Source organism: Indicator indicator, chromosome Z (assembly GCF_027791375.1).
Source record: "Indicator indicator isolate 239-I01 chromosome Z, UM_Iind_1.1, whole genome shotgun sequence".
NCBI lineage: Eukaryota > Metazoa > Chordata > Aves > Piciformes > Indicatoridae > Indicator > Indicator indicator.
The window spans coordinates 74,670,053-74,958,410 of NC_072053.1; the positions used below are offsets into that span (position 1 = coordinate 74,670,053).

Here is a 288,358-nt window from a genome sequence, read left to right on the forward strand (position 1 = left end):
CTGCAAACAATCCCCAGTGCCAGCTGAGGACTTTCAGGCAACTTGACCTCATGAGGTACAGCAGATTACAGGGATAACCTTATTATTTAACATATGACACAGCCACGCCTGGCTAATTATCCAGCTTGCAACCTGAGGGTGGGAGCACTTGTTTGGAACTGGTAGGGTGAAGAGGTCCCTGTGGCAGGAGGGAAAGGTGCCAGCATCCTCCATGAGGGTGTCTGTGAGGCTATGGGGGACCACGTCTATACCTGCTTTGCTGCAAGGCATTAGTGGGAAAAAATGGCATCAATGGGGTAATCTTCAGACTAGGAAGCAGAGGGTTGCCTGGGTGGAAAAACTGCAGCCACAGTGATGGAGAAGCCCTCCTTGGAAAGCAGCAAGAGCTACTGAGACTCTGCAATTTCATGCAGAGGTGTCACCTTCACTCAGCACACAGGGAAGGTGTACCTGGAGTTACCCAGGCCCACATCTCTGCATCCCACAACATGCTCTGGAGAAGGTTCATGTAGACAAGGACAATACAGGTCTCTCTACCTGCTACTCAGGAGAATTTTAGCTACCTCTGCATTTCCTGGTGAGTTCATCCTAATAGTTTCCTGATAGCTGCACACAAGCAGCAGGGACACATTTTCACAACCACTTTACCCCCAGGATGCCCTTGCACAGTGCACCTTATTCACCAGCTAAATGCCAGCGATGTTCCTAAAAGGAGGATTGCCAGTTGCAGTCACCTTGTGAAGGACTACTAACATCTGAGGAGCTTCCCTGTTGTGGAAGGACCTGAGACACAGTTTGCTGAAAACTGAGAGGACAGAGCTGAGGGCCATGTCAAGTGTGTGTTCTTCCCTCCAGAAGACCTTGCTTTTCTTGCTCTGCTGTAGATGAGATTGCTTTGGTGCTGCAGGGCTTGGACCACCTGCAGATGTGTGCTCGTGCCTGTTGCTGCAACACATGATGCATTTCTACACTATCACTTTCCAAAGGTCAGTAGCTAGCCTAGTTAACACCTTCAGGGATTTTGTGTGGCATGTGACCTCCAAGATGTCAGTGGGAGCTGTTACCAGCTGACAAGTTATGTCTAGCCATCAGTTTGCAGGCACCCTCCAAAAGGACACATGGCTAGGGCAGCCTAAGGCCAAGGGGGCATATGCCTACAGAGTAAACAAGAGAGTGACCTCCCCAACATTTACAACCACAATTTAGTACTTCTATACAGGCAGAAAACAAGAGATTAAACAAGATTTGAAAGCTAAAGCCTTTTGGGGCACTGAAAAACTGTTCTGATACTTTAGTTCTGGGGCATCTTTCTAATAAATGCCTCAGAAACATCCTACAAAGCTTAGACAGGCTATATTGATTTATCTTTTAATTTATAAACGAAAAAAACCCCAAAAAATCTATCAGTGAATTGTGGAGTTCATGAGCAATGATATCATACAGCTATTTCCTGACTCCCATCTGCTGAAGACTCACTCAGTAAACAGTGGCCAAGGATTGCTGAGCTGAATCTTGTCCTGCACCAGCATAGTTCAGAACTGGCAGCAAGAAAGACCCATGCTGTAAATGGCAGAGGTTTTTTTGTCTGGTTTCCAAGGAGTTTACATAAATGGGCTTTTTCCATATAGCTTTCATTCTTGATCAAATATTGTCTGTGTTTTTACATGACCTCTGAAATGGCTCCCTGCATGAAAAATTCCCATCAGTAAGATTTTCTTCTAATTATCTTTCTGTCCTCTAATTATCTGTTTTCCACTGTTCATACTACTCTGACCTGCATTACTTATCCCCTTCTCCCTCTGTTCCTCCCAGAAATGTTCAGTTTCATTATACATCGATTTGCAATTAACTTTCTCTTTAAAAACAACCCTCTCCACCTCATACAAGCTCAGTCTGGCTTCTCTGCAGAACTCCATGGCTGGAGCTTGGCTGTTTTCTTCAATCATAGCATTAAAAAAACCAACTGAATTTAGCACTGTCTAGCCCTCAAAGAACAAGATTTTTAGAGGTATTTATGTATTTAAGTGCTTTGGTACACTTTGATCTGGTTCACTTAAGGTTTATCTCATGGATCTTTGCTAACCATCTTCCATGGAGTGCTTTAGTAAGGAAGTGCAAAGACAGTTAAATACCTGTGGCTTCAAACATGGTCTGATCAAGGGGTTTGTCAGTTCTATGAGGCTCACAAGGTGAGATACTCATGCTCATGGGAGTCATCTAGTCTTGCTGCCTGAAAAAAAAGCCATGTGCCAGTAGCATTATGTGGAAATCAGAAGGGAATCACAGAAGGCAAGGAAAAAGCAGAGAGCAGGAAAGGGTAATACTGTGAAAGTCTGGATCCATCTTGGGCCAGTGCTGTACCCCAAACCACACTCACAGAAAAGCAAGCAAGCCTTACCATGGAGTAAGCAAGTGCCCTACTTTTAACACCTTCTGTGTTTCATTCCAATTAAGCAAGGCTGAATACTTTTGCCTCCACGCAATGCAGGGGTGACAAAGCTGCCTGGCGAGTAAATTACCATTGTGTATCAGGAAACTCCACCTTTCCCAATGGAGATGATGTTTTGCAGATATCTAAGCTCTTCCCTCCTTTCTAATGACCAGTTATTTGTCTGCAACACTTTTGAAGCCTTGCCTTACACTGTGAAGAGCTGCTTCACCAGTGTTGTGCCATCACCCACATGTTTTTGTTAATATTTTCCTTGCTTCTTGTCTTTCGATTGCAGCTTGAGGACTCGAGGAGAGTCCAGGAGAGTTCACTTTCCCAGATGCTACAACAGGTGCTTGTTGGGGCCACTTGTACATAAGCATTCTGCCTTGCTCTGAGCCACAGCCTCTTGCTGTCAGTGACATCCCAAGAGGAAGTGCATTGCCCTGATCTGTCTGCTGCAGTCCAATGTGAAACCCTCCTGTCTTTGTAGGGCTGTTTCCAGCCTCCTGCTCTCCCACCCTGCTCTGCACACACCTTCTAAGTAAGCAGTGGTCCCCAGAGCAAGAATTCAGTGCAGCATGGCCTCTTGCAAAGTGTTGGCTGTAACCACCTGCAGGCCTGCACCAAGATGCCTGCTAAGGCAATACAGAGTTTGAAATTGCTCCCAACAAGGGCTAAGTAGAGGGTCTAGAGCACTCCAGATCCCATATAAGAAGAGGCATGTCAAGGGCACAGCAACGTATTCTGGAGATTCCAACTCAACTGTCCCCTCTGGGAAGCTCTTGAAATGGGCAATGGTTCTCTTCCTGATCCTTGCTGACCTCAAGAGGGTTTGCTGCTTTAGTAACACAGGGCCCTGAAACTGATGGGTCAGTTGGCACATCTATCTGGGTATTGGCTATTCATTTTCAGGGGACATCCTTGGAAAAGAAGAGCCTTCCCATGTTCAGTGCAATCCACCCTCCAGATGTCACTGCTGTGAAAATCCCCACCATGTAATCCTCCCCATGCAGTTTACAGTAACAGAGGATAAGGTAATGTAGCTTTTCACACTTCTTTTCCTCCTTCATTGATTTTTCTCATCACTTCTGCCACACACTAGATTGAAACAAGGCATGAAATATTTTCAGCTCCTGATGGCACACTGCCCTGAACTGACCGTGGAGAGGACACATGCCTGGGACTGAGCAGGGGCATCACACTGACACCACATTTAGTGCTTACTGTAAAAGCTTTCCTCTTGGAGACTCCATTGATAAAGCAGTGGATTAGGCTGCCAATTAATCACAGCTTAGCCGCAGCCAGCAGCAGACACTGAGATCTGCATCCTATTTTCTGTTCCTGCTTGCCACTTTTGTTTGATTGTTCTTTGACATGAAGTACTTTGTTATTCCTGTGCTATTGCTGATGTGGCAGGATAACCCTGGACTTCTGGTCTTGCACCTTGTGAAACAGTAGGATGCTGTTCAGTCTTCAGCTTGGTGAGGATTACAGGGCTGGACCCACACACTGTTGATAGTCCACTGAGCTGCCCATTCTAGGCAATTCAATAACTAGAACACAGCTTGAAGTTATCTTTAGTGCTAATGTCCATGCTAACATTTGTAATTCTCCTCCTGCCTACCTCTGTCCCTGTTCTCTTACAGCTTGTGTTGCTCTAATTTTGCTTCCTTACACAATAGACCCTCTTGAGTTTTTGTTGTTGTTGTTGTTTTTTAATCTCACTACTGAAAACACTGTAGATGCTCTCCCTCTTTTTAAAGCAGTTTAATCAAATTCACCTTTGCTAAGGAGATCCTTTACATCTCCATTTGTTTTTCCACCCAGAACCATTAGAGGTGTAGTATCATAACCTTATATGGGACTGTATCAGAGTTGATGGATAAAATGGCTCTTTTATAGGCCTTAAATACTTTTTAAAAATGCTCTAAAGATTGATGCATGCCATTTTGGCTCTGCAATGGGGTGATGAGGACTTTAGATATCCTAAGTATGTGTTATTAAACAAATACCACCAGCTGGTAACAGTCGAAGGCATTGCAAAAATTCCTGAGCTGCTGCCACCCACCACATCACTGCCAGTTAGTTTTGCAATGTCTAAATTTTCCCCTGCAAATGTCCAATTTCCATTTTTAATTTTCATAAACCCTGAAGGAGAGGTCTAGAAGGAATTCCCTTTCCAGCAAGTCCAATACCTTATCCCTCTTAGCACAGAGCAAGGAAAGGCAAAGGAAGACAGAAAGCCTTTCTTGTGTTGAAACAATAACCTCTTTTACATCATAAACACAGAGGCCAGAATTGGTGGATAAATTTTCAAGTTTGTTTTCCTATCCCATTTTCTGACTTCCACCAGGATATACTAACTGGAAAGGAAATCCACATGTGACTTTTCTCTGTAGGCATTTCTGATACTGTGTGCACAAGGGAAAGGAGGGCTCATGTTACAGAAAGCATGAACTGAGCTGACCCTAGCCAACTCCCGACGAGATCACGAGTGTCCTCCACCTCTTCCCGTGGGCTGTGGAGCAGGGTTATAATTAAATGCCTGTCTATTCCTGGCACAGGGAGGGGCAGAAGCTGGCATGAACCTGATCAGTTTCCAGTCAGTCCCTGCAGCCAGTCTGCAGCTGCCACACAACCAATTTCACTTCAGCATTTTCCAGTTCTCACAGGCAAGCGTGATGACAGCTTCCTAGAAGGGATGAGGGAAGGGTCTGTCCTGGTCTAGTTGACCATGAAGTAAGGGGCAAGGGGTTCTAGCAACAGACAAGTAGCTGTTTGCTATGCCCAGGCATGTAATAAATGGACAAGAGGCTGAAATGATGTGCTTTGCCATGTGGGACAGCCTGGAACCTGCAAGTGTGAAGGAAGCAAGGCAGGAAAGCTTGTGCAATTCATCACCAGGCAGACCTGTCCTGCAAAACCCTCAATGCATTAATGGGAAAGAAATACTCAGGGATGCTCTTGTGCCTGCAGCTGACACCACTGAGTAGAGAAAAAGAAATGTCTGATGCCTCTAGACAAAAAGACAGACGCAGAGCCAAGAACTGGGGGGGAAAGACCAACCACCTGCCATGGGAGGTGGTACACAAGCCACTGTCTTCCAGCTGCGTGCTGCTTGCTGGGGTACAGCTTCCTGCAAGAATGTGAAGAAACCGGCAGCTTTATAGAAACACAACACAGGTTTCTGTTTTAATGAGAAAATAATTATATACTTGCATTGTAGGCCTCACAGTCACTATAAAACAGAAGCAGGATAACATTTAAGTGGTTAACATACAGAAAGCCAGATATTGTTGCAACTGATTGATAAGTCACGACAAGGATGCCGCCTTTTGGTTGCCAAACACGTCAATGCTACTGTCTTTGCCTTCAGGTTACGTCAATACGGAGCAAGATGAAGCCCAAACTGGCAGCTTTTAAAATGCATTCTTCAGAAAACCTGCACTGTAACCCCAAACTGCTTATAATCACAAATGCTAATGCTTAACTATTTCTCAATACACAGTTTCATTAAAACCAGTCTTTGCCACGGGAAAGGATCTGAGCATTTCTTCTGTGGAGACAAAGTTAACTCTTTAATAGTGCTCTTTTGTTGCATCTGATATAGTTATATATATAGAGATATGTATTACTGGCGTATTTATAAACACCTAAGCTTGGTAACATGCAAATGAAATAACAGAGGCAAGTAAACTGCATTGCACTCGTGCTACCATAGCACTGGTGGTGTGCTGCTGACTACGAGTGCCCATAATTTCTGGAAGAGAAAAACTCCGCTGGGTGGAAAGTTTGGCTATCCTGGACTGATACATGCAAATTCTTTTGTTGCAGGAGCTGAGAGCAAATGCTTCCAGCACAGAGGATGCCAGCCTAGACTTCCCCCCCCCCCCCCTTTTTGGGGGAACAATTTCATTTTCACTTCAAAGACTGAGGGCCAATTATGACAGTAGGGGAGGATGTGGCAGAGCATTAAGATGTCTTATGATAGATGGTCAATGTCACTGGCTTCCAGCGACAGCAAGGGGAGAATACAGGACTCCAGGTTCAGAGAGCAAATACCAGGGGAAATTCTGAAGAGCATTGTTTAGTGCAAGAACCTGTAAATACAGGGCCTGTCTTCTTTGCTCAGGAAACCCCTTTCCCCCATCTCACTTAGCTCTCCTCGAGGTTGGAGGGATCCAGGACTCTTCTTGGTACAGATGCGCAGAGCTCACAGATGCAGCTATAGGACGTATGGTCTCACTGGAGTGCTGCATTGGTGGCGTTGCTTATGGTAGCGACCCACCTGCAGATGTAAATCACAGTTCACTGTTGACTGCCATGTATGAGCAGCAGGTCCACTTCATTAGGTATGTAAATCCTTCATAAGCATGGTGCCTCCCCATGCACCTGGGTTTAGAGAGAGAGCATCCTTGAGATCACAGTGTACTGTGATAAGCTGGATGCCCGTATCACAGTGAACACTCAGTTCAGCAATGTTTTCTTCTGTGGAATAGCATTTAGGGAGACCATCAAGTGAACTGAGTTAGCAGGTGTGTATCATTATCTGCTACAATCCCTGACAATAAGCCTCAAATGATAGTCTAGCATCCATAGACAGAAGTCACATGCTGGAGGAACTGAATGTGGGGTAGGGGGTTAATAATTTGGTTGCAAGCTCTGTGTTTAAGAAAAGCACCAGAATTTTGTTCACAGTATCGGTACTCATTCTGAATGAGCTGTTTCAGGACAAAACAGCACAGCATGCCATGAAACCATGGAAAGGCTTAAGGGAGGAACAGTATCCTGGCTGATGATTGTTTTAGATGTCAAAATAATAATAGTTTGCTTATAAAAAGACAGAATATTTCATATAGAAAAAAGCTCAGGGTCTTTTTCTTTTTTCTGTCACTTCCCAAACTTGTTGGTTTCTAGTCCAGAAATTATGGTTCCTAGTTGTAAAATATTCCTATTGTATTGCTTGTGTGAAAAGAAAGAGTAAACCCGCAGCCTCTATACTACATACAAATACAAAGCACAAGAATAAATACCACATTTCTTTTCCTAATTGTCAGCTTACAAAACTGGTCAATACTTTTGCAATTGTGACTCATGCAAATACCATGTTGGGTAAAATTGTAATATCACAAATACTGCATTAACTCAGTGCCTTGTTTTTATATCCCCTTTCAGGAAAAAAAAATAAAGGGAAAAAAAAAAGAAAGAAAAAAAGAAGGAAGTAGCACTCATCCCTATAGCCGATAAACAGCTTTGGAGAAAAAACTGGCACACATGCTGCCATACCCTTTCTGGTATGCCAGCTTCACGCACACAACTGCGCGCACACACACACACACACACACACATCCACACTAATCCTTCACTGCCCATCCCAAGCCTAAGCAGTAACTAAAGGCTCTATGGTTTACTTGTAGCACTGAAAACACTGGCGGAACAGCAAGAACAATGTTTTCTTCCCTTGTCTGCTCTTCCTTGCTTACTCCTTCCAACTCATTATGCCCTTTGGCTTTTCTGTTGCCTGGAAACTTGAAGACTTCCACAAAGCACTCTACTTCGAAGGCTTTTTATGTTGTATAAATATATCTGAAGATGTATTTATCTTTCCTCTTTATTTCATACCTCCTTCTAGGCCAGAGTCTGGCTTAGTTCAATTATTGCCTCATTTAAAAATTATATGTCCTTTATTTGTATTCCCTTTCCCACTACCTTTCTACATCAAATCATCCATCTTCATAGATTTTACACATATTCCATTCCTCTCCCTCCCCACCATCAAAAAATAGTTGTCATCCACTAAATACAGATTTTCTATTTAGAAACTTTTTTTTAATGTAAATATGCTCTGAAAACCTGGAGCTCAGGTGATATTGCAAGCGTATAGGATCCTAAAGCTAAGGCTTAGCTCTCATCCCCATCTATTCCACTCCTAAATTGTGGTGGCTTGTGTTTGCAACACAAGGACTATTTTACTGAACCTACTGGATTGTACATTTGCAATTAGTGCCTCCCTGTTTGTGGACTATTATTTTTAATTTTTAAACAGATAAATTACTAGAAAGGGGAGCAGAACCAAATCACCCCCAGGAAAAAAAAACCCAAACCACCCCAATCTCAATCCCAACCCTGCAGTCTCCTCAAAGAAATAGCAACAGAGGGCAATATCACTGTGTTTTGTGGCTGGATAGGAGTATGCTGAAGTAATGCCAGTGGTCTTGATGCAGAGGCTGTGGGAGGTGAGTCTGGAAACTTCTGGTAGAAGTTGCTGGGGGGATTTGTGACCCCGGGATGAGGCAGGACTTTCAATTCAATCAGCGGGAAGTACGACAGCGAACCCTGGCTGTAGGTTCCTCCATGCTGACCTCCTGCCACGCGTCTGCAGCCTCTCCGGTCACGGGGACAGCTACTCTCTTGTCCCATCCCCAGAGGCTCCCATCCCCTACACCCTCCCCACTGCATTATTTCAGAAAGGGGATGGAGGGAAGGAGAAGGGAGTATTTTCTAGATGGGAATTTTTTGTTGCTTTAGGATTGCCAGGAGCTGGATTATTTCTGTGTCTATGTGCATCATTGAGTTTGTTGTGTATTTAATAAATATTGGACTAAAACACTGCTGCTTTCATAGTGGGGTTTTCTTTTGAGTATTTTTTTCTTTTCTTTTCTTTTCTTCCTTTCTTTCTTTTTTTTTTTTTTCTTTTTTTTCTTTTTTTGGTTTCAGTGTGTCTGGTCACTGTCTTCACGCTGCAGCGTGGTTATTCGTCCTCCTCCTGGTTGGCATAAATTCCGGCTTCCCAACGAAGCGCCAGAGCACTCTTTCTGCGGTTCACCCTGGTTGCCTCGAGGACCTGGTCAAGAGAGAAAAGGAAAACACAGCACATCACTCAGCTGCCTGTGGCCCCCTGTGCTGGGATGCCCCACACTGCACACCCAGGCAGGCAGGGACCAGCTGGGCCAGTCCTTCCTGCAGGGCTCCCACTCGTGGAAACTGGAAGGATTCATGCGATGAGGCACTTGCTGATGTGAAGGTGAAGGAGATGGCACACAAGAGCAAAGCCACACCAGGGAAGGACAGAAGTGGTGGGAATTGTCTGGCAGCATCTAGGTCACTTCAGGGGAGCACCAGATGCCTCTTACCAGCCCAGCTGCACCTTGCCCTATTCCTTCCTGTGAAGGCAAGGGACAGAGTTTTAGTCCTCTTCCCAGAGGTAGCTGCACAGTTTCAGTTCCAGAAGTCAGTGACCACCCATCAGCTTTGTCCAGAGGCTGCACATGCAGCCTGGAAAGCAGTCTGCCTCTTATTTCACCAGTTTACACCCACAGGAAGAGCTAGGCAGCTGCCCCTGCATCTTCTCATGGTCTTTGGCTTGCCAATAAGAAAGCCTGTGCACTGTGATCAATATGCTCTTGGAGTGAAAAATCACTCTGTGCATATGGAAAAGGAGAACCTGCACAGCCTGTAGGGTCTGGTAAAAGATAGGCCTTGATATCCTTTTCATACACACATATAAAAGCACACACACTGTGTATGTATTATACATATGCATGCACACACAGAACAAATCAACCAAAGTAAGAAACAGCTTTAATATGTGTTTTAGCCAGATGGAAAAAAAAAATCATATGAAACCAAAAGGTGTTACTGTGATGTGCAGCTGATGCACTCCTTGGCAAATAATGCATGGCAGTGAGCATTTCCCTCTCAGCAGAGTCTGACATGAAAGGGTCTAAAGCCTTCTTACAGAAGCACATGGCAATGCTATTTTCTGACCAATGCTGAAGAGCAGCTCCATGATCAAACTACAAAGCTGCCAAAAATCCACTGCCTTCAGTGTGTTTTAAAACTGCCTTCCCAGAGAAGAAAACTTAATTTTGAAATGTTTAAACAGTCAGTTAAAAAAACAAAACAAAACAAACCCCCAAAAAACCCAAATAATGTAAGAGTAAAGAAACTCTTCCTTTGGCTTATGACAAGATGTGGTTGGCAAAGTAGACAGGTACGAGGGGCTCTTGTGCAGGCAATATAGGGAAATCAGCTCTGACTCATCAGCTGAAACTACAGGCCATGACTTTGCTTATGGACATGAGAACACACTTCTGAATTTATGCTGAGACCAAATCTTCCATTCAAGAGCTGAAGGTAGGGTGGACTTTTGCCAGCTTTATTATATATTCTTTCGTCTCCTAGTTCCTTTTGACTAGGACTGTGAACAAGCCAAAGAACTAAAGGCAAAATCCAGCCAAGAGAGAGAATTTTGAGCTAAAGGTCCAGCTGCTTCCTGGCACAAACCTGGCCCAGGTCCAGTGGAGGGTTTTTTATGAAATTTTGCCCAAATCAGGCCCCTGCTTTTCGCAGAGCAATCGCCCAAGAGGGAGCAGGGCTGAGCAGTTCCTACTTTACCCAGCAGAGGGCAAATGTGCTCACAAATCTTACAATTCATCAAGAAAACCACCCAAAACCCCAAAACCAAATAAAGCAAACCAACACAACAAAAACACAAAACAAAACAAAAATTCAACAACTCTCCCCCCAAAACCTAAAACCCAAAACCAAACCAAAATAAACCACCGCACCCCCCCCAAAAAACCTCCCCACAACCACCCCAAAAAAAAAAATCCAAGAAAAAAACCCCAAAACCACACCCCCCCTCAAATCAGCAAAAGATTCCCAGTCATCAGCTTGTAAGCACTGCAGTGGAGCTACTCCTGCTGCAGGGATGAGGACCAGTGATTTGAACTGTATGTTGAGGATTTTGAGTGGCTAAAACGTGGGAAGTTAACTCAACCCAAACAACAGAGAAGAAATAAAACTGGGACTAGGTATCAAGGCTTCATCTTATTAGCTTCTTAAAATAAGAAAAAGCAGTGGCTGCTCCAGGGTTGGCATTAAAACAAAACAAAACAACACCTATATTTTACATAATTTACAACAGTTAGTCTCTTCCTTGCTGGAAATCACAACGTTGTGGTGGTCTCAGGTGATGATTTCCAACAGCCAGGACCCTTAAGCTTTAATGATTTCTGCTCTGGATCAGTCAGATCCTCTTTGTCTTAAAACATGGCAACCGGATTTCTTCCATTTATCCCGTCTGCAACCGTGCCCAGAAGCTTGCCTACTTCTGAAAATGTTGCTGGTTGCTCCAAGGAAGACTGTTTCCAGAGTTGTATCAGAGATACTATGAAGGCATTGAATGTGGCCTTAGCTGCTCCAGGAAAACAAGTACTGATACCTTGTGTAGTATTGACAAACCAACCCTCTAAATAGGAGAGCAGAAACTAGTAAGTTAAAGGTCCTTTTGAATAGTTACTTCAGAATTATTCTTCTAATCTACTGGGAAGAATATCTGACCTAAAATAACCCTCATTTTTACTAGGCTGTGTCAGTTTTACACTTGCCAGAGGAAACAATGGGGTAATTATAGCATGCAACTGGAATGAGTGAGTGGAGAATTGGGACTCCTCAATGGAGCATTGAATTCACAACCCAGGAAGCTGCTTGCCTAAAATAGAAAACAATCTCCATTTTAAAATATTCTTGGCAGATATCTGGTCTGCCTGTAGACCCATCAAGAGCCCAGCACCCAGAGGCTCTTCCCAGAAAGTTACAGGAAGGAAAATCTTTCGCTTTTGTTGTTGTGGTTGTTCTGGGCATCTGTAAAATGCTGAATTTTGGCCACATTACAGGACACCACCTCAATGTTTTGCAAGTGTCCTCCCTGATGATCTCCATGTCAGCTCAGTGGGTTCAAGCAGGGCAACCCAGACAGGGCCAGGCTTGGGTGTTCAGGATGTCCCAAAGCAGACAAGTCTTAGGAGAAAATGTATACCAAAAATCAGAAATATCACGAAGAAACTGTTTCATTCAAGCTTAGACTGAAGAACTCATCTGCTACGTCCCAATAGTAAGGCCAGGTCAGTGAAAAAAGCAGAGTTACACAAAATGTCAAATTCTGGAGGGGCAATCTGACTACTAGCTGCAATAGAAGAGGAAGAATTTGGAGGAAAGAAGTGGGTTTGAAGGAAAGACCAATGCACCAAGACACAAAGGCATGTCAGTTGCACAGAGGTATGTCAGACTGCAAAAACTGCTCTTCACTTCCCTGCAAGAAATTGTTACGTGATCTTGTGGTTATGGCTCTTGCTAAAATTTGCAGAAGGATTTCTCTTGCCAGGTGTAATATATTTTTTAGTATTTTGGAAAATAAATAAATAAATAGAAACTGATACCAGTCCTGTGTAGGGTTTATTTATCTATCCATCCTAAGAGGGAGACTAGCTTGCCCTGAGATATATCCAACAGATATATCAATAATTGCTCTCTTACTGGTAACAAGAGAATAAAAGATAACATTCAAACAGGCTTTAGTCCAAAGCATATTTATCCCTACCACTGAATGAAATTGACTTCTATCAAGTATGGGCTAATTTTTATTGAACAGCAGCAGCAAAATGGATGTAGAATCAAGTATAGTATTTTACTGATTCTTCTCATTTGTACCTGGAAGAACTAAAAGCACTGAAATCAGAGAATGTGAAGGCCTGGATGTCAAAAATTTACCAGTATGGTGTGGGAAAATCATTGCACAGAACACCTCCATGGAGCATACTCTGCACAAAGAGACAGGCAGCACAAAGGCAGGGAACAGGCTGCCTGCTCCTGCAGATATGAGCATTTCAGCTCAGGAATGATAAATTAAATTCTTTAATGTAAAACTGGAACTACTGAGGGACAAAGAACGTCTGGTTCTCCAGTATGAAGTTATTTTCTTTACCATACCTACTTAAAGCTATTCACTGAATACACTGGATCTATAGTGAGCACAGTGAGGAGCTGGGTGACTTGCCTGAAAAAAGGACAGTAACAGTGTTATACTGATGCTGGTCAGTACTAAAACATGAACTGTGTGCCCTCTGCCATCAAATCCACTCTGTTGGTTTTTGGTTTTGTAACACAAGAATTCTCAGCAGTAGCCTTTAATTTTGTATAAATATCCCCTTACTGTAGTATCTCCTACAGCATGATTGATATTGGGCAGACTCAGATAACATCCTGCACATTTGTAGATATGTGTAATTTTAAGGACAAAAGCAGAAGACTTTGAGAACAAAACCAACCTGTCTATGCGCAGGCACCTAGTTACCTGTGGTCTCATTAGAACAGCAGATGGATGTGCTTTTAACATGGGCTGCAGGAATTTGGAGTTAATAAAAACCACATCAACCTAACGAAGCAGGCTGTGGTTTGCTGCACCTCATTCAGCCTCAGCAGTTACTGCATCTTGATGGGGGTTTGCTGCTTCCCAGAGCAGAGCCTCCAGGTGTGGAAGTCCCTGCTTCCAGCCAGCATGGGCACAGCTGGGTCAGCTCCAGTGCTGCTGACAGGGATAAAAAATCAGCCACCTGCCCACACTGGAGCTGATTATGGACAGGACAGGAGACACTGCTCAGCTGTGGGGCCCGCAGAGAGTCAGGGGACATTATGTCTTCAGGCTTGCTGCTCCTTCTGAAACAACTGTCTGGTTTCACCTGATGAAACCCAGTGAGAACCACACAGCTTCTTCAGTCTGAGGTTTAGCACTGGGGATTAGACAGGTGGCATGGCTTCACGTGCATACAGAATCTCTATGTCTTACAACCCTTTTCATCTCTAACCCCTTTTCCATCTATGCACATTCAATTTCAGCTCATTACTCCTTGATCAAGTATCATTTTACAAACCAGACATGTAATCCTTCCCAGCAGAAGGCCAGGGGCTGGGCATGTAAAAACTATACCCGAGCTTCTGGCCTCACACCACATTAAATGCTCTGATCACTACTTACCATTCATACATCATAACACAGATTATTGTGCAGCTATTATAGGGCAGAAGAGGCCCAACATGTGTTTAAAATCTGGTCTCTGAAAGCACACTGCTTTTATACTGATTAATTTTCTATAAATACTCTACACAAAGATCAATCATGGGCTTGCATCAGTGAGATAAAACCCACACTCAATTATTTAACGACGAGGAAAAGGCATGCATTTGACTTTGATTTACTCTCCAGGACAGAAAATGTTCATATGCTAGTTTTGATGTAGCTGACTTGGTCAAATATGTTCCATAATAAGAAAATAGGGGTTCATGTTTATAGAAAACATGATGCTGGAGAAACAAATGCCAGACTTTACCAGAATCTGTCTGTGCCTCTTAGAGAAGACCAGATTTACACAGAAAATTACAGGCAATTGAAATGTACACATTTTTGAGCACCTTGTTCTGAATAAACATTGGGAAAATGTAGTTAATATCAGCTCCCTGCTCTTTAAATTGTTGTCTTTGTTGAAGTTCAGCTTTGTAGGGATAAGGATTGTGCAAGTTACTGCCTTGCTGAAACACCAGAAGTCACTGTAAATACCTTCCTTTAGCAGGTGTGGGTTTCTTCTGTTTCAAAACCACAGCTGTGGGACTGTGATCAGTCATTACATCACAACAGACAAGGACAAGGACAATGACAAGGAAAGGTAGACAAAATTTACCACACAGTCCATGCATTTGGATCTGACTTGCTTCTTCCACAGATGAAAGGTTGGTGTGCAGATTTTTTTTAAAATACTGAAGATTTTGATAGTGTTAAATACATTGCAGTTGGAGACAAAGCAGAGCCACAGCAGTTTCACTCAGCACCTGAGGATGCTGGGATCTCAGGTTTAGCTTTGTCAGCTAAATGATAGCAGGGATTAAGGAGAAGTTCTCACTTCACACCTCAGGAATGCTCCAGCCCTGGGCAACAGCTCCCATCCCTTTAATTACAACCCTTCTCATGTCAGAAATTGTTACTAGAATCCAAGGGTTAGAAAACTGGCCACAAAAATATCCCACATACCTATTTCCACCTCAGTTTTGATATGAAACAGCACTGGCACACAGTGTGAAAATGCAAACTGCAGTGACATGCACTTGGAATCATCATGCAAGAGGCAGCAAAACCAAATAAGCAGTTGAAAAGTACCTCAGAAGTAACCTTGCTAGACAGTAATTTACAGGTGTACTGGTAGAAAGGGAAAAGACCAGCATTAGTACATTGAACAAGCATGTTGTAACTAGGAAACAAGAACAAAATACAGAAATTGCAAGAACTGGCACACCTCAGAGTACAAGATTGCAAGCAACCTGGTGTCATATTAAAAAAAAAAAAAAAGTCAGTTTGGTGTTTTTTTAAATGACGTTGCTTGGCCAGTCTCAGTCTTGTTTACCACCAGTGCTTGATCTGTTTTCTTGCTGCTGCTTTTTTCTCTTTTTTTTTTTTTTTCACCTGTTGAAACCTCTACTATAACACATCCTCTTTGGAAGAAGCTGCCCCCCTTGCCTGAGCAGTGAAGTTCTTCCATGAGCAGATGTGCTTGATTTGCCCTGTTTCTGAAAGGCAAAACCTGCAAACTCTGGCCAGAGCGGCCACCTAGTAGCCACTGAAGCCAGACATATAACAGAAGGTAGTGACATTCAAAGCAGAGACAGAGTAGATGTCCCACTGAAACCACCTTCCAGCCTTTTGGTGTGTCTAATGTAGGAAAAAACCTGAAGCTCTGTGAGTCAGTACAGCTGGTTTGCTCAGCACATAACAGGGAGTTTCCACGGACATCAAACCTCTCCACAATCCCACGCAGGAGACCACAGATGCTGCCTTCTACTCCTGCAGCAGCACTGGCTCTATTCAGCACCCTGACTGCTCCCAGCACCTGAGGAAGTCTCTGGTTTCCTTCAGTCACAAAGAGCAATGCTGAGCCGTGTTCAGCACTCAGGACTTAATGCTCCAAGTGGCAGATGCTGTTCTGGTTGTCAGTTATGCTCCTTCCCCTGCTGCATTTCATCCCTATGGGTGTTTAAAATATGCACAGATGTGGTACTAAGTGACATGGTTTAGTACCAAACCTGGTAGAGTTAGATAATGGTTGGACTCAACAGCTTTAAAGGTCTTTTCCTACCAAAACTATTCTAGGATTCCTTGATTCTCTCTATTTTTAACCACAGGATTCCTTTTGCTTCCTTAGTTAGAGAAATATTTTTCCTGAGCCCATGGTCAAAGGTACTCTTATGACAAATCAAAGCTGTTTATTGTTTAATGACTTATTGCTTAGCCTGGCTCGTAGAGTATTAGCTCAAACTAACAGTGGTACAAGTGCAGCACTTCTTACTTGAATTATCTTTCCCCTGTCAGTGGTAGGATTTGTTTACAAAAGGAGAGCAGAAAAAGGCAGGAAGGAGAAACAAAACACTCGTGCTGGTCTGAGAAAGCTCTCGCTGGTCTCTGCAGGATGCTGCCCTCTAATAGCATTTTGGGAAGGCAGCAGCCAGAATGTGAATCTTGTTTGGCTCTACGCAATGGGCTTAGAGAGGAGAAAAGAAGAATTACAACAGACCACAATGCTGTGGGGCTGCATTGTGCTCTGGGGCCCTGGCAAATTCACTGCAGCCTTGACAATTCGTTCCAGAAAAGGATCCATCTGACAAGTTGTCTGACTGGCACCAGTGTTCTGACAGTGCATCTTCAGGTGTTCAGTGCCCAGGCAGCTGCAGCAGCAGCAGCCAGCAGCTCAGCTGGTACGCAGAGCACTCCTCTTTGGTTAGACACTGCCCAGACCTGTGCTCCTGTCAGGACATCAGGGTTTACTTCAAACTGCAGAAAAGACTATGCAGTTGTGGCCAACCTGCTTTCCAGGGAGCAGATGTGCAGCTTTGCAAGCATCTGAGGAGCAGAGGGAGTTGCAATGACATCTTACATGGCTTCTGTGTGCTACAGTCTGCATGGCAAATGGCATGTGACCATTACTAGTTGTGGGACTTCAGCCACAAGCCACCACTTCCTGGGCTGGCTAAGTCACTCTTGCCCTTTATGGGAGCAGAGGAAAATTCAGGGTGAACACCAGCTGAGTGTCACCTCTTCAGTAGAGCAGCTTCTGCAGCTGTGCCGAGGTTTCAGGCCACTAGACTGACAGACACTTTCTATGGGACTCCCAAGGACCAGTTCTGGTTTGCACCACTGGGAGTTCCACACCCCTCTTTATAATTATAAAGTTCCTCCCAGCTTCTGCAAAAGAAGTGCATGTGTGACATGTGTCCTGCAAGTCTCTGACTACCTTTCAGGGAAAGAGATTTTCTGCAGTGATGCCAGAAAGCATCACTCACTGGAGCAGGTGGAGCCATCGCATTTCACTGGGTGCTTTGGAGAAGGAAAGAAAACCAGGCAGTGGCTCCTTCCCAAGATATGCATGGCCTTGAGGTGCCTCTACCAGAACAAGGCATGTTCCTGTTGCATGGATTGGCTTTCTGTATGACCAGCAGGAGTCTGTTGGAAGATGAGATCTTGCTTTTTAGTGGCTTCAGTACAAAATGAGACCATAAAGTTTCTGGTAGTCAAATTAACCTATTTGTGCTTTGAGTCACCTCTTCTACCAAGGTTTAGTTAACCAGTAGAAATGTAACAGGATCCCTCCACATTGCATTCCTTCTAAGTATCTTATGCTACTGTGCAATAGTCATGATTAGAAGATGCCAGATTAGTGCAGTATTCCTTTTACAAACCTTCACTTACTCCTACACCCCTAATGAGATTCTATCTTTAATGAACGTTACTAGAAAGCAGCTTCTTTGGAGCATGAGCTCCTTGGTGCTGCAGTCATTGTTCTGATATCTCTGGGAAATACCTGGAGGGCTGTGGCTGCTTCAGCAAACACTGTGCCCATTTAAGAATTTTTATACTGGACTTAGTTGTCACTACCTTCTGCACTCACTGCCCACAATAATGATGAGTCTGAACAAGAAACACCTTGTGCTCTGTTGGTAAATAGAGAATATAATGGCTGCACCTGAATTTTAACATTTCATAGCTCTTCTTATTAGTGACTCCAATAAAAACACCTTAATTGGGTTAAACTCTGCTACAGTAATGACTGAAATACAGGCATTCATTTCACAAGCTGAAATTTTGCTTTCTGTTTGCGTAGGAGAAAGACAACAAAACCAGGGGGAAACAGCACGCTATCCATCAAAAGATCCAAGTTAAATTTTTGAGGTATTTCCAATCCAGTTTTGCAAAGGGTGCTTCCTGAGGAAGTTATCCACTTGAACTTAATACCTGTTTGATTCACAAAGGTCAAAAAGTCACTAAAATAACCCACTGAAGAATCTTGGTGATGTATGAATTAATAGAGTCTGCCAGTGGCAGGGCAGGTACCCACTTTTCTTACTATTGACTTAATTAAATGAAATTTGAGTTGCCTCTGATATTTGCAGTGACACTGTTTTCCTCTCCACTGGCCCTCACTCTTCCATTTCCTTTCCACCGGTCCCTTACAATGTGCTAAAACCTTTACACACTTGCAAGGTTATCCGAGCAGATTCTAGGGAAACAAGTATTTTTGTTGTCTGAATGTTGGTTCTTGTGAGTCATGATCTCTATCACAGAGCAAAAAGTGGAAACAAAAATTGCACTTACACTGCTGTCGTCCATCCTTTCTCGTCTCTTAGTTTTGTGTGTTTCATAATCCTCCATGAGGGTCTGCATCAAGTTCTTGGGTCGCTGGGCTCCTGCAGGCTCCTCAGACAGCGGGTCAGACTGCGAGACAGGGCCTTCCGTGGTAGGGGATGGAGGAGGTTTGATCTTCTCTATCTTCCCTGCAATGACATGAAAAGGAAAGATCATCTCTAAGCTGAAGGACTCAAAAATTACTTCCAGAAGACAACACTAGAAACATTTTCAGCATTTTCTTTGAATGAAGAAAGCCTTTGGAACGAAGTCAGTGACACAATTTGGTAAATCAGGGTCAAAGGTTTTTGAAATACTCTCCCTCTTCCTGAAATCCACTAAATGAAAACACTAAAAATATATTTAAAAAAAAACAAACAAACTAGAAAAGTTACCAAATGCTGCAATGCAAATTTACCTCATCATTATTGTTCATAGCAGTGTCTGGCTGAATAAACCCTGTTCTCTGCTACAGGACACATTTCAGTGATCTGGAAATGCTTGCAAGATTCTGAAAAACTGCAAGATTATTTTTCTTCTGCCTCTGACAATACAACACCCAGGATGTCACCACTGTATGCGAAGGACAAGATGTGAGATATCCAGAGAAGGCATCTTGTTAAGTGTTGATGACTTTTCCTCTTTCTCCAGTGCTTTTTATCTGCTTTGTAAGCTTGAAAAGCTTTGATTTGGTCCCTGGTATTACCTGCAAGTTGCAGAGTGTGCTCTTGGAGGGACACCTGTGGCAGGTCTCCCATGCACCCTGACTTAGACAGGGCCCTTCAGTCTGCTGGTGGCAGGATAGTCAGGGAGAAGTCAGGCTGCACTATGAGCCCATTTCATCCAGGGAAGCCTGTTCCAAGCAGAGTGATGCCAGCTGAAAATGTTGGTAAAAAGCAGGCCAGAGCAAGGAGACCACTGCAAGGACCTGCAGAAGAGCTTGTGGGTGGGCAGACTACACTTCTCTGGGGAAGACAGACTGTGTTTCTCATCACCAGGTGCCAATTAACCTCATCTAAGTGGGAAGAATGTGAATAATGGTGGTAGGTTATTGGCATTGGATTAATGTGCAGGAACATTCAGCTATGACAGCAGTAAGCAATGCTGAATAAAAATCAGGATCCCTTTTCCATGGCATGTCAGTTCTTTGAAATATGGTGGCTCAATGGATAGGAAAGAAATAAAAGAAGGAAAACCCCACCCCCAAACTCTTGAAAATAAGGGAAATAATCAGAAGGATTGTGCAGGTTTTCATGAAACTTCCTGTTACTGAGAAAAATGAAAACCCTACCTGCTCCTCCAAAAAACATCATGACAGTGGTAGCCACTAGAGAGCAGCCTTGAAACCTCCTGTAGGAATCAGCAAGATTTACTCTTGAAGGAAGAAGTGAAACCTGAGTCAACATTGCAGAGGTCTTTTACAAGAAATCCCCTTGCCAGTCTTAGTTTAATTTCTGACCATCATGGAAAACCCCAGCTTCACTAGTTTCTCATTACAGTCTTAGCTTAAGCTTGCCAGTGCCTGGATGAGGCTGTGAATTCATCCTCCTTAAATCACTGTGCCAGGAATGGGAAGGGGAGTTTCTACTGACCCAGTTACTCTGGGTTGCACCAGCACTAGCTCCAGAGAACCACAGGATACATTGCCAAAGCAGAGGACAACAGCAGTTCTGAGCTGCCGAGCTGCACCCACTTGTGACAGTCTGGACTGCTCAGCAGGGCAGAGTAAGAACAATTGTCACCTTGCCAGTCTAGGGGGTCCAAAAGTCTGCTGACAATAAAAGGCCTGAAAAAGGGTCAGATATTTTGCTGTATTACTTCATTCTCATACTGCTTACTAACTGCCTTGGACACATGCAAGTAACGCAGGAAGAATCATGATTGTTAGATGTCTGACCAGCTTTTGCTTTCCCCTAGGGTGTTCAGACCTATGGACAGGCCTCGTGCCTGGAAAGAGCACCTTCCATTCCACTTGCCAAGGAGAACAATGCAAACTGTAGGCTTTGGGGATCTGAAATGTATAAAGGGGATACTTCCAAGCAGATCCATCCTCCCTGGATGAAAGGGCCATTCAATTCTCCATTGTAACAGCAGCTCTGCAATGGTTGTGTTCATGCTGAGTGGCGTCACCAGGAACAGTGTCACAGTTCCCTTTTTTCATAAATAGAGAAGTCAATGCAGTAAGGAGACTTGCCCACAGCAAAACAGTGGCTTAATGGTTTGTATCCACAAGCAACTATGCTTATACAGCCATTTTGTCTGTATAGATGTTTGAATTCCACAGTCTTTTTAGAGAGCAGTGTTTTCTTCAAGTTTCTAAATTTTTTTTGAGAACAGGGAGGCAGGTAGAAGAGAGTGATGGTACCACTGCTGACAGTGTCAGAAAGGCAAGCAACCACCAGTGAAGCTGTGGTTAGATACTGGGGTGTCTGAGGCTGCAGGGTGCTCAGGACAACCACAGAAAAAAAACAATCTCTGAACCTGATATAGAGCTCTCATTCAGTTTGCTGATGTGGACTGTGTTAGAAATATTGCTGGGTTAAATCTCTTCTAGTAGATTTAAAATCCAGACAAAGCAGAAGAGTCACTCAGCATAAAAGCATCATGAGACACGACGAACATAGGCATTTTCTAATTCCACAATTCCACACCCACACCTGATGTACAGACACTGCTGGAGGTCCTTGCCCAACTCTGTGTTGAGTTTCTCTGACTCAAATGGAAACAGTGTCACACTTGTGGTATACCAACAAAAACTGCATCCTGATGGTCATACTTGCAAGTTAACAGTAGTTAACAGCAGTGTCTTCCACTCTAGGGGAAGGTAATTCCCTGAGGCCACCTTTAGGACTGTTGCAAGATATTGAGCACAGGGTCTAACATCCCAAATCTTCACCTACACACTTAGGTTTTCCTCCTCTTTGGAAGGCACTTCAAAATACATTCTGTAGCTTCAGGTCTGGTGATAGTTTCCTCTACTCTCTGATTTCATGGATCTAGTAGGAAGCTTTTAATTTCTCACAATTCCTGGCCTCTTGTGCTATTTGGGGCAGGCAGGAGCTGCTCCTATGGAGAATGCTCTTTCTTAGCCCTGAGGAGGGTAAGGAAAACCTCAGGGAAGGGGCAATTGCTGCTGTGTCTAATCCAGTGGCCGCAAGCCATCACCTGGTCCCTCTGTTTGAAGCCAAAGATATCAAAGAGCTGGGGACAAATCAGTTTTCTGCTAACAAAAATCTTTGCACAGCTCTGGGGAGCAAGGAGAGTTGTGGTAGTGACTTATTCACTCTGTGGAGCCTCAGTGGTGTCCATTCACTGCAAGCTGAGCAATGATGCTCAGCTGACTTGCTGCATGATCAACAAGAAAGAGTGATGGAGGGGAGGCCCTGGGACAAAGGCATGAGCTACCACTGAGTAACCTGCAAGTACCAAAGGCCATCATACAGTGTTAACTTGGGTACGAAGTAGATAGGAAGATGTGGTCTTCATATAAGTAAGAGCAATTTTGCAGATGCAATTTTTTAAGACATCTGCCAAAATAAGTTGTTTCATGCCAGGTGAAAGGTAGGCTTCTTTGGTCTGCTTGAGTACCGGGTAAGCAACATGAACATGCAAACACAAAACCAAACAAACATTAACAAACCAGCTCTCAAGGATCTTCTAATTTCATACACATTCACCACTAGGGAAGGCATAACAAATGATCTGGGTTTGTATATTGTTAAAGCATTCCTGGAGGTGTTCAGGGAACAAGTGATGAGCACTCCAGAGGAATGGAATCCTTGAAGAGAATGAACTTTGTTTTTTTTTTCCACACTGCTGCTTATGAAGGAGTAAGAGAATAGTATCTCCCATAAACTCAAAGACTTAATTTCTGCTACAGCCTTTCACAAAATTCTCATTATAAAAAGATGTTCACACTACAGCCTTTCACGAAATTCTCATTATAAAAAGATGTTCATGTATATGTATCACACCTGATCTTTATTCTTTACATGTACATGGCCAAATTTTGCAATGGCCACAAATATTAAAAACCCCTTCCCACAACAGTTCCTGTTTCTCCTCCCACTGTACAAAAAGTATCTTCAGGCTGTGATTGAACTTGAGAAGTTTCCTAGGTATTTACTAGTGAAAAATGAGGGTGGAAATTGGTTTTCAGGCTGAAGTGGCACCTCTGACAGCTGTCACTAAGGAGAAGATAAGACACTCCTTCCTTTCTGGAGGGAAGTTCCCCATGCCTCATCCTGAGACAGCAAATATTCACAAAGGGTTTCTCTTCAACAGAAAAGCCATCACTGAAACAAGACCCCTCATGTAGTGAGTTTCACACCTCCTTTGATGAATAGGATTCCTCAGGCTAGGCACTAGAGGAAGTCAGACACACGTTCTTCTTAGGCTAAGTGCTCCTAATAAATGGAACACAGGAATTACACCACCAAATGTATGATGGATCCTCTTGTGTCACAAACCCATCCTCGTTCAATGAACCAGCCAACAACCACAGCTGGTCTGCCCCAGAGTGACAGTTTACTGCCTGCACACCACAGAGAAAGCCACTGACTTGCTATGCAGCTGCCTTGCCAAGCACAACAGGTGCTGCAGCAAAACAGCACAGGAAATGTTCACATTTCAGTTTTCGAGATCCAGGATGACGCTCTGTTTGGCCACATTCAAGCACTCTTTTTGTCTTTCCTGGGTTTCCTCATGAGGAAATCCCAACTTCTTGGGAAAGGAGTTCACATAGGTTCTTCCCTTCACCCTCCCACAAATACCCTGGAGAAGGTCTTGTCTTTTGTGCACATAGTCGTTCCACTGAAATTACTCTGAGTCTTGCTCAAGGGATCTGAGAGGGGTTAAAAGGCTGCTTCAAAGGACCACAAACAGCTTTAAAGGATACTTATTAGCAGTACAGAATTTTATTACTAGGAATCAGGTTGGCTTGTGCTGGGTGGTTGGCAGACACCAAGTTTAGTGTTACTGTCAGTTGCATGTCAGGGTGGTAAAAACAGGCTGTTTTCTAGAGTAATTAGCAGTTAGTTCACTCATACACCCACAGGAATTGTGTTAATCTTCCACATTTCATTCAAATTAGCAGTTCATGCCACTGCAATCCTTTTTTTGTGTGTTTTGTGTTTCCATCATCCAGGGTGGGTTCAAAGCAGTGAAGTCGGCCAGGAGTAATAAATAACTAGGGACCACCAGGAGTCCTAGTAAAGCTACTCTGCCTAGTTCACCACCATAAAGCATCCTGATAGGTAGGCCATTGCTAATTAAGTTAATTACTGCATGTCCTCAAAAGAGCGCTGGTGAGTTTTCACTTTCCCACCATTTAAGGATTAGCAACAGATTTTTAAAATTAGACTTGACCCCTCTAATCCCTTTCTGCTGAGGTATCCGGATGTTAAGAGTGACATTTCTTTCTTTAGGAAAGGAAAACTGGTGATAGAAATACCTCTGTTTCTTCTTTTTACTATCATTATCACTATCATTACTGAGATGATTTTTTTTCCCCCTGCAAAACCAGATATTCAGATTACATTGTCAGACATGTTCCACAGCATATTCCTTACTGTGCCTACCCACATGTAGGTTTCCCTTTATCCTCTGTAGGTCACCTCACTAACTGGCCTTGTACAATTAAGTTTTGCAGTCAGATGATGTTGCTTCTGTTGAATCACTTTTTTTGTTGTTTTGTTTATATTGAAAAGATACTCTACATGTTAAAATAAAATGAAGGTTGCTGAGATCTTCCAAGGGATTGCACAGTATTCCTTCTCTCTGCTTTGAAGGATGCCTGCAAGCTGTACCTGAGCACAGCTGCCTAAAGGGACAGCAAGTATGAGATGAAAGTATGCACCCTGCAATGCTAGGAGTGCAGAGCTAATTTCTGCTTGCTGAGAGCTCTGCTGAGCACATCCACTGCTTAGAAAGCACCAGTGAAAGATTTAAGACCTAGTTTGGCACTGCTCTTTGTGGGTTTTTTTGATCAATGAAAACTTTACACATTGCCATATTTCATCTTTTCCTAGAAATTACTCATTTGCCTCTTCACCAGCTACAAATTGCAGTGGCGTGAATCATGGGCTAATGGATCCCAATTTTCTTTCTTGAATGTATGGCAGTTGGACATTTAAAGGAAACTCTCTGGAATGGTTCATTATATATATACAAGTTTATCATTCTTTCTAGAATGTACAATTTAACATCAGGCACCAAGTAAACGCCTTGTTGTGCGGAGAAATAAGGACAAGTAGAAGTACACTGTTTTCCCAGATGCTACCTTAAAAGAAGCATTAGTGTCAGCAACCCTTCCAACATCACTTATGAGTAAAAAGCAACCACCATCAGCATCATTTCAAGCATTGGCAACTACAGATGATGCTGTCAGACACAAGCACACCTTTACACAAGTCCTCTTAGTTAAGGTCTATAGTGCCCTGCCTCTCCTATCTTGTCAAACATTGCTCAAAACACCTCAGTTTATGGAGAAAGCTTACTATCAAAAAAGCTGTTCTATAGGGGTAATAACCATAGCACTCCACAGAAATCATCAACATCTGCTATATTTTTTTGGCAAGAAAACAGGTTAAAATCATTCTTCTTTGCAGAAGAAACAACACCAAGTAGTAGCTATTTGTGCACTGCATAACACTCCAAATTCACAATCAGACTCAGTAATGGACCGAATTCAGACTTTAGTCAAGTTTGCCATGACTTGGAGTAGAAAAAGATCACCCTGCACAATTTTTGGAGACATCATGGGCTCATGTTTACAGCTGTGGAAGTAAGGATAGGACTTAAACATTCTGGTTAAAATCTGTGTTTCTTCGCAATGATGCTTTAACAAAATCTTACGTAGGTCTACACTCATAAAAACTACTACTACACAGAAATAAGCTGGCACATATTTCTATTGTTTTTCTTTATATTTCTTTTTTCATGTTATACTAAGAAGGCATGAGTGCTTGATTTTATTTTTTGAAAAGGGGAAGTAGGAGAGGGTTTTGCTATAACTGCTGTGAATGCCACCACAAGGACATAGAAGCTGGTAAGTTGGAGAACTTCTACAGACTGTAGTACGCTTTTTTGGCATGTGTGATGCCTGTTTAATTCAGTAGCAAATGACAATAGCTGAAATATGTAGCAAACCACAGCTATGAGATCCTTTTACAACACTAAGTTCATTTAGAAGACCAAGAACTACCTGAAAACAGAAAGCAAAACACATGTAAAATCTGATGCAGTCCCCCAAAATTTGTAAATTTCCACTACTTTTGCACTTCCTTAATGATGTACAAGAGAACAGAAAGCCTGTTAAAAAGGCTTTTTATGTTTGTCTTTCAAATAGCCACACAGCTGCAAAACACACTGCTGCCCTTCCTTGTGATAGTCCTAAGTTTTAGTCGGTGGTCTGAGCAGCACAGCAATAGCCATGCCACACTACAACATGACATGGGATGAACAAGGCACAGGGTTTCCTAATGATTACCAACAGAGTATGTAAGTTACTTCTGCACTCCATTTGGGAAAAAAAAAAAACAAAATTGTTCACAAATGTGCTTACAGAAGGAAAGCTGAGTTGTACCATGCCTTCTTCCTACCTGTAGTTTCCAGGCAAAGTCATGACACCTCCTTGCCCTCCACAAAATTACACATTAATTCAAAAATTATAAAAAAAAAAAGAACCTGATGTAACCCTCCAGTCAGTTTTCACTTCCCCTTTGATGCTCTGGGCTCTTACCTGGTGCAGTTTTGTAAGACACAGTTCTGGTGGGCATGGGTGGAGCGCTCTTCATAACAGGGCTTGGTGCCACCTGCAGACCTTGCCGCTGCCTCTTCAGCTCCTCTTCTCGTTCCTGGGCAGCTCTGATCTCTTCTTCTATCATTGACAAAGTCCGCTGCTTCCTCGACCGTAACTTGAAAGGGCCCACGGTTACTTCAGACTCCTGTGTGGCAAGGATGGAGGCAGTGCTCCTCAGCTCAGCTGCCTCTGAGTACTTGCTGAAATAGCTGACTTCATGCCTGTTTTCCTCCACAAGGAACGGCTGGCTGGCTGAGTACACGGGCGACTGCTGTGAACTCTTCCCTTCCCTGAGTCCTGAGTCTTCCTCTTTTGAAGTCTTTGGTATAGTATCCTTTTTTTCCTGCACAGGTGAAGACACCTGGGGTGGTTCAAACATTGGGTTCTGCTGCTCCTTGGAGGATGGAGCTGGCCTGGTAGTGGCTGGCTGCTCTCTGAACAAAATCTCCTTCTCTGCCGTGATTTCTTCTTCCTTGCAGTTTGTTTTATCCACCTGCTCAGCTATGGCTTGTTGGATGGCATTTTGAACCAGTAGGCCAGCATGGTACTCCAGCTGGTCATCAATCAGCATGGAGTCTGCCAAGGCAGAGGAAGGTGAGTCACAGCCTGGGTCACTGAATGACTTGGGGATGCCTTCTCCCCTGCCCTCCGCTGGAGTGTCAGCCTGCGGTGTCTGAGGCAGGGAGAAATCAGCCAGTGAGCTTTCCTGCAGGGCGCTCATGGTTTCATTGGAGGCACCGCTGTCACTGATGTTATCCATGCTGAAATCATTAGAAAGGGTCTCCAAGACAGTAGTATCCTGAGACCTGACAGACAAGTCATCCAGGCCAGAGTCAAGCTCCTCAGGAGGCGAAGAAGCGCTGCCTGACTTTGGGAACTGGTCTAGCACGTTCTGTCCCTCATCTTTCACCACTGTCAAGACTGCTCTTGCGCTCATGAATTCTCCCTCCTCTGCCCACAGTTTTGAGGCTTGTCCAGCTCTGGGACTATCACTGCATGGCAACTCTTGCACTGGGTCAGCAGTGGTAGTCTGAGCATTTGTGTCATCTTCTGAGGTACAGGAGACCTTCTGTGCTTTGACAACAGTGGCATTGTTACAATCAGGCTGTCCTGTCTGCCCATACACTGAAACGGGTCTTGTCACGGAGGACAGTGGCCTGTCTACCTGTGAAGGATTGAGGCTTTTGTAGAAGGGCTTGATGGAGAACATTTTGGGTGTTCCTGACCGCCTCGATGGGGCCTGACCCTGAGAGGGACCTGAATGCTCCATCAGCTGGAACTGCTTCCTGGCAGCTGAGAAGTCAATTTGCTCTGTAACAATATCCTCTTTCTTGATATTAACTAGCTCTGTAGGCACAAAGGAGCAGCTGACCTGTCTGGAGGATGTTGGTGTTGCACCTTGTTGCTGCTGTCTCTCCTTGCGTTCCTTGTACTTCTTGTGGGATTCTAGATGCTCCTCATCCAGTTGATCCTCCAGAGTCTTCTCTTGGGGAGGGTTCCACCATTTGGCGGCAATGTTGGGGTTTTTCTTGACAGCCTGGCTTTTAATGAGTTCCCTTCTTTCCTTTTCAAGTTCCATCATTTCCTCTGATGGTCTCACTTTACGGACCCTGTATTTTTCTTTCTCTTCCTCATCTTCAAAGAGCTTTGAGGGCTTTTTGTCTTCATGGAAGGCTCGTAGTTCAAACTTAGCCTCTTTCTTAAGGGTAGTAAGAGTTGTTTCTCCATCTTTAGAGGATCTTCTAGAACTGTTTGAAGAAGTGGGACTTCCTGGCACCTTCAGACTCTCCCTAGTGTCCTCTTTCACTCCACCCAAGGAATGGCCATTAGATTTTGGGTTTTCATCTGTTTTGCTAGCATCACATGGTTCAACTACCAAAGGTGCTTGCTTGTTGGCTACATTTTCTTCCCTTTCACTGGATACTGAATCATTACTGACATTAACAGATGCTCCTGATCCATCCATAACGGAGACTGAACTTAGTTCAGGGGAGGATGTCCCATTAAAGGTATTATCTGCAGCAGAATCACAACAATTTGCCTCCAGCACTTCATCTAAGTATCTGATTTCTTTAGCAACTTCACTGTCCAGAGATTCATGCCTGTCCTTAAGTCCATTGTGGCTGGCAGCAGGGGAAAAGAAACGGGTTGGATTGTCTATGGGATGCGGTGAAGCCACTGTGGTGATGCTTTTATGTTCAGAAACTGGAACTTCAATTTCCATTTTCTCTTCCTTTGTAGCAAGCACAGTAGCTGGCTCCAAGAAATTGGCACAGTTTTGGTCTCTGTTTTTTCTCAACCTGATGTCATCCTCAGGGATTCTGGAAGATTTCTAAGATAAAAGAGAACAAAACTATGATGAAGTCCTAATAATAAAGTTGGGTTTTTATTTCCCCCACCCCACCGTAAACACCATCTGGAAAGCAAATCCTAGGACTCCTTAAATTTGAGATTAAAGCAGCCCCTCAGAGCCTAGGAATGAAAGGCAAATCATTAACACAAAAAATAGAAAGTTACCTAACCGTAAGCTGGACAAGGCTTATAGTATGACAATGACAAACTTCCGTTTAAGCACCTCCCATCTGCTTACCATCCTCACTTTGTCATTATTCATGTCTATGTCTTAGCTTGCCACTAAAAAGGAGCTTTGGATTTCCAAGTTATTATTGACTTAGTAGTTTAGGTTCTTCAGAGGTTTGCACATGCAGGACACAACATCTATCATTTAAGAAAGATGTTGAGTTGTTGGAACGTGTCCAGAGAAGGACAAGAAGGCTGGTGAGACTCGGTCTGGAGCACAAGCCATATGAGGAGCGGCTGAGGGAGCTGGGGTTGTTTAGCCTGGAGAAGAGGAGGCTCAGGGGAGACCTTATTGCTGTCTACAACTACCTGAAGGGAGGTTGTAGCCAGGTGGAGGCTGGCCTCTTCTCCCAGGCGGAATGAGAGGACACAGTCTCAAGCTGTGCCAGGGGAGGTGTAGGCTGGATGTCAGGAAAAAATTCTTCACAGAAAGAGAGATTGGCCATTGGAATGGGCTGCCCAGGGAGGTGGTAGAGTCACCGTTCCTTGAAGTGTTTAAAATAAGACTGGATGAGGCACTTAGTGCTACGGTTTAGTTGATAAGATGGTGTTAAGTAATAAGTTGGACTTGATGATCTCAAAGGTCTTTTCCAACCTGGTTAATTCTGTGATTCTGTGTGATTCTGTGATTTTGCTATTTTTAAAACGCTTTCTGCACTTCAAAAAAATCTTCTAAAGCTTCTAGAGATGAAAAGTATTATTTATCCCATTTCACAGAGATGCTAACACGCAGGAAGAGTGGGCAATTCATCCCAAGTCAGGAAAAAGGACATGGCAACAGTGGGGATGCTAATTTCTAGTGAATCAAGCCTGGTCATCAAACACAGGATAGAATTACACAGCGCTGTAAGCACATGGGATCTTTCTTCAGCCCACACGGAAACCCACACGCAACAGGATCTGAGAGACAGGAAGCATTTGCAACTCCCATGGCATGAAGACCACCACAAGGAGCATGACAGGGATCAGTCATGGTCTCCTCCCTCCCTCCCTTTGCTTTGATCTGCAATGCAGATGTACAGGATTCGTATTTGTCCCTGATGTGTAGCCTCTGCTCTCAAGGAGAGAATTGAAAGAGACGCTATTTACGTTCAGGTAAAATCTTGACCAGATTTTAGTGGTTATGTGGCCTACTCAATGTCCTTTGAAAAAAAGTCTGAAGGAACTTCTGATTATGTTCATTAGTGTCTCCATAATTCTTTACTGCTGGAAGAAAAAAAAAAGAACCCAAACCAAATAACAAAACAAAACAAAAAGAAAGGTCAAAAGGAAAGATGAGGTCATTTTCAACATTGTTCTTCAAAAAGAATTTGCCAATTCTTGCTAACTTTTCCTAACTCCTGAAAGCAAGATGAGACACATCTTTTCACTTTGACTAACATTTTAAAACAGAAACTTGGTATCTATCTAAGGTCTCAAGCTCTCTTTCTACATGTGTTTCTATGTGTGAGGCAGGGACTTCAGAAGCAAATGGTACTGACCCAACCCTGTGAATTCAGAAGCCACCCAACAAAGGCACTGTTGTCTGGTATTCACCTCCTGCATGCTATTAATACACACTGTAGCAGAAAATGATCAGCTAGGAGCACACTATCCCCTAGCAGTGACCTGAACAATCACATTGTCTCTGGGTTTACATAGGCAGTAAAATGCATTTGACACACACCTTATGGAATTATATTCATCCAACCAGAAGTGCTTTTTCTAAAACACTTTGAAAGACCTTTCTGGCTGATTTTGTAGCTGTCCACAGTTGAAGAGAACACTGGCTTCAGCCATTATAGATTTTCTTATTAATTGTGCTTAAAAGATTGGGAAAATCCTTTAAGAACAACCAACCAAGCAGCTTTTATCTATAGATTTTATTTGATACACTTCACAGGTTCCACTTGCATTTTATTTCTGTTGAACCTAGAAATTCTCCAACAGAAGTTTCTAGCAGTGCTTCACTTAAAGCATATTACATTAATATCTACATGTGGCCAGTTCCTTCTTTAGCCCTATTAAAGATATATTCAAGAAATCAGATGTTCTGCAGACCAATACAGAACAATCAGTATAAAAAGTCCTTACTTTTTTTGAGTGGGCATAGCAGGAATAAGAGAATAAACTTTCTATTAACTAAAAGGGCAAGAATTGCTCTTTATTTGCCTGCAGAGCTCCAGGTATCATGACTCAATCGGTACTCAGGTGGCAGTGAAGACTGCAACACCTTTCTGATATCTGCTCTACCTTTTTGGGACAGTCTTTACTATCAGTACAGGCTGGGGAGAATGTGATGGAGTGTCATCTGGTGGAAAAGGACTGGTGGGTAGTGGTGGATGAAAAGCTGGACATGAGCCAACAATGTGTACTTCCCTCTCAGAAAAATCAATCACATGCTGGGCAGAAACAAAAGTGTGTCCAAAAGAGGTGATTCTGCCACTCTGCTCTGCTCTGGTGACACCTCACCTGGAGTACTGCATCCAGCTCTGGGGCCTCAACACAAGAAGGATATGGACCTGATGGAGAAGGTCCATAGGATGGCCACAAAAATGATCAGAAGGATGGAGCATCTCTGCTATGAAGGCAGGCTGGGACAGTTTGGAGTTGTTCTGCCCGGAGAGAGAAGACTCTCGGGAGACCTCATAGCAGCGTTCCAGTACCTGAAGACATCCTACAAGAAAGCTGGGGAGGGATTGTTTCCAAGGACAGGTAGCAGAAGGACAAGAGGCAATGTATTTAGAGAAGGGTGGATTTAGATTGGACATTACAAAGAAGTTCTTTACATTGAGGGTGGTGGAATACTGGAACAGGTGGCCCAGGGAGGTGGTAGAGGCCCCATCCCTGGAGACATTCAAAATCAGGCTGTGAGCAACCTGATCTAGTTGGGGATGTGCCTGCTTACTGCAGGGAGGTTGACTAAAGCATGTCTACTTCTACCACTCCTTGGAAGTATGAACCATTTCAGATTATATCATGTTTGGGTATCCACGTTAGGGAAAAGAACCACAGGCACAGTATTTTACCAGTTTCTTGATGCGTAAGAGCCCACCCTCTCATCATAGCTCACAATTAAGGCATACACATGTAACTGTCTAATCAGGGCACGCATTTACGACAGTATGCAATTCTGAAAGTGCATGTGTCTGTGCAATTAGTGTGGCACATGTAATTATGTAGTAAAAGAGACAATTATGCAGTAAAACCTACCAGGAAACACTGCTACTTATGGGAGGAAGCCTTTCCTTCCCAGAGGTTAGTAACTGAGCAAGGAGAAGGGCTCTCAGCAAGGCAGAGAAGCCAGGGAGGAATGCTAGAGGAGGGAAAAATATGATTAAAAATACCACCCATTTTTTTCCCTCAACACATTCTGGCAGATTCTGGGGACAACTCTGCAAGGCCATGGGAATGACAGTATGCTCTGGACACTCCTGTGGGGAGCAGAAGTCAATCTACTGACTTGAAGAATCACACTGAATCACATACAGAATCAACCAGGTTCGAAGAGAGCTCCAAGATCATCAAGTCCAACCAATCACCCAACCCTATCTAATCAACCAGACCAAGGCACTAAGTGCCTCATCCAGGCTCTTCTTAAATACCTCCAGGGACATCCACCCCACCACCTTCCTGGGCAGCCCATTCCAATAGGCAAAAACTACAGCTTGAGACTGTGTCCTCTTGTTCTGTTGCTGGTTGCCTGGGAGAAGAGACCAATCCCCACTTGGCTACAGCCTCCCTTCAGGTAGTTGTAGACAGCAATAAGGTCTTCTCTGAGCCTTCTAACCCTCCTCAGAATGTAACTGAGAAAATCAGCAGGATGAAAGCAGCTGACAAAACACAGCTTTTCAAGACAGTTCGGGCCACACAGCCTGTCCAGCATAATTGGCTAGGTCTGGGAAAATGGCACACATTGGGGTGGTGACAGCATGGATGGGAAGAGGGCACTGGGATGCACGCAACTCCCCTGTCTCAGCTCTCTGGCAAAAGGAGTCGAGCTCGCCAGGGGCCTGCTTTTGCTCCTTGGTGCTAAGTATGTGCCAACAGCTTTGTATTTGCCACCTACAGAGAGGAGGCTTTTCAAAGCCTGCACTATTACAAAGGCCTGTAAATGGGAAAAGGGCTGCATTCAGTTCCAGTTATAGCCATCAATATAGCCTATACACTGCTCATCCATACTCAGATTTTCCAGAAGTTACTGCTAATTTACACCGTCTCTGAATGTGCATTCATTTAAATCAAGATGCAACTGGGTCGTTAAGTGTCATTTCTACAATGCTGCTGCACTTCAGTAAACAGCAGTTATTAGCATCTTAGAGAATTATTAGCATATTTCCTTCTTGCCTGAATTCTTCATCTACAAAAGTGTGTGTGTTTGGGCAATCGGCTCTTTTAGAAGGATAAAAAAAGTGGGTGTGCTACTAGCAAGACCCAGCAAATGCACTGCCAGTGCCTGCCTTTGTTTGATGCAATGTTACATGCATAGGACAACAAGTGGGAGGCAATCTTTCTGAGCCACACTGCCATTATTCTGAAGCGATGGGGGGTGAGGCTAGAGGAGGGTGGGAAGGGGAGCAGGGAGAGAGAGGAAAATATTCAACTAAAAAATATTTTGTGGTTTAAAATGTCTCAAACACTGTTTCCTCATGGCAGGCTTTTACCAAGCGCTCCAGCCACGTTTCAGGACTGGTTTAGATGCTGTTGGTCTCCTGGCATCATTAGCATTGTTGACTTTCCATTTTTTTTCAGGTCTCATCTTCCTTTGGAGATGTCAAGTACTGCACCTGCCTCTCCTCCCACTGCCTCATGACTGAGCCAGTTACTCCTCTGTTCTTGGATCTAACTCCGGGGCCCACCATACCTCTAGAAATTTTAGTACAACGTTGTAACTTAAAATTATTTTTGCCTATGGTTGATTGGCTAATCCACACCTCCTTGCTGATGTCAGTCATCTTCTCTTCACCTACTGTCTTGGCCTGCCTCTCTGACGAGGTAATGAAAAGGAATCAAATGATAGATTTACTAGGGGGCTGACTGGCAAAGCTTCAAGAGAGCAGCTGCTTTCATTCAGCTCGTCCTTTTGAAGAATGCAGTCACCATCTGCATTGCACATGAAGCCAGACCCAAGCACTGCAAACACACAGAAGTCACTTGCACCTCTGTGCTTCCAGATGATCACCCTGTCCAGTGAGAAAACACAACCTAACATAAGTATTGCTCCATGCTAGCTAGCAAGAGCAAGTATTTCTTTAGAGAAGTCATGTTACATAGAAAGATGGAACGAGACCGAAGTGTTGCAGTTCACAATGAGCAACAAAAGCAAAAGTAGAGTTGTACAAGGTACTAGGATCCATCCCTCACAGCTCATGTTCGCTTTCACACATCAGGGGTTCAGAAAGTTACCACCACCCTACCTCATCCCACATGACAACAACAGGGGGATGGGATCCAAAATGGCAGTGCTCACTCCATCAGAGCCAGGCCAATCAAATCACCAACAAATGTTCTTTGGCTACCTTCCAAGATGAGACCCAGGAAGTCAGCTACCTGAAGGATGTGCATAGCTATGGTGGATCCTCCTGTACCCCTTCAGGGAATCCCACAGGCTTAATTACCCCTCTGAAATGCCTGTACACTAACACATGCAGCATAGGAAATAAACAGGAAGAGACAGAGATCTGGGTCATGAAGACATGATCTCATTGCAATTACAGAGACATGGAGGGATGGCTTGCACGACTGGAATGCTGTCATGGACAGCTACATACCTTTTAGGAAAGACAGATCAACAAGGTGAGGTGGTGGAGCTGCTCTTTAAGTGACAGCACAACTGGAATATATTGAGCTCAGCCTAGAGGGGAATGAAAAATGAGTCGAGAGCTTATGGGTAAGAATTAAGTGGCAGGCTAACATGGGTGACACTATTGTGAGTGTTTGCCACAGGCCACAACATCAGGAAGAAGTTGATGAGGCCTTCTGCAGGTAGCTGAAAGATGTCTTCTACAGACAGCCTCATGATCACATGCCCTGGGAATTCTCACGGGAGACTTCAACCACCCTGATATTTGCTGGAAAGACAACACCGCAAGGTGCAAACAGTCCAGGAGATTCCTGCACTGTATTCATGACAACTTTTTGACACAGATGGTGAAGGTGCCAATGAGAAGAGGTGTGCTGCTGGACCTTGTGCTGGACCTTCACATCTGGCTGCAGATGTAAAGGCTGGGGGCAGTCCTGGCTGCAGTGACCATGACATGGTGGAGTTCTGGATCCTGTGTGGAAGAAGCAGGGCAATAAGAAGGATTAGAACCCTGGACTTCTGCAGAGCTAACTTTGGCCTCTTCAGAGACCAACCTGGAGGAATCCAAGGTCCCTAGAAGGTAGCAGGGGCCATGAAAGCTGCTTAATATTCAAATACCACCTCCAAACTCAAGAGCAGTGCATCTCTGTGATTAAGAAATCAAGTACAGGAGGCAGGAGGCCTGCATGGATGATCAAGGAGCTTCCAGAAACACTCAAATTGAAGAGGGAACTCTACAAGATGTGGAAAAAGAGATGGGCCCACGTGGGATGAATACAGGAACACTATCAGAGCATGCAGGGATGCATCAAATAAGGCTCTCTTGGAATTAAGCTGACAAGAGATGTCAAAGACAAGAAGAAAGGCTTTCTTAAGTCCATCAGTAGCAAAAGGAAGTCTAGGAAAAATGTGGAAAAAATGTGGGCCTGCTGCTGCAGGAGGTGGGCACTCTGGTACGGGACTTATAAAGAAGGCAGAATTACTGAATACCACCTTTGCTTTAGTCTTCACTGCTAAGACTGGCCCTCAGGAAGCTCATATCCCACAGGTTAAAACAGAAAATCTGCAGAAAATAAGACTTTCCCTTGGTTGAGAAAGATTGAGTTAGAGATCAGTTAGGCGAGCTGGATACCCACAAATCCATGGGCTGCAATGGAATACACCCAGAAGTGCTAAGAGAGCTGGCAGATGCTGCTGCTAAGCCACTCTCCATCATATCTGAAATATCATGTAGAACTGGGGAGGTGTCTGAGGACTGTAGACAACAGTCACTCCAATCTTCAAAAGTGACAGTGACACTCCAATCTTCAAAAAGGGCAAGAAGGAAGACCTAGGAAGCCATAGGCAAGTCAGCCCTGGAAAAGTGATAGAACAGCTCGTTCTCAATGTCATGTCTAAGCATGTGGAGGAAAAAGAAGGTTAACAGGATTGGTCAGCATGGTTTCACCATCGGGAAATCATGCTGAATCAATCTTATAGCCCTCCATGATGGTGTGACTAGCTGGGTAGTCACAGAGGGTACATCCCAAGGAGAGCAGTGATGCTGTCTGCCTGGATGTCAGCAAGGTATTTGACACTGCCTCCCCAAACATCCAAGTAGGGAAGGTCAGGAAGTGTTAGTTAGATCAGTGGACAGTAAGTTGAACTGAGAATTGGCTGAGTAAGAGAGCTCAGAGGATTGTGATCAGTGGCAGAGAGTCTAGTTGGGAGGCCTGTAGCTACTGATGTTCCCCAGGGGTCAGTACTGGGTCCACTTTTGTTTATCATATTTGGCAATGCCCTGGGTGAAGAGACAGAGTGTACCCTCAGCAGATTTGCTGATGATAGAAAACTGCAAGGAGTGACTGACACACCAGAAGGCTGTGCTGCCATTCAGCAAGAAATGGACAGGCTGGAGAGTCAGGCAGAGAAGGACCTCACAAAGTTCAGCAATGACAAGAATAGTGTCCTGTACCTGGGGTTTCAGGAACCATGTGTTTTCCTTAAAAACAAACAAACAAACCCCATCCAAACCAAACAAAAAAACCCCACAACCCAAAAAACCCCAAAACAACCAAACAACCCAACCCCTCCCCAACAACAACAAACCCAAAATGCCCCCAAACCCCCAAAACCAAACAAAAAACAACAAAACCAAACCCACAACCAACCAAAACCCAAAACAAACAAAAAAACCCACAACAAAAAAGCCCCGAACCAAAGTGTTGTCTTCTTGCTTCTGTGTGAAAAGTTTCCCTTTTTCAAGACAGTATTTTTATATTGACTCCTAAAAGTTTTAGAAAATACTTTTGAAAGTGTTTTCAAAAAAACTTACCAATTTTTCACTTAATGAAAATTGACAGAATTCAAGTACCAGGAGAGAAAAGAAAAACAATAAATCCCCAAATCCAGGCTGCCCAACTTTGTTGAATTTAAGACATTGGGCACATGCTGGCAATACCTTGAACAGTTCCATTTATAATCCATTCAGAGGCACACAAAAGGCAAAACCTTGCCTGTTCCTCTCACAGTGCAGTACACAGTGTCGTCAGTGCACAGATGGAAACCATTTCCAATGACTGAAATGTGTCAGCATTGAGTGTCACAACTGACATTTGCTGTAAGCAGCTCTCTATGGTCTTTAGTGACTTGTCTGAGGTAGCCAAACAGTGCTATGGACAAATTTCCCTTATGAAAAGCTAAGCACCTCAGAAATCACAAGAATATAGTCTAAAATCAATACAACTGCATACAACCTCCCCCTAAGAAGCTGTGAGAGGTCCTTCTGGAATACAGACATAGTAAGGGACATGGGGATATACTCACTGCCCAGACAAATGGCTACTTGGGAGTGCCTGCTGTGTGACATTTTATGAGTGGTTTTTTGTATGTCTCATTTTTTAGGTCTGTTTTAGAGGAGTTGTGATTGCATTTACTCAGAAAATGTGAAAGGGTTTGCAATATTCTTCAGCTTCCCTACATGACATACAATAAAGCTCTTATCAAATCAAAGCCCAATCTCCTTTTGCTGCTATAATAAATTAAGGATGGAGAAAAATGGCTCAAAAATTATGAGTAATGATGTATGATTGGATATGTTAATGATGAGCACATAATGAATGATATTGTGTTTTTCCAAACGTGTCTTTATAGCTCCAGTATTTTCTGTGCCCTCAATGTCAAACGGTTAAGTTTTAACTCAGCAATCCAGAATCCATCTTTGGAATAAACCTTTGTACTTCCAAGGTATGCAAATTTAAATCCAAGGTATGTGAATTGAAAGCAGTTTTCCACAGATAAGAAGCTATGGATCCTTTATGCCCTTTATTTTCTCTTATGCCCTAAAAATAAAGATATGGTCTTTCTGTGAAGAATTTGCAGTCCTAATGACTGGATTTCAACTATTGCTATAGGGGCAAGAAAAACAGCTATCTTCCTTCTTTAAAGTTAATTCTTGTGCAGCTCCTGTGGGAAAAATAAACCCCCAAAAAACCACCACCACAAAAGGCTAACTACTTTGTATGAAATATATTAATTGCTGCAAAGAACTGCAGTTGCACAAAGCACCTGCAGGAATGATGTGCTTTACACAGAAATTAAAATTTATAAACAAGAGGCTGCTAACTTCAGAATTAAAGGAAAAAAACCCAACACAGCACATCACAGAAGTGATTAGAATACAATGGTTACATAGCTGACACTAGGGAAAGTGATCCAAGGGATGTACACTACAGTGTGTGGGGCTGGGCAAACTCTTTAGTTCTGCAGTAATCAAGAAACCTGTCATTTTAGGAAGCAGTGACTAAATTTTCATTCAAAAACTGCAGCATCACTTGGTATTGCCACCTCCCAATCCCCCATTTTCCATCAGCATCCAGGTAAAAGGATGCTTTGAAGAGTTTCAGAATAGCATTTTTGACACATGATAAGAACTGTGAGCTCCTAGTACCCATGAGATCAGTAAATTGGTGATAATATGATTTCAGGTACAAGAACCTGCATTCAAAAGACCATTCTCTTGTTCTCTGCACTGTTGGCTTCTTGTAATGTAGGTCAGCCTGAAAGTGCAACTGAATTAGAGCAGTAAATGCATGCATAAGAAGGCATTTCATCCAGAAAAATGTGTTCCTTCTCATCACTCTCATCAGTTCAATGCTCCTTTCATTTCCAAATTGATTGCTTCACTCAGCTCCCTAGGACAGAATGACCAGGACAGTACACCCCGTGTGAGGGCATGGGAAATAAACCAATGCTGCAGAGAGACAGCACTAGATTCAAGGTCAATACAAACATATTAGCATATTAATCAACCACACCACCACAGATGGTGAGCACTTTTAACCTTTGTACACATTTTTTTCCTAAGGCTTACTTTTCTGTGGCTTGCCTCTAAAATCTATCTTTGCTGAAACAAGAATTAAATGCTTCCAACAGCTGGGATATTTGGTTTACAGAGAATGTGGTGCCAAGTCACTTAAAATGGTAAATACAATTTCCTGAAGCAGTCTCCAGTGCTACCCAAGGAAGTGCAACAGTTTGCTGGAGTAAATGAAGATCACCACATCCAACTTACACATAAGGAATGTTAAATAATTAGGAATTCATCCACTACCTGACAGGGAATACAAAATATTATAAAATCCTTAAGGAACAGAAGAAGAATTTCTTCTTCATAGTTGAAAGACACAGATGAACTCCTGTACCATGAACCAGTGCATTTGCAGAGTCCACTGGTAAAGGCTCCCCACAGCATGTGCTGGAGGATCTGAAGTGAGAGCTCATGGCTCTGTCAGTAGCACTCTCTCACATTTAGCCTTTGGTTTGATGTCAAGTGAAAATGGAGAAATCCCAACTCAATGACAGAAAGATATTCGGCTTAACAGAGTGTCCAATACAGATACTGAGTTGAGCAGAAAACACCTTCTGAATGCATGCATGAAAAATTACTACCTCACAAAATGCTGCAGTTGAAATCTGCCCAACACATGTCAAGGATGGAACAATTGCTCTAGTAAAGCATGATCTAATCCCAGTGGGGAGGGGAAAGGACGCCAAACTAAGCCTTGCTTTTAATACTCTCTAACCCATCTAGATAATGTCAGCACAAGGAAAGGGTGACCTTTACGGTCACTTGCATGAAAAAAACAATGAGACAAGGGGATTTCCAAAATTCCTTAGTCTTTTCAGTCAGGCACTGGGGGGGTGTGTGTGTGTGTGTGTGTGTCCTCTTCCATCTAAAGAATGGAGCTACAAGCCTCCTCAGCAAATGAAAGATATAGAGAAAAATACCAGCATATTAATCATTTTGGTCCAAGAGAAAGGGACCTTCTGACAAAAGAATTTGGGCTAGGCAGGGGCAGGAGGAAGGCAGCAAATGAAGACAAAAAGCCCCACAGTTCACTTAGGGCTGCTAGGAAAACTGACCTAATACGTTGGAAGAACAGAGGTAAACCTGCCAGAAGCACACAAGTAAGCTTTCTGAGATGTATTAGTATTAAATTAAATTATTCTGATATTCTTTCACTTGCTGATAGAGTTCTGAAAATCCCTCCTAAATGGCCCAAATGGCATTTTTTGAACAAAGACACATGATGTCTCTAAACTGGAGCTCATTCACCACTTACTTTCAATGGCAACATTGCAGGAACTGAATCCTTTAACTGAAGCAAGGACCAACAAACCTCTGCAAACAAAGACTAAGGTAGATTATTTTTCACTTTTTCACTTCTCTCCTTCAGAAATTCCAGCTGCTGGAGATCATACTGCATTTAACTACTTCTTAAAGCCTAATTAATACTTGCAGCACTTCTAATGGGCATGGCTGTTCAGTATCTACTGGAGTTAGACAGGAATGATGTGGCAGAGAGAGGGCTAAAGGAATAAATTGTGCTCAGAAATGTGAAAAAAGTCTAAACACCTATTTCTGTTTGAGAACTGAAGAAGGTTAAAAATTATTATTGATGCTTTGCCTCTGTGAGTAGGACTTCTTACCTCTGCTCTCATCCATTAGGTTAAGACCCATCACAGCAAAATCTCCTTACACATAGGTATGTCTAGATAACTGCACATGGTGCAGCATGTCTCACCTGATGGTAGCCTGCTCTGCCTGGAGCACAAAGAGCACAACAATGTTTTTCTTTCACTGCAGGCAGTGAGATTTGGGAGAGTTACAGCACCAGGACTGAACCAGCCAGTGGCTTGAGCACCTGGTGCTTTATCTTCCCATTTTTTCAAGGAAATGAACTCATTTTAAAGCTAGAGACCCCTATGGAACTCTGTATAAAGGTAGTGTATGTTGTGGCTTAAAAAGGTGCCAGTTTATATTTAGCTTTACCCAAAATGTATTTTAGGCTGTTACCTTCAGATCACTGAACATTATCAAAGGAAAACTGAAAAGACATCAAGAAAGAGGAAATCTAGCCTAATCCTAGCTCAAAAATCGTTTGAATTACAAAAGAAGGGGAAAATACAATGGTGATCAAAGAATATAACTGAAGTCTCTGCCAACAGCTGTGTTACACATACAAGTGGGGAACAAAGCCACTTCTAACACGAGCCCCACACATCACCTCTCCTGAGTCACACTCTCCAATGTGTCACACACACTCAGAGCCCTCTGCAAAGGCTGCAAAATGCTTTCATTCCAGCCCCCTTTTCCAGAAACATGCCACAGTGAAAACAGCATTTGGGCTCCAAGCTAGAGGTTTCACACAAGATCCTGAACCTTGTAGCTCTAGTGGACTGCAATTCTAAGAGAATGCATGCAATTTAACTTGTGCCTGTAAAAAAAGAAGGCACATCCCCCACAAAATGAAAACAATGACTCCAGTTTATCCGACATGATATGGGAACTTTGACACACCATTACACCAAAAGGCCAGCGAATTAAGTAATATTTAACAGAAAAAAAAAAAAAGTCAAACTGCAGGGTCTACAGAACAGTTTTGCTAGTAAAAGGCTAAGTGTGTAGAGTCTTTAAAAAGGAGGATGTTGCTAAATTCTCCACATGCCATTGCTGTCCCCAGGCTATAAATATGACCTACCATGTGAGTCAGGCATTGTGAGCAGTTCACAACTTCATCTAAGCTTTGCTCGTAACACAAACTAAGCATTACAGTCATCTCACTGTCTCCTGCAGGAGAATATTTCATTGAAAGTAAGATTTGGGTAGGATTTCTTTCTAATTCCTTATTTGGGAAAAAAGGCAGTTGAGAAATCCCGGGGAATAAGGCATTCCCTTTCAGCACCTACTACTTCCCGCCCCTCCGCCCCTGCTCACCTCCCTGCTTCCAACCTCATTGGACTCATTATTCCTTCTTTTCCTGCTGAAAAGCCACTGATTAAATGACCTACAGAACATCTGGACTACATTAGGATATTATTTGATTAAAGCATTCATCACTAGCTCTTTCAGCAAGTGGAGAATTAAGATAATAGTAGGGGAAAATGGTGTTAACTTCACTGGCTATTTCAGCTCAAACTGCTCTGCTTGGAAAGTCCAATTGCTCCAGTCCCTTAGTTGTGGGTTCTGTATTTTTTTTTCTTCCTTTTTTTCCCCACTAATTACAGAAAAAAAATGAAATAAATGTTGGTTAATTCATTTAATGTTGGCAAGATCACTAATGCTAAATGAACTGTTACACTAAAGGTTGCTGTCATCCGTATTTCTCAGACAATTTGCTATCTGATAGGAAATGCTTTCTTTGGAGGCATTTTAAACAGCCATAAAAAGGCCATTAAACTGCCAAGCAGCACCTCACATTTCTGTACAAACAGAAGTCTGGCACATTCCAGGTCAAGTTGCTTTAGGGGAGAGACAAAGCAGACAAAAACAACTTAACAAGTTCTGCAGGAAAGAATATTGTTTACAAGCCCATCACACAAGCAGTAACTCAGCAAATACTGATTTGAACTGACTGCATGAGACTTCAGCTATGGAGACTGTGTACATAAAACCTGATACAGGCTAGAAGGAAAGATCATGTCATCTTGGCTTTCAGATGATTTATCCTAAAATACCCTTCTTAATTTCTCAGGAGCTAAAGAATGTAATATTCTGGTGCATGCCCAGAGGTATCAACCAAGTGTCACAGCGTGCATCAAATGCCATAGAAACCAGGAATGCTGTTGCTGCTAAATGTGACTGCTCACACTATTACACTTAATTTCCTTCAGTGCTAAGCAACTAAAAGATGAAGACACTCTTAAAGCCTTTTTATCAGCTGGAGTTTGCTTTACAGTGTCAAGAAGTCCACTAGTGGGAAACACACCACTCCAAAAGAACTAAAGAATTCAGCCAAAAGACTTTGCAAGCGCTGCCTGAAGAGTAGACACACTGAACGTGGGTGGCTTTCCTAGCTCCCTCATGCACAGGATATACAAAAGTTGTTTTTTTTTAACTCCCTAAAACCACTATTCTCTTGGATTAGACCTAAGTAGAAAATTGTAAATCTCAGAAGCTCTGCCTACTGTTTATAATGAATGGAGCAGCCACAGAACAACAAATCCCACAGCCACCCCAGAGAAAGATAGTATTCTAAATACTCCTCCCAATATTGAATGATAAAGGTTTTAACAAAGATAGAAGTTACAAGTCAGAAATCTTAGCTTACCCTTTCTCTCTCTCTGCTCCTGAAGCAAATCCCAAAATGTCTTTTTCCACAAGAGACTTCACTTTTTTGGGGCTCGTTAAGTCAAATTCCTTCCTCAGCTCGTTAAAGGACTGTGATGTCAGAGGCTGAGGGAGGGCTATTTTTTTTTTTTTTCAGAAGAGGCAGCCCACACCCTCAGTCCATTCACACAAAGAGGCTGTTTTAAAAGGAAAATGCCAGTTCACACTACTCAAAAAGAGCATGACTTCACTTAACCTGTAAGGGACCCACCCCTCTAGAGCTCCCCTCAAAATAATCATGTTTACCACAGGCTCAAAGATCTGTTTTCAAGTAGCACAAGCAGGAGTTTACTGGTTTGGGGTTGGTGGTTGTCTTTTTTCCTTTGAGGGAGAGGGCACAACCCAACAACACAATGTGGGACTGGCTTAGTACTAGAAAGGAGCAATTACTGGAAGGGTGGCTGTGAAAGACACAAGCTCCAAGCATTATTTAGCAGTATTTTTTACCTACTAGGAAACAAAACAAAACAAAAAAAGGATTGACTATATTCTTTCCACAGGAGAGACTTAAAGGTAACTGAAGTGCTTAGGGCACCTTTGCTAACCTTCTGCTTTAGAAGACTCAGGTCAGGGTAGTGGTCTCCAGCCTGTAGGAAATGTGTCAGCCACATGGAAAACAACTGAAGACAGGGAAAAACATAAAAAAAAAATTAGAAGGAAGGGTGACTGGGAAAAAAAGCACAATGTTTTCTACAGCACAGTTCTTGTTCATTATTGCTGCCTGTGGGCTACTGACATTTGAGTACCTCTGGATTAGGTTTCCTGGAGGCTTGATAGTTAAAGCTAAAAATATGAGCTACGCTGACCATGCTGACTTTGAGTTAAAACACTCTGAATTTAGTGTCACCTTACATATGCTGCTATAAATGATGTAGCTTAAGTGTTGGAATAGTGTATTTTACATACCTGAAGGATTATGTAAGATATTAATTTGCTTTCTGACTATTTCCAGAGCATCAGTAAAGAGAAGGTACAGCCATCTTCCACCAGCAATAATGAAAAAGCACAGCAATGCTATTTTTTCACAGTCCTCCACTACCACAAATTATGCAGCCAAGTTTCCGCATTTGGGGAAATCGCAGGGGTCAGCAAACCTGGAGTGCAAAGGATAAGCCTAGGAAAACCACCTGCCTGATCATGGTGTCTCCCCTGCCAGGTAAGTATGTGATGTTACCAGGTAAGTAAGTGATGTTGAGGTACTGGAATGTGTCCAGAGAAGGGCGATGAAGCTGGTGAGGGGTCTGGAACACAGCCCTGTGAGGAGAGGCTGAGGGAGCTGGGGGTGTTTAGCCTGGAGAAGAGGAGGCTCAGGGGTGACCTCATTGCTGTCTACAACTACCTGAAGGGAGGTTGTAGCCAGGTGGGGGTTGGTCTCTTCTCCCAGGCAACCAGCAGCAGAACAAGAGGACACAGTCTCAAGTTGTGCCAGGGGAGGTATACGCTGGATATTAGGAGGAAGTTCTCCACAGAGAGAGAGATTGCCCATTGGAATGTGCTACCCAGGGAGTCACACCCAGGTGGAGTCGCCATCCCTGGAGATGTTCAAGAGGAGACTGGATGAGGCACTTATTGCCATGGTCTGGTTGATTGCTTAGGGATGGGTGATTGGTTGGACTGGATGATCTTGGAGGTCTCTTCCAACCTGGTTGATGCTATGATTTTGAAATGGGAACCTCTGAAGACAGTGGTATCTTGTCTTCATCTGATCCTAGACCACCTTCCCAAGCCACATTAAATGAGGCAAGTCAAGGCTCTCCAGTTTTAAAATGGATAGGTAAGAAGCTCCTTGTTGTCTGTGAATGAATTTCTGAAAACAGACTGTAAATAAGGTTCTCACAGGAAACAAAAAATTAACACTCACCATCCCTGTCCTAATATAAAACCAAGAGTGGCTTTGGTGAGCCTAAAGTGACAGGAAATACTGTGTGCTTTCATATATTACCTCTCATACTGCTTGGACAAGGGGCAGATACTAAAATACATAGTAATAACTGCTCCCTGATTAGCCTTTTTTTTCCCCGTTGGATCATTCAAAAATGATGAGGATAGAAAGATCACTATGACAAGGGATAAATGCCTCACAGAGAAATTATGTTCTGTATTAAACTGTATGGATTTAAATGGCCGTTTCCATAGCTCCTTATTCATTAAGTATGAAATTAAACTAACCCTGCTTCACCTGTGGTCACTGAAGGAGCAGAAGGTCACAAGACATTTATCTTATGTACGCTCCCTGCCACCAGCCATCTAAAGCCCTACATGCTCTGGAGGTCACTGGAGGACAGAGCTGTAACTGGAGCACTACCCAGGTGTGCAGGAGATGGTGCTCAAGACACTTGTTTGCTGCAGACTCATAGGAAAAGCTCAGTTTTCACTGAAACCTAAAAGACTTTTACTAGAAACCAGCTTTTTAAAAAAATCATCTGTTTCTCACACCAATTAGACTTGGGAAACAGGAATAACAGCATGTCCTTAACATACTGGCATGTGGCAAGAATGAACTGGGCTATTGGTAGTAAAGATCTTGTATGCAGTATAGCAGTGTAACTAAGCAGTCAAGGCAGCAGACGCACCCTGCTAAACCCTCTTCTGCCAGAGTTGGCCTCAGACAAAAACCCAACCTTCTTATCTCTCAGGAATTCGGACCCACTATTCCCATCAACTTTAAATAAGTAGTGTTTGGAGATTTGTTTGTTTGTTTTGTGTGTGTGTTTGGTTTTGGTTGGTTGGTTTTGTGATTCTTCTTAAAGACTTAGGCCCTTCCAACAGAACAAGTTTTTTCTGAAAAAAAAAAAAATTTCTAGTACTCTTGGTTGAAGTGAAAAGCTTGAACAGAAACCTGAAATGGCTGAATGATCAAGGAACAAATAAGAATGCCTGACATCTATCTCACAATGGTCCAAGAATACTTTAAAATGATTGCTCTTTACTTTTTGAAGAGCAAAGATTTGTGACATGTCTGCATTTTAAATCACCACTTCTTTATGACTATAAACAGTAAGTGCCTGAGTCCTGCGGCCCCTACAGCACACCATATTGAAAGGCAGTAAGTGTGGAGAGTCTGTGCAAGAATCACAGATCTACTGAACAATCAGCAAGTATTGTCTTCTGGAGACATCAAGGGCAAGATTATAAAAAGACAGAGTGATGCTGGTCACAGTACCTAAGAAAAAAGGACCATTTCAAAATGATTCATGTGTTTCAGGCTTCCAGTCTTCCAAATTTGCAGCAGGAATGCACATTAAAGCCAAAGATGCTGGATGCTGGATGCTGCAAAGATGCAGCTAAATCTTTCCAACAGCTAGCATGAGGTAGGTAACTCCTGCTTTTGGCTGCAAATCTAAGGATCCTCAGATCTGCAGCCCAATTGTCTCTCAAAATGGCAGGTCATACACACTTTTAGTGCAGAATTCAACCTGTAGGTGAGAAAGACTGCACTCTCTGTGCCAGGAGGCCACCTGTAGAGGCAGGTGAGATATGCAAAGAAGAGCTCAACCAGTGAAAGAAAAAGTTGTAGGTGGCACCATGTCCCATGCAAAAGACTGTGACTTTGGGAGTTGTCTTTAATTCAAAGCAGCTCTCCCTTGTAAACCTTCAAGATATGCACTTAGGCATTAGATGTGGGGTACAGTCTATGCTAACCCCCCTGAGTGCTTCTGGGAGAAGCTATCTCAGATCTCAGTTGCAGGTTGCACCTTGTGCTTATGGTTGAACAAAGGAGGGGACCCAATTACTTTTTTTTTTTTTTTAATGTGGCAGAAAGAGTTGTGTGATGTTATATCTCCTGATGAAGCAGTAACAAAGCTATAGTGGTCAGATAAATGCAAGCCCTTTGAGCAACCTCAGGGCACAGATGCTTCCCTATCAGCTTGAAGACCTTCCCACAGTGGAAATAACTGCACCACTTTAACCACAGGGTCATGTTACAACCTGTTGCAAAGGGCTAATTCTATTCAAGTGTATGCAAGCTTAAGGTAAACCAAACAAATCCTCTTGCGCATCCCTTTCCTGTTCAGGAAATAAACACCCTGCATGACTTTCTGAGCCTGTCAGACAGCACCACTAAATTCAAGATGCGCAATAGCAGAAAAAAAACAAATAGCAGAAGTATTCCCTTACCTCTTTCTGTACTAACAGTCTTTTCATGACACACATCTCATTAGAGAAAGTGTTATCTCTCTCCTCTGTATCACAGCAGAGTTGCCTGCACATGAAAGAAGGTCATATGGGACCAAAGTCACCATTTCAGCTTGTTATCTTCAAACTACATTATCTCCACAGATGTATCTGCCTGGGACTGTGAAACAAAAAGTGCCCCACAAGGCTGGCTGCTGGAAGAGAAACTGGTGCTTCAGCATGCAACTGCTGAAGTTTACTAAACATTTTAAAGATCTCCTAGTTTTTAATATTTTTTCTACAAATTTACCCTATGAAGCCTGCAGTGAAATAAATATGGGTGGTGAACATCAGAGGACAACAAGTGCAAGGGACCAGAGTAAAACGATAAAGATACAGAAGACATGGTAAGGCTTTTAATGCCACCCCTGTCACTGTTGGGTTTGGTGGGGTTTGTTTTTTAAGTGAATTGCTACATTCTTCAGCCTTCTCTGCAGGTAAAACATTTCTGACCTGTGTGGCCCCACAAGTCAGGGAGCACAGACAGTGAGAGGGAAGGCAGTTTTCTGTGTAGGTCCCCGTCCACCTTTGATACTGGTCAGATCATTCCTGCTCACCATCCAGATTTTAATTTTCACAGAATCACAGAATGGAAGGGGCTGGAAGGGACCTTGATAGATCATCGAGTCCAACTCCCCTGACAGAGCAGGATCACCTATACCAGATCACACAGGAATGCATCTAGGCAGGTTTTGAATATCTCTAGAGAGGGAGACTCCACAACCCCCATGGGCAGAGAGGGCTCAGAGTAGCCAGGGAAGCCAATGTGACAGAATTCTTTCTTGCAACAAAGGCTTCTGAAAAATAAATAGTTTTCTTGGACATTTCCTCATGTTTAAGTGTGTATTTGATAACCAGAAATTGCAAAGAATTTAATCTGGTAAGAAATCTTAACTGTTCTTCCTCCTCCTTTCATGGAAATTGCATGCCCTAAACCCAAAGGCAACTGCTATTTATTTTATGAGAACAAATTGGCTCTTCCAGTTTAATTTCCCCTGGTACTGTAATCAGATCTGCTATTCTTATAAAGACAACTGGGATAAGACAGAAATAAAACCTGTTTCTGAGGACAGTCTGCACAGACAGCTTGCTCACACCTCAAACCTCTCCTTTCCAGATCAGACTCTGAACCCAGTATTTGTATTTCAGACAGCCTGGTCTGCTGCTGTAGCAGCAGGAGAACAATGACTCAGCATGAATTACCCAAGGATGGCCACTGAAACAAATTTCCAAGAGGAAATTGTCACCTTAAACACTGATGGAGGAGCAGAGGGCTCTTATATTTCACTAGTGCTTTGCATTTTCTGGGTGATTCACAGTGGGAAGGTACAAAGAAGTAGCTTGCTGCTTCCTTCTTTCACAGGGAAAGGGACCAATACCAAGCTCTTGTCACTGCTTGCTGTCAAGATTGTGTCTTCTCATAACGGAGAAAGACTGCAATTTCTTTGGAAAGAAAATGCCTTTGGTTTCTACTTGTACTGCATGGACATCTACTTGTACTGGCAGATGGACTGGGTAACACAAGTAGGACTCACATCTGAGATGTATTTAACACTGGTGAAACCCAAAAGTTTGTGTTCAGCCCAACTCAAAGAATACCTGGAAGCCATCTTTTGATGCTGCCTGGATTGGAATTAATTTGCAAGACTAAAAAAGGTCTTCTTCCTTCTCATTTCCCATGCTGATCAGGTAAAGGTTTTTATAAAAGACATATTCACACTTGACTGCTCTGAAAACTGGGTCTTGAGGGCATTCTCCATTCAGAGAGAAAGTGGCACGTGGTGTGGTTACTATTCCCAGCATGGCAAACATAAAATACCTTGTCAAAATTACAATGACTGGAGCCATAAATGACAATCAGCTGACAGTGCAACATTTCATGAAAAGATGATGGCTGGAAAAACAAGTGAGAAAGGACACACAGCATCCCTCTTAACTTTTTTTCCTCATATAGTTAACACTACTCAGCAAGCAAACAAAGAATCAGAAATGACAAATTACTTATGTTTTTTGCAATCTATGTACAGAGGAAAAGGCTTTCTGTCCCCTCTTGTCTTTTCTCTGCCCTTGTAGTGCCTTTCAATAGTTCTGGCTTATCTACACACTTTTGTTGTGGGTGCTGCTGTGGGTAAAAACTGCACCCCATAACCTGTGACACTGCCACCCAGTGTGATTCCTGTGGCCACACACTAGTCACCTCCAGCAAACTTTCCACCTCTGCTGTTCAGAGGCTCAAAAGTCTAAAGCTGATGTCAGAATCCGTCACTGGAGAGGTATTCAAACAGGTGAGCTGCTTAGTGTTGAAGGTGAGGTAACTCAAGATGGCCTGAGTTGCACTTGCAGGAAGAGTTTGCCCTGCTGCAAGCCACCTTCAGCTGCTTCCTGCTCCCATATATTAGATGTAAACAGATATCAAAGGGGTAACTGAGCAGTCCTGTATTGGCTGCTCAGTGGGAACAGTCCTGTGCAGGCTCTTCCCTCTATAAATGCAGGATTTGAAGAAGCTTCTCCTGTACCAATATTAAACACTGTCCACACTTGATACGACCTGTCAGTCTACATGCTAAGGCTGTCTGTCAGGCAAACACAAAACACAAGACAAATAACCCTACCTCACAACCACCCGAGTTAAAACAAGCCACTTACTGTGGTAGCAAGGAATGTGTGCACATTCGTTTTGATTTGTTTAGCTAAGGTGTCTGGAAACAAAGATCCTTAGGAATTTTGAAAAAAATAACAGAAAAATGTTTGTTTTAAAACAGAACACAATGTTTACATAACTCCTAGTCTTCTAAGTTGGAGTCATGCCTGTTAATTTCTATTAATTCAGCCTAAATCTGAGCATTTTAACTCTAGTGGCACCTTGAAGAGTTATGTATCCTGCACAGACAAAGCAGAGAGAATATTTCAGGGTTGTGGGAATAAGGATTTCTTCAGTGGAATCAAATCTTTTCCCACCTTTATAGAAAAGCTACTGAATTTTGAGGGACTTAGAGGTCTCAAGTCAGATGAAAATCCTTCAGGCTGTCTGCAGTTTGCCTGTGGTTTCAGAATAAAGTCAGACATTATCAAAAGAGTCTCAGTTATCCTCTGTTGATTATGCCAAATAAAACAGACTTACAGCAAGTTCCTCTAAGCATAACCCAAGAATGTATGGGGTTGTTGCAGATGCAGCAGTGCCATAGCTTTGAAGGCACAGTACTTTAAATATACAGAGATTAGAAAGGATAAATCCCAGCAGTCTAGAAAGAAAAGAGCTCTGCTATCTGCTCTCTACCTAAAGGAGACCAATAAGAAGCACATGGCAGTTTATCAACATAAACTGAATATTACTAGCATATTACAAACCAAGAATCAGCACTAAAATATGTCAAACAGCCCCAAGCTTATAAATCATGCCTATTTCTCAATTTGCATTTAATTCTTCTTTAGCTTTAACTACTCAGCTATCATGTCTTCTAGAATACTGAGAAAAAATATCTAAATAAACCAAATATTATTCTATTAATTTATTAATTGGGCAGCTCTGTTTATCAAAGAACAATAAAATTACTTTATGGGAGGGAAAAGATCATCCAGACTCCTTTTCCCTTACTTCCTCTCAACCCAAGCCCTTAGCCCTCTGCCCCTCACTTTCACTCAGCATCAGCAGAGCTGGGTGTCTAAAGGGAATCCTTCACAGTGGCAAGATGATGCTGACCAGTCAACTGGCCTTGTGTCCTGTGACAGGTAGCAACTTCTGAGCTAAGCCTCACAATAGTCCAGGATTCAGAGAACTGCCTTTTCTTTGAGAAACAGCCACATAATGCTTGAGAAGCACAGGCAGGCTATTTCTGCTCTAAAACCCCAGGTTAAGTTTATTTCTCTAAAACCTTTCAGAAATCCATAACCTTGTTTCCCTAAGACTCCAGAAAAACATGGAAAAGGAAATACAATTAAGATGTTTGCTGGTCATCTCTGAAATCTTAGGCATACATCTAACACTAATAGAGGATGATGCCATCTGGCAAGACTCCAGGCATACAAAGATGAGCACTGTGCTGCTTATCAAATGATTAAGGGCATATCAGGAAAAGCTAGGGTATTTTCAACTACAAAAGAAACATGAATTCCCTAGCTGCAGTGATTTCCCAGTATTTAGAAGCAATTAGTTCAAGTTTTGCAGTGGTGTTTCACTAATAAGCTTGTGTTGAGGCACTGACTTACATTACTAGTCATTATAAATTTCTTATAACATTACCTGGTATAAAATTAATCTTCACTCTGTTGATGGCAGTGTGCAAAAGAAAATTTAGAAATGATTGCAGTACTACATCCTACAGCATTAAAAATTAGTTAACTCTTTGATTAATTCATCAATGCAAGTAATGAATTTCTTTCTAAGCAGGTGAAATTGTGATATAACATGAATTAAGGTGCTACAGGATCCCCCTGAATTCCACTGCCTTCTGAAGCACAAGATTAAGTTAGAAAGCTGAACAGGAAAAAACAGGAATGTGCTTGCTGACAGCACATGCACTGAAACAAACACCATGTTCTACTATAAGCATACTCCTCCTGATGTAATAATATTTTCTTACTAAAAAAATGCTGGGTTGGAAATATTTGAACTGCCTTTCAAGCTTTGGAGAAGGAGGTGAAGGAGAATGCTGAAGGAGTTTTTCCATATTGGGGCAGAAAGTCCACACAACAACAAGAAATTTCCAAGCAACACAACTTGTCCTAGCACAAGGCAGACTCTCAGTGTTCACAGAAGAACTAGCTAGGCACTCTGGAAGTCAAGACAAATAGGTCTGCATAAACCTAATCATGAGGTGTACCTGAGATTAGAAATGCCATGTGCATTTTAAAGGAAAAAAAATCAATTAAAAAAAAAAAAAAGCAAAACACCAAAATTTTGTTAAAGAGAGGGCTACAGACACCTTTTATTTCTGTGCTAAATGATTAATTCATGTAATATGTGGAGGCTCTATTTTTTATTGTGTAAGAACATTACAACAATATTTCTTGATGACATGATTTTAAAAAATTATGCTCTTGCAAATTTATTCCACCTCATTTTAAGAACTGATGGTGAAGAGCTCTCAGTAAATCTCTTGTGTGGAATGAAGAGAGCTTAGAGAGCTGCTGCCTATGCCCTATTGGATTGTCTTGCAGTATTTGTCTGTTTCTTTTCACTAGAGATTCAACACTGACAGAATGAATTGGGGCCCTTGATACAGAAAATGAAAACTACCTAGACAGACCTCAAATTTTACTACAAAAATATTGTGCTTTTGTTTAAAACAGTTTACTAACCTGAGAATTACCTGGGACAACTCTTAAGAGTTGATTTTCCTTCATGCTAAGACTTGCCTCCATCTCTTTGAGAAGCCAGAAGGACACTGCAGCAGTTGTGAACACATCTGAATGCTTATCGTAAACACATGGTGTTCATTCTGAAGCTCTTGCTGTATTGCTAATCCTCATTATCTCCATTTGTGAGATCTAGCAAATGCCATTTCAGTGGTCTACCTTGCTAGAAATAACAGATGAAGAGAAGAAAGATGGTGACTCCCTAGCTGCCAAAATCTACCCTCCAAATGCTCTGCCATATCTGTGTCAGGCACGAGCACTCTGTAAACTGCTGTAAGATGCATCTTCAAGCTACATTTATCAACGAAGATGTTCACCACTGCCAGAAGACTTGCCAGCTATGCTCCATACCCTGAGACAACAGTCCATGACATGAGACCTCCCACCATTTCTGTCACATAAAAGGAACTTTCAGGCAGTTGTGAGCATCACAGAGGCTCTGTGGGGGAGGTCTGGCAGAGACTTCCTCTTCCTCATCCCTGCTGAGCGAGAAACAGCAGCTTCTGTCTCTTGGAGACTGTAGAACTAGCAATGATGATTACCCACATAAATACACATCTACAATTTCTATTTTGTGAGGCTTATGAAGACTCTTTTCTCTTCTGTGTGTTAGTATTTGGTTTTTGTCTAACTTTCCCTTCAGCACCAAGCTGTTCTTCCATTTCTGGCTTCCTTCATTCACCACCTGCCCACACCTCAGTGGAAGAGGTCATCAAGCCACATTTCTTCCATGTAGCTTCTTGTAATAGTGAGATTCCTGTGGTTTGAATCTGTTCATCCTGCCTCTGCCCAAGCTGACCTCTGCTGAGGTTCTGTGCATGAGTCCCATTCTGAATGAAGCACTGAAACACAGCTCGTCAATTGCCCAGCAGTCCTCCTGCTTGGCATTTTCAAGTGTTCAGCCACAGTCTGAGGTAAGTTATCTGTCTCTGAACCAATGTATTGTCTCACACTGCAGGCAAACATCAGCACTGAGACATTTGGTTTTAATTCTCTCCTGCTATTACAACAATAAGATCAACCCATAATGATCTGTTGGTTTCAAACCAGGTGCTGAACAAACTAGTCTTAAACAAGTCCAAGAATGCAGGGCTTGGAAAAGCAACTGCAAATGATGTGATAGACTACGTCCACTGCCTGCCAACTGTCCCAAGGGCCACTGAAAAGCTCCCTCTAGCAGCCATATGACTGGGAGTTGCAGTGATCATACCTGCATGAGGAAGGAACTCTTCCTCTTCATGACAATTTTGTATAGCTAGAGGTCAATGGAGAGGGATCAGCCCCAGCTGACCCCCAGCCCTCTGGGGCCAGGATTTCATCTCATGCATATGCCAATAGATGCTGTCTCTTGCCAAATTTTAGGACTGGGAAAAGGCTGCCCAGTTTGCAGTGTCTTCCCAACCTGTACTCCCGGATGATTAATTTCATAGTCTCCATAGAGGCAGCTGGAGAAATATGGGATAGCAATGCAATTTCATTATTAAAGGATGCAATCTGGAAAGCATAGGCATAACAAGAAATCCATAAAGCCCATCCGTATTTCTGTTGCTGTTTACAGGGATGATGGATAGACAACTTTGTATATCTCTAGTCCCACCATACAAAGACCTCAAACCACTCTGTAGGTGTAAGCACCCAGGTGCTTCATGACATGCCATGAAATTATCTCCATTTTACAAAATTATCTAAATCAGTATTCTTTACAAGGTCTTCCTTTCTAAGGAGAGCAGTCTCCTAGTACATTTTACCAAGACTGTGGCAGTTCAGTCCCTCATTATTTTCATCAAGGCAGTCATTAAAACTGAAACAACCTAAAACTGGGTAATGACTGAAAAAATTAATGAGTATATGCAACACATCAAATGCCTGACTCATGACAAGGAAACAAACGCATTTATTAGATGCCCAGGTATTAATGCCCTAGGTAGGAGACTGCAGTGGAGATGCTGTAAAGGCCCTGAGACATCTCCATTCCACTTTGCTTGGGAGCTGCTGGTGAACTGCTGTGTCAACAAATCCTCCCCATCCAGTACAGGAAGTTCTCTCCTGCAACAGGGCAAACTGGACTAAAACATCTCCACAAAACTGTAACTGGGGGAAGGCAGAGCAGCTTCAAACTCAGGTAGGAAGGGCTGGGTTACCATCCTGTGAACTAATTGTGGAACATCACCAAGCAAAATATAGCCACTGAGGGGGGAAACCACATGACTCATGTCTCCATTCTTAGCTATTTCCCTATCCTCAAACTCAGACAAAATTTCCCCATTTTGAATCCTCTTTCTATTTTCCTGCAAGGGAGGGCAAGATGGTTGCTGATATAACCCAGTGTACGGCTTATAAGAAGTTTCTCATAACAGCCATCCTCTGTTCACCAGAGGAAAACTAAATGCCCACAATGGCACAAATCCTTTTTAGGGTTTTTTATTGATTATTCCTTGCTCTGTAGTGGAACAGCTACACATGGAAAAGGGGAACAGTGTAACTGTGGAAGACTCCACAGAGACTGGCACTACCTGCCTTGCTAGAGTCACAACTTCAGATCAAGAATTCACTTATTTCTCATTGCCACTTTCTTGACTGGTTGGTAAACAGGGGTTTAGTTTGCAGGGGAGAGTTAGTAATAAGATTTCTTTTGCATTATTAACAGTTAGAGTACTGGAACTGTAATCACTTTTACATTGAAAGCCTGAGGTTTGGAGTACAAACTATTTGGTGTTTGCCTAGCTCTGTTTGAAGAGAATACTCTGGTCACAGAGCAGATTTGAAACAAACTGTGGCTGTTTACTCTTTCAGGAGAAGCCACAAGGCCAGGAGAACGGTCTGAGGCAGCAGCAGCTCTGTATGTGACGTCCTATTCAAAATTCCTTCCACTTGCTGCAGGCTCCCAAAACATGCTTAAGCAGCTGTTTAACTTTATTGCACCCCAGGTGGCTTCTCTTGGTTTTGATGCAGGAGCTTAGGAAATCAGGACGACAGAGAAAATCTCAGGCTGATATTCACACAACAAAAAAAAAGTAGCCCTTTCTCTTTCCCCCACTAGTTGACATGTTAGCTTTGGTGGTTTCCCCTTCTGACAGACAGACAGGTTAACAAGAACTTGCTTGTTCAAACAGAGCTTTTTTTAAGGAGGATAAAAATGCATTTTGTTTTTCTTTTTATAAGCTTTGCAACTCAGTGAATGACAGTATACTGAGTTCTATGTACACTAGAAGCTGAATATCATTTATCAAAATAGACACATCCAAAATGAGGCAGGGACCTAAATTAGTTGTCATAACTAGAAAAATAAATACAACAGCTAATTTCAGAACTCAATTTAGATTCTTTATGATTACTTAAAGCTGGCAGTCTTCATTATGTGAGATCTGTGAGCTATAAATAAACTCAGTTTAGAACAAACCAGCATTTTTACTAGCAGGACCTAATGCATTACAGTTTTCTGGCAGAACAAAAAATAACACCAGACCAAAATCATGTCTCATTTTTAATGCAAAAACAAGCCAGCAAAGCATACATCCAAAAAAGGAAACCTCTAATCTACCAGTGCAAGGATCCAAGCATGTCTCCAACTCTTCTCATTCAGTTTAATAAGAGAGCAAACCAGGCCACCACAAGTTTACGGACTAATGCAATTACAGGGTGGCTCAATAAGCACTGACTTGCCCGTTGTCTATAACATGCAAGATAAAGTTATGACAACAGGTCTGCTTTTCATTTCACAAAGCTGAATATCCACCAAGCAATTAATCAGAATGCCTTTCTTTTTTCTGTGAGGGGAAGCAGCAGTCAGTTGATGGCAAATATATGAATGACCACTTCTTATAGCTATTTTTAAGATCCATTAACTAACTTGTAATTGGATTTACCTATAAATAACAAATGTATTTTCAAGAGATAGCATTTAACATTCCTTACATCACAGGCGAAAAAAAAAAATCCTCTTAGTAGGTCTGGTATTAAAAGACAAATAAAATTAAACCCATAATCATAGCACCACTTCAAAATCACCATGAACTTTCAACAACTCTGTGAAGCCAAGGACACAAATGTCACTCACAGAAAAGAAAAAAAAAAAAAAAAAGCCACTTGAAGAACACCAAATTGTTTCAGTGTTTGCAAGTGGGATGAATGTGGGAAGCAGCCTCTCTTCTGGAACGGTGAGTGGCTGCTTGCACATGGACGACAGCAGAGACCTGGACCATCTCCAGATGTATTGAAAGCAGAGATCATAGTTTTTTGGAACCACAAACACTGCAGACCAGGTCCTTAAAACAAAAACGCTGTAACTCTCTGACTCAGAACCTGACACCTTAAAATGTGGTTTCTGGGTTTGATATAGCTAGACTTTATTGATATGTATATATTCAGATTTAAATGCTGAATTTCAGGTGTTCAGCTTTATAAGTCAGGGATTTATCCAGGTCCCATCAAAAGGAAAAATCAAATGCCTGCTGGAGGGACAATCTTATCAGTAACATAACTTCTAATTGTTGACAATCTCAGATTCTGACAGCGCAAAATGAATTTAATTTTCATCTCAACCTTAATGGAAAAGTTACCAGCACCACTTAAAAAGTTTGCCAGTGGCTGAATTTAAAACACCTGCACAACAGCCCAGGGGTGACATTTCTCTGAAACAAGGACAATCGTTATCCACATTGTTGACTAGGAGAGGAAGTACCCAAATTGCAGAAGCATAATTCAACTTGACCTAGATGGAACCTCGGTGAAACCTCTGGGTTGTCCTGCAAGTAGATTTTCCTTCCATCTAGAAATGGTTTTCATAGCATCCTGGTACTCTGCTCAGTGGGTACCATCCAACTCTGCATTCTACATAGATTCATATAAAGACATTTTTCATATTATGTCAGCTTATGGAACTATGAACAGCTCAGCAACCAACCAAGAACCAACCTGTCTACTATGCTTACTAGTACTTTAGCACCGACATCTCCTCTTACCAATTAGTGTGGTCTCAAAAAGGATAAATAAAAGATCATAGCTGTGTGAAGTGACCAGCTATTACTGCTGAAATCTGCAGTGTAATTAAGGGTATGTCTTCAAAGTTAAGCTCACCCAGACTCCATCACATTGTGTACAGTCACCACCCTGGTTCAGAGACAGAAACTTTGTTCTGGGGCTTTGCAGGGGCTGCTAACACAGACGGCAGTCCATGTGACTGCTGGGTTCACCCCTAAATCTGCCTGTTCTGCAGCAAGGGATGCACGTGACTGCTGACAGTCCTCATCCAACCCAAAGGACAAGGATGCAAGTCTCTGATTCCAGCATGTTTCAATTTCCTAGAGTAAAATGTATGTACAGCCAAAGGCTACACAAAACCCACAGAGAACTCTAACCAAACCACAGAGAACTCTAGCCATTTCATCAGGAAATGTGATTAATGCTCAGAAGGTCGGGGCACAGCCCAGATGTGATCTTCAATGTACTTGACACTACCCTAGCAGTAATAATCTAGCTACAGCCTCTATCCAGAGTTAAGCAAAGAGGTGAAAATGTAAAGGTAGGGAAGCAGTGACAACAGTGAAAGTAGTATGGATGAAAAGTAGAGGTCATCAACATTACTATTCACAGGCACAGATGTGTGCTGGCATCAGAAGGGTGAGACTTGAAGGAAGATACTGAGAAGGTTTATGATATGGTTAGGCATATTGCCATTAAAGCTACAAATCATAACACCTCCCAAGCCCACAGGTTATTCAAGAAAAACCCCACTCACTCAACAATCTTCAGACAAAGCTGAAAGAAAGGAGAACAAGATATTTTTGTCTGCATTGGGGGACATTCAGGGAGACCAAGAGCACAATACTGCGTGTCATCTAACAGGAAGCTGTTAGCAGTAAGTATAATTAACGAAGGGAACAATTTAATACAGACTGTGGTGAATGCTCCCTTGCAGGACATGTGGAATCAAAACTGGATGTTTTTCTAAAAGATAAGGGCTAATCCAAACAGAAGTCAATTTAGGGAAAGTCAGTGGTCTGTGACACAATACCAGTCATAATGGGATCATAGCTGACTCTTTAAACCTTGTAACCCATTAATATTATGAGTCATGAACCCTACAGTACTGTTCCTTCCTCCAGTGGAGTGTCTGGTGATACGGAGCCTGAATGCGGGTGAGTAATGATTAATGATGTATTCTACTGTGACTTTGCTCAAGAACCTTTTCCCCTGATGACTGGATTGGACAAGTTATTCTTCCAGGAATTATGATGAAAAATTGACTTCAGCAAAACCTCAATTTTTTGTCCTTAAGTCCAGGTAGGTTTTCCCAGCACAAGGATCCCACACGGCAAGGGTCTTCTAATGAGAACCGGAGCCAAGTTTTAATTATTTAGACTTTGTACCAAAATAGGTTAAGAATAAATTAGGAACACATGATCAGAATCTATTTTTCATTACTGCCAGAAAAGAGCAGAAGCATGCTTAAGCATGTAGTTATAACTGTCTCAAGAAAAGGCATGTAAGGAATCTCAGTCACTTGTCTGCCAGTGAGGTAACAAGGAAATAATAGTGGCAGCATACCCTAGAACTGATGGAAAAATCAAAGAACCTGAAACAAAGGGAGGAGAAAATGTGGGACAAACAGACCCATCCATCCAGGAACAGAAGGTGTAGGAATATAGATCTCCCGGTGCCTTGGTGTTAAGTGACTGGAGAAGGCAGAAGAACATTAGCAGAGATCAGTTGAGGAAAAGAAGGAGTGATGGTATTACCAAGTTCCCTGACCAGTAACCAGAAGGCGGCCAGCAGAAGTGTCTTAATTTGTTTTGAGCTGACCACGATGTTACACAGTTTTTTATGTCTGTACTAAATTCTGTACATGTCTGGAGCTTCTGTTTTGCTGATTTTCACTGGTATCAGCAAAATTCTTGCTTTGGTGTCTAGACTATTCCCTGGATTTGCTCTGATGTTACATTAAAACATTACTAATCAATCTCCAAGCTGACCAATGCTGGTATACTGAGGACAGTATTTCTCATTTGGCCAACAATGATGCTCTGTATCAAAGCAGATACAGTGAAAGAAACAATTAGTGAAGTCAAAATGCATTAATGCCTTGAGAGAAGTAAAATTTTAGGTTCTGAAGCACACAGTTAAAATTACATTGCTAAAATTAGCAGGGAGTATTATTACAACCTGGAAAGTACGGAAGTATATAAAGAGTCAGGCCTCCTTGTTGTTAGGAGATGCTTCTGCAAATTAGGTAAACTGGGGTCCCAGACTTAATAATCCAAACTAGTGTGTTTTTCTCATTTGCATTTCTTTAATTTTAGAAGATTTATTGGTTTGAATTGCTGAGTGGCTCAAAGGCAACCAGATACAAAGCACAAGACTTCAGCATGGGACTTTCTCTCTTCTACTCAGTTAATTATCTTTCATTTAAAGTATGTTTGGTTTTGCCTTTGCTTTCCAGGTACAGAAATGGAATTAGCAAATAAATATTTATGGTTTTCAAGAGAAAACTGAAAATGCCTTGTGCTGAGCCTGCAGCCTGAAAACATCACCTTAAAGGACAAACATTCAAACCATTCCCACAAGCTTCTTCTTCAATCTATTAAAAATGTAATTGTTTGCTCCTTAGTCATACGAAAAACAAAGGGTTCTGAGTGGTTCTACACCTTGGGCAGACCTGGGTCACATGAAGTCAACATGAAAAGACTAATGACTATGAGAGACAAGGGAAGCTGAAAACACCTGGGAGCACTTTTGAAAGGCAGACTTATGAGCATCACAGGTATAGTAGCAAGTCAGAAGTTGTTTCAGAGCAGTTTGTAGCAGAGTGATAACCAAGAGCAGAGATAAAATGACCCATGTTACTATAATAATGTGCACAAACATGTATTGCTGGCACTTGATGGTACTAAACCACTCTAATCATACAGCAATAACACTATTTCCTCAGATGTTATTACTAAAGTCCCAGAAAGCCAAGAAATGCTATTTAAAAGCACAAAAATGTAGGTATATAGTCCTTTTAATTTTCTTCATACATTCCAAGCTCTTACAGGTCAGTATGACTTTTTCCTAAGCTTTTCTCAGCAACGAGGAAAAAGGCTAGAAGCTTTTCTTTAATTATTCTTAAAGAAAACTGAAATTCTTCTATGCTACTTTAACTGCATGAACTGAGAGTTTCAGAGAAATTCTAACTATTCCAGCACTCAGAACAGAACCAAAAAGGCTGGAAGCTCAGAGAGAAACATCTGTGTGCAAGCTCACACCATCCAGCCACGATGGGTGTTCATTGCCCATTCTTCTGTTTACTTTGTACGGCAAGCATAAGACAGCTCCTCCTAGGAAGTTTTTGTTTTTACTTGTTACCAAGAAAAACTGCCAGTCTGAAAACACCACTTCAGTTGTGAGACAAGATGATTATTTTCCCCTCTGCAGGGCTATTTATTTGCCTGGGAACACAGGTTCTTGTAGGGGCTGGAGAGTTATGTTAGATAGCACTCTCAAGAGTTTCCTTCCCAAAAAAAGCCAGGAAATTGTATCAGCTCTGTACTTTGAAGAGAACAAGACATGAGTTAATTCATCTGAATCACTGAAGGTAAAATGACTGCAAGTTTGGTTAGGTATGAATATTTTCTTGCTTTCAGTGCCAGAGTTAATGGTGGCAGTAGGCATCTACTTTTACCAGTAAGACCTTTTCAGTTTTATCTGATCTTACATTTAAAACAATTTAGTGAAAGCATACAGCACTCAACAGTTCAATAAAATTCAGGATGACAAACCTGACAGAGCAACTGTAGAACTCTAATGACTTACAGTCTTTCTTTGTTTCTACTAAGGCTTATAATGTCCTTTAGTCAGACACCTGGAAAGGCTGTGCCTCTGCTTCAGGGAATTTATGTTTCTGCAGTTCCTCCTTACTTCCTAAGGGCTATGCACAAATTACAGCTTTCTAAATGAGCAGCATTCATTAAATCAAATTACTCGTAATACTGCACTGCCTGAAAAGTGCCCCTAATTAGTCTTAGAACAGTTTTGCCACATACCAAGAGACTAGAGGTGGCCCTGCCTTTTCACTAATCACATCTGTGCTAACTCCAAAGCCCCTAGCAATAATGCTTCTGCAAAACTCCTCCACTTTTGGTATCACTATAAATAGTACCTTCAAACTACTGTCATGTTATTATCATACACCCAGCCCTACACCAGTTCAAACCAAGGAGAGCTTTGCTGTTGTCTTCAGCAAGAGCAGGCTGTAAGCCTAAATGTTGACCACATCTTTCATACAAGCCAAAGATGAGCTGGAGTCTTCCAAGTGTGAAATGCTAAATGGCGATTTTGGCTGGGCCACAGGCTTACATAAGAGATTAAATACTGCAGCCTTCCTCCAGAAAGGTTTACTCTCATCAGCTGTCTAATTAATATGATTTAATAAATATTAACCTACAAGAGCACCTGTATAGGCACAAGGTAATGTCAAATCTATCAGCGCTTGACTAAATTAGCTCACTGCAATAAAGAAATGCAAACAACTTACAGGAACAAATAATTACATTAAACTGTATTATCTGCTTCCAACACGAGGAAGCCAGAATTGTAAACTAGGGGCTATGGACAGCTTCCACATTGCTGCCACATTTGAGGTTTCTAAGTGTCCTAGCACTACTCAGAGAAAGCCCGTGGTATTCATAGCCTCTTAGCATAGCTGTACACATCGCTGCTTGGCTTGATCCTGAACAGTTGTCCATGAACACATGTAATGCATACATGATATGCTATGGACAGCACACTATGACTTCATAGCCTGGCATAGCCATAGTAGACATGACTTCATCCATCTCTGACTAGTTTTGAGAAAGCAATGAAGGAAAGGCAAGCTGAAGGCATCATTTAATTCAGTGCAGTGGCCATCTGCCTAATGGATTTCAATTAGAATAGGAATTCACATATTTGCATGGTCCTGTTCTGGTAGGAGGGTTGGACTCAATCAACTTCGGAGATCCCTTCTAACCCCTAACATCGTGTGATCCTGTTTGAGCTGGTATCACAACCACAAGATTGTACTGCAAGGACAGTAAAGGTATTTAATCTTTTAACCTTTTTGACAGAAAGCAGACACTTGATTTCATTTGTTGTGAATGTTCCCTTAGGCACCCCATTTAATTTTTGGCTTCGGCAATACCCTGAATTGAAGCCCAGAGACTGAACTGCAGCCAGTGCTGGCATTCTGCTTCCTGACATCTTAATGCATTTGGATCCAACCCCAAAATTTATTATCATTGCTTTAGTGCTTGAACAGTTCTGCACTGCATACAGTTCAATGAAGAACGCCATGCCTTCATGGAACCACTGGACACAGAGCCAAATTTTCCTTTCATTTGCAGCTTCTGGTAATATACTGGGTGTCTCAGATATGCTGTGATTTATGACTACAGACCTGTCTACATGAATATGGAACCAGGACAAAAAACAACACCAACATCAAAACCAACAAACAAATAAACAAAACACCACCACCAAGCCCCAAACAAACAAAAAACAACAAACAAACAAAAAAGCAAACACCAAACCAACCAACCAACCAACTCCAACACTTCATGGACTTTCTGAATATTTTTTTTCCCCAGTAATTCTTGGTTAAGACGCCAAACGGAAAAAGAAAGTAGAAGCTTCTGAAAAAACAAACAAACAAACCCCCCAGTGTTTAGAAACTTGCTAATTCTGAAAGCCAGTGCCACAAAAATTGCATATCTGTATTTATCCAGAAGTATGCTTTTATACAATATTAAGAGATAGTTAAAAACCTAAAACTTTTTCTCAAGGAGATCTCAAGCACCCCAGAAAGCCCATGCCAGAGGGGAACTTTGCACACACGTCAGCACTTTGGAAGTCCTGGTGCCACCCTTCCACCTTCATCCCAAAGAAGATTACATAATGACTGATAACTGATCTATACAATCTGTATAGCTTGGATCCCTTAAGATAAAAGGATTAGAAAGGGAATAGTCAAAATGGACTTAGCAGCAACAAAGGCAAGCTATCTTGTACAGAAGAACAGCTGTGTATGCAGGATTGACCATTTTTTCCCCAAGTATGAACTTTCTATAGACTGATAAAATCAGTCTTCAAAAGTCATAAAAGTTAGTGAGATGCAAGTCTCGTGAGATGTGAAACCCAAATTATAAAAATAGCATTTTAACCCTGACTTGCCTCTTTTGGAGGGAGTGGGGGACACAGAAGTCATATTTTTCTGTATTTCTTTGCAACTTCTGAGGCTTTTCAAAAGTTAAAGGTATTTCTAGTACTTAGCATTTTTTGAAATAAAAACCATACCAAATGTTTCAGGAGTTGTGATAAAAATCAGGAGAGTTGAGGAAACGTAATAGGTATTTTTGCATTGCAAAGTAACTCTTTCATATTAAAAGCCATTAGAGACTAGTAGACTGCTTTCACGGAAAAGAATACCACAACATACTGTGAGAGTAAGTGTATAAATAATGACAAGTCACGTGGACTTAAATTTACACTTTTCAGATGTCAATCTTGCCTGTTGTTCTACTGTTACAGTTAATTGCTGTGCTTTCGTGAGTCCTCAAGGCTAACAGTCTTGAAGAAAATCCAATTTAGAAGACAAGTAACAGGTATTAAGCAACTAGAGGACACAGAATCAGAAGATCTGGATTTCACTCTCCTATCTGATGCTGACTTGCTGCATGACCTTGAATAAAATACTTATCATGCCACTACCCTACCTTAATGTGCATCTCCTAAGACTATGATGAGGTTTAATTAATTAATGCCTATAAACTTTTCAAAAGCTTAGGGACAGAAGAACTATGGAAATGAAAATTATTAATAATATTTTTCTACATACAGAGGTAGGGAGTGACATATATATTTGACATACATAAATGAAGAGACACAAACATACACAAGACGTTTTCACATAACTTCTGACTTGTTCTTTCAAGAAACAGCAATATGGAAACACACAATAAGAAATAAATGCTAGAAATCTCTAGTGATCCTTCATTTTCTGTCTAGGCAGCTCTGACACTGCCTCCCCTTTACACCATATCTTTAAGATTACAAATCATGCTTCTTTAACAATATTATAAAAAATTTTTTTTCTTACCCTCAACCCCTGCTCCATGGACAAGCAGAGGACCTGCCAGGGTGCTGTGTACCTGAACATGTTTGGCCCCTTCTGTAGACAGACTAAATAGCAAAAGGCACAGAAGTCTCTCAGGTCTCCTGGACACTTTTCATCTAAGAGATGCTTAAATTGAAAGAAATCCTCTAGTTGTACTCTTCAAGGACCCCTTGAGAAGATTCTAAGACAGTGCTACAGCCATTCCACTTGCACCCTGAGGAACTGAATAACTAATTCAGTAAGAGGCTTTTTTCTTGGGAAGAGCTTAGCTCAAACTCAATTAACACAAATAGGATGATAACCTTTGAACCTCCCACTCCTCCTCTCAGAGGAGCTGATGAGGGAGGGAGTCATGGCAGGGTCTCTCTGTCCCCTGCAAATCTCAAGTTTGTTTGTATTTCTGCTGCTGGCATTCAGCTCTGCTTCACAAGTCCAGAAGCAGTTATCATATATCATCTGTAGTTTTGCACCTTTTTTTTTTTTTCTCTGTTATTTTTTAGCCTGGCACAAAGGAAATCTCTTTTCCTCCTGTCAGGAGGGATTCCCCTTCCCCTTACCTGTATCCAGTGTCCTGACCTCTACTTGGGAATTTTCATGATTTTGCTGAATAAATTCTCACAGAAACTGCTATACTCACTCTGACAATAAAACCACCACAGTAAAGTTACCACCCTAAATGAGGCTGAAAGGGTTAGTCCAAAATACACTGAACTGAGCTCTCTGGAACATTGGAAATATGACAATACTAAAGCCTTGATTGTGGGTAAGTTTTCCTTAATGGATTGTCAGTTTTTCAGTCAGAGACCAAGATCTATTCTCCAAGAGATAAAACTGGTAAAAGAGTTATTTTCTACGTTTATGTTACTTTGGCAATGAACTGAAATGGTACTTGTGTCCCCTACTGCTGCTCACAGCACAGTGAGATGCTGTATGCACACCATGGCCATGTTTGCTTTCTTGATGGCAATTGTACTCAAATCATCACCAATGGAAATTCAGCCACACTGATCAAGTAAGTAACTAATCCTTTGTTTTTCATTTTGTCCTTCAGTAGAGGGAGAAGTAATTCTAAATTTATACTGGCTCAAATCTGACTCAGTGATCCCAAATACTTTATCTCCAATATTTGTGCTGCTGCAATCCCATCCAAATAAATTGCAGTGATGCAGGAAGAGCTGTGAAAAACTCATACATGCAGCTACTTCTATCAGAGAACTGAGGAGCCTGTGGTGCTCCTCCATCAGTTCAGTGTGCTGGAAACAGTCATAATGCAGTTCTCCAAGTTCTATTGTAGCAAAAACACCAGGAGAAGCACTCTCACACATTCAGTAGCTTTGTTAAAAAAATTCTCAGAGAAAATGTATTTCCTTATAAATATTTTGTCTTTCTTCACAGTGAAGTCATAGGCAGCCATGATAAAACCTAGACAAGTATTTGACAAAAAAAGCAGCACACTCCTGAGCCCCAGCTCAGCTAGGACTTTGGTGAAAAACAGCCATTCCATACATCCTTCAAACCCTCCCATGGCCATATGTGAAAACAACTGCCAAGGAATGGGAATAAACCTGTCCACATGCATCTTTATCTTGTAGTCTTTTAGTACCTTTTTCGTTTTATTTTGTTTTGTTGCTGTTGTTAAAGGTTCTGTGCCTGTGTCTGTATCACAGGACTTCTGATGGTAAATGAAGATACAGAAATAGAATGGTTAAAGGTTCTGTGCCTGTGTCTGTATCACAGGACTTCTGATGGTAAATGAAGATACAGAAATAGAATGGATCAACCTCAGTATTAAGATATGATTCTGCAGACTTAAGATTCTGCAGAACTAAGTCTGCCACAACAAGTGAAGCCTAGGGGATCATAAGGAAAATTCTAATGACAAAATGTTTTGGCCTTATATAAATTACTAAGCAAACTTCTTAGAAAGAAGACCTCAGATCTTTGATTTTCCTAGTGGATGAACTGAGTGCTCTTGAAAGCTCAGAAACTGCTGGCCAAAACCACTGTGATATATCAGCCATGTTTAGAACAGTTAATTAGCTATGAAGCACACATTAAAGCTTCTTTTACATCTTTTCCATTAAGAAACATCCATGCAGGTAAACAGTTAAAAAGACATAATCCAAACTTCTGTGATATTACACCCAGGCAAATATAACCTGCTTGTTTTTTGAAAGGGTTAGCCTTCCTTTTCCCTTTTCATTTTGGCTTGTATCCCCTCTCTTTTTAATAATTAACAAACAAACAAAAAACAACAAACAAAAAAAAAACCAGGATTACTGAAGCAGCTTTACCCCACAGATGATTTTAACTGAGATGACATTGCTGCTGATGTAATGAAATGAATACAAACATTCCCACACCAAGATCAGACTGTTAATGCAATTGCTGACTTGTCTTCAAGGAGAAACAGTGAACAGCTATACTAAAGGGAAGACACAGAGTTATGACTGTGCTACCCACCCTGGGGTCTACAGAGACTGACAGTACATGCTCATTGTGCTGAAAGCCCATCCTTCTCCCCTCTTACCAGAAATCATTAACACCAAGGGGACGCTTTCCAGGACTCAGAAGTCGAAATATCAACCCTCACAGCATTTCTCTCCAGCAGGTTGCTTTTTAGAAGAGTTAGTGTGGAAATCTTGGCAAAGCTAGGCAGGATTTAGAGTAGCAATGCAAAATGCAATTGGTCCTCACTGGAGAATGCAAAGCATGTACCAACAAATGTCACACCCACATAGCGTGATTTGTGTTTCTTAAATAAGGGTCATTCAACTTCCTGTGAGACTCTGACAGCACAGGATTTACCAGTGCTGCCTTTCTACACCTCCTTTTATTTCCCAATAAATACAAAGCCTTTAGATAAGGTTAAGAATTTACACAAGCTGATGAAGCCTTAAAAGTTGTTTGTCTTCCATTTGTCCATGAGTAAAGAAGATGAGACAGCACATTAGAGAGATGAAGCCTCCTGCTGTGAAAAATGCATGTGGCTAAAGTACTAGATGGGAATTTGAGATCGAATCCAACCCCAGGCTCTGACATCTTGGGAAAAATCACTTAATCTCACAATGCCTTTTATCAGAAAGGTACTTATAGCATATTTTGCAAGTTGTGTGCAAAAAACTATGCCTATGAGCATAGTTAATTCATTTTCTTCTTTGAAGAATGCAAGGTAAATAATCTTCCACATCAAATCAGCAGGCGAGAGAAGCACCCATATTGTATCTTGTTTAATTTTGGTATGCAATGGACCCAAAAGGAAAAGATGCCCAAGACTGTAATTTTCCATCTTATGCCCTGTTAAAATGGTTCAGTCAATCTTCCTGGTCCTTCAGTGTTCCACTAAAATGCCATGCTTCATGCAGCAGAACATATTGCAGATACAGTTTCAGCAGCATGAGGAAGACCTTCTCTCCCCTTCTTCTGCTCAATGATTCTGACATTTCACACCAAGCCATTTGAAATTTCCCCAAATGCCTTTGGTTTTGTCCATGCTGTATGCGATGCACAACACATCAACTATGCTGTTTTTCCCTGACAGAAAACTGGATTTGTATCTGTTGTACACGGTGTAGCCTGGCTGGCACCAGTCACTGCAAAGGTTCTATTAGTCTTGGAAATGAGCACTCAAAGTCTTTTAAGTAATTGCAGGCTTTGACAACAGCAAAATACATGGTTTGTATTTGGGCAGAAGTGCTTAGTCCAATCCTGCCTAGTTTCAATCTGTAATTACTGATCTTCATGAGCACAGTACTGCAGCAACTGCAGGACTGAATACAAATGCCCAAGAATCCATCGTGGTTAGGTCCTCAGGAAAGAGTGACACATATATCTAGTATTTGTTGCTTTTAAAAATATTATTATTAACATTACTACTGTTACTATGCTTCTACTGTACTGCTTCTTCCTACAGCAAGAGCCCTCCTACAGGAACAAAGACATGGCTTTCCGTTCCTACCTCCTAGTTGGAAAGGAGAGATCCAAAAATTATAAATCATCCAGTCTCTAAATCTTCTGATTTAAACTTTTCACTTTGTTCATCTCACCTCTTCTGTTGCACATCATTTTATTATCCTCATTTTATATGCGACACAAAAGAGATTAAATTCAAAGTTACCTCTATAACCAGACAAACCATACAAGATCTCTGACAGTACACCAAAAATATGCAGTATCAGCGATATGAGGATCCTGTCTTTTCCAATCACACATCTCAGAGCCTAAGTGTATTTCCATATACAACCAAAAACATTTTGAAAAAAACATCAAAGTTTTATCTGAGGCCCTGATGGAAACCCTGTGGCTTCACATTGTAGAAGGTCAAATTATCATGCACGTGAGACGATGATTTGGTGCTAAGGCCAGGGTGTTGGGACTGGATGATCTTTGAGGTCCCTTCTAAACCTGACAATTCTGTGATTGTTTTGGTCAGTCTTATAAAAGATGCTGCCTCTTTCTACAAAAACCTAACTCCTTTGTTGCCTGGTAAACCTCTGTTGATACAACACTGCTACTACCACTCAATGTCTATCCTCCTAACCAGAAAGTGCCATCTCTGAGACAACACAGTGTGTAGTGATTACAACATCAACTGATACTTGGTGCTCCAAGAAATAATATTAGAAGGATTATTTCAAGAAGAGGATAGGGAAGAAGTTGTTTAGTACCAAATGCTTTTCTCAGTACTTAGAAAAGCTTATTGTATCAAAAGAAAAAGCCTTTATTCTGAAAAAAAAAAAAAAAAAAAAAAAAAAAAAAAAAAAAAAAAAGAAAAGAAAAAGGCTAACTAGGTGACTATGATCTGGACTAATATTGTCTGGAAGGATTAATTCACAAACCCAGCAAAAACTTAAAGATCACATTTTTCTGCCTTCTGTTTGAAGGGAAAAGCAGTAAGAAAGGGTGTTAAGAAAAAGGTAGTCTGTCCAAATGCTATGCAAAAAAGCTTTACATATGTGTGGCTCTTTTGACTACATTTCTCAGAAGGAATGCAGTGGATTATGAACACTAAGATCTTACCAGCCACCAGAAGCAAAATTTCCCTTGAATACACCATTCTCTGCACTGCATACTACTGATGACGATACAGAGGCATGAATTATTTTTACATCATACAGAAAATTAATTGGCTTGGTGAAGATCTGGAAGAGCATGTTGCCAAGCTAGTCACCAAAAACGCAGGAAGAAGACATCTTGCAAGCCACAGTGTGGCTCTGGGTTCTCAGCAACATCCATGTTTAAGGCATGTCTCAAAACATGCAGAATTAAATGGGTATCTCCATGCAATGAGCTTTGGACTGGACTCATTCCCTGGTATTCACACAGCTCCCCCTAAGCAGGAAATCCTGAATTCTCACTCAAATTCTTTTCAAATCAGCTCCAACTGCTGCTTGCCCACCTTTTAACCTCTGAAAGACCAAAAGCCAAACACTTTTACAAGTGGGAAAGATGACAAAAATCCTGAAACAATTAGTAGAAGAGGAAACTCCCTTAAATACTTCACTGTAACTAGGGATTTTTATCTATCTATCTATCTACACATAAAATCTTCCAAACTCAGCACCTCTGAGGCACCAGTATAAAAAGAATAAGACAAACACATATCAGAAGGTACTGTGAATGGATGTAAATTTGCTGCTCTGAAGGATACTGAGTAACTGCCTAACAATCCCCTTCTCAGCTTTTCTAGGGTGTCCCTCTCTAGATAACATGCTAAACTTGGGCTGTCTACACAAGAGATGATGCACTGATCACAAAAGTGCAGCCTCTTGTGGTTTGGCAGAAAATATCACAAGCAATTAAATAATGACAGTAGGGATCATGTGTAGCATCACCACAGAAAAACAGTCCTTTCATTCACCCAAAAGCACTTACAATGGTGCTGGCACTGTGGTTTGATACTGATGCAAGGAGAACAAGCAGCCACAGTCACGTGGCAGTGCAAGCCAGGTCCTAAAGGAGTTGCTGTAATCCTGCTCACTTCTTCCCTGGCCATGCTGGTTTTAGTTTTCTGTCCTGTGATACGGCTGAGGAGTTATATATGTAAAAAGGAAAAAAAAAACACATGAAAACAAAACCCCCAAACAAACAAACGAAAAAAAAAGAAAAAAAAAAAAAAAGTTAATTATATGTGGCTGGATTCAACTGCCAACTGAACAAACACAAACACTGTTTGTGTACAGTTCAAATCCACGTGCTTTCCATTTGCAGTACCTCAGTCTCCACTGCAAAATTGCTGCAGGAACTTCTTCTTAAGCGTGTGAATAGACTTACGCAAGAAGGAAACAAGATCTCCTGTGTCATCTGGTCCCATCACCAGCCAGGGCAGGAATGCATGTCAGCTTATCCTCCCCATAAACTGATTCAAGCCCTGTCTTAAAACCAGATAAAAACTTTTGTCCCCATTGTTGCCATGGAAGTGTTAGTTTGATCCTTAGAGGCTGGCTGCTAGTTCCTAGTCTGCTTCTACTAATGGCTAGATCATCCCTGTTTTGTTCTTTTTCCAGCACTGACCATTAGGTTTAGTAACCTACTGCTCTTCTTCTTTCCTTCCCTCATGCATGTGTAAACTTCTGATATATCCCAGCCTGCATTTTCCTAGACTAAACAAGTAAAGCTCCTTTAATTTCAAATTGCATGTCAAGCTTTCATCTTCCTGCTGTTCACAAAGACACCCCTCCTTGTATCTACTGCAGTGTTAAGTCACATTTTTGAAGTGTAAGTGGCCAGAAATGTACATGGTGTTCCAAGTTTGGTCTTACCAGTGGTGTCTACAATGGTGTTCATGTGTCCATATCCCTTTCGGAAGTGCCCTCACTGTAAGTAGTCACAGCAGGAGAGAAGAGAAATCCTCTTTGTAGAGCCATATAAGTAATGACAACCCTCAGGGGACTCTATGGTACATAAAGAAGGTATTTATACAGAAAGTGGATGGACAAAACCAGCATGTGACATAGGAGATGCTGGCAGTTGAGTGCAGGAGACACTCACAGTTGTGCTGCTCTCATCCATCAGGATTACACCAATTACAGGAAGACAACAGCTGCAAGCAGATGGGAACTTCAAATACAGACGTTTTCTCCAGAACTAGTAGCAGCAGCAACAGCTGTGCTGGAAATGCAATGAGCTAGTGCACCAAGAAGCCTGCAAAGTATGTCGTCCTTCCTGAACCACTTTATATCTCCTCCTTTCAGACAGGCTGACACAATTTCTTACCCTCTATTTTGTCTTCCAGGCTCAACCTACACTGATCTAATGAGTGAATGATTAAGCACCAGCCCATGCTACTCTATGCCCTGGATACAATTACCAAAGTTACAGTTCCAAGCTGAATACTTGCAGCTCATTTCCTTTGCGTGAAATGCCATCAGAAAGGAAAAACAAAACTGAGGACGCGCACACAACTGCTTTGTTTACATGGCAGAAAGTTTCCATAGCCCAGTGGGAAACTGGGAGAAAATCTCTTCTCCCTTTCCATCGTTTTCCTTCTGATGCTTGTGTTGGAGCAGCTGACAAAAAATCAGCCACAAAATCAGACACTTCTCAGACCATCAGTTTCCAGGCACTGCCCTGCCAAGCTTTATTGGAGAACGCAATAAATAATAAATAACTCTCACAAATATGGATCCAAGCCTCCCTGGATCGAGCACCACCACCACTCTACCCCTCCATCAGGTCTAGCCCCTGACACCTCCTGACCAGTCTTCTCCCTCCTTGCACTCCACTCCCTGCTGTGCCCTGGCCCCTCTGCCAACACCTCCTCTGCATGGCCGGGCAGGGCACTGCTGGCACAGAGTCAAGCGTAGGCGAACAGTGCTGACACTATCTGCAGGCATTCAGAGGCTCTCTGCCCCGTTGATTTTAGGGCTCTGAAGCAGTGAAATCTGTGCTGGCTTTGCAAAGGTTTAACACAGTCAGGTGGGTCTCAGTACTTACAGAACACCCATTAGCAGGCTTCTGCTGGGGCTGGGAAGCTGGATATGGAGGAAAAATTCTGGTCTTGTCTGATGAGTTGGTCTCCCTCTTCCTGCTACAATTTCCCATAAAACCTACATATGGTTCACTACAAGATCTTTGGGAATGGAAAAAGGGAAATGGGAAAGATGCAGTCTCAATGAGAATTCCCAGACAGCCACATAAAGATATGCCCACTTGCTGTCTGTGAGAAGAAGTTCACCAGCCATATAGTATGGTTTTATTATGGCTTCTGTGTTATGTTTTCACTTTCTTTTTCCCGCAGGGGATAGGAGTAATACCATACATGTTTGTGCCAAATAATGTGTTGGATCACACAATTCATTAGAGAAAAACCTGGCAACATGAAACATGAGCCTGAAATTCATCTGCATTTCCTCTAAGCAAGGTAGGTTTTTCATCCATATGCAAAAAGTACAAGACAAATGGTCTCTAAACATAAGTGGGGTATGTCAGGGGAGTGTGGAAGAGCTCCACGCAATCCAAAATCTTAGAAATGTGCAGTGTGTTACCTTCATACCTTTCAACTCCTTCATGGCTTCTTCCTACCTTATTCTGATCTTTCATTTTACTGTAGAACAGTGTCTTTTCTTGTCTAGGTTATAGAAACATAGAATGGTTTGGGCTGGAAGAGACCTTAAAGATTATCTAGTTCCAACACCCCTGCAAGGTGCAGGGTCCTATCCTTCCTTCAGTGAGCTGCCACAGCTAATGGTCTGTGCCCTATTCAGGTCTCTGTAAGACAAGCTCTGGCTCTGAAGGATGTATTTAAGTCCTGTATCCTCAGAACAAGACCACTGCAGAATCACTGGCTGATGAAGAACAAGAATCTGTGAATTCAGTTCACAACAAGGCTGCCTGTAGAAACACCTCTCAAGATGACAAAACCATGGTCTGAACAGCTTGATTTTCACAAAAGTAAAAATCAGCTGAACGAATAAATAAAAGCCCAGCCATGTCAAATTCTTCCCGTGTCATTTCAATTAATAAATATTCCATTTACTCAGCTCTGGCCAAAGTTCAATCCAGGTGTCAGATATTCTATGTAGAGTTTTGATGAATGCTCAGCATTGCCATAGCCTGCCCCACCATTTCTTCTTTTTCTTTCAGTAAACAAAGTCTTATCCTTTTTAAAATCCTGACAGCTACAACTGCCTCCCACCATGTGCAAAGCCATCAGCTGCCTTAGGGCACACTCTTTTCCTCTAATTCTCCAGTACAATGATTCTTTTCTTCTGCCTTTTAGCCTAGGCCCTTTAAAAATTGAGAAATTTTATAACAGGATTTGTACAAATCCCCTCATTTGCTGTTCATTAATTAGTTATAATGAAGCACCCTTTACAGATAAGCTATGAAAAGTTAACTGCACTGCCTCTTGAACCCCTAGAGAAATTCTTACACTGAAGGCTTTCTACTAAAGACCTTCCACAACAACTACAGATGCCTGCTCACACACCTCCTCTTCCATTCACTGCAGACAGTAGTCTCTGTTTAGTAGTAGTAAGCAGCTTCAACCACTTACAGTTTTTCAAACAGTATAACCTGAATTTTCTTTGTGGCAGATGAAGTTTTTCCCTTTGTGGCATTGATTGTGCTTAATAAATGTCTGCCTAGAACAGACGGGGGCCAAGCTAGTCAGAGTTTTCTCTTACACCAGATGTTGCTGCTGTAGGGCACAATTATGGGACATAACCTTTGTGGGGGGAGAGGAGGGGACAGAAGACCCAGTAACACACAGATGTTTGTGCACACTCACACACAAGTGTGTATGTCTGTGCTGGTGCACAGGGAGACACTTTCCTGCCTTGTGTGCCCACAAGTGGGTTTCTGGTGTGGCAATACCCACTTGTTAACAAATATCTTCACGCTGCTTGCAGAAAATTCCACTTTGTGCCTGCTAGGACGGATAAAGGCTGCTATTGCACAAGAGTCTCACTTAAGATACGGAGTGTTTTCAAGAATGAAAGCAGACCAGGCATTAGCAACTGCTTGGAAACCCAGTAGTGGGACTAATTCCCTGACTAACACTTACACCGTGATGCCTTTGCAGCAACGTTTGTTGAATGCTACTTTTTTGCCCGCACTGAGTAGCCACAGTGCATTAAGAAAAAAAAAGTATCTGCTACTGGTATTTAACTGGTAGCCATATGGTTATTGCATCAGCTCCTCCAACCAGATGGCTGAGTGTTGTATGGATATTAGGAGTAGCTATTCACTAAACAGCCACAAAGACTCCTTTGGCTGAAGACGCTGAGACCAGCTGTGCCTTCCATAGATGACTGTTATGGCTGAAACAGGATCACTTGAGCACATGTGAAGAGAGGTGCTGATAAATCAGTCTCAAATCCCAGATTCACTTCAAGAGGCTGCTTCTGTGCATGCAGCAGTTTTGGGCTGAGGTTCGATGTTGTTGCATACCTTTTTTATCACTGTTTGCTCTCAATTGCAGTGATCAGCACAACACAAAAAGAAGAAAGATCTCCTAGATTTGAGCAATTCAGATAGAGACTGATCTTATCTACCCTTCACAGATAACCACCAACATTCAGCTAGGATTCAAGCTTCCCAGAACTGGGTGGTGTTCTACGTGGAGAGATACTGTTGTTGGAAAGTAGCTACGCTTCAATTCGAGGTGTTTTCTAAGGTGAAAGACTAAATGACTGTTACAGAAAAAATCCATGAAAGTCAAGATTCCTGAAGCTGATCATTCACCTAGCTCTTTAGGCTCATCCATTTTCTTTCTTTTTTTTTTTTTTTTTTTTTTCATTTTAATATCTGGTAGCAAATGAACAGTTATAAAGCATAGTAGAGTATGAGGTAAATATGAGGTATGTGATCTGGTATTCAACTGAAAGGTTACAAACAAGAAAGATGTCAGTTCACTGTTTTTTCTTTCTCCTTAATCTTAAATGCAGCATGCTCCTGTCCTCGCGCAGAGGAAGAGTGAGATCTGTGCTCCAATTACCGTGGCTGTTGGCAAAGAAAGTGAAACATTTCAAACATCTTTCTATCTCGTGTAATTTGCAAACGAAAGTAAAGGACTGGTGAGAGTCAAAGTTGTATTCAAACAGATGCTTTCACTAACTGGAGCACCTTTGGACATAACCAGCTGCAGTGCTGGCTGCAAGTAGCAACCCACCTCTTAGAGAGTCTGAAGAAACATTTAAAAGGAAACCCTAACACTGATTAGCATTGTTTAAGAATGCCATGTTGAGCCAGAAAGGAAGTGGTCATTTGGTTTCTAAGGAGAACCATCCAAAAAATACCATCAAAACAAGATAAACTTTACAGCCCAAACAAGTTTCTCAGCACGTAACTCCACCTAGAAATTTCTCTTATGAAATCAGGATGTCCTGTGCTTCCAGGTCCACCCACTAGGAGCAGCCATGCCTGAGAATCTCACCTCCACTGATGGGCCACTTACATGGAGGTACCTGTGAATTCATGCACGCTGTAAAGCCTACACACAGGCTCTGACACCCAGCCCTCGCAAAGCAAGACCCCTGGAAGTGCCCTTGGAAGGAGAAAAGCTCTCACTCCAAGGGGTTTATTTGAAGAGTTCTCCCTGCACCCCACTACTCCACCCAGACTGTTTCAGAGCACTGGGTGGGAAGAAGGTGGGGACAGCCTGAAAGGAGACGTGCTTAGCCCACCCAAAGGATGTCCTGAAGGCACAGCAACACTTTGGCAGCCTCTCCTGCCCACTCACTGCTGTTCCCTGCCTGGAGGTCACAGGATTACCTGCACTATTTCTACAGTGCTCTCTGCAAGGTATTCTCCATGAAGCAGGTCTTATAGAATCATAGAATTCTTAGGGTTGGAAGGGACCTCAAGGGACATCTAGTTCCAACCCCGCTGACGTGGGCAGAGACACCACAAACTAGATCAGGTTGCCCAGAGCCACATCCAGCCTGGCCTAAACCTCCAGGGATGTGGCTTCTACCACCTCCCTGGGCAACCTGTTCCAATGTCTCACCACCCTCATGGTCAAGAATTTTTTCTTAACATCCATTCTGAATCTACCCATTTCTATTTCTGTTCCGTTCCCCCTAGTCCTATCAGTACCTGACACCCTAAAAAGTCCCTCCCCAGCGTTCTTGTAGGTGCCCTTAAGATACTGGAAGTCCACAAGAAGGTCTCCTCAGAGCCCTCTCTTCCCCAGACTGAATAGCCCAAACTCTCTCAATCTGTCTTCATAGGAGAGGTGCTCCAGCCCTCTGATCATCCTCGTGGCCCTTCTCTGGACACATTCCAGCACCTCCAGATCCTTCTTGTAATAGGGGCTCCAGAACTGGATGCAGTACTCCAAGTGGGGTCTCACCAGAGCAGAGTAAAGGGGGAGACTCACCTCCCTCCACCTACTAAGTATGCTTTTTTTGATGCAGCCCAGGATGTGCTTGGCTTTCTGGGCTGCAAGTGCACACTGGTGGCTCATGTTGAGCTTCTGATCCACCAGCACCCCCTTTTTTATTAGCGATGTTGCATAGAGCCTGGGATAAATGCAACCTTTTTGTTGTTTAACAGATCTGGTGGAAGTAGGTTCACAGAAATGAGTTGCAATGCAAAAGCACAGGTTACCAACACAAGCCTGTGAATAAGACAGCAAGCAATAAGCTGCTAGCAGGGAACCACTCTCATCTTTAAAGATAGCAAAACTACCTTACTGCCACCCTCTTTGCTCTCTGAGATGTCATTTCCCAGTTTTTCATGTTTCTCCAATTGTTTCTCTTCTAATGCAATAAACAAACTTCCTGAAAGACTATCCAACCCCATTTTATGTTCCTAAAAAGCCTCACGCAGAGATCACGCCCAAACCATTTGTGTGCTTCATCTTCCCATCTCTATTTTTTCTTTAAACAGTTGTAGTTTGGTTCTAATGGTGCTTTTACTCCTGTGTGGCAAAGGAAAGTCAAGATCAATACAAAGCTTCTTTGTGCAGATAATAGAAACACCTTCCCCCCCTCTCCATCCCTCCCTTACAATCAAGCAATGAGGTGTTTACCTTCAAATGCTGGTGAGAAAAAGCAAGAAATGAGGCACACGAAACAAAATCACCACTCATTCTTTTCTTGCAGTAGTCCTCCATGGCTGTCACTGAACTTAGCATATTTCCTTATTTCTAGTAGGTTAAGGATGGAAATCTTCCTTGTAAGGAAGCCTGCAAGAACAGCTCCTTTAGAGCTTCCTCTTAGGTTTAAACTCTACTCCACGGTAGAACAATTTCAGAAGTCTAGGATGCTGTGGACATGCTGGCAACATGGCTTCCCTCTGGAGGCCCCCATTACAGATGGAAGCAGACAGAGGGAAACTGGAGCAAGCATCACAGGTGTGGAAGAGCCAGAAGGGAGCAGACACAGCAACCTCCCATCAGAAATGAAGGTTGATGTTATGATTGTGGAGATGCACAAGCACAGAAAAAGGGAGTTCATGGCCTTCAGTTTCGTAACTGTATGTAGTCTTCACTAAGATATTAAAGAACTCCAGACAGCTGGAGGTAAGCCATTGTGCAATTCAAGTTAAAATCAAACAGAAAGTGGGGAACACATCCAAACCTACGGCTCTTGGTTGACCCTTATGTATTTGTGGGGGCTATAATTTTTTCTGACAGTCTCACTGCAGTTTTCCCTGATAACCACTGGGTCTGAGGAGACAAGTTTCTTTGGCCAGAAGGAAAAGAAATGGAGGACAGATCAGCACAAATGCTTACTAATGAAGAGCAACCTATGTGCTTCACACGTTAGTGGAAAAAACAAATACAGAAAATACCTTCTTCCTTATAGAAGACTCTTGAATTCACCCCTGAAGTATCAGATTGGATCATGAGCACAACTAGAATATACATTATGTTGCTGTGCAGGCAGAAGTACTTGGGATCTTTTCCTCTCATTAAAGAGCATTGTTCACAGCTCAGGATGTCAGCACTTTCAGCGAGGCTATCATTTTTTTGTTTTCATAGTTCTTTGTGGATGTCTGAGTGCTGGAAAACGCTGAGAGAAGATTCAACTGTGCCGATATAACCGCTGAGTGGATCCCTGCTGTAAACAGCCTGGGCAGTGCCCAAGTTGTTCACAGGCAGAGCAGGCACTCAGTGCACAAAGGAAAAGCCTTTAAGGTGCATGCACCAGGGAAAGTTGGGGCAGAGTGCTGCGGCCCCATGTTTTTCTCTGTGTGGTGGCTAATCAGCTCCACGCAACTAATGGCAGTCTCTTGTACAGCTGCTCTGTGGTTAAGGATGGCCTTGGGGCATCATGCTACAACGGGTTGGGTCTTGTGAAATGCTTTACCAGCGGCTCAGCCACCTGTTTAGGAGGTAACCTAAGAGCCATAGAAGGAAAGTCATCCAATTCCTTTTGACACCATTTATCACACAGTTTTTACCTTTTCACAACTGGCTTATCAGGATGAAGGGCTTGGACAGCACTTCATCACACTTGATAATGTCTATTATCACCCCATGCTGAGCACAACCAGGTCTGTTTGCTGAGACAAAAAGGAAAGATATTCCCTTTTATTCTAGAGAACAGTTATCAAAGAAACGTTCACACAAAAGGAAGACTGGTTAGTTGCAGTGCAGGAAGATGTAGGACTCTGCTCTGTGTTCACATGGAGCTGCTGGAGGTGTTGCTATTCCTCCTTGCAGGCATGCTAAATTGTGAGGGAGCACAGGGATTTGCAACAACTTAAGCAAGAATGGCTGGGTGCATCTGCTGTCACAGAGACCCATTTGAGGGAGGAACACAGAATACTGTGCCCCACGACTCCCAGCCAAGCCTGCTGAGAACCTGTTGGCCCATCCCTATTTTTCTCATGCTTTGCTGCTCTCACAACCAGGACAGTTAATTCCTCCAATCTCACTGGCTTTTCTTAATTGCTCAGGCAGAGGTCTCTTTGCCAGAGACAGTAGATGCTGTGTAGTATATCTTAGAAGCATGATGTGAGGAATCCTTTTCAAAATCATCAACACTGGCAAATTTTGCCTGATCCGTAATCACAATTTATCTCAGTAAACCTGCGAGCAGAACTTCAGCTGACTTCTCTGGGAACAAAGCAAAGGCACTGCTGCAAATGCTAACTAAGCACCTGTGCCCACTATAGTGGGATATGTTACACAGGAAAAACAGGTGAAGGCAATAGGAATGTTGGAGCACTTGCAGCACTCCTGGGGCAGATCCACCTGAATTAAAAAACCAAACCAAACCAACAAAAAAACCAACCAAACCAAAACACCACAAAACCAAAAAACAACCCAGAAGAAGAGAGGATCTAAGTAACAACCTGACCTCCCCTTGCCCGCCTCCTTTCAGAAGTCGAGTCCTGGGGGATACTGGCTTGTTGACATTGCAGATGGACAGGATGAAGGGTGCTCCATGCTAAGCAACAACATGCACACACGGTTTGCCATCTAGGTTTGTCCTTCCTCCACACAAAATTTCCTTATGCTAAACACTGTTGCATATACTGACTTTTCCCCAAACGGTGTGCAGTGTAAAGCTGCTAGTCCTTCTCTCGGTCCACAGGCAAGTGACTGACCTGTGTGACTGCCTCCAAGGTCAAAAGAAAGTTGGGAAGCATTTTTTAAGTCTTATTAAGACATATTAATAGGTTAATTTCAACACACAGGGGCTGTTCTTAGTGACCAAATGCTCTACTGTTCACTGGTCTCATACTGAATTTTATCTTCAGCATCCTCTTTAATTCCTTAAGCTCAATTAAAAGAGTTTAATATGCATCTATTACATTTATAATAGGCAAAAAGATAATTTTTCTTGTGCCTTTAAGGAAAAAGCATACACTGTTTTTAGAAAGTATGTATTAATGGAGTAATGTATGAAAAGAAAGGGGCATATTCTTGAAAAATTATGTGAAGTAACTCATGAGACAGAAGTTCTTACTTAGAAGAATAAATATGTGCATAAAAATCTGAATTGTGACCTTGTTTATATTAAGCTCAGTCATGGATACTTAGTGCAAAAGCAATCTAGGAAAAGGATGTATCTTCTTGAGACCATTATTACTTTGAAAACATGTAACAGTATGACTAAAAATGAAGTAATTCTGCAGAAAAACTTATACATATTCCCAGACATGGTTAGGGTCTTGAATCAGCTAAATTAAAGCGCCTAAATGACAAGGCTCACCATTTCTCACAAACTTGCCAGTTGTGCTAAGAAAGTATTCTCTCATTTGTGTTTGTTTTTTGTTTGTTTGGTGTTTGGTTTTGTTTCTCTCTCTCACGCTATTTTTTTCCCTCCCCTTCTTCTCTTGGGTAATATGAATGTAATACTTAGATCAATGAAAACTTAATCTCATTTTCCCCGTCTCACTTCCAGTCCTTATCTTAGCAACACTAGCTTAGGAGAAGCAAATAAGTGAAGTCCAAAAAAAAAAAATAGAGAAAGCTTCTGTCTGTCCTTGAGATGCACTGCTGATCCTTCCTGCCTGCCCCAGTGTTTTCATCCACTCTTTCTGGAGCTGAAGCTGACAGTGGTGCAGTGGTGAGAAATGCTTACTGACTTTTTTCCTGTCTCATTATATCCCTCCTTGCTCATTTCACAATTTATATCTGCCTTAAACTGTACACTTTGATGGTGGTGTGCCTGATTCAAAGCATATACCACTTGGAACTGCAAGAGAAGCAAAAATGAGTGTATAAAGCACAGCACCACCTCCCAGTGAATGAGGCGGAAGACAGGAATGGTTTAAATTGTTGTGCCTTAGAAGAACATCCACAAGGACAGACTCTGATCTATATTCCTCAGAATGTCTCCCTTGCTGTGAAAGTCCTTTCAACAAGACACACGTAATCAAGGAGCCTTGAAACTTCCATGCTTCAGTGCTGGTATGTAAGTGGCTTTTATAAATTATTTTATTATTTCTTCTGGCGCATGTATATTCAAATCCTTCACTTGAAAAGAGGTAAACTGACTTTTAAAATACTTAAGTGTTGTGTAACAAAGGGCACATACACCTCTCCTGACCAGGAGGAAGCATGGAGCTCAGCTCCAGCTTGTAGTAGCTGATACACAGATGCTTGTGAGTACCTCCTTACTTTAGGACAATGAGATAACAGAAGCATTTGCTTCCTGATTTTCTATGCAATGATTTTGACTGGAAAAGAGCTTTTGTAAATTTGTAAATGAACCACAATCTTGAAAAGAAAAAAGGTGTGGTCCATGCTGAGAACAAAGTCTGTCTGTGATCTAGCTGCCTTGCCTGGAAGTTCTCTGGAGGGGACCAAGCTGTATGAATTACCAGTCTGGTTATTTGGTTTGATAGCTCACCAAGTTTGTTTTTATCTAACTTCTTCCAGAGTATAGTAACAAACAAACAAACAAAGCAAACAAAACCCAAAAGCAAACAAACAAACAAAAAAAAAGATGAAAGGAAGAAAGATATGGACAATGACAAGAAAGCTAAAGATGCTCATGGAAAGATGTAATAGGTTGTATCCAGCCATCCAGCCAACCCTCCACCTCTCCTTTAATTGAGCCCTCTGATAGCATTTAAAGTATTTTTAAGTTTCTAATATTTCAGTGTCTGATTGACAGTATCGTTGTCTATTTGATTTTCACAAGACATGAGAAGATAGGCCTCCCTAAAAGTGATACCCTGAATGTTTAACTCTGGTGTGATCCAGATTGAGAAAACTTTTTGTTGCATGAAGCACTGCTAGCAAGTTGTCCTCCTCCCTGAGCTCTCCAGCATACCACCATTCCCACCGTCTTTTTAGCCAAAAGAAACACAGTATAGGGCACCATTCCCCAATCTCAAAAAGCACTGTTCCCACTAGTCCACCAGATCTCATTTTAGAGGATCAAATTTGCTTGATAGAGGTCTCTATGTATGTACCACGATGTCTCTTGCACTACTTAAAACTATTATCTTACTATGAATCTTACTCCTGGCAGCTCCTTTCATCCCCTCTAGATCTTATTATAACTGCAAATTATTTTATGCCACATCCCACACACTGTGAACAATCCTCCAATGAAACACAATAGCCAAAACTGTTCCCCACAACAGCTCCTGGAAATTTCCAATGATTCCTGCCACAACAGCCCCTCATTCTGCCAAAGCAACAGCCAACCAAAAATGGCCATTTTAAATGAAGAGATGCTTCTGCCTGTCCTGTGTGAACCTTTAGTGCTAGTAAACACTATGGTCTGATGATAACATGTATTTTCTGATGTCCTGTCTGGAAAGTAGCTGCAGCATACAAACATGCATAACACAACCTTTAACCTCAGTTGGCCCTGAACCCTCCTCACTTACAAGCCCACAACAGCATGCATCACATAACATGCACTCTGGCATGCAGAGGGAATGTCTATTTGTTCATATAGCAAAGGACATCTAAATTTTGTGATGTGACAGACAAGCTTCCTGTTATGTAATCAACATCAAGCTGCTCATCTTAGCTTGCTCCGCATTGTCTCATTGTACTTCCACCACTGACACGTTTTGGATATGTGTTTGGGCTTGTGGAAGACCACATAAACATCACCTATCACCTAACTCAAAAGATGGAGGGGGCAGACATGCACACAGAACAGAGAGATGGGATGCGTTTTGTTGTATGACTGGTGTGCTTCAAGATGTGTGACAATGTTAAGAATCCATGGCCTCCCTGTGTGGCAGGGTGTAAGCTATCAGAGCCATACACCCATTTGAAGGAGAGAAGTTGGCTATACAGTGTCATGAGTGCCTCCACAGAAACTGTCACAACCCACTCTTGCTAGAACTATCTGTGCCTAGGGGACAATCTCGACCATTCCCCTTGGAGCATCAGTACCATTCAAGGTCTCCCTGTCCAATCCACCTGACCTGCCAGGAACCTCATCTTTTGCAGGAAGGGTCAGCTGTAGGTTAAGTAGACTACACTAACAACTGCTGTAACTATTGATGGTGTTTAGTCAACCCTGAATCTGTAAGAGATTTAAGGGCCCTTTCAAAACCGCTCCACTCCCCTGGAAGCAGGCACCAGGAAAGTAGTACTCTTGGTCTGACAAAAACAGGTGGTATATTTGTTGAAAACAACTTAAAGGCAAAAGATCCATTAACATTCTTGCACAAAGCCAACAGTTTCCTCCAACTGACTTATAAAACCTTTCTGGAAAAAAAATTTTAAAAAAAAAGGAAGGAAAGAAAAAAAAAGAAAAAGCAACCAGCCCCATAGGCAATTAAGTTCTGCCTGAGAGACATTTCCATTGCTGCATTTTTTGACTGATGTAAGAATAAGAGAATACTGAACAATTTAATGGACTTTACAATTCATAGGTGTAAATCTAGTGTAATAATCAGATCATAAATCTTGTGGGTACATGGATAACAACTAAGAAAACATATTCCATGTGGAAAGTCTGAACTTACCTGCTAGAGCAACGTGCAGGAGGTTTTATCCTTAAAGTCGCCTCAATGACAAATTGCTCTACTTAAAAATACCATGTTTCTTCCTAACCAGAAATAAAATCTTCTGCCAGACTAAGCTTTCAGAATACTTTAAATTAGAGGAAAATTGTCATGTGCATCAATCAGAACTATGTGAAAACCTCAGAAATCAAGTGTGTAGATATCAGTGGTCTCTGTATGGCCACGTTTAGCCCTCCAAAACCAAACTGTGCAGCTCTGAACTATGCTAATAAGAGCTGAGGATGCTGTATGCAAAAACAGAACATGACCCAGAACTTGTAAAGGTAATACTATGGAATAAATTCAGTTTTATGATATTAAACAGATGTGACCAAATGATTAGTGGAAAACCCAAAGGCAAAACATTTTGTCTTGACCTATTTCTGCTCTCAAATGCATTTTGAAAACTCCTTCTGGCTATATCTTTAAGTAAATTTAGAGATCTTAGCCATGTGCCATACTTCTGGCTCTCCTATTTCGAAGAACAATACAAAATATGCATGACAAAACTTGTCCTCGAAGTACTCCAAGAGCAATTCTAAACAGTGCATAATTCTGTATTTTAACAAAGCTTTCTCTCTGGATTGAATAAGATATAGGTAATGAGGAGGGATTATCTGGGAGGTCTGTCTCACTGCCTAACAAAATGGTAATATTTTGCTGTTAAATTCTGTTCCATAAGCACACTGAAAATCTCCCTATGTGACAAGTTGCCTTCAGTTCAGGTATTCTTGAATCAGGAGCATGTTGCAATTTTGTCTGTTTGAGGGACACTTGAAATGATAGGACAAACTGGTAGCTCACCAGGTTAATTTTGAATTCTTCATGAAAAGTTCTAGATTTGCTTTCATTTCAGACTGTGGTCAATGGCTGTGTAGCATTTTTCTCTATTTTGGATTTATAGTCATGATGCCCATAAGAGCCTCCCCGTGTTGTACTAGAGGTCCTTCAGGTGCTGAAGGACATACACAGCTTAGTTATTTTGGAGCCTTCAGGCATATTAGATGCCAAACTTGTCTCTCCTAAACCTGCAGTGCAAAGCCTGTAGATCACTTTTCTTGGGGCGTCCCACTGTACAGGAGGCTGCCTGGAGGTAGGAATGACGCTGTTGTGTTCCACTCTCTGCAAGCACTGAGAAACATCAGGAAGCTCATATAAAGTCAGCTTAAAATTAAAAGATTACCCATCATGGTAAGTGACTTTTCTTGCTCTAAGTCAAGGTTCTGCAATTGATGGTGTTGGATTAATTACAGTAACACATAATTACCACAACATGCCATGCTGGCCAAATGTAAGCTCTTTCTGCTGCAGTATCTCTTCTGTATCTGTGTTTCTGTAAACTCTAACCAAGCCATTAAGAATAGAAAAGATGGGATGATTAAAAGCCCCAGAGTAACTCACATGGGATTTCTATCATGAAATATGCAGTGCTGTGCAAATATCTAAAGATGCTGAGATGAGAGCCTCTATCACTTGATTAGCCAGAACAGGTTATTACCTGGGGCTGCAGGAAAAGGAGGCATGACACAGCAATCACTGGTTCTCTCCCCTCATCAAGTCTGTGTTCATTTAAGTTGTTCTAAAGACTGTCTGACATTTTCGTGAGGAGGGAGGTAGAGGGAATTTAGATCAGTAAAACCACTAACAGTACACGGAATATTCACAGTAGTGAGAAAGAAGACACAATTTTACTGTTCTTCAGGCTGTGAAAGGCAACTAGAAGAGTTTTCAATTTCATTCTTGCTATTAATTAAAAGTGGGACACACTTGAAAAAAATTTTTTAAAAACTTGCTTTTGCTTTTGCACAGTGCCTCATGGATTACATTTTAGTTTTTAAAACCTAAAACTGAAATTCTTGCTCCTTCCCTAAACAAGCTCCTGAGGCTGATGAGGTTCAGACAGACATCACTTATTTTTACATACTTCACTATCAAAGTAATTCACAAATTATTTGAGACTTGCAAAGACTGAGAGATTGCTCTACACAAAAAAGTCAGATTGTGGATCGCTGTATTTCTTGATTTTGCCAGAGTCCCTGAGAAAATGGGCATCTGAGATAAATATTTCTAGATTTATTTAATTTGTAGCTGGTAAAAGTAAAAATGTTCCAGAAAACATGCATTTTCTAAGTCCTAACCTTTCTAAAAAATAAGAGAAAAAATAAAGAAAAAAATGGCAAGCTGTGCAGGAAGAGAGCAAACTGTTTTGTGTTTGCACAATACAAAACACATTTCTTTTGAGTCTAACAAAAACATAATATAATTTCCTCTGACAGGTTTTATCTTGCATTTTCCCATATCTGTAAGGCGATTTTTTTCCCCTCTTTTATCTAATCAAACAAAATTATTATTTTCTTTAAGCTTAGAATAGGCCTTCTGGGAATCTGAGCTGAACAATATAAGAGGTACACAGCACCATAAAGGCACAGAATAACGACAAAATACCCAGAGAAATGCAACAAGTGATATTCCAGTCACAGTGGAGTTGATGAGGTATCTGACATCAGGGTGAGGGCTTTATCCAGTGTTCCTGCTGTCTCCATGGACGTGTAGCAGATCACAGACACAAGAGCTGATAAAGCAGGGAAGCTGGGCAGGTTCCTTTGGGTCTGGCTTCCCCTGTTTCTTGCCTCTCTTCAAAACGAAGTGAAAGTATCTTTAGTTGGAGAAGGACAAAAAGCTCTTGATACAGTATTTTTTTTTTAAAACCTGCTTTCTAAGCACTTAGTCCTGAAGTTCCTACTGTCAACCTCATACAGATATGTGAATCCAGAGTACAAGAACAAAAGGCTCAGGCTTGGCACAGGTTTCAATTTAGTTTGGGACTGAAAAGAGACTCTAGCACTTAAATTCTCCCAGATAATGAAGACCATTAGCTTTAATTTTATTTTCTCACGTCATCAACAGCTACAGCTACAACTGCTGTCCTTGTTATATTTAGTTGCCTTTATCTTCTCTCATAAAAGGCACATCAGGATGGAGAAGGACCTCTTTCAATCTCAGACATTTTTGGAGCAGAAATGTGCTATCATCATGCCTTGCTGATAATAAATCTATTTCTTGCAGCACTTTTAATGGAACAGCATCCATGAGGACAGTTTGCAACAAAAGCAGGATCTTCCCTCTGGGATTCATATGCTCTTGCTTTAATTAAAAAGAAATCCCATTAAAACTTGCCATTGCCACAACTGAATAAAATTAATCTACTTAAAAAAAAAAAGAAGGAAGTTTTCTGGAGACAACAACTGCACCATAAATCTGTACACCTTTAATAGTATAAATGGCAACTTACAACTTGGAAGTACTTTCCTCAGGTCTGAGGAAATCCACTGAAGTGGGGTTAACAGTGAGTAACACTGTTCCCACTACATCTACCCCAGGGAAAGGAATGCTGTTTATTTTTAGGTCAGATTCACTCGAAAGTGCACACATGCTAATGATGATCATAAAAATTTTACTTCACATGCAGAAACTGTTTAAATATTTACTTCCTTAAAAAAAAAAAAAAGAGAGAGAGAAAAAGAGAACCAACTTAAAAGGCAGACTAAAACTGTTCTACTTACAAATGAAATCACATTTGGGACACTTTTGTTTTAAAGTTTTCAGTAACTGAAGCAGGATGTGCTTTCAATTCCTACTATTAAGGGATATGGATTTGACCTACTGCTGTAGATGAACTTTGCATGGTAGTGCAGCTGAACTAGGTGAATGATGGCAGAAGATTAGACACAAGTTAAGCTTCCACAAGCTCTGCTGATCATTTGGTCCTTCACCTATGCTGTAGAGGCAAAGAGATTGCAGAGAGAGGGAGAACACAAAAGCAGAGATGGCCAAGCTCTGTGAAATGGCCTGGCTGGTAGCTGCAAGATACTGTGCAGTGAAAGAACTGCATTAGCAATAAACCAGCTGTTTTAAAAGAGCATTTGATGGTCAGGTTGGGGTGTGAACAGCTGCACTTGCTAGGGCAGAGGTATGAGGCATTCAGGTAAAGGACAGCAATAAGTCCTCCCAGGGTTGAGGTGAAATGGAGAACACAGACATGTCCCTGAGGAGGAAGGCTCAGCCCATCCCATGACCCCAGTGGTCATCAGGGATGTGGGAGAAGGTTCGCAGGGTTCCCACATGGGCACAGCCCAGCACGAGATCATGATGGGCTTTGAAGAGGCTTTCTCTTGGGTCTGAGAGCAAATTTGAACTGATGCACACACATCTGCACAGGGCTTTAACCCCTCAGCCACTAATTCTTTGCTTGATCCTTCAGGTCCAATGGTGGCTGTGCTGCAACAACTGCAACCTTGGAGCAGATATCAACACAATTAAGCAATAAATTACTAAATCAGATGAAAACTGTCTGTGGTCCAAACTCTGTTGCATTATCAAGCAGCTGAATAAACTCCTCCTTAACTTTTGTCATGGAGGAGAGAGAACATTGCAAGGGTGGGAGCAACCTCTTCCTCTGCATTACTGGAAGTGGATGTTTGAAGTGGGAAGATGATGTCTGCGCTCTAGCAGAGACAGAAACTTCTAGTTGTGGTTTCTGATCTGGCTCCAGGTTTTGCCAGCTCAGATGTCAACCCTTATTCATGTCTCCATATCCCTCTCGAAACTCATAGACACCATGGTCACATCAGCTTCATCTCTCCCTGCTCTGCTCGCATAGCCAAAATATTGCCAATTTCCAAACTTTGTTGGCCTCTTCCAGCAAGGAAAAAGCCACCACAGAGCACTCTCATTGCCTTAATCCAGCCATTCCTTCTCCAGCCATTAAGCTTACTCCCAGACACTGCTTCCTGGATGAAGGTCTATGTTCAGTTATCTGTTGTGGCTATTTCCACGGTCAGCTATGCTTTCCCTACTTGCTTTTTGTGCTAGACTTCCCTGCAGGCAGAGCAGATGACTTCCGTGGTGGACCTGAGAATGATACTATCTGTAAAAAGGTAAGTACGCACAAGGGGATTAATCCCCTCACACATACTCCCATGCAGTATATATGTGGGGAACTGTGGAAGAAAAAAGCCAAGAAGAACCTAATATTTGACTTGGCTAAATTTGAAGTCGTCTTCACATTACCCAGAACCTTAAGGACTGAAACTTTATGACAGTCTCACCTGCAAGTTTGTCTAGCTGCACTTATCTTCAGATGGAAATGTTCTTTTCCCCTCCCTCTTCCAAAACCTATGCAAACTATTGTTCCTTGACACACTACTGAAAATAAGCAAATGCTGGCAATAAGCCTTGGTACTAACCAACTATGGGAAGCAGAAGGCTGCAGATCTCTCACTTTGCCTCTCCCACTCCTGTCCAGGCACTCGGAAACTCCCCACATTTTAGAAAAGCTCCCGCCCACTTAGAAAAAAGAAAAATCATAAAATATGGACTGCCTGGTCCCACCTTCCTCATCATGCCTGGTTTTGCATACTTTTTCCTGAGCATATTTATGGGCAAAACCTGACCATGACACCAGAACAAGGATTTGTTACAATCCCTCTTACCTTGAGAGCTCTACCACTGAAGAGAGAAATTCACATGTACTTCCCTATGGGGTAAAGAGAATAAACTCCAGAATTCTATCAGGACAGTTGTTTTCCATGTGGATTATCACTGTTGCAGCAACATTCAAGACAAAATGGGACAGTTATGTTAGAGGTGCTCTTGACAAGGTTCTCCCTGACAAGGCAGCTCATCAGATTTGAGCAGCGGGGCTGGTTGATGGCTGGAGTCATGGCACCACAACTGACAGCAAAATTTGACCTGCATTGTCTTTACTATGAATGGCAGAGGATCCTGTCTGCCCTGCAAGACTCAGAGAGTGCTTGAAGGGAGAAGAGACATGCTTGTAAACTTAGAAAAATTTTACTGACCCAGCAACCAAAAGTATTCCTGTTGGTTCTCAGAGTATTGTCTCTGTTTATGGCATGCCAGGGTTCTTTCCTCTCCAACCTTGCATAAAGGCAACATTAGAGAGGGAGAGAGCAAAGCAGTGGCAAGCCTTCATGCTTGCCAGAAGGCACAATCAGAGTCCTTTGAACAGCAAAGAAACTTGTAACATCACTCATCAATGGATTAAGAGACATACATGATCCTTTTTGTAGAGAATGTGGATTATGGACCATCTGTTGATCTGTTTCACCCTGGGTAGCACATGTGAGCATTTCTGATAAGCATAAGGCTGGACAGCATGCTCAGGCTGCATTCCTTGACTGCCTTGCTCCCTACAAAGATACAGCCCATCTGGGGTGTGTGACATTCTCTCCCATTCTGTGAAAGTAATTTTTCATTCCTATCAAGCATCCCTTGACTGCTGGAGATGACAAAAGGTCCTTGAGGAAGAACTTGTGAGCTTCAATCCCCACGATTAAGATTTGTCAATGTTGGACCTGAGGAATATGTTTTAAATGCACACAGAAGTGTAAGAAATCATGATCTCACTCAAGATGTTATTTTCTGCCTCATGCAGATGAAGAACAAACAATTGCAAAGCATGTTTTGAGAAGAGCTGGCTTTTAACAACTTGTTACTCTCAAAACATTGACTTGAGCAAGAGAATGTTTCTGTTCTGCTAATACCCTTCTTCTTAGACCTTCTTCTTCCTTCTGTCACCAGTTGTTTGAGTCTACCTCTACACTGATATTTCAGTGATGTCCTGGTTTTAAGCAGCATGTACAGGGGAGTTAATTCAGACCCAAAGACCTCAGGCTGATTGCCAAAGTCATGCTAATTAGTTGGCTGAATGTGGAGTAGGTTAGTTTTACAGCAGCACTTACAAACTGGTATCAACAGAAATGCTGCCATGTGAAGCTGGAGGGTGTACACGTTAAGAAATCAGTACATAAACCCAAGATAATCCACTGATCAGAAAGACTCAAAGATAATGGGGACCAGATCAAATCAAGGTTTTATTACAAATGGATTCTGACCAAGATGCTCTTTCCAACTGAACTAGGGAGAATAATTTGAAATTCAAGTGAACATGAACTCAGATCTGATTTCAAGGAGAATTTCCACATGGAAAAAAAGTGAAGAACTGCTGGCAAGCAACAGATGTATTCAGGGCTAGTAAGATTCCGAGCTGGAAAATGTATGCATGGCAATGGTGAAATTTCCAAACCCCAAAGGATTAAATTTAATTGGATTTGAAGTAGCTGATAAAAAGCCTTAAGTTTCAAGGCAAATGAAACTGTATTTGAGTGGAATCCTCTCCATCTTTGCATTGTTTCCTTAACTGAGAAAACTGCTGAAGCTACAACTTATTTAAGAGTCTTTACTGGTTCAAACTTATGTTATTCACTGCTGTACCCCTGGGTTTTTCAATCACTTTTGTGCCATGCTGTCCCACATATTTTCCATTTAGCTTCTGTTGACAGATGTCCACCTTTAAGATTTTTTCCCCCTGTATGCCCCAGTTACATGTCACTAGGGAAATTTAAAAACTTTTCCAGTGAGTTGTCTTAATTGACTAAAAATTAGTAAGGGTCATATGACACAACATTTTCTCCTGGCTTTGGATTATTCTTATAAACTTGATCAGCTTATTTTCTGATCTAGAGCACTGACAGATTGATCAAAAGCAGCACTGGACTGACCCTAATCAGATTTCAGGCCAGGCCATCTCTCTCACTATCTCTCTCTGCCCCCCGTGCCTCTAATTTCAGCTTCTTATCTTAAATCAGTCATGCCATCTGTAGGGAATGCAATTAAATCCAAATCTACCTGAAATGAACAGAAAACTTCTTACTGGCTTTATTACTCCTGCACAGACTCCACTGCATGGCTCTTCCAGAGCAAGATGTACCATGGGCAGTTAGGCAGTCCTTTCTTTAGTATGAAACAGGTTTTATAGGTCATGTTGAAATGGGTATTAAATTAAGGAAGCTGTAACTGCCACTAACCAACTGTTTGTCATACACACCCCTTTCCAATTACATGAGTGTTCTGCAGCCCCAGCAAAATGGTGCCACACTCATGCATGCTTTCAAATTGAAATATTCATCAGCACCTCGCCAATTAAAAAATCCCAGCTGATAGTCAACAGCAGGCACACATGTGAAGACAACTGTGTGAAATGAGATGCATCAACATGGAGACTGCTTTACAAATATGCTTCATGTGGTCAGCTTTATGAAGATGATGAGCTGATGTGGAAGTCAAATATTTGGGAAGGAGTCAGAAGCCACTCACGTTTTGGGATGGTTAGCCTCTAACAAGGAAATTACGGGGTAATTTACTTTGAAATTATGTAACCCTATATTCTCCTTCTGCAGAATCCCTTGCAAATTGCTTTGCCTCTTATCTTCTCTGAGTCTGATTCAGCCTCAGAATCCTGTGCTTCAGTACTTTAAGTCAAGCTGTCAGTACATACAAATGAAGCAACCACAATACACTGACCTGAGAATATATCTAAAAGGCTAACTTTTATTTGTTTTTACTTGCATATGTTCATATTTTTTGCAGGATATATATAATAGTCTACACTTTCTATGCTAAACCAGTACCTTGAACTTAATGTGACGTATTCCCTTTAAATGCCTCTTCAGCAGATCAGAGCATCTGGTAGACAACAGACATGCTTTAGGAAAGCTGTAAGAACTAAGTACAAGTTCTTGTTAAGTCATTTTTATCCATGTGCCTCTAGAGAGGCTACTGCAGATTTGAAAGCTTGCCCTACCCACAGATCCACTGAAATGGGATAAAGCTGTGAACTCCCATTTTGCTTCCAGTATCACCATTATGGTGACTAAGCCATAGTCCAAGCTAACGAATTGAAGAGGTTTTGGAGCAGCCCATGATACCCACTGACATCATTCTTGCACCTTTCATGGCAAGCCACATATCAATAAGCAGGTAGATGACTACTGCCCCGTGAGTCAGGGCAGCTATAGTACACCATATTCTCACTACCTCCCCACCCATGTAAACTAGGGTTGCATTATTCAAGCTACCAATTAAGAGTACAAAACAATTATTCTTCCTGACATAATCCTTGCCTCAGACCATGAGAGCTTCCTTTCACCCTGCCTCTGCCTCACTGTTTCCTCTAACCACTTCCCAGGCTTCACCTTATGACAGTTTCAGGGTGGAGTGACACAAGCCCAGGACCACCAAAAGCATTGCATGTTTCAAACTATCAGTATTTGTTTCACCTACAACTAAGGAATATCCAGTTCTAGCAATGTAAGCCTGGATAAGCAATAAACCTGATCCTATCCTGCTGCAGTGGAAAACAAGCTGGCAGCCTTTGAAGGATCCTTCTAACTTCTGTGATCAGCTGGTCCTGCAGGGGAGGACATGATTATGACTTCTGAAGTATGTCCATAAACTGTGAGAGTTAACCTAGGAGGCTGAAATTAAGAACCTATCCCACACTTTACATCCTTTTCCTCTTCACCCAAGGTTGCAGGAGCTGACTTGCTAGCTAGAGTCAGTCAAACAAAGACTTGTAGAAATTTCAGCCTGTCAGTCACAGTCACTAAAACAATGTATTAGGTTTGAATTTTACTGAAGCTAGCATGCAAAGAGACAAGATGCCTTCCCTCTTGGCTGGGAGTTTGCAACCCTGTGGAGCCTATAGGTAGCAAAGGTGTCCACTTAGCACGAGCTGTATCTGGTTTCTTTATTCTCTATTTTGTCTACTTAAGATTTTGGGACAGAAACTCCTTCTTATAATGGGTTTATATAATTATTTAAATCCAATTTCCAATCTTAATTAGGGATGCGACGATGAACTATTAATAATATTCAGAGCAGCATGAATCTATCCCTGTGATTTCACTTGAGTGGTAATAGGAACCAGACCATCAGGGAAATAAATTAAAGACAACTTGAGTTTTGAGAGAAATATCAGAAGAAGAGCTTGGGATCTGCATTCCTGCAACAGCTTGTGTCTGTGGGAAATCCTGTGGGTACCAAGAAAAACAGGAAAAAGTGGGATGGTGGGCCTACTCACAGTTTGAGAAAGTAAAATAAATGCACAGGACATCATAGGATTCAGACCCTGGTCCTAAGGGTGTGCTTCAAGGAAAGCAACCTCAACACAAACTGAAAAAAGGCTAGGGTCAAACCTCAGTTTAGGCACCTTGTCTGACAAATACAGAAATGGAATATACCCCACCCCACTACACCTTTAAACAGCATTTTCACATTCCCTCATGGGACTCAGGCTGGACCAGGAATCAGCTTCTTGCACTAGATGTCACACACCAACAATGCATTAGTTGGTTAAGAAGCTTCTAATAGAAAGCTGAAATGTTAAATACATAATTGCTACTGCCTGACAAGACTGAGCTACAGCCAAACTCCTCTGAAAAAAAACCACAAGACTGTACTCTGCATGGCTTCAGCGTTTTGCCAGAGCAAATTTGGTTATCTGCTGGAATAATTTTCAAGTTGCACCATAAAAAAGATTTAATTCTCACTGAAACATAAAATTCAGCAGAGGAATCTTTGAATCTTCAGAATGGGTTGTGTTTTGTGGAAATAAACTGCACTGATTATGCTTAAATTATAAAACAAACCCGCCCAGAACTGATTTCTTTTTAGTTCTGAATAGAATTGCTCTCCCCTTTAGAATGACAGTCATATCTTTAAAAGTTTTCACTGAAATCACACCATAATATCCTGAGGAAAACTAAAGGCTTGCTACATTTTTCCCCTCTCAACAATATCAGTTTACAGCTCAACAACACAAGGGTGGAGGAGGAAATTCCTTTATTCTCACCTTCCCCCTCCCCCCCCCAAAAAAAGTTCCTTTTCAACAAGCTTTAGTACAATGAGTTTGTCATCAATTGTTTGCAGGAAACATCCCACATTTTTTCCTTCTATGCAATGAGTTTGATCCCAGCAGGTTGATTTAATTTTATAAAGGGAAAGGGAAAAAAAAAAAACCAACAAGCTTTGTATATATGCAAGGCAAAGGAGAGGCAAAAGCCATGGTCCTGTAAAAACCCAGAAACCCCACTGACCTCAGTAGAAGTACCCATACAATGCTCACAGAAGATGCAGTAGGTGCAGTGTATAAGCTCAAGACCAGAACAGTTTGTATTCAAAAGTGAAAAAAGGAATATATGACTTCACCAAGTGACACTGACAGGAGTAGCAAGATCTTACTCCATTCTGACAGAGTGCCAAATTTACCACCACAGGGAAGAAAGTAACAGCACATGGGCAGCAATCCCATTATGAGTCTGTACTACCAGAGATTCCTAAATATCTTTTTAATTTTGGTTGTTAAAATGTACTGTGAATAAATTATTTGGCTTGCAGCAACACAGAAGAGTATGATTTTAAGCATAAAAATTGAATCTTTACTCTTACTAATTTCCTTTAAGAGGTTTTCTCTAGTGAAAAGCTATTTATGATACAGCTGTTTGATGCTGCTTTGCTTGGTAACTTCCACTGATGGTGAAAAAGCCAAATGTTGCCCTTGCTTGGAAAGCTCTGCTCTTTCTCTGAAAAGAAAGGAAAATATAGGAACTTACAGCTGTTTCAGAGAAAGTAATGCTCTAGAAAGAAATTAATTGTGCTTTTTGGCTGTTTGCATGAACCCCTGCAGAAGCTTGTGTCCAGCAAGATCTGGAAGCCTTCCTCCCCAAAACCAGACTACTGCTTCCAATCTACCTTTTGTAAGGGGAAGCAGAACTGTGGGAAGAGACCAGGAGTAAGGTCAAGCCTTCAAGGTCTCTTCCTGGCTTCATGTTCTGGATGAGTGTTATGCATATCTGATGTTGAAAATGCAGATACAGGCTACATCAGCAAAGTGAAAAGACTAGCCTGGCAATTGCATTCCAGAAAGGCTTTTATATCTCAGGAGAAAAAATGTGCTTCAATCAAGCCCATCTAAGATACAAACAAGATGAATAATTCTGTGGTGAATCAGACTGAAGGACTGTAATTGTGATAAGGGCCAAAATCTTTATACTCTGCCATACCACTGGATCTGTGAGAACTCTCCAGCAGCTGGTGCAGTCAACTGACATTTGCTGGCACACAGCTGGTAGCAGAATTTGGTTCAGCTAATAACCTCCCCATGGGTTCTCACACTGCTCCTGTCACATTCCAAGTTACTTTTCAAACATACAGCTTATGTGAGCAACAAACCAGTATCATGTGAACACCCAAAGCACTTCCCTGAAGAAAATGAATCAACCTTTCTCTCAACCTCACATAAATCAGGCAATGACCAGAGTTGGGAAGGATTTAGGATATGTACACATTACTCTTGTTCAGGTCCTTGACACCCAGTGCCAGCAAACACTCCAAAGAGAAACTGAAAAAAACACTGCAAGAGGAAAAATTCTGAGGTAGTTGCAAAACAAGAAAGAGGTGAAAGGTGGAGGGAAGGAACAACTTGCCCTGCAGAACAAGAAACTAGGGACAGTGGTGTTCAGGAAGGAAAGGGGAGACAGTGCAAAGGTAACCCAGACTGGAAAATACACTTGTGTGAGAGCTGTTTGCTTCCTCTGAATAAGGATATGAACCAGTGCCATTGCCTTGGTGAAGCTTACTTCTCCAGCCAGTCCCTTGAGCAGAGTCATCTACTTCAGAGGAATGATGTCACCCACCATATCCCTACCTACTTACCACCACAGGTATCAGAAGCACAACTCTGCCGTGCAACTCCAAGGACAATTTTTGTTGTTGTTGTCACCTGATTAATCATAGAATCAAGAAGGCTGGAAGAGACCTCAAAGATCATCGAGTCCAACCTGTCACCCTAAACCTCACGACTATCTAAACCATGGCACCAAGTGCCACGTCCAATCCCCTCTTGAACACCTCCAGGGATGGTGACTCCACCACCTCCCTGGGCAGCACATTCCACTGGCCAACCACTCTCTCTGTGAAGAACTTTCTCCTCACCTCCAGCCTAAACCTCCCCTGGTGCAGCTTGAGACTGTGTCCTCTTGTTCTGGTGCTGCTTGCCTGGGAGAAGAGACCAACCCCCTCCTGGCTACAACCTCCCTTCAGGTAGTTGTAGACAGCAATGAGGTCACCCCTGAGCCTTCTCTTCTCCAGGCTAAACAGTCCCAGCTCCCTCAGCCTCTCCTCATAGGGCTTGTGCTCAAGGCCTCTCCCCAGCCTCGTTGCCCTTCTCTGGACATGCTCCAGCATGTCCAGAGAAATAGCCATTAACAGCCAAACCGAAGAATCTCTGGCAATGCTGTCATAGAGTGTAGCAAATATTGAGACAGACTAATAACATGTTTCTCTACTCATCTGTGTTTGTTAGCAGAGAGGAAAATCATAAGGTATTCTCTGGCCAAACCATACCCAATGGCATTACTGAAAGCTTGGGCCTCGGGTTTGAATGATTTGGTGTTTTGGAGGAGGGGTAGCTTTTTTCAGAACTTTTCAGAGAAGGGTTTGGACAGTGTTTGAACCACAAGAACAACAAAGGCTCCAGACAAGTCATTCTTTCAGACTCTTCTGATCTTTACAATACACTCTAAATCTAAATGTTTTTGTTAGTCTTTAACTCTTTAGCCCAGGAAATGTTCTGAAATTTAAAGGAATTTTTTAAAACCACAAACCACGCCCCAAAAAAAAAAGAAAGCAACACAACAAAACACAAAAACAAACAAAACCCCCACCAAAACCAAACCAACCAACCAAGCAAAAAACCCAATAAACAAACAAACCAAGCAAAAAACCCAAACTAAAACCAGTTAACAAATCAAAATTTGGTATCAGTGAAGCTGCTATATAGTTAAATACGAAAAGACTTTACTCATTCCTTGTAAGCTGAATAAGAGACAAATTTGGTTTTAGTGTATCTATGTGACTTTTCTTCTGTGGAGAAACTTACATTATGTATAGCAAAGCTCCATATCAAGCCCAAGTAAATCTGAAATTATTAGAAAAATTAAACTTTAAATACTGCTCTGCAGCATAAATCATTACCATTTGCTGTTTGGTAGCTCGCTCATGTCCAGCAGCAGAATATACATACAAAATCCCTTTCACCAGCCCAAAGCTAACCGTATGGCCCAGCATCTAGTCCCAAATATGAAATGCAGCAGAGCAGTACAGGCCTGTTTCCATACTATCTAGCTATTCAAAATGCTCAAGGTGCTGCAAGGTGGAGTCTGAGAAATTTTGTCAGCAAGGCACTCCACAACATGTACTTCCTCTAGTGCTAGAGCTCACCACCATGTTCTTGGAAGAATGAAACCACCAAGTAACTACAAAATCCTGACATAATGCCTAGCAATGTGAAGTCCTCCTGCATGAAAGTGGGTTGCCTTTTCTTCTTTAAAAAAATGCATGTATTCTATTTCAAACTCACATTTGCCACAAGAACTGCAAGCTCTGCAGTGTCTCCTTTTAAATTTCTCCCTCTCTTCTCTGTTTCCCAGGAAAATTAAAGTATTCATTGGATACACCATTTAGAAAGGTGATTTTGGTATGATGTGCTTCCCAAGGCAGTTGCACTCTGACAGATGGCTGATGACAGTGAGATGTTGGGCAAAGCATACAGAGTCAATTCCAATCTGTAAAATACACTCTGCATTGTTGTTACACTCCAACTAAACCCATTCTGCACTGCTGTTACACTCCTGATCAACTTAGAGGTCCTCACTACCTAAGAACACCTCACTGAACAAGCTAGAGCACATCGGTAGAGCATATGCAGAGGTAACTTCGACACATTGGTGTTCAGACTTTCATAGCTCACTCCTTTAGTCTGGACCAGCAGCTACACCTGCATTTGGAAGATACAAACCCTCTAAAAAATGTGGGTAGAGACCTCTGGTCTGATGTTTCATGCTTTCTTTGCAGAAGTGTAAGGTTCTGCAATGACTCAAGCACTGAAGAATCAACTCTTTGACTGAACTGAAAGGGGGGAGCACAACCTGACCCTGACACTGCTGTCCTCCAGAGACCATGCACCATAGCATGAGCGTGGTCCATGTGTCACAAGGCTAGCAAGAAGGCAAAGGTGGCACATGTTACATTAGTAAAAGTCTTCAATTATCTGCATATGCAGATGAACACTTCTGGCTAATGCAACTTGGTCATGGCTTTAAATACCAGCTGGCTCTTAATTTAATGAACACTGGCATAAGCAATCTCCTATCATTCTCCTTCTTCCACACTCACCACTATTTTTAATAGAAATTGTGTTGTTGATGTAACAAGACTTTTGTATATTTAGTTGGGGTTTTTTTGACCTCTGGGTTGCCTACCAGTGCCTAACATGACAACAGACACACCCACTGTAACATCTGCATCTGCACCCCAGAAACATGTCCTACTGTCAAAGGAAGAGGAGTCATTAAAAAACACCATGCAAATGGTCCTCTGCCCCACGTGTCTATATCCCAGACAGGTGGTGATCAGTTGGCAATATCCTCTTGGGCTGTGTTGGAAAGTCTCTTTTTTGAGAGTTCACACTGCTGAGAACAAAGGGTGTTGGCATGACTTCCCCTCAGAAAACTTACAATAATCCAGTCTTGGAGCACACAAGAGATCAGTCCTATCATCCTTTTCTGATAAGAGGTTTCCAGCAGGAGATGGTTTAATACAAACCCTATCCGGTTCATCAGAGAAAAGTCATGCTCTTTAACCAGGACAGCAGGATACACTGACTTGCCAGAGTCAACAAGAACAGTAGGCAAGACATGCCCCAGCACTGAACTTGTGAGTTTCCCACATATCCCACAAGAGGCAGCAAAGAACATAGAAATTTTCCTGTCAACTCATTTCTGCTATGCAGATGGAAGTCCTGAATTATGGAGAGGCCAAATAGCCTAAAAGCATTTTATTCAGAGCAGAAGGCTTCTGACAGCATCTGACGAAAAGCCATGAAGAAGAAACCCCCTACAAGAAACAGCAATTCTATCACAGGCTCTTCTTTTCAGCACTGCTGATGCTGAAAACTGGTTTATGTACCAGTCAACCCCAGTTTGACTCAATTGCTAACCACCTGGGATCCAACCATGACACTAGCCATTGTCACACCTTCACCACCTCCAAGAAATCTGCAAGACCCATGTGGAACACACTGACACTCCTAGCTAAATTTTGGGAAGTCCTGCTTTTGTGCTAACAGTTTCACTGAGTGGAGTCTCTAAATATATTAGTAGTTGCTGTCAGCTTCCCAGTGACAGTTCCAAATATAAGATTTGTCCCTCAAGGCTGATCCGCCCAGAAATCTCAAAATTACCTGAGCTCCCTGTTAATACTGCTAAATTAATTGGATGGAAAAAAGGTTTTCAAGAAGTTTGAGGGTTTAAAATATGCCCTGCTCAAAAAAAGTCAACTAACTAAAAGGTATTTTTAAGTGAGAACTATTCCCTAGAAATCTTTGTCAATCTGCATTCTGACCCACTGTGCCACACCACTGCTTATTAACCAAGTTGATAAAAACATTTTACATACCACAATGAGTACAGATGTGGGCCCAGAAAGTCAAAGGCAACAAGACAGGGAAGTTGAGAGTGCCCACCAAAAATGCTGTTAAAAGGCCTCATTTTCAGAAAGTAAATGGGCACTTCTTCAGCCTGTATTAGCTCCTCTTTTAAAGTATTTCAGAAAGTAAATGGGTACTTTTTCAGCCTATGTTGGCTCCTCTTTTAAAGTATTCCAAAAGTATTTAGGAACAAGCTGAATTCCAAAAACTCTCCCAAAAGTATGGTTGCTGTTCTGCTTCCTTGGGGCTGCTGTTCCTCAGGAATCCAGAGGAAATTCAAGTCTCTCATGAACTCAACAATCAAAGAGGAAGAACAAGGTTTCATTGGCAAGAAAATATATGAAGGAAGCTAGTATGTTTCTAACTAAACAATGCCAGGAATTGAAACAGAAGAGTGTAAGTGAAAGCATAAACTACAGGCAGCCCCAAGATAGTGATGGAAAGCTTCATGGAGACAGCCAGCATCAGATGGATGCAGGTCAGACTCAGGCTTCTATCAGATTAAACAACAGCATCCAAAGCTGGCCCAGGTTCTTCCATGCTACTCTTTGTATTTGGACAAATGACTAAAACACTTGGTTTGATTAAACCAATTTCAGTATATCCACTGCTTTCACAAGAGAAAAATACAGACTTGATGATCTTCAGGGTCTTTTCCAAACTAAATGATTTTACGAAAATACTGAAAATATGCAGAGAAAGTGAAAAGACCTCAAAGAATCAGACCACAGCTTTGGCTGAATTTTTCTTTTTGACAATTGCAACGAGCAGCAGGAGCAAAGAACAATGAAGGCCTGGATCATTCTCATAGCCCTGCCAAGCTCAGCACTGCCATGTCAGAACAACATTGCTGGAAACCTGCCCGGGTGTGTTCCTGTGTCAGCCCGGAGCTGTGAACACTTGATACAATACAATGGTGAGATCTTAACGTGTTTGAACTCTTGTGGTTGCATTTCCTCCTCACATACCTGGTCCTCCAGCCCTTCCTTCAGACTTTGGCTCGTCACAGCCCTTCTGTCCTCAGCGAGAAAAATCTGTGCCAGTAAAATGCATCTTGAAAACACAGGGACATCTAGAACATCAAACCCTGACTCAAACCCACAACATACCCTTCACCTTCCATGAACTTTGCCTGATTTTAAATCAGGTTAAGTGACTGTGGGTTATTGATAGTAGTTCCCATACCAACATGTGGGTTCTCAAGAGCATCACCAGCAAAAACCTTTTCTTGCACTCACTCTTGGGGCAGGGTAGCAGCTAATGGGGAACTCTAAAATTGGAAATAAAACGACCTATTTATGAGGAAAGTTGATAGAACAATATTTAAGGATTTGAGACTGGCTTCACATTGTCTTTCTTACCAAGCTACAGGAGTGCTGTGAGAAATTCCCAATAGAACAAAGCTAGAGAGACAAAGGCTTTGTTTGAAACTTCCTGGTTAAACCTCACCTGCCTTAACAAAAATAATCTTTTACTCCTCTGGCAAAACTGCAACTTTTATTAACAGATGTATACTGATTTAATCAGTTTCACGGTGGAGTTTTGTGCAGGGTGCTAATAAGGTGTACATTTCATCTGGTTCCTATTTCTGAAGCCTGCACAATATGAGTTATTGAAAAAGAAGGAATTTCTTAAAAGTGAAGTTTTTTCAAACATAGGTGTATCTGGGTTGTGTATTAGCAATCCTGTTAGGAATTATTCTCAGCTGGCACTACTAAACTTGCCCCACATTTAAGGAGACACAGAAATAGGGCACTCCAATCATCTATACAGATGGAGCTGTATTTTTCCCTGGAGTACTAGGGGTGAAAATGGTTGTTATTAAGCTCAGCTCAAACAATGTGGATGCCACTGCCCCAGATAATGAGGCACAAGATGTCCACTTGAATTCTTTGATTTAGTAGATAAAAAAATAACAGCTGTGATGTCAAATATCAGGCCCAGGGAAAAACTGTTAGAAAGGAAGCTACATATGCCCTCACATGCATTTGCATTTGCATCCAGGCCCAGTCGACAAAATTGTCATACTTACCAAGTTACACAGTGGTGACTGTGATTTTAGTGTTTTGGTTGTTTTGTTTTGCTTTTCTGTTTATGTCAGTACAATCCTAATGTGTCACCAGTTTAAAGCTGTTTTGCAATTATCAAAGCATGAGATCGTTTTTCTCACTACTTTAGTAAACTGGTACAATTTAGCTTCTGGAAAAGGAATAAATTACATAAGCCACCTTTTACTAGTAGTACTATACCCACTACATCCTTAAAGAGTTTTCCTGATTCATACATACTTCGTAGAAACAGATGTTATGCAAAGCAATACAAAACATGTGTAGAGGAAAAAGATGGTAAAATGTGGGGAATCATTCCCACTTAAAGGAAGCAGTGAGACTTCAGCAGTTTACAGACAAAGTTTTTTCCTTTTCATCACCAAGAAAATGGGAAATTACGTCCAGAATCACAGAAGACATCAACGAAATCAACAGACCCTGGAAAAAAAAAATTCCAGTACTCTTCCCAGATCATGATTCATCTATTTAGCCAGTTAGATAAAGCCAAAAAAGAAAATTCTAAAATGCACACAACATGCTTTTGTGATTCAGCAGCACATATCAAAGTTTCCTCAGGTATCTATGCAGCTCTTTCGAAGTATAAACCTACTCCTTGCGAAGATGTACATAGGTTTTGAAGGAAATTTGCTGTATTTTAAATGCATTATTGTTTTTCTCTGTTGTATTATCTCTGTGGAAAAACACCCAGGGAAAATCCTCACTGTTGCAGTATATTGTGTGTAAGTACAGTATCAAGTGATGTAACACTCGAGTCTTCTTACGCCTGAGTATTTTACCACATTTCTGAAGAATTACTCTAAAAGCACAGTTCTGCCGTCTCCTATAAACTCAGCATCTTACTGTTATCAAATAAAAAGTGAAACTCTGAACTCTCATTAATGACAACCTTAAGTGAAAGGATCCCTTTCTGAAATGAAAGATGGCATGATTTATAATAGTAATGGATTGCTGAAGATTCCTCAACCCCAAAAATAACCCCAGAATTTGTATTGGTAACCTAGAATTTTAATATGAAAAATATGGGGGTTTTTTTGTTCTTTTTGCCATAATACCAGATCAACCAAGTACTGTGAAAACAATGATAAGGAATGACAAAAAAATCTAGATCTCTGTAGTGTATAATTTTTTTGTTTGGTTTGTTTCGTTTAATAAACCAGGATGAATCTTCCAATAGCAGCTGAAATTAGAGTTTCAACACATTGTGCTTGACCAAAACTGTACAACAGCCCTGAAGATCTTCCAATGTAAGGAACAAAAAGGACAAATCAAGAGTTCCATTTTACAGCTGGGAAACTTCTGCACTCAAAACTTGTTTTTCAGGAAGAAGCTAGGTATGTTCATGGTCTCCTGAAGTTAGTATGAAATGCATCTCAAATGCATGCTTTGTACACAGTTCAATACTGATTTACCATGATTCTCACTTGATCACAGAAAAATGTACTGGGAGGGCTCTGAGATGCCATGCTATCCTGCATCTGTGTTCTTGAGGTCAACCACAATGGCTAAGATGACAGGTTACCATTGGGCTATTTCAGGAAATCTTCCCTGTCTGCAATATACTAGATGACTGACTCTCTGGAAGCATTTTACATGATTCTTGGACCACAGGGGTAGAACTTTACATTATCAGCTCAAAATGGACAAACCACTTCCTGGGATGCATCAGAAGAGTGGCCAACAGGCTGAGCGAGGTGATTTTGCCCTCCACTCCATTCTGGTGAGACCTCACCTCAAGCACTGTGTCCAACTCTGGAGTCTTCAGTACAGGAAAGACATGTACCTGTAGAAGCAAGTCCAGAGGAGGCCACAAAAATGATGGAACATGTCAACTATGAAGAAAGACTGAGAGAGTTGGGGTGCTTCAGCCTGGAGAAGAGAAGTCTTTGGGAGACCTTATCCTGGCCTTTCAGTACTTAAAGGGAGGCTGTAAGAATGATAGGCATAAACTGTCTAGCATGACAGGACAAGAAGCAATGGTTTTAAACTGAGAAGATAACTTTAGACTAGATAGAAGGAAGAAATATTTTCGCCTGTGAGTGTTGAAATACTGGAACAGGTTGCCCAATGCGGTGGTAGACGCCCCATCCCTGGAAACACTTAAAGTGCAGGTTGGACAACCTGATCTAGTTCAAGATCATAGAATCACAGGATTGTTATGGTTGGAAAAGATCTTCAAGATCAAGTCCAACCATTATCTAACTCTACCAGGGACACTACTACACCATATCCTTGAGCACCACAACTATGTGTCTTTAAAAGTTCAGCCACTTTCCTGGGCAGCCTGTTCTAGGCTTTAAGCCTTTCAGCAAAGAAGTTTTTCCTAATGTCTAACCAAAACTAGCCCTGGCATGACTTGATGCCATTTCCTCTTGTCCTATCTGTTGCAACTTGTGAAAAGAGACCAACACCCACAAGGTCTCCCCCAGCCTCCTTTTCTTCAAACTAAACAACCCCAGCTCACTCAGCTGCTATTTGTAAGACTTATTCTCAAGACCCTTTGCCAGCTTTGTTGCCATTCTCTGAGCATGTTCCAGCACCTCAATGTCTCTCTTCTTGGTATCCAAAACTGAATCTAGTACTCAAAGTGTGGCCTCAGCAGTGCCAAGCACAGGGGGACAATCACCTCTGTAGTCCTACTGGCCACACTGTTCCTGATGCAGGCCAGGATGCTGTTGGCCTTCATGACCATCTGAGCACACCACAGGCTCATATTCAGCCGGCTGTCGACCAGCATGCTCAGGTCCTTTTCTGTGGAGTAGCTTTCCAGCAACTCTCCCCCAAGCCTGTAGTTTTGCATGGTGTTGCAGTCCAAGTGCAGGACTCAGCACTTGGCCTTGTTGAAGACCGTATGACTGGCCTCAGCTCATTGATCCAGCCTGTCCAGGTCCCTCTGAAGAGCTTTCTTACCCTCCCTACCCTCCAGCTTATTGCAGGGATGTTGGACTAAATGACTAGATGACCTTTAGAGGTCCCTTCCAAGCCAAACTATTGTAAGATTCTATGATCACTTGGTAAGATAACTGAGATGAAAAACAACTCACATTGACCTACATCAGGTCAGAGCAAGACTGCCAGGTTTGCTTCCTCATTGAAGACTAAACCCTGACAGAATTATCCTCCAGGTCCCCTCACTATCAAGCTACACTGTGAAGTACATTCCTTAGCAGCAGAAGCATCCCACACCAGAGAGTTCATAGAGTCAGGACTTTGCTCAACTGCATTTGTCTTGCCACAAGTAACTAGTATTTATTCTTCCCAGTGATGGAACAGATGGATGTGGAATACTAATTTACCAGAGCAATACAACCCAAAGCCTTACAATTATTTAAGCAGAAATAACTTAAAACATTGGAGATGCAGAAGAAAATGAGTATCTTTTTGGCATATGGCTCAAAAAGGATAGTATAAATTAGAGAGAGAACTACATTTGCTGGCCTTTAGTGCTGCTGTTATATTTCACAATTAATTTTATAGAGCTGTTATCTATTGGTCTAGGTCAATTAAAGAGCATCTCTCTACAGGATAAATGCAGTACTCGGGTAAGAGAGCATCATCATAAATAACCAGGCCAACTTTTTTTTTTTTTCCCCTCACTTAATCTGAATATCCATATCAGCTTCAATGGGCTGTCTAGTGGATGGGAGTATTGGAAATGACTTTTCATCTATGTGAGTCCAGAATTTTGCTAGTGTATTGTCATTATATTGTGGCATCAAAACAAATACAAAGAATCAGCCTGGAAATGGAAAGGCAGGAATGAAAGGTTGTATCAATGTAACACAGAATTTAAGATGGACTTCAGTAGCCTGCTAAGAGGGATGGCCACTAAAGACAATTTTGGTAGCTTGAGCATCCCTGTTTAGCCCACAACCATAAATGAACTGACTGCTGGTCAGAACCACCTGAAAATCACTGCTGCTCCATGCCAGTGAGAGAAAGATCACACTGTGAATGGCAATAATAGGGACAGTTCTAGAGGTTGCATTATGTAGCTCTTCATATCTTGCTAAAAATGCAGTATCAATAGTGCTTGCTAAATCAGCAGGTGTTTCCAGTAGCAAAAGTGAGTTTTGCAGTTTAGACAAGACAAACCAGACACGAATTAACTCATCCCATGATCAAAGTATGCATCAAATCGTTCAGGATTCTGCTGGGTATACTTTTCATGCCATATGATCCTGCATTCTTCATTTAGGCAAAACTCTGGCTGAAGTCAACAGGCTTTTAGAGTAATTTAAAAGGACTGGGCACTTCTCTTAGTAGAGAAGCTGCACATCCACAAAGAAGGAAAATAACCATCAGCTGCTGCAAAAGCTACTGCTTATCGGTACTCTATAAGACATCTCTAAGTATGGCTTATATTTCTAAAGAACTCACCCAGGACCTGTACACTTTAGGCAGGTGTTTGAAAACTAACACCAAAACCCAACTCATCAGTTACCTAAAGCCAAAATCTGTATGTAACATTTTAAACGTGTGCAAACTTACTTTGGCAGAGGCTATCAAAGGGCAGCAAATGGACTAGCACTGAGATACAATGAAGATAAACTGAATAAGAACATACTCAATACTGACTGGTCAGAAATACTTAGAAGGACACAATTTCAGCTATAACTTCATCCTTTGCTGTGTATAGGGACATAAAAGCCATGATCTAAAAATATATGAAGTAACTTGTACTTCTTAGGAAAAAGAAGTCTTGTACTACCACAGCTACTGATGTATATACCTTCTTTGGGTTCCTGAGGCTAGTGAGACCAGAAAATGTAATTGTGAAAGTGAAATAAATCCCTGCCAGATAGGCAGAACCTCTGCATAACACTTACACAGCATGAATACAAATTGACATACCAAAGCTATGAGACAATGCTAGAATCAGGGGATATCATTACAACGTTGAACTGCTAATCACAGCTCAAAATAAAACAACATGTTTATTTCACTGTTAAAATTACAACTGGGAATCGACTCTATCTCTTCTAACATTAGGCTGGCACTTATTGCCCTAATGTACATCTTCTGGGAGCACAGAGGTGATTCATCTTAAGATAAAACCCAAACTCCAGTATGATAACCGCTCTTTATGGCTAATGATTGATGTTATCAGGGACTCAAACAGATACCCACAGTAGCTGCCTGTCTGCTCACCTCAGTAATAATTCCAACAACTTTCTAGGAAGAGACACCAATGTTTGAGAAGTTTACACTGCAGTAGTCCTAAGCAGAAGCCAAATAAAAAGAAATACCATATCTGAAACTCATGCTTCACTGTTACTGAGAGAGCTAAAAATAGAAAGACTTGGAACAAAGGTACAGGAGATTTTTCAGTTCAAAAAGGGGAGTCCTGGAAAAACTGAGATAGCCATGAAAAAAACATGCTAATTAAAAAATAATTACGTCACGGGTTTCTTGGGATCTTACCAAACCCCCTCCAAGCCGCTCTCTCCCCTCCCTGCTCCCGTCAGTCTGGTCATCTCTCGTGCACAACGGCCGTCCCCAAGGAGGGCTGCAAAGTAACCCCCGGACCCCCATATCGCCGCCGAGGAAGAGCCTCCCCTCCACCTGGGGACACCAAGGGGATTCGCGCACAGCCCCAGCTCTTTGTGCCCTGCCCCGCCCCTCCCCCCCCCCCCCCGCCTTGCCCCGTCCAGCACCCCTGGAGACCCGCAGCACCCTCACACCCCCAACTCTTCCTGCCGCAGGGGAATGTGCAGGGCGTGAGGGTTCCCGCGGGGATGGCGGGCACACCTCGCGGGGTGGGCGAGGGCAAGGGCAGGTTACCCTCGCCAGCATCCTCTCTTCCGTCCTTGCCTCTTCCCTTCCCCGCATTCCCATTCTCCCTTCCCCTCCTCGCCTCTCCCTCCCTGCGTTTCCATCTTCCCTCCTTGCCTTTCTCCTGCCCCTCTTCGCATTTCTACCGACCCCGAGCCACTACGTCTTCTGCTCCGCTTTGTTACCCCCTCCCCATTCCCCAGTGTTTCCACCTTTGCACCCACCGCCCGCAGCCCGCCCAGGGCCAGACAACTTGCCGGAGACGCAGCCACTGCCGCCTTCCTCCGCACCCGGAGCCGCGCTCGCACACGGACACACAGACACACAGACAAGAGCAGGGAGCACGGAGAGAGCGCAACACTGTGCACGGAGGTACCTCTCCAAAGCGCGGACGCTCCTCCGGCGCCCAGCGTGCGCCGCCAGCTCCGCGCTCAGCGCCGGCACGTCGAGTCCCCCCTTCCTCCTCCCCCTCCTCCTCCCCTCCTCACCCGCCCCCTTCGCCGACGCCAGGAAGAGGGGGGAAGAGCCGCCGCCCGCCCCGTCCCGCCCCACCGCGTCCCGTCCCGTCCCGTCCCGCAGAGGCTCCGCACATCCCCCCCGTGCTAATGGCCCCGCTGCGCTCGGGTTACCCGCCCGGCTGCCAGCCCTCTCCTGTTACGGATGCGGGAGGGAAGCGGGGGAGGGATCCTAGCCCTGGGGGCGGCCGAGCTCCAGCGAGAAGCAGCGCGGCCCCGGCGTCCCTGCGGCCCGTCCTGGGGATGTGCGGAGCCGGAATTTACAGCCGCTGGCAGCTCAGAGGATTCCTAAGCCTTGGGTGTCGGGGTGCTTCTGCTGCTGTTTGGTTTTGGCTTTGTTTTATTTTTATTGTATTTATTATTTTATTTAATTTTGTTTGTTTATGTTTTGGTTAGTTGATCGGGTTTTCTTACATGGTTTGGCGGGGGTTTTTTTGTTTTGTTTTGTTTTGTTTTGTTTTTCCTTCTGTTTCCTTCCTTCCTTCTGTGTTTTAGATAGTGGGTCTGACTTCATGGACATCTTCAAATGTCCCCTGGAACCACATAGGCTAGCCTCTGGCAAGAATTACCATTGGCCTGCCACCCCTCCTGCTAAGAACTTCTGCCTTTTACTTTTGGTTTCAATGCAGACTTACTGTCTCAGCTCCTGTGCTGGAAGTCAGGAAAAGCTCCTAAACCTTTCTTTAAGCTGCTCATGGACTTGCAGACCTCCATGACAATCATTTTACATCATTCTTTCTCCTGACTGAAAGGCTGTAAACTGCTCATGGGGTCCTTTGTCAATAGAAAATTCTGTACCTCTTATCCTTGATGGCCTCTTGAATATCATCCTGGTCTAATAGAACATATTTGAGACAAAGAAACACATACTAGTTAAGATGTAGGCAAAAGATGGTTTCACACAGTAGCACAACAGTTTTAATATTTTATGAGCAATTTTTGATATTTCTATAAATCTCTGCCATAACCCTGAGATTTTGCTATTGCAATTGCCAACTCAAAACCCACCATTTTACATTATTGTTTCTCTGTGTGTACCATTTTGCGTTTGCCTGCACTGAATTTACGTTGCCCAGTCAGCCTCATAATGTCCTTGGGTAGTTAGTTCTTCACAGTCTTCCTCCTCATTATTGACCCGAGTAAATGAATACCACAGATGAAGCTGGCTATTTTATCCCTTTTCCAGGTAAGATGTGAATATTCTGAACAACACATGTCCTAGCACTGACCTTTGGAGAACCCCACACTATCCAGCAACTGCCTCCATTGTGAGAACGGGTCATTTATTCCTGTACCCTGCATTTTATCTTCTAAGCAATTCTTGAGCTATACCAGGGCTTTCCCTCTTGATGTCTCTGCTTAGTCTCCTTAAAACCTTTTGTCAAGAGTCTTTTAGAAACCCAGTCTGATATGGAAATTAGATCACCCTTATCCACATTTTCATTGACCCTTTCAGAGACCTCCAAGAGGTTTGTTTAAGGCAGGACTTTACAGCAGCAATGTTGACTCTTCTCAGATAGATTGCATTAATCCAGGTGTCTGTCCTTTCTAACCCGATTAGCATCTCTGTATTTGCGAAGCACAGGCACAAGGTTTGCAAACCTCTAGTTCTCCAGAATCTGTATTGAAGTTTAGTGCCACATTTGCAATCCTCCACTCTTCAGGTGCAAATGTTTTAAATGGCAGGTTACATGCTGCTGTTGATAATTCATCCTCTAGTGAGGCCTCAAGGACATGGATGCTCATCCCTGGGCACGTGGTCTGTACCTGAATGCCTGTGATAGTGAAAAAGGCTTGTAATAAAAGCTAATGATATAAGGAAATTCGTGCATACATATCTACTTGTAGAACTATATGCTGGTACTGCTACTAATATCAGTAAGCAGTTATCTTTGTAATTAAGTTTATGTGGTCATGGCCCTCTTTGCAAACATACATGTCTGAAAGCACAAAGACAAACCCCACCAAGGTCTCTGACCCAGGGAACTGTTTGACATTCTCTGTATCTGCAGCCATCTGTTTTCTCTCTCTTATGCTTTGCTGTAAATTCTCTGGATCAAGGATAGCCTTTTCTAATGCACATTTTTTACTTACCACTAGCATATGGCATGGGAAGGAGGAAGGCGGAGACCAGCTTTGAGCACGGGTGTATTTCACTGCACCATCTAGAAATGTTTGCTGTTCAGTTACCTGCCCCAAGACAGGACTCCTACCCTTTTTTCTTCCAGGATGCAGTACAACTACACAGGGCATGTGCTATAACTGCAGTACAGCTCTATTCAGCCTATCTGCAGCAGAAAGCAAAGGGAAGCTAGAGCTCCAATGTCTAACTAAAACAACTGCATGAACCTGCATCCCTGCTTACATCCACCGGCCTACCCCACAGGTATACAAGTCTGTGTCCCACCCCCAGAGATATATGCCATCTAGATGACAATGTGGAGCTGTTGAGGAGAGAGGGAGAAAGAGGAGTGTGAGGGTTGTATTCCTTTTGGATGTTTCACAGGTCTGACCATGTTGGGTTTTTAGAAACTTCAACTGCTAGAAACCAAATTACAACAAGCAAAAGAGAGAGGAAAATAAATTAGTCTTTTGAGTTGCAGAAAAACTTCAGAACCACTCAGTAAGGTCCCCTCTAGGCCTCAGAAACTAAATTAAAATAAGCATAGTCCAATCTCATGCCTTTTGAAGACCTCAAGTTTTGGAGACGGATAATTACTGCACTGTAGAGAAAAATCCATTATATTCATGGCAACCAAAGTTGTTACATTGCCAAAGGGGGAACTCAGACCTCCTCTTCCAGGGTTTCCACTCCTCTGCCCTTTTGTTCCAATTGTTACCTTCTGCTCCTCTCCTGCTTAATGGCCTTATACAGGATTGGACTGAGCTGCATGACTGCAGCACAGATTTAGTTCCATTAGATAAAGCAGTATCACAAATGACACTGATACTCTTTGAATTTTGATTTTGTTGTTTTGTTTGGTTTCTTATGACAGAGATGCATTTACTGAGTATTAATTAGGTAGCACATGACTAACATACCACAGAGGAAATCAAATGTACATTTTAATGAGTTTTGCCTATTGCTTCTAATTAGCATTTTCAACAGTTACAGCAGCAGAAGAAAATGATGTCTTAAAGTTCTGGTTTAAAGATGTATTTTGTTAACGCTCTGTAATATTTTTTTTGCAGCATTACAGAGGGCATGAGGTAGGGGGAAGATGGAAGATGGAATTGCCAGAATGTAGGCTTCTCTGATTTTTACTGTGATTTAAAAATACCATTATGTACATAACTGCAAGATTAGTTAGTATTGTCCTAATTTTTTTTTTTTTTTGTGCAGCATTACAGAGGTCATCAGGTAGGGGGAAGATGAAAGACAGGACTACCAGAGTATAGGCTTCCCTGATTTTTACTGTGATTTAAAAATACCTTTATGTAAATAATTGCAAGATTAGTCAGCATTGACCTAAAATTCTGGGGGTAGGAAGAGTATAAAGATCAGCTGCATTAAACCAATGCCTGTCAAGAAAGTTACTTTTAACACTGTTTTATGCAGCCTGTGAAATGAAAAAGAATGTCATTGCCAATGTGACTTCATCTCTCCTCCAATGTATGTTGCAAGGCTGTGCTGGATATGTAGGAAAAAACAAAAAACCCAGGTTCTGAGACTCAAGTGATGTACTTGGGAAAGCTAAAGAGAAGTGCAACAGCTTATCTGAAATTCTTTGCAAAACCAAGGGTGTGTTTCTATATCCATAACCTATGGACAAGAGGACTGGTGCCACTGAAGTCATTGGGAACTGCAAATGCTCAACACCTCTGACAACTGGGCCACATGCTTTTGTGAGACCTTGTTATTATACAAAAAGCTCTTATTTCTACTCTTCTTTTTTTTTTTTTCTCTGCCACATAAGCTGACCTAGTTTACAGTCTGCCTCTGTACAGATGCCCTCTTCCATGGGCAAAAAGAGGACAGAGCCATGGCCTACAGAGAGCGCCTGGAAAGGGGAAGAGATATGGGACAGTTCAGGGTGGGAGATAAAGAAGGAAATGAAAGACAAAGATGTTTGGAGGACAGAAGACAGAACTAAGGAGAGAACACAGTATCTGTCGTATCTGAAGTCGTATCTGCTGCTCCTGCCATGTCCAGGAGACAGAGGAGTTACTCAGAGTCTTTGCCTTGGCATTTTGTGACTGTATTGTAGCCTAGTTTCAGTGAAGCAGATTTTTTTATTGTTATGCAGCAAACTTTCAAGTGAAGAATAATTTGATGGGGATACTTCTTCCTATTAGGAAGATTTTTTTTTTTTAGGCTGTTGTTTTATATCCCAGCATACTATTCTTAGTCTCTGTGAACTCCCAAAGATGCTGAGAGTGCTGCAGAATAAAGATAAGAAGGAAAGTACTGTGATAATGATGCTGGATATGCCAGGCATTTTTATAACATTTCTAAAATGAAATGCAGTCCTGAATGATTGTGCCTGATCTGGTAGCTTCTGCACTGGCTTTCACTCAGTATAAAAAATGAGTTTTGCTTGGCATGCAGATTTTTAATTTTCTTAGATTAGCTGTCAAAATTTTTTGTGATTAGATTTGTTTTCCTTTCCTTGTGGTTCTGGTTATTTCTCTGACTGCAGAGTAACATGCAGATGAGCTGCATGAGGGAATGCACTGGCTTGCAGTAATGTGTATGAGATGAAAATGGGACTTCTGTGTATTCTCTGTGCATTTATAAAACTAATGAATGCAGAGATCCATCATTCAAATAGAAGAAGAGCTGTGGGAAATTTGGAGGTCGCATTCATAAATGCTTTATATTCAGTTTAGGGATGAAAAGCTGAGTATTACAGAGGCAGGGACCTGCCAGCTGGGAACTGACTGGTGTTGCCGATGACCTGTGATGTGACTGAAGGCAAGTCACTTTAGTTGTCTATATGAGTTGATGAATTTTAGGACAGGGACTGCCTGTTAGGTGTTTGCAGAAGATAATAGGACGTTAACTGTGGTTAGGGAGTTCAAATACTAATGTAGTATGAACTTGAAAGTTATTTTCTGAAGTTATTCAGCTGACTAACAAGATCATTTACACATATCTATTGCGTGTTGGAAGAGCTTGGCAAGATCTCTATCAGCAACAGGCTACATGAGTAATCTCATTGATTTAAATGTGACTCCTTGAGTGACTAATGGTTTAGTACCAGCTCCATAAACTGTTTTAGTCATCATCAGCTTACAAACTACTTGCGTAGCCCTGCCAGCACTTACCACACAGTGCAGTGTATTTTATGGCGAGTAATTCTGTCACCGGATAATACCCAGTAGTAACTGTTTGTGTAATCTACGCCCACACGAAAAAGTTGCTCTGTTCTGCTGTTGCAAAACAGCCAAGTTTCACTAGCATTATGTTCTCTATGGTTCATGAGAACTGTTACTTCCACACGAAATCCCAAGAAGTATTCATTACTTGTGATGTTGTAAAGAAGACTTTTTTTTTTTGTTCCCACTCATGGGGATACCACTGCAAAACTGACTCATGGTGCTCCCTCCTTCTTGTGTAAAATGCAGTCACTGCAAATCTGGAGCTGTAAGGTTTCATTTAAAGCTCTTTATAACCTTTACTCCAGCTAATGTTTTCTGCTTTGATTGCTCCTGCCTTATCTTAGTCTCTTTGTACTCTCTTACACAATAGCCCCTGTTTCTTTCCACTGCTGTGGGCTTTGTGTCTCCATTCAGTCTGTTCGTTTTCCAAAGCACAGAAAAAAATCCCATTCAGTAGTATCCTTCTTTTATTCTGCAAATCCTTCTTTCAAGTCTGCTTCATCAATAACATCAACATAAGGCAGTCCTGGACGATGGCTTGCTCGTGTCCAGCTTGCCTGATTGAGCCTGAACATCCTAGGGCAGAGGGCATATCTCTATATATTTTCTGAATTACTGCATGCATAGGAAGAGCCATATAAATATAGCACACCACAGCATTACATATTCAACATTTTCATAAAATGCTAGGGCAAGATAATCACAGACTACAGTTCTTCAACAATTATGTACAGTTGCATATTATTCCTCCAACTAAACAGGCACAGCAAAAAATATTTAAAGAGCAATCATTATTTTAGAAATAAAGAACTCTGTAACTCTTCTGTATAATTCTTGAATAGCATATTCTCATAAAGAGCATTTGTTTGTGAGCTAGAGCTTGATCCAAAGACCAATGCATGCTCTTCCAATGCATTTAGTGAGCTTTGGATTAAGTCCTTGCTGAGGAACAGATGCAGGGTTTTATTCACTACCACTAGAACAATAAAAATGACAAGACAAAGAATAAAGTTTTCTAAAAAGAATAAAGCATTATTGTTCTGCAGCAGCTTAAATACATTAGGCTCTACAGTTAAAAATAAAGTCTTTAGAGTCAGTATAATTGTTTGTGTAGCCCATTCACAAAGTATACAGTGCAGAAATGTTTAAATATCTACCCATAAACACTCAAACACAGTGTGTCTAACTGAGTATTCAACTTACAGTATTTGCAAGGACTTGGTTGTAAAGGTAACTACTAATTCTAGATGTACAAACAAAAATAATACAGAAACAGTTTGTTGAAGGGGGAGAGACAGATGGAAATTTTTTTATGCTCTGGCTCATAACCATCTGAAGTGGTTACCTCAACTAGAAATAGGCTTTTCTTTAGAAAGTTGTTCTCATTCAGCTTAATGATTTCTATGTGGTCACTGGATGTTATCATAATTTAAGCAATATTGAGTGTTGAGGACCAAAGACATTTGCCCTTGCAGGAAAAACGGGCCAGAGTCACCTCAAGAAAGATAATCCAACAAGGCAGATAAGCAGCTGTGGGAGACACTAGAAACTAGACTGAAGTAAAAGTGGCAGCAAATAGGAACAACTGTCAGAAACTAAGCCACATGGCAATATGGGATTTTCAGCAGAGACAAAATATGACCAGAGGTTTTCAAGAGGCCTGGGTTGATCTTGCTAGGAGATCTAACAGGGAAGATAGAGAGAGTGAAAGCAGCAGACAAAAGAGGATGTATTTTTGAACCATGCATGGATTTATGTAGGAAGTAGAATCTGGGAAAGGTGGCTGGATTAGAAGAGGTTGCAGTCATAGCAAAAAAGGCTCTTGAGACAAAGATGTGGAGAAAGAGGTGGATTTTGAAAGAGCTGAGGTAGTAGTATGGTCTAGTGCAAGAAAGTGTGTTGAGCAGGAAAGAGCATTCCACAAAACTTTTTAAACCAAGAGAGAAAGATGAGAATCAAAAGCTGATAAATAATATTGCACAAAACTATTTATGTAACTATTAAAAATAATACTATTTAAATTTCATATGCTCATGTTAAGGTGTTCCTAACTCTTTCAGCTCACAAGCAGCAGCCTTAGAAACAAGTCAGTATTCTCAAATCCTGTACATTTAACTGCCAGACAGAGCTAACACCATGCTAACTCCAGCTCCAAACATTAACTAAATGCAGAATGGCACATTTGTGCCACTTTTTCCTGGAGGGTTGCCACAAGTGTGCACTGACAATTGCAGAGAAGACAAATCCTTCTGTCTTTGCTTTTACTTCTACATGGGGAACCCTATCAGCCTTTAGAGACTGGAATCCCTACTACATAGAAGAACAGCAAGACTCACTTGCCAGACTCCTAACCTTTCTACCTTTATGTTGCTACAGCCTTAACAAGCAGTCCTGCAAATTCTTAATGTGGTCTAATCTTACATATTTTGCACACTGAAGTACAAATCTTCAGCATCTGAGCCATCTTCTCCAGACATTCTCCCCAGCCCTTCCTACATCCAAGGCTGTACGCTTGTTCCTTGCAGCGCTATTGCAATGGTGTTAAATGCCTCCAACTGGGATGCAGAATTTGCTGCAGGGTGGATGGCAGCACTAGAAATGATTGAATGAAAAGTCCAAGCTTGCTTGAAGGTCCTGAGAAAGTCAGAGACAAGTGGATAATATAAAAAGAAGAAAATCTTTGTCTCATGACAAAAAATGCTTTTTTCTCACCAAACACATTATCACAGTTTCCTAGAGGTGTGTCCCTTTCTTGAATTATCAAGGGAATAAGGCCCAATGACTAAACACGTGGCCAGCCTGAGGGACTGGCTGTCCCTTTTGTAAGTGGGTGTCTTAGTTTAACTGTGTTTTGCAATCATCAGAAGTGATATCATGCAAAACAAAACTGTAATGAGAAACCTGCTAATTAAAAATACACAGTATTCTGCATATTCATATGCATATGCATATTCAGCTCTGCACTACGAAACCAGTGTGCATTTTAGTATCTGGCATGCTGTTGGAGCAGGCAGTCATCTTTGTCTTTGGATATGAGGGCAGGTGGCTATGTTCTACACAGGCACCACAGCTTCACAGTCTAATTACTTTGCTTTGACAGTTCCCATGCAGAGCCCCAGAAATAAAATTACAATACCAGAGGTAAAAACATAAAGGCTTTGATTGTTTTGAATGACTGATGATCCCCTGTCTTCCCTGACCAACATCGCCTGCCACAGTCATGATATAAAGATGTATTTAAGAATTAGCAGAGACCATAATTGGAAATGAACTCTTAGCTGTGTGCTGTGACATGCAGTTCAATAACTCAGATGGATTCTCCTCTCCATTACCCATCCCAGTTCCAGTGACTTCAGCATAAAGTGAGCTATGGCTAGGACCAGGTATTGAGAGCACAACCTGAGAAAAGCAGTGAAGAGAGGTGGAAGGAGCCAACTGGAGAAATCCTCAGCTGCAGGAGAAAAAAAAACAACTATTTTACTTCTGAAATTGTTTGTAAAAAAACCTGGTTTGTACTTTACCTTGGATTTTTACTGTCTCTGAATTTCAGCAACACTGCTCCATGGCTGGTGTGGCAGCACAATACGTCCTAAACTTCCTCCAAGTTAGGGAGGAGTTGATGTGAGGCCACATAGGCTTACACTTTGAATGGTGACCTGGAATTTTTGCTGTCTGGCCTCAAGCACTTCTTCACACTGTGAAAAAAGATCATCTCCCTTTTAAACTGCTCCAAAGCAGTTTATCAAAACCTCCAACATTTTCAGTTATCTGTAAATCCACTGCTCATTAATGGCAGCTGAGTAAGGATGAAGGCCAGGGGCTGCAGCCCAGATCTCTTCGGATCTTTTTGTTTTGTTTTAAGCAACTATTCAGTGAAATTAATTAATCTTTCCAGAATTTCTTTGACTTACTTAGGTTCTTTGATGATAAAAGCTTTCACAAAACCAGTGAAAGAGCAAATTGAAGTTCTATACCTTGGATAGAATCATAGAATCAGTCAGGGTTGGAAGGGACCTCAAGGATCATCTAGTTCCAACCCCTCTGCCATGGGCAGGGACACCTCACACTAGATCAGGCAAATTCACTTCCAGCAAAACAGCAGCATCCTTTTCACTACAAAACATTCTTTCAGCTTTCTGATGGTTCTTTAGGAGTTGTTCACAAAGACCATCTCCCAACCTCCTGTACAGCAGTGCTGCAGAGAAACCAAATGGCATATACATACATCTTCTTCCTTCTTAGCAGTCAGCAGTAATGATGGATGAAAAGTAAAGAAAAACAGCTGCAGTTTATGCTACTCCCACACACGAATACATTCTCCTTTTTGAGCAAAAACTGCAAGAGAGGCTCAGCAATAGAGTACATGGTATTCTGAACCTGCACTCCAGAGAAGAGCTGTAGGCATAACAGGATGTGTTTTAAAAGCAACAGTGAAGAAGCAGAATTTTGGTAGTTAGAAAAGAAGGAAGAAAAGCAAAAAAACCTCTGAGATCATTCATAAGCTTTGGCTTGTTCAACAATAGGTCCAGCTTGGCTAGTTCTGAGCACAGTACATGGAGTGCCTCTTTGGGAAAAACATGTTTTTTCTTTCTTGCAAGAGAAAGTATTATTTTGCTTCATGATGAGAATGAAGTGTAATACCTGTTTACTGATCTGTGTCTTCAGTGGTCATGAATGTCATTACGCATTAGATATAAGAGTTTTCTCTCTCTTATTGAAATTACTATTGACTTGAAGTATGCAGTCAAAAGCAGCTTGTTTGTTGAAGAGAACATTTTCCATTTTCTACTTGGAGTAAGTTGTTGGATATAACAGAGGTATGTCATTTCTATTCCCTGGTTTCTACTTTCTCTTGGTATTATCAAAAAGTAGATTGTAGATTCATTCAACAGTTAACCTAAAATCAATCATTTCCTTATATAAAAATAACATTGCCCCTTTGACTTTAGTGATAGAAAGAACAACTGATCTTGGGTCTGTTTTCTCCGAGCAAATGCAAATTCAGGAGTTTATATTCAGCTGCTCCGTATAGCCTTCACCTCAAACACCAGGCATCTAAGCCTTCCACAAATTGATAGCAAGTATTAAAGAAAATTCCAGTGCTTCATCATTTGCTATGACAAAATTAATTTCCTTCCATGCTGGTAAAAATATTGTCATGGACTTTATTGACTTTCCTGTGCTAGTGTTTTGCTGATTCTGCTCACCACTGCGTCAGTGGCAGCACTGAGTCAGCCTCCCTCTTACAGAGTTCTACAATTAAACCTCCTCCTTCAGCAGGGGGTCGTTATTAAAAAAACAAGACCTGTTTTACAAAACCAAGGACAAAACGACGCTAAGTCAGATTTTGTTCTGCATGATGCTGCACTCCCAAGAACTGGAAGTACTGTGTTATTAAAACAAATTACATTCCACAGTCATTGAACCCTTTTTTCCCCCTTCTTCCTTTAAGTATGACCTTAGCTCAAGGCAGAGAAAATTCAGGACTGATTAAACTCTAGCTCAGAGCTTTCCCAGCAGTGCTACAAGTCTTGCTTGAGATATATGAGCTGCCACTAAGCAATACTACACTAAGCAGAGCACTGATGGGAATGTCTGGGAATGCCTTTGCAAGTCCATGTCCTAAAACTATTTAAATATCTGATTTAACTATAATATGAAAATTGCATTTTGACAGCTTTGCATTATCAGTTCAAACCTTACTTTCGTTGCTTGTGTTGTGAGGCATTTGCCTAAAGAAAGATGGATTCTCACAGACTGATACCCCTGAGAATGTGTTGATTTGCTGCCAAGGATATGAAATTCTGTGCTATATTGTCTATTCTAAATTATTAACAACATTTAATCAGATTCATACTTCTTGTTTATCAGCAGATCTGGGACTTTTTTTTTTTTCCTGCTTGTTTTGTTTTAAACATCAGATTGGTCCAACCCTCTCTGGGATTTATTAGCACTTTAAAACTGTGGGAAACTTGAATTTTGAGATTTTTTTTTGTAATGGTGAATGAAACTAATAAATATGATTAGAAGATTTTAAGGCAAGGTTTTGAAAACATGTTTTGCATTTACAGTCTTTAGCTGATTATTCACCACAGTCTTTAAGATCTTCGAGCTAGCTGCTCTTCCTACACCAAATTTTACTCATAGACCAGAATAAGATACAAACTTGCTTCATATACATCTTTAAATGCTTCTTTAAATGAAAGAGTTAGTGGGCTATATTTAACCAACTGTAAGTTAAGACAAAACTTCTCTGCTTTTATAGTAGAAGTCTGAAATCCACTTCATCAGTTTCATTTGAACCATTTTAACAGCCTTGATTATTATTTTAATTTAATTTAAAAGACATGTGAAAGATTAAAGTAAATTTAGGTATTAATATGGGCTGTGTATATCCAAGTCTATATTTTTATTTAAAAATTATTTAAAAATAATGGAAGTTGTGGGAGAAGCTTTAAATTTTTAATATGCACTTTTTTGCTGTTAGATATATGTGCTTCACACTTAGCAGTGTCAGCAGCCCTGGAGATGAATGTGTTAGGTCTGCAGGAATTCACTGCCCATTCACTCCCTTTCTGCTCCCAACATCTTACAGACAAATTCATTTACAGCTCTTGAAAACACAGCTGCACGCGATCCCAACGAGAATGACAAAGGAACATCCACATCATGCCTTTTCCAGAGAAACTGTGTTTCTGTGCACCACAGAAACCTCATCAGGCTGCCAGGTGAGGGCAACACTCCTCAGACACTTGGCCTCAAGCTGATGAGCTGCCTGTGCATGGGTTTCCAGCAGATGAAAGGAGGTGGGGTAATGGCAACTGCAGGGGGGGTCCAAGAGGGTGCAAGGGAAACAGTGCAAGGTACTGAATCATGGTGTGGGTGAGGAAGGATTGAGCATTGGTTTGACACCATCTTGCAGTGAGATGTCAGGATTATTGAACAGGAGCTCCCAAGAGACGCATTTTTGTTGAAGATTCTCCTAATCTCAGCTGCAGGACCAGACTTTTAGAGATTTAGGAAGAGACCCTGCAGTAGTCAAGCAAATGCAGTTTACTCCAAGGGATCTGCAATGCAAACTACTTCCTGGTGACCTCCTCACAGCTGAAGACATGACCCATTCCACGACCACAGGTTGCCATCAAGCATTGTGTTGGAGCACAGCACAGGATCCTTGCACTTACCACAAGGACGCAGTGGGAGGAGACTTACCCCTGCACCCTCCTCAGCTTCAGGACTTTCACAGAAGCATGGTCCTAGTGGGTTCCTTGGCAGCACATCCAATTCTCCTGTGCCTACAAAACCAAAGACATTTTATTGCCCATGGGAGAATAAGCAAGGATAAGAGGTTGCTTTGCTTTGCTTGAATCCATTTCTACCAGCCACACTCTGTTGCCGGCCTAGTATCTCATCATCAGAAAGAGTACAAAAAACAATGACTGAAAGATATCTTTGCCTGCTGTGGAGATCACCTCTGGGAGAAAATGCAGTGAATGCTTAGTGGGTTGCCACAGCATGCAGTGGCTGTGGAAGGATATATTAATTTTTATCCCCTGCAGCAGCCATCTCTTGTCTCTGGGGTGGTGCCCAGTGCTGGTGGGTCTGGTCGTGCCCTAGTCCCAGATAGGTTGAGCTGTGGTCTAACTATGGATACACGGAAGTGCTTACTACACACCTATATGTTTCTTTCCAACAATGTTGACTGGTGGTTTTTCCTGCTTTTTGAGAGCCTCAGATAGTGTATGTACAACTTAAATGCCAGAATCCTGTAGGGTATTTTAACTTTTTCCAGCACAGCTTCTTTGGCCCTAACCCCTTCTCTTCCCACATGCTCATCTACGATATCCATGTAGTACACAGAGTCAATAGGGAGACCCCAGCAAGGTTTAAAGCCTGCATTAAAACCAGTGGAAGTGTAGAATGATGAAATTGGGAGCCATTTTTCTTTTTTGTGGTCTCACCACTCTGGAGAAGTCCACAAAGCCAGATCCTGTGGCTTTACCACAGAACTGATCCCACCTTTGCATTGTTCTCTGCTAGGGTTCACCTAGAGCATTGCTGCTTTGGAAGCAGTGCTAAAGAAAAGTAACCAAGCTTATTCTGTCCTGATTTTTTTTCTGCAGGTTTTTCCTCCCCTTTATTTCCACCTCACTTTGATAGCTTTATTTGTTATAATCTCAGGCCAAAAGGACCTTCCTTGTTATACGTCTGCAGAGCATTTAGCACATTGGACCTCTGTCTTGCTGATGCATACATGTTCTCCTGCTATTCAAACAGAGATGTAAAACAGAGCTGTGTGCCCTTTTTCAGCATTTCCCTACAGCATCTCTTCATACTCAGGCCTCCATGTGTCTTTTTTTTCTGCAGTGTATTTGGAAGTGCAAAGTCTTCATCATGTTTTCCTTGTATGAATGCCTCTGCTTGCATTAGCATTAGCAAGTAGTTGTGTAGTAGGAGTGGATCAGAGGATGGGAGCAGTTGGTGCTGACATCTCTAGATCTATTTTGTAAGTATATCCAGGATTTCATGTCAGACTAGATTTAGTCTGATTCCCTGGGCACATTGTTACCAGTGTTAGAAGGAATAATACTTGATCTGAATATTTGTGCTTCCACCAGGGTTTGAAAAGTATATCCTGTGACCCTGCAGAAGAGTTTCTAGTTTGCTTTTCTTCAAAAGGACTCGCATCGTATGAGTTACTCCACATCTGAACCAGTGGCAAATGTGGTTGAGTAAAGAGGAATGAGTTCACTACTGTTCTCTTTCAAAGTGCTTATGTATATGCAGCCTATGCCTACCAAGAAAGGACAATCTAGTGACTAGGATGCTAAATGGAGATAAGAATTGTCTAATTTCACACCCTTGTCACAACTAGCACAGCTCTGCTAGTATTGACCTAAGCTGTCCACCTCTAAGTGATGTTCCCCATTGATGTGACAACTCATGAAGGGTTAAGAAGAGATCATCACAGCAGTAATATGTGTACTTAACTAGAAAAAAAAAAGACCATGAAAGTCCAAGGCCTAGAAATTAGAAGAAAAAGGATATATTTCCCCCAAAGTCTCACAAACATGTAAATACCATAAGCCTGTGAGTAGACTTCACCTGCACACTATTTGGTGACAGGCTGTGTCTACTGCATCATAGAATTCTGACTTGATGGGGAGAGAGCAGAAGGATGTGGCAACTTCCTAATCACAACTGGATGTGGAAAAAATCCCAAGCATGTTCACATCCATGGACATTTTGTAAAGGCTGTACATAGTACCAGTTCATGCTGCCATTAGCACAGCTAAAGTTTTACATCGATCATCATCTGCAGCAGTGATGAAGTAACTCAACCAGAACAGCTGCAGGATGGCTCCATCAGCACTATTGAGGCTCAGTGGCTTTTCATCCATCTCTGTGCATGCTAGCTCCAGTTCTGTGTAGCACTGTGCTGACTTATTTGTTTCCTTTTACTTGCTCTTGATGTCAACTGTGAATAGGGTTTGATGGATGACAGCAGTTTAACAATAAAGAAGATCAGACAATACAACAATGAAGCTGAGCTAACAGTCTCTTTCCTTAAGAGACATATCCATGCAGACTTGGGAGAGAAATCAAAGTGCAGACAATAAGAAGAAATTTGGGCTCTCAGCTCACTAACATCAGCCAAGAGAGAAAGGAACAGAGGTCGTCAGGAAAGGAAGGATGAAGTTGAAGTGAAAGAGACAGATGTTCACATCCTAGTGATGTAGTTGAGAGCAAAAGTGCAGAATATGGATGAAAAGTAGAGGTACTTATGAGGTATCTGGAAAACTGATGTGCACACCTACTCATCACTCATAACAAACAAGGGGAACTTAGCAGTTCATACTTGAATCACAGTTCTTCATGGTAAATACTGTGACCATGGGGGAAGCACCTCTAAGATGGTTAGCAGTGACCTGGGCCAGTAGATTCATGTCAAAGAGGTTTGCTCCATCCATCTCATTCTGTCAACCCTTTTGGGTTTGTGTTCTACTTCTATAGGTCTGGGATGAAGAAAGGAAATATTAAGGTATAATTCAGATACTGAAGTATGTGAACTTTCTACAGGGGCCTACATCTCCCTTAAAAAATGCTTCACAAATGCAACAATTACCCAGAAACCACAGACACAGGTTCTTAGTTGTGTTATTTATTAACAGAATGATCTGTGTTTTCAGCATATAGACTCCTTGTGTTTTTAAGCTAAAGTCCAAAACAACTCCAAGACCTGTTCCACTCAGCCATTAACACTGGGGTAGGTTGGATCCATCTGAAACCTGTCAGTCTACATCCTCTTGCAAAAGAAACCAGTGTAGTTAAGGGGCAGGTTGTATCACAAGGAGCTCAGCTGGTGAACATCTTTAGGGCAAAGATTTGTCTCCTCAAAGGAAAAGGCAGGGAAAGAACTTATGGATATTCACCAGGAAAAACTCCTGCAGTGACTGAATTGTACTAAACCAAGCCCTCTTCAAGTCTCACTCAACAGTCATTTATATCTGCTATGAAAAGTTAGGGCATAGTCAAACGTTTGTTTGCACAGCAGCTGGAGCAGTTTAAGATTTATTATCCTCTTCCACTGAAACAGTGTTTGTGGGAGCACTTTTAGTCCTTTTCAGAGCCAAGGCAGATTGCACCAGAAGGACATGATACTGCTCCCAATCTGGCACTCTCTGCCTGCTGGAGGGTCCTGCCATCTCAGATCTACCAGCCAGTCTGTTGCTCACCGGACGTTGTCAGAGGGGAAGGAATCATGCCAGCTCCAACCACATAAATCCTGGACCATCACTAAACTGGCTCATTTAGTTTTAAACAGACCCAGGAGGAAATTTATTAGAGTAACTATTTTCACTTGTCTTGAACCGCAGTGATTTCTGCCATTTGTTAGAATGCTTTCTTTCAGTTACCTGTGACTCGTCATTAAAAATGGAAGCCAAACTATGTCCTTGTGTTACTCTTTTGGCATTACCCAGCTAAGCGAGTAGACAGATGCCATGTTAAACTACAAAGTTTGCCACCGATTATTCCTGTGAAATGTAGCTCAGAAAAAGAAAGCCTCAAAGAAGGAGAGAGAGAGGGGAGGTGGGGGGAAGAGAGAGAGCAAGGGAAAAAAAGACATTTCAGCAATAGTGCTGACATGTTTATTTGTTGAACTACTACATGGGTTGGTGGCTGCATGAAATTCAGACTGGGAGAGAGCACATATCAGCATGAAGACAAACCCATAGCTTAAGTGGTGAATAAAATCATCTATCTGGTTTTTGCACTACTTTTAATATATGCTATGTTTAGGCATTGTTGTATTTCAAAACAATAGTAAGAAAATATTCTTGCTCTTTTAACCATGCTTTGAGTGCTCACCTCTAAGAGTTAAGAAAATATTTTACACTCAGCTTTCACAAAATATTCAATCTTAGAAATACCATTACAGAGAGTACTGTAGATGACACTTCTCTTGTGATTTGTCTCTCTGACAGCAATTGTTTTAAGAGTGCTAGCTCATTTAATCTGTTTTTCTGCATTTGATTGCAGTGTCATTCACTGCATAGAGCTAATGGCACAACTCTCTTTTGCTGATCTTGCTTTTCTATTCTAAAAGTGGGGTTTTGTTTGTTTTGGTTTTCTTTTTCCAGTTTTCACATTGTGATATATTTTGGACTTAAATACAAACCAAGGAAAAACCCTCTGTATAGGACTAGCAGGATGAAAGTAACACTGACTTATGCCCAATGAAAGTGGAGCACCATTCCTCAGAGGGTACTGACTGGATTCGACCATGCCAGAAGCACTGTGGTGCATCTGTACTGAGAATGTTAAGTTTCCAGTCTGCATGTTTTAGTTGCAGCTGTAGTCTGGAACCATTCTGAGAAACACCAAAACAGACTTTTGCTGGTTGTTGCAAGTGGAGTAGTTAATGCCATTGCTGATTTCCATCACTGAGATGTATTAGCTCTCTTCAGCTCAGTCAGGCTTTCATGAGTGATGCCTGATGCCCAGGCTAGCAATACTTGACACAGCTTTTGCCTGCCTCAGTTGTGTGGGAACTGATGGCAGCTTGGGACAACAGCTATATCTTCAGACATTCACTACAAAGTCATGCAACATCACTTTCAAACTTTGTCCCTAACTTGTTTTAATGGGAAATTTCTACACATTAGCATAATTTCTGGTGACCAGCAGTGATGAACTAGTGTTGGTTCAGATTGTGCATGCATTTTCTTGCATATTTAATTCTGCAGGCAAAACCCTTTCAATAATGAGCTGTAGTAGCATAAAGCAGCTGCAAATGTGTCATGAAGTTCACCGTTTGTGGTGCTGTTTAAAAGACATTTGGATGAGGTGCTTAGGGACATGGTCTTAACAGTTGTGTGCTGGGAAATGGTAGATTATGGTTGGTCTTTTCCAACCAGGTGATTCTATGATTCTGTGATTTCTGCTATGAATTAAGTAAAAAGCCCTCAGAAATGTAATCTACATGTATTTTGCAATGAAACCCTAAGTATAGACCAGCCCTAAGATTAAAGCTATTCTAAGAGAATGAGATTACAGTGTAGCTTAGAAAATTGTTCTCAGTTTTAGCAATCTTGTTCTCAGTTAACACCTTATGGTGAAATTGAGAAACATTGAAGTATTTGGGCACATGCACACACAAAAAAACCCAACCAAAAATGTCTGAAGGAAATAAACTAAAATTCTGACAAGAACTGTGAGGCATGAGGAAGGGAAAAACTGTGATTTTTGTTTCTCTTACTTGTAATAATTTGCCTTGGAGCATATTTTCATATTCGTAAATCTCAGGTAAAAAGTGTGGTATTCTCTCATCAAAAGAGCTTTGCCTAGAATTAGTTTCTGTATGCGGCAGCAGTGCAGCCAAACAGTGAATTCATAGCCTTGCACAAGGGTTTATAAATAGCAGAGAACTCCTTGAACAATATAAAGAAGGGAAGCACAAGTTATTCACATAAATTCTTTTTAATCAAGACAGAAAAGAAAGAGAGCAGAAGATAGCAAAAAGATTGCCTGCTTCCAATAGCCATTTTCTACTAGGAGAAAGAAAATCCATCAGTTACACAAGCAGTGCTGAAAGTGCATGTCTATAATGCCATAAGAGAGACAAATAGCTTGTGGTGCTCACCTCATTCCACTGCTTAGAGGATTTCTTTCCCCTGAGAAATGCATGAGTGTGAATTCCACAAAGATGGACTTATAACCCTCCCAGCAGAGATAACAGAGAGGACTGCAAGAGCTCTGTCCAATTTCCTTACCTGCAAAGTGAGATAGCTTATCTCCTGTCTTCATCACACTAATCTTGCCCACACTACTTTTATGACTCCTGTTACCTGGAATTAGACCTGCATCTGCATGTAAAAACAGATGGGAGTGCTATGTGCATATATGATGGATATATGTGCATATATGTTGGATCTCCAGCAGTCAAAAGCTGTATGTATCCAGTTAGACCCAATTTCTTTTTCAGTGACTTTTATCAGGGTGCAGGACATTCCCCATTAGAGAATTCTACTGCTGAAGTAAATGGTCTTGCCTTTACACTGCACTTGGTAGGGATGGGAGGAAAGCAATCTCCATTTTTTCAGCAAACTGTGTCTTTAGTTGGCAGGTTGGAGTTGATGATCTCGAAGGTCTTTTCCAACCTGGTTAATTCTGTGATTCTGTGACTCTTCCAGTTACACTTTTCTGCTCTTCCCTGTGGTGAGCAAACAGTCTGGCTTAACAGGGTAAATCCTTACATGTGTCAGTTTGCATTAATGTGGAGGAAGAGAGACAATCATACTGTGCTGACATTTAGCTGCAGGTAGTAGAGTGCATATTACAAGACCTATCATGGTCAATTTTCCTCTCACACCTCCTGGTCTCTTCCAGGGGTGGCATTTTGGATCTGTTTTGCATTTGGTGGTCTGATAAAAATGGCAGACTCACTGAAGGAGTGACAGAAACATTTGAAATGCACACATCCATCCAGTGAATTTAAGAGTATACATGTATAGTTTATTCTGAGAAGCCTCCTTCCATGATGCTAAAAAAAAAAAAAGCTGTATTTCAAGACATTCACAGTGAACCCAAGAGTTAAACATGTAAACCAAGGAAGTTTTACTATATAAGATCATGAAAAAAGTATTTATTTTCTTGACAAGAGAACAGCAAGACTACTGAGTACATTGAGAGTGGGCTTGGCTACCTGATTAGATTGAGGCTGTTGAGGGCCAGACTGCAATGAGGCAGACCCAACCCAGACTGTCTGGTCTAACAGCTGACCTTCAGTCTTGCTTACTTTTGAGTTAAGATTGTACTGACAGCTGCTTTGAAGAAATGTGCAATTTTTCTATCAGATAAATTTGTATCAGCACTTTATTGTAAAGCTAAACCTGCCAGTTTTACTTGACAGAAGATGATATTAATGAACGCCTCATCACTGTCTTCTGTTGTGGTAGCAACAGTGCAAATTCTCTACATTCTGCAATGTCAGAGTTAAATCTTGCTCTTCTCTAGACAGGCACAAGAGAGCTGAAAGGTGCAAGTGAACCAGCTGTATCATGGCACAAGCCAGACACTGCTGTAAAGCTGCGCAATGCAGGAGGGTGGACCATTTCAGGCCATATGTTTGGTTTCCCTGAAGTTCAGAGTAGATCTCTATCTGCAAGAAGAGATCCAGAACACTGGACAGGGCTAGTAGTTGTACAGTCAAAATCACTGCTTGATGAGAGGTTAATATAACCTGGCTTCTGACAAAAGGACATCAGAGGTAAGATCCATGTGTTTAAGAATGAAGACACCTGTCTTCAACTAAACTTAGCTGTGCTGCATGGTAATCAGTCATTCAGAAGGAGTACTTATAGAATAAGTTACCACTCAATTAGAGAAGATGCATCAGCCTCTGGCTTCTGTGGATAAGGTTGGCAATCTTAGAAAAATGGCATATAATTAGGAAAAATTATAGTGTTTGCATTTCAAAGTACTCATTGTTTTCCAAAAAAAGCAAACTGATGGCCAACCATAATATCCAGATACGGTATATCCTCCTCAGCTATTCACATATCACCTCCCCAGAATTAAAATAGGTAGTGAAATGTTTAATTTCCTAGCCACAACATTCGAAAGAGGCAAAACACCATTGCTGTTTTCTTATCCATGCCATATGCTTGGCTAAGTTCAATAAAGCGTTGCTTGGCTCTCTTGTAGAGGAAAAGCTCAAGTGCTCTGAAAGCAAAAGCCCAAAGGAAAAACAAAATAGTGTCATGATTTTGGAAGATATTTTGCACCTAAAATGTTTAGTATTAAAAGAACAATCATAAGTTAGTGTTTAGTGTCAAATGAGGACACATCCATCAACTTCCAGCAAATATTTAGGGCATTATGAGAAGTATAACAAGCTACATTTCATGAGTGCCTTTTGAATCATGCTTCACACAGATGACTTAACTGCATATAACCTTCCAGACTGTCTCACACTTCAGGGACTCATGTAAAGATAGCATCCTGAAACAGAAACCCCAGATTCTGCCTAGCAGCCCCACTAAATCTCCAGATTAATAAACATGATGGGAGATTAAAGAAGTGCTTTCCCTTTGTACTTCCTAAATGAGCACAGACCAGCCATATCTCCTCAGTGGGGCAGGATCTTAACTTTGTCCTCTCTCAGTTCTTTTAAGTCACAACATGTGCTCCTTAAAGCATACCCTGCTAATAAAATGCAAAAGGTCTGACTCTTGTGTCTGTGGTATGCTAAACATAGCTCTTCAAGGCTAGAACAAACAAATACTGCACAATCCAAAGTCAATAAGAAAATGCTGATTGACTTCTGCAGACTTGTGGAAATTATCAGCGCAGTTCTACTTGTTCTCTCTCAGCTGTTTATTTGTCCCATGCGTTGTCTAAATTTGATATCAAAAACATTCCTGAGGCAACAAATGTCTTCAAGCACTTGCATTCCACAGTGCTTCAAAGAACAGCTATGACTTGTGATTCTCCTTTGGTAGCTATTCTTGCATTCAAGCTTTTTGAGACTTATGGTTTTAGCTTATAGCACCCTCATTACCTGTTGGAACGGAACTCATGTGCAAGGCAGTCCTGTGATGTGATAGGTTTCCCTGTCTGATGAAGCAGTCCACCTGTGCAAGCTGCACGAAAGTTTGAGCTGGTGAATGGACAGTGTATGTGACCAGGAATTTTTTTCAGAGCTTGAGCCTAGCTGGGGGCACCCTAAAGCTGTAATAAACAAAACTGACCTCCTTTTAAAATGTAACTTTTGCAGGATATGTGCATCTCCTTTTTTCTGAGCTATCTCTTTGATTCCCTTCACTCCTCCTCAGCATGAACACTGTCAATTCAGTAAATTGTCTTCCTAAGAGAATTTGCTATCCTCTTGAGAAAAAGCAGATTAGAACCTGTACCATGGTACAAATAAACATTTTTCACAGCTTTTATCTTGACAATAAGCCCATAATATGAGTGGAACAGAGTATGACAAAAGCATAAAATTACAGGGCTTCAATTAACTTTTGTATTACCTGTAATTCAAACACTTACTGCTTCTGTGCTAGAGTTATTACTTACTTTTATAAGATTTTAAACTGTAACATTTTAAAGAGGCAGACTGTCTTGCAGAGAGATTCCATCTCTGGGAACACATATAAACTGGGAAATTTCAAAAGGTTTAAGAGTAAGCCCCCAAAGCATCAGGCTACTCACTTAAACATTTCCTGTTGAAATATACCACGCTAAATTTCTTGTGAAACTTCTAGAAATTAGAAATTTATTAGAAAGCCTAACATGGCATTAATTAATACCATCTCTGTCAAGCAAAACTGGCAGTTTTAGTTTTGCAATAAAGTGTTGAGAATGTCTGTATCTTCAGCCTGTATCTTCAGACCTTCCCCTGTATTCCTTCCAGTATGCACAATCACTAGATTAGGGATGCCATTGGACATATTTCTGCCTTGTCCTTTAAGTACATTTCTACCTCTGTTCTTGATTGGTTTGTTAAAATGGATACATTTTTTTTTCTTATTTTTGTTCTGTATAACACCATCAGCATCTACATGGTATGTGAACTACTATGGTTAGCAGTACCAATTCAGAAACCTCTGAGGAGGATAGACATTAAAACACTGGTAAGTTATGATTTGTTAAACAACTTAGTAATTTTGAATATTTAAGATATGACTGCAAAGAGATTGGCTGCTCAGAATTTTAAACATTCACAGTCTGAAATTTAGGCCACCCTAAAAGAGCCTCACATACTATGCAGAAGCAGAGGCAGTCAAAGTAGTCATAACTTTCAGGAATTTTAGCCTCTAGCAATGTTTGTTGCAGAGAAAGGATCAGCAGAATAGGTTCACATTCATTGTGGACACCCTATTTAATAAGGAATTAGGTTAGCAAAGAAAGACAGATGGTGAGAGCAGACAAGACAGTTTGAGAGTCAAGGCCTAATTCAGCTTTGACACAGCTAAGCTGAATCACCACTGAAGTCAATGAGATGTTCACATTCGTAACAGGGCTGAATTTCCTTCCATGTGTTTAGCAAAAAGTGGTGAATAGTTGAAATCAGACAGATTTTCTTTTTTTCTTTTTTCTTTTTTTTTTTTTTTTTTACATTTGGAAAACAGTGATGCTCATATGAAATTTTTAGTGTTACCCTGAAGCCTACACTTTAATAACTGATAGACTTTATAAGCAGAGATGTTTCCTGCATAATGCAAATACAGTTGAGAGACACTGGCTGGCCTAAGGCTTTGTAAATACATAATGAAAATACACAGATGGAGACACAAGCAGAGGCTTGTTCACTGGAATAGGATATGAACCCTTGTTCACTGAATCTGAGCTAGGTCTGTATTTTTTCAGTTTCTACAAGAGTCACTGCTGGCTGCCCAATTCTCTTAGAATTATTTTAGGAAGTATATACATTCTTTAAATAAGCATTTATATACATTTGCTAAATAAACATATATACAATGAGTCTTGGACTCTAGCATTTCAATATTTCTGCTTTTATCTTGGTGCCTTCAGCCACAGGGGATCTGAGAAATAATTCAGAGAGATTAAGGGAATTCCAAACAGTCTCCATTCATCTTCGACTGGAAGTCTGCTCACCTTTTCCTTTTTAATGTAACAATGTTTGTCAGCTGGCTCCTGGTTTGTAATTTGTTATTTGTCTGGGCTGTAAAATAAACAGGCAGATCTTCTCCTGGTAATATGGCACATTACTTTGCATTTGCTATTGCATAATGACATCTCCAGTTACTACGGTTTAAGACATACTTGAATGCCCTGCCTGCCCCTGTCATGGTGCTCCTGCTGAAATTGGTGACTTGGGTGATCCTTCCTGGAAAACTGTACATTAGTCAAGACCAAGTTAACTGAAAGTTGCACAAAATATAAAAAGTAAAAAAAAAGAGAAGACAAAACATTTGTGTTCTTCTGTTTTCCTTGCCTTACAAAAACATTGTCAAAATGCAGCTTGTACGACGAGGCAGTAAAAGATGACTATTTAATGGGAATAGTCACACTTCTACTGTGTAATGCCATGGCATTTCCTTTCCATCCTGGAAGGTAAGATTACCATCCAGGTAATCTTTCATTGGCTGTGTGTAAAGCACACACTGCAAATAGCCTGATCTATAAAATAAAAAGAACTTGCCTCTGTACCTAACAGCTCCCAGTGCCAGCAAAGCACACATATAGGACAGCAGATGCTTTCCTCACTATGGTTGCTAGGTCATTGCTAGGCAGAATTTTAGCTGATGGGATGTTATTGTACATACAGGAGCGTTTGGGTCCACAATTATTCCCACTCTCAACACAAAAGCACTCTATGAGTGTACAGGTCTTTAACAGAGCTCCCTGAGGCTAAGAAGCAGTTACCTGCCTGGTAGCTTTTCTGTTCATGATTGTCCTCCATGCAGATAAAAAAGTGCATGCACAGTAACAGTGAAGACTGACATCAACATCAGAAAAGATTTGCTTCTGAGGAACTGGTAGCTTTTCTGTTTATGATCATCCTCCATGCAGATAAAAAAGTGCATGCACAATAACAGTGAAGACTGACATCAGCATCAGAAAATATTTACTTCTGAGGAACTGGTAGCTTTGCTGTTTATGATCATCCTCCATGCAGATAAAAAAGTGCATGCACAATAACAATGAAGAGTCAAATCAGCATCAGAAAATATTTGCTTCTGAGGAACTGGTAGCTTTGCTGTTTATGATCATCCTCCATGCAGATAAAAAAGTGCATGCACAGTAACAGTGAAGAGTCACATCAGCATCAAAAAAATTCTTGCTTCTGAGGAACTGGTTGGGCTCCCACATTGTAGGCAGCCACTTAATTTTCTTTCGCTTCAGTTCCTCATTTTTCATACAAGAATGATGGCACTTCTCTGAGTTAATGGAATGCTGTGAAATTTCATTACATCAAAGACTTTGAAGCACTCAGATATGGCAGAGTCAGGGGGTGGGTGAAAATGTTATTAGCACTGCTCTATGCAGACACTGGGTTAAGGAACTAAAAATTGACAGCATCATAAGGATTAGTTTTATTTGGTATAGCTGTTATTTTTTGCCACAAATACACCAATAGCAACCTCAGTAGGAGACAGCAGAATTTCAAGCACTGATCCCAGCACAACCCAGACATGATGCCCTAGTATGCTTGTCTCTGGAGATAGGTATCTGCTATCTTTATATATTGTCCTACCACTCTTTGGGTCTTTCAAGGAGGTGAAATGAAGCTATTGTTTTTTGCTTTCTTAGGAGTTTTTTACTAAAAAACTATATTGTAGGACCAGAGGAATTATATTCAGTTTATCTTTCTTCTGATTCTAATAGAAACGTTAGAACATGAATTATTTTAGTGTAAGTATTCAGGAGTAATTTGACTTGCATGTTAAAGTATTTTGACTCCTATTTCCACACAATGGTTCCAAGGCATTAAGACTTTTGGTGAGAAGTCATCGACCTTAAACTTAAATAGTAAGTTTGCCTTGTCTAAAATTACACATTAAATATTAAAATATATCTTACAGCTCCTTTTATACTTTAATTGTAGCACTTCCATTCAGTTCTTCACCTACTGTGTGCAAATAATTAGGGGTATCCCACAAATACTTAGGTTATACTTTAGTAAAATCAAATGTACCAAGCCAGTTGCACAAGGCACACGTGCTGTAATGCAAGATGCTATCACTTTGCTATTAACTATATTAAGTTGTTATTAAAGTAGTTATGATTCTTGAGGGAGGTCTAACTTTACACTCAGCTGCCAAGCCAAGGCTCATAAACTCATGTAACCACCTTGAATTTATTGCTTTATCTGAAAATAAAAATCACAGTCTCCCGTGGTCACTTTCACAATACTATTAGTTTTTGATTAAACAGTTTCTGGTAACAATTCTGATGATTTTGTTTACCCCGTAACCTCTCAAGTTCACCTCTACCAACAGCCCTACTATGTCTAATAGATCACCCCTGTGATTCCACATCCATCTTGTTAATCTCATTTAACTTCAGATCCATATACTTTGCAGTCTGTGTTGTCTTCTGCCTTACTGATACATTACTTCACAGTGCTGTACAAAAGACAGTTTTAATTCAAACACAAATTAAAAGAGGAACTCTAAAAAAAGAACAATTTGCACTTAACCACATAGTTTTGCTGGTAATAAGAACCAAGCCAGATGTGATCCTAACTTTTCCTTGGGCAACGTGCCTCCTCAGAAGCTTTGGAATTTAAGCTTGCTCATCTCAAAGCTGGACATGCACAGATGTCACTGCAAAAGAGTCACACAGGCTAAAGTCTGTATGAATAAATAAATGTCAAGTCAAGTTTTCTGCATACCTTCACTAGACCTCATGGCAGTGCTGGAAGTTTCTTTTAAAATATGTTTTTCATAAACACATGATGTCCAGACTGAACTCTTATACCTCTTTACTAGGGGAGAGGGATACACTGCCTTGACTGTATTCACAGAATTATAAATGCTTTTTTACACTGGGAAGCTTTACAGTATATTCAGGACTTTGTTGCAGCAGGATAGACTTTTCTTTTAAATTTAATGTCCCTGCATAAAAGTAGGTATTTGTAATACTAATATACTGATTTATATTTATGGCTATGTAAAGTAGAATATCCTTCCATGTAAATTCTTTAGGATCCAGGCCTGCAAAGATTTATATACACTGATTCATTGTGCACCCTGGTCCTAAGAAATCAGAAACAAGACTCCCATTGACTGCAGTGGAACCAGGACTCCAGCTGCTGCTTCCAGAGAGGGTAGTACTGCAGAGCTGAAAATTAACCAGATTTTGTCAGATGGAGGGTCTGAGAGCAGATTTTTGAGATGAGAAGCAGAAATTTTCCACCTTTGCCTTATACTTGACACACTCTGGAATACTCGTGATATACTGTCAAAAAAGCGTGGTTCCTGTCTCAGTGAATTTGACATTAGATAAATTCAAAAAACCCAAAGGCAAACACTGAGAAAAGGATACACTGCTTAGAATTAATAAAATTCTTCCCCATAAACTCAAGCCTGTATTTGTTGTGTTAGGAGAGGGGGAAGTTGCCTGTGTGTACATGAACACAGACACACACACAGAGACTTACACACAAGTCATCATTTCTGCAAGTATAAGACTGTTCATTACTATGAGGTCTGTGGTAAAGCTCAGCGCAGTTCTGAGTTCTGGATAAAGCCAAGGCAATCTTTGAGACTGATTGAAGTCTTCAAGGCAAAACTGACAAGGGCTGATCCTGCCACAACAATGATTTTCCACAGAGAGATTATTTTTAGACTTATATAGCAAATGGCAGGAAAGTTCACATCTGGAGACCTGAATGTTACAATTTTTATCCTGGCTGAAGCTGACCTTTTACCTTTAGGTCTGGGAATTTGTCTAGATCAGGTTTGGATGTTTGGTGTCTGAAGTCAATGACATTGAGGCACTCCATCTTTGTCTACAGGTCTGCACAACAGTGGGTATGATGTGGACATAATGCTATGTACACCACTGCCCTGCACAAATGACACTGGTGGATCCACATCAAACCACAGCTGCTGGCCCATTTTCTGGGTAAGCCTCGACCTAGATCCAGCTCTAAATCATATGTCTGTCTCTTACCATTGTGCACAGCCTGTTTTTTTGCCTGTCCCTGAAATGTGGGGTTGGCTTGTCTCTTGATCTTCATGGCCTATGCTTCTGTCTGCTCTGAATTACAAGGACAGCACGCCTGTGTTTGTGCTGTGGTAGTTCTGACCTAGGGAAGGCTTGCAATAGGCTGCACTACAAACCAAAGCAGGCTATCCAGTGTGCTTTCCAAGTTTAATTTTGCCTGTTGACTTTTCATATATGACAAGCTAGATGATGTCTATCAGAAATGAAAGACCCTGATTTGTAAATGGAATGAGGTCTCCCTGATGGTCCTGCTAAGCAAGCTAGAGCCAGACCCCATGTTCAGCATTGGTGCTGTGAAGAACTGCTCTTGGTCCTCCTGCAATTTATTGTGCTGTTTGATGCTTCTCTGATGGAGACTGGAAAAAAATCTCTACAAATATTGCCCTTTTCTCCTCTCTCAGGACTCCCTTGCATTCATAGGTCTGATTTCTACTCGACTGACTTGCTTTCAGCTCAGATGAGGTGAAGGATGCCTGCTGTGCCTTGCCCAACTAGACACTTGTCTGTCCTTATTGAGCCCTAGTGCAAGAGCCAGAGTTGGAATTTAAGTGTGTTGAACTAAAACAAATAAACAAAGAAACAAAAAACCACTACCCTACAGCCTGCTAGGGGGTACTGGTGCCACTTTGCTTCAATAGTGAGGGAATCCTGTTTCCTGACAGTGTCAGGGGCAATTTTCTAACACGTGCTCTTCATATATGTAATCAACACAGAGGCCTTGAATTATCTTGCAGTGGTATTGGCACTTACACAACATCATGTGTTTACAGGGTCAGAGACTGCCAGCTTGCCTCTACCACAAAATTAACTGAACAGTGCTAGCAACTCTCTTGATAACCCCATCATATTCAGTGTTAAGCATTCATACTGAAACAGGTAGAACCCTCTAGAACTGCTCTACTACCTACTGGAAATAGTCTCTATCAACAGTGAACAACGTTCACATTGCTGTCGTAAGAAACACAGTGTACTTTTTGCATGGGTGTCTTATATTCTTGCCTCAACCTCTTCTAGTCGATTTATTTTTTCTTACTATATGCAATGGAAGTGAGAAAGGAAAGGTTTGTTTTGGGATCAGACATTACATCTGGCTTGAAGTCCTTTTTGCTAGAGACTGACATATTGCCTAGGCTTTTCATGATGCATACATGGCACTGGAAGAGTGATTTGTGTCCAGGAGAGGATGAGTCCAGTAATAGTAATTGCTACCCATCAGTTGTTTGTTCGTTGGGAAGGTTTAGCATCTGTTAAAGAGCATGCTAGTCTTCATATGCATGGCAACAGATGTTAAACTTTCTTCTGATCCTTTCTTCTGATCCTTTCTTCTGATCAACCTGGATCAGAGTGCTCTCTGCTTCAGAGGCATCCATCCAGAAACTGCAGTTCAGCAGTACTCCAAGGAGTATTGCGTAAATATGTGTATGGTTGAAGGGAAAGAGGTAGCAGGCAGAAGGGAAGGGAAAACCAAAGAGCTTGCCACAATCAGCAGAGAAAGTAGCATTATCCAATATTGGCAATGTGGGTCTGTTGCCCATGGCTAGCTCTTCATTATTACACACACTTGACTGGAAATCATAATGTCATCCCTCCAGGTTTCAGATAGAAGTGCTGTGCTGGCTGGAGTCATGTACATTTTCCCCTAGAATCTGCACAGCAAAGTTTCTGGAATAGAAATGAGCTCTGAGAGAATGAAATCACACTGAATTTCAGTAATGCTATTTTTTGACAGAAAAAGTTAAAGAGAATGTTCTGGTAACACTGAAGCAATATCTTAATGTATTGCAAATGAGATATTGGTGGGATGTCATGTTTTATTTTGGTTTTGGTTGGGGTTTTTTGTTTTGGTTTGGTTTTCTTTAATGCCTCCAGCTGGCATTGAAACTTCCAGTTAAAAAAAAAAAACAAAACCAAAAACAAACCAGGTTTGTTTTTAAACAGCTGGTCAGTTCAGAAAGTTTCAGTTTGGGTTCAGCATGGTAGAATTCCCTGTTCTGCTTTTGTTTGTTTATTTTCACCAGCGAATCAAAACAGTATTAATTATTCTGCTTTAACATTGACAGTGTTCTCAGCCTCCTTCAGATGAAAGAGCATGCAACAATATTTTTTGCCTCCCTCCCTTCCTTGCTCAGCACCATCCCAGATGCCTCTGCTCTGTAGGGACTATACATGATTGGCTTCTAAGCCCAGTAGCAGTGGAAGGCCAGGGAAGGTATCTTTGCAAAATAGAGGTCTTGGAAGAAATGCTGTTAGCTACACAGAAAGCAAGCTTTTCACCACTACAGGGCAAGACAGATCAGCTAATTTCAAACTTAACTGCATTTCATTATTACCTTGCTTTCTGCTTTCTACTATTTAATGTTCTCGAAAAATGGTGTTTGCTTTCATAGCATGGCTCATCTGGAGCACTCTTCTGCTGTTCCCAGTTATTTGAGGCTTTGTGAAGAAGTGTTTAATGAAATGGGATGATACAAATAGATCTATGGAAGTAAATTTGGCTACTCATTAAATTCAGGCACATGACTAGTTCTTTTCTTTTAGGGCAAAATGCCATGCCTAGTAGACTAGGTTATGTTTTATTCCAACTTTTATACATCTGATCTCTGGAAATAATCTTTATTTTTTATTTCTCCCCCTCCTACTTGAACAACATGGCTTTCATCAACCTGTATCACCATAATGCACTAACCTAACCACTTATTATTGAAAAAGAAAAAGAAAATTAATAAACTAGCTTCTTCATAAACTCTTCTGGCCATTTTTTTTAAATACAATTGCACATAGTTGACAATGACTGAACAGGTCATTCCAGGCTGGAACTTCTGGAGAAGTCAAGTGCTTTTATAGTGGCTAATAGTGGTTAATAGTGGCTAAATTCTGGATGAGTCAAGTGCTTATAATAGTGGCCAACAGTGGCAGCACACTGGAACCTTGGCCTCTGTTTGGCTCTTCTGCTGTAAAGGAGATTCGCTTTTTTGAAGTTATGCCTACAGAAGAGCCATTCCTGAAGAAAAGATCTTGCTTATGGGCCAGGTTTTCCTTACAAAAGACAAAACCATTGCTTCTCCAGCACTGCTGGTGAGGAGTAGCACACTTCTTCAGGGTAAACCAGTGTGTTTTCTTTGGTATTTGAGTAAGAGCCTGTACTCCCCTCCCTGATTTTCTCTTTCTGTAACTATTTATAGTCTGCAATCTTGCTGATGCTTGGGGCCTCCCCCTTCAAAAATGTTATTTCATCAGTGAGGGGTTTTCAAACTAATTTTCAAACTAATTTTAAGACTTTTTAGTGCATTGTGGCAAATGCCTGCTCTGACTGACTTCCCACACAGGCACTCTGTGTTCAACAGGCTAGCTGTGGGGATAATGTCCTGATCCTCAAAGCAGATGGAGATTGTTTTCCTGGGGGCTTGGTGGTCCTGCTTGCAATATTTGCAGCTGTTAAGCTGTGAAAGTTGTCCTTTGACATCAGATTGGATTTAATTTCTTTTAGTTTATGGATTAAAGTAAGACAGTTCTTGATGCTGGGTGGGAGAGAAGAGTTGCTTTCCTTTTATTTCCAGTTTCAATTACACCTTTTAAATTCTCTGAATTTTGTCTACAGCTTTCAGTCCTGATGTTTTCTTTGCAGAAGTTGTAATGAGTAGAGAAAATAGAAAATCGAGATAGGCAGGCTACAGCCTCCATGGTAGGTCCTCAATTTTTTCGTGTTTTGGGAATTGTTTGGCACATTGTGAAGATAAACTGGTAAATTGCACAATTAATCACAGTATTTCCAGGTCTGTAAATTCTAAATCCTGCTATATAAAATAAGTGAAGAAAATCAATAGTCTGATCTTTCAGTAGCTTCCCTGTGTGCCTTGTTATAATTTCCTGATTATACTCAACAGTGCTTAAGAATAGTGTCTGTAAGTGTCTTAAATACCACAGAAAATGAGACATAGAGTATCACAGCTGTGCAGAGCTTGCACATACAGCTAGAGCAAGTATTTTCCAGATTTCATTCTTAGTCAAGAAGCCCAGAAACTACTGTTTTTCTTCTTGTCTCTTTTAAATTTGTGGCAGTCTCTCCCCAAATTGTTCGACTCCAGACTCCATGAGCTGCAGATTCGAAAATGACCCCAAAGAGCATTAGATTTGCAGCACAAATTGTAGCAGTGAAAAGGGGAATTACTTGTCTCAAGTTATAGGACTATTTTCTTCCCAGGATGGTGTAAGTAGAAACTATCTCTCTTAGTTAACTCTTCCAATTTACTAATCCCCTGACAACCTCCAGTTTCTGTAACAAAAAAAAATCCAGACTCAAATAGCATCAGTGGAGAACTTCCAGATGTCAGCTCTGTTCTCAGTGTGAAGCTGTATATGGTATTTAACAGCTAGATTACTTAACCCTATCTCCCTGATAACTCAGCCATATCTAACAGTATAAGGTTGCTTAAGCTGGTCAGTAGAAGGAAGTATTTATCCTGTCTCCCCACCAATTTGTCAACAAACCCCTATTTCTCCAGTGATAAACATGTGTCTATAACTTAGTGTGCCAAGAAGAAACCTCTTACCACATAACAAAAACTAAGCATCATAACAATCTGTTTACAAAATTGTTAGGATTCAGTAATCTAATTTGCTTTAACTTGAACTATGTATGTACCACACTCCAGTAAAATACGATGAAGAATTTCTGCTGGTGCTAAACCATGTCTTTCCTTTTAAGCCATAGGATGCTTACAAACCACAATGCAATGCTAAAGTTTACTACAACTAGTAAAGGGCAGTAGAGCCACTTTAGCATGGGGTTAGGCTCAAGTGAATAGATAGCCTCTTTCTCAGCAGAGCTAATTAGCTTAACCAATTCCCTCCTGTACCCAAAAGCTGCCATACTGCTGCCAGTGCTGGAGCAGACTCAAGTATATCCAGAGGGAATTTATAGCCACTGATGCATTACACACTATGGAAATACTCAGAAAGGGAGCTGAACTGATTTGTCAGATCTGAGAAACTGACCCATTTTTCTCCTTCCCCCCTTTGCCTATTCTTCTCCCTTTGTTCTCCCACCTACAAGCAAGCAAACATGTTTCTGCTATATCTTTTTTACCTCCAAATTCATGACAAACCCATCATTCCCAGCAAAAGCCAGATTGTTGTAAATTGCTGGTTTGCATTGTGATACATCCTACTTTTTTCTGGTTTGTCAGGACAGTTAAGGGTAAGCTCTCCAAAAACTGTAACAGCAAGAAGATATTTTGTGATGCTGTGTACTCAGAATATGCCCTGCATTCTTGTAGTCTTGTAAGATGCTAACAGGTGCATCCTATGAGGCCCCATGGCCCTATGAGGCAAGGTATGGGTTGTCCAGGGGGGTGGTTGAGGCCCCATCCCTGGAGGTGTTTAAGGCCAGGCTGGATGAGGCTCTGGCCAGCCTGATGTAGTGTGAGGTGTCCCTGCCCATGGCAGGGGGGTTGGAACTAGATGATCCTTGTGGTCCCTTCCAACCCTGACTGATTCTATGAATTATCGTAAATTACAGGCATAAAATGTATGAAAAATCTTGGACCTACAGAGGTATTTTACTACCTACACTTCCCATCTAAAACAAGGGGATTATTTCTCTACATACCTTTGTAGATCTGGAGATGAGGGCCATGCTGCACCACGCAGAACAGCAGCAATTGGAAATGATGTTTCCCAGGACCTGGACCAGCACCTTATTTAGTGCTCAGTGAGTCCAGAGGGCTTGCTTACTTATAGTTGGAGGAGCTGCTGTGTATGAAAGACAGGAGCCAATTCCCTTCTTTCTGAGGCAACTGAGTCACAGGTTTGCAGGCCTGTATCTGTACAGCAACACAGCTCCTCCCCACCCATGATTTTGGAGTGAGCCATTTTCTTTACTGCCAGCTGATTATTCCCTTTATTCTTTTTTTTTTGGGTTATATGCTGGGAAGCTCCCTTCTCCACATCTGAAACAGCAAGTACCTCCTTCCTTGTCTCATCTGAGAAGGTAGTTACTGGCAATGAGACACTAGTGACAATGAGGCAGGTAGTTTTTCTATCATGGGTAAACGTGGGTCACAATTTGTACAGCTGCACCATACTCTGTGATTTTATAAACTCCTGTAGGGACCAGCCTGTGTTTCTCCCATGAGCAGCTAGAGAGGATTTGTATGTGACTGTGCACAGTGCAACAAACATCTGGGTAGACCTTCTGCAGTGGATGGGGCATATAAAGAGAAGTCTTGGGACAGCAAAAATTGTTATTGATTTCTTGTCCCTATGCTACTGTTCATTCCTACAGTTATTAGCCTTAGAGGTTTATCCCTGTAACCTCAAAAGTACTGTAGTGTGAATCGAGAAGTGTTGATGAGTTGGTATGAGTTTTGAAGGATCAAGGGTAGGTTGCAAGGGCCCTGTGATAAAATAAAGGGCTGACTGAAAATGAGCTTTTCCACTTCTACCCCACAACAAACTACAGAAGCACTCTGGGTTGAACTTTCAGAGTGAGCAACTATCTTCCTTTTATTATCAAAAGGACACAGAACTATTAAGAAAAAGACCAAAAACCTGAGAGGGCTGGCATTGCACATGCTGAATATGCCCTTACTCTGTTAAAGACATTGACCTCCAGGGCACCACTTTAGAAGTATTTCAGGGGAGTGCCACACTATTTTACCAGCTGCTAAGCATTTTCTTTCTACCTACATGCTATGACAGTAGGAAAAAAAAATACACAATTTTTCCCTAGATTTAAAAAAGGAGAAATGCATAAAAGCATTTTGTTTCTGAAAGTTTAGTAACTATGATATTAAAATTGTCTAGTCTGGTCTTGGTGTTGTCATGGATGACTGAGTTTTGTGTAGTGGAGGAGTTTCCAACTGAACACCTTCTCATGGCTGTATGATTAAATGAGGTGGAATGAAAACAAGAGTGTGTCACAGGCCATGGTATGCACCAACAAGTGGAATTTGTACCTGTCACATCCAAGTGTCCAAGCACTAAATTAGCCACACATGATAATACCCTTGTCACTTCATGGTCTTCACACAGACACTGTTGCTAAGTCAGAGTCATAATCCTTCATTTCGCCATGTTAACGCACCTTATGAATTAGGAAGGCTTTTGCAAAACAAAAAGAATTTAAATAGCTACAAGCACTTCTCTCAGCTTAATCAATTCTAGGTCTCTGATGACAAAAAACACACCAGTCTTTCATGTATTCACAGTCTTCCAGGACAGACAAAATTCACTTTCTGTCACTCATACACAAGTGAAGAAAAAAAGAATCTCCACTTACTACAACTCTGGAAACTAAATTATAAAACAGCAAAGCAGAGCACGTGGCCATTTCCACTCCTGTGATGTTAAAAAGTACCCTATTGCAGAGGCTCAGATCCGTATGTGTGTGCATATATTTATCTGTATGGCTACTGGCAAAAGGAGCAGAGGGAAAGTACTTAGCAGAGGGAAGTTTGTGGTCAGTTTCTTAAATGACTGACTTTAAGCTCACTTTTTAAATTCCTGAAAACCAGACTTATGATGCCTGGCTGCATTCACTGCCCTATTACTGCTACAAGCTTAGGTAAATGTAACATCTTAAGGAAAAAACTGCACAAGGGTTTTTTCCCTCTTTTTCTCGACAAGTCAAGCTATGGCAAGCTTCTCCCAGTATGAAATATGGAGGACACTATCTGTAATAAGCCCTGGGAAAAAAAGGGCACACTATTTATTTTGTCAGTCCTTAAAATTATTTAGCAATTATTTCTGATGAATTATATATGCCATATGAAATAACTTGACCTGGGACATGTTGCCTTGCTGACTCAACCAATCCTTAATCTTCTGTAAACATGAAAAGATGCCATGTGATCCTAGAGCAATGTGCTTGGCAAAGTATCACATGAGAAGGAAAAGAGAAATGAGACAGTAACTGGTAGGTTGAGTTAATATGTATTGAAGCACCTGATTAAAATAACGTTCAGAACAGCATGGCACAGCAGAGGAGGAAAAGAAAAAAAAAAGACAGCAAAACAAAAACACCAAACTGTGCAGTTAGTACTTTAATAATTTTTTTTTTAGAAAGGCAGCTCCAGTGTGTTATGTCCTTGAGATCACAGAGCATCTTGAAGAGTGGTTGGTTAGAGAGAAACACAGTAAAAGACACAGAAGTAGGCGCAGTGAAAAGGCAGATTTATTTACTAGTAGTATTGTACAGAGGAAAAAAAGAGAGAAGCCACAGTTACAGCATGGCTGTTGCTGGCAGTGTTCTTGGTTTTTTATTTTATTTTTTGTACTTTTTTTTTCAATCTGAAGAAAAAAACCATAACAGTCAAAAAAGTACACTTCAGGTTACAAAGTACAGCAGCTATCCCCAGCAATTCTAATCCAGTGTTAGCACAGCAGTATTTTCCCAACAAAATGGGATTTTATTTACATTAGCTCACAAAGAAAGTGGGAGACTAAAGCTTAAAAAACATCTCAACCACAACCTACATTCACCATAAAAGCTGCATTTTACACAACATTTTCTTGAACCCCTATAAAGAGTCATTCTTTGTCTATGGAATGAACATAGTCAGGAGGGGCAGTAAAAGTTCAGAATTGTGTTCTTTGCCTTCAACCTGATTTTGGTTACCTTTGCTGCACTCAGATTCAGTGGCCACTGGAAGAGCAAAGAACTTCCAAATGGATTTATCTCCTGTAAATGCCCCTGTGCAGTACCTACATCCATACATGCAAGATAACAGGAACAAAATTTGAACCCATCACTGATAAAGCACCTTAATCTTGGATATAGGCTGGTATTAACATACCCTCAGGGCTACCTCTAACTGGTACAGTGCTTTACTTATGTGTTACTCTTAAAGGAAGTTCTTAAGGTTAGCAGAGCTTAAGCATTGCCTCTAGTTGTGACTTTATACATCGCACAAAACTTTCTCTATTTTTTGAGTTTACCTCCGAGTAGCATGTTGTCTTGGAGGGATACCAGTACTTCTTGGCAGCTAATTTTACCAGGAATGCCTTGGTATACTGGATCAATCTGTGGGGAAGTTCATGTTTTCTCCTGGCTCTTATACCCTGCCAATTGCAACCTGACAGTTAGAGAGTGGCTTGTCTTTTGCTTCTGTAAGTGGCTTCTGGATAACGATATTTTATGCACTTGAGCATATGGGCTCATATGCACTTGAGCATATGAGCTCATATAGGCTTGGGGGGTTTAGGACATTCCCATGGGAGTGGGAATAAAGACAGCAGATTTACCTGAATAGTAGATTTTAGTGAAAACCCCTGTTTGTGCAACCCGTGGGATGCCCACTGAATATCTATTAAGATGAATGAACATCGCCAGATGAGTATCTCGGGAAAATGCTCCTCTAGAACCAAATCTGAACCTAGGAAAATGAAGAAGGATGTCCAAACACTATGGACAGGACACTGTAATTTCTTTCCACTTGGGACTCATGTCAACAGGCTTGAGGTGATGCTTTTAACTCCAATCTCTCTTTTCTTCCCTCTACCTTTGCTCATAGGAGACCTCATAGGAGACCACAGAAATGGAAGTAAAGAGTGGAGGAAAAAAAAGAGCAGCTGAGTAATGGTGTCCAGGATGAGAGCAAGTACAGAGACAGGGGACAGGCAGAGTCTGGAGCAGAGGTGTGCAGAGGGAAAAATTTGGAAGAAAAACTTAACACTGCCTCTTTTATGTCGTCTTTGTGTGCAGGTAAGAAATTTACCCCACCCTCATCTGGCACTGGGCATTTCCTGGAGGGTGTTTCTTTTACTTTCAAACTCAGCAAGCAGACCATGCTCTAAACCCTTCTCTGCAGAACAGTGCACCAGTTTTGCAACACCATTCACAAATCTATCTAATTAAAGGAACGAGAAGAAACAATTAAAGTTGCCTTGCTTGTAGCACATTGTTTAAAGACCAGACCAAATTTCTGCGTGTGCTTAAATTGAATTTGTCTGAGTCATTCCATTAAACTGAAAAGGGCTGCTTGGATGCTTAATGTTATGCTCACAGCCAAGTCTTTAGGTCTTACAGACCTACTGAATGCAAGGACTAAATTCAGGTATGAATCACTAACATAACCAATGCAAGTTAAAAATGTACAAATATACCCCAATTGGTGGACTCGAGTTACTTAACTCACTCTAAAAAATTAATTGAGGGGGGAATATTTTCTTTTTTCCTGATTTCTAAAGTAGATCAATTCTTAAAACAACCCCCTAAATCCTCCTTTGAGAAGAACTTGAGAAACAGTTCAGAAAAGCTTTGCAATACAACAACAGCAAACCTCCTCAAAACAAGAGAAGTTTTTGCAAACTGGAGGAAGGGTCTCAGAATTTTTTCACAAGTTTGCCCTCAAGTAAAGTGGCCTATTCTTTATCTTTTGAACAGTGGAATCAACAGAGGAAAATGCCATAGATTTTGCAAGACTCTTTTAACCCATGAGGAAAAAGGATCAGTTTTATAATATTTTAATTTTAAATACAAGTGGGACATTTTAAAGAATTTCATGCACCCTTGTCACTATTTACAAGCTAAGTTATTATTATAAGTTTATATTACAAGTTGGATTTATATTCTCTTTGGACCAGATAACAATCCATTTATATTCTAAACTTAATAAATTCAGCCATTTTATACAACTTTTAATACAAATATTAACAGTCCACATTTTTGTTGGATACTGTCATAGCCTGTGCCTTCTGATTAGCTCAGAAATAAAGTTTACTCTTGATGCCCAGAAGGCTCATGGAACATAATCTGAGCAAATCCTAAACTTTCTAATAGACATAGATAACTGGTTGAAACTAAGTGAGTCTAGAAAAAATAAATACAACATGTGTCAGTCTGTGGGAAAATCCTCTGTTTTGTTTAAATGAGTTTGTTCTACTCTTTCCAGTGGCACCATCTCTTTCATTTTGAAATCTAATGCTGGATAAAGTATGACAAAGTAAAAAAAAAATAGTTCTCCTATTTAGCCATACCTCTATACTTAAAGTAGGTATCTATTGCCTACCATGTTGGCTTTATAAAGAAGCTTGTCTAGCTATAGAAAGCATAGGTCCAACTCTTTTTTTCTGTGGAATAGATCTCTGGTTAACTAGCTGTGTTCATAGCAGGTCTACTGGATTCTACTCTTCTAATTTTACTCTTTAAAAAGTGTTGTGATCCTGCTTCCCGGAAAAAATTGTGGATAAGTCTACAAAAGTTCCCAAGAAGCTGGGCATTGTCATAAACGTATGAAAAAGCTCAAAGGTTCAATGTTATGGGAAAGATGATATTCAGAAACTCAATTCCCATTTAGGGTTTGTATCTCCTTAGAAAAATATCTATTTGTTAAAAAAATACAGAAATGTAAAATACTGCATTTTCTATTGTATCCCCACTTGCTTTCCAAGCATGCCATTTGGATGTTGGACTAAATCAAAAGGTAGAACACCTTTTACTTCTCTAGCAACTCCACATGCTGTCTTTCTGCTCTGATTCATTTGTTGTACCTTTATAGTTTCAATCATGAAGTACCAGTAGTGAACTTAGGCACAATGGCAGGGTACTAACATAATAGCTGTCAGGGAGGTCCCACTTACACTTAGGCATGAATAACACTGCCAGAGTAGCAGTGCTTCCTCAGGACCTCATCCTACCATATGCTAAGCACCATTTTGCTTTGTGGTTTTCTCAGCAGAAGTAGCAATGCTCAGAGTTAGCCTCTAGGATTACACGACCCTAGGCAAACTCAGCAATGCATAAAATTGGTGTAGGGACACAAGTAACACCCACAGTACACCCTGTGGTAATCATTCATGCCTTGATCTTGCAGACACCTACATATAATACTCCTATGAATAGTCCTGTTAACTCAAATAGGTCTACACACAGCAGAATTAGGTGTATGTGGTGTTGTTTGCAGGGCTGAGGTCTTGTATTGCACTGGTAAAGGTACACTTCATAGAGAACGGCTTGTGCACACTTCTCTTGCTGGGGATTGAAAGATAATGTTGTGTTTATACAGCTTTGGAATACAGCCTGCACTTTTTTTGGGGAAAAAAAAGGAAAAGAAAGATACAAAAAGAAGGAAACCAAAGAGTGCTAAGGCAAACTGTCAAATGGCACATCATACCTACTTTGTCATTCATTTAGTTAACATCACAAAGGCAGACCAGAGGAGTTCTGTAAACATATACCATACAGTACATCAGCCACAGGAAATTAAAAAAAGAAAACAACCCTGTAATTCTTTTCTTTCTGTATTGATACTCTTGTAATTGAAAGAGATTGCCTAGCCACTCATCATAACGCTGTGGTTTTTGATTTGTACTTTTCTTCTGTTAAAAAAAAAAGAAAGACAAAAAAAAAAAAGAAAAATGGAAGTAAAATGCAGAGGTTTGCAAAAGAAACGGTCCCTGGACGCAAACAAGGGACAACATGGAAAGTGGGTTCATAGAAACTTAGAAAATACAAAATATAAAAAAGTTTCATAGGTTGCTTTTTCCCAGTCTGGGAAAAAATACACTGAAAAGAGGTTGATTTTTTTTTTTTTTGGTGTGTGTTCTTCTTACAAAAGTTAAGGCGAGCAGTTTGTTGTGGCAAAATGCTATCACTGAACCAGTTTCTGATTCTACTTCTTTGTATCCTCTCATGCTGAAACTGAAAATGTATGTGTGATGGCTTAAGTTAAACAGACATGGAGTTTGCTTAAAACAATAAAAAACTCTTCCTGCAATGATCCTTACAAAAACCTCTCTCTTCTTGACCACAGACTGGACCTCTTCCTTTGTGCCTGATTGTGCATGGATTTCCACAGGCAGCTTCCTATCTGAGGATGAGAGGAAAACTGACCTCTTCAAAGCCCAAAGCAGCCCTGGAAAACCTGCTTACATTCATCATCCTAAGATGATGCACCTGAAGTTCTCTGTATCTTGGCTGCAGTCTGATGGCTAGAAGGGGCAAGCTGATGTTCAGGCATGATTGCTGCCCTTGTGGAGGAGGATGATTGGAGTAAGCATGTTTTAGCCCGTGTAGACCCTCTGAGTTCAGATTGATTTGTTCCTGTTTCTCATTTTTCTTGACCTCAGATGTGGAACTGCCTTTGACCCAAAAAGAGAAAACCTATGCAGACAAACCTTTAGCTTTTCTGCATCTATTGGGCCCTGTTAATCATGGAGGTCACACAAACACATAAAAAACACTGGCCTTCCTAGGCACTCAATGTTAGCTACAAGTACTGAGCAGTAGATATTTGGCAGGTCTAAAGTTTAAGGCTTGTGCTCTACTTCTAACCACTAAAGGGCCACTTCTGGACTGTTGTGTGCCACCATCTCCCCACCATGCTGTACCTCAGACAGTCTCAGACATGCGCTGGTTCCAGCCTCAGCAAGCATCTCCCATAGCTGGCTGCTGTGGGAGTCATCCCCAAAACGCTGAGTCTGTGCTGAACCAGAAGGTCATCTGACAAGGGAGCAGGTGGCTGAAGAGATGCATGGATAAAGATGACACCCCAGATTTCACAAGCATAAGGCTTTGCAAAAAAATGCCTACAGGGGAAAGAAACATCAGAGGGAAAAAGTTCATGCTGGGAAGACACTGAGAAGCCAAGGTGGCTGTGAAGGTGGCATCACACCCAGAGAGGAAAGGGTGGTGAGCAACAAGATGACCAGCCAGACCAGGGGCAGAAGGCTGGAAGATTTGCATGAGGTGTTACTGATGAGGTCAACAAGCCCCAGAGTAAGACAAGTATTGCAAAGTGCACCTGGCTCCCATGGCACTCCTGTGGTAGAGGTGAGACAGAAAGGGCTTTACACTTAATGTTGCAATACTTTGGGGTCCTAAATGTGCCTGGAGACAGCCTTCCCAGGCCACCCTGTGATTGAAAACTCAGGGTCTCCTTTTCAGAAATACTGAGATTTGTAAATGCTTAGTGTTTCTGGGAGAAAAAGAAAAAACAACACACAATCCAACAACAACAACAACAAAAGCCAAAACAGAGGTTGCTAGTCTCCAACAGTCACCAGACCTGTTGTTGCAACATGGGGCTCTGCGGCTGTTCCTCTCTTTGATAAAACTTAACCACATAAGCCTGAGTCAAGAAATGATGTGCTGAGCTTCTATAGGTGAATTTGGTCCTTCTCCCATCCAAAAGGCCCTAGGGGAGGCAGAGGGAGTGTGTGGAAGTCTATTTAATCTGGCCACTGCAGCAGATATGGAGGCCACCAAAATTTCTGCAGGTGTCATATGGATGCGGCCATCTTTTCCTACTCTCCGCTTGCTTTGTTTGTTTTCTGTCCCCTGGGCAGTGGTGAGAAGTTACACTGACCAACTCTGTAGAGATGGTTGACTGATCTAACAGAAGATACACCTCTGCATTTTTTTGTCTGTTTGCTTTCAGTGTGCTTCACATTACCACCACTGTGAACAAGTGTCTTTTTCACTGGCACAGAAAGAAAAGAGTACAGAGCGAGAACTCTGTTTAATTGGATGTTCTGAACTAACAATTAATGCAGAAAAAGCACCAAGAAAGAAAGAAAGAACAGAAATATGGGAATCATATCAGAATGAAAAGAGGCTTTTTGTTGTTTTCTTTCCTTTTTCTTTCTTTTTTTTCCCTCTTTTTTCTTTTTTTTTCAGTTGCTGTTATTGATTCAAAAGTCTGACAGTTTCAAAGACACATCAAAATAATCTTTAGCACTTTTAAACACTTAGAAAATTTAAATCCTGATTTTTAACCTCACTTCTGTAGCTATAAATCCAGACTAACTCCACTAGGGTGAGTGAAGCTGTATGGAAGCAAAACCAATGTGAGAAGAGAATCAGGCTTATAACATGTCACCAAGAAAAAGCTGTCTGCCTTTTCATTGTAGTTAGAAGAATCAAAGAACCAAGAAACAGTGAGGCATCGACTGATTTTGGATGTCTTCTCTTTTTTACATTTTCACCTTGAGTTGCTTTCAACAGGCCTGATTTTCAAGAGAGCAGATGAAAATAAAATTACTGGAAATCAGGCCTCTCTGAAGTGTCCCACAACAGAAAAGGAAGCATCCAAAACCACCAGCAGTTTTTGAAAGTGTTAGCCTTGTGGCTGTAGGATCATCTCCCAGAACAGCTGCCGTGCCACAACTCCTGTGGGCTTCCACAGGAGTTTTACCTGGGTAAGCAGGGCAGGATCAGATCCATCACCTGTCATTATTAGGTGCATTGGAGGTACACTCTATGAGAAATTACACTTCCCTATGAATTACAAAGTAAAACTGCCTCCTGCCTCCATTCCCAGAAGTGAGAATTTCGTCACTGAATCCAGCAGGAACAGAGAGAGAAGTTCATTTATATTCAAAGGAAATAGAAAGCGATATCTCTCACATACTGGAGTTCAGCAGGAAAACTTCATGTATAAACACTGGCAGAGTTATTGAAAGGCAAGTAATTAGATCAGTGACTCCATTTCAGTTGGTGTGACAGCTGCATCTTTTTCATATCAAGTTAATTTCAACTGTAATTTGGGGAGATAAAGTACACATACAATACTGTAATCTGGAAGATTTATATAAGGCAAAATCATCACTCATACATTTTCTAGAAAGAATAATTAAGGTCCACTTTTGGTACCACCAATAAGCAGAAATGGGTGATGGATTTTTCTGACACTGCAAACTAAACTGTAAAGTCACTATAAAACAAAACTACGCAAACTTTTTGAAAGACTTGACTGAGTTCTAGCAAATTAAAACAGTGAAATGACCTAAGCCCTCCTCCAAGAAATAAAAAATAGGATCTATAAAATAATGTTTAAATGTGATTTTTTTCTTAAAAAATGAGAAGAAACATCTTTTTAAGGCTCTCATATCTGGCTGCTGTGAAACTCAGACTCCCATAAAACCCTAGGAATCTGATCAAGCCTGTCAGATATCCAAAGAAAAAGGTAAAAAGTGTTTTCATTATATATATAATATATATATAAAAATCAAATAAATATGAAAACATTTGTTCCATTTCCATTTATCTCTCAATCTGCAATATTAAGAAAAAAAAAAAAAACACCAAGAAAAAATGAAGCAAAAATCCCCACAACACCTCCCCAAACCCCAAATAGTACGTCTGATGGGAAAACAACCATGCGTTCCTCTTCCTGAAGAACTAGAAAGCAAAGCAACCCAACTGCAAGGCAATGGAGGCAATCACTTCCAGTTCACAGTATTGCAGTTAGAAGTACAGTGAGGTCTAGGTAAGTGACGGAGCAGGAGCTGCCCGGAGCAGGGAAGGAGGAGGTGTTCACATGACAATACAGCATTGACAGCGCTTTTTCTTTTGTGTACCTGGGGCAGCTTCCAAGGGCAGGCTCTCTTCCTTCCCCTCAGGAGAGGAGGGCTCTGTTGTGTCTGACAGTGGTCTACCAGAGACCAGCTCAGCAGCATTCCCATCCATGGTGGAGACGTCTGTCACTGTCTTCTCCCTCAATGACTTCTCATCATCTTCATCAATCAGGACCAGCTCTGCCTTGATGGTTTCATCATAGCCCAGCACTTTCTTTGTTTCCTCTTCATCATCGATGTTTTGGTAGCCCATAAATATCATTGTTACTGGCTGATCTGTGCTGGCCTCTGGGGCTTTGCCACCGCAGGATTTGTCTTGGAGCTGAGGGTTCACAGGATGCCCTTTGCTGGGTTTGTGTACCATTTCCAGCTTTGCCTCTTTGAAGAGCATTTGCTCCTTCATATGGCTAAGGTTTCCATCGACTACTGCGTTTCTGTCTGACACAGTCATTGTTTCATACCCTCCTTTTACACTTGATTGTCCAGCTTTTTGCATAAGTTCATCTACGTCCTTTGAGCTTAATTTATGTACTCCATTTTCTACCACTGTGCCACCAGAGTGAACCTCATAGACTACCTTGGTACCATCATCATAGACTTTGAATCCTCTTTGATGGGCCTCATCTGGGCCAATAGATGAAGCAGAGACAATCTTGGTCTCTCCTGTCTGTTTGTCTTTCTCCACATTAATTTCCATGGTGCACAAAGCTTGAACGAAAACAAGAGAGGAAGTGCATGTTACAACAAAAAAAGCCAGTGAATGGTTAATTGCCAAACAGACAAAGAAAACTATGGTGCCCCTTTTCCTATCTCCTGCTTCTAAAGGGCCAAGTGTTCTGTTAGAGGTGGGATACAAGGCTGTGGGCAGAGACAGTTATTATACTACAGCTTTTTATGCAGCTCAAGGCTAGGCATACCTGCATCATACAGGACCTAATCTTCCAGCTCATGCCACATGGAACTGCCTCTGATCAATAAGGAAAGCCAAGAGTGCTTGGTTAGGTGTAATTTAGACAAAGGGAGGTGAAAGCATGCAGGTTGCCCTCAGTCTTTCTATTCTGAACATGCCTCAAAATTCAGAGAGAAACTCATCTCCAGGAGCCCCTCTATTCTCCTTTCCTTCTCTGCCATCAAACTGGCAGTTAGATGGTAACAAGTTTTGTTTGCTGAAGGTAACAACTAGACTGTTTTATTATCAATGCTTGTTCTTGCTTAACTCTTCCATCCGTAGCATTCAAAACACTTTAGAGAGGTGACGAAACATTGTTTACCCCTGTTCTACAGGTAAGAAAACAAAATCACATAAGAATGGCAGAGTTTTTCCCACAGGCGCGTGGCAGCTTCCACACCAAGACACTGACAGTGCAGGTTAAGAGAACGTTTGAAATGGCCAGAGGTGCTCCCTCATTTATTTGAAGTAGGCTCTAAGCACCATCGGTGAAGGTGAAGAAAAAAAGTAATAATGAACTGATTTTCAAAGCGTCATGAAACAACAGGTAAAAGCATGTGTGTGAGGGATGCTGCTTCAGAATACAAAGAAACTTTTCTAGCAGCTACGAAGGACGCAGTAACAAGATGAAAATTGCAGAGACCACACATCAAGGAATAGGACAGGGAGTCTACACCGCTCCAACACCCATTTGAGGTATGGTGGCATCTCACCACACAGCTTTTCAAAGAAAAATGTGCAAAGACCTCACAGATCTTCCAGAAGTGGTTGTCTGTTTAAACATTTCTTGTATGCAGATGAAGACATTTTGGCTCCTGGACAGACATCCACAGACACTTAATAACAAATTACCACAGGCAGTGACAAATGTTTATGAATCTTAGGGTGACCATTTCTACCAATGAACCTCAGTGGTGTAATTATGATTTGTCTTACCTGGAGATACCACAAATTGATGTGTTGGCTTTATTTCCTGACTTATTTTCAAGAAAATACAGAATATCATTGCCCCAAGAACCAATGTAGCTTGTTATGCTTGTATTAAAAACATTAGGAATATAAAAAATTACTCTGCTTTAATATATTCCCTCAGTCTTATTATTCACATCCTGTAGATTTCTTTTTTCTGTGTCTTTAAAGCAAAGCATTTAATCAACAATAGGAAGTTTATCATGGTATGTGTTATGATCATCCCTACAGCTCCAAACAAAAAATTTTTTGCTGGGTGGGTGCATGCTGGTTCCTGTGAGGTGGTCTCCTCTTTCCCCCAGGAATGCAGTCTGATAAGCAGCCCAACCAAATGGGGGGTCTGGCTATTTGCATGCCATGTGCATCTGCTCAGACCTTGTGTAGCCCTGGCAGGGCTGTTTAGGTTAAGTGCAGTTGCCACACAAACAACTATATGGAGCCTGAGGACAGAAGTGCTGATGAGTGAAGGAGCATTGCTACCTCTGAGGGTGAGGCATTGCTGAAGGTTGGAAGTTGGATCCTTGCCATGGCTGTTGCAGGCTAGAGGAGTATCCTTAAGGACTGTATTTTACCACTGCATTCAGAGATTTATGGACTATCTGTGTCCATAGCAGTCATCACCCTGTGTACAGGATGCCCATTTTCACAACAAAGTAGGTACACCACTTTCTGATTTCCCTCCCTGTGCTGGAGTTTATGTGCCTGGTCATCCCACAGCAGCCTGAGCAGCCAGGAGGAGGCTAGGGGGGTGACAGTTGGGCTCTTTTCCCAGGTATGTGGCAGAAAAAAAGGGGGCAGCTGGCATAGACTGAAATAGGGGAGATTTAGGATGGAAGTAAGGAAAACCACTGTTCACAGAGTCATAGAATTGTTTTGGTTGGGAGAGACCTTGAAGATCACCAGGTCCAGCCTTTAACTTAGCACTGCAGCCCCAGGGCTAGTAACAATAAAGCCCTAGAGCACCTTGCTCTAAGGAACTGTAGCAGACCTCAGACTCAGAGAACAGCTGGCAAATCACTTGCTTTGGACTCTCCCAGCCCAGGAGCTGGTGAGCAAGCATTCTTCAAGTCTCATGAATACATCCCTGCTCTGAAACCTTTAATCCAATTTACAGAGGTAATGAAGCAAAAAGATGCAAGTGCCACTACTAACTCATGGAATTTGCTCCCTTCTAGTTGCAGTTTCTTGAGTGAGTGGATTGACTTGACCGCAGTCCTTGGGTGAGTGGGCTGTCATCACTGCTTGATCTTGCCAGGGCTGCTCAGGCAGACATTGTTCAGTAACTTCCAGTATTACAGAGATAAAAGTAGAGGTTGGCTAGCCTATGGTGAAGATGTTACAACTGAAACACTGGCAGGTTTTTGACTGGTAGCCAGCTGAACTGAAGCAAAGCTCAACCATGAGGGAGCAACAGCACACCCAGAAAATCGTCTCTGATGGGTGGAAGTTCCTCACTTGTCCTGAGCACCACAGCTCTCCAGAGAAGGCACTGGTCAGCCTGCTGACCGGACACCTGCTACCTTCTTGGTGAGAAGCAGCATTTTGAGCTCCTCTGGAGATCCTGTAATTCTCATTTTCTTTAAAAAAAAAAAAAGAGTATTATCTGTGGTATGACTTTTCAGTGAAGGCTGCTGATTTTCCTGTGAAATAGTTGAGTGCTGTGTTATTTCACATATTTTTAGTGCAGAAGAGTGTACAATCTGCCAGATGTTCCTTGTTTTGATGAACAAATTTCACTCACTAATGTGCATTAAAAGAAGACTTGTATAGTGGGCCAGAATTCAGAAGTAGGTAGGGAAAAATCTAATAATGTGGACCTGGCTATATTTAACAAGAGTTGCAAAATATATCTTTTTGTCTATGGTATGGAGTACTGGTAAATTACAACAACTTATGAAGACTTTGGGCAACAAGTTTTAGTACTGCTTGGAAGATTCTATCCTACTGGCTGATCTATCTAGAAACTTAACAGGTGTGGATCTTATGTATTTTATGTTTTGCTCATCTGTTTAAGCATTTGCCACTGTCAACATCTTAATTTCTTTTACCATGATTTCAACAGCAGGTATTTTTTTAGGTACTAGCATAATGTGACCTTCCTCAGGCATCACATTGAACCTACTTGTGCAAGTCAGTGAACAAACAGCCACCAGTTTCGTAGAAAGCTGCCAGTGAAATGCATTGCCATGGGAGAAGTGATTAATGGAACCTGACTTATCTGCTTGTGTGCATAATGTTCATACTCTGCAGGAAAACCTAGAAGCACAGAATGTCAGAGGATCTGGAAAATGAACTAATATTGATTTCTAAAATGTCTGCATCCCACCAGAGCTTATTTACTGCCAAATGTGCTCTATTTATAGAATGCAAAACTATATGACAATAGAGTTGACACTGAAAACAATACTTGAAGATGACTGCCAGTATTCACAAGTACAAGTTTTCTGCATAAGCTTTAATTACAGTGTAACATGATGCAGTGCTTCATGACAAATTCCCGCCATGGAGATGAAAAGAGATGGCTTCTGCTTGTTGTATGGATTCAGAGGCCGTTCTTTAAAAAAAACAACCCATAATTTTAACAGACTTTGAGCTTGTTTTAAGATGGATGGTTACAGTCCACCTGTGAGCACATATACTGGTGCCTTTTCTTCAACGTTTTGCGCACACACACAGACGATACTCTTATAAAGGACTACATGAACAAGGCTTCTGAGGCATCCAAAGAATGAAAAAAAAAGAATGTTTTTTTGGTCTTGACAAAATGGCACAAAACACACAGGGAAAAGCTTGCTTTTAAGACAGATAAGGGAAATTTTGAAATGGCTTGCAACAGAACTTCAGAACAAAAGGACATATCCTATAGCTGCGTACAGTATCTTTGCTGTAAGGATTGCTTTGCTATGCTTGCTAACCCATTCTTCAAATAAGCCACCTTTGTTTCCCACTCCTTGAGACACCTCTTAAGCAGCCACCAAAAATTTGGTCTTGAAATAGGAAAAACATTGTTTGGAAAAGAAGGATGTTGAAAATAAGAAAAAATGTATACCTTTAAACAATCACATTGTTACATTTAAGACACATACTCAACCAGAAAAGTGTTAGAAAATTCTCTGCATTACTCCAAGCACAATACATGCCATAGTTATACACACCTTTTCCCCAAGAGGAATGGCATACAAATAATACAAAATGACATAAATGTTTGAAGCACATAGGAGATCTTCTGAGTTCCTGTCTGCCTCATTCTTCTAAATGGGATTTGTATGGGTACAAAGGAGGAGAAAAACCCCTTGGCCTAAATACCATGTATTTGTATCGGGAGAGATGGAAAGAACTGAAGGTTGCCATGTTAAAAAAACTGGACATGTTCCCTATGATACTTGTTTGTAGTTCAGCTACATTGTTTTGAGAGTACTCACTGTTGCTCAAAAGGCCTTGACTAATTTACAAAACATGAAACAAGGCATTTCCTGGTATTTAAATGATATTGGGACACCAGACCCATTAATGTAATATAACAAAAAAAGTTCATGGCTACTGGACTAGTATTATAATACTTTGTTCCTTGAGACTTACCAGCTACTCTGCTTGCTCCGTCCCACCCAGGAACTGGCTCTGCTGTTCGTGAATAGAGGGTTGGGAGTTCAGGGATCTGGGAGTAAATGTAATTTACTGCATCTGGTGTCAGAGAACAGGAAACAGTTAGATTCGTGCTACCAGCCCCAGTGGCTTCACTGCTTAGACAGCAGAGTGTTGTCAGCCCTGACAATAGTCACTGGAGCTTTGTACTAGATAATTGGATCAAAGCAAACAAAGTGCAAAGTCACTGTCGTGTGATTGGTGTTCAATAGACTAGCTGAGGCAGGAGGGAATGGGTCCAGATGACTCAAACCTTATGTTAGTTGAATACATAAAATTATTTGTCAGGAGGTTCTGGATTTATCAAGTCTGTGACCTTTAAAATGGCATGGAGAGAGGGGGAAGGTAAGGAGCAAACCTAACGTGATATTCGGATAACATGACGTTTCAAATAGAGATGTAAAAGCCTAAAAAAGCTAGTGATGACTGAACTGGATGAAAGGCCAACTCTTTTGCACTGGCTGTTTCTGACATTACTGAATGAACATCTGACTTTTTGTTCTTAATGCTAAAATTTAGCTAATCACAGGACGTTAGGGGTTGGAAGTGACCTCCAGAGATCATCGAGTCCAACCCTCCTTCCAAAGCAGGATCACCTAGGGCAGGCTGCACAGGAACACATCCAGGGGGGGTTTAAAACCTCTCTGGGCAGCCTGTTCCAGTGCTCCATTACCTTCACCATAAAGAAGTGTCTCCTCATGTTGAGGTGGAACCTCCTGTGCTCTAGCTTGTACTCATTGTTCCTTGTCCTATCACTGGGCACCAGTGAAAAGAGACTGGAACCTTCATCATGATACCCACCCCTCAGATGTCTACAGGAGATGACTGATAGGGCGCCTTCAGCAGGTACTAAGTGCCTGTCAGCTCTGCAGTGCCAATCACTATCAAATTCTGAACTAGTAGAAAGCTGTCTTAAAGGACATAACTTGCCTTTCATGCGAGTTTATGGTTGTTTAGTATAACCTAAATATGTTCTTTAGAAGAGACATTTAAGACATTTACAAATATTTACCAGGAGATATTTTGTGTCTGCTTTAATTATAAATAGGTAGCCTATGTTGTTCTCCTAGAATTCAGTGGCTGAGCTAAAAGCAGAGATCAGAGGAATAATGTGCAAAAAAAAGAGAAATCACAATTGGAAATCACAACTGGAAATTCCAGTTTTGTATGGGAACAGATTTCTGTTCAAAAATAAGATTGTATCTCATGAGAAACAGAGCACTCTCTTTCCTCCAAGGGTACCTTCTGGTACAATGTATAATTTAGTTTGTCAAGCCCTTGGCAAGGCCTGGTCCCTGTGTCAGGGTATGAGGCACCTTCCTTGGTACTTCTTGTTGTTACATGCAGGGGAAATAGGAAGAACAGTGCATGCCATAAAAGTGAACTAGAGGAGAGAGAGAAAATTGAATGTCCTGGTTTAGGCTGCTTGACTGCATTTAGTGAAGGGAGATACTTTCATCACACCCTCTGTGAGTTAACACCCATCTCAGGAAAAAACCCTACAATCCTCAGAAAAGACATGATGTGCTACCTCTCATCCCAAAGTCTGCTACTTTGGCAGGAAAATTTGTCCTGGTGTTCGTGAAATCATTTTACCACTTTACCAGCCTGCAGTGGCCACCAGTGCTGTTTGGTACGGGAAGACAGTAATTAAAGTACCCAAGGAGATACTCTATCTCTCCATGTACCAATGCAGATGAGGTGCCCTTTCCTTCCTTTGTCAGAGCAGGATTGCACAGAGGCACAGCACACATTAATTCCAGAAAGCCAAGAAGTTGGTATATAAGTTCAGTTAATAATAGATGAATCTGAAAACAAAACAAAACAAAACCCACAAAACCCCAAACTTGGCCAGGAAAATATTAGTTTGTTTCATACTTCACTGGACAAAGGGAATTTTCAATGCAGACTGTTTTCTCAAAATCTTTCATTTTTAACAGTAGGCCCTAGGAAAAATAATTGTTTAGGACACAGCTGACTGAGCAATGGCCAGCAACAGCTGCTTTCTTTTGCAGGGTTTTTTGCCTCTGATGAGAAATTGGTACAATGGTTGATGTTCTTGTTCTGGGAAATACGACCAGCAAATGAGGAGGCCTTTTTTTGAAAGCTGAAGCAATTTTTCAGAAGGAAAAAGTGAGGACTGTGTTTGTGTTCAGAATAAGAAGGCACTTCATGTTCTGGAAAGAGCAGAAATTTAGTAATTATTCACCCTGGAGAGTGTACTGCTGGAACAATAATTCCAGCACACACTCATTCAGTGACTTGAGTGACTGACCTACCTGTCCACAAGTGGGTACAATCAATGCAAACTTCTGCTGCTTAGCTAATAGCCCTTACCTATTTTGCAGTCTCTGGGAATAAGTAGGTATAGGTCGGGTACAGTTTTCATCTCAGGACACTGCAGGAGACAAAATCCTGCATGTGTTTGCTTTCCCCAAGTGCCTGTACAGGGAACTGTGCTGACCATTCTGGCAAGATCAGTTGTACAGCTTGATGGTGAAAATCCTGATTTGATGCTATAATGTCTGTGGACCTTAGCAAGTTGATGGTTTTTTGCCTCCGGTGTTAGGAGACAATACCTAGGTAAGTGTTAGGTGTTCTTAATACTGACCCAGATTAGAAACTTCTATGGATGGAACTTAGAATAAAGCTTCAGGGCTCCTGACAATCTCTCATTATTGCCCTGAGGAGATGTCAGGGTAGGGGTGGGATTCTCATGTACTTTCTGCTGAAGCAAAATGTGGTGCCATGTGCCAGAAATGAGGTATATGACTAGAAGAAGCTGAGGTTTGGCTGATTTTGCCAGTTCCTCTCTCCTCCCTCCTCCCCGCTTCTCGCAAAATCAAAAGAGCACACTCATTTCCATTTATCTCACTGTCAACAAGGTTTGTTTTCCCTCATCACCTTTAAAAAGTATATAAGAGATCAATTTTACAAGGAGTGGACAAGATGCAAAACAGCATTTCATTCACAGGAGAAGTAACACAATATAAATTAAAGCATTTGAACTGGATCTCTTCATTTCAGTCTTTGATGAGTAATTAGTATCTAAGGATGCCATAAAACATGCCCTGTGGCTTTTTGTACTACTTACAACAAGCTATGTTTTAGGACTATGGAACTATTCTGTATTATCAGACAGATAAGTGCTTGGGAAAATGTATGGGGCAAGATAATCCTTCAAGGGTGCTTACACAAACCTGAACCTTCGGAACTGCACAGAATAGCGCCCACGCAGAGGCTTGTGGCCAAATGTCAGACAAGCTCATTTTCCAGGGACTGGATTATCTTTAGAAAGACTGACTAACCATTAAAATTAGTGGTACTACTTCTGCAAATATTGGCTTCCAGGGATTGGATTTTCCACTTGAAAAACCCTTTGGGGGTCCATGGGCTACATCAGAGACCTTCCTAGCACATTTTTAAGACCACAAATGGAGGTTAAAGCAGGAAACTTTGCTAAAAGTAGAGCAGCCTGGCTCTGAGTGACTGAATCATGCTTTAAACTGAAGAACATGAGTGAAAGGGTCACCAGCACCAGAGTGGATGAGCATTTAGAAATGCTCCCCAACCCTGTAATACAGGACTGCTTCCTGTATTAATGGCAGACATACTGACTAGGAGCAGCGCATTGCTAGATTTACTGCTTGTAAGCTGAGAAGACTTAACAACATAGCTACCAATGATAGCCTTGAATACAGTGGCCACAACATTGTGGAGCTTAAGATTCTGCTAAGCACACTGAAAACCAGTAGCAGGACAAAACTCAAATTTCAAAAGTGCCAACTCAATATGCTCAGAGCCCAGGTGCAAGAGATTCCACTGGAAGTACCCATGGAGTGTGAAGGAGCTTGTGAGTGCTAGGAGTTATTGAAGAGTGTCTGCTGAAAGCACAAGGATGGTCCATCCCCTAAAAAGGGCAAGGAAGAAGCCTCAACAAAAGAAAATCCTGTCTTAACAATGAGTTTTAGGTGTAATTAAAAGCAGAAATGAAACATACTAGTTATGAAGAGGCAGCCAAACAGCCATTGAGGACTACAAGAACCTCACTAGAGCATTCAGGGATGCAGGCGAGAAGGTGAACTCTCAGTTGGAACTGAAATTGACCAAAGATGTCAAGTCCAATAAGAAATGGTTTATCAGGTTTAAGATCAGTAAGCAAAAACCCAGAGAAGATAAAGGCTGATTACTACACAGGACAGTCACTAGCAAGCAATGCTGACAAGGCACAAAATCTCAAGATCAAGTGGCTGTGACATTCCATGTGTTGACCTGCCAGTAGTGGAAGAAAGGCTGGTCTGTGGCCTTTTGCAAGGGCTCAATCCACATAAATCCATGGGTATGGTTGTGATCTGCCCCACAGTGTTTAGAGAAGTGGCTGACACTATTGCAGAAGCTGCTGTCTATGGTATTTGAAAGTCATGGAGATCAGGGGATGTCCCTGACAACTGGAACTGGGAAAATGTCAAGAAGGGACCAAAGGAAGATGCAGGAAGCTACAGGCCCATTGGTCTTGCTTCATTCCCCGGTAAGTGATACAGTGAATCCTCCTAGAAACTATTACAAGCCAAATGAAGCAGGTGATTGGGAAAAGCCAGCCTACTCATACCAGACTAACCTGGTCACCTTCTGCAACAAAGTACCACCTTCTGTCCACATAGGAAGAGCAGTGGATGTTGTTTACCTGGACTTCAGAAAAGCTTTTGACATCGTTTCTCACAGCCTTCTCCTGGACAAACTGGCAAGATAGAGATTGGATGAGTGGTCTGCAAGATGGGTAGGAAATTGGCTAACAGATTGTGCTGAAAGGGTGGTGTTCAATGGTTTTTATTCAGATTGTCAGAGGTGCTGTAACTGTGGCAGGTACAGATAGGCATTTTGAACTGTGGTAGATTAAATTAAAAGTTACCTAAAGCCCTACAACTAAAAAGCATTTGCTAATGAGTCGTTAAAAGACATGTGGAAAACACGCTGTGAAGATCTTACTTCATTCCTCTGATGACATGCTTGCCTGTTTTGCTGTTGGACTGCACAGCTGAGCAAGATCAGAGAAGACAACATTCATAGACGGTGACAACATTAATAGATGAGGGGTGAGCAACTGATGTCATTTACCTGGACTTGAGCAAAGCCTTTGACACTGTCCCGCACCACATCCTGGTCTCCAAACTGGTGACACATGGGTTTGATGGGTGGACCACGAGATGGATAAAGATCTGGCTTGATGGATGCACCCAAAGAGAGGCTGTCAATGGCTCCATGTCCCAGTGGAGGCCAGTGACAAGCGGAGTCCCTCAGGGCTCAGTCCTGGGACCAGTCTTGTTCAATATCTTTGTTGGTGGCATGGACAGTGGCATTGAGTGCACTCGCAGCAAGTTTGCTGATGACACCAAGCTGTGTGGTGCAGCAGACAGGCTGGAGGGAAGGGATCCATCCAGAGGGACCTTGACAGGCTGGAGAAGCGGGCACAAGCCAATCTCATGAGGTTCAACAAGACCAAGTGCAAGGTCCTGCATCTGGGTCGAGGCAATCCCAAGCACAAATCCAGGCTGGGCAGTGACTGGCTGGAAAGCAGCCCTGAGGAGAGGGACTTGGGGGTGCTGGTGGACAAGAAGCTCAACATGAGCTGTCAATGTGCACTTGCAGCCCAGAAAGCCAATCACATCCTGGGCTGCATCAAGAGAACTGTGGCCAGCAGGTGGAGGGAGGTGATTCTCCCCCTCTACTCAGCTCTGGTGAGACTCCACCTGGAGTACTGCATCCAGTTCTGGAGCCCCTATTACAAGAGGGATATGGACATGCTGGAAGGTGTCCAGAGAAGGGCCACCAGGATGATCAGAGGGCTGGAGCACCTCTCCTGTGAGGACAGACTGAAAGAGTTGGGGCTGTTCAGTCTGGAGAAGAGAAGGCTCCCAGGTGACCTTATTGTGGCCTTCCAGTATCTGAAGGGGGCCTACAAGAAAGCTGGGGAGGGACTTTTTAGGCTATTAGGTAGTAATAGGACTATGGGGAATGGAATAAAGCTGGAAGTGGGGAGATTCAGGCTGGAAGTGAGAAGAAGTTCTTCCCCATGAGAGTGGTGAGAGCCTGGAATGGGTTGTCCAGGGAGGTGGTTGAGGCCCCATCCCTGGAGGTGTTTAAGGCCAGGCTGGAGGAGACTCTGGCCAGCCTGATCTAGTGTGAGGTGTCCCTGCCCATGGCAGGGGGGTTGGAACTAGATGATCCTTGTGGTCCTTTCCAACCCTGACTGATTCTATGACTCTATGAGACAAAGAGCCTCTGAGCAATGAACCTGGAACTAAGCAATGCAGGCCAGGTTTCTAGTGACACACTTTTGCCAAATTTACACTAATACATATCAAATTCAAACAGAGGTTTGTGCAAAATCTATATTCACCATAACTGTGGCGTGACTAAGTGTTGACTGAAGCAGTATGTAGTTTGCATACAGATGGCCAAAGATGCAGAGGATTAATTTACCCCTAACGTAAATTTCAGCAGTCAAGGGATTTATATCAGATTTTTAACATGGCTTTTATTTTATATATACACAGGGCCATAAACATACATGCACACAGAGTAAGAGCTTTCTCCTTACCATTTTTTTCATGTACATGCAGCATAGCTCTACAGAATGTCTGGGATTTGACTATAGACCTGAGCAGCAAGAAATAATGTAATCCTAACATCATCTCAGGCCTTGTTTAATGGAGTGCTTGCCAGTGACAAGATACCAAGGAGCTGGAAGAAGCATGACTGTGGATGACAAGGCTACAGCCTGCAGCCTCAGCATTTCTGCTCTGCTTTCCCCCACGCAGTGATCTATGAAGGCAAAGTGTCTTTGTATCCTGGAAAATGTGGGATTTTGTTTATTGTGCCTGGATGATTTCAAGCTCAGCAATGCTCATTGACAAACACAGCTGTTTTCTGGGAAGGGAAGGAAGGACACAGACAGTCACTTGAGCTGCTGCTGGACCTCACCACTACCTCTCTCTTTCCCTTGCAGCCTTTGCCTGAATCCTTTCTAAACTCCCTGTAGTTGTTCTTTCTGCACACTCAAAAGCACTGTCACCGCCACATATACACCACAAAGACGTGCATGGGGACACAATAGTGAGATAAATCCCTTCCTGTGCCATCATATTGTTTAGAATAAAGAAAGGGATGGACACAGAGTAAACTGATGTGAGATTTATGGACTCAAAGCTGCAGTGGCAGTAGTTGAAGAAATTGCTCCAAAAGGTTGATGTTGGTTTGTGTATTTTTACACAACCTTCCTGTACAAGCCAATGGTTCCTACCATGTTCCTCTGCAGCATGTGTTACAGATGGTGACAGACAGATGGCTGATCTGCTGCAACAAAGCAAGCCCTACAAGTTTTTGATGGAAAGACAAATCTATGGTACCAAAAGGGTTGCAGCTAGCTGTGTACATGTTTTCTTCCTGCTCTAATCAGCTACCCTCACAGGCTGTTATTAGAGAATAGAAAACAGAGGGCCTGCTCAACTTTCACCACATGAAGATGTATGGTCACATCATGCTCACAGTGGGAATGCTAACAGGACAGCTTGCAGCCTTGGTGGTCCCTAGAAGAGAAGAGTACAGTACTGCTTAGATGATGACCCAGGCCTACACTGGCCCACAAGGACAAGCTGCTAAGAGGAAGAAACAAGATGTATGAAGCAAGTGATCTAGAAAGGAAGAGATGCCTGTTAACTTATCTATACCCTGTGCTCTCTCTGTTTCCACATTTATTCTGGAGGCGTTCTTGTCTTTCTGGCATTGATCCTTGCTTCTAGCTCAGTCTGTGAGGTAAGCATGCACTGAAAGCAGGCAAAATCTGGGGAGCAGTGAGGCTCCTCTTGAAACCAGTGAAATGCTACATTGCTACAAGAAAACACCTTTGGGGAAACTACTGCTTCACAATCGCTAGACGGGGCTTCCTTTAGTTCTCATTTTATCACAACACACGTGAAGAGACAGACTGCATCTCACAGGATTCATAAAAGCACACTTTGGGTGCTATTTCCTGTAGGCACCATTCCTTTTTTTTTGTTTTTTTTTTTTTCCCCTGTGAAACTTGGCAACAACCAGAGTGCAACTGCAATAGGTACAGTACATTTGCCATTCTGGAGGAGTCACCATATCTAGATTTTTTAATCTCACGTTATTTTGTTGACAGTGGGATTTACTGTAAAGCTTGAATTATATTCCTACAGAAATAAAAATTTCTGAACTAGACTAAAAAAGAAAATCCTCTTAGCAAGTAATATTAATCTCTCAAAAAGACACCTCCAAGTCAGCTCTTTAGCTTCAATTTGGCCTTCCATTGTGTCCCAGTGCTTTAATGTTAGGATATTCCTCCACGATACTCACAGTATAATTTGGCATGGCTTTGTCAGCAGCTGGAGAAGCTAATTTTGACCACTTCCTGGGTCCTAAAGGTTCTGGAGAGGTACTACAAGGGTCTTTCTAGCTTCCTGGGAACCAACTGTATGTTTTGCTCACTAAGTTTATAGCTCAGTATTTAGACTGATCACACATAGTGTGACATTAAATTCATAAATTAGGAATTACTGCATCCTCATCCACTCATGTGAGGTTTTCACTCTGTAAGAATCATTGCACAGACAATATAATGCATCAGTAATCTAATTTTAATAGCTGTTCCTGTATAATAGGAACAGTCCTCGTAGTATTTAACTGCTTATGAACAGAGCATGAGCACATGAAATAGAGGATATTGACCAGAGATAAGTAGAAAGGAGTCTGCCATGCAGGACTACCATGTGGTAAAAGGTGTCAACTCTGTATGAAGTCTGGTTTAAGTCATCCATGCTGTTCTTTCCCCTTGTGTGCACTTGAGAAGGAGCTCTGCCAAAGGAACACTGTTTCACTACAATAGTGACATTTGTGTTTGCACTGCAGCAATTCCAAACAAAAAGGTAATGGTAGCAGTAAATCAGGAACATACAATGAAGGGAAAACTCCTTTCTCTGCAAACCTTTGCAACAAAGCTAAAGTAATTAATCTTGTTAAACCCAAAGGTATACAATAATAAAAGGGCACTTACCACCATCCTGGTTTGAGAAACCCTGCAAAGGGAAAAAATAAGATGCTTGGTAAAGTCTTTTATACTTTGAGTATAAATTGCATGAAGTCTTGATTTTTATAATAGGTTTGCTTTTATGTTTTTGGGTGTTGTTTGTTTTGTTTTGGATTTTTTTTTTTTACTAATTTTTAAGTGGGCAACTGGGGACATGGCTTCTCAGGTTTCAGTGCCATTAGAGGCTGAGGGAGATGAACATGGTGCAACTAAAAGGAAAGCACTGCTGCTTGTTGCAGGCAGTACTGCTCAGAAGAAGCATCTGTGGCCACTACCTCTGGGTGAGGGTGGGTGCAGGGAAGTTTGAAATGTCTTTCATGATCCTGCTGGCATCTTCCAGTGGGGACAAAAGCTCCCATTGTTTCCCTGCAGATAAGCTATCAAGATACTGTCTGAAATCCCTTTTCACAAAAAGCTCTAGTGGGAAAAGGAAATCCAAATAACCCAATCAAAATAGATCTAACACCTCTGTTTCTTTTCTAGTCCTTTTCATTCTGTTTTGAGCTACATACTCTGCAGCTGTCCTCAATCTTCCCATAAGTGCATGAATTATTACTGCTGCTTTCAAACACTGCTAAGACTCTACCTTGGTTTCAATCTGTGCCCAAATGTGTTTTGTGGATTTTTTGTTTGTTTGTGTTTTGGTTTTTTTAAATACCTTTTGCAGCTTGTCAAAGGATTTCTCAGTCTCCTTTAGCTTCTCCAAAATGATTTGTTCTTTGGCAGATATTTGGGACTCCTCACTTTCTAATTTCTGTATTTCTTGTTCCAGCCTGTGAAAGACATACAGACATGTACATACACAGAAAAATAAGACATGTAAAAATTATTTCAATGAGCCATAGTTTCCCAGGTAGTAGTTAGCATCTCAAATGTCATCAGGAACAACTTTCAGCTTTGTTATTTGCAGCTGCTTTCCTAGCACATTAAGTGCACAGGAATTATTTGTAAAACAGGTCTAGTTACAAGAAAACCAGTAATTCTCTTATTAGCCACAAAAGCACGTGCTAAATAACTAAAAATATACCTAATATCCCTTCAATCCAATTTCTTTAACATCTCTCAGATATGCACTTCCATTTTAGAAACCACAGTATAGTATACAACCATAAATATGAAGTAATAATTAGATGAATAACTGTATTCCAATGCTTCTGTACTCCAGGCAGAAAACTGGGAATAGTTGTAACCTGGCAGTCAACAGGCTGTGTTAGGAGTTTCTCTTGAATCAGCCCTTTGCCCACACCCAGCAGTAACACTTTGGGATAGCTATCTGTGCTTTCTGTTGTTACTGCATGATACTGGAGACTTCAGAAGCTTCAGGTAATACAATTCACAGACTACTCTCACTTATTTTTCTAGGCACATTCAGCAGTCTTGCTTCTTTTATTGAGACCTAATGGCACTCACTTCTTCACATGTGTTCACTGTGGCTTGGGACACATCTGAATCAGAGTTAGATTCTCCATTACTTTCCATCCTCCTTTTATTGACAGACAAGACAAGAATATTGTCTCTTTCTGCCTCTCTGTATTTATGTATACCATATGTTTACCATCATCTTTATTTTTTCACTTACGACCAAAAAAAAAAAGTATATTAAAAAAATCTGTTACTTGAGCTGAGATGAACATTTTTGAATAGGGGTATTTACCTAAAACTCCCTTTACCTACACAAAGAGATGTAGCCGCTCACAGGCTGTTGAACCATATTTTTTTGAATGTGAAAGATCAGCATCACCAAGTACTTTCCTGACCCAAGGCTGCTTGCTCCTGCCTTTCTGCCACCACTTCTCAAGTGAAGGTTCAGGGCACTGATCCAAGACAGAGGTACACAATTTTACTCTTTCCTAGCCCTGCTCGGCACAAGACTTCATTAATACTTTTCAATCACAAGGCAGAAGGCAAAGAGAAGGTGACAGTGAGGAGGGAAAGAGGAGGGATTGCTAATTCCAGGAGCTTGACAGCTTGAGTTGCTTGTGAAATTAATGTGTCTAAATATAGATGCAAGGGTCTAACTTAAGGCACCCACCTGGGAAATTTTCCCCCAGTTTCTAATTGTGCTAGGATGAAAGATGTGTGGCACTTGCTGATAATGCTTTTCATTAGAGGAAGGCAAAAGTGTCATTGCCTCAAGTTGTTGCAGATGGAAAGAGGCAGAGTCTGCTTTTCTGCATTATATGAATACTTAATAGTCTCAAATTCATGGTGGTTTGTTGAACTACCATTTTTCTCTCTTAAAGGCAACCCCCTCATCTCCAAGCTGAAATTGCTTAATTGCAGTGATTTTAAAATGAACAGTTGTAAAGTACTTCTCCAATCCACTTAAAGTTTCCTCCAAATTAATGTAAAAAACTTTAACAATGAAAAAAAATTCACTCAATTTTATACAACTCACATCTGTGCTCTCTAGGCTTAAAGGCTGAGGTAGTGCTGCTGAGGTACTGAGGTAACAGAAATACTCAAGGGCACACTTTCCATGTGATCTGCTGTATATATTCATCAGTGAACCACCCTAGCACCATGTAACTCACTGGAAAATTTGGACCTAGACTCTGCCTTTTCACACAGAGGTCAGCAATGCAAAAACTGAAATCATAATGCAAAGACCGTTTTGCATGCTTAATTTACTTTTTTTTTTAGTGAGGTTCATTATCAGAATTGCTAAGTGATAAGGAGAACTGCCTCCTTTTTTAGTAACAAGATACAACATAGACTTGCAAATTTGATCTGAAAACCAAAATGCATTTCTCTCACATCTGTTTCAAACAGTTTGCTGTACAATGGTTTAAACAGTAATAAATCCATTCAGAGGGCACGTGTACATCTGTGTATATACACAAAGTGCTTACATTCTTCCTGTGTAAACCTGTTAAATACTGAATAATGTGCTTTTCTTCTAGGCCAGTTTAAAAAGGATGTCCCTTATTTGTCATTTGACACCTGGCAAGGAAGCCTTATATTTCCTTTGTTCCTGGCTTCTTAGAAGATTTCAGGCTGGCATTTCAAAGACAGCTACAACAATAAAGCCAGTTAAATAAAAAACTGCAAAAATCTGGAGTGCTGTAGGGAAAAAAAGTGAGAATGAGATCCATCTGAGGCAGAAGTGGTGTAAAACAGACTGTTAGTATTGCTGCTTACGGGCCCAATCAGTTATTTGATCACTGGAATTTGCTAAACCACTTATATAAGAAAAAAGGGTCAGAGAGTCTGAAGCTGCTTTGGTACATCCCCCTTTCTCCCCACCCCCCCCCCCCCCAAACTCTATTTCCCCAAATACCATAGAAACAAACAGGGGAGATTTCCCCACTCAGAAAGCCAAGCCTTGCTTGCAGCTAGTCTGTCTGCCCTGCAGTTTTCTGTAATGAACACCTAAGGGTATAAGAGGATTTTTTCCAAGGGAGCTCAGAAGGCCTCGCTGTGTAAGCCAGGTGACTCTTCTGCTCGTGTTAATGGTTCTATCTTGCTATGAAGGGAAGAAACTACAAACAACAGAAGGGATACTGTCTTTTGGACAACATTGTGCTGTCATTTGGGGGCATCCTGATTCCTTGGTTAGTGAGATCACAGGCTCACAGGTCATTCAGGCTGGAAGTAACCTCATGAGGTCTCTATCCCAAGCTCCTGCTCAAAGCAAGGTCAGTCACAAGATCGCTTTATGATGCTCATGGTTTCTTCCAGTTAGGACTTTAAGCTACTCATTAAAGGCTACTTGCAGGCTTTCTCTTTTATAGTCTGTAGCTACCAGATATCATGCCCTTCAGTCCTGCAGGGGAAGGGGATGCACTAGACTGCTATTACAGGTCTAATCTGTGTGTTTGGTGGGATTGTGACCTAACCAGGTGGCCACACAAGTGTAGGCAAGGTAGGCAGTGCAGTTTCTGACTGAGAGGAATAATGGCAGAAGCAGCAAATGAACCCTACTACTTTGATGCTGGGAAGAGGGAGCAAAGGAGCTATCAGGCAGCATGGGAGGCTATAGTTTAGGTGATGAAAAGGAGACTTAAGAAGGGAGGTCTATGAGGCTAAGAGGGAAAAAGAGAGGTTTGATACTATGGTATGTGTGTATGTGCATTTATGTTTAGCATTCAGTACCCAGTAAACACTGTGTTAGGATACAAGGCTCTGTTTTGTGCTCCAGTCTGAAGGAGATGAAAGATCTTTTCTATGTGAAGGATTTTCTCTGTTTTCTGTGCTAAGCTCTTAAAAGCCATAGACCCAGGCTGCCATTTTACTCTTTACTAAAAGGCAGAGGCTGTTCTGGCACAAGGTGCCCTTACCTGTAACTCAGGAAGGACGTTAAGTAGAATCCTGCAGGGCACTGAGAGAGTGGTGCAGTCATGCTGCTTTGCAAGAGAAGCACACAAATCCCCAATAAGCAGAGCTATGCCTGAAGAAAACAGCCTCCTCTGTTCAGTTCATTAACTCTGGCAGACACAAGACTTTTAGAGACACCTACATTTCTGTCAGTAGTGTTTTCTTTTTTAGGGTAGGATGGTAATAGCATTAATAAGGAAGGATAACAACTACAAGTTTGTGGACCAGTTTCTTTAGCCTATACTAGCTTTGCATGATGGGTTCCACCTGAGAAATACTCATGTCATTTCTGCAGTGAACACAGAAATGTTCTGCCTGCAGCATACACACTGCAAAAGAACATCCATCAGCACATAGGAGTGTTCAGAACTTAAGGGGAAAACAGGAAAGACCTAATCAGAGTAAACACTTGGAGGGAAAAGGTGACAGATGCATATGTAGAGTGGGGGATGGCTCAGCTGTAAACTGATTATTTTGCTCTAGCCTGACTGATGCCCTAAATCACCCTGAAATAAAAGGCACAAAGAAGACATGGGCATGTATATCAGTAAGTAATCCCAGGTCTCTCAGAGCTGAATATCCTGAGGTGTTACAGCTGGTATTAAAATAGCAGATTCATAAGCAGAGAACTACAACAGGCCCCTCTGTTAAACATGGGCTTGACCAAAGGGATGAACTTGATTTCTGCACAAACTCCATGGCAGTCTGAAGGATCTTACCCACATGAAGCTTTTGACCACACAGCAAAACTGGAAACTAAAGATGTGCAGTGTCCACCCTTCTGTAAGCACAGAGATGAGCTTTTTCCTGCAGTGCAAAAGAGCACTGATGAAAATGCTCCACCTGCGGGTTGCTCATTCCCACTTCTTGGTCACTGTAAAGGTTTTGGGGCAGCAGGGTACCTGTTAGCTCCCTCAGGTTCAGAATAATCTTGGAAAATGAACTTGCAAGGGGAAGGTGCAAGGGTTCCTCCAGCTAGATGTGTAAATCTTGCCTTTAGGCTCTTTAAACTAGAACAACTGGGAATGGTACCCTCAATGCCAGTTTAGCACCTCAGCCCTTGACATGCTTCCTCAGCTGCTAAGTACCAGCAACCTGTCTGTAAACCAACAGCCTAAGAAACACGAGATGAAACCTACATGCTACAGCTGTGAATGGTGCCCTTCATCTGCTGCAGGGGAGGGGGAGATCACCAACTAAGACTTAGTTCAGTTTCCACATTGATTTTGTTTTTGTTTCAAGGCAGTTGTGCCGAAGCCAATTTGTGGATGTCACTGTATATTGACAGGCAGCCACTGCTAAGGACAAAAACCTGCTTGATTTCAGGTGTGTTGGAGGATCCGAAATGGGATTCCAGAGCTGAGTAATTCAGTGCCTCTTAGTTTAATTCTTTCTGCAGAGCTCATCTCATTTGAATGGCTCACCCTCAAAGAGAAAAGCTGCTTGTGCACATCTTATGATTTCCAAAAGGCTGCTGTTTACAAAGCATAGCTGATAATCAAGAGCAGCAAACTTAATTAGCATCTTTGAAAAGGCAAAACCTCCACGACTTGAAAGACTGGGAATACACTTTCACCAATCAATGCCTGAAAATGAGATTCAGACACAATGCTGAATGAGTGCTCTGGCAATCTATACAATTTTTCCTAAATACACTGGAAGAGAAACCATTTCTCTCATCAAGCAAAAGTTGCAGCTCAGTACCAGCTGATGAAGTTGGGAAGAGAGGAAAAACTGTCTACAATTCCCTTTGCTGTTTGAAGTAAACGTGTATACACAAATGCATGGAAAGAGAGCTAGTATTTTGTATCTGACTGGTTGATAGCCAGGTTTATCTCTGACAGGTTGAACAATCATCACCCCAAGGCAGTTACCAAAACCTTCCCTGCTCTTGGTGCAGAAGACTTAGTGTCAACTTAACACAAATGCTTTGACCTGAAATTGCAGAAGATACATGATTGAGGTCCTTTCCTTGCCAAAGTAACATTGTTTGTGTATTAGTTTTGTCAGTGCTTTGCCTGATGCAGTGTTAAATCTCCTAAGCATGGAGACCTTCAGTGCTCTCTGGGGTGATCTTTCCTCCAGCTAGAACTACTTTTACATGACCTGCTTTTTTTTTGTGTTTTAGAAGTATGTTGTCTCATTACAGTATCATCTCCTCATATCATCTGAACACATAACTTCTTGTGCTTATGGAATTTATAGTCCAGCTTGTTGGTGGATTTCTACATGCATGAGCCTTCCAGGGCAACGTTTTTTCTAGTCATCTTCAAACGAGAGATGCCTCCAACCTGGGCGAGGCTGCAACCTTAAAGACTTTCCACTGCCTCAGGAGAAGACAGAATCATAGAATCATAGAATTGTTAGGGTTGGAAGGGACCTCAAAGATCATCTCGTTCCAACCCCCCTGCCATGGGCAGGGATACCTCACACCAGATCAGGTTTTCAGAGCCACATCCAGCCTGGCCTTAAACACCTCCAGGGATGTGGCTTCTACCACATCCCTGGGCAACCTGTTCCAGTGTCTCACCACTTTTGTGGTGTAAAACTTCTTCCTAACATTCAATCTGAATCTACCCGCTTCTAGTTTTGTTCCATTCCCCCTAGTCCTATCACTACCCACAATCCTAAAACGTCCCTCCCCAGCTTTCTGGTAGGCCCCCTTAAGATACTGGAAGGCTACAATAAGGTCACCTTGGAGCCTTCTCCAGAATGAACAGCCCCAACTCTTTCAGTGTCCTCACAGGAGAGGTGCTCCAGCCCTCTGATCATCCTGGTGGCCCTTCTCTGGACATGTTCCAGCACCTCCAGATCCTTCTTGTAATAGTGGCTCCAGAACTGGATGCAGTACTCCAGGTGGGGTCTCACCAAAGCAGAGTAGAGGGGGAGAATCACCTCCCTCCACCTGCTGGCTATGCTTCTCTTGATGCAGCCCAGGATGTGATTGGCTTTCCAGGCTGCAAGTGCACACTGGTGGCTCATGTTCACTGACTGGAAATTAGTGAACTGTTATGCCTTGGATGCTTGCCCTTATGGTTGAGGAGCATGTGGCTTGACTCTCCTTTGGGAAACAGAGGGGAAAAAAAAAAGAGAAAAAAAATTCCTGGTCTGAATCCAGTCCCCTGGACAGTGGCCGAAGAGGTGAGTCCACTTATTGTCTCTTAGTCTACTTATTCATGAGAATGGTTGGATCTGACAGATCCCATTTGTGCTCCTGACCAGGTCACAGACAAGACTGGGCAGGTCTGACTGAAGCCCTTTATTCCCCTGACCAGCTAAGTCACTCTGATAGCTTAACCCACTCTGACAGAGGCTGGCTTTTGAATCATCCAGCTTTCATAGCACTTGTGCTTAAGACAAATGGCACAAATGTCCTGGTTTCTTGGCCCAACCCTGTGAGATGAAGATGAGTATTTAGGCTCCTCCTGGTGAAGCTGGGTTTTGTCTCTCTTCTTCACCATTGCTATAATTTTCTTCTTCCCTACCAGCCCCGAGAAAGTGCATGCCTCCTGCCTCTAGACTCTCTTGGCCCAGTGTCCAAAACATTAAAGTAAATGAAGTGGGAAGCACAGTGGATATAAAAGGTTCCACAAAAGCAGACATGCAGCTCTCTGTGTCCAGACCCAGAGGGAGTCACATCAGACAATGTACAGGACTTACATTTTAAGCACAGATTCATTGCTCAGTACCCATTGGGATAGCAGCAGAAGGGCAGGGAAGACAAAACAGCCATCTGAGAGAGGACAATTGGAAGGTGAAAGTGCAAAAACTCAGGGAAGACACCAAACCCCACAAAAACTTGCTTGTTCTTCTATGGATTGAAGTAAACTTGGCAGAACAAGAACCAGGAAAGTTGTCCCTGAGGACATACAAGAGTACAAGGATCAAGCATTCCTGTGTGGGTTGCTGTCTTGAAATCCTCTTCCCATCCCATGCTGTGCTTTGCTCCTGCTGTTGAGGTCTATTTCAGTGGACTGGCCAGCCACTCTGAGCACAGGGAACAGGCTCCATAAATGTCACAATGATTGTGGTGGGACTTGCGGTCAGTGTTGCACAATGTGGTCCAAGCAAAGGAGAGTTACACATGCAGTTTCCCCCAGCACAAAGTCCTGGCAGCACACACACAGAGACTAGAAAAGCAACACAGGTGTGGCCACGCCTGTAAAAAACAGTTTGCTGGCACATTGCACATGAAAATTCATTTAAGTTTAGCAACAGAAGGCAGCAGTTCAGCTGTACAGAAGACTGTGCTATTTATGTCTTGGGAGAGGTCCAAGAAAGAGGGAAAGCAATTGGGGGATGATGGCTGAGTGCTGATTCTTCTGTAGCTGCTGCAGTGTTACCCAGGGCTAGTGTGGATACATAATCCAAATGAATGTGGGGCCTTATTCAGCACCCACACCACCAGCTGCCAAGGAAGGAGGATGTTTTTGTGCAATTCCTATACAGAACGGTGTACCAGAGATACACATTCATTTACCTAGCAACATTTACAGCACAGGCAGGAAGCCTGGAAATGGGTGTGAGCTTTATCTCTACCTTCTTTTTTATTTTTTTTTTTTTAAAGAACAGGAAGTATAAATAAATAAATAAATAAATGAGTAAATTACTAGAAGTATTTGCCCTGGGGAGATTTCAGCCTCCCATGTACAGACTGGAAATACACTTTTCCTTTTCACCCCCTATTTACAATGTCAGCTGAGTGATGAGCTGTGAAGGGTCATCTGGGATTCAGTGCAGAGCATAAGCCAGGCAAAGACACCCAGCAGAAAAGGACTTTGGGGGTACTGGTTGACAGCTGGTTATGAATCAGCAGTGTGCCCAGGTGGCCAAAAAGGCCAGCAGCATCCTGGCCTGCATCAGGAAAAGTGTGGCTAGCAGAGGTAGGGAAGTGATTGTCTCCCTGTACTCAGCACTGTTGAGGCTGCACCTTGAATACTGGGTTCAGGGTCTGGCCCTTCACTACAAGAACATCAAGGTGCTAGAGCATGTCCAAAGAAGGAAAATGAAGTTGGTGAACGATCTGGAGGAGTCCTATCAGAAGCAGCTGAGGGAACTGTTATTTTTTTCAGTCTGAAGGAGGCTGAGGGGAGGCCTTATTGCTCTCATGAGAGGAAGCTGTAGTGAGAGGGGTCTCCATCTTTTTTCCCAAGTATGAAGTGATAGAAGGAGAGGAAATGGCTTCAAGTTGTACTGGAGGGGAGGACTTTGATTAGATATTAGTAAATATTTCCTCACTGAAAGGTTTTCAAGCCTGGGAACAGGCTGCTGAGGGAAGTGTTTGAGTCACCATCCTAGGAGGTATTTAAAAGATGAGTAGCTGTAGTGCTTAGGGACATGGTTTAGTGGTGGACTTGGCAGTTAACGGTTGAATTAAAAAATCTTAAAGATCTTTTCTGCCCTAAGGGATTCTATGATTCTGTGACACCACATTTACAACCCTTGAGTTGCAGCAGAACAGCTACAAGCATACCCTAGCAGCCAGCTGCTGCAAAGTGGGCCATGTAACCTCCAGGTTAAGTGGCTGTCCACAGCACAAACTTCAGACAGATACCAGCTGTTCATTTTCTGTCCTTCTTAAAGATTATAGCTGCTTCTGGAGAGGCCATGGCAGAAATGCACTGAACTTCTGCAGGTCTGGAGTGCAAGATGTGCTACACTGAAAAGTAAAATACACAGGAGGCTGAGTTTAAAGGCAGCACCATTAGCTGGGGCTGGAGTCAGTGTGTTGTCTTTTGCCTGGACCTCAGGTCAGTGCAGTATTTTCCTCAACCATTTGCTCTAGCTTCCTGCCCCTGCACGGTGATACCTGGGGAGGTGCTTGTTGTGCTGCTCTGGTCTGCTCTTCTTGGGAAGGTGGGTCTTGCATCAAGTCCTGCAGAGAGCAGCATTCCTGTCCCTCTTGACCACTAACAAGCCATTGCAGTGAGGAGCAGGGGCAGAGGAGACAGTGCAAATGGAGCACCTGGCAGAGCTCCAGAACATCAAGATATCAGCTCTGGTAGTGACCCAGCCAGTGTTTAGAAAACTGGCAATGCTTGTCTGTTCTTCAGCAATGTGTTCTTGGACATGCACAGGACAAGCTTGGGTAGCAAGCAAAGTGATTGCAGTCATTTCTGTGGAACACAGGAGCCAGACACTTGATGATGCATTAGGAACATGACAGGTTTTCACAACTTGCCCTGAATCCAGATTTTCTCTTGGGAGATGCAGCACCCAACCCTAATTCCTTTGCTCTAATTTTAATTCTTCCAGCATCTGTCATCCATCCTACTAGGACACAGGAGCTTTCACTTGAACTTAAAGAGAAACTTCTTTACTTGAGGGTGATGGTGGACTGGAACAGGCTGCCCAGAGAGGCTGTGGAGTCTGCATCTCCTGGACTGATTCCTGTGCAGCCTGATCAAACTGTACCTGTGTTAGCAGGGAGTTTGGACTAGGTGATCTCCAGAGGTCTCTTCCATTCCAGGATTCTATGATTCAACCTTGTGAATCAATTGTAGCTATACACTTGGACCAGACACAACTGTGAGTTATCAGTTTCAGGTGATCAGAGATCTACAGGTTCCCATTATTTAAGCTAGCTCTTTAGCCCTGGCACATTTTCTGCCAATACAGTGCAGAAGACCAGAAGATAGGGAAACATTCTAAACCAGCCTTGTCCATCTCCTCCCCTGCTCTACCAGCTCCTCCTGCTGCTTGTCACCTTCTCTCTCAGTCCTGTGTTCCCATTCATTGTGGGTTTCACCCATTCATCACCCTTCCCTGTGCCTTGCCTTATGCTTGTCCTTCTGAATCATCCTAGCCATTCCTGCCTCCGTGCATCCCCCTTGCTTCTCTCAGCCAGTCTCTTATTCATTATACCTCCAATCACATAATTTCTTTTCCTACTAAACCATTATCTCTATGTATACTGTCTGCTCATTGTCCTTTCTCTTTTTTCTCCTCTTTCACTTCTGTAAAACAAGGGCATCTGCATTTGACCACAGAACTAAGGTTTTCATCTACTGGCTGGCTCACTTGTCACTTTCACTAAAGGTTGCATTTCTCAGTAAAGAGGTCTTCAAAGCATGTAGGATCATGCTTCACATGGGACAAAGACTCTTTCCAGGTTCTAGGGTGAAGCATACGTGCAGGTTTAGAACTTCTATAAATGTTACAGATAGGGGAAAATCCAAGTATCAACAACAGCTGATGGGAACAGCCACACTTCAAAGGAGAGAGTCCCCGTGTGGTCACACTACAGTGTCATATATAACCTACTACACATTTGTTTTTATATATATGTAATAAATACATAAACAAACACAAACAAAGCACAACATATAGTATGCTATATAGCTGTAATTCTCTAAAAATTATCACTCACCTTCTGGTGCATTTCTGCATGTCACAACCACTTGGAAATGATGACAAGAGGCTGCACAACTGCTGCCATTGATGTTGAGAGATTCCTGACTGTGCTACCAGCAATGAACTTCTTGTTGGTACAATGCAATTTTCAGTCTGTCTATAGCAAACCTTTCACCTAAAAGGATCTGGGAAAAAGTTCATGTGGCCACCAGAGTGAAAAACTTTATGGGCTTTGGAGACACTTAGTAGTATTTATTCCCCTATATCTTTCCCTGAGCTGTGTCTACAGCAGTTTTGCTCGGAGATGAGAAGAGCCATGAGCCCGTGCAGGGTTCAGTACTCCTTGGTCTGTGCTGATCTGCAGCTCTGACTACCCACAGCAAAGCAGTGGCATGGGATGTGCATTACTTGGCCCCTCCATGCAGCGTCTCAGAAAAGTCATTTTGATGGTGCCATACAAATACCACCATAGATACTTCTGTCCCAACTTTCCGAGGAAAAAGAAAGTCTGACAGAAAACTCTGCCATTTTACACAGCTAGCAACTAATGTAACAAGAATTTCTTTGTTGCCAAACTATCTGCAGCAGACAAAAGTTAAGTGCTGCTGTTTTTTTCCCCCCTCTGAATTTTTTTCTGAACTACGTTTTCCTTCTCTTGCTCAGCTTGTAGTTACAATTCTTTCCACTTGTTATGAGCCAAACATTGTGGTGGCTTTGGTTTTGGTTGTTTTTTTGGTGGTTTGTTTTTTTTTCCCCCCAATCTCAGGATATAAATATTTTTCATGTAAATATTATTCTTCCTATGATGTACCTATTACTAAGATTGCCTGGAGCAGATGCTAATATGAAGTAGCACTGGTTACATCAGTATTTGCTTGTTTCTCTGTAGTGCCACAATGGCTTTTAGCAAACTCAAGATCTTTGTCAAGACAAATAGCAGAGCTCTGGAAAAAATAATAAAATCATGGACAATTCTGATTTTCTCGCTGTGCTGATAAAACGCAGAAGTTCTTTACTGCCATCAAGATGTGCCCCAAAGTTTCACTCTGGGACTCACTGAAAGGGTTGTGTTTCTTCTGAAGGAATTATGTGAAATGATGCACTGAGCTGCACTGGAACATCTCCCATCTTACTGTTCACACAAGGAATCTAGCTAAACATCAGCACCCCAAATCAGAGTATTATGACCCCACTGTAATGCCCATTCAAGTCAATGAGAAGATCAAGTGATGCTTAAGGGAAGTATGTATTAGCTGTCAATATATGTCAGATATATTACAGTCCAAGCCTAACCAGAAATACCCAAGAGCACATCTGAAAATGCTCATATTTGCATATTTTCCCTAATACACGTAAATGTAGACATGTGCACACTGAATGAGAGACAAGACTTTTCCTTGTATATGCTGCCTTCCACCTCCAAACACATCCATTGGTATTTCTTGTCTTCCTTGAATTCCTGCACAGGTTATTTCCACCCCAGATTCCAAGCAACCCTTCTTCCTCTGCTGAGGTAGAGCACTGGCTTCCTCCAAAGTCAAAACCAGCTTATTCCGTACTGCTCACAAACAAGGATTTTCAGGTTTCCCCAGATATCCCAAAATATCTGGCAGATTTTGAATGCTCCCCTGCTCCTACCATGTGTGACTTTTAGCAGTTTAGGAGCACATGCAAATGGCTCCTTCATAAGGCAGTTTGACCATTACTGCTGCAGTCATTTATGAAAACTGGAGTGCTGTCAAAAGTAGCAATCATGGGCTGGTGTTGCCTGTTTTATCCCTGCTTTAGCCTTCAGTAAATCATTTTGCCTCCGTTCCCCCACTTTGATCCAACATGTTTTACCCATCCTATACAGTCCAATCATACATCAGTCCACCGTCACCCCTGGTAGATCTGTTATCTGGTATTGCTAATTATAGGTACTGACTGTACATGAGAAGTTTCTATGATTTTGGTTTGACTTTATTCAGATTTGCTGCTAGTGACTGCATGAATTCTGTAATGGACTTCTAGTGCAATAACGATGTCTATTTGCTTTCTGAAGTGGTAGCTTAAAATGTGCTGTTCAAGGAACATGGTACCTGCACGCCTGCTTGTTGGCACAAGTAAGTGCTGCCCAGCATCCATCACTCTGACCTAGGCCCCCTATCTGACTGATTGATTGAATATAGTGTGAGAATAATGCTAAAAATGAGAATGTGCACCAGTGAATTCAGGATGTTACACTGAAAATGTGAAAACCCAACTAAAGTATAATAATTGGTGTGATGACACCTTCCCTGAATCCTGGCTGTCACATGGCTGTTAAAGCACAACTACCTTATGACATGGAAAACTACAGCTTACAGGGATCCCATCTGCCTCCTTCAGACCTTTTTGATCAAAACTTTCTTTGCCTTCTCTATTGTGCTTTAGTCATGAGTGTCAGAAGCCCTGGACAAAGGAGTTACATGGGTATGTGCAGCTGTCAGCATGCCTCATGCACTGAGTTTTGCTAGGTTCCTTTAAAAATTCCCCGTATTATGTGCCCCTCCCTCACAAATACACAAATACATTCACCTCTACTGCTTGCCAAGAGCAACTTCGATGGCAGGGCCAGAAAAAGAGCCATGGGGCAGGAAGGGGAACACCCAGTAGGATCCATTACTTGTTTTGTTTGTTTCTTGAGGCAAACAATTTCTTGAATTTGAGCTTTACAAATTAGTTCTCTGCTGTCAGCTGCTTATTGGAACCCATAGTCCATTCTTCCAAGGTGAAGGTTGGTGCAAGGAAAGAAATATGTCCCATGGGAACAGATTGATTCTCCACTGGGAGCAAGAAGGGATGCACCAAGCTGCTGCCACCCTGAGTCCCAATCCTGCTACATCTGTTTGATCTACCTTTGAGCTTTTATGTTCTGTTCATTTATTTATTTGTGTTTGGCAGCAAGCATCCCCATGTCCCAGAAAGCACTGGAACAAATGCAGCTTCACTGGGGTGAGGTTTTGCCCTGGTGGGATAACTCCAAGGTTATCTGAAGTGCTCTGCCAAGGCAAATCAAGCCAATCAGGAAGCCCCCAGAAATATGGGCTGTGCTCAGTTTGTTGTTTCCACCCTTAGACATTTCCTGCTATTGTTCTTGTCATTTTCTCTAAGTGTCCACTGGGCTGGTGGGTGGTGCTGCTAGTGCTGGCAAGGGTATTTGGCGAGGCCTCTGGTCCTCTTGGGCACATGGAGAGCTCTGTGCTGTTCCTTTCACACACCTCCAGCACAAATTTCCAGCATACAAGTACTGGGAAGGTGGGGCTTTGGTGGTAACTGCATCTCAGTGAGTGAAGCAAAGTGTCTTTTCCTGCTAGCTGTGCTCAGCTGGGCAAGAATGAAATGCCATACAATGATGACTGATTCTGAGATCAAGAAACTGCTTACCACCCCAGGAGAAGCAAGCAGAAGGTGGGTGGGCGGCAGCAACATCCTGGGTTTCACTGAGAGATGTAGAGAGCTGAGGAAATATTGACTGTACTCTAGAAATGGACGGTCTAGTTTTATCTCTGCTACCCAGAGACTGGTTTACTCTTGATGTACAGTAGTACAGGAGGTTACCTACAGTGGTCTAATCCCACCACACCATTAGAGGACCAGAGGAGCTATAAATATCCAGGCCACGCAGGGACAATGATGGTATCTCATTTTTTAATTTTCTGAGTGTCATGATTTCATTTTTCTTTCACAGAATCACAGAACTATCAGGGATGGGAGGGCCTTCAAAGATCATCTACTTCTGACCCCACTGCTATGGGCAGGGATACCTTGCACTGGATCAGGTTGCTCAGAGCCACATCCAGCCTGGCCTTAAAAACTTCCAGAGGTGGGACTTCTATCACCTTCCTGGGCAGCCTGTTCCCGTGTCTCACCACCTTCATGGGGAAGAACTTCCTAACATCCAGTCTGAATCTACCCAGTTTTGTTCCATTCCCCCTAGTCCTATCACTATCCAACATCCTTAAAAGTCCCTCCCCAGCTTTCTTGTAAGCCCCCTTCAGATACTGGAAGGCCACAATAAGGTCTCCTCGGAGCCTTCTCTTCTCCAGACTGAATAGCTCCAACTCTCTCAATCTGTTTCCATAAGAGAGGTGCTCCAGCCCTCTGATCATCCTCGTGGCCCTTCTCTGGACACATTCCAGTATGTACATATCCTTCCCGCAACAGGGGCTCCAGAACTGGATGCAGTACTCCAGGTGGGGTCTCACCAGAGTGGAGTAGAGGGGGAGAATCACCTCCCTTCACCTTGCTGGCCACACTTCTCTTGATGCAGCCCAGGATCTGTTTGGCTTTCTGGGCTGTGAGTGCATGTTGATAGCTCATGTTGAGCTTCTCATCCACCAGCACCCCCAAGTCCTCTTCTTCAGGGCTGCTCTCAAGCCAGTCACTGCCCAGCCTGGATTTATGCTTGGGATTGCCCCAATCCAGATGCAGGACCTGGCACTTGGTGTTGTTGAACTTCATGAGTTTGTCTAGGTCCCACCTCTCCAGCCTGTCAAGGTCCCTCTGGATGGATCCCTTCCCTCCAGCGTGTCTGCTGCACCACACAGCTTGGTGTCATCAGCAAACTTGCTGAGGGTGCACTCAATGCCTCTGTCCCTGTCACCAACAAAGATGTTGAACAAGACTGGTCCCAGGACTGAGCCCTGAGGGACTCTGCTTGTCACTGGCCTCCACTGGGACATGGAGCCATTGACAGCCTCTCTTTGGGTGTGTGCCACCAAGCTAGCTCTTTATCCACTGAACGGTCCATCCATCAAGCCCAGACTGGACCAGTTTGGAGACCAGGATGTGGTGCGGGACAGTGTCAAAGGCTTTGCTCAGGTCCAGGTAAATTATGTCAGCGGCCCTCCCCTTGTCTATTGATGTTGTGACCTTGTCATAGAAGGCCACCAGGTTTGTCAGGCAGGATTTGCCCTTGGTGAAGCTGTGCTGATTGTACCCAATCACCTCTTTGTCGTTCTTCTGTCTCAGCTGTGTCTCAGGAGGATCTGCTCCATGATTTTACTGGGCACAGAGGTGAGACTGACTGGCCTGTAGTTCCCTGGTTCTTCCTTCTTACCCTTTTTGAAAATGGGAGTAATGTTTCTCCTTTTCCAGTCAGTGGGGACCTCCCTGGACTGCCATGACCATTGGAATATAATAGAGAGCAGTTTAGTGACCTCATCTGCCAGTTCCCTCAGCACTCATGGGAGTATCCCATTGGGTCCTATGGACTTGAATACTTTCAGGTTCATCAGATGGTCATGAACATCACGATGGGCAGTTCCTCCTTCCAGTCCCTGCCATTATCTTCTGTGACTCCAGGGGTGGGGCTGGAGCCCTTGCCAGTGAAGACTGAGGTAAAGAAGTCGTTGAGAACCTTAGCCTTCTCCATGTCACTTGTCACCAGTTCACCTGTTTCTTTTCTGAGGAGGCCCACACCTTCCCTAGGCTTCTTTTTGCCATTAATATACCTATAGAAATTATTACTGTTCCCCTTCATCTCCCTGGCTACATTTAACTCTAACTGAGCTTTAGCTCAGGTCTCTTGATCCTCAGACAGCTTCCTTATATGCCTCCCATTCTAGCTGTCCTTTCCTCCACTCCTTGTAGAGTTGCTTTATGTGTGACAGCATGTCCAGGAGCTCCTTGCTCATCCAGACAGGTCTCCTAGCATTCTTTCCTGCATTCCTTTTTGTCATTATACTTTGCTCCTGGACATGAATAAGGTGATCCTTGAATACTGACCATCTGTCCTGGGCCTCTCTTCCATCTAGGGCTTTGTCCCATGATACTCTGGCCAGCAGATCCCTGAAGTAATCAAAGTCTGTATGCCTTCAGTCCAGGGCTGTAGGCTTGGAATACATCCTCCTAGTCATCCTGAGGATCTTAAATTCTATCACTTCACAGCCACTGCAGCAGTGAACCTCACATTGGTCACCAGCCCTTCCTTACTGGTGAGGATAAGGTCCAGCACAGCACCTTTTCTTGTTGTTTCTTCTACCATTTAGAGAAGGACTTTGTCATCTATGCATTCCAGGAACATTCTGGATTGCTGGTGCCTTGCTGTGTTGTCCCTCCAGCAGATGTCAGGGTGGCTGAAACCTCCCATGAGGACCAGGGCTTGTGAACATGAAGCCACTTCTATTTGCCTGTAGAGGGTCCTATCTGCTTGGTTCTGCTGGTCAGGTGGCCTGTAGCAGACTCCTACAGTAACATCTCCTTCCCCTGTCTTGCCTTTAATCTTCACCCATATGCTCTCAACCAGCTCATCATCCTTCCGCAGCTGGAGCTCCACTGATTCCAGCTGCTCACTGATGTAGGGGGCAACACCTCCTCCCCTGCCTGTCCTTCCTGAAGAGTTTGTACCTGTCTATCCCCACATTCCAGTCATAGGAATCATCCCACCAAGTTTCAGTAACGGCCACATGGCTTTTCAGCAGCAAAGTGGTCCTTAATTCATCCTGTTTATTGCCCAAGCTGCAAGCATTCGCACTTCAGCTGGGCTAGCCATGCCACCCTCTTGTGCAAATCCCCCTTGATTCCCTTGGGGTATCCTGGTGCATCATCCCTGGCTTGCCTCAGGGCAACAAGCTGAGAACCCTTACAAGCACTCCATCCCCCTTGCCTCTGGTGAGCTGCCCCACCAGCTGATCATCAGATGCATCTCACAGGTTTCTACCTGCAGTGGGAAGGACTGTGAAGAGCTGGGGACTGCACACTTCATGCTTCAGCCACAACTGGAAATCACAGCAAACCAGTTCCTGTATACCCATGCCTAGGTAATCATGACCACACCCTTAGTTTTCACCTAGAGTGTAATCCAGCTTCCTATACTGTGGAGAAATTGGGAAACTGAATTTGTTCTCAGACAGCATTCTGCAGAGAGATCCCTGGAAGTGTGCTGTTGTTTCTGAGCTGTACTGGTGAATAGAGCCAGCTACAGAGATCTCTGAATGAAGAAATGAGTGGGAAAAATTCCTCTGAGATTGCTCAAGGCTTACTTTTCCAGTTCTTTTCTCCATATTACATAGCATCAGCCACACCTGAGTCATTGCTGACTGATCCCTCATGGTGCTGGAGGATGAATAAAAAAAATAGGAGAGTGAGTTTAGTAACATAACATTTTTTTTTTCCCAGGAAGGATCATAAGTTCCCGTTATTGCCTCATGGAAAGTTGGAATAGGCACTTTTTTTAAATTGTGGGAAGCTGAAAAGTTTGTCTTGACTTTGCACTGCATGTTTGTGGTAGGAGTCAGCTGATGGCTTCCTGCCTGCATGTGTCTTGGACGGGTGAAATTCTTGACCTGTGGACTCCCCAAGAGCCACAGAGCTTCCAAGGCAGGATAAAGTAAACATCTGGGTTGATTTGGTTCAGGGGAGCAAAAATCAGCCAGTAGAGCACCTGCAGCCTGGGATGGGTTAGAAAATGGATTATTTTCCTTTTTAAGAGAAACTTTGAGAACATGCCAGGGTCTACATTTTGATGGATGGGACATAGCAGAGAGGTGGCACGAGACTGCATTTCTGAGGGTAAATATCATAGATGAGAACCTCTAAAGCAATCTGGGAGTGAAGGAACCCCTTACTTTCTAATAAATGACTTTGTACTCAGCATTCTTTGTGTAGCAAACTGGGGAAAGCCAAGTGCAGCCTGATGAGTTCCTGACTGCAGATGTGGTGAGGGAATGGCTGGTTTGCTTTCTGTGGTTTCAGTGAATGCCATGACTATGCAAAATGTGCCCTCCAGGGACCTCCTCACCAGAGTGAACAATTTCTGTGGCTGGAGAAGGGGTATTAAAGGATGGGCTGGCAAGGGAAGCTGGTCTGTCACATATCTGGAAAGTCTTGCTATGTAACTAGGGAATAGAAGCTACAGTTTTGCAGGATTTTCCTAAAGTCTAAGTAGTGTATTTTGCCTGGTTTTGAGTCTCACAGTGATCTTATTGCCCAAAAATGCTGGCTTGGAGTAAATTTCATCTGACTCTTAGAAAACCCATGAACCTTCTTGATTTTACCTATGTGATTAACCCTCTTATCTCCTCTCTGTGCCTGCTATGTTTTGTATGTTGATATTTGAACGAGCCACTCTAGTAAAATAAGTTCTTGTAAGAATGTACAATGATAAATGTGAGATCATCGTTCAAGTTTACAGCACTGACAGAACATTTTCACTTTTTTGTCTAAAATTTCATATGAGACCAAGGGCAAAGACTTCACAGAAGCTTATAATACTAAGAAGACCAAGTCCCACTTCCCAGTTAAATTCATGCAGGTAAGTGTGTATACCTTCACAGCATGGGAAGTTAAGAAATTAGTTACAAAAGATGCAAGTAGGTACCTTTAGGGATTTTACAAAAAATCTTAGAAACGACAGACATTTGATTGAAAAGAGGTTTGATTGAAAATCCAGCCTTGATAGAGGTTTCATTTTGATTGATAATGGGATGTAGGTACTTCTGAAAGTTTGTCTCCTGTGATACAGTACTCTGCAAAGGGAAGCAGATGATGACAAGCATGATCAATCACCCAGACTTGAGGAGACGCTGAGGCTTAGTTCATCTAGACCCTATATCAAAACCTCTTCAGTAAAGAATTAAAAAACAGGTCATTGTCATAGCTGACACTTGTGAGGGGAATGGAAGGCCCCATATGCAGACTGGACCCATGTCTTCAGGAAGTCTGCTGCCTCCCAGGGGCCCGGGTTAGTGATGCGAGGAGAACACTTCCTTCCCTAGAGCAGCCCTCAGACTACTATCCATTGCTAATCTTTCAGTTAGGCAGTGATGAAGTAATGATTAAGAAGTCCAAGGGCAATGGAGACAGACTTCAGGGCCTTGGAATGACTGGCTAAGGGATTGGGACTACAAGCAGTGTTCTCCTCTATCCCCCCCTGTTGCAGGGAGTAACGAAAGAATAAATAGGAAGAGCCAGAAGATCAATGCCTGGCTTCAAGCCTGGGATCTCCAGCAGAACCTTGGGTTCTTTAATCATGGGATGATTTACAGGACACCAGGCCTGCTGGCAGTGGATGTGATACACCTGTAGCAAAAGAACAGATTCTAGCCCAGGTGCTGGCAGGGCTCAATTAAAGAGCTTTAAACTAGACTGGCAGGGATAAAGTACAAAACCAGGTTTGCCAGAAATAAGCCTGAGGGCAGCACAGCAATTCTGAGGGAAGATGTTCTAGTGAGGTCTCTCAGTCTGTCCATATCAGTGGAGGTACGGAATGGAGACCTATACAACAGTGAAATGCAATCCTAACAGCAACCTCAGGAGCACCTCAGTACAGCCAGGTAGGAATTAGGACTTTTCCCTACAAAAAGGTGGCGAGAACTTTAGACCAACTGAAGTGCATTTATGCTAATGCACCATCATGGGAAACAAACAGGAGGAGCTCCAGCGCAGGAGAACTATGATAGTGGCCATCAAAGAAAGCTGATAAGACATTTCACATGACTGGAGCGTGCCAGTCAATGGCTACAAAATCTTCAGAAGAGACAGGCTAGGAAGGAGAGGCAGTGGCATGTCCTGTATGTCAAGAAATGGTTTGATTGTGTTGATTTTAATAATGGTGATGATAGGGTTGAGTATTTACGGGTAAGAAACAGGAGGAAGGCCAACAAGGCCAGGTGGGAGCCTGTTATAGGCCACCCAATCAGGATGAAGAAACTGATAAAATATTCTCTAAACATCTAGGAGAAGACTCATGATCACTAGCCCTCGTTCTCATAGGGGATATCAACTTCCCTGATGTCTGCTGGAAATTTACCACAGCAGAGAGAGAACAGTCCCAGAGGCTCCTAGCGTGTGTCGAAGCTAACTTCCTGACACAGCTGGTGAGAAAGCCAACTAGGGAAGGCCACCTGCTGGACCTGCTGTTTGTGAATAGAGAAGGACTTGGGGGTGATGTAAGCAATGGGAGACGTCTTGGGCACAATGATAATGAAATTGATAAAGTTCTCACTTGTTGGAGAAGTAAAGAAGGGGGTCAGCAGAACTGTCACCATGGACTTCTGGTGGGCAGATTTTGGCCTGTTTCAGATTCTGGGCAACAGAATCCCTTGGGAGGCAGTCCTGAAGGGCCAAGGAGTTGAGGAAGGATGGACACTGCTCAAGGGGGAAGTCTTAAAGGCACAGAAACAGAGCATGCCCATGTGCTGAAAGACAAGTTGGTGGGGAAGAAGGCCAGCCTGGATGAATAGAGAGCTTTGGTTGCAGCATAGGGAGAAAAGGAGAGTCTGTGGTCATTGGGAGAAGGGGCACAGCACTCAGGAGGACTACAAGGTTGTCATGAGGCTATGCAGGGAGAAATGAGAAGGGCCAAAGCCCAACTGGAAAATAATTTGGCTTCATCTGTTAAAGAGAACAGGAAATGCTTCTACTAATACATTAGCAACAAAAGGAGGACTAAGGAGAATCTCTGTCCTTTGTTGGATGCAGGGGGAGAACACAATGGTCAAGGATGAGGAAAAAGTTGAGCTATTCGATACCTTCTTTGCCTAGTCTTCAGCAGCAAGATGAATTGTTCTCTGGATTCTCAGCACCCTGAGCTAGAACACAGAGATGGGGAGCAGAACTAAATGCCCATAATCCCAGTGGTTAGTGACCTGCTGCACCACTTAGACATACACAAGTCTATGGGTTTGGATGGCAGACACCCAAGAGTTGTGAGGGATCTGGGAGAGGTGCTCACCAAGCCACTTCCCATCATTTACCAGCAGCTCTGGCTAACCAAGAAGGTCACAGCTGAGTGGAGACTGGCAAATGTGATGCCCATCTATAAGACCTACCAGTCTGACCTTGGTGTTCCCCAGGACTGTTTGTGGCCAGTTCTCTTAATATCTTTATCAATTATCTGGATGATGTTGTGGCATCACAACAACCCCACAAAATGCTACAGGCTTGAGGGAGAGTGCCTGGAAAGTTGTCCAGCAGAAAAAGACCAGAAGGTGCTGGTTGACAGCCAGTTGAACAGGAGCCAGCATGGGCCCTGGTAGACAAGAAGGCCAACAGCATTCTGGCCTGTATCAGGAATAATGTGGCCAGCAGGTGTGGTGAAGTGATTGTCACCCTGTCCTTGGCACTAGTGAGTCCACACCTTCAATACTGTGTTCAGTTTTGGGCCACTCACTACAAGAGAGACATTGAGGTCCTGGAGTGTGTCCAGAGAAGGACAATGAGGTTGGTGAAGGGCCTGGAGGACAGGTCTTATGGGGAGCAGCTTAGGGAACTGTGATGGTTCAATCCGGAGAAGGGGATGCTGGGGGGAGACCTCATTGCTCTCAACAGCTGTCTAAAAGGAGGTTGTAGTGAGGTGGGGGTCAGTCTCAGTATCAAGTGACAGAACATGAGAAAACAGCCTGAAATGGTGCCAGGGGAGGTTTAGGTTGGGTATTAGGAAAAATTTCTGAAAGGGTTGCCAGGCATTGGAATAGGCTGCTCAGGGAGGTGGTGAAGTCACCATCCCTGTAGGTGTTCAAATCTGAATGTGTAGACACGGCACTTTGGGACATGGTTTAATGGCACTTTAGGACACGGTTTAATGGCCATGATAGTGTCAGGTTGACAGATTAAATGATCTTAGAGGTCTTTTCCACCCAAAACCATTCTATGATTCTATGGTTTCTGTGCCTGTCGATGTATAGTGATGAACACTTTCCCAGAAGCATTATTATTTAAAGGGGCTTCATCTATGGATGTTTATGAGTGAAGTGAAAAGGAAATAGATGACAAAGCAGCATTCACAGACACGAATTTAAACAAGAAAGATAAATAGGCATTGTGTACATAGTTCCAGTGGTCTGAACAGATGAACTGATACACTTGGGTGCAAGCATATGTTTGAAGTCTCTCTCTGAGTCAAGGCTTAAAGAATAACCATATTAATCTGCTGAAGACAGCTCAAAAGTAGGAAAGTTGTCCCAGTGCTTTGGAATGGGCATAGTAAAAATAACATTAAATTAAGAAGACCTTATTTGAAATAAGGCATAGAAATTGAAAACAACAACAATATTCTGGGATCTAGAACAGCATCGGCTAGATTACAACTACCACCAGACAAGGGCAATTGTAAGTGTATGCTGTTGAGATGACTGGCCAAAGGGTTGGTACCTTAGTCACCAAGCACCAGATGGGCACCACCAATTCTCTAAGTGCTTTCTCTCTCATTGGCCTTATTTGTGGTTGAGCTCCCTGGCTCCGCCTGCGGTTCTCAGTTCTGCTTCTGGCACCTCCCTTGGTGTGCATAATAGTCCTTAAAAGAGCTGGGGGTTTGCTGATCATGCTCTACTCTAACATAATTTGCCTCATTAAAAGTGTGAAATGCCCACAGCATCATTTCTTTCCACTTTACTTTACTCTTTATGTTTTGTCTTCTCATATTGATGTCAGCTATTGTGATCAGTCACAAACTCTTTCCAAAGGTACCAGACAAACTGTATTTCTACTGCTTTCCTGGTGTTGACAGTCAGATGGGAAAGAAAGCAGAGGGGTGCTGCTGCTTTTGAACAGGTTGATACTGTTCCAAATGTGAAATTGTCAAACACTCAGTTGAAAAAAAAAATAACTAAGGAGAAGAGTGGTTTTCTCTGGCAGCACACCAGCAAGAACTGGGAGAACGATGTTTATGATATAGGTAATTGTAGGTGGATTATTTTCAGCCAGAACACAAGTCTAGATGTTGTAGCTTGTAACCTGTCAGCTGAAAGCCAGCAGAAGACTTGGTGTATCCCGCCCATGGTCACTTAGTCCTTTGGGAAGGTGGTTAAAGTTGTGCTTTACCCCACCCTGACAGAGGGCTGGTGGTAGGCTATGGCTCACTACCAGGGCTTATCATGGTAAGGTGACGCACTCTGGTAACTCAACTGTGAGTTTGAGCCCTTTCCTCTCTTTGTATTTCAAATTCCTAGCCCTGAAATCAGTATTGCAGTAGAGATCTGTTCAACAGAAATCTCTCCAAAACCGTGGCGAGGGAATGAAGAAATATCACAGATCCTGCTCACTTTGTGCAGCCCATAGTTAGTCTTTTCTCATCTCCCCTTACCCCTCCCTCATGCACTTCTTTGCTGAGCCTTGGCTTTTCCCATAACAGACTGTGTAAAGCTGCATATCACAGTGTAGGAAATGCTTATTCACCAGAGTGTTTTCCCTAATAAAAGTAATGCAAGACACCTTCATAGGTACATGCTAAACATACCTCCACGGACCTAGGGAGCACTGTAGGATGGCCCCAAACGCCAAATTCCACTTGTGCTCCTACACCTCTTTCTATGAATATTATCATGAAGGTCACATACTAGCTTCCCTTACTGCTTCCCATTTCTGCATCATGCTATGTGACTTGTTTTGGCGATTAGAAAGGATCACCAGATCTGATTCACAGACAGAATGCCACTGCCTGGGGGAACAGAAACAGGTCTGCCACAGCAGTGATGAATCAAGGAGAGGGCTCCAGGTCCAGCTATTAAAAAAATTGGAGTATAATAGTAAAAAGGTCCCTGACACTGCACGCACGATGAGGTTTAACGATGCGGGATTGCTGCAGGAAGTTTCTCTGCAGTGTACAGGGCCATCTAGCGAGTTCGGGCATTACAACAGCTCCTCTTTCTCTACTGCACTCTGTCCTGCTTATCCCCAAGGCATGAGTTCACACAGTAGCTGCCAATAAGGTACACACACGGTATTTTCCACTGCTGGGAGGACGGAGAGGATGACAGCAGGAAGGGCATGGCTGATGCCAGGGAGCCTGGTGTGCTGGGTTTCTGTGAGAAGTCAGGAATCCAGCTACACTGGCCATGTGTGCTGTGCAAGTTTCCACTGAATCACGTTCTCAGCTGCAGAGCTGGTGACACCAAGGGATGGGAAATGCTCAGCCAGAGGATACCACAACTAGGCCAATGATAAAACTTTGTGAGGAACAACAAAGTCTTGGCTTCTCAACATGAAGTGGTGGTTTCCTGAAAAAAACCTGGTGAGGAGCAAGGGAATGGGAAAGTGATGTGTTATTAATTTCAAGATGTTAGAGAACAGATGTTTGCATGTTGTGTGATGCTGGACTGATGATCCTGGAAGGGAAACTGCTGCAATGCAAAGTGTTAGGCACTGGGGCACTGGAGTGGGCTGCCTGGGGAGGAGGTTGAGTCGCCAACCCTGGATGTGTCATTTAGATGTGGTGCTTGGGGATGCGGTTTAGGGGTGAACTTTGTAGAGTAGGGTTATCAGTTGGACTTGATCATCTCAAGGGTCGCTTCCAACCTGAAAATGTTTCTGTGATTCTGTAATTTCTGTGATTATAACCACAAAGTCCTGTCCCCATGCTTTGCACCTGAGCAGACCAGACTGATTTTCTCAGGATGACCTTGTGACCAGCCACATTGCTCATTCACTCTCCTACATTTCCTACAAGGCTGCCAGATTATGAGATCAACAATAACCATCTGGGGATTTTGGTAGCTTTTTGTATCTTATCAAAGGGCCCTTGAACACATGTGAACCCAGAGCTGACTTTCAAACAACAGCCAGTGTCATGCTGTTCTGGTATAAACTATGCTTGTTCAGCCAGAGGTACAGTGCTGGAGAGCATGAGCACAGGATGGTACTTGGGCATTTCAGGTGCCAGCATGTGACTCCAGCCTGCCCAGGGACACTTTCCACTTTCAGCATAGACACATGTGTTTTTAAGCAAGTTTGCTGCCTTCTCTTAGAGGCATCTCAGAAAACTGGAAGGAAAAGGCTGGAAGATCCTCATCTAGTGAACACCAATTAATCTTGTTCGATGTGGGAGCCAGGTGAGCACACAGTCCAATAATTTATCTGCCCTCATCAGAATTAATACATTCACTTCCTCATCTCTTGGACATGCATTTGACCTGCTTGGACATGCCTTAAGGGTGAAATTCTCATGTCCTCAAGCCCGTCTCTGGACGAGCTGTAAACATGGAGCTTAGTAACTATAGTAATGATGAGCTGTTTCACTTTCTCCTGAATTCTCATTGAAACCTTGACCTGTAAATGCTAGGATACCAAATCAGCTTTCAGTACATCATTATTAGTCTCAGTGAGTATGAGTGTGCATGTCTGGAAACATTTGCTATTTTGATATAGGTCTGTGTGTGCTTACACAAGCTATGGACAGGAGAAACAAAACATAATTAGCGTTGTAAAGCTCTGCAGCCCAGTAAATACAGTATCGTCATTGTTAGTAACAGGTCCCAAGCTTTGTAATAGCTTTGCAAGACCCTTAGGACTTGTCAGGCCCTGTCTATACTCACCCCATTTGTCCTACTTCTGTACACATTTGTATAATCATATGGTGTAGCCACAATTTTCAGACAACAGTGCAAACACTTTTTTTGGTAGAAAGAAATATTTATACCCCTCTGCATTGATTTGGTGCAGAGGAAGATGGGCTTGATGCCAGAGCTGGAGCCTGCAAACAGGGACATGCAGCTCCACGAAAAGAAGTATGGGATGGGATAACAGGAGACAGGACACAGGCTGGCCCTGGAGCTCCCGTGGCTATGAGGAAATTTGTAATGGTGAGATAAAGACAAGAAGAACAGTATTACATTCCACATAAATCATATTTGTATCTGACATGTAATTACAGATCCATGAATAAAGATCTATGTACAGAGGGTGTTAGAGAATACATACAAAGTGCCTCAAGTGGGCTCAAAACTGAGGAGAAGGGAACTATCAATGTCTGTATCACATTCCTTCCGGCAAAGGGAAGAAACCCTCACTGTTAACACAGTATTTGTCCTAAAGAGGAGCTTGAAATACTGATGACTTGCTATATATTTTGTCTTTCTCCAGGACAGATCCAAAGGGGTTATGGACGAGTGATTTTAAGAGTGGACAAAGGGGCAGGTACTAGGAATGCATAACAGTTCTATTGTTCTGCAGACCTTTTATGCAATACTATTTTTCTCCCCCCTCCTATAACATCACTGATGTGTTGTTAGAATGGTTGGATTTAAATTACCTTAACAATAAATTCTTAGCTTTGAATAAAAGTGTACCATAAGAAGATTTTGGATGCAACTTTATCACCTGGCAGATGGAAGTGGAGATCTACCTATTTCCTAGCTCTCCATCTTTCTGGGTTATTATTTTTGTCATCAGGAAGACTTTGAAGAGCATCTTCAGAAGAGTCTGTTTTTCAGAGCTAATTTGTCTGCAGCTAATTTAAGGAAGTAATTTTCTAGGCCTCAGATTTAAATGTCTTATAAAAAACTCCCACATGCTGTAATGATACATTGACTTCTGTGAATTTAATGTGATTGAATGCGACAGCAAACATTGTTTTTCAGCCTACACGATAAATACCAGACCTCACTGAATTTTGGATCAAGTTTGGGTTTCTGGATCTAGAAAGCTAAACTATATGATTAGAAAAAAGATGCTGGACAGTGAGAGTGGTCAGACTGAAAAGAAACTGGAAAGTTTTAGAGGAATCTGGTAAGTGTTGCATAAATAATGAAAGCTTTTAAGAAGACAAAACAGAGTTTCTTACTATAGTTCAGTTAAAGACACATGTTTGTTCTTTTTTATAGGTTGTGTTTAAGAAATGCTGCCCTGTATTTTATTTCTGAAATTACCATAATTTTGTAGTGAAAGTGTTAAATTATAACATTTTGGGGTGTGGTTAGTAGGTCGAGAGAGGTTTTCCTCCCCTTGTACTCTGCCCTGATGAGGCTGCATCTCAAATACTGTGTCCAGTTCTGGGCCTTTCAGTTTAAGAAGGACAGGGAAGTGCTTGAAAGAAAGATGATTAAGGGAGTGGAACATTTCCCTTGTGAGTAGAGAGTGAGGGAGAGGGGTCTCTTTAATTTGGAGAGGAGGACACTAAGGGGTGACCTCATTCACATTTATAAATATGTAAAGGGTGAGTGCCAGAGGATGGAGCCAGGCTCTTCTTGGTGATGCCCAGTGACAGGACAAGGGGAAATGGGTGGAAGTTGAGGCATAGGGAGTTCCATGGAAACAGGAGGAAAATTTTTTTCACTGTGAGGGTAACAGAATACTGGCACAGGCTGCCCAGGGGCATTGTGGAGTCTCCCTCTCTGGAGATACTCACAACCTGCCTGGATGCGTCCCTGTGCGATGTGGTATAGGTGATCCTGCTCTGGCAGGGGGTTGGATGCTCTGTGATTCTGTGAAAAAAAAACTCCACCTCCTTTCTTTTCTGTTCACTGAATTCACCATATAATTTTGGTGTATCTCACATAGCACTTTTTTCACATTTATGGAAAACAACTGCTTGGCTCGAATCACAATTCTCATTTCCTGCTCCTTATAGTGTCCTCAGTCGAGTAGGGATGTTACACATATGTGAGCCTTTCAGATATGCCAACTCATAGAAAAAGGCTATGCCATTCTTTTAAAGAACACCAGACTGATATTTCCAGAACCTGAAGTAACTGCTAAGGTATGAGACCACAAATTTCTTACAGAACTTTTCCTCATTTATAAAACTACTGCTTTATCCTTATAATTACAGTAGGATTTTTTTATGTGAAAGCAACTATCTATTATTGCATGTTAACAGAAAACATCTCCTGTAACACTGCTACGAAAAACTCAGTCTTTGGATTATTTCAGTGGGGGATGGATACATCTTGTTTTGAGATTAAAGATTAAAAACCTTGATATAACAGTAGTGTTATTGGCAAGAAAATACAATCCAGATTTGTTCTCAAAATTATTTTCTTCTTGTTCCACAGGGTTATTTCTAAGAAGGGTTTACTGCTTAAAATCTTTCAGGTGATCTGTCAGTTCCTTAAGCAGGAAAAAATTCCTTTAGGAGTTGGAATGTCCATTCCTGAGTGTAACTGGGAGACTGTAGCACAAATCACCCAGTGGATATCAAAACTTGGTAGCATATTCTAGAAATGCAGACCTCTCTGGCGTTGCTGCTGTAATTCTATGCAAATTTGTTTTTATTCTAGGTAGCACTGGCTTTTTAATATTCTCAATAGTGATCATTGTAAGACAAATAAATGCAAACTACCTTGCTATCACACCAGAAACAAAGAAGGTATAAAGCATGGTCTGTGAGACCATATACCTGCACTATTGGACAAACTACTTTTGACATCAATCCATCTAAAGCCTTCCCATGAACTTCCCATGCAGTTCATACATACATCAACCTTTGCCTGGCAAAGATAAGATTTTCTCCTCTAAAATGTGACAAAAAAAGGAAGTCCCTGGTTTAATTTTCCTTTGGTTACATTCACTTGCCCTTCTTGCCCTGAAGCATCCTTTTGTGGATACTCTGGAAACACGAAAATAGAAATTACTTGCTAAATAAATGTCATCTTCTCTAATTTTAGTGAGCTGCCAGCTGCTGTTGTGTATCACCAAATTAAAAAGAAGACTACAAGCCACCACCCTCAATCTGCTGTGCACATGAATGTATATGACAAGGCTAGCAGAGCCCTCTTTACTACCCAGCTAGTGGGTCATTCTCATGGTTCCTGCAAGTTACAAACCCTAAGGCTGACCAAGGCATCATGACAAGCACACCTGGAGTGAATTCTCTTGCCTTTCACTTAGAAAATACAGTGAAAATGGTGATTTTTGCGTATGTTGTACTTCCAGTTCTTGCCTATATCCCCTTCATTTCAAAATAGCAAGACAGATCACATATTGGGAACTTATGGCAAAGAGAGGCTACAAATAGCTGTCATCAAAACTCATTACACAAGCCAAATATGAACCTTCCAGCTGTCCAGATGGAGAGCTGGATGTCTGTCTCAAGCCTCTTGTGGTTACAACCAGCAAGGAATCAATTCTTAGGCTGCAGGGAAACCAGAGCATTAGAAATGATGTACTGCAGGCAGAAAGCTCAAGTTAAAACCCCAAACAGTAAGAAGAATGCTACAGCGGTGATGTTAAACTCTAGCCTGCTGCAGGGATGCTGGTCATGGGGGAGTCCTCAAAGGATGGAAAGAAATGTTTATTAATGAGAATTTAAAGTGATATGTTAAATACCATAGATTTCCAGAGGCCTGTCAAAATGAGATCTGATGTCTGTTGACCACGCCTCAGTGTTTGTTGTTATTCTGGTCCTTGATTTCCACTGGACTTTTATCTTGAATTTAGTCATAGCATTTTTAAGAGAAAAACAGTGATGTGCCACTCTGAGTAGCTTTTGGAAGGCATCTCAATTCAGTCAGTTTCATTTGTGGATTCCTCATGTTGGTTTGTCATAAACATTTTTGATCAAGAAACACATTTAAAATACATTTCATCCAGGAAGAAAACTGTGCTGATGGTTTGTTCTCACTGGGGCCAGGAGAATCAAAGCTAGGCTGGTGTGCTCTTTGCCTGCAGGTAGACAGGGTATGGCAGCAGGGCACTCTCTCTCATTTCTGATCAGCAGTGGTTTTTGCTGAGCCTGGATGCTCTCTGCATTGCTGCAGTGTGTTCCCACGCCACACTGACCGAGAGGTGACCTACGTGTCCCACATCCAAAAATAGATGAAACATACAGCCTCCTTCCAGTTTTAGCTAAGGATGTGAGGTACATAAAAATACTTCTCTGTGGTAAACCAGAGTCTTCCCAGGGACACTTCCTGATGGTTGCAGACAGCAGCTGACCCTCTGGGATGGGATTCTAACTTTATTTCATGGAAACTGAGTTATAGAGGCCCCAGTATTTCAGTTACCTATTTGTATTTTGGGCATTCCAGGCAGGACCTAGTCTTCTAGTAGTTTTTTTAAAAAATTAAACTAAAAAAGGTACATGCAAAAAGCACATACTTCATGACATCATGATTATTTTTCCATGGGGAGGCCACACAAGAAAAGCCCTGGGAATTTGCTCTTCTCAATTTAAAATAAGCAGCTGATGAGGAGTGAAGTGTTGAAACAGAAGAATTGCAATGCAGAAGCAAATGAAGACAGGAATTGGGGAAGCAGGCAGTTGTACTCTTAGAAAAGGTGACCTCGTAACACTTAGGTCACACGAGTTTCTAGAGATGGCAGACACCATCCTACTATGGTAATCATGGAGAACCTCTCATGGAAACCTCATTCCTGGTTTGCTCGTTGGCTTGCAGACTGCAGGATATATCTGCCTGGCAGTCATGTAAACCAGTCTCCTCTGTGTATTTGGAACATCACACATTCTCACACAGCTTCATCACAGGCTTAGCATGAAGCATGTCAGGAGAGCTATTCTATGTATAAAATCTGCTTTTGGGGCCAAGACAGAGCAGGGAGCAAAAGTCATTACTGAAGACAAGCCTGACTATGAGTTCTCCTCTGGAGGGAGGAAGACTTGTTGATGCTTGAGTAATTGCTGAATCGTCCTGCTCTGGCAACAGGTCCTATTGCAGCACAAAGTCATGAATGACAAATGCTTGTTTTGGAACCTGGAAGGCAGCTTACAGAAATGCTAAAAGAAAGAAGAAGCAGAGGGCAAAGGGGCAGAAAGGAGTGGAGAAAACATTTCCACATCCTCCACAATGCAAGGTGAGATCAATTACAGTTAGATCATTGCTGAAAGGAGAGGGAACAGATTAGCTAAGAAGCACCATGGTCCCTGACCAGAGGGACTGGCAGAAACAGGCAGAAGGCTGAGCCCTCTTCCTGGCTCCAACACTGAGCCCTCCTGGGTCCCTTTCTGTGAGGTGCCCATCCTGCCCCCACCTGGAACAAGTCACAGGGGTGGGACTACTTGGCCCTGCACATGTAGAGTTCCAAGCACACCAGGCTCAGTTCCCAACTGGGTGGCTGCTGTCACAGTCCCAAAGCAGGATGAAGGAAGGGAACAGTGATTTGCCTGTGACAAGGTTAGCAAAATCACAAAGGTTAGGGAAGCAGCTTAATAAATTCTCTGTTGCTTTGGATGTTTAGCATGCTCTACGAATAGCAGAGACTGGAAAACGTTCTTGGCTTATCTCAGCAGAAATTGGAAGATACGAAATGAAGATATAACAAAGTACCCAAGAGAAGTGCTATACTCATAGGACCCATTTGTATGGAACAACTACTAGGAGAGAAAATACACCTGTTAAAATCTCCTTGCAGATACAATGTGATAAATGGCAATTACACAGTGTTTGTACACAGTATGAAGCAGTTGTTTTGTTTCAGTCTGGAAATTGATTTATATCTGCCCTACCACAGATTATTTTTCTGCCTTTCTTTGGAAGTATACACCATTTTGACATTGGTGGGGTTAAACAACACTAGAAAATGATGATATATTGTGGATGATTTCCCTGAGAAGTATAATTCCTTTGGAAAACACCGACTTAATTAAATGTAAAAAGTTTACAGGAATTTATCCATTCCATGATAACTTTACTGCTTCAATATTTTGTTTCCATGAAGCAGAAACATCTGCTTTTTACATTTCCATTGGAGTAGATGAAAGTGTTAAAGTGGCAATTTAGATAATACTTCAGTCTTATCAAAACATTTTTTTCCAGGAGGTCAGACAAATAATATTAATTCCTCTCTTTCATAACATCTTGGATAAGCTTATTTTTCACCTGTATTTGAGACAAGGTGAAATTTTAAGTTCTTGGAATTTTATGTAAGATGGAAATTTTAATTTTTGACCCATTTGAGTCATCATTTTAAGCTACAATTTAATTTACAGCTTCAGCTTTTCATCATCCTGCTCTCTAGAGCCTAGAATATGAAATTTATGCCTCTGTTTCTCTTCACAGATCTCTATTCTCTATTCCAACTCTAATGACAAAGGATGAAAATCCACAATCTCTTTCAAACTAATGAAACAATGCAAAATAGTTTGGAGAACAAAACTGGAGCTCTGAATGCAAACCAGCAGATTTATTTATGTCTTCTTACAAGAACTCCGAAACAAGTGACTTCAATACAGAAATATTTTGCCAGATGCTGAGTAGAGGGGGAATGAAAAGAAAACTCCATCATGATTTCAAGCAGTTGTATTGGGAGCTGGCAGGCTGGTTTGCACTGGTCGTCCATCCAGCTCTGTGCCTGGCAGAGGCTGTTTCCAAGATATTTAATGGAAATGCACCAAAAATTCAGAGTTGACTTGCATGCAAGAAAGTTTCTTCCTTACCTGTAATGCAAGAAGTTGGCTTTGTCCTACACCCTAAGAGCCAACATCCTCTCCTAAAAGTTAATTTATTATGTAAAGCCCTGGAGATCCTTTCCTGGATTTTGCAAATACATCACTGATGAATCAACAAGTGCAGCAGCTGATTGTTTATAATGCAAAATTTTGGGTTCCTCTGTCCACACGTTTTTAATTTCCTGGTTTGGATTTCATGGGCTGCCATTTGCTCTCATAAAGAGTAGTTCTTTCTCTTACTTCTCTGTTTCATTTCCTTATACTTTTAGCACTTCTCTTCTCCAAGAGAATTATAGGAACACAGGAAATGGTGCAGCTGTTCCCCTTACCTCAAGTATCTCAACAAAACACTGTCAACCCCCTTCCTAAAGTTGTCTAGCTGACTTTTTATTTAAAGATCTGGTCTTCTGACATTTTAAACCGACTTCTTTCGTCTTTGGAATGTATTATCTTTCTAGCTATTTCCCAATTTGTTGCAGACATTATCATATCCCTGTTCACCTTTCTTTTCCTTAAACCATTAGTTTTCTCTGCAGGTTATGAAGGTAGTAGTTTGGGAGGGGGCTGGATGCAAGTGCTGAGCCACAGTGGCTTGAGAGAAGGGGTCTGGCATGTCCTTGATGGCAGCCTGAGCTGGCTGAACTAGTGCTGACCCTATTGACTGTGTCTCTGATCTTGTCTCAGAGACCTGGAACGATGGAAACTGCACAGCCTTCCCAATGCTCCACTGTCCTGATTGTTGGAAGGATTTCCCTAATGAATTTCTGTTGCCAGCACTTAATGTCAGTAGCTGTCCTTTCTACTGTGAACACAAAGAACACGTTATTCCTTTCCATTGCAACAGCTGATGAAATACTTGAAGTCCTAATCTTTGCATTAGCCTGAGCAATCTTTCCTTGTAGACTATGTGCCCAACCACCTCGATTTTCTCCTCCTGATTTTCTGGCAGTACTTCCAGTGCCACAATCCAACTACACATTAATCCATCCTCAGATGGATTAATGATAAGCCAAGTAGGTTTCTTTTATGTCTCAATACCTACATACCAATGTGCCTTTACAACACAAAATCCTTGGCTCACATCCAGCTTCTTATTCACTCTTACTCCCAAATAATCTTGCAAGAAGCTGGCTGACAGCCACAGCTTACTCTGTCTGCACAGTTGGTTATGCCTTCCTAAAGGTAAAATGTTGCATTTGTCTTCAATTGTGTTTCTAAGGCCATCCCTGATTTGTAATCATCATTCTGTTCCTCACTGTGTTGCCCGAAGTTGGTTGTTGTATTCAAGTTTTAAGAATAGATCCTCTACTCCTACAGCTTCTCATTATCTCAGGTGTTAATGAGAAGGCTAAATGGTCTCAGATCCAGCATAAAGTCATCAAATCTTTTTCCTTTTGACTATTTTCTTGCCTGTTTTGTATCTGCCTTATAGAAGTTTTGTCTTAACCATATTTCTACTACTTGATTATAAAATTATCAGTGTCTCCTTACAGACAAAATAATTGGCATCCTGAGCTGACCAGGAGCCATAAGGTCTGTCAAAGAAGCTTGTGTGTCTTAACAAGCCTTATTTGATAAATTCAAATTCTTCATAATTCACTGTGTACTGCTCTAGACAACTGCAAGTACTTCTCTAATGACTGAAGTTTCATTAATATTCCCTAACATCTCTTTTCCCTACTCCCCTGGTAAAGCTAAGCGTGACATTTTTCTCTTCCTATGAACTGCCCTTTTCAAGATCTCAAAGTGAAAATGTTCTGAGGCTGTTTCAGACACTTCTACAGTATGGGGATGATTCTCACCATGTTTGGATTATGTGAAACAAGTTTCATTTTCTGAGTACTCTTCAAATTGTTTTTTCCAGTTCTGCCCTGGATATATACCTTGTGCAGCTGCATTTGCCACCTAATTGCAACACATATTTCCAGAAAAGACTGAAGTTCAGAAGAAAAAGCCTCTTACCTCAGTGTCATCTATGGTCTTTCCTCTCTGTGGAAGAGGGGATCAACATTTTCCTTTGCTTTAATGCTACCTCAGAGTCACTTCCTATTACACTACAGCACATGTTATGCCTCTGCTTTTTTTGGCTTTTATCCTCATATGCTTTTGCAACTCTACTCAAGTTATACTTAGCGATCTGAACTATTTTCCATCTTCTGTGAAATTTCTTCTTTGCTAAAAGCCAAGAAAAGGTCAGTGATTTAGTACAATGACTCTCTCACTACACCTCTTACCATTCCTCTGGGCCAGTTCTTGCTTTTATGGTCATTCACCCTGTAAAACTCTCCTATCTATCAAAACTTCCAGTTATAAATTTTCTTGAATTTACTGAAATCTGCCTACCCCTAATCCATTCTTTTTACTTAACCACTTATCCACTTCCAGGTCAAAGACTTTGTAATTTCATAATCATCCTAGAGGCTCACTAGCTTTTGAGGGGTCTTGCCACGGGCTAATCAGTGTGGTGCTATTTGAGAAGTTCTTCTTTTTGCATTGTTAGCCCTAAAGCTAATGTTCCATTGGTTCATGTTCAGAAGTTTTGCTTCCTTGTGCAAGGTGAGGTCAAGATGATTATGACTTATATATGTGTGTCATATATACATACTTACATATATGCAAAAAAACAGGGTATTTTTAATGACTTGCTCCTCCTTCTTCTACTGGACCTGTCAGGGGATGTTACTAATTAAAATAATTTGAGACTAGTGAGTGAGTCCCAGAATATTTTCCAGTATCACTAGGGTTTCTTGGAAGCTTTTGGTTAGGAGAAAATTAAAATGCAAAAGCTATTCTTTGCTCAGTCAAGCCATGGCTTCTTTTTAGATAAGCAAACACTGAAGCTACAAGAATGCTAATCAATTTGGAATATGAAGAACAAAGACCTTCCCTCTCTTCTGCAAATCTATCACTGAATTAAAAAATAGTCTCCCTTGAAGGATAACAAAAAAAGAGAAAGGGAAGCAGAAATAGCAGAAGTCAGAGAAGAAAACTGTGCTGAAACAGAAGGTATAATTTTGACATTTCCTGATTCCTTCTGGAATTAAAGAATCACTCCTGTACCAACTGTGAACCATTTTTTTTCTGGGTGAATAAGATTGATCTGTGCAGTCCAGCCCTTTCCAGACATGTTCACCCAGGCTGGGCTATGCCTGAAACCCATCATGGTCCCTGCCCAGCGAGCATAGCTGATGTAGTTAGCAGGTACAAGGGTTTGCAATATTGCTGAGTAAAACTCATGGGCTCGAGTTTTGAAACCTCCCCCTTTGGGATCAGTGGGACAAAATGAGGCAAAAGGCTAGGTTAAAGCCTGGAGCACCTTCTTGTACTCTCCAGCACCTACTCTACTGGACAAAGCAAGAGCATCTCTGCACACCACTTCAAGGAGAAGAAGCAGAGCAGGACAGGACAGGGAGGCCTGCATTCCTCACAGGTACAGAGGGGCAATGGGCTGTGGAAGGAAAAGGAAAGGTTTCTCCATAAAGCCATGCCACATTGCTGTTCAGAGGTAAAAGGGGTTGTGGCAGTGAGAGGAGTGTGGGAGCCCAAATGTTGCCTAAGGACCTAGCTGCTTACCTTGAAGGCTGCCTGTAAGGAAAGTCACCTTACTCAGAGGTGAAAAGAAAGAAATCTGCAAAAGCCAGCTGTTTCCAACAAGCCCTTTGTATGGTAATATTGAAGATGCTATCAAACTCTTAAAACTAAAACAAATTAAACAGAAACTAGAGATTTGGGAGGATGGGAAAAGATGGATATGATCAGCAATTAAGTGAGAAAAGGCTATGGGAGCTGTTAAAGCCTGGGCAACTTCAGTAGCTCTGAGAGCTGTAAATTCTTACGACTCACCATCCCAACAAAAAACTAAATCCACCCAATTCTAGCAAAAAGGGAGTATCTCTTTTTTATCTTGCTTGCATGTGTCCTGGTTGACAGGGAGAGAAGAGGGAGAATGAATGTTTCATCCACTAGTGAACAACTGGTACATTCTCTTCAGCCTGGCTCTGAAGAGCAGAACTGCAGCTAACAGCTACAGAGTATCTACTTATACATATACATATATATGTGTGTATATATATATATATATGTGTGTGTGTGTATGTATATATCTCTGTGTGTGTGTATATATATATATATGTATGTATGTATATATATATATAAGCACCAGTGGAAGCTGCTGGGGCACTTTTTGTGATTTTGAGGGTGGTATTTCATCACTTTACCTTGATTCTCCTTGGGAAGCTCACTTCTTTGCCTGCCACAGCTTCTCAGTTCTTTATCATCGGTAAATTTTCATCCATCAGAAACTGAACCCTTGCTTTCTGAGAAAAGCTGGAGAAAATGGAATTTTCAAACTCCTCACTATGCAAACCCTCTCATCATAGTCTCATAAAAAACCATGACTCAGCATCCTGGGGGCAAACAGACACATTAACACATTTTCACACTCTTGGCTATCTCTCAGATAGCATTCCTCCCACGACAGACACAAAACACTATTATTTGTTTTGAACATACTTCCCTGTGAAGGAAAAAACTCCTTCAAAGAGTTACATAAGATTGGACCATGTCCAAAATAGATGTGTCAGATAAAAATAATAATTTCTTCTGAAACACGCAGCTTTAGAACAGCATGAACTTTTCACTAATAAACCATAAACCAGGAAATTTAGGTAAAACCAAGATGAGCCATGTCCTGTTTCATTGTCTAGCTAACTGTCAGGAAAAGATTCCCTTACACAAATATCAGATTAATCCAACACAGATTTGTATAAGGGTTAATTTGTCCTGAATAAACTATGGGCAAAACTGATCTACTACTACTACTACTACTATGAATTGTGAGAATCTCTTTATGAATTTTTTGTGACAAACAGTAAAAATTGTTACGTATTGCAAAGAATACTTGAATAAAAAAGCTCAGATCTCCACAGTACATCTCTTCATTTGCATTTAGAAAAAGGAGTAAAAAGTCCACTCGTGACCCTTTTTCAGCTTTCTTCATGCATAGTCATTTAGCAGTTGAGCCAGAGATTAGTAAACAAAATCTACTTCTTTCCTGATCAAACATTAGCTATCACTATTTCCTTCTCTTACTGCACTGAATCCTTTCCAGTTCATCAGCATGAAAAGCAAAGACTAATGAAGAGAAAGTCACCTTTCAGAAATGCTGGCTCATTGCATCACATTTTTCAAATGCCTTCTCCTTTGGGAGATGGAGCAGCTCAGCAGGGGCTGATAGATGGAAAAATATCAGTATATTCTTCATCTTATTCAAGATGCCAGTATGGTCTTTGCAGTTTGTACTGCTGTACTGTTAAGACAGGCCATTTAATGAAAATACAAAATGATTAAATACCTTTGCCCTTAAATGAGTAAAAAAGACATTTCTAAGATGTGTAATTTTGCAGCCACCCCCTACAGACACTAAGGATGACAAAATAAGTACTGGAAATACAGAAGTAATATCAGACACACTACTTTGCTTCAGACATTTTGTTTCATATCTGTTCATCTACAAGGCTAATGTTTATTTGGTGATCTTCCAAAAGAAAAGCTGCATTATCTTGTTTGCAAATGAGGCAGATCTTGAACAGCTTTACTGAAGCAAACAAGTTTGTGATTTACTTGGGAAAACCCAACAGTGCAAACCCGGTGCCCAAGGGAGGTCTGGTGGTGTTTTCTGGGGCTGCTTAAGCACAGGTGTCTGTAATGACACCTGGAAGAGCCATCAAGGACCAATGAGCCACCTGTGAGAGCTATCCTGTTCATTAAAAGACTTCATTTGTCACACATTGTATTTAAGAAGGTGTTTTCACTATTCAGGAACCATAATGTTCCCCTGTTTGCACTCAAGAAGGAGAAAGTGTGGATATCTGTTTTCCTTTCTTCTTTGAAATGCTCAAGGAGTGAAATGACTGCCAACAACAGTAGTCTTCAAAAAAGTGGTGTGTAGCAACCCGCACTGCAGGCAAAGCATTTGTTTGGTCTTGGAATCCCTGTTGGGCACCAGGAGCCAAGACATCAAGATGAAGTTCTCAAGTATGTTGCTTATTGCTTGCAGACATCAAAGCATTTCTCAGTTATTACATTCCCAGTCCTAAGAGAGTGAAAATTTGAGGCATGAATAAAGGGAAGGTAACTTTTGAGTTTAAAGTTAGTTATTAAGTTTTGGGGTTTTTTTTTTTTGTTTGTTTGGTTTCTTTTTGTTTGTTTGTTTGTTTTTTTTTCCCACTGTACCAATCAGGTCTTTTTGGCTTTCAAGTGATATTTCAAGCCTGTATTTTCTGCTAGGAAAAGAGATGAGAGTGAGACAAGTTCTCTTGTGTGTGTGTATGTGTAATTTTGGATAACTCCTACATGGTGGACATTGGTCTGATCTGTTGAAGTTTGATAATGTTTTCTGTTCATGCCCGGTGAATTAGAAGTGAAAACATTTAACAAACTACTGGTAACACTGCAGTGCTGCTTTGTTACACCTAAAGTTTTGCATTGCCTTAGTTGGTATCATTTTGACTAAACAATCCCTGATAACTGAAGTTCTCTGGGTAGCAATTATGTACAAACAATACTAAGGAAAAACAGCTAATTAAGGAAAAAGCAAGTTCTAAAATCCTTGGTGTGAAGCAAGTTTCAATCCAACCTTCCAGAAAATTTGTACCACTTTCAGAAACTGCTGGACTCTAACTGACACTTGATACTACATGAACATGGAATACTAACCCTTGTACCTTCCACAGGAAAACAGAATGATTTTTCTGTGACATAACTTCAGTATAATTGATGATTTTCATTAGTCAAGCTGATGTTAAATAGCAAAGAGTAGAAAATGACAAAGCTTTTTTTTTTTTTTTTTTTTTTTTTTTTTTTTTTTTTTTGTCTGTAGAGCGGTTGCTCCTGAAATTACTTGTCTAAAAGATAATAGAAAGGAGTGTTGGCCACTGTTGCTTGCCTGGAAGACTACTTAGTGTTATACATAACCTTAAAACAGAGCTTTTGTTGACCACACATGGTATAAGAAGATACAAGTGACTTGGTGGATAGTTACAACCATTGGCAGGTGGTAAAATCTTTTAGGTCACAGTTAAGTGAAAGTGCAGTTATTGCACATAAAGAAAACAGATCTGAGGATCACTATATTCTTGGCATGGTGACATCTCATGCTGGACCCTGCTCATGGACATCATAGGTCTCCCCAAAACATGATCCCAATGGAGTTAGGGCTCAAATGCATAAGGCATTCCTCTTGCATGTTTTGGAATATAAACACAGTACACATGCAAAACCTGTGGCAGCTCCATTCTTATCTCCTGCTACAACCTTTCACATTTATTTACTGTCTTAGCTGAAAATCCTTTGGCATCAAAACTGGAATGCCAGTGTAACAGAGCTGAACCATCTTCCCCTGGGTCATGGGTGATATCTTAAATCTCCTGGGATTAGCCTGTGAACAGGGGGCTTGATTGTATTGCAGGACCAGATCAATGTCTGCCTCTGTACAATCCATGTGGAATGGCATTTGGAGAGTGAACTGGGTTCTTTGGTTTCCCAGCGTGGATCCTGCCAGCAATATGAAGTTTACAAGCCCATCTCTGCTAATGACATACTGCAGCTGCAGCTGCCTGAAACATCTTTCTAAATTTAGGAGCCTTCTGCCTTTCTGAGCCTGTTCCAGGTGTACCAAGTCACAAAGCTCAGAGATCATCAGACAAGTCAGAAACCCCTTAGATCTTTGCCCTTACTCACTACTTGCATTTCTCCCTTCTGTTCTTTTATTTTTCTTCAGCTGAAAGTCTTAATAAACCTTACTTGGATTCTTATAACTTTCCCTTTATCTCATAGACATAAAGAAAAACATGTCACTGCACACCAGGCTGCCAGCCCATTTCCTGATTGTATGTGGGTTCTTGGAGAGAAAAAAAAATTAAAAATTATTGTCCTGATTAGTAAGTACCCTTACATGTAAAGAGTGGAAGGAAGGCCAAACAAGGCTAATGCAAGAAAACTGTGTTTGCAACGTTCTAAATACTTAAAAAAAACCAAACAGTATGCATAAACCCAAAACTGAATAGAAAACTTTCCATATAGGGAAAATAGCACTCTAAGACCTTAATCAAAAGTTGTTTTCTCTGGAGATTTCCTTGACTAGATTGTTGCACAGTCCCTCACACATACTCTTTCCTATCACCAGTATCCCATGTTTACTGGGAATATCTGTTTTATTCACATTTTTTGCATTTAATATTCTGTAGGCAAGCTCAGATTTCCTAAAGATGAAATTGCCTTTAAACATATCCAGCTGTAACTCCATCATTTCTGGCATTTTCCCTGGGCTGTCATCAAAGATGACAGGATCTGTGCTGGAATTGCCTACTCTCTCTGGTATCTGTTTGCAGAGCTTCTGTTTCTTTTTGTGTTAAAGATCTATATTATGATTTGATTCCAGCACTTGGTTATAGACTTGAATTATTTACATGACAAGTCACCCAGGCTTGTAGAACTTAGGCTCTACTCCATGCTTTTGCCCCCCACTTCCTTCTCTAGTGATTGCTTTCTTCACTGGATTACACTATAAAGTCTTTGCAGCAAAGAATATAGGTCACTGTGCACAGCATCCAGGGGGTGATGGTCCCCACCTGGAGGTCCAGCAGCATATCCAGGATTTCTAGATCACTGCATACAGACAGTGACGGCAGGAGAAAAACCACAAAAAAAAAAAATCAACATTTCATCTGTTTGTGTGGAAAACCAGGGAATACATTTGCCATTCTCAGTAACCCTGTCCAAAAGCACTGTGGATTTAGTGGGCTGCAGATTTTTCTTCTTCACACAAATGACTAAAAAAAAGCTGTTACAGACATAAATGAAACAAGCCCAGAGGTCAGTGTGCAAGGAGAAGAAAAATACCAGCACATTAAAGAGATGAAGAATCATTTGGGAACTGGATTTTGACAGCTGAATTAAAAAATAAAACACCCCCAGGAATTATCAACAAAAGCTACCCATTTAATTATGCAGCTGTGTCACTCCATATGCCTGAGGCACCTCAAACTGTCTCCAGCACCACCAGAAGTATGATCTCAGCACAGAGGGATGTGTCCTACACACCTAGAGCTTGCACTGTTCGAGCACTGATATGGCTGAGGCTGCAGCAACTTCAAGCTAGCCAGATGAGTGGCTAGATAGACCATGCTGCACCTTATGCCTGTCCTGCACTAGCCACCTCTGGATGAGTGGGAATTACCACAGACAGTGAGCCTTAAGCCAACTCCCTGATTTTGATGTAACCCTGCTGCTGAGTAAAAGTATGCACCAGTTTCAGTGCTATGCAACACAGTGCTAAGATACCTAGTTTAGCTTAAATGTCACTAGCAGCCATGAGAGTGGGCAGTCAACCAGCTGAATATTTACAGAGCTGCTCCATTTTGCCTGTCTTCTGCTTCTTAGTGAGTTAAAGTATAATTTTCCCATCCTAACTTGCACATACCACCCAAATATTATGCTGTGTTTTTAAGTCATGTTGCTTTTATACTTAAGAGTGTGACAACCAAAACCCAGACTTACAGGGTTATCAAGAAAGACCAATGGTGGTACAAATCACTTTTCTTTTTTTTTTTCAGTGAAAGGCTGCTCTTTACTAATTTCTGTAGAAGCATAGAACATTTCTCTCAATAAGCATCTCTTTCTTATCTGTATTGATACTGCAAAATAAGAGAAGAACAGGAAGAGTTCTGAGGAATGAAAATTCATTCAGGATATCTGAGTAGCATCAGTGAGGTTCCCTTCATACAGTGAGAAGCAATTCCTCTAGCAAAGAGCTCAGCTTGTATTATGCTAGAAGTGTGGGAAAGATAACTACACAAATGAACGCTCGAATACAATATGTGGAAGAACTGTGAAAGTACCTTGCTCTAAGTCATACAAGGAATGGGCGGTAGAGGCAAGAGGTTAACCCAAGGGTAATTCTGGGCTTCATCCTGTCATAGTTTCTCCCCTTGAGGCAATTCCCAGGGACACACTCTGTGCCACATATGCTGCCTAGAGGAACGCAGGATGCGAAGATCTTGTCCCTTGCCAGCTACTGACTGCAGACCATCCTGTAGATGTACTGTGTTTGCCTGGAGGGTAGATTATTTTTAAACACTTTTTATTTCAGTATGTTTTCCAGTAGAGATGTGGTTACACAGGGTTACAGTAATCTCTCTGCCTGTAGAGCTAATTCCATTTAAGTGTCTTTTTGATGGTAAAAAATGAATACACAAAGGCAAGCTTTGCTTGCATAGTTGAATTAGTAAAAATGTTGTAGTTCAGAGTAGATATAATTTAACAATCTTTCACATGAGGGAGTAAATGCATTTTCCTGGGCATAAGACAGCATGACCATGGTATTATTCTGCCAGGTCTTCTAGACCACTTACATGCTACAACATGTTTTCACAGCTTTTTGCAATTTCTATCTCACCATTGATCCATTTATTGAGAACCAGCTTCACCTCTTTTCAGAGCATCTTTTCCTCAGCAGGTGCGTTGTTTCTGAACTTGTCTTTTTAGGATGCTGGTACCATACTGGTGTGAATTTGTCCTGATGCAGACTGACAGTTACAGAGAAGAGAGAGCAGATCCCTGTTCAAGCCCCAGCATCCTCATGTCATTGACACCCAGGCTGTATCAAGCCCTTGTCCACAGATTCTTTTACATGGGTAGCATCCACCTGGATATGCCAGCATATGCCTCTTTGTCACTGTCTCCTAGCTATGATTCCGTTGTACCAAGTAGCCTTCATTGGCTGAAGGGCTTCTAAGGACAAGCATGGGCATTGCCCTAGTCTGACTCAAATCCCTTGTAAGTTGGAATGTACCTCCTCCTCAAATATTCTTTGCAAGTCATTAGTGACATTTTAATGCTATAAACCACTCCAGTTGTTTGACCCTAGTGACCAAACTTTCAACAGTAGTCCTAACTACATCTTTGGGTGTCAATTACATAGGCACGTGTGGTAAAGATCTGCTTTATCTGCCCTTGAACTCATCTTTTATGCTGTTGGTTCTGCTAAATATCTTCAATTTCTTTTTCCTATTACTTGGCAGCACTGTTGGCATCCCTGCTGAGTCCTTTTTCACCTGTGGCTTCAATAACAGATGACAGCAGATGCCATGCCAGTAAACGTTTTTAACCAATGTGTATTCACAGCTTCACTTTACTACTCCCTATCTCTCCCCCATCTGTTTTGCTGTCCCTCTACACATCTGTCATACCAAGTCAGTTTCCTAGGTTGAGTTCTTACAGCAAACTGGATGGGACCTGATTCTTCAGTGTCTTACACCAGAGAGTCATATATCACTTAATCCTACAAAGCCTGTATTTGTATGCCTCTATGTATGAGTATATTTTACATTTGCAACATGCTGATCTGAGTTCTCTGAATGTCCTTTGTTGGAGAGTGGCTCGAATCTAAGGGACATGGATCTATGGAACAACTGTTTGAGCAAAATGTGTAGGCCGTACTCCATCTTGTTGCTTACTGCTCACAGATAGCTTTTAGGCTGATGTGTTGCAGCTGTGTTATCGAACTACAGGATGTGCCAAGGTTACTATGGCCTTGTGGTTGTCCTTGCAGCTGTGTTTAACAGGATGAAAACAAGTACCTAATTAGAGAGAAGTTTGTGGAACTGCACGTAGAATTAATTGCAAGTAGGCGTGACATTATAATCGAGCTTTTTACCTTAAACCAATTAAATGATGACACTTGTGTATATTCAATTAAGATGTACCAATAGAATTATGCCACCTGTGCATATTTGGCCAAAGATGCTATATAAGCTGTGCTTTTGAACAATAAAGTTGAGACTTGCTTATCAATCATATTGATTGTGCGGGTCTTCCCTTGCCACCCTCGCCGTGGGTTCTCCCTGACAAGTTCCTGACAAGCAAGCTCCCCAACAGTCCTTCATTGTGGATTTGACCATACAATTCATGTGTGGTACTCCTGGATGTCCACAAGCATTTTTCCATCATACTGAGGTTCCCCATTATTCATTTGCTTTTCTATAGTAAGACTACGATATCTGTGCCAGCAGAGTGTTCTCTGTTCCTGAATGCACTTCACTGGGATTTTTCTTTTTTTTTTTCTCTTCAACCAAAACTTCTCAATAAAATCTGTCACAGCTGTCCCTTTCTTATCAATCAGGATTCCCGATTGCATAGCCTGCCTTTCTTCATCTTCTGTGGACCACCGCTGGGATCTGCATTATTTATTGCCTTCGAATTCACTTACTGCAGCAATTTAAAGACCCTCCAGGAAAGCCGACGTGCTTTTCAGACTGCAGATTTCTTAAGAAAGAGGCTAAGACTTGCAGTGCCCACTGGGTGGCTCCAGACTCTGCACCTTGCTCCTCCTCTTACTGTACCTCTGCTTACTCAGAGCTAGCCCAGCTCTGCAGAGGTACGTGTTAAGTGCTGACGACTAGCAAGTGTGACAGAGCAGGTCCTGGGGTAACAAATACATGATGCTTCAGCTACATAATTGATGGTCATTAATGACGATTTGCATCTCAGCAGTGCCCAGAGGCCCAGTGGAGAGTGCCTGTGCAGGAAGTAACATTTAAGGCTTAAATTACACCCATTGCACTTGAAGCACTTAACTCAACAGACACCTATGCTCAAGAGAGAGAAGTGGACTTACACAGGCTGCACAGCTGATGCTCTTTCCTCACTGACTGTATATGGGACTAAAGGAGAGAGGACGCTCTAAGTGTAGGTGGCTTATTTATACTCCTGCAGCTATACGGAATGAACCTGAGCCTTTGGCAGAAGGGAGCTAATGAGGACCAGAACCACAGCAGTACCTTCTTTGGCTCTGTGAGCATGGGCATGTGAGCAAATGTGTACAGTGCATGTTCTGGCATTGCCAGGAAAAGCACATACGGAGAGGTTTGAAAGAAAGTCCTCCGATTTAAGGTGAAGACAGAGTAAATAATCACTGTAAAGCATCAACAAAATAAATCAGCCCAGACTCAATGCCTTCTACTCATAAATATGCTCCGGATTTGTCACCTCTTTCAAAATTCTGTATGTTGCCTCCACACAAATATCTATTTTTGTTATAGTATTTTGACAATTTCATTTTATCTCTCCACCAAGAACTGTAAGGACCGACTGTGTGGAAGGAGCTGTTTCACCAGGACTGACCTATGGTATGGCCAGTGAACATGGAAAGCCAACCAGTCAGCCAACTGCAGCAAAGATAAGCACAACAAAGAAAGAAACGGAGACTGGTCCTTTATGTTTTACTCCAAGCAACAATCACATTTGGTGCATGATTAAGATTTAATTCAGATGTAAGGATGTCAACAATTCCTACTCTTCATGCTGTCCCACAATTTATCGCTTCAGGAATCCCCCTGTCAGTTCTACCAGGCTTAAAAGAAGTGTGAAGATCTTAGATTGCTTTGCATACAGGGGAATTGTGGTGATTCAACACATATAAATAGATGCTTTATGAAGAGAATTCCCCATCTTGCAAGCAGCATTGCATGGAAACTCATCTGAGTTTATTCGCTTTGAAATTTTAAAGCCAAGGAGGATCTGAAGTTTAACACTTGATAATCTATCACTTAGTCTCGTCTGGTATGGAAACAGAAACCCAGCCTTGCACAGAATGCCCATTTTAGTGAAAGGCTGAAGTGACTGAAATTGCATTTTCCTTCCTGCTCCTTTCACAAGAGGCTATAGCCTCTACTGTATTAAGTCTTTTAATCCATTTAGAAAGTGATGATGCTTTATAACTTGTTAGCTTGCCTAAAATTAAAGGTGTCCATGAAAACTTGCTCCTGTCCAGGGCTGAATATGTATCTCTTCTTTCTTGAGGAGTATGTCTCTTAATCTATAGCATACTGACATGGATGAAGTGTCAGAAGCACTTGAGGTGGAAATTCCTTGACACATAGAGACAGGGCTTTGGAATTTCTTCTATATCTTGTCCCCAAATTAGGCAAATAAGTGTCTTTATCAGGGTCTATATCTGGTGCACATATCTGAGGAGTGCAGACACAATTACAGTGGAAGGAGTCTGTGCTCAAATTGAACAGTTAAGCCTTTTGCCCACTTCATAAAATTCATAGCAATGCCTAGGATCTGTGGAACATCCTGAGGCATTTCGGCAACTGCTAAAACCCTGGCATGTCATTCTGCCTCTTTAAGTATGGGTCAAGTTTTAATGGATCATGTTTCAGAACTGAGGTAGTAAGCTGTGTTACTATTTTTAAGCAGGGTGGGGGGGGTTATTTTTTTTTTTTTCAAGTGCAACACTTGAATATCTTATCCTGTATGCAAAAACCCAGCAACTCTTAACTCACTGCACTTCTGAGATCATCCTGCAGGTCTTGAGGAATTAATAGAATCATAGAATCAGTCAGAGTTGGAAGGGAACACAAGGATCATCTAGTTCCAACCCCCCTGCCATGACCAGGGACACCTCACACTAGATCAGGCTGGCCAGAGCCTCATCCAGCCTGCCCTTAAACACCTCCAGGGATGGGGCCTCAACCACCTCCCTGGACAACCCATTCCAGGCTCTCACCACTCTCATGGTAAAGAACTTCTTCCGTACATCCAGTCTGAATCTCCCCACTTCCAGCTTTTTCCCCCTAGTCCTATCACTACCTGATATCCTAAAAAATCCCTCCCCAGCTTTCTTGTAGGCCCCCTTCAGATACTGGAAGGCCACAATAAGGTCACCTCAGAGCCTTCTCTTCTCCAGACTGAACAGCCCTAACTCTTTCAGTCGGTCCTCATAGGAGAGGTGCTCCAGCCCTCTGATCATCCTTGTGGCCCTTCCCTGGACATGTTCCAGCATGTCCATATCCCTCTTGTAATAGAGGCTCCAGAACTGGATGCAGTACTCCAGATGGGGTCTCACCAGAGTGGAGTAGAGGGGGAGAATCACCTCACTTGACCTGCTGGCCACACTTCTCTTGATGCAGCCCAGGGTCTGGTTGGCTTTCTGGGCTGCAAGTGCACACTGACAGCTCATGCTGAGCTTCTTGTCCACCAGCACCCTAAGTCCCTCTCCTCAGGGCTGCTTTCCAGCCAGTCACTGCCCAGTCTGGATTTGTGCTTGGGATTGCCTCGACCCAGATGCAGGACCCTGCACTTGTTGAACTCTGGTCTTGTCGAACCTCATGAGGTTGGCTTGTGCCCACCTCTCCAGCCTGTTGAGGTCCCTCTGGATGCCATCCCTTCCCTCCAGCGTGTCTGATGCACCACACAGCTTGGTGTTATCAGCAAACTTGCTGAGGGTGCACTCAATGCCACTGTCCTTGGCACCGACAAAGATATTGAACAAGACTGGTCCCAGGACTGACCCCTGAGGCACTCTGCTTGTCACTGGCCTCCACTGGGACATGGAGCCATTGACAGCCACTCTTTGGGTGCGGCCACCAAGCCAGTTCTTTATCCATCTCATGGTTCCCCCATCAAACCCATGTGTCACCAGTTTGGAGACCAGGATGTGGTGTGGGACAGTGTCGAAGGCTTTGCTCAGGTCCAGGTAAATGACATCAGTTGCTCTCCCCTCAGCTATTAATGTTGTCACTTGTTCATAGAAGGCCACTATTCACTTTTTACCATTAATATACCTGTAGAAATTCTTAGTGTTCCCTTTAACCTCCCTGGCTAGATTCAATTCAAACTGTTCTTTGGCTTTCCTAACCAGATGTCTTTCTGCTCGGGCATCTTCCTTATATCCCCCCCATTCCAGCTGTCCTTTCCTACACTCCTTGTAGAGTTTCCTTTTAAGTGATAGAGTGTCCAGCAGCTCCTTGCTCATCCAGACAGGCCTCCTAGCATTCTTCCCTGCTTTCCTCTTTGTTGGTATACATTGCTGCTGGACACAGAGGAGGTGATCCTTGAATACTGACCAGCTGTCCTGGGCCCCTCTTCCCTCTAGGGCTTTGTCCCACGATACTTTGGCCAGCAGATCCCTGAAGTGATCAAAGTCTGCACGCCTTTAATCACATCACAGAGTGGGTTCCTTTGGAAATCTGAGATTTCCTGTTGTTGAGGCTTTTTGCCTGGTTTTGCTTTGGCCTCTTTTTTCCTAAGAAATGCATCACATATGAATTGAACCCCAGCAAATGCTTTATGCGAGGTGAAAGATATGTTGTTTTGGAAACTGCAATCCCTAGGGGTTGCCAAAACTGAAATCTGCGGAGCTTCAGTAGATGAGATCAGATATGGATCAATCTTAGCTGAGCTTGAGGACAAACAGCAGCTCCTCTTCAGAAAGCTCGATCTTCCCTTATAAGAACTTGGAGAGATTGCCTGGCTATGAGGAGAGCTTTTTGGTATTTCACTCTTAGATTGTTCACCCTATGCAACCAGTCATATGAGCAGCATGCAGAGGCAGACAGGTGTTCTAGGTATCTAGCATTTAGCATTCTAGGTGAAAACCAAAAATTATGAATAAACAATATTCCTCATCATGTTCTCCAGCTGCCATCAATGTGGAAGCTGCAAAATACTCATGCTTATGTGGGCCATGCACTTGGAAGGCACACTGTTCTCTGCATTAGCATATGGCTCAGCAACCATTCATATCTCTGGAGGCAAAGACTGAAGTGATGTGGATGAGACCTTGATAAGAAGAGGTTTATGGCATCTCTGGTCCTGGCTTGCACTATCTGCTCTAGGGGTGGTCTGAGCAGCTGGTTCTGACGTCAGATGGTTGTTCTTTTGAAGGAGTGCACTCACATCTGTCTTAAGTGCTCCTTCCCCCTGTCATGCAAAGATATTAGTGACAGTCCCAAGAGGGACTGAATCATAGCCAGAGTTCGCAGCCTGAGACATACTAAGTTTTTATCCTGGGAAGAAGATGCAGGAAATAAACCTTGGCATCAGAAAGAAATTAAAGAAAGAACACTGGGAGGAGAAAAAATGCTAAAGGTGCAATAGACATGACAAGCTCAGCTGAACCACAAGCGATATATGTTGGACTATACAATGAGAAAGAAACTTAGTATAGGCCCCATCTAACATCAGTGATATATGAAGCACCCTGTTTATATGATAGTATACAGGAAGATTTTATTTTCTGCATATCAAATTAGCAGGGTGATTTTTTTTCTTTCAGGGCCTAGCCTAGCCTTTCTGACAATACTCTCATCTAGGCATTTACTTGGAAAGATTCAATTGCAGTAATGGAAGAAGAGGAAAACTATACCAGCTTTGGAGGAGGTTTACTCCATTTTTGATCTTCTTCTGCCTAGATTAGGATTTCTGTCTAATACCTAGTAAGAAGACATAGGTTGAGCACGGTAGAACAACAGAAAGCCTGAAGCAACCAAGGTATCTTTTGCTTGAGAGAGGTGGTGTTGTCTCTCTTCCTCCATCACTGGTGTAAGCTTCCTACATCTCTTGTGTAAGCTTACATTTAAGCATCTCTTTTTGGTCTATCAGTTTAAGTGCTTTCCTTGGATAGAAGATGTGCTTGCACTTCAGTCCATCTCACAGGCATCTCTTAGTTCAACATGTCTGTAAAATACTTTCCTAGGTTTTGTGAGTATAGAAAAATAGCAGCACTCTGAGGTAGGAGCTGCTGTGAGGGAGTGGGGTTTTGCATATATTTATCACCTGCCCACATCAGTGAGACAACAAACAGCAAAGACATGCTTGTCCCAGGAAAGAGCTCATGACCTATGAATCAAGGCACAGTTAACATTGGAGCTCTACTCTCCATGCTGAACCACCATGGAAAAACTTTTTCCTAAAGGTGTCACATCTACGGCTACCATCAGCATGTAAGAGGATGAAGTACTCCACAACCCCAAAGGCCTTTTGCAAGAGCTGGATGTGCTGACAGCTAAATAGCTCTGAGTAAAGGCCAGGGGATGTAGATACACCTTGTCCACTGTCTTGCATTGCTTCACCCCCCAAGAGCTGTCACACTGCCAGCATGCCATAACTGTCTCTTGTATATACTTTTTGCAGATTCAGCATACACTGCTTCAAGCCTGGTCCACATGTCCAAAAAAGGCTCCTCTGCTTAGAGCAAGAATTTGTCTGTCACAGGATTACAGGATGTTAGGGGTTGGAAAGGACCTCTGGAGATCTTCCAGTCCAACACCCCCTGCCAGAGCAAGATCATAGAATTAGTGCAGGTCACACAGGAAGACATCCAGATGGGTCTTGAAAGTCTCCAAGAAGGAGACTCCACAACCTCTCTGGGGAGCCTGTTCCAGTGCTCTGTGACTTTTACAGTAAAGAAGTTCTTCCTCATGTTGAGGTGGAACTTCCTGTGCTGTCCTTGCAGATGATGGGCACCCCCTCAACCAATGTGAACAGATGTGGTGTTGATTATCAAAGGGACATGCCACAATCCTGAGGATTTAGTATGTGGGTTTCTTTGTTCCAGGGCACAGGAAGTCCCGTCCTGGTATCTCATGCCAGTGTCTATCATCAGTTAGGGAGATATGTTGTCACAGAGTATTTCATGTTGGCATACTACATGAAACCTCCAGAGCAATGAAAACTCTTTACCCTTTGTAGTAAACACAGGCTGCCAGCATGCACTACAATGTAATCTAGTAAAACAAAGTAAGTTTAGGAGACTTTCAAATGCTGTGAAGGAACAGCAGGCTTTGGGTGGGCTGTTCTGCTCAGTGAATGCTGTCTGTTAATACCTAGATGTTGAATGCCAACTTTCCATTCACTGCTGCAAAATAACAGACCATCATATGGTAAAAATAACCACAGGAGGCATGCAACACATTCCAGCACTTGTTTCACCTACAACACATTATCAGAAACACGTCTGTGGAAGCTCATTGGGCATCTGAAGAGCAGCTGAGAGGACTGCAATCTTTCAGCCTGGAGAAAAGGAGGTTGAGGGTAGACCTTCTGGCATTCCACAACTCTGTGAAAGTAGGCTGGAGCCAGGTGGGTGGACAACCTCTTCTGACAAGGAACAAGTGACAGGACAAGAGGAAATGGCCTCAGGTTGCACCAGGAGATGTTCTGTTTTGCTGTTAGAAGAACTTTACACTAAAAGGGTTCTCAAACATGGGAACAGACTCCCCAAAGAGGTGGCTGAATCCCCATCCCTGGAGGTGCTTAAAAGCTGCAGAGATGTGATGCTGAGGGACATGGTTTAGCACCAGACTTGGCCGATGGTTTGGCTTGATGATCTGTGTACCAGTGCTGTCCCAAACAGTACGTTTTGGGTCTGTGATTTGGAGAATAAGTTAAGAGAAGATAAATGCTTATTCATTAATTTTTTACTCCTTTGGTATTATTTATATCAAATCTATGGTAGCTGCAGAAAACAGATCACTTTCTCACTGCCTCACAATGGGAAGGAAACTCAGAAATTGCTGCTTTCCTCTAACAATGACATCTTTAGGAGACCATGAAAAAAAATAGACTAGCTTTCAAGCTTCTCTATGCCTAATAGGACAGTTTGTTCTGAGATATCCTAAATCCATGACCAGCTCTGCCTTTGGTACAATTGTACCACCAGTCTTGCAGCTGGGTTTCAAACTTTTAATAGTACAGCAACATCTTTCCATCCTTCCCACTACTGACAGATTTCCATCCCACTAAAGACTGAATGGATTTCGAATAAGAGGTTTTACCTTTTTGTTAAGTCCACTAGACCAACCATTTTTTAAAAAGAAATGCAGAACACAATACCAGGATTTTTACCTGGGACAGCATTAATCTTGTTCTGAAGACTAAGGTTAGGTATTCAGGAATGCCAGGAGCCCAGGATCAAACTTGCTTCAAGACTGATTATTTTTGGATATTTTTGGATATGAAGACTGTTTCTAGTGCTCATGTGTTTCAAAATCTGTAAGCATATTAAACTAATCCCAACTATCTAATGCCCATTCTGTCTGTAATCCATGTGACGTGATTCATATGCCTGCATCTTGACTTAATCTTGCACTCCTTGGTGCATCTTATACTTCTGTGTGCTCTTGTTAGTAATTACCAGCAAAATGATAGTATTTAATTATTTGTTCTGCATTCTTTGTTCTCCTTTATTTCTGGTTTTGTGATGCAGATATCTTTTTTTTTTCAATTGCTTGGCATGAAGTATATAGAAATTCTGAGTAATAAAGGCATCCTTCTTCCAAATGCTTTTGCAGATGAGGGAGCTCGTTAAATCATTACACTTACTCATGTCTAAGTTTGCTCCTATGCACACATCCTTGCAAGCTAAAAGCTGCAGTATGTGATTTCTTGTGTCATGGTAACAGGGAAGTCTTATAAGTAAACAGTAGTCTGTACACTGATGAATTTTTGCTGCCCCAGATGAAATTAAATGCCTTCCATAGAAAGGAGGACTGCTTATACTAGTTTAAGAATAAACACTACAAGCATGTGTACATTGTGCAAAACATCTGATTTTAGTAGGAAAGTCACTGAAAAATGGATTAGAAAAGCAATACTGTGTCTGTGGGAGCTGAAATTCCCCCCCCCAGTGTGAGCTAAAATTCCCCCCCCCCCCCCCAAAACCATCACAAATACTCAGCTGAAGCATTGTATAATCTGCAAGGACTTCAAGACCACCAACAAACTCATAGCTAGACCTGCTTTTCCTCTAAGGTACACACTTGCCTCCTCTGGACCATGTAGACCTACATGAGCACACATCCTCATCTGTGAACATTAGTCTGGTCTAAAACACTGTCTCCTTTAGTTTTCTGTTCAGAGTGTCCCAGTTTGCTCAGTTTGTCAGACCTGCAAACAAAGATGGATATTTCTCTGGTGTTCTTGTAGTATACCAGAGGTGTGAGAAAGGGGCTTTTCTGAGCACTTTAGCATGAGGAGAAGAAGTGGTGGTCTCTGCAGTGACAATGGGATTCTCTGCTGCAAGAGAGAGGGAATGACAACATCAGTGGGGGCATGGGTGCTGGCTGCTAACAGTGGCTGGGCTCTGGCCTTCATGAGTAAGCTTCACTCTGTTCCTCGAGCATATGTCAAAGACTTTGCCTATTTTCCAGTAAGGAAAAACTGCAAGACTGTGGTTGTGGTTGTGTGCCACGAGACTGTCATAGATGTTTTGATACTGCAGCTGCTCTGTGCTTCCACACACACTGTAGTGTGAACTTAATGAACTTGCAATGGCACAGTAGTCACATACAGTCCCCTGGCATCAACTCTACGTCTGGTCCTTCAGTTGCTTTCTATCCTGCTGGTGAACCAGATCAGTCTGTCCTCTGTCATCCTTATTGAGTGGCTTTGGACTCTTTTATAGCAGTGCCACTGGATAGTCCACAGTGCATTTCCAAAGGCACACATGAACATATGAATGGTATCCCTGTAATCCACCTGTCTGATTCTCTCCTGGGAATGCAGAGGGGAAATGTGGTGCACAGGCAGCAAGAAAGTCCTTTCAGCCCATTCTACTTCACTCCTCCACAAAATGTGCTTGACATCTTTCTTCTTCTTACCCCTTCTACAGCCTGATAACTAATTTCTCACTTGGCCTTGATGGACTCTGGATGTGTCATATTTTCATGGATGTAAACTGTAATTAGACTAATTAAACCTCTATGGTCTTATGTCTACAGTTCAGGTGCAATATTTTTCTCATTTAACTTAAAATACTTTTTTACTGTCTTTGGAGTTCCTTTAGAAAGATAAGAGGGAAGTTAATCATGCTAGTGAAGCTGTCAAACTCAGGAGAAAGCAGTTGACCAGATTTGAGAGATAGGTGGCTACAGCAGAACAGAGCTCCATTACTTCCAAATACTCAAATATTTTGTTTCATGGATGTAGATAAGGAAGAAAGAAACCCCAAACCATGGGGTCAAAGGTTTTACAGACTTTCATCCTACATTTTGGACTAATTAAGCAAAGCAGGCTTCCTTGCCTTCAGTGGTGGTAATCATGTAGCTGAAACTAAGCTGAATGGTGTCAGAGAATTTAACACCTTGCAGCACTCAGCATTAGATGAGGTAAGTATTACAGAACATATTTCCAAAGTTCAAGCCATAGATTCTTTCCATCTACTGCATTAACTTATGGAGGAAACTACCAGGTAATATATGAAATCTGAAATAAAAAGTTTTTTTTTTCTTGATGTTCCCACAGATGTAGAGAAGAATACACATTCTCAGGTGAGTTTATATTAAAAAGAACCACAAGTCTGAAACCAGTAGTTTGTCATGCTTACAATCATGTTGATTAATTTGCTTCCATCAGAAGCCATTTAGTGTCATCCAAGCTTGGAGTAAGTCTGCTTGTATATATCCTTAAAGAAACATTTTCAGTGATTTCTCCAAGAAATTTCACAAGAAACCCATTTTAAGGCAAATTGAGATGCAAGGACATAACACTTGGACTATTGGTACTATTTTTTTGTTTTGTTTTGTTTTCTGTCACTTATATGTCTCAGCTGACACCTTTGTAAAAGTTGTGGTGCCAAATTTGACCAACACTGCCAATTTTTTGCCAGCTGATAAACATCTAAATTTATGTAGTAGAAACAGCAGAAGCAGCAACTTTGAACTTTGTCCTGTGAGGGATAAGAGTATTTTCCTTACCAGCTTTAGAGCCTGATGTTTATAGCAAAACAAAGGAAAATAAAAAAAAAAAAGGAGGGGGACACAACACACATGACACAAATGGCAATTCAGGGACACAGTGCAATGGGAAATTGATAATAGGAAATAATTCTAATGCCCAAACTTTGCTTTTGAAAGCAGTAGATATTTGATCTGCTGGTGGATCTGCTGTTGCATTTGGAAAAGTCATTTGCACCAGTGAAATGCAAGTGCCATGGAATGCCATCCTCTTTGAACTCCTTTTGGCTGTAGGAGGTGTAAAGCAATGGAGAATCTCTTGAGTGTTATCACGTCATCTGAACCAGGAATTCAGCCCTCTAGCTGCCTTGTAACAGAAATCCATCAAAATCCATTAAACACAAAGATACATGTTTGGCTCCACCTTCCAAACCATGGATATCTGAGAGCTAAATTTTAGGCATGTTGGGCTGCATATGTATCCGTACTCTTCCTTGGGAAGTTCCTGTTGGCTGCTGCCATAGTTGGGGCCCTGGTTGAGGACAGTCTCTAGCCTTACTGGGACTGACTACTCCTAGGCAAAGAGAAGGGAAACTGTCCTTACCTGTGTATGTTTTCTTCCAACTTTTTCACCTTCAGTTCATCCTCTTCTGACTGCCTCCTTCTGGCTTCTTCCTCTTCTGCAGAGCCAGCAGGAATTCCCTGTAGCAGCCATTTTTCTCGAAGAGCTTTTGACTGCAAGGTAAAAAAACCCAAACCTTAGGAACAGACTAAACAAATATTATGTGAAGATTGAGAACGAGCTGCCTCTGCTTCTGAATGTTTGGTTGTCCCCACTGAATTTCTAATTACTGCCTTAGACAGTTGATTTCAGGCAATCCATCAGTGGTTTATCCAGATGTCAGTCTTTCTGATTTAGAAGTGTCAGTTTTACAGTATACACTTTATTTACCATCAATGCCTTAATGTGAACTTATTTTTAGTTCCTAATAAAAACAGGAGTTCAAACCATGCAAATTTTCCAGTCCCACAAGAAATTAAATCTTTGAACAAAAGTGTATATCTCTTGGGAATGATAAGGCAAATGCTGGAAGGACTAAAATCACAAGCTTATTAAAGCTTTAAAATCAAAAGAACAGTGTGCTCTAAATGTAATGTGTTTCATGAAGGATAAAATCAGTCTGCTATTAAATTAACCAAAGATGTTATTTTTGATTTACACCACAGATGTGTCTCCGTACATTTACAGACAGACACGCAGACAACTACATATTCAAAGAAGCACACACATCACCTCTTAGCCAGACACAAATTAAAACAAATGAACAGAAACCTTGCAGAAACCATGGCTATTTCAGGGCACAGCCACACTGTGCCAGGAAGCAGCAACAGCCTACACCCTATAGAATTATTCCTGGGAGTTCTGCTAGCCTTCTGCTATACCCCCAAAAAGCTACAACCTCACATCTGGCCACTGCCTAATCCAGCTGCAGCTCACCAAGGAGAGTTCCCCAGTAGAGACACAATGGTAGCAAGCAATCCTTTTAATCAGCCTGTCTGTCTTCCTTGGCCCAAATCCCGCCAGAAAGATGTGGCAGATCAGTTGGCAGACAGAACAAACACCCATCCAAAGGAAGATCAAGAGCCTAAAACCACTTCTTTGCCCTTTGACAAGAAGGAAATTGAGCTGGTGATAAAAACAGTCAGTCAAGAGATTTTTCCAAAACTAGGCCCCCCGGACTGATCAGAAAAGAGGAGCCTTGGTTTTTAATTTGCAAAGTCATTAGCCATGACAGTTCAAGGAACCCGCTGTGAGAGCATGTATCCACTCCAGCAAAGAGAAGCCAAAAAAGAAATTATCAGTTCAAAGAAACTGGATTTCAGAGGCTGCCCAAACATGCAGTATCAGTCTTTTCAATACCATGTTTGCCACTGGAATGGGACTTGATTTGTGCAAACTAGGTATACAGGAAACACATTTACCATCAAAAGAAGGCTTCAAACCCATCCCAAAATAGAGGTATTTTTGACATGACAGACAAGGCTTACTTACTAATTTTTGAGTGTATATATAGACATAGTTTCTATACACTAACTATTCTTGTCACTCCATGGCCAATTTGACATCAGGCAATTAGATTTTAATAAGACAGCAGATAGAAACCAACATAAAATACACAAGCTAGATGGACTTTATAAACAACTCCATCTTCCACTGACTAACTGTGCTGTGCACCAGAGGCCTTCTAGGCAGGTTTTAAGTGATTTCTACATCAACTAGGACTTCTGCGTGACAGAAAAGGATTTGTGCTCTTACACCATGAAGTCACGTACAAAAGTCACACTCACTGAGGATGGAACTGTACTTTACCCAGCTGAACTCAGTTTCTGCAGTTCTAGACATATTTTCTGCAGTTTGCTGCTCCTTTTGCTGTCACAACCATCTACTAGTCCTTCCTGTTCCATTTTATGGGTTGGTAGTGAGATTTCTCTGTGGGACCTTTGCTTTCCTGTTCATCGCAGCTGATTACTGATCAGAAGTTTCACCAGCTCGTTCAGGCTCAATGTGCTATTGAAATGTCCCCTCAGCAGAAGACTCCCAAGTCATCACACATATCAAGAAACAAAGTGTGACAGTCAAAGATGGAATTATAGATCCTGAGGCACTAAGCATTTAACAGCCTATGCTTTGGCATTTAAGAGATCTCAGCTCAAGTCAGTGGGTACTTGCTGGGCTACATCCAGTGCAATGCACTGTGAAGGCTGCTTGCTCTTTAGAAAATTGCTGTCTTTTCTTTTAAAAGAAATGTGGCCAGTTGCATGTGCAGCTATGTTGCCATATGTGTCATATTCAGCTGTCATCTTGAATCTGAAATCCTGAATGATATTCAGTTGGAAACAACTCCCAAGTTTCTAGAGACCAAACTTCAAAGATGGAGGCAGCTTTAAACCTGTTTTAGATATGGACATCCAGCAGTCCTAATAAAGTGTCTGGCAAAGTGCTGCTTGGACAGCACTGAAGATATTCAGTTAATAGACACACCTACAGGAGGAGAGAAAAAAGCCAGGCTTTCTTCAGGGTGCTTCTGCAGACTCTCAGTCCCTTCAATACAACTGCTATACACCAAGAAGAAAACATTTTGTGCAGCTTTTATTTTGCTCTTTGTTTATGTAAAATACTTAAGCTACAAAATCATGTGATTTCTTTCTTTCTTTTTTTTTTTTTTTTAACCTATTAATAGCATGAATTTGAAATTGGAAAGCATTGATGGGAATTTTTTTTAAAGACATATTTAGAGACAAGAATGCTATGATCTACTAAAAGTCCTCCCTCTTGGGTGAAATGTCAGCATATTTTATCTAAAACAGGAAAGTCAGTAGCTTTGATGTTTCTGGCTGCCTTTTTTTAAGATGAAAATTAAGGCGTTCATTAAATACTACACTGAGGAATCCAGACAGGAAGACTCTGAGAAATGGAAAGATTTATAAGAAGCATTTCTTAAAATTCAGAGGGCCTATTTGCCAAGGCACTGAGGTTACATATATTTACACACCCACTGAATTTATAATAGGCAACCAGGCAGGCATATGTCAAAGGACCACATGCAGCCAACTCGCTGTTCAGAAAACATTTTCTCCTCCTGACAGACAACTGGTATAGTGCTGAGGCAGTGAGTAGGGAAGGAAGAATCTTTCACTTGCTTTGAACAAACTTTTCCCAGAGCATTTTCTTCAGGAAGTTAGAGGGAATGCTTTGGCACACCTAATGAGACCAAAGGTGGGTAGACTGTGTTAGGGGGGTGGTAGTAGAGCTGCTCTTCATGGTTTGGCACAGCTCCTGCGTAAGAGACAGTCCAGCGAGGCAGCCAGCATCAAGGCAGATGCGAAACAGAGCCAGATGTGGCTGGGGAAAAAAAGAGTCAGTTCACTGCCACCTGTCCTCCACAGCTATGAAATTTGGGTTACATATGCTTCTTGAAAAAATCTTACAAATCTTATCCCAGGAAGAATAGGAGGTGTTTCTCAAATATTCTAAAAGGACAATGCTTGTGTGAGGATGGAGACCAAACCCAGCTAGCTGTACGAGTTATTCCTGCTCCACAACGTTGTGCATTTGCTTTGCTTAATAGTCTGGGATTAAAATGGCCACAACCTATTATTTCAGCCTTGCTCCTCCTTCTTTGTCTGTTGTGAATTATAACTCTCTGCTGCATGTTGGAGCTTCTTTATGCACCAAAGTTTTGCTATATGATTAGACACTGTCAAAATAATTGAGAGATCCAAGACTGGCCAGATACAGTTGTATGAATACAGATATTTGCACAGCTCGTTCCAGCACTGGCATGTGAATGTGCTGTACTTTCAGAAAGCTCCACTTCAGTGTTACAAAACCAGCTATGCTATGTATGGTTTGGTGTAAGCGCTCCTTCCTTTACTGCAAGAGTACAATTTCTTCGGGGTTAAATCCTTCAGCAAAAATTAGACCATGCCATTAAAAAGGCTCTCTCTGACTGAAGTGGAAAGGGCACTGGGCTTGTGACACTCTAGGTCACCACTGTTCTCAGGTGATTTGGTTTCTCTGCACACAAGTGAGATTATAGAGATAAGTGGCTGATTCATGCCTGTTTTGTTCAAGCATTGGAAATCAGAATGAATACTGAACCATGAAAACAGAACAAAGCAAAACAAAACCACAACAAACCCCCAAATCAAAACAGGTTGTGATTCCATGAACAGATAGTGGTGAGGACAGAAACAAGTGAACAGATGTTGGACAGGCCAGTAAGAAATCATGCCAACTGTTCAAATGCAGTAGACACAGTGATGGCCATAAATGTGGTGCACAGCTCTTCTACGTGCTGTTTATTTCAGTTTCATTCTTCAGGACAGTAAAGCCTGGGGCTTTAAGATGTTTACTTTCCTAGCAAGGAAATAATGCATAGTGCCTTAAATCCACATAGAAGAATTAATGTTGTACTGAAAAGATCTTTACTTTCCGTGCTGCTTTTTGCTTTAATGTGGCATCAAATGTGTATCAAGGGACATTTTATTTTAACACAATTTTTATGTATCAGTATGCCCATTGCATGCCACCTGTGGACTCCCTGCTTGTGAAAGGTAAAATTCTACCCATCTGTCTTGCTGATTTCAGACCTACTCCCATGGACATCACTGATAAGGAAGAATAAAATACCAGTTCCACATGAAATCTGGCAGTGTCTGTACTTGAGGCCAGCCCTGGACATTTGACTCTTTATGACAATATAAAAGCCAATTGTTGCTGTGCTACCACCTTTTGAGGTAGTTTCTTCAAGGAGTTTTGGTTTGGGTTTTGTTTTGTATTTACAAGTGGTAAATCAGTACTATCTCTTCCTCTGGTTATTCTTATTTTCAAGGAAGCTGATAATCCTGAGGAGAAGGAATGATCAAAAGTTGACCCAAGAACAATAAAATCAGTAAAATGTATCTGCTCTTGAGAAAGACTACAGAATGTGGACTACTGAGGGTAATGATACTCTTCTGTGCTGTACCAAATGGTCAATAACAATACCTGATGTAATTCTACTAAAATCAGTGGTGCTACATCAAAGGCACTTTTACTGAAATCTTTACCAAATTGCAATTTTACCAGAAGTCTTTGAGTTTTTCAGGCTTGAAAATCAACAGACAGTAACAATAAAGAGTTGGAATTATTTCTTATTATGAAATTACATTCTGTCCTGAAAAGGAGGGGAATACAGGAGATTGTCTCCTTGTATTTTCAAATCTGCATATAACCAGCCCATGCCCTACTAAAAGAGTGCAATATACCTCCTACCTGGCACTGTGAGAGTCACATATTAGCTTAAAACACTCCCATTAGGATAACTAGAATAACTGGCTGCATTTCAGATTTGCTCTTTGCATTTCAGAAAGCCCCTTTGGTACAAAAGGATAAGTGTTCCAGGAAGATCTGGAACTCTGGTGGCATCATCAAGCCCAGCTTTGCTGTTCAGCAGCTACTTGGAAGCCCCTACACAGGAGCTGCAACTTTGCCAGCCAGCAGATCAGCTAAAACACAGAGGGCTTCTTGGTGGAGCAGAGCTGAGGAACATGAGTGCAAGAATGACCTCCACTAAAACTCCTCTGGGACTCCTCACTTTTACTTTATACCCTCTTCCCGCGGCTGCTCTCAACGCTCTAGCACTTGCTTGCTGTATTTTTAGTCAGCTTTCCCTGCCATCCAGCTGGCCCTAACCCAGATAATGCAGGTTACCCAGTGAGTCTGGGTCTGACCTGCTGGTGTGCAGCACAATTGACAGCATTAGCAAGAAGGTTACTGGGGCATGTACTGAGATTATAGAAAGACCTGTCCCTTTGCCAGCCTTGCCTTCCAAACACCAGGGGGAAAAAAAAAAACAACCTTGCACTGCTGTTAGGTGAGCTGGCATGTTAGTGTTAGATGTCCTTAACCACACAAGAATAAATAAGCAAATGCAGAGAAGGGTTGTAAACATAAGCAGTATGACAGGTGAGCCCATCTTGAAACAAGCAGCTCTTCAAAATGTATAGTGCTTATTTTCCAGTAGGTGAAGAAAAGAGGCTGACTCTTTGCCCAGACTGATGCAGTTTTCCTGTGTAGGATTTCAGTGTGAGAGACTCCACTTGCAAAGTGGAGAAGAGGTGCATTCTCAGGAAACACAAGAAATTTTACTCTGCTCTGCTGCAAGATGGTTGTGCCCTTTTAAGGCATGAGTAGCCATGGAACAGAACAAGCAGCCATTCACAGTTTGCTGTTATGATCTGGCTTTGCACATCATCATAAGTTTTTGTTGCCTTTCCAGTCATCTAAGACACATTTGCAAGCCTAAGGAGCATGTCTGCATAATACACAGATATGACTCAAGCACTGCTCAGATTAGGGAATTAAGTCATGCTGAAAAACTTGCAGCTCAGTTGTAGTCTTGACTTAATCACAATGTGATCGCTAACATAAGTGTAATTCAACAACAAAAGAATGTTAGCTGGTGGACCTTAGCCAGCCCAAGATCAAATACCATGTTTATAGAGCAGATTAAATATTATCCCACAGAACTTGTTGTTGTTCAAGAAATGAACAAAAGATTTCTCAGAAATATTTTAAGGAAGAGATGTCTTAATTATTTTTTTTCCTTAACAAGCATACACTTAGACCAAGAGTTGCAAACATTTTCCATCACTCAGTTTATGTGTATTCATAGAATCATAGAATCAAGAAGGTTGGAAGAGACCTCAAAGATCATCAAGTCAAACCTGTCACCCTAAACTCATCACACAGAATATTTAAATATATTGACTTTTTTCCTACCATGCTAAGACCTGTCCACTGTACTTGACAACCTTTTGTGACCAGGCATCAGATACTGATGGCTTAACCTCTTCCTAAGTTTCTTCTCAGCCACTCAGGCACAGGTCACTGTGCTGTTGGAGTTTTCTTCATGCATAAAATCCTTACTACAACGGACTCTCAAGCTCAGGATCACTAGTCCTTAGGTCTTGTTTCTGAGCTGCTCAAAAGTTTTTTGGAATCTCCAAGGCAGTCTCCTCATCCAAGGGACCAGTGTGCTTTGTGTTGTCAAGGAGCCCCTTTCCCCTTCAGTTCCTAGAGTGGCAAAGGTTTGCTTGAGTCTCCTTCTCTGGAGACTTTCAAAACCCACCTGGATGCACTCCTGTGTGGACTACCCTAAGTGATCCTGCTCTGCAAGGGGGTTGGACCTGATGATCTCTTGAGGTCCCTTCCAACCTCTGATATACTGTGATACTGTGATGCAGCATAAGTGAGCCACTGGGCTGGGGGTGCTCATGGGGAGATGAGTAAATTAATAGTAAATAAAGTAAGTAAATAAAAATAAATGAGGGTCATTATGATGTTAAGCACCACCTGGAATCATGGTAGCCAAAAGACTTTGAAGAGATAATCTTTCCCCCTTGTTTATCTGATGTTGCTGGTACATTTATCAGAAATTCACCTCCCCTAAGTATTTCACTCAAGGCACATGCTCAGCACATCAACAGAGCGGACAGAAACACACTGTGTGGTGTGACTGCAGAAGTGGGTGAGGGATGACTGACAGTGCACTGGAACAGGCTCCCTGAAGAGGTTGTGGAGTCTCCTTCTCTGGAGACTCTCAAGACCCATCTGGATGTGTTCCTGTGAGACCTGAGCTAGATTCTATATCCTGCTCTGGCAGGGGGGTTGGACTCAATGATCTTTGTCGGTCCCTTCCAACCCCTAACATCCTGTGATTTGTATTTGCTTAAGAAGGGCTAGATCTCAGATGGATGCTCCCATGGTAAGGCAAGGGGATGTGAGAGTACAGATGCAGCATAAGCCATGTCCTACTGGAGCTGCAGATGCATGGGGAAGGGATGCCTGTGGCAAGCTAAGTAAGGGATAGGTATGATGATAGCTGTAGGTCCTCATGAAGGTCTCATGTTTTGTTTAAAAAATCTCAGGAACGGAAATTGCAGCTGCAGATAGAAGCCCAACTAAGAATGTTTTTTGAGGAAAAAAGCACCAATTATTTTATGTCCTCAGTGTAAGCTTCCTGTCCATTAGCAAGATCACGAGTGTAAATATTTTGTGTGCATTGCTTTTAAATTGTTCAAGTCCTGCATTTTGTTTAACATTGCAAACTAAATAGACAGTCATTTCCATACAAAGATGAAGAAGAAGAGAAACAAAGTCCAAGCTCCTTCAGATGCAATGAAAGCCACCGCAGCAAGAGACCTTGTCAAGACTCTATGAGAGAAGACACAAAGTTTGTGTCTCTCTTATGCCACTAGTATGTACAGACTAATTTCACAGAAGGCAGTCATAGGTATGACCTGATACAAGGTAGGCATTTCTAGTGTTCATTAAAGATGTGAGATGACATTGAGGCAAAAAACAAGATGTCAACCATTGTCTCTTTTCTACATATGTATTCCAACATATTCAGGTTATCAGAAAGTTCTTCTTGAAGTAATAGGTGAAAACAATCATGTTGATACCTAAGCTGAAGAGCTGGGGTATTTTTTTCAGTTATCACACCTCAGAAAGTCTAAGATTCCAGAATTCTTCATGGCAGGATGATGACAATGACTCTGTCCAATTATTTGGCATTTCACTTCTGGTGAGATTAAGCACCACAGTGACAATAAACAACTGCCAGTAGCTGCTACAAGGGCAAGGGGATGGATGAGGGGACTGGGCTGCTCTAGCAGGTGCAACACTGATAATTTCCTGTCTGCGTTCAGTCTGTCCTTGGCTTCTATTTATCAGTCCTTCCCATGTACACAGATCAGTCAAAGGAGGCAAAAAGAAAAGCTATTTTTCAGAGACTCCTTTATTTTCTGATCTTAAAAGTTCTTATATTCATTGTTTTTTAAAAGCTGGATTCAGTTCAAGTGAATCTATTTTTGAGCATGTATCAGGCCATTATCAGGGTCTCGAGTTGAAGTGAGTTATAAACATCCTCCAGACACTTTGATATAGTCTGGCTAAATTAAAAACTGCTGGAGTGACAATGACCTACTGAAAGGACCTTGTTGCTGGTGAAAACATGAATGCCAATTTTGATGTGTTTCAAGGAATCCTACCTGTATGGGGAGACTTATTTTCATAGTCATCCCAGGATAACTCTGCCCTAGTTCAAAATACAACTGACACGATACCTTTTTACTGAACAAAAGTATTTTCACAGAGGGATTACAGCAGAACAGCTACAGTAGATTCTTTAATTCACCTATGAGGCAATGACATGTAAGCAGGTAAGAAATACAAATTAAAGGACTAAAGCTTTCATCTCTTGGGGTAGTGAGTTTGTGTAGCTGGCCTGGAGAAACTGTTCTATTGTGGTTAAAAGATTTTATTTGTGGATAGGTATTTTGTTTTCTTATTACTTAAAAAGAAAACACATAAGGATTTGAAAAAAAAAAAATCCCTCCGTTCCCACTGCTACTTCCCAGCAAGAATATCCAAAGATTTCTTATGCTGCAAGTGTGGACACTGTGCATGACATCATTAAACACTTTTTTTCTGGCCTTGACAGAGTTACCATTCAGTTTAAAGGTCAGTTTGTCTGAAAATCATAAAGGAATTCAACATAGAGGAATAATAAGATTCCTTTATTTGCAAAAGTTATCTCTGTTTTTCCACACTCTCGTATATATATATATATATATATATATACAGACAAATATATATGTATATATATGTGGATAGATCTATTTATAGTCTCTGACAGCAGTTACTTTAAGACTAGAATAAACTGAGGATAGAAATATAACCCGAATAATAAGATAAAAATTCATTTATGGGTAAGATACTTTCATCTAAAAATATATCCCAACAAAATCTCTGTAGTATAAAACGGCTTTCCTTTTCTTCAGAGTAAAGATAAAGATGTAATTATCTTATAAATTAAGTGTTTATGAACTGCAGTCTTTAAGAAGCAAATGTTAACAGAAATAGGTCCCTAATATTTATACCACTCCAGAAATAATTGTGGTAAATGGATTTACTGTAATGATAAGTAACAGCAGAAAAGTAATTTTTCATTCAATTAGGAGGTTTTGTGCTGTTTATTTTATTACCAGCCACCACCAAACAGAGCTCCAGTAAATAACTATAGAAATTCTGTTCAACTAACTACAGAGGCAGTCAGATCTTGGAAGAAACACTTCTATCATGGAAGAAACACTTCTATCTTAGAAGAAACACTTCTACCCTTATTTGAAATAGTAAACATATCCATTAGAGCAGGCCTGCCCAATGCTGCCTAGCTGAACAAGTTCTTCAAAGCAGCTGTTCCTTGTAGGTTTTATCTCCAGTGAAACTAATCAACCAAAATCAATTAAATGTCTCCCTCAAGAAACCACATTAAGGTGATGGATACTGTATACAGGGTGTTTATGTAAGGTGAATTTTCCACACTTATCTGATTTTAAACTACAGAAGCTGGTAACACTTCCAGTTCCCATGGTTGTGGCATGCCCTGTTTGTAGGCATACGGCCAATGAACTGCTAAAGCATGAAGTTTAAACTCCAGCTACTGCAGAAAACCACAATACATCTTGTGTTGCACAAAAGAAGGAGGGCTATTTCAGTATTATGGTTTAATGCAGATGGGAGGTAAGGGGAGCTACTGTAAATTGCCTTTTACTAGAGTAAACCAGTGTGTTCAGTCTCAAAAATTAAGTGTGGGGGAGGGAGCTTCAGAGCACCTGCATATCTTTTCCAACACCAAGGGACTTTCCAATGAAGCATGTGACTGTAACATAGACAAACATACTTCCTGCTTTCCATGGAGAGCCCCAACAGCCCTAAAATATGTAGTCGATGCCCTGTGCTCACTAACATCCCTACTTTTCCAGTGACTCACAGAAGAGAGGAAAAGACTTTCACTGTCCACAAGGAGGGAATTCAGTTTTCAGAGCCTACACTACTCTAGACTCTCTCCTACTCCAGACCTTCACATCTGGAACACTGAATTTGATTAACTCAGAAACTCATAGAAACTGTTCAGAGCTGAGCCATATTTTAGTCCTGGAGTCCCCACACAGAAAGCCATTGGTCTCATTCTCAGGAGTCTTTGAAGACATGTTGTGAGATGTGTTTGGTGCTGACATTTACTAACTAGCATTTTCTGGGTTGTTCTGCCTTACACAATGCAGAGTTCCCTATTTCCAGCCAGGTAACAAGGGAAAAATGAATGTACTGGTAGCAGAGTTTTAGTAATTTTGCCAGTAATTGAAAACTGTAGGTAATCCAGCATAAAGATTTGCAATAAATTATTTCTATGAGATATTTTGCCTATGTGAACAAAATTGTCTGAAATTAACAGAACCCCTGTGGCTTACAGAACCTTTATTAGGTAGTAAAACGTGCTATTTTATACAGTGCATTTTAAAAACAAAATTACTCTGCCATCACACAAAAATGAAGCAAACCCTTTGAATCCTGGCATGAACATCTTGGGGTGAGCTCAAGCTGTTACACTTGTGCAATCAACCCAGATACTGCAGATGCAGCATTAACCCAGAGTTTCTCCCCAACAGACTTTAATGAACACTGACATCAGCAACCCCACAGAATTTTTAGTAAATATATAGTCTTCTTAGGCAATCCTGGTCTTTTTGACCCCGACTTAGCCACGTTCTTCCTAACACTTCCAAAGGAAATTGGATGCACTTATTTTCTGTTCTGTGTGACAGTCTGGGTATCCACATCAGACCGGGGGACTATATTCACAGCAGACTTGGAGCCCTTGGCTTGCAGAGGCTCAGAGCAACCAGGGTGAGGTGAAGGAGAGCCTTGGGGAGGTAGAAGCAGGATACACAACTTTTCAAATGAACAAAGCACCCTGGCAGGCCAAATACCTGCCTGGTATTTTGATCAGCACTCCACTAAGCAACCAGAACACTGAACAAAGCATGAAAAGAAAACGCAGTTTCCTTGGTCTGTCTCCATAGGGAAAGGGAAATACTGTTAGCCAGTGCCTCTAGGTTTTGAGGGTTTGGTGGGTTTTTTCTGTTTGTTTGTGTGGTTTTGGTTTGATTTGTCTTTTAAGGTGGGCGTCTCCCTCTGTTTAGGAAGGGACTAACAGCAATGAGGATAAACTCTGCAATGTCAGACAGACCTCTTGCTATAACCTCATCCAGGATTCCCAGCAGACAGGTTTTGGTGGTGCAGTGAGGTGGTTCAGGCAGCTCCTGGAGTAGCAGTCATTATGACCACTCCAGTAAAAGCAACACACCTCTCCTTTGATGACAAGGAATGCCACTGAATGGAGATCTAGAGATGATCCTATCATATCTTGATAATCATCCTTGCACTCAGTATTACAGACCTTAATTCTAGCTGTGCTTTTAGCTGAGAAAGCTGCCATTTTAAACTTCTGAGCCACGATCTCCCCTTAGCTTTCTGCATGATTACAGCTCTTCCTCCAGTCTATGAGCTAAATAACAAAGGGAAATAGTTAATTTTAATGTGTATCACGCAAGAAATTTGTGCAGCAAGAGTGAACCTCTGCTACTGGCAGTCAGCATAGCAGGGCTGAAGTCAGTGCCAGTTTACACCAGCTGAAGGGCTGATCCCATGGCACTACCTTGAGTGGTTTTACTTTTCCCTATGTATGATGACAAAATTCAGTTTAGCAACAGCTATATCAGAATATCAGATGAAATATAGACGTGCCAGAACCGGCTTTCTAAACGGCTCTGCTTAAACAATTTCATGAAAAAACATAATTTAGTTAGCTTGGAAACAGTTAACATGATAAAGGAACTCCTCAGCTTTGCAGCAGAAGGAAAAAAAAAAGCAGACATCATGAAGGCACTGGAGAGGAATCTTACTGCCCTGCTGCATCAACCTATGGGTCGTCAGGAGAAAGCCTCCTTCCCCTGTAGACAAAGGCAGTCTGAAGAAATGGCAGCTCCTGTTGCCCCACAGAAATGATGGCACATCATTAGCTGATAACACCACTGACAATGTATGACATTCACAGATTTATCGTGATGGAGCATTTGTGTAGGCTGCAATCAATTACTTGGGCTTAACTGCATCATGGTTACCAGAAAATGAGGAATAGTTTAGGGAACATGAAGGCAGGAGCTTGGAGAGGTAGAACGATTCTGTCTGTAGCATAACTTGAAGTCTGGTCTTCATGCATGTGTGGGCAGAGAATATACTCTGTGTACCATCTCTCTGCACAGGTGCACTCTTCATACACACATACTGTTGCACAAACAACCTAAATAATCTTATTTTCAAAGACACAGCCCAGCCCACCTGCTGCAAGGATAAACTGTCCAGTCCTGATCATACTTCACTGAAATTCCTTGGGCCCTAACCTGTCTAACGGAATGAGATCTGACCCACAAATGCAGAGTGGTTACGAAAAGATCATGTGTACGTTTTCTTCTTTTTGCTAGGCACAAATGTAAAGATGAACTCTGCTACTGACAGGAAGGATAAATGGTAGAAATAACCAGGATGGCTTTCAAATGTTGCTATCTGCAGCTGTCACAGACTCCAACAGGGACTGGGGCTGCTCAGCACTCTGCTAAATGTCAAGGTGCCTTTCTATGTAGACATGCACACATGCATCAACACCCTCTCTGCATGTACATACATGCCTATGTTATTATGCCACACATTCCTAACAACTTCATCCTGCAATTAAAGCTTTGCACACATACACACACACGTGCATGCTAACAATTATCCCCTCTGCAACATGCACACGCACACACACAGAACCTAACGACAGACACCAGCAAAACCCAGCGCAGCTCTGCAGGCAGAAGGTGCTCACTGAAGCAATGCAGTGCACACCCAATCCACAGTGATTGGTGTCTTATCACTCTGCATAATAAATAACAGTGCTTAATAATAACAGCACTGCCGCGCTGCCTGTGCTCACACCCTCCCGACTCCATGCTCCTCGGCTGTTTCAGCAACATGGTCCTGTGCACGAAATACAGAGAATGAAAAGCAGGCAGGATATGATCACTGCAAGAGATAGGCTCAGGCAGTGAAAGCTGCTTCATGTCGGAGCAGGCTCTTCCCAGCTTTCAGATATGTGATCTGCATGTCTAATAATGAACAGATTTAGTCAATCTTTCATTTCTGGCATCAATCCCTTACCTTGAAATGCTGCAGCTGAAGTATCTGGTCCTCAAGCTGTTGTCTCTTCCCTTCTATTTCTGTCTGCCTTTTCCTCTTCTCCTTGGAAAAATAATTTGAGAGAGAGAGAGAGAGAGAGATCTCGTCAGAGAAACGGAGGCTTTAAGGGTGGCAGATTCGTAAGAGCATGTAAGCAGTCAAATGCATCTGTACAGATGTCACCAGTCCCATTTCACCTGCTCCTCTGCCTGCTGGTATGCAAACAGCAGTGTCCTGGGAAGATGCCAGCCCCAGACTACCCGGTTGCTCACCAGCAGGAGAAATTCTCCTCGCTCTCTCCCGGCAGCCAGAGCAGCAACAGAGTGCAGAATCCCAGAGGAGGGGAGAAAACAGGCATAACAGCTGAGAGAGAAGTTAAAGGGACAAAGATGTGCTTTTGCATTTGAGGTGATGCCAGAATCACACACTACATGGTGCAATTGTGTGACAATATGGTGACAATGAAGCAGTGGGTGCCGTCACAGAAGAAAGGAGTCAGGTTGTAGCCTGTGCTTTTCTGTGACAAGGTTGATGTTAAGGTTTCCCCTGGGCTTCATGGAGAGAAAGTGTTTGTGCCAGATTGCACAGGATTTACCTGCAAAGAAAATGGGATGGATAACTCTCAGCTGGCTTTGTTTAAAATTCAGGCCATCAGCACATACTAGCAGCCCACCCTTACCAGCTCCCAAAAGCTGGGTGGATTGAGTGGCACCAAGGACAGCATGGTCATTTCCACAACTGGAGGTTTTCACAGCCCCATTCATGAACATGGCCACTCATCGGTGCCCCGGCTGCTTTCCTCAGCAGGCTGCAGACTCCCTCAGGTGTTTCAAGAGGAGACCAACCTGGTTTTCTCCCCTGTAACACCTTCCTTTTATGAAGGATCAACCACTTGCCTTTCATCAGTCCCCTGCACCTTGCAAGGGGCCTTTCTCCTCACCCCTTTCCAGCCTGGATCAGGTTCCCTCTCCTGGAGATCTTTTCTCAGTTTAGATTTTGCAGCCAAGACGGAAATACTGAGTAGTAAATGGAGGCAGTCAAATAAGCATACCAGCCTCAGTTTTCACTAGAACAACAGGTTTTATTCCCTACTTGTGAAAGCATGTTTTTGTTATTTGAATATTCCAGTAGCTGTACGGTTTGGTTTGAAAATATTGGGCTTGGGGATTCCTTAGGTCCTCAAAGCAGTTTTTCTGACTCATTTCCAGGTGCCCTACCGATGCTCTGAGAATTCTAATCTTTCAAGGGAATTCAAATCTTCATTGTTTGTCATCAAGGGGCATACCATACGATGCTACCTACTCAGAAACTGACCATGCTTATACTGGATGTCACACCAGAACACTGTGAGTGAAAGCATTATCTCTACCACAAAGATCAGGAAACAATTTTTTCTTTTTTTCTTTTTTTTTTTCTTTTCTTTTTTTTTTTTTTTAATGCCAGGCTCAATCAAAGCAAAGCAAAATGTGGAGCTAGATAACTGTGTGGATATCAGAACAGGGATAGAAGGGCTGGAGTAATGAACACAGGAGAGGCAAAATAGCCAAATGATGCATAAGACAAGCAATTATATATATATATATATATACACTGTATACATACTGTGCAGAGTATCTCTAATACACTGCACCCTCTTACGTGCTGATTGTTTGTGTATATCTGCATCTAAACACACACACAGAGGCATACTTCCCACTGTCTGAAGTATGTAAGAATATTATTGCTGAATAAAACTTCTGCTTAAACTCTTTTGGGTTTCTGCATAACTAAAATGTCACAAACGGTGTCTGTCTTCAACTGAAAACTGGAAATCTCATTGCTCTGTGCACAGGGAAGATAATTTGCATTTGTGCACAGATGAGGATACAAAATGTATGCATGCACCTTTAAAAATCTTCCTTATATTAAATCAAGTCTGTGTATCATTCCTCCTATCACTCCTCCAATCCCCATCTCCCCTTTATATTTTTGAATGGAACAGGATATTGGATGGCTCAGGGGTTAAAAAAACCAACCAACCAACCAAACAAACATTGTTCAGGGATCTCTGTTGCCATTTTCTTCTTTCTGCAATATTAATAGTGTACTTTGGAGACTGAAAAAACTGAACCTGCTCTTTGCTATTCCCTCAAATAGCTGGTCAGACATGGAGCAGATTAAAGTAGTTCTAAAAGCCATTCCAGTTAATGGCCTAATATTCTCAGAATAAGGATAATTCTCTCCTTTTTGTGCCAACCTGGCCAGATGACAGCATGTTTGGATTTCACATATGTAGGCATTAACACCCCACATCTGACACTCCATAGGCCAGCATAAGGCACCTACATCTTCACAGTTAACCGACCTACATTTGTATGTGTGTGTATAAATACATATGTTTTTATCTATATTTATGTATTCTACCCTTCACAAAAACCTTCTTGCTGAAATGCATGATGGAGATTATCACAGTAACTCCTCTGTCTGGTTGTGTCATGCTGTATAATGGATGTGACAAGACAGCCTTATAAAACATAGATGGAAACTTCTTTTCTTTTTGAGAAAGGGAAAGCACTTAAGAGTATTTTCCCTGTAGGCAGCAACACAGCAGGCACTAAAATACTTGAACTACTTCCTAACTAGTGGGCTTCTGTGGAGTAAATTGGAATATTGCTCACGTTTCCATTTCACTAGCTTTCAGTCAGCCTGACTGCATGCTTTTAACCTCTGATTTTGTGCCACAGCTATGGCTAAGGAGTATGAAAGAAAAGTTGTTGGGTTTTTGGTTGGTTTGGTTGGTTTTTGTTGTTGGGGGGAGGGGGGAGTTGTGGGTGGTTTTGTTTTGTTTTGTTTTGTTTTCCACAGTGGATTGCACGAATTCCAGCATGGGTAATTTCCTACCAGATTGTTTCACCTTCAGGTCTCTAGGTCACATTCCAATTAGCATTCTGACAGTTGCTGAAGGTTGTGACTATACATGTTCCTTGCTTATGTGGGCATATTATGAAAAACTGTGGTAGAAGACTGGACTGGTTGACTAAATCCCATCAAAATCAACATGTCAAGGATTTTAGACAGTCAGCAGATGTAACGAACCCCTACTTAAGCAGGCTCTTGACTCAAGACTTGACTGAAAACACTGGCATGTAAAGCACATGTTTACACTTGAGCATTTGTTAAGGAACTTTTCTATGTTGGATCCAGTAAATGTTTCTCATTACTCTTCTCATCTACTTACAGAATCACAGATTTGTCAGGATTGGAAGGGACCTCAAAGATCATCTAGTTCCAACTCCCCTGCCATGGGCAGGGACACCTCACACTAGATCAACCTGCCTGGAGCCACATCCAACCTGGCTTTAAAACATCCAGGAATGGGGCTTCCACCACCTCCCTGGGCAACCTGTTCCAGTGTCTCACCACCCTTGTGGTGAAGCAATTCTTTCTAATGTCAAATCTAAATCTACTCTCCCCCAGTTTGGATGCGTTCCCTCTAGTCCTATCACTACCTGACATCCTAAAAAGTCCCTCCCCAGCTTTCTTGTAGGCCCCCTTCAGCTATTGGAAGGCCACAATAAGGTCACCTCAGAGCCTTCTCTTCTCCAAACTGAACCCCAACTCTCTCTGCCTGTCCTCACAGGAGAGGTGCTCCAGCCCTCTGATCATCTTTGTGGCCTTCTCTGGATACATTCCAGCACACTAACATCTTTCCTGTAATAGGGGCTGCAGAACTGGACACAGTACTCCAGGTGGGGTCTCACCAAAGTGGAATTAAAGGGGGAAAATCACCTCTCTTGACCTGCTGGCCATGCTTCTCTTGATGCAGCCCAGGATACATTTGGCTTTCTGGGCTGCAAGGTATATTTTTTCCAAAATATGCTTGTTAAGTTACGAATTAGCTCAGGATCTTGGCATGAAGAATACAAAGTGCTCACTATAAACAAACATGTTCACTCCAGGCAGCTTCAGTTAAATACATGTCCTTTTTGATTTTGTACAATACAGGGAGTAATCCATCACTGCTTCAGCTAGCAGTTACAGCTAATCATCTCCATGAAGAAACCCCCAAGAGGATCTCTAATCTCCTCCCATTGGCAAAGATGCATGGAGCTCAAGCCATAGAGGGGAAGGCAGGAGTCAGGAGGATGCTTTGGTATTTACAGGATGTCCAGATTTTGGACAGTTCCTGCACCTTTTGAGGAGGGTAGTGAAAACTGACAGTTGGGACATCAAACTCACACACAGTTCCTTGAAGCTATTCTGTGGATATAAAATGTTTAATTTTGGTTTGTTTTTTTTTTTTTCTTCAAGATTATAGAAATTATTTTGAAAAGACATGGAGAAAACAGGCACTGAAGCCAGTTTTAATCTGCATTTGGTAGTTTTAAAGGAAAATATTTTTATCTACCTGAGGTGTGCTCCTTTTGTAATACAGATAATCATCATAGATGATTACACTTCCAAAATGGTATAGGAGTACCATTTCTAAGGTGTACTCAGGACACTGAATATTTAGCATATTCGTGAGTAAGATTTGAACCTTCCCTTCATCAAAACTGCTAGGAAAATGGGAAAGTGGAATTACTTGATTTTTGTTTTTTACTCACAGACCCACATGATGGGAAAAGAATATAGGTTAAATGGCAATGTTACTCACACCCTGAAATCTGTTCAATGAAAAAGTAAATTTGTACTCAGGCATTCACATGTGGATGTGCAACATGGATGCCATAAATTTATTTCCTTTTCCAAGAAGCTTGATTCGGAAAAGAAGCAATTTCTACTTAGTGCTAAAGGTGTCCAGTGGCACTTTCATATTGTTGAAAAATAAAGATGTTGGATATTGGGTAAGATCCCATCCACTTGGAAGAGAGAGAGGTGTTGTAAGGAGTGGGGACATGGAGACAGCTGGTGAGCATCTTCTGCTCACTTTGTCTTCTGCTGTAAGAAAAAAAATGGGCATCAAATGAAATCGAATGGAGCAGGTTTGAAGCCAAGGTGATGGTCTGCTCCTAAAATCCCTACCTCAGGATGCTGTGGGTGTAGAAGGTGATGGGGTCCAGGGGACACTGGGGACAGCCACAGAGAAGGAATGCTTTGAGGGTTCCTACACTGACTGAAATTATAGGTAGTTAAAGAAGCCCCTGAACTACAGATAGTTTTAAGGGTGTTAGATAAATGTTATGCTTGTCCTTCTTTCATGCTCATACTGCCATCACTGATTTTTCATTCATCAGAGAAGAGGTGCAGGGCTTTTGTCTGAATCATATCTTACATTTGATAAAAACATCTTATATTTCAGTATCAGACTTATCAAACTGTTCCAGTCAAAAAAACCCAAACAACCACAAACCAATGCAACCAACAAAAACCTCAAGTCCAAAGCAACCATAACACCTTGAAGAAAAGAAGTTACACCTCAATGCTTCTCTCTGACATCTAGTTTTGGGCTTCCCAGTCCAGTTTTGGGCTCCCCAGTTCAAGAGAGACAGAGACCTGCTGGAGAGAATCCAACAGAGAGCCACAAGGATGATTTGGGGACTTGAGCATCTCTCCTATGAAGAGAGACTGAGATCCCTGGGGCTGTTTAGTCTTGAGAAGAGAAGACTGAGAGGGGATCTGATCAATGTCTATAAATATGTGAGGGGTGGGTGTCAGGAGGAGGGGGCCAGGCTCTTTTCAGTGGTTCACAGTGATAGGACAAGGAACAATGGGTTCTAACTAGAACATAGAAGATTTCAGCTCAACATGAGGAGAAACTTCTCTACAGTGAGGGTGTCAGAGCACTGGAACAGGCTGCCCAGGGGGGTTGTGGAGTCTCCTTCTCTGGAGACTTTCAAAACCCACCTGGATGCATTCCTGTGCAGACTACTGTAAGTGATCCTGCTCTGGCAGGGGGGTTGGACCTGATGACCTCTTGAGGTCCCTTCCAACCTCTGATATACTGTGATACTGTGTGAAACTGTGACATTACAGGCACAGAATACTTTGCTTTGCCACAACAAAATAATTTTGATCTTCATTTAAAAATCTGCCTGCCTACTGTGGGAAGAGATATAGAAAGCTCAGAGAATCATAACTATCATCCACCTCTAAAGCCATGCAAATCCTTGGGGCTGTAATGCCTTAGTAATGTAGTTCCCTCTTCTCCCCTTGCACTGGCAGAAGGACCTGATTTCTTTAGTTCAAAGACAGATCACACATGTACAGAAAGCACTCCACGAAGCAGCAGAGAAAGTAATGCTACTTGATTTACCTCACTGGGAAAAACAGTGATGGGCCAAGACTTATGGCACAAGTACCCCAAAGAACACAGTGGGAAAACCAAAAAAGTCCACAACTCAGCAATAGACTCAGCTGGGCTCTTGTGATCCTCGAGGAGAAAAGGAGGAGCTATCACCAGAAGTTTTTGTGGAGAGGTTTCCCACTGGCTTCATCCTGCACACCATGCAATTGTCCAGTTTGCCACACAGGAGCAAGTCGAAGAGGATGAGCTTCTGCCTGTCATGTCAATGCAAAACAAACAAACCCCAAAATGGCACAGATGCAAGAAAATTAGAGTCTGCTTCAAAGCAAGGGAAACAGTTACAAAGCATTGCTTTCAAAGAATCATGTGAATTTCTTCAGCCAGGCATTATTTTCTCCACTTCGAACAGCTGGCAGATATTATTCCCTGTTTCTTTAGAGCTCACAGATTTTTAGGGCAGCAAGTCCGGAAACAAACAAGGAAAAGAGCTGCTGACACCTCATTTTTCTGTTGCCAGTTCAGGGATATCTAGAACTCTGGGGGAAAAGTAGTATCTGGGTTCTGCTAACAATTTCAACATTCTATTAGCATAATCCCAAGAAATCACTTCTCATGGAAACTGAAACTTTCACCAGGGTGGTAGTTTAAAGGATGGTCTTCACTGTGGGTGACTTCGTGTCACTCAGCAGTGAGGCAAACCTGTAAATCTATCTCCTCTTTGTCAGTTCAGCACTAATGGTTCACATAAAAGAAATCATTAAGAAAGACAGGAGGAAAATTTTGTCCCTTTTTCATTTTTTTTAATTGCCTCCCCACCTTTTCAATCACTGTCTGGTCAATTCTATTATTTTATTTTTCTGTTGTGTGTGAAAAATGGGGAAGTCTTCTAACAGCAATCATCTTTACTAGTTGCAACAATGCAGACCAGTACTGCAAAATGCAGTTCTAGAGGTTTTCTGCTATTGTAAAGAGCATACAACAGAAGTCATGACACCAGAAAAGGCAGGAAGTAGAGATGTGGTTACAGCAGAATAAATACACCTTGAAGGTCAATGGCAGGTTGCCTTCTCCCTTTGGATCATTAATGCTCACCTTTATTACCTGCTGCCAGTTCAAGAAGGTGGAGCCCATCATCCTGCCAAGTGCATCAAACTAGATCAACATATGTACTGGCATGACTGTGCTTGGTGAAAATCTTGTATGGGTAGCCACACAGCCTCTGTAATTGCAAGCCAGAGGCTTGTCCAGTCTCCTGTTTCAAGCCCTGGGACATAAGTTCTGTTTTAGATTATGGGAAATGACTTCTGCAGCTCCTCTCCTACCCTGCTTCCCGCAGAATCACAGTCTGTGCTTGTCCGTTTCTGAGATGCATTTTTCTTTTCAGTTACACCATCAACAACACATAAATGTAAGCTATTGGTCTTGCTCACCTAGGCACTTTTCTGCAAGCCCTCTCTGCCTCAGTTCCCTGAAACTGATGGCCATCTGGCTAAGTTTGTCTCACTTAAGAGCTAGGGACAATTTCCCTCGATCTGTATACTGGAATCCAGCTCCTGAACTAAAAAGTGCTCTGTGCATGTAAAAAAACGCTACCCTTTTTCACTTACAGTCTCCCTTGGCTAGGGGGATGTGACTAGGAGCTTGGTGGCTCACCTTACTAGGCCCTCTCCATACTTGAAAGAAGCAAACTGTGTAACTTCCATATAGCCATATAAGACAATTCTGCAGGCGTTTCCACCCCTCCAAGTACTAAGTGGATGGGTTATTTAGGAACAACAATAGGAGTTCCCAATTGCACAGGTGCCTGAGGGGAACAGGTGAAACCCACCTAAAAGATAAGGGCTAGGTTTAGCTCCCTTCCACCTGCTTGTTCTTTCCATGGTTGTATGCACAGCAGGAAGGAGAGGAGAGATTGGAGAAAAGGTGAACAGTTAATGATCAGGTATGCCCTTCAACTCCTCTCTTGTGGAACTGGTTTAGAACTAGAGATTGCTGTCACAAGGCTTGCTTCCCATTAAACAGACAGCTTGCCACAGCATGGAAAGTGTCCTGGCACACTAGTTTTGGACACACAGGCAGATCCTGATGAGGAAGTAAGTAGAAGAGCCTGAACATTATGGAAATGCTTCATTTCCCATATATTGAACAAGCTTCTGCTAAGGGGAAGGCAGAATCGTTTTCCAAGAGCTGAATCCTCAGGGTGAAGGAGGAAAATGCCCTTAGGCCAGAAATACACTGTCTTTCATTGCAGCCTTGCTTTCTGTTTCTCCAGTAACAAGTGTCAGAAAAGTTATTTGCTTATGTACAAAAACAGTCTGGTTTGATAGAGATAAAAAGATAAAAGTCCCAGTACCCAGCTTAAGAGCTCCCAGAAAAGGAGTAGGCATTTCTTGTCTGCATCCCCTTTTCTTGCCTATTTTGTTACTTGCATGCAGAATCACAGTTCCTACTCAGATGGCAGAAAGACAAAATTAATTTTCTCCATTTCATCTAACACTTGGATAGCCCTTGCATGATGTCAAAGGGTGGATTTCTCTTACAGTGACCTTCTAAAGCAAATAGAGTAGGTCTGCACCCATGTGCACAGAGCCTGCAACTCAGGCTTCAAGGAAAAGAACCGTAACAGTCATCCTGTGTGTTTGGGACACAAAAGGAGGAGCTCATCCACATGGAGCCCTGTAGTATTAACATTTGCTCAGAGCTTCTGAATACGAGTATTTCATGACTGCCACAAGCCCACTGCAATGTCATACCTGGGAAAAGGAAAAAAAAAAAAAAAAAAAAAAAAAAAGTCTGTCCAAGAGCAGAAAGGATCCTCTCTGGCAAAGACAGCAATCTGCTAAAGGGTTGCAGCAAAACACTTCAGCTGCCCTGCACGCTTATAATTATAGCACACTGGTCACCAAACGCAACCACCACAGTGCACACAGTTAATGACTGCTTAATTAAAATCACCATGCATCTCCAACAACAAATAAAATGATGGCATTGCTCCCAGAACAACAGCTCTTCATGAAAAGTGATGAAGGAAGGCATTTCCCTTTGCAAAATCCCCTCACTAGTATTTTTGAAAGCGGACACAATGGAAAAAAAATTTCAATGAGATAGTGGACTAAAATTATTTTGGGAAAAAACATAGTTCCTCTGATACCCCCTGGGCAAATTCTGACTTTGATGGAGCAGTCATCACAATTTTGATGCAGCCAGCATATTATTTACAACATCCTCCTTTCACTGAATGCTTCGGGGTCACTGAAAGCAGTGTTTCAGGTCTAGCACAAGCTATGTGCATTTTTGACTGGACCATCACCATGAGTCCTTCCTTCAAGATCATTCTTAGTGTTTCTATGATTCCATGATTCTTCCTCCCAAATCTGAATTGAACATCAGCTGAGACCAACAGATGCTGCATCCCTTCAGTCACTGACAGGAATAAAGACACACTTTGTGTGCATTTAGAATTTTATCAAAGGTGTCAGGCCTTTTAAATGGCTGCTGTGAAGTGTCTGGGGTCATTAGACTTGTAGTGTATTTTCTGTAAGATATGATAGTGAGTCAAACAGAACTTACATGAATGCCAGATCCCACCCCTTATTAACTCCACACCAGTATCATAGAATCATAGAATTGTTTGGGTTGGAAAAGACCCCTAAAATCATCCAACCATCCACCTAACATCACCAGGGCCATTAAACCATGTCCCAGAGTGCCATGTCCACACGTTTCTTGGACACCTCCAGGGACAGCGACCCCATCACCTCCCTGGGCAGCCTGTTCCAAAGCCTTTCCTTATATCCAAGGAACCTCCCCAGTACAATTTCAGACCACTTCCTCTCATTCTGTTACCTGATACTAGGGAGATGAGACCAACTTTCGCCAATGAGGTCTCTCCTCAGACCAATGAGCAATGAGGTCTCTCCTCAGGCTCCTCTTCTCCAGACTGAACAATCCCAGTTCCCTGAGCTGCTCCTCATAAGATTTGTTCTCTAGACACTTCACCACCTTTGTTGCCTTTCTCTGCACATGCTCCAACAACACAAAGTCTTCCAGAACTTCCAAGTTTTCACACTAATGCTGGAAATGTGTAAGAGCTTAGGGACCATCTGAGTCCTGTAGTGAACTTCTCTGCAGCATCAGTTATTTCTGCAAAGTGCTCAAAAGACTGCACAGAACACATGGCTAGCATAAATCACGAAAGATTTATCCAGTATTCTGGATAATCCTTAATACCAGTCACAAATGACAGGCAGCTGAGCTTCATTACACGGTGTCTTCTACAGCTAACCTCCAAGATCATATGTACAGCTTGCTAGCACTGAACTACTGCAGCCTGAGATAGATGGACAATCAGTGTCCTCATCTAGCAAATAATTCTCCTTCACAAAAATCAGGTGGAATTTTCTAGCTAATGTTGCACAGAACAAATTCTGAAACATCTTCTATTTTCTCTAGCAAACCAGCAAAATTTTGAAAGAAGCTATTTTGACTCATCTTTTTTCCTGTATTTTGATTAAAAATGTATTTTGGTTAGAGTGTTAAGCAGACTTCTAAGTTTTAATTCATAATAATATGTAGCAAGGTGTTCTCTGAGTGGACTATTTGTAGAAAATCAGCTCATTAACTCTCCCTGCTCTCATGTTGCCACTAATTTGCTTTGGTTTAAATTAATGCTGTTCAATGTACATCCTTTCACTGTTTGCTACTGAACAGGAGACAGTTTTTTAGCCTTTAAGTGCTCTATGCCCTCTTTAAGTACCTCCTCACACTGCCAAACACGATGTTGTAAAGCTTGGGGAAACATCTCTGATTGAAGCAAGATTCTAAATGTGCAGAGAAAGACCTAAAGACAGCCTTGCCCTACAGGGCAGGTGCTGATTGCACCATTATGACAACCATTAAGGAATTTCTCACTATTGCATTAAGAAATTAAAAATAAATCAGAAGTTTTAAAGTCAAGGCATCCAAGATGAAGCTGTGATTCCTATGCTGGTTTCCCCCTAAGTAAGTGCCTGGTGAACATCTCTCTGTGATTTTTTTTTTTTCAAATGGTCAGAACTTAGATTGAAATCAGCAAAACTTTGATTTCAGCAAAAATTCCCCCCCCCTTTATCTAATTTAATTGCACATATGACAGACATCTTAAAATTCCCCAGGACACAGCATATTAAGTGGTAAGAAGAATTGGAGGATTGGATTTTCTGCAGTGGAAAGGGAACTGGCCTGGCTGCTCAACACAGAGCAATGGCCAAGACCTACAGGGACAACACTGGCACTAATTCTGGTACTTGAATCATTTCCAGCTTTTAGCTTGTTCTTTTCAAAGGAATAGTAGAAAAGACTCAAATGAGCTGTTTTTTTTTTTTTTTTTTGTTTCAATCCTTACAGTCTGGCTGGATTAGCCAAGTATTTCAGAGTCTCAGTTCCACACATCAAAATGTTTTTACTGGGGCTTCCTCTCTTTGCTTGTGAATGTGGTAGCTTGCCTGCTGACACTGAAGCTTTCAGTACTGATCTGTATGGCACCACGCTGGAGCTCCTCATGTTGCAAGGCTCCTCTGCTACTGAAAAGCAGTTCTTGTCATTTGTGAGATAAAGTTATTAGTTAAAACCTCTTTCTTTTGAGCTTCCACTTAATGTTGGTCACGATCTGAGGATGTTCACATTGCCTCATGCTCAGGGACTTATGTCCTGACATAACTGCAATCTCTGGTGTGCTTCAAGTTCTAACTTCTTCAACCAAGAAGGAAATCACTTCTTTGTTGTACATCAAAAAGAAAAGAGGGAGAGAAACTTCTCTATATGCAAAGGGTGGCACAATCGAGAGCCTGAGACTTACCACCTTCCAGCTGCTAGTATCCTTTCAAAATGGCAATGCTAATGAGATGATATATCAGTCCACACATCATCATTCTGGCTAAATTTCCCTCTCTTTCTGAAGAGACTGGGTTCATCTTAGTTTTTCAGCAGCCTTGAAAGTCCACACATTTTGTGAAGACTCACAGAGGTCTGACAGGGCAAGCAGGGCAACTTCTTGTTGTGTCCTGGAGCCTGATGAGACTCCCCTGCTTCCTCTCCAGTTCATCAGGGGAGTCACATTACCATAGAGAGCACACAGACCATAAATGGTGAACATAGTTATGACTGAGTGTGTCACATCTATGTGCTTGGCAAAAACTGTGGTCAGTGTGTGATCTAGCTATGCTAAAAATCCTACTGAGCCTTGGGCTTGGCATCTTGCCTACACAGCACATAAAAGAACTGGCTTCATCTCCAACTAGATTACTTCTGGAAAGCTTATTTAATCTGACAGGTGTAAGATCACATGCCTCAACAGAGAACCTTAGCAGTATGCAGGAGGTATCACTGCTATGTCATTCCTTTAGGTTAGGCATCCCAAACCTTTCTTCATGAAGAGGAACAGCTGGGGCATTACACTATGAATTGCATAACAAATTAATTTGCCAACCTTCTCTCTGCACCATCAAATGCAGAGACCACCCAGGTCCTGACAATACAAATAGACCCCACAGCAGCTTCTCACCCCCAACACGCTGTCTTAAACAAAGAGTAATGATAAGTATACGAAGCCTAGGACACGTGCCTGCTTCACTCTACAGTGACAGGTTAGCTGCAGATCCTCAAGACAGGATGTCATGGGTGCATGTTACTCAGAGGCTCTGGGCAGGATGCAGAGGAGTGCACAGTGTCAGTCTGCTGCACTGATGGGGGGTGACCTCAGTCAGAGCGACAAGAAAACGCAATCTGGATCTGACTGCTTTCTTGTTTGGCACCAGAGTCTAGACCCATGTATAAACCAGCAATTCTCTGTTGTGCTGTCAAAAGTTCCAACCTCCCCCAGCAAACTGCCTGCACTTGTCTGTGATTTTCATCCCTGCTGTAAGGTGTATCTGGGAATTCACAGCTTCAAGGTCATCCCAGTGAGACCATAAGACTGCTGTGTGGTTTGAGAAGGTTTGTCTGAACAAGTGCTTGGGTTCTGTGGGAGTTTGAAACAACAAAGCCTGTACAGTTTGGATGATTTTCACACTTAACTAACACACCTGACAGGTTTATAAAACTGTGAACCATTTGACTGGTTTATTAAACAGTAAACAGTATGCAAACAGCCCTCAATCATGCAGATACCAGAAGAAACTTCAGGGATGTGCATTGATTCCTGCTTCCTCCTGCCCACCTCCTACAGACAGAGCACCATGGGCTCTACTCCTGAATCCCAACAAGATGCCACATGAGTACTGTTTATCTGCTCCCGTGGAACTCCTCTGTCTTTTACTGTCTCCTGAGGATCTCTGTGCAAAGGATGTCTTGTTATTTTATTGCCTCCTCCTTCCATGGGGCATTTCTGTTAATTTTGCTTTTCTATTAATCTGAAATTGCAGCAGCTCCTCCCAGAAAGCTGAAGGAGGGAGAGGATGCAACTACAGATTCTGTGATAGAGGGGTACTTATTTCTGCCTGGCATCATTAAGTTACAAGAGGAACAGTCTCATAGCCAGACCTAAACACTGTGCACCAGAATAAACTTTACAGATGGATCAAAACCTGGCTACAAATTAAAGAGGGCACAGCACTAAGTTCTTACAGCAAGCTTACAGCAAGCTGAGTTTTGTTTGACAGAGCATGCACATTGCCACTAAAATCAGATCACAGTAAGACTGCTAGTAGAGATGGTACTGAATTGCAAGCTTCTGTCTCTGAAATGTTGGGATTTTCCTAGGCATCCCTCCACTCAAGCAAGGAATGATTTACAGAAGTGCTCCAACAAGAGACAGTTGAGCAGGTAGCACTATAAGGTGAATGATGCAGCCTGAAGGCAAAGTGCTAGTGATCAGCTCAAGCCACTCTTTCTGTGCTCTCTAAAGTCTTCTGAAAATCAAATATATAAAACACTCTGTTGCCAGGAAGGGATGGGGAAATGGATACCCATGTCCCATTTTCCCCAACAGGCATCTTACAACAGCTTACAAGATGGACCCCCACCAGCACGGATGTGAGATAGGGTGTGCTGGTAAAAATCCCTGTTATCACAAGCACTTTCATAATATCAATATCTGAAGTGGCAACATTACTACACTCCACTAGAGGAGAAAGCATTTTGTCTGCAGATATCCACAATTTCTCAGATTGGGCTTGGTGGGAAGAAAAAAGACCTAACCTTTTGCCACCCTCCAAATAACCCAAACTCAAACCTTCTTTGATAAAGCTTTTGCTAGTGAAAACCATCACATTCACCTGACCAGTGTTATGTAGAGCAAAATGCAACTTGTAATGCAGGTGAGTTACTAAATATCACCTAAAAGGGGAGCCTGGAGAGAGCAAGAGTTTTGAGTTTACTCTTGCCAGGTGGTAGAAGAGCTGTGATCATCACAAAGGAGTTCCTTTTAGATATCTCTGCAACACCCATGGCTCATACTTCTGCTCAATGGAAAACCCCAGTAACTTAAATAAATCTTTGTGCTCACCCCTCTGGTAAGCAAAAACACTCAAACTACGTACTACTGACCACTATAGAATACAGCATTTCCATTTAAAGAAGGGAAAAAATACAAACACCAGAATAGAAGGTTTCAACCAAAGGTTAGGAAACCAGTTCTCTTCCACTAGATGCTTTCAGGCCAGAGACCTGTCCTGTGCTGTACTCTGGTATCAGTTACAGCAACACCACTGAAAGAGTAAGACCTTTCCTAGAGTATTTGTTTGGTTCCCAGCAATTTTATACAACCACACGTGCTTCTTTATGTGATCTCTTCCTCCAGATCATGTTAAACATGGTTCTCACAGTCCTTGCTTGTGAAATGAAGGTAATTATTTAGCCCAAACTCTGCAGAGCACATACCCAGTCAAGGACCTAACAACTGTAACAAATTTGTACAAGAGTTATGGGCAGCTGGAACACAAGATGATGTTGGTTGCCACTCACAGAATGTATAGTTTGCTCCCCATAATCTACCCCTTTTCTTCAGGATCTTCTACCTCAGTGGCAGAAAGCCTGGGGAGAATTCAGAGCTATACAACACTTTTTTATTACTGGCTCCTCTGCCTCAATCTTTCAGCCAAGAATTACAGGAGAAAATTATGGCACAGCATCTGGTAGCAACTGCTGGACCTCATGTCACTTCCCTGGAGTAGGAGTATACCCTATAGCACAATTGGTCATTTAGCTGTAGATGATACCTTGCTAATCTGCTGTGACATTAAAGGTAAGAAAAAGGGCTCGAGGGGTCTCTACTGTTTTACACAAGCTTTTCATGCCATGGGAAGTTGCACAAGGTAGGAATCATAGAATCATAGTATCAGTCAGTGTTGGAAGGGACCACAAGGATCATCTAGTTCCAACCCCCCTGCCATGGGCAGGGACACCTCACACTACATCAGGCTGGCCAGAGCCTCATCCAGCCTGGCCTTAAACACCTCCAGGGATGGGGCCTCAACCACCTCCCTGGACAACCCATTCCAGGCTCTCACCACTCTCATGGGGAAGAACTTCTTCCTCACGTCCAGCCTGAATCTCCCCACTTCCAGCTTTATTCCATTCCTCCCAGTCCTATCACTACCTGATATCCTAAAAAGTCCCTCCCCAGCTTTCTTGTAGGCCCCCTTCAGATATTGAAAGACCACAATAAGGTCACCTCGGAGCCTTCTCTTCTCCAGACTGAACAGCCCCAACTCTTTCAGTCTGTCAAGAAGCAGCTGGGAACCACACTGAACTCTTCCCATTGCACAGCATCATTACTGGAGAGAAATACCCTGAGGTATCAACTGTGTGGAAAATTTTAGCTCTAAAGAGGAATCAGGGGGACCATCTAAGCTCCTACAACAGGAAACCTAAGGGAAATTCTGATTCCTGGAGCCATGATTTCCTTTCTTATCTGCCTTTGGACCTGCACAATACTATGCTTCTCCTTGAAGTTAAGCTTGTGTTTCACCCTTAACAAATATAATAGATGCATAAAAGCAACAAGTGTAATTTCTGATTCCCTCCTCACATGTTTATTCTTTAGGAGCCAATAGAGTTAACTAGGTTGGAGTATAAAATAATGATCCATAAAGTCTGCTTTCTGCTGTTAGTTTGGCACTTCCAGTAATTTTAGCATTCTTCTGAAAACTGGAAATATGTTTTGAAAAAGATACCATCTTCTCAGCAAGGACAAGTGAATCAGTCTATTCATATTACTGTCACGAGAATCATCGCTTGCAAGCCAGCAAGCACGGGGCAAAGGTCTCTGCAATGCATGTTTTCTGTTTGTTACCAGCAATTTACCCTGTTTGTGGGAGCTAATCAAGGGATCAGGCTAGATTCTGAGACCGTGCATATCCACACTTTAATCCCATTGCCAGAGTTTATGCCTCAGGTCAGTACGTTAATGAAAGATGACTGTTTTCCTGCAGCTAGATATGGTAAGAGCTGGGTAGTCTACAGATCATGCAGCTCACACTCCTCCTGGAAGGCATTTCGTGAGCTGGGATTTTCAGCAGCAGTCTTGAAAACTGACTCAAAATTTCCAGATGCAAAAAAACTCTTGTTCTTGCTCTGCTCAGCATAGTAGATGCCTATTTTGTGTTAAGTCTATTGTGTTCTAGGTCCTTTAACTTATGTAGACCGTAAGATAGGGGGATATAAAAGCACTTTCAAGACAAGAACCTCCTGCATAGGCAAAAAAAGACTGGCAAATACATCTGGATTACAAGCATATTTATCCTGAATGTACCCCTCCTGCCTAGTCTTGATAGAACCCCCTGCCTCTATAAAAATGGTTAGTGGAAGAAAAATCCTCATGGAGAAACACACATAATCCTCGAAGAAGAGCATTTAAGAACAGCAAATGAAGAAATGACCAAGACATGGCAAATTTCACAGCACCTGTCAGTTTTCACAGAATCACAGAATGGCAGGGGCCAGAAGGGTCTCTGGAGAGCTAGTCCAACTTCCCTGCTAAAGCAGGATCACCTAGAGCAGGTTGCAGAGGAACATGTCTTGAGGGTTAAAGAAAGTATCCCCCCCTGCCCCGCCCTGATGAGCAACAGTGGGGAACTTGTATCAATGGACAAGGAGAAGGCTCAGATTCTCAACAACATTTTTGCCTCAGCCTTCACCAGTGGGACCTGGACAAGCTGGAGAGGTGTGCCCAGGTGAACCTCATGAGATTCAACAAGAGCAAGTGCAGGATTCTGCACCTGGGCCAGCACAATCCTCACTATCAATACAGATTGGGGGATGAGGTGATAGAAAGCAGCCCTGTGGAGAAGGGTTTGGGGTGCTGATGGATAAGAAGCTGGACATGAGCAGGCAGTGTGAGCTTGCAGCCCAGAAAGCCAATTACATCCTGGGCTGCATCAACAGAAGCATTGCCAGCAGATCCAGAGAGGTGATTCTGCCACTTTGCTCTGCACTGTGAGACCTCAGCTGGAGTACTGTGTACAGGTCTGGAGCCCTCAACATAGGAAGGACATGGACCTGATGGAGCAGGTCCAGAGGAGGGCCATGAAAATGGCTGGGACGTGGTCTGCTGGAGAGCAGCCCCGTGGAGAGGGAGCTGGGAGTCCTGGTACATAACAAGTTATCCATGGGACAACAATGTGCCCCTGTTGCCAAGAAGGCCAATGGGATCCTGGGGTGTATTAAGAAGAGTGTGTCCAGCAGATCCAGGGAGGTTCTCCTCCCCCTCTACTCTGCCCTGGTGAGACCTCATCTTGAGTATTGTGTTCAGTTTTAGGCTCCCCAGTTTAGGAGGGACAGGGACTTGCTGGAGAAGGTCCAGCAAAGGGCTACAAGGATGATTAGGGGAGTGGAGCACTGCCTGATGAGGAGAGCTGAGGGACCTGGGGCTTTTTAGTCTGGAAAAGAGAAGACTTAAAGGGGATTTAATAAATGTTTATAAATATCTGAGGGCTGGATGTCAGGAAGGAGGGGACAGGCTTTTCTCACTTGCTCCCTGGGATAGGACAAGGAGCAATGGATGTAAGCTGCAGCACAGGAGGTTCCACCTCAATACCAGGTGGAACTTCTTTACTGTAAGGGTCACTGAAACAGGCTCCCCAGAGAGGTTGTGGAGTCTCCTTCTCTGGAGACTTTCAAGGCCTGTCTGGATGCATTCCTCTGTGACCTGAGCTAGATTGTATGGTCCTGCTCTGGCTGGGGGATTGGACTCGATGATCTCTTTGGGTCCCTTCCAACCCCGGACATCCTGTGATCCTGTGAAAATGATCAGGGGGTTGGAGCACCTATGCTGTGAGGACAGGATGAGGGAGTTGGGGTTGTTCAGCCTGGAGAAGAGAAGGCTCCAGGGAGCCTTCCAATACCTGAAGGCGACCTACAGGAAGGATGGAGAGAGACTGTTTACAAGGGACTGCAGTGACAGGACAAGGGGCAATGGCTTCAAACTAGAGCAGAGAAGATTTAGATTGGATATCAGGAAGAAGTTCTTTACTATGAGGGTGGTGGAACACTGGAACAGGTTGCCCAGAGTGGTGGTGGAGGCCCCTTCCCTGGAGATACTCAAGGTAAGACTCAATGAGTCTCTGGGCAGCCTGGTCTAGTTGGGGATGTCCTTGCTAACCAAGGGGAGGTTGGACTAGATGACCTTTGAAGGTCCCTTCCAGCCTGGACCATTCTATGACTCCATCATTCTATGATTTAGTTTAGTACAAGCATGGAGCAAATACCATGTCAAACTCATTGACAAAGTAATCTTACATGAGGCTATGAGAAGCTTTCGTGTTGCTTTTCATCTCTCTTGGCCAGCATTCTTTAACATCTTTACTCATTTGAGCATTTTTTTAAGGTCCTTGGAGGTCCCTTCTGGCCTGGACCATTCTATGATTCTATGACTAGGTGGGTTTTGAAAGTCTCCAGAGAAGGAGTCACAACAGCCTCTCTGGGCAGCCTATTCCAGTGCTCCATCTTAAAGAAGCTTTTTTCTTATGTTTAAGTGGAACTTTCTGTGTTCTAGTTTGTACCCATTGCCCCTTGTCTTATCACTAAGTCCCACAGTACAATTCCTTTACTTCTTTGTTCATATTTGTTTGAGTAATGCAACTCTGACCAATAGTTCTCATATGTAGCCTGAAGTTTACTACTTACTTTTCCCTTCCCTTGTTTGTTTGTTTCCCAATGGTATCAGCTGGCCCAATAAACTTTGTCTCATTTCCTTCTGACATGCAGATGCATGTGTCCTGAACATACCTATACAGATGCTGCCAGGAAAAGTCCTTTTTTCTAAATTATGGAACTACTGTCCACCTATAACAGACTGCAGTATCAGCTTTTTTTTTCTTTTTTTTTCTTTTTTTAGTATGAGTAGAATCATTCCCTGATAGTCTACTTTAAATACTGAGAAAAATGACTAGCAGTTGCCACATAAGGCAGCTGTGCTGACTTCTGAGTGCCCACCTTTGTTCATACAGCACCAAGCTCTATCCAAACACAGCCAAGGACTGAACCCCTTTTTGCAAATCCTCATAGTGCTTAAAATAATAATTAAAGAAGGAACTCTCAAAAATTCACGACTTTCATATTTCCAGTTAGGTATTTTCAGCATGGCCCTATGTTGGCTGAAAAGGCAGTGTATCAGTGTTCTCCAGGACACTGAGGTACCCTGTGGCATTTTTTATGGGCCATGGGATAGCATTGGCATCCAAAATATCACTGCCATCCCAGCATTTTTTTTGGCCAAGAAAACAACCTTGGCTCTTGGAAAAACACTCAAGCAACAGCTCCTTGGCAGCCTGCAACGTTAGTTGCATCTCTGCCAAAATTGCACAGGTCATAGGAAAAGTGACTTCAACCATGGCAAAATATGTAATGTTGTTTTCCATAGCTGCACAGCAGGACTTTGGGCTGCACAAAATCTCTTCTGGGATTTGTGGCCATAATGCTGTACTTGAAAAGTCATTTAAGAAAACCACTAATTCTGCTGTCTGATGGGTGGATGCAACTCCCTCTACATTGGGTTAGGAGAGCTTGCAACAAATGAAAGAAACCTGTTACTACCTTCTTTTGATCCATGTGTTAGAAATGGTCCACCTGCTCAAACCCTGTGGTTCTTTTTAAAGCAAAGATGACACTGGAATATGGAGGAAATTATGCTGGAGTAAGTGAGAGAACAGCCTGCTTCAAATGGTGTTGATGCTCCAGCAAACATCCTCACTAGCATCTGAAGAACCAGGCTCTATCCTTTAATTTCAGCATCTTGCCTTAGAAAAGATGCTTGTTGTCTGACTCAGCTTTGTCCTTGATTTAGGGATAAAATAGGAAATGTGTATTTCCTTTTTTCTTTTTTTTTCTCTTGCAACACTGGGTCTAGACACCCCTACATGCTAGAACTGGGACATCTCTCTTCAGTGACCAACAGAGCATCTCTAGGTGGCTAGTGGAAAAAAATGTACAAGTGGAATCCATGGGGCAGTCACAGCTGACTGGCAAATCCACTTCATTACGTCAACAGATCAGGGTCTCTGCCAAGTGCTCGAAGCTCTGGGAGAAATCCATTCTTTCCAATGAATGAAGCCAGGACAGCAACATACCACCCCTTTGTACCCACTCAACAGGACTCATTCTTCCCTCTGCTTCATATGACAAACAGGGAAAGCTGCCTTGGATTTAATGTTCTGAGGATAGATGCTAAGTCCCATCAAATGCCACATTTCAAAGTGTGACTGTCTTTCAGCAACTCCTTTTTCTGTAAAGAACCAAAAGTAGGGGGAGGAGTGGAAGGAAGGCTGAAAGAAAACATGGTAAATAACAGTTGAAGCAGACAAAAGGGCTCTGTTTCTAAGGGCAAATGAACCACAGCTGGTTTACAGCTGCCCTGTATTCCCCTAGAAGGTAGGGCAGTGGAGAAATGCAGTAATGCTTTCATTACCATCAGGATGGTACAATAGACTGGATGGAGGGCTGTCCTACAGAAGACAGTAGGCAGGCTGCTGCTTTGCTTTCAAGGGATATACAGACCAAAGGCTTGGAGGAACACCCCAAAACCTGATTTTGAGGCCTGTCCAGAACTATTTCAGACAGGGATTCGGAGGTAAAAATCAGGATCTTAAGCCTGCTGCTAAACAAGCTGGAACTAATGGCATGCTTCCCCTTGATTTCGGCAGGCTTGAGCCCAGTCTTACTGTCATTTTCTTATGCTTGCATCAGTAAAGCCTGGCTCTCTATTTTTTTTTTCATCTCCATGTCCTTTCCCTCCACCTGGTGAATAATTACATAAATCACAGAATGACAGAATACTAGAGGCTGCAAAGGGACCTCCAGAGATTATTGAGTCCAACCCCCCTGCCAAAAGCAGGATCGCTTAGGGTAGCCCACACAGGAATACATCCAGGTGGGTTTTGAAAGTCTCCAGAGGAGACTCCACAACCTCTCTGGGGAGCCTGTTCCAGTGCTACATCACCCTCACTGCAAAGAAGTTTCTCTTCATGTTGAGTAAAAATCTTCTCTGTTCCAGTTTGAACCCATTGTTCCTTGACTTGCTACTGTGCACCACTGAAAAGAGCCTGCTCCCCTTCACTTGACACCCACCCCTCAGATATCTATAAACATTGATCAGATCCCCTCTCAGTCTTCTCAAGATTAAACAGCCCCAGGTCTCTCAGTCTCTCTTCACAGGGGAGATGCTCAAGTCCCCTAATCATCCTCATGGCTCTCCATTGGAATCTCTCTAGCAGATCCCTGTCTCTCTTGAACTGGGGAGCCCAAAACTGGACACAGTATTCCAGGTGTGGCCTCACCAGGGCAGAGTAAAGGGGGACAAGAACCTCCCTAGATCTGACAGATACACTTTTCTTGATGCATTCCAGGATCCCATTGGCTCTCTTGGCCACCAGGGCACATTGTTGTCACATGGAGAACTTGCTGTCCACCAGTACTCCAAGTTCTTTCTCCATGGAGCTGCTCTCCAGCAGGGAACCCCCTAACCTGTACTGGTGCCTGTTGTTATTCCTCCCCAGATGCAGGACCCTGCACTTGTCTTTATTGAACTTCATGAAGTTTTCCTTCGCCCAGCTCTCCAGCCTGTTCAGATCTCATTGGATGACAGCACAGCCATGAGTCACAGAACCATAGAATCAATAAGGTTGGAAAAGACCTCAAGGATTATCAAAGTCCAATCTGCCACCCAAAACCTCATGACCACTAAACCATGTCACCAAGTGCCACGTCCAATCCCCTCTTGAACACCTCCAGGGATGGTGACTCCACCACCTCCCTGGGCAGCACATTCCAATGGCCAACCACTCTCTCTGTGAAGAACTTTCTCCTCACCTCCAGCCTAAACCTGCCCTGGAGGAGCTTGAGACTGTGTCCCCTTGTTCTGGTGCTGGTTGCCTGGGAGAAGAGACCAACCCCCTCCTGGCTACAACCTCCCTTCAGGTAGTTGTAGACAGCAATGAGGTCTCCCCTGAGCCTCCTCTTCTCCAGGCTAAACAGTCCCAGCTCCCTCAGCCTCTCCTCATAGGGCTTGTGCTCAAGACCTCTCACCAGCCTCGCTGCCCTTCTCTGGACATGTTCAAGTATCTCAATATCCTTCTTAAATTGAGGAACTTAAATTTAAGCAACTTATTAGGAGTTTCCTGAAGTCTGCACACGAATTTCCTCCTCCTCCCTTTCTCTCTCTCTTTTCTTGGCCCACACATTCATGTCAGTGTCTCTGTTTGTCATTTCCTCCTTCCTATAATTATAATCAGAATTCTCTGGGATAAGATGTGGTGGTTATGTGTTCAAAAGCTTTTAACAATAAACACCCTGTTGTTTGTCTGCCCCTCTTAGGGAAGCTCTTGCAAATTTCTGCGAGTCCCTCTGGTCTCCCTGAGCTAGGTGTCCAGCTGCTGCTCAAAATGGGGCCATGGTCTATAAATTGCAGTGGCATCAATTCTGAATGCAAGGTTCTTGTGCACACGTGTTCTTGCCTGAAATTACAGACAAAAAAATGACAATATTTACTGAACAGTAACAACTTCTGAGACACAAAAAATCATTGCTTCTGCATAAAAAGCAGCAGAAGATTCTGAACTTTTGCATCATGAGTCCAGGAAGTCTGGAGGCTCCTCCTTTGAACTATTTAGCCTTTACCACTATTCCTGATGTAACACAGTAGTCTCTCTCTAACTGGCCTTACATAACACAAACTCTTAACAGCTATAAAAAGCTTTAAAAAGTATGGCTATGAAACCCAAGAATGTATTTCCCCCTCCCACCAGGAGTACATCCTGAGCAACTCCAAGTGCAGATGTCAACAGCTCCTTTGTTACATTCCTCCCAAGTAGACTCAAAGCTGGGAAAAGTCAAAACCACCAGCTTCCTCTAAAGTTGTGCAAGAGCCTTTGAGGTTTTGCTCTTAGCAGCCTCCTTTTGCAAACTGTTTATTCCAAAGAACACTCATTCCCCACATTAAGGTCAGTCAGGGGTTTCCTTAAAGCAATTGCTTTAAAAGCATTGCTTTCTCTGCTGGGAGGGCTTGGAGGTAGACACAACTCTGGGATGGCTGTCATGAGCGTGTGCTGCAGACATGGCACAAACTCCAAATCTAATTTAGAACATTGTAGTGCCACAGGAGGCTCCTGTTTGACTCCAAAGTTGAACAATTGCTTTCTGGTAATTTCTGAAGGCAGGATAGCCATCTCTATGCCCCATTAAGCTCATTAGCCAAATCTTTGGGTTACCTTCCAACAGGAAGAAGTTAGACATGTGCTAGTAAGTTACATACTTAGAAGATGACCTCAAAGGTTTTCTCCTCTGTACCTTTCACACTGCTGTTGCTGTGTGTGCAGCACAACATGTGATAGCAAAACTCTGCAGGTATATGTTGTGACTCCACCAGACAGTTTTGGAGACTTCCCTGAAAACAGACATTTTAAATTAAATGTATTGATTCTGGAATAATAATAAAAACCACCCCTATTTTCAGTTGCTTCACAAATGAAAACATATAATGAGACTTTTTAAGCTTAATTTCTCTGTGGTTGGGAATTTAACTTACACAGAGCTGGAGGTTTCTGCATGAGGGGGATGCATGGATAATATAGACAGTGACATTAGAGATAGTCATGTGGAAGCATAAATGCTTGAACTACCCTGTAGGCTGACAAAACCAACCATTTTTGTAGGGATAACATGTAAAAATACTGTCTAACACCTACCTGTGTCTAAAACACTTTTCTCTGCCAGTAAAATCTCATTTTGCTACTCACCCTAAGTCCCAGATCTTAAAAATGGCAACAAATCAGTGAAGCTACTGCAAAGAGAGGATATTTTTTCCTCTTCTGTATCAAGCTGCCTCCACTTGTTCAGCTGTGCAAAATTTCCAGCAATCAATCAAAACACAAGTCTGTGGAACATCATCCTCTGCTTTCCAGATGTTCCCAGTCAATCTAACACTTAAATCTGTCTGTCTTCTTTTCTCTTGCTAAGCTTTGTTATTTAGGGGAGTCTTGGGGAATCCTCCACTTTATGTGGTGTAAAGGTACTCATGAAGAGGGATGGTTGATATGTCTTCTAGCAATCACTTGAACTCCATTTTATGAGCAGAAATGATGATATCATCACCAGAACATTGAAAGAAAATACTTCTTCCCTTTTTAGTTACCAAGTATATCATGTCTCTTTACCCTTTTAACTTGTTATCAAGGAACAAATGTTATCTATTAAAGTAGCATTCATCAGAAATTTTCATAAAGATTCATGCAATAAATGCAGAACATTCCAGATGTATTTTGCACCTAACTGATGTGCCTGGGGACTTCAGTTCTCACCTTTCAGAGCAACAGCCACTTAGGATCTCTGTTTCATTATGAATGAAGGCACAAATCTGCTTTCCAAAGGACTCCAATGTCGCAGGAAATTACTGCTCTCCAGCTGCTTGTAACTGCCTTTTTGCCAGAAGCTACACTGCTCTGCAGTAAACTTTCTGCTCTGAGGCATCTGCTTCAGTGCAAAGCCAGACACACTGGTTTAAATGAAGGAAACAGGTTTTCTGCTCTACCAACTGTGGAGCCTCTACCAACACACAGCTCAGCATCTGGGTGCTACCACCTCCTCAGTGCAGCAGCTGGATGCAGAGCACCTGTCTATATGCCTCTGCTCCTATGATCTGAGTTGCATTTTCCTAACAGGACCTAAGAGATGAGGAACTCTTGAAAATGCTGATCCTAATCCAATCCTACTGTCTCTCTGTGCTCAGCCAAACATGCTGCTGGTCCCACCACTTTTGTATGAGAATTTTCTCTATTTTGGTTCAGCTACAATGGCCTTAAAACTCTGTATATGAAGCTTTTTCCTAATTATTTTATTTGAAAAGTATTAACTCTTCTGCACTGCATTGTGAACACAGAGTGTGTGATCCTCCATCAGTATCTGAGAAATACGGAGTCTCCTTTTTATCTTGTGTATATTTTGTCAATGGCACCACTCTCTAGTGTACAAAATGGAATTGTTATGTCTCTCCTGGAGCAGATCTGCTACAGCAGATCTGCAAAACAAACTGGCCCGTGATGGACATGCAACCCACAAAACCAATTCCATGTTTCCTCATAAGGTAGAGAAAGGCAGTCGATTAAGTGGCCATCCTATATGATGGACTGACAACAAAGAAAAAACAAACTGACAAAACAAAACAAATTGAAAAACAAATTGAAAAAAACAAAACAAAAAACAACTGACCACACAATGTGACTCAAGTAGAAAATAAACACAGTGTTTTTATTTTTAAGCTGTTCATATAATCATAGAATGGCAGGGGTTGGAAGGGACCTCTGGGGAACATCTAGTCCAACCCTCCTGATAAAGCAGGATCACCTCGGGCAGGCCACACAAGAACATGTCCAGGAAGGTCTTGAAAGTCTTCAGAGAAGGAGACTCCACAACTTTCTGGGCAGCCTGGTCCAGTGCTCTGGCACTCTCACAATGAAAAGGTTTCTCTTTAAGCTCAAATGAAACCTTCTGTGTTCTCGTTTGTACCCACTGCTCCTTGACCTATCACTGTCCACCACTGAAAACAGCCCATCTCCTTCCTCATGACCTCCACCTTTTAGATATTTATATGCATTGATGAGATCCCCTTTCAGTCTTCTCCCTTCCAAACTAAAGAGTCCCAGGTCTTTCAACCTCTTCTCCTAAGACAGATGCTCCCCTCATCATCCTTGTGGCTCTCTGTTGGACTCTCTCCAGTAGTTCCCTGTTCTTGTTGAACTGGGGAGCCCAGAACTGGACACAACACTTCAAGGTGGCCCTACCAGGGCAAAGTAGAGGGGCAGGAAAACACCCCTCAACCTACTGGACATACTTTTCCTAATGCACCCCAGAACTCCATTGGCCTTCTTGGCCAGAAGGACACATTGCTGGCATATGGTGAACTTGTTGTCCACCAGCACTTCCAGGTCTGCTTTCCAGCTGGTCAACCCCATACCTGTATTGGTGCATGGGGTTATTCCTCCCAAAGTGCAGGCCTCTGCACTTGACCTTGTTGAACTTCATGAGGTTCCCCTCTGCCCAACTTTGCAGCCTGTACGAGGTCTCACTGAATGGCAGCACAGCCTTCTGGTGTGTCAGCCACTCCTCCCAATTTGTATCATTAGCAAACTTGCTAAGAATACACTCTGTTCCTTCATCCAGTTGATGAAGATGTTGAGCAAGACTGGACCCAGTCCTGACCCCTGGCAAACACTACTAGCCACAGTCCTCCAACTAGACCCTGCACTGTTGATGACAGTCCTCTGTGCTCTGTCATTCTGCCAGTTCTCAATCCACCTCACTGTTCCCACCACTAACCCACACAAAGGTAAGCTTACCTATGAGTAACAACTTCAAACAGTAAAACTCACTGAAACATCTGTTGCACATTGCATCTCCTTTTTTGCTCTTCTGTGCCTCAATCTCCAACACATACCACAGCTGAAAGTGCAGCAAAAGTATCTTCTGAGCACCAGGACCCATGGAGACAAGCATCCTGTGACTGTGTTACCTTGTGACACCTCCTCAGGCTCTGGAACACCTCTGTGCCTGCAAAACTGCTTGGTACATGCAGAAATGACACCAAATACTACTATATGCTAACAACTGGCTTGAAAAGGTTGCTGATGGCACGAGTTCCCAGCCAAGAACCAATTGACATTGGTCAGGCTTTCACACTGCCACTATGACAGCTTTCACTGAAAGGGCATCTCACTCTGACCCTGCACCAGTACCCAGCCTGAAGCACTGTTGCTAAAGGCTTTTAACAGCTGTCCCTGAATATTCCTAGGGTGGATGAAGCTCACACCTGTGTGTCAGATACTTTGTAAGAACTATCTAGCTTTTAAGCAATGCAGCTTTCCATTCCCCGTGGAGATTTAAGTGTCTTCAGGAGGAACAGAGACCTTTGTGGGTCTGGATAAAAATGTATACACAAGAGTGTAAGTCTTCATAGCCCAATGGTCTTCACATTGCTGTGAAGCTCACCTTCCAACACTACCTACCTTGATGCAACAGACCTACCACTGTCTGACTCTACTGAAGGAGTGGAACACTGAGGATGGCAACACTAATTTTAAGATTTAGATAATACCTCCCCAGCACCTCTCTTTTTTACTTGAGTGATTTCTTTTCAATAAAGGTGTCTTTGGCTACTGCTGGTTCAGGTAAAATTCAGATCTGAGCACTTGTGCTACACCATCTGACTTCTCTTTATCTTGGTGAAGCAAAATACCACAACTTCTGCCTGTCTCTCTGTCCTTCCATTGCTATGCCTGTCAAATCCTACAGACCACGGATGGCACCACATTCTGTGGGACTGCTTTGAAACACTCAGGGTTCTCAGTCTTCTCATTTCACCACTCTGTATGATAGTGATACACAGAGGACCCTCAAAATTCTGAACATCATGTGCGGAAAACAGCAACTATCCAATCACCCAAAAATTGTTATAGAGAAAATATTGCACTTTCCCAGAGCCATGTTAGATGCAAAGAAACAGGTCTTGCAAAGCTCACAGAGGATCTAGACTTCCCCCTCTCCCCTGTTTATAGAAAGGAAAGATGCCTTTCCTATGGGACATTAGAAAGTATGATGCTCATTCCTACCACCTCCATCTCCCTTCCTGAATATGCAGGTGTCACACAGTGCTGTCATGGCTGCAAAGTTGGAAACTCTTCCTCTGCTTGTAATCTCAACATCCAAACCATGCTTTTATGACAGAGGAGCCGGGGCAGCATCATTAGGAAAGAGCATATTCTCCCTGCACCACATGTAAAAAGTACTCATTACTCTGAGTTAGTTACGTGCAGACACATTTATTGTAGGAATACATTATTTTTCTGGTTCTTCCTTATTACTGGTGTGTTCCTGAAGAGCCCTCTAAGGAGTGTCAGATGCAGTGAGGTACACAACAGCCATTTTCCAAGTCAGTGCAATCAAGGCCACATTTGTTATATTAATACTTTGAGAGAGAGGAGTGCCTTCAACTTGCTATGAGATGATAAGAGAGAGTAAGGAGCAGAGTACAAGGCACTGCTAACTTTTGAAATCAGACTTGCCACCATTTATTTGATGTTCAAGAGATAAGACTTTTGTAAGAAGTTTTTTATTACTTTGAGACAACCATGAAGGTTATGAGTAGTACCAGGTACTACTATCAGCACTACAGTAATACCAAGAAGCCCCAGACGAGGAGGCAAAACTTATGATTCAGTTATATCAACTATCCAGTTTCCACGGGGAGATGTACAACAGTCTTTATTCATATGTAAACTCCTTCATTGCTTCAATTCAATTTTAGTGTTTCGTCTATAAAAGTTATTTTTTTGAGGGGTGGTCCCTGTGAAAGAAATCTCTTGCATCTGTAGCTGTAGTTTCTCTATCTTGACTTTGCATCTGTTCTCAGGCTAGGACTCAAAGTGACAGTTTCTGATACTTAATTAAACCTCCCCTTGCCAGAATCAGATCACATCCTCCACAGATCTGCTAGTAAAAGTCCTGGACATGTCAGAGTGGGCTGTACACAGAAGGAGTATCAGACAACGTTATGGCTAGCTCTTTTGCCAACTCCTGTGATTTTATAGCAAGTTTCACAACACCTAGTTTTCTTAAAACCTTAGCTATGGAGTTATGTGACTACATGGGTATCTCAGCTTTCATACAAAAAGGGAAATTATGAGTCTTTATAAACGCAGGGGAAAGGTGGAAGTACAGTCCAACTGTGGAAAATAAGAAGAGAAGTATATAAAATGTCATAGTTTTATATATGTATGTATTTTACAAGTCAAATCCCCACTTCAGCATGGAGCCAACATAGGCAAACTGGCAGAGATGAACACCTCTCTTTTATGGAAATAGAGACTCTTTGTGATCCTTTTTGCTTCTCTGAGTAGTGGCAATATTATGACTGCACAGATCCAGATGGGCATTTCAGTGTGCATCAAACTGTCAAAGGCAGGTAATTTCTACTAGACGACAATTTATTTTCTAAATCAGTAATATCTTTGCCATCAGCTTGAGATGATGTCAGTTGCACATTGTCATGGGGAAACAATGATCACGTTTAAAGCAACTGAATTGCCAAGCAGGTGACTGAATGCAACTTGTAACTCAGCTCTTGCTCAGATCTAAACTGTCTTCTTTTTCAAATGTTCATAGCCTTTCTACAATTCTTTTGCATCCCTTTACAACCTGAAAGTGGAGAAGGTAGCAGTTCCTGTAAAGCTTCCCTCTCATTTTCTATGACCATGAACTAGTTCAAGCAGTATTTATAATAGTGAGGTTGCCAAGAATTTCCCTCTGGACTAATTTTCTCTAAAGTGATATGTGAAAAGGTTTAGCTGCTAATTGCTATGGGTGGTTCTAATACACAGTATATCTTGTAGCTGATTCTCCAGAAACAGAGTGCTCTGAAGAGATTGGATTACAGGGGGGAAAAACGTTGTTTGCATATATGTGAAAGAAGAATATATCTTAATTACTCTGAAGGGAAAGGTGGAAGACAGAATTTCAAATGCTTTAACCAAAAAAGGTTAAGTTTGGAGTGAAAACAAGATTTGACATAAAAAGCTGAATTTCAGTCATGGCATTTGCATAGACAGACATCAAACAGGACAAGGAGATGAGAAGCCTGGATGGGATGTATGGATGGGTAAATTTATGGCTTTCTTCTCCTTTACGTTTCTAAAACGTTTTCTGGTAGTGTGGCAAACAGATGGGATCCACCCACCAGCAGTTTATTGTAGACATATTCACCACATTTAGAGGTATATTATGAGAATATAACCCATCTCACACAGAAATGGTAAGGCTGAGCATGACAGAGTCTAGATTTGTAAGGGTTCGTCTTTCACTGAAACCTTTTCCTATTATATACTGCATGCTGCATTCTTCTGCCGATCTGGTCAAGGGTTTGCATTCTGCAGAAAAACGGCAAGCTAAGTTGGTCATGGGGGAAGGGAAGAAACATGACAAGCAGTAAGGAGTGATATTAAAAATGTGCAAGTACACACATGCCAAGAATGGAACAGCAGCTGTACAAGCTCCTCAGTTTTCTTATCAAGGAAAAGGAGAAAACCCTTAAAGAGAAAGACAGCACAGCACAGAGCAATGGATTTTTCCATAGTAAGGCTTATTTTGGCCACTATGTGTTGCTACTCAGTGTTTTCAGTGCTGCTTCAAGCTGGGCCCTGTTGCCACCCAAATATGACAACCTTTGATACACTTGAGTCATCAGGTAATACTTTCAAGAGATGACTTGTCCTCACTAGGGCCAGTTGCCATTCTAAAGCACAGTGGGAAACCACTACATTACTTAGTTGAAAGGCACACCAATGTCAGAAGCAAAGAAAAAAGTGAAACAAAACCCCCTGATTAAGGCAGTCTGGTGATGAAATAAACACAAGTTCAGTCACATCCACAAATAATTTAACCTCTGGTGCTTGATAAAGATTATCAAGATAGAGCCCAAAAATTAAATCTGCATGGATTAGTTATAAAGAGAAAAGGTCCAGAAATACTTGCCTAAACTGTTAGCAGCAGTGGGAATGACAGTAACACTTCTATCTTCCATTTACAAAAAAGCCTCAATAATGGAAAGAGGTATCCAAAAATACCCCTTTTTTCCTGATACTTATCTAACTTCTGCAAAGTCAAAGTGTGCCATAATGATCTTGTGCTGAACAGCTGTCATTCAGAGAAGATGTCCATACTCACAAAATGTGCTTTGTAAACTCTTTTTCCACTGCTTGTTGTGAGGATGCATCTTTGGTGAGTAACTAGCTGGCTGACAGTACTGATAACTGGCAGTATCGGAGTAGGTTCTCTTCCTTCCAAGAGGCATGCTAGGAAACTGATGCCAACACTTACACTTTTTTTGTTCTCCTCATTGAATCTTAACAGCCTAGAAACCTCAGATTTTCCCATCACCTCTCCAAGATCACAGCTTGAAAGGCAGAGGCAGAAATGATCCATTCCACTGCTAGAGTTTTGAAAAGACATGCCACAGTTACGGGATTAGTAATGACTCGGACAGTACAGTTCTGTACAGCTGAAAACATTTCCACCAATGTTTCTCCTTCCCAAGGCCATTCTTAACTCACAGCATAAATGTTTTTTTTTTCTTTCTAAGGGCTGTGGATGTGGATGTGTCTGTGAATAAAAGCAGAAGAGGACAGAACTATCCATATGTGATGTTGCTGCAGAGAAGGAAACGCAATCTATTTATTTCCTGTGTCATGTTATACTGGGAAGGGACCTTCTTGTTGTGCTTCCTTAGAAATAAAGAAGAATGAAGTATTCATAGGGACAATACTGTACTACATATTCTGTGTGATGGCCCATCAGGTTCTAAACTCTCTGTCCCTCATTGCAAAGATACTACAAAACTCATCCGTGTAACCCTTCAAATTAGAGCAGACAATCAGTAACAGTGATCATGAATAGGAACCACCTATTCAAAAGGGAGAACCACCAGGTCAGCAGGACTGGATCCAGATTCCTTCCCTGGCTACACATGCTTTTGAATTGGAGTCAGAAGGAAGACACAATTTTTGGTCCTGAGACACTTCTGAAGGTTATCTAGAAATGTGTCATTGGTAAGGCTGCTCACGTATAGGAAGGCAGCAAAAAAGAAAGCCTAGGGGTTAATTGCTTCACTCACTGTAGTCAGAATATATACAATGCTCCTAAGGATCAATGCTCCAGCACACGTTGGAAGATGAAGTCTACTGATGCCAGTTAACCAAAACACAAGAAACTACAGAAGATCACAGGATCACAGGATGTTAGGCATTGGAAGGGACCTCTGGAGATCTTTGAGTCCAACGCCCCCTGCCAGAGCAGGACCATAGAATCTAGTGTAGGTCACACAGGAGTGCACCCAGGTGGGCTTGGAAGTCTCCAGAGAAGGAGACTCCACAATCTCTCTGAGGAGCCTGTTTCAGTGTTTTGTGATCTTTTTTCCAGGGATGGAGGTGAGGATCACTGGTCTGTAGCTTCCTGGAGCCTCTTTCCTGCCCTTTTTGAAGACTGGAGTGACACTGGCTTTCCTCTAGTCCTCAGGCACCTCTCCTGTCTGCCAGGATTTTGTAAAAATGACGGAGAGTGGCAGAGCAACATCAGCCAGCTCTTTCTTTGAGTGCATCTCATCAGGGCCCATGGACTTTTGAATATTCAATTTTTGTAACTGATCCCTAATCCAGTCTTCATTGAATAGTGGAGAGTCTTCCCTCCTCCAGGGAGTCTTTCTCTCCTAGATCCAGGGTCTGGAGTTCACAGGGGCCAATCTTAAGAGGAAAGACTGAAGCAAAGAAGGTATTTAGCAACTCTGCCTTCCCTGCATCCTCAGTTACCAGGGCTGCCTCCTCGTTCAGCAGTGGGCCCACACTTTCCCTATTCTTCCTTTTACTACTGATATATTTGAAGAAGCCATTTTTGTTCTCTTTAACTTCCTTTGCCAGTTTTAGTTCTAAGGGGGCTTCCTTGTTGCCTTCCTACATGCTCTGACAACTTCTCTATAGCTCCCCTAAGTGACAAGTCCCTTCTTCCATGAACTGTAAATTTCCTTCTTTCTTGAGATTTCCTTAAGAAGCTCCTTGCTGATCCATGCAGGTCTCCTGGCATGTCTACCTGATTTTTCACTCAAGGGAATGCACCTATCTTGGGCTTGGAGGAAGTGGCATTTAAAAATTGTCCAACGTTCTTGGGCTCCTTTACCTTCCAGAGTCTTAGCTGCTGGGATTCCTGCAAGTATATCTCTGAAGAGTACAAAGGCAATCCTGTGGAAGTCCAGGGCTGTAATCCTACTTACAGCCCTGCTTCTATCCAGTATAATACTAAACTCCACTATGTCTTTATCACTGTCACCAAGGCTGTTCTCGACCTTGATGCTCTACAGGATGCTCTACAGGATGCCTTGCTATCATTGCTTATGGAGGTGGTAGAGAGCTTGGGCCACAAAAGGGTCAGAGCATTCTGCAGGGAAGAAGGCAGGTAAGACAAGACCCCTGTGTTCATATATGGTCTTTCTGCACCCCTAAGAGAAGCAGTTCAGTGTACTGTGGGTTTCAGTGCAGAGTGGCAACCTTTGACCAGAGCAGGTAACAGTGTATGGGGTTCAGTGTGCAACCTGACAATGTCACAGTCAAAAGAGGTACTTACAAGGATCAGCTTGGTGAATGTTCTTGGCTAAACAATTTCACCTTTCTGTGCTCATTTCTCATCTCTCCTGGACTCTGCTCTGTTGGAGGCTGATGCTGCACACATTTGCTGTTGTGGTAGGACAACACTATGACAGGTGTAGACCTCAGCTGGTGCTGCTCTAACAATAATAATGAACAGTAGAGATTCATCCTCTCCTTTTTCAAAACAGAAAGAAAACCACCCTGAAACTATTCAGAAAGTTTGCAATGGAATTTCCATTGCCTTCCTTGTAACATCAAGTTTCATCAGTTGCTGAAGACAATAGTAAAGCTCTTGCTTCTGAAGTCCTATCTTCAAAGCACCACTTAGACTTAAAGTAGATGGTTTTATCACTGTTTCTGTATCACAATCCACATTATATAAGAAAGGAAGGAGCTGGAAGTTTAAGTAACACACACACACAAAAATCCTACAGGACGATAATGGATGCAATACACCACAGCACTGGGAAGAGGCAGCTATGTTCATCTTAAGTGCTCTATGCTTAACTTGGAGCAAATTATCAGCTTGCCTCATTTACCTTTGATATCTGTTGTACACCCATTTCAATAAACAACTGATTTGCCACAATGAGGACTTGTTTTGATATGTAGTAGACACAAAAGTCAGATGTGCATCTTTGGACAAGTGTGGGTACTTCAGTGTACAACTGTGACATGCTCTCAGGATTTCTAATTATTCTTTTGGTGCCTTTTAGCCAAGGAAAATATTTCCAACATTTTGTAGATGGAATACACTATGGCAACCTTTGTAAGACAATACAGCATGAATTGCTGAGTGCCATCTACACAGCTATTTTTCAGAAAGTGATGCATGTTACAGTAAAAACAAAACCCTAACTCTTGGACCAGCCAAAACCACTGTATTTCTCATTTATCCCAAATATTTCAATCTTTGCTTTCTATGGGTATAAATTTGTCTAAAAAGAAGGAGTTAAGTTGTTAAATCACAGGCCAGTTTGACCATTGTCACAGCTCAAAACTCAGGAGGTAATTTCTGCTACAACACCCTGAAAGGTTGTCACCAGCTTCACCACCTATGCACTCTGCTAAATTCCCAGTATCTGCAGTTCTGGATTGCACATGAAAGCATAAAATGCTTCAGCAGTACATCCACAAGCAAACATATTGTTCACTGTTCGTGGTCTAAGTGTGGTTTTATTAAAAGATTTTGCTAAGAAAGGAGAAACCACTTGAAACAGTGCAATACTGACAGCACATCAGCAGTGAAAGCTCTATCTGATCAGTATCTTAAATATGATGTGAACTGTCTTAAAACAAAGAAATAGAGAAAGGTAATCTGTAAGACTGTGATGTATTCTGAGCACCTATTGCCCTACATTAATGCATGCTGAAAGGCCTCCTGCACATAGAGGTCAAAATGCAGCCACAAAGAAACCACCCACCTGAAGCTGAGCTTTCTAGAGGCCTTTGACAATTCATTTGCCTTGCTTCAAAGTTTCAGTGTAAAGTTTTGCACTGATTTGCAAGGGCAACTCAAAACCTAGTTATGTTAGATAAAAACAATGAAAGTCAGTGACAGTATTGCCTTGATTTGTTTCTACTAGCATTATTTCACAGTAGCTGAAGGGCAGGATATCCCCTTTGATTTTAGGCTAGAGTATTAGGGAAATATCAGCTTGGTAAGCCTTCACAGTTTCACATGTTCCAGGATCAACAACGAAATTGCAAACACGATTTCCCTGCAACTGAAAATATCTCATTTTTTTACTTCTCTCCACTTTTTTTCCCCTCTCCATCTTACTGAGAAAATAAGACTTTTTTTTTTTTTTGGGGGGGTGGGGGGGGGCAACATTTTCAGCAAAAGAAAATCCTTCTGTTAGAAGGAAGATTGAACTGACACAGCATCACCTTACAAAGAACAGGTAAAGCATAGGAAGCTTATTCCAGCAACAGTTATTAAATATCTGGACTCTTGGCAACAAAGGAGCCAAGAGCAGTGGCTCCTAAGAGGCTCAGGTCCTCAAAACTGTCCGTTTCTGTGGGTGAATGAGAATATGTAGGGTTTAAAACCTAGTTCTTTCTTACATGAAAATTCGAACTTCCAGAATGTGAATTTAGCCAACTTCTAGCTGTGCCTCTGCACTGCTACTGAGAAGACTGTGACGAGTGCCAAAGCATGTGCCTCTCCAGTTTAGAGGAGTGGTGAATCCCACTTTCTCTATTTACCCTCAGCCTTATAACTGGCTGTCTTAGAACATCTAGATTTAGGTGTGCTATCTGGCACATATGTGGTACTTTTTATGATGATAAAGAATCAGAAATAACGCAAACACTTACGGGGACAGTTTGGGTGTGTTCCTGCTTGCCACTGAAACCAGCAGCAAAATTCCTACTAACTTGGTTTGGACCAGGACAGGGTTCTATGGTATAAAACCAGTAAAAAGCGAGTTTTATGTTCTTGTACACGATTGTGTTATCCAACATATCTGGACTCCAGTGACTAACTACCCAGGCACTTAGCCTATGTAAAATGCAAAGTAAACACATGCAGCTTCAGACTTCTTTCACTGTGGTAGGGTATTTTTTTCTTCTGGGACTCCAAGCAACCATACTTCACCTGCCAAGTTTCATGGAAGCATTGTGCCTAGCATTGCAAGAAAACTGACCAGCTGCAGAAGTCTTTGTATGTGAGCTACCTATCACCAGATGACTGAGCAACATCTGACAGCAAGCAAAAATAGTGGTGACCCACCCTAGGAGGAACATGGAAAGCTTTTCCTAGCCTTAAACAGGTTCAGTTAACTTTACTATTTTCTTTACACAACTCTGACTTATTCTGTCTTCTTTCAGATGTAATTCCCCTCCCCTTCTGGCTCTCCTAGACTCTTCTTCATTTGTAGCATCCAGCACAGGTCTGACCAGAGCACCGTTTTGTGTGCATTACAGGCACTGTTCCTGCCTATTGGTATCAACCTGTTTGTCTTTTTCATGACGGATGGAGCTGTTGAGTAATGGTCACTGGATTATTCACTATCCTCTTCCTCTCAGTGCTGCTATCCAGTGACTAAGCATAATCTTTTATTTGTTTTGAAGACATAAAAAAGGCTAGTAATCTGCCAGTACCATTTTAAACTCTTTTTTTTTCATGTGTTCACAGTTCCTTACAGTGAAGTCCAGATTACAGACAGAGTGACTGCACTGCATTATCCAGTCTAGGTTCAAGAAATGCTGTCTAGAATTGGAAAAACGTCAGGCCTAGCCTGCGTACTCTTTGGTACAGGTTTCCACTGTCACAGCTATATATTCTTTTTTCAGTTCTCTGGCCACCTTTGCAACTGTTAGGTTCACCTAAACAGAGATGTGACCAACAAAGCAATTCCAATGAGAAAGCAAGTCTGCCTTCTCATTGAAATCTCCTCCAGGTCAGTGTGCCACTTTCAGCTTGTCAAGGATTAGGGCTGGATGAGTGACCAATCCTTTCTGTTAACCCCTCTCTCTTCCCAAAGGAGGAGAGAAAAAGAATAAAGGAGAGAGACTTATTCATTGGAAAATAAGACTAATTAAAATAATGAAACTAAATATATACACATACAAACCAAATATCAAGCTCAATTTCCCCCATGGCATTTACATCACTGTCACTACCAATGCTGAGGGCAGGCACTGGCGAAGTCCCAGACTGGACTCAGCATCATACAAGAACCAAGTTCAGGAGTTGGATTCTGGAACTGCATTTGGGGACATATGGATCATGATAGAAAGCCATATGGACATTGGCCATTGAAGAAGAGCACTCAACCCTCATGATTCCTCAGGTTTGTACTGAAGATGACATATATGGAATACCTTGTTGGTCAGTTTAGAGTCACCTGTCCTATCCACTCCTCTCTGCAGATTGTTTTTCACTCAGCACCATCACTGCAGTACGTAAGATTCAGCAGTGACCATGGTCTGCATACCAATCCTTGGCAGTAATTACAATCATCGAGTGTAACCACTGCTATAAGCAGCCACTGTCTGTGAAACATGCCACTGACTGCAGAAAGAGCAGGTACATGGGAGAGACAGAGCTGAAAAGTAAAATCACTGAACAAGAATTACTCCTGTTCCAACTCAAACCAGAACACAGCCAAAAGGATGAACCATGCAACAAGCCCTGGAGGTGTGGCTTTGTGGTCAGTGAGATCACCAGCAGCTTGGGGAAGCAGAGAACTCGATACCACTTCGGCCCTCAGTGGCCCAGGGATGGAACACAGTAAAACCACCCTCCAATTCATACAGATAATGACAACATATAACCAAATTTTTTTGGATCTTACCACCCTGCAGCTAGCCACCCATGACTTGCACACAATCACATGGTCAGTGTTAGCTACATCAGTGTGTGATTTATTTCACCACGGAATACAGGTTTTCAAAGTAATAGAGACCAAAGACTATTTCTGTCCCTTTACGTGTCTAAGCAAGGATCAGGTGGCTTGCCCTACAATGTCACAGACCAACAAGAAGTAGAAACTGGAGCTACAGGTATTTGATCACCAAATTACCATTCTTGTTTCCTTATATCTGCTTTTTGCTACTGCTATTATGGGCTGTGAGTTATTAGGCAAGGAAGGATTGGGCAGCACCCTCCCAAAAGTCAGGAGCCAATGAAGATGGGAATTCTTCACAGCACATTGATCTTTATAAAAAAACCTCCTATCAGCTCTCTCCAATTCAGCAGTGCTGTCCATCCCCCTCCTCTCAGCAATGGAATAATCTTTAAAAGAAATCTTGTCTCCTTAATTATGAATTATTATATTGTTTTAAAAGTGCAGGAAAAAATAATCATTAATTTAAAGGGTTGTCTACATTGGAAACATTGATTCTGGAACAACTCCTCTGTGAGACATTCAGTTCTATGAACTGCTGAAAAAAATCACAGAGAAGAAGGTCTGCACTGTTCAGTGGCAACCTCATCAAAACCTTTGCTCAGCATCATATGCAATGTCACATATAATAAGGACAAAAATGCTTGTAAACCACTTATATTCTATTATTTTTCCTCTGGAGATCAGGGAGCTGATAATGAAAAGCATGAAAAGTGTGAACAGTTCTTTACTTCACAGATGAGTTTCAGTTATCCTATGAGGGTTTGAGTCTGAATTTTGTACTTTTTGAGATTTCAGCAATAACTAGGGTAAATTTAGCACAAGGGATATAGCTCTTGAAGATGTTATGTCCTTGTTATATTCTTTATTTTTTTTCTGCTTAGAAATTACTTCCTTAACCAGAACAATTAACTGAATTCATCGTGATGCTGGGGTGAGTTTATATACATTCCTAATTCAGCAGCTAATTCTGCCAAAAGGAGTGGTCTTAAAGACGCAGCTTAAAATGCCAGAAAAAGAATCAGCCTTCTGCTGAAGCCTGCTTCTCTAAAATGTAACAAGTGCTTGCATGTATTTATTATGAATAAATACATAACAACCAAGCTTTGTTTTTTATGTCAGTATAGGTAGGAATTCAAAATAGATGAGGGATTAACTCCCAAACACCAGCCTATCTGCACAGAGCTGCCAGAACTTCCCAGCACATCCAAGGCAGTAATTTTGTACCAAAGCCAGTGTATGAGACAATGCAGTCTCCTCTGCTGCAGTTATCATAAATTTAGTGACACCTTGGATGACAAATGCTTGCTTTATGTTCCAAATGGGAAAGAGCTGGATGACTAGGGAGCCTTTAAAAACTCGTGGATGTCAGTGGGAGTGGGTCCAAGGACCTGACACATGGTACAGCATAGATCTGGTCCATAGGAGGTTAACAAGTGCGCACACGTGTGTGTGTGTGTGCATGTACATGTGTATGTTTACTCCAGCCCCCCTCCCTCTGGGAAAGACCACTGGGAAAGACCAGTCAGTCTGATGCTGGCACTGCAGCACATGGCACTCAGCTGGTTAACAGCCAGATGCTTGCATTTAGCTCCGTTATCTGCTACCAAGTAATCTCAGCTCCGCACTCACTCCTGCTGCTGCCATAAAGACACTGCAGCTGTGTGACACTGCACCGAGCATTATGGGCTGCTCAACTCTTCCTCTTCCAGACATAAATTACACAGCAATCTGCCTTCTAATTCCTGTTTGCAATTTTCAGTCTCTTAATAGGTGCTCTTTAGCCATTACCTGTCCAGGTCAAACGCTTCTACTGCAGTGCTGCTTGTAACTCTGCATGGCAAAAGAACATGGCTGAAAGCAGAGAAGCTGACAATGGCATGTCCCTAAAGGGCTGGAAAGCACCTTTTATTTATCCCTCTGCTGGCAAACTGATGGCCCTCTTTCAAGGTACATATTTTAAAAACACTAAGCACACCTCTACTGTCCCAAATCTTCAGCTGATTGTCAGTGACTGCTATTGTTAGGCTTTGCAGTGGCGCTGAACCCCACCTTGCTAACAGTTGTCAGTGGATCGAATGATCCCAGCAACTCATTAAAATAATCAGACCACTGCCTAAATCAACAACTTAAGCTCTGCACCATCTGGAGAAGGCAGCAACCCATAGATGAGAGCAGGTCTGTCTGTCTCCAAAAAAAGCTCCCAAAATGTGTTGGCTGTTGGCCTTTCATTATTTAATTTTTTTTCTTTTTATGCACAGAGAGAATTTGTTTTTACTGGCAAAGGGGAAGAAAGCTTTACATGCCTCCAGCTCTTAACCTTGTTGCAAGTCAGTTAAGTAACAAAAAGCATCTGTGTGTCAAGAGCTACACAGATCTGGTGTGCAAGGGCCAAAAGGCCATACCCATTTCACTGCCACTGGACTTGTTGGGTGATGTTAACCCTTACAAGAGCATGGCTTTCTCAAATCAAAATTTGTAATACAATGGGCTTTTCTATGTTAGGGAAATTTATACCAGAGGCAGGCGTAGCATCCCTGCATTCCCAAGTCCTCCTCCTGAAAGGCATCCTCACTCCAAACTGCGCCTCAGCACATGCAGGCTCAGCATGTGCCCATGTGCCATTCAAGAGAGGGTAAAGTTTAAGACCACATTTCAGCATCATGCTACGTAAATAAGGAAGCATGAGATCGAGTTCGTGGTTCTGTTGGTTTTGCTGATGAAACAGGCAGACAAATCCCTTGGCCAAGCTCCATTTTCCCCATCAATAAACAAACACATCAAAATGATTGCAAAGTTCCTTGGAAGCCGCTCACAAAGAAGCTCAGAAGCTATATACTCCTGCTGTGAGTCCTCGTAATTTACTACACATGCACAATCCAGTGCTTTCCCAAATACATGCTGCAGACCAATCATCTTGCTGGTTAGTCTGCTTTGTAAGGATTCATCTGGTGAGAGAGAGTACACTTTACTCCAGACAGGAATAAAACAGTACTGACAAGTGGGTACGGAGTTAAATACAAAGAGTGACTTCCCAAAAAGCAGCAGTGTTTAATAATAGACTGACTGTGCACCCGCTTCCAGCCACACCCCACCTTCATCCCAGCCAGTCAACTATCCATCACTTTTAGCACCGCACATAAATCCCAAAGTCTCACCACTGACTTCACAAGAACTTCTGCCCCACCACCTCAACAGCATGTGGCATTTGTCCATAAAGTTACACATCAGTATAGAGCTGCTCAATAGTTTCCCCCCAGAAAATGTAAATTTTTCACAAATATTTTACTTTACCAGAGACAACAGCAAAATCACAGAAGCTTTTCACCTACTTGCAACTTCTCTTGTGAACTATAATTTTAAAAGGCACAAAATGAAATCTAGTATCTCAGCTCCTTGCCTGTACTTAAGAGATGTTGGTGATGTGTTAAGGGCTAGGAATGTGCTGTGGAAACATTTCTAAATTTAAACAGTTGAGTTTGGGTAAGTCTGGAGACTGTCTAGAAATTTCCCAAGAGCAAGCTGGTTTCTGGTTTCTATTTGTTCCTAGTTTTCACTGATACCTTGACAGCAATATTTTTTCATCATATTTCCGCTTCTTTTGCTGTCATGTAAACATTCCTGAGGCAAAAACACAGATAAAACCCAAGGCAGTAATTTTAGTTTTTAGGCATTTTAGGCATTTTCCTCTGGATTTTGATTCAGAACGCACAAAGTTCACAACATTTCTTACACTGCATGAAGTCCCAGTTTTTTAAATGCTCCAGAAATCGAAAGATGTAACTGCTTGCAGGGTTTTTTAATGTGCAAGGTATGCTGTGAAGCTGACTCATGGTACTACTGCAGTCCAGGGCAGGGCTGCAGATCTGTGTGCAAGTAAATCTCTCTTCATCTGTTACAGCAAATACAAATACAACATTTTCTCTCCCATGGGTCATTTCCACTGAGGTTCACAGGAACCTCATGGATTCATATTGCGCTTACAATATACATATCATTTAATTTGTGATAATCCCTAGTTTACACATGCTAAACCCATTTCTGGAAATATCTGCAGCAGGATGCAGACTCTTCCGAATCTTATCAGGTCTTCTTCATCACAGAATCACAGAGTACTCCGGAAATCTGTTATGGTATTACTAGCTCTTTTTTCTTTATTTCTTTCTTTTTTCTTTTCTTTTTTTTTTTCAGCTCAGAATATAGAAAGAGAACAGCTACAGGAGGATTTTCTATTTCAGATACTTGGATCTGCTGAAGAATGAGATGGTAGAGGAAAGGTTGTGATTAATCAGAGCCATAAATGCAACTGCAAATAGGAAAACAAGTGAAAAATGTGAACTGAAAAATTCGATTAAACCATGTAGCAGCAATATTCAAATGACCTTCATGATCAGTTGCAAAGGAGTCTTTCCGTACTGCCAAAATTTATGAAAGAACTTCAAGACATGGTTACTCCAGGAATGTGTTGGAGTACACACAATGGCTATACTGCATCAGACCATCTAACCCATGCTCCATTCTAGAAGAGTGCCTAAAGCAGACCTTAGGACCATGACAAATACACCTAAATCTTCTCTGCCAGTCTCTAGCAGACCAAAAATTACTTATGTCAAATGAGATAGTCTTTCATGGATTCCACTTCCATTAATGTGTCTGGGTTCTCTTCAAGTCCATGTATACTCTGAGGATCCACCACATGTTGAAGAGAAGGGTTCTATAGGTTAACAACTAGTTTTAGGAATGACATCTCTTCGCATTGGTTTAGTCCACAACTGCCACACTCCTTAGAGATCTACTAGTTCTTGCCCCAAAAGATGTTAGTATTTCCTTATCTTCTCTCTGTGTAACACTCATAATCTTACAAACTTCTGCAGATTCATCTCACTCATCTATTTTCCAAGCAGGAAAATCTTAGCCTGCCTACTCTTTATATATCTTGCTGGGGTTTTGGTTTTGGGGTTTTTTTTTGTTTGTTTGGTGTGGGTTTTGTTGTTGGGTTTTGTTTGTTTGTTTTATTTGTGGGTTTTGTTTGTTTGTTTGTGAGGCTTTTTTGGTTTTGTTTTTTGTTGTTTCCTCTACTGGCTTTAAGTCTGAAAATTAATTCAGACAGATTTGATCATGTGCTTTAAGGATAAAATCATTACCTCCCAGGTGAAGGCATGGGAAACTAGAGTAATAAGTCATCACAAGAGGAGGAAACTGTTAAGTGAATTTACCAAATCTATGTGATCTCTAATTTTCATGAATGATGTCTCGTAGAAGAACTTACAAAAATTGTGGAGAAGTGTTACAACAGAACAACCTTGGCCACAAGATCAGTAAGTCATGAGTTTTAAGGTTTTTTGGGTGAATGGGTGAAGAGACACTAGCTGTTCTATCAATAAATTTTCTGACGTTTATAGATATCATATGATGCTCACTGCAGTTGCTGACTGTCCAACCCAGAAATGTAGAATGCCTAAGCTACCAACAATTGTGACACTGGTACTGATACTGCTACTATCTTTCCAAAAGATAATTGCTGGAAAGTTAGTGTAATGCTACACGTAAACTTGCATTACGCTCCTGCTTCCCTTTTGGGAGGAGTCTAAAACTTTACCTCACTAGGTATAACTGGTATGAAAGTAATTTCCTTTGCAGGACAAGGAACCCCTCCTCATCCCTCATGTTGCCTTATTTCCCACACTAGTGCTAGTCCCTTAGGGCAGGCAGCACTGCTCAGACTGCAGCGCTCTCTTCTGTGGTGCTGGCCCTGGATTTTCTTACTGTGATCCTGCATAGCCCTCTCTCTATGTAGGTAAGGACGACTATTTACCACATAACCTAATCTTCTCTGCAGGACTGCTTTTTGTCATTGTATTTACTCCTCCACCACTCTTTATGCTACCTGCAGACTATCAGTTCTGATTTTTCATTTACATCCAAGTACATAAAGAACATCTTTCAAGCCTTGAAAAGCTGCTTCCTGTAAGTTCTGCCCTGCCTTGCTGTCAACAGCAACTTTTCAGACCTGTCAGCCAATTCTTAACACACCTAAGGCAGACCCCACTGCTACAGGAGGGGGCTATTTGTAAACAATGCCCTGCCATTCTACATGAAACACCTGATGACATTTAAATAATGTTAGATCCAGCTCAATAAACTCAATCTCATAGAAAAAGCAAGAATGCTCTCGTTTGACAGGAGGTATCTTTGACATGGCTACTTGAACGTCAATAATTACTTTTCTAAAATGCTTCACTGGGCTGCTGGTTCTCTGAGCTGGGCACTGGTAAGCAGTATCCATCATTATTGTTCTTACTTGCTCAAATATCAGTACATATCAGTTAGTGGCTTTCCACTTGCATGTGTAGGCTGGACATCTTAATCCGAAAACCTCCTCCAGCTCCTGAACTGATTATTGCTCTCGTGGATAATTTCTCCTTAGTACTTTCCCTCAATGATTGCCTCTAATTCACCTGATATGGGTAACACATGTTCACTGAATCATATGTGCAACTGTACCCCAGATATACTGATACATACTCAACACCTTCATTTTCCAGCTTTATGACTGCTGGCTAGGAATGGGAAATATTTACATTTCCTAAATGCTTATCTGTGTTTAGATCACTCTGAGGTGGTGATCTCTGCAATTATAAATTGGGGTTCGTACAAAAAACTTGTGGATTTATCTATTTATCCAAAATGTGATAAATTAACTCAGCTCACCTGTCTGATGGCCACCAAGCCTGCTTCCTCTGGGACTATTCACATTCCAAACTTCTGAGCAACTTGCAGCAGGCATATTTTTAAAGCCACAAAAATGCTTCCCTTTTCACCCAAAATTTTACCCACCACCCTCCTTCAGCAAAAGAGCAGATACAAGCACTCAAGCGTGCTATAGGAACAAGCTCAGAAAGAAAACAGCTTCTGACAGGCATCCTCCCACAGTGTTCAGAGTGGGCACTACTCATCTCCATTGGCAATAGAGCAGCAGATCTGTGCTGCAGTAATTCAGAGTCAGGCTCAAACACATATTAATGGAACTGTGGCATGGTTGCAAGATTTACCAGTATATATCTGTGGCCCACGATACCCAAGCAGAAAGATGTGATCTCTCCTCAAGGAGGGATCAGAAAACCTATCCCTCCTGGCCATCACAGAAACTCCCCAGGACACAGAGTTTATCTTCCTCACAGAGAGAATTTGGTTCCAGCTTTTAGTAGCCGTCACACATCACATGAGTGGGTCCATCATGTCAAGGGAGGTTCTTCTTCCCGTCTACTCTGCCCTGGTGAGACTTCATCTGGGGTATTGTGTTCTGTTCTGGGCTTCCCAGTTCAAAAAGGACAGTGATATACTAAGAGAGTCCAACAGAGAGCTACAAGGATGATTATGGGACTGGAATATCTGCCTTATGAGGAAAGGATGAGAGATCTGCGGTTGTGTAGTCTGGAAGAGAGAATACTGGGAGAGGACCTTACAAATATCTGAAGGGTGGGTGTCAAGAAGGGGCCATTCTCTTTTTCAGTGATGCCCAGTGAGAAGATAAGCAATAGATACAAACTGGAACACAGGACATTCCACCTCAGCATCAGGAGAAACTTCTTTTGCTGTGAGGATGACAGAACAGTGGAAGAGGCTGCCCAGAGAGGTTGTGAAGTCTCCTTCTCTACAGACTTTCAAGACACATCTGGAAGTATTTCAGTGTGGCCTACCCCAAGGTGATCCTGCTTTGGTAAGGTGTTCAGACTAGATCATCTTCAGAGGTGTGTTCCAACCCATGCTATTCCATTATTCTATGATTCTATGACCTCCCCACTTCTCAAACCAGACTGCCAGAGCACTCTGAGTCTTGCTATATTCAGTCTGCTCATTTTAGGAAACAGTTCACAGAAGCTAACACAGCTTAATTATGTACAGTAGTATTAAAACTACATACATGTAAAGCTTCATTGTTTTTTAAAAATCACACATTCTGTTTTTTAAAGACTTGTTTAGGTGTTTCTTGCCCTGGTAAACCATTTCATTCATGTTCTCCTCAATCCTGCATGCATCCCTAACAGCTCTCTGAGACAAGGGCAAAGTCCATTATTCACAGTTCACAGATAGAAAATGAATGCACAGAGAGGCTGAGTACTTGCTGCTGGCAAAACAAGTGGCCAACTCATGCTTATCAAGGTTTAGATTATTGTCTTTTTTTTTCCTCTTCCCATTGGCACTCGCCTCTGTACCAGACAGCCATACATTAGAACTGTGATTATTCAGAGTAACAAAGTACAAATTATCTTCAGAAGACATCAGCATTATGGTGCAAAGACTCCTATTTCCATGGTTGGCCTTTGTTTGCCTTAAGTACTCAGTGATGCATGCTTAAAATTTACTCTACCTATCTTCCTGGCAAGCTCATTTGCTGCAGTGAGTATAGAAGCAAGCACAAATGTACAGGCAAACAGTGTGTAGAAGTCTCAATGGTAAATGGATTTCTTACTGTACACCTAGATTCAATCAGCTCGATTAATGAGTGCTGGCACAAGCTTCTGCCCATATGAGTGAGATGCTGCAGTGTGTTAAAACAGAGGAAACACCAGGCTCAACCAAAATGCCAGTTTTTTCCATGCAGTTTTAGGGGATTGACCCTATTTTAGCCAACTGGTGACAAAAGAGGAATGCCTAACTTGTGTCATGCCACTCATCCTGATGTAGCAAAGCTGACACTAGAAATACTCTTCTCTTCATTGTGACAAATATCTGCAGCAGCCTAAGTACAGGAGACCTAACAAACTTACATGGAAAACCTGTTGCTCTGCAGAGCAACAAGTCAGTACACAAGGCAGTTCATGGGCCCACATTCAAGCTTAAAATAAGGCTGGGTATTTTTGATGCTAAAGCAAAATTCTGTCAGTCAAATTCACTGGATACATTCCTATACTATATTTTATTTTTTGCCTGAAATAGAAACCAAAACAGGAAATACATACAGAAAACAAAGATCTAGGTTCTCAAGGTCTTCTCTCACACCATAAACCTACTGCACAAACTTACTGTAAAAAGATGTAATACAACAGGTGATAATTTTACTTCCATAATGGCCTCATTGGTATGGAATGCAAAGCACCAAGAAGCACACCATCTGATTTACTTTGGTGAAAGGTTTAAGTACATCACGTGGAGTGTAAATGGGTGCAGCTTGGTTTTCTGTTAAACAGCAGCCAAAAGAAGCAGCAATAATGTAAGATGTGGTTTTTTTAACGTGAGGATGGAAGTTTTTCAGAGCTATGCACAGCAGCAGCTCTGCAGTACAGCTGTGTCATTTGGGACTCCCAAACCAGAGGCAGTGGCAAGGGCTGCGGGCGGGGAACATTCCCAGTGTTTCCATTCAGAGATCTGGCAATGCTGTGCTGATAGAAAACTGTGAACCAGCTTAAAAATATGCATCTACTTTCTCTACTTGAAGACTGAACAGCTATAGTGCCTCCCAAATATCAAATGATATAATTTGCCTTTTTTCCAAGAGATATCCTTTTTTGGGGGAGGGGTGGGGTGGGTGGGGGGTGGGGAGTGTATGTGGAACAAACCAACAATCTATTTGTTTTACATCTGGTTAAGTCATATTGGACTTATTAGTGGAATAGTGGACTTAAACCAGCTTTAAACAGCAGCAACAACAGCAGCAACAGCAGCAGCAGCAGCCATTCCTCTTACTACAAAGGAAATCTGTAATCTCTGCCTGCCACAGTAAAATGTAGCATGTGTTGATCACTGGGGGTACCAGGGAAGGCACTATAAAATCCATGTGGGCTTTGCCATCTTCTGTCATTTCCTTCCAGACCTCCAGGTGTGTGGTCCCCGGCACGGATGGCACCATCCAACTGGGACCAGCACAGCTGCATCAATGTCTCAGCCATGGGGAAGAAGAGCTGGGTGTCACTTGAACAAGAGCAGGCTCTGTGGGGCTGGCAGGCTGGCAGTGCCCAAGGAAACACAGGCCTTTTGACACGGCACATATGCCATGACAGAAGATGAGCTGGCAATTTTTGTGTGCTGGGATGATGGTAGGTTTTAAGCACCCAGGCCCAATCCTCACCAAGTGTCACTGCCCACGTTCCTCAGAGATCTGTGCCAACTAAGCCCATGGCTCACTCCACATTATGGGTCTAAACATGAAAATAAAGTTTTAACTAAAATGGTGCAAAATCCTGCCTTGACTTTCCCCCTGGCAGATGCCACTTGGCAGGGAATTTGTCTGAAAGCATGCACTCAGCTATGGAGCTGAGGTGACAGTTTAACTAGTAGATCAAATAATTACACAATTTTGATAATGCAATGTTTGTATTTGATTGCCTTAAAAATCAGTAGTATCACAATCATTTTCGGCAGTAAAAGCCACTCTGCAGCAGAACATTTTAACTTCTTAATCAGCTAAGCTAAAGCTCCCACTGTGAGAAAATATCTTTTCAGCAGAGTACTGATTTTCTTCAATCTCCCCTCCTCCCCACTTATTCCCTCTTTTCTTCTCCATCATCAATCTTTTAAGCGTGCCACTGTGCATTCACATTTTTCTTTCTGCACGTGTCAGCTCTTCCTCAGAGCCCCCTTTCTCCGCCAAATCCTGCAAAGCAGGCTTTAACCACTCGTTTCCCGAACGGGGAACTCCACGCACAACTTCACGACAGACAGGCTCTCCCGGCGCTTCCCAGCCACCCTGCCAGAATCCCCCTCTTCCCACTGCAACCCACCGCTATGGACAAAAGAGCAAGTAAAATGAAGCTGACTTACTGCTATGGCTTGCAGCCTTTCCTTGTGCAACTCTGCTTCCGCCATCCTGGAGAGAAGGACACGGGAGGAGACAGAGGGAGACGGGTGGGGAGGACGGTGAGGGGGAAAGAAACAAAAAAAGCAAACAAAAATAAAACAGAGCACACACTGCGGTCACCCGGGGGCAACTGGAGTAATTGCAAAAGAAAGCCGAGCTTCTGTGTAGTAGTCAGTCACTTTTGGAGGCACTGCAGGCTGGCTCACGGTAGGATCATTTTAGTCACTGGACCAGTGCCTGCTTTGCTGCCTGTCTCCCAGCTGTATTGCTAACTGCGTTTCATTGCTGCTTCTGTGTGCTGTTGCTGTCACACAAGCCATGTATGCACTCTCCGAGCAGCTGAGCGCAGGGAT

The 288,358-nt window shown here is 42.0% G+C and overlaps 1 protein-coding gene and 1 non-coding gene across 2 annotated transcripts; both read right to left on the reverse strand.

Moving 5' to 3' along the window:
* Positions 1–9,159: 9,159 nt before the first annotated feature.
* PALM2AKAP2 (PALM2 and AKAP2 fusion) lies at positions 9,160–242,118 on the reverse strand. The gene is made up of 13 exons (XM_054397627.1): positions 242,064–242,118; positions 241,668–241,711; positions 238,965–239,042; positions 224,919–225,049; positions 168,699–168,813; positions 168,008–168,029; positions 158,872–158,973; positions 153,378–154,082; positions 122,088–122,170; positions 26,677–29,068; positions 18,906–19,084; positions 15,423–15,461; positions 9,160–9,275 (listed from the first exon to the last, which is right to left on the reverse strand). The coding sequence occupies exons 1-13, from the start codon at positions 242,116–242,118 to the stop codon at positions 9,183–9,185; spliced, it is 4,038 nt and encodes a 1,345-aa protein (XP_054253602.1). The 3' UTR covers positions 9,160–9,182.
* On the reverse strand, positions 44,747–44,912 carry LOC128979875 (U1 spliceosomal RNA). Its single transcript, XR_008489452.1, has one exon. It is a non-coding gene; the product is annotated as a U1 spliceosomal RNA (small nuclear RNA).
* Positions 242,119–288,358: the final 46,240 nt, after the last annotated feature.

What these genes read in the sequence shown, in the direction of transcription:
- PALM2AKAP2 (XM_054397627.1), bottom strand. Translation starts at nt 242,118, where the DNA reads ATGTGCTTTACATGCCAGTGTTTTCAGTCAAGTCTTGAGTCAAGAGCC. An exon ending in TTGGAAGAAAACATACACAG is followed by an intron (nt 168,814 to 224,918) that starts GTAAGGACAGTT and finishes TGTCTTTCACAG; the next exon opens with GCTGGAACAAGAAATACAGA. An exon ending in GTCTTACAAAACTGCACCAG is followed by an intron (nt 19,085 to 26,676) that starts GTAAGAGCCCAG and finishes ATGTCATTGCAG; the next exon opens with GGAAGATAGAGAAGATCAAA.